At 36.3% G+C, this 231,459-nt stretch overlaps 3 protein-coding genes across 3 annotated transcripts; 1 reads left to right on the forward strand and 2 right to left on the reverse strand.

Annotated features, from left to right (window-relative positions):
- Window positions 1-8,866: 8,866 nt before the first annotated feature.
- Window positions 8,867-27,467, reverse strand: ALX1 (ALX homeobox 1). Its single transcript, XM_005242641.2, has 4 exons — window positions 27,236-27,467; window positions 24,721-25,025; window positions 21,150-21,278; window positions 8,867-9,187 (listed from the first exon to the last, which is right to left on the reverse strand). The coding sequence occupies exons 1-4, from the start codon at window positions 27,465-27,467 to the stop codon at window positions 8,867-8,869; spliced, it is 987 nt and encodes a 328-aa protein (XP_005242698.1).
- A 13,570-nt stretch (window positions 27,468-41,037) lies between these two features.
- On the reverse strand, window positions 41,038-154,699 carry LRRIQ1 (leucine rich repeats and IQ motif containing 1). Its single transcript, XM_027794236.2, has 26 exons — window positions 154,543-154,699; window positions 153,209-153,320; window positions 152,123-152,217; window positions 150,850-150,952; window positions 149,916-150,145; window positions 147,905-147,979; window positions 146,529-147,734; window positions 145,449-145,601; window positions 141,393-141,543; window positions 135,280-135,473; window positions 134,340-134,467; window positions 128,113-128,186; window positions 127,723-127,816; window positions 123,431-123,607; window positions 114,502-114,978; window positions 112,527-112,665; window positions 110,151-110,270; window positions 94,666-94,755; window positions 93,829-93,953; window positions 93,138-93,233; window positions 92,705-92,790; window positions 84,469-84,570; window positions 62,736-62,868; window positions 61,132-61,192; window positions 56,131-56,251; window positions 41,038-41,357 (listed from the first exon to the last, which is right to left on the reverse strand). Exons 1-26 carry the CDS (start codon window positions 154,669-154,671, stop codon window positions 41,218-41,220), a joined length of 4,611 nt encoding a protein of 1,536 aa, XP_027650037.2. The 5' UTR covers window positions 154,672-154,699; the 3' UTR covers window positions 41,038-41,217.
- Window positions 154,700-156,084: 1,385 nt separating this feature from the next.
- On the forward strand, window positions 156,085-167,050 carry TSPAN19 (tetraspanin 19). Its single transcript, XM_005242685.3, is given in 10 exon segments — window positions 156,085-157,929; window positions 158,973-159,064; window positions 159,173-159,246; window positions 160,303-160,380; window positions 160,383-160,432; window positions 161,257-161,335; window positions 163,140-163,244; window positions 164,279-164,424; window positions 165,747-165,881; window positions 166,994-167,050. Coding segments are annotated over 10 exon segments (870 nt in total). The 5' UTR covers window positions 156,085-157,875.
- Window positions 167,051-231,459: the final 64,409 nt, after the last annotated feature.

The raw sequence follows: 231,459 nt of genomic DNA on the forward strand, positions 1-231,459 counted from the left end.
TATTAGAAGAAGGAGTTCCTTCTCACAGTCATCAACCCTAACTATGACTTCTAAAACAGTATCAACAAAACCTGCAGTAAAACATTATCACTGTGCACAGGCTTACTACTCTAGACTTTGAGGTATGTAGTAACTTCACCTCTTGTGTTTGGATAGATGCCATAGGAAAAGCGAGTCTAAGAGACCAGTGAATATTTTGGTCATTTGCCTTCTACAAATGCTCCACGATTCCCTTTCTGGAGACAGAGAGGAGATTATAACACTACTGGCTCTGCTGGCACAACTAAGGTTGATCCAGAGGGGGATGTATGTTCTAGAAGTTACAGTAAAAGCTTTTTTGTCAGTATGTAGCTTATACATCTAGTGAGCCTTTCCTCCACTTTGCCATGAAGCTGATTGCCATGGTATTGCCATGGGTTGGCATATAGTCTTCCTTTCCCACACAACAGGATTGTCTTTGAGCCACTGAAAATCCTTTTTTATTTTGCCTTTCTTACTATTATTGGACAGGACAAAAAGATACAGGTCATTGTGCTTTTGTAACACTGAAACACTGCTCCCACTTAGAAAGCACATGTGGTACAGGCTTGGGAGAGGAAGAGTTAAAATTCCTACCTGCAGTTTAACTATCCTATTAAAAGAAGAAAAGCTACCAGCAGAAATGGGAGCACTGGCTGGTCTAAACAACTTCATAGCAAGTCATTGACTCTTCATATTCTTTTTCCAATACTGGAAATAAAATAGAAACACAATGAATTGATTTTGTTATCCTGTTAGTGTTCTGATAGGTAGATGCCATCCAATTTCATACTGGACACTATCTTCCATATAGGTGTTGCTTATACAAACAACATTATAATAATGGCAAATTAAAGTATAAATTTGTGCTCTGATAAATATGCTAAATATCAAATGGAGTTCTAATTTGGGTAGTGATCAGCAACTTTTGCCAAGAACAAGATAGCAAGGTGGGTGGACATATTTCTATGCAGCCTCTAGGGAGGGAAGTAACCCTATGCTATCCCACTCTTTCTAGATACATCTGTGATATCTCTCAGCACCCTATATTTCAGGAAGTCAGCCTGTTTGTGAAGTTATTGTAAGGTAGCAGCGGGCATAAGTAAAACACTGCTAATATAGTACTTGGCCAAAAGTAGCCTCCCCTGTAGGAGTTTGTTTATAAATTGCTTTGGTCCACTTGACAAGGTCAAATCCATTCTCTTAATGATGAATCTCATCTGTTCTGGTGCAGAAAGAAATGTTTTCTTTCACTTCTACGTGTGGTAAGAGCTCATTCATCTCTGTATGTTCTAAAGGGAAATCTAGCTACATCAGAGAGAGAAGGAGTATTCAGAGGGCAACTGATGGCCAGGAAGATATATTGAATTCACTTTCCTGGGACAGACATTCAAATGGTAACAAGTGATAGAAAACAGCTCTATATTTCAGCATGATGTGTGTTCTCTCTCTTATGATTAAACCCCCTGTGGGCCATCTGCATTTAATGGGTTAGAACTACTTTGTAGCTGCAGTTTTTTCCTTCCATGGCTCTTATTTATTTGAGAGGAGACCAAACTGCACTCTTAAAAGTGCAGCATGTAGGAAACACTGCCAAAAGAATGAGAATGAAAAGGCAAATTTATGGGCCAGTGTTGTTTTAAGCATTTAGCAGTATAAATAGGAAGTGTAGATAAATGTAGACATATAAGTGACTTTCTGTTTATCTCAGTTACGCTATTTGCCTAAATTTCAGAAGAGAATTAGCCCAATTAGTTGATACAAGGGTTAATGCTCTGCCTCTGGACTAGCAATTTAGCATATGCATAGAACTGTTTTCAGACTAAAACTAACACTCCTCCTTAGAACAGGTTTCCCTAAAAAGAAAAAACATTGCTCAGTCCATCTTTGTCTCTCTGATTCTTTAAAAAAAAAATCAGACACAAATATGGAAACTATTGTAGTAAATTAGGTGTAAAACACTGATTTAATAAAATGCAGTGTTTTAAAACTAACAGAATGGACTACCTAATAAAAAAACATTCATATAAACCAAGCAATTTTGTTCTAGGACAATTTGATTTAGCATTGTAAATCTATTCTATATTTATTAGGGATCATATTCTGCTCGCAAATGAAGTCATTGGCAAGATTCCCATTAACTTCAATTGGAATTTGATCATAAGGAGATTTTTGAGTAGAGTTAAGGAAATTTCATCCCTCTTTGCCAACACTGAGTTTTCTGGCTCTAAATATTCAATAAACTCCCAGCCAATGAGTGTATTTTACTCTTTTCTCTTTATATATACTAAAGCTTTTGCTAAATAATACTCATTAACTCAGATCTCTGTTCCAGATTTTTTTCTAAAAGGCTTCCAAAATCATTCAGTGTTTTATTTACCCTATGTGTTTGAGTGATATCTGACAGATTTTTCCATACGTAAATGTGCATTTCATTATATCATACTTAAAATCATACTTAGCACTCTAGAAGCTGAGTTGTTCCCTTCTTATCACTTAGGAAAAATAATGCAATGAACATGTTTTATATTGTCATTTTCACAATTAAAGATCTCCGTTGTTTTCCATTTTTAGTGATTAAAACAAAACCATTTGAGTAAATACAACTAGTTAAATACAGTCTTATAAGGATTCAGATACTTCTGGCCCTCTTTAAAGATATTGTTTTATGAAGTTTTCATTTTACCTATACCCTTGTCTTTCTCAGAAAGACAAAAATATTATGAAAGTGTTAACTAGGACCTTATTCCACCTACAAGCAGTTTGTTAATGAGACTGGATTTAACATTAAAAGAAGAAAAAAAAAGATTTTCCTGATTTTAACAAAAGAAGTCTTTAAGTCTTTTTAGTCATTCCTCTCCATATGAATAAACTGCTATTCATATATTCACAGAGGAATTTTGGGGACAAGAACCTAAACTTTTACAACTACTGGATTATAGCAGAAGACTTTGCCCAGCTGTAACGACAGTGGGATTATACTAAACTGTGTTTAGTACACATATGGATATTCTCACAGGAGTACAAGGCAGGGAGGATCAAGCCTATTACAATTATTTTTCATAATTAAAGGATGCAGAAACCATCATTGCGTCAGCTTCTGAAAGATGCAGTGGCCAGCTGTTAGTTACAGAGGGTTGCTGTAGTTAGAGCCAGAGCATGGAAAAGCACTCATTTAACAGGCTCTTGTGAGCCATTAAGTTCTACCGTATAAGCCAATCAGAAAGCACAATTTTAGTCCTGATGTTATAACCTACAGTTTTCCAAATGATGCTTTTCATTGTAAAAGCATCATTTACTTTAACCAGTACTATTGCCTATACATTGATCTATTTATTAGTCTAGTCTACTGCTTATTCCTATGAGAATAATCACTGTAATGAAGGTGGACAGCATGAGCTAAGTTGAAGTTTTGAGCTATTGAGTGTGAGGCCTCAAACATCTCTTATTCTTTGAGAAGATAATGGATTTGGAAGAGTCACCTATTTGGGTGTTGTCGGGTTTTTTAATATATTGAAAAATCAATGATATCTCATGTGTGAACTGCATTTGAACAAGCAGATTTGGTGAGGTGTTATGTATTTTTTTATATTGTTATTTAAATAGAGTAAAAAATAACTAGAAGAAACAAACCAATATCTCAAATACATCCTATGTGAGAGTGTTGTGTTATGTTCTCTTTCGCATGCCAAAGCTGTACGAGGTTTAGTGAGTTTGTGGTGCAAAAGAGAACTACAGGAATATGGTAGAGTCACTGGCCCAACCATCAGCATGCTTTAATGTTCTGCCCTCGTGCTGCCTTAAAAATGCAGGGAAAGAAAACCTGGAATTCATGATTAGAGATGCTTCTGCCCAAAAGTACTCTTATATTTCCCAATAAGTTTTTTTTGGCAGTGATAGTCATACACCTACCAGCCCTGCCTCTTCAAGACTTATTTTTGTGGGGTTTTATACCCTTCTTTAAACCCATATTGTTCTTGCAGATGGAGATAGGAGAGGTAGCAATAAAATAAATCTTATGTTCACAGGTCCTCATGAGACTTAGAAGGGGGAATTTAGAAAAGAGAGGGAAGGGAGGGCTGCACTGGGTTTAGTTTTCTTTCTTACTAAGGCACTGCACCCTGACTCTCCTCCCAGATTATTCTTCCATTCTCAGTCATCATACCACCACACTCACTGCACACTCCTTCTCTCATACCCACACCTCACAATCAGTGTTTGCCCAGCCTGCTGCATATTTTACACAACTTATATCTAAAATATGTTCTTTCAACTACCACAACTTTACATTCTGGATGTTTACTTAATAAGTTGGCTTATACCACCAATATTTCATATAATTCACCCATGTACCACAGCTGTTTTGTGTTGCACTGGAAATACAAATCAGTTGTAAGCCTAGTTAAACTAGATATATACTTCAGCTTCTTTGGGCTACTCAAAAGTGGTATAAAATAAATGGGTCCCAATCTTTGGATAACTCACTATGTCTCACTATCATTCTGATGCGGGCCAAATGTAAAAAGATCACTGTAGAGGGATAAGAAGGGTGTATTCTGTAGATGAGTGGGCCACTTGTTAATTGGGTATGAAAGTGCTGGGGGAAAAATCGGTGCCTTGTCACAGGAAAAACTTCCCCTGGTTTTTAGAACTTTAGCAGTATAAGTGTCTTAAATGAGTTCTAACTCTGATTAGCCTGATTTCTAAATATCTCTGATATTTAGAAATTTATTAATAAAATATTAATTTCTTTGTGTCATTTTGAAAACACTATATTTTATTCTTTGCAAACAAAATAATTTACTTCTATCATGCTAAAGTATCTCAGTATTAAACGACAATATTGGTCATATTTGTTAAATTATATACTTCAGGACCTTACCATGAAGTTCACAGTCAAAAAAAATGCTTTTAACATATTGAACTGGATTTTTTCAACACCTGAAAGTGTAAAATATTATGACAGTAAAGAAGTGAAGTGAGAAATAAAGTTCATTTCAGCTTATTCTCAGCAACAAAAGATGCCTTCATTGGTATGTTCCTGTGGTATGTAACACTACTGATTAAACTGTAGGTAGAAATCAGTTTTGTCAAACTTTTCTGACCATCTTTATGGTAAGGAGACTGAGTCTTTAGCTGCTAAATGCAGTGTTGTCCATCACTCACACGAGTCTTAAATCTTAAAAAGTACTTATAATTTTCATAGATAAATTTATATCTGTTCAAGAATTTGTTCAAATACAGGCTTAACATTTTCAAATTGTTGATGAATCATTCACTGGAAAAAAAACAACGCAGTGCTATGTCATCACAAATTCTTTACAGCAATAATTACAACAATATTTCACTTTCTCTTTTAACAGGATAGGGATTCTTTGCCCAGAAGTTCTATAAATTTACTTCTCAGCATTGCATGGTGATCACATATCTCAAACATTAGTTAAGGTACTTGGCAGGAAGGCTATGTAAATCACCTCTTTTTGTTTTTAGTGCATTTGCCACATGTTGAAGAAGCAGCAAAAAGATTAGTTGCTCATGCTAAGAAATCATTGAGTGGATAAAATCAAAGCACAAGAACACAAGTCCTGTCAAATGTGGGAGCATAGTCCAGTGGAAAATAAAATAATATACTTTTAATAGAAACTTACTCAAACTATTTACATATACTGAAATATGTTTTTTCTAGAATTTTCTTATTAAAAAATAACCCTACAAATAGCCCTGTTGGCTCTATTTCACTTTTTGTGGAATAAGGAGCTACTCATCTTGGTTAAAAAACCTGAGCCTGGCCTTAAGCCAGCATGGGCCAGATTCTGCCATCCTTACCAGAGCTGAATAGTACCTACCTTAAGCTGGGCCTGATTATGAACCAATTACTCATGTTGTGCTGAGCGGCTCTATGCATGAATGGGGCCATTGTGAATAAACATTTACAAGTGATTCACAATTTGGCCTATGTGAGTAGTCCCCCTCACATCAATGCGTCTACTCATGGCGTAAAGCACTACTAAATAAAAGTGGCAGAATGTGACCCTGTTGTAGTACTTGACATCTAACATGAAGATACTTTTTCATTAGCTAAATGAAACACTGCAACCAACAGACTATCATTCATTCTTTGAAACGAGGCTGATGCAAGAGCACGACAAGCTTAATGCAGGCCTGCAACTCATCACACCTCAGGTTTAATGAAGGCTTGAATACCTGTTTGTCTAATGCATAAAGTTATGCTAGCAACATGTAACAATTTCCATTGCTAAAATTGAGGATGAAGAATTAATTATAATTGTGTCCCTTTCACTTAATTAAAATCAGCAGGAAGATGACATAGTATTTTATTTTCCCCTTTGATTTTGGAGGCTTCAGGCATCTAAAAATATTGTAATGTTTTGAAAATAGATATTTATTCTCCCCAAGTACTCTGTCACTGTAATAAATTCCTAGGAATTCTTTAATTTTACTCTTGACATAAAAAGCCTTATAAAAATGAACTTTTTCTGGATTTCACAAGACAATAATAGAGAATTCTGCTATCAAAATAAATAAGTAAATTGTAAGAGAGGTAACAATAAAATTGGCTTGAAGTTTACCAGCTAAGATCTTGCTTCTTTATCCACTAATGATACTCTTATAAAAATGATCTCGTTTTCACTTTGACATGTTCTAAATTCTATACCTTAAAAATAATTATGTCAAAACTATGGAAAAAAAAATTGTAAAAATAATTATGTCAAAAAAAACTAAAAGAAAAAAGAGAAACACATTTTGGAACTGGAGATCACTGACCTGCTTAAAAAAACCCTTGTATTTCCACCAGTTCCATCCTTCTTTCTGCATGGGGCACAAGTGTCTATATAAAATTAGTATCTTTACCTGTACTAATAGAATTATTCTTTTGCTTTGAATCATAAAGTTCATTTTGCTACTGTCTAAACAGATCATAAAAAAGGAAAAGATAAATTCTAGCCAGAATACTGTTTCCCAGTTCCTCAGGCCAAAGTTGAAGTTAATTTTTGGAAGGAGAATAAAACTAGGAAACCACAAATTGGAGTATACGTATGTGTTAAACTCTGAGTTTATTACTAGTGGCAGGTAGCACAACCTTCCTTTCAATCATTTGTGTAAGAATCTGCTGTAAAATTCCCATTTTCAGATGATCTTAATGGTTTCAAAGTTAAGTTTGCTTATTCCACTGGAAGATTACAGAATGGACCCATCTCCTACCCTTGTTTTCAAGTTTAGCCTCATGAGTGGGAGCAGAGACAATGTGGGGGTTCCTGTGAGTTTCTGCAAGTACTGATAGTTCTGCAGTTGCTGTGATGAAATGTGCTTCCCTGATCTTCCCTTCTCCCCCCACCCGCCCTCCATTCCTAACTAATGGCCAAAGAGAAAAGCAAGAAAGAGCAGGAGGTGCCCAGAGAGTTGTATCCTGTTCTAATCACAGCCATGCAAGTCCTTCTTTATTTCAATTAATTTACTTTGCCTTTATGAACCTGAGAGACTGTTGCTTTCAAAGAGGCTGACATTTCACTCATCTGAAGGAGCTTGGAATGTGACAGGGGAAAGGGAGGAGAAGTAAATCAAAGCAGATAGCAATTCTCCAGATGTAAAGTATTTTTCTTCTCCTCTATTTTTTTTTCCACCAGAAATGTCAGAAAGTCTGCTGACATTTTAATTCCTTTGTGATAGACTGGGAGCTGAGAGCCAAATCCTGCTGCCACTGCAGTCGAAGATTTTTCCTATTGACTTTAAAGGGAGCAAACCAGTCTTAGACTGAAAAAAAAAAAAAAAAACCCTAACCCAAAACAAATAAGCAAAGTATCAACAAACTGTAACTAAAACTAAACTAAATGTGCTCTTAGAACATCTTGAGATCAGTTACAGACTGAAACTGGCAAGCCTTGTCGAAGTTTCCTCTTTTCAATTTGAAAAAAAACTAAAACTGACTAGTTTGGAAGTAACACTGCTGTTGTGGGTTTTTTCTAAATCTGGGTTCTGTAGAAAGTGTCTCAGTACTATTCCATGCTCTCTTCTAGTCACCTCAGTTTCAAGATACTCTATCTGCAACCTTGAAGATTTTATTTAAACACTAGTTGACTTCCATAATCTGTGCACATCTTCTTCGAAAACTCTGTTATACACTGTGACCCTCCTTTTAGTGGTATGTTTGGAAAAAAATCTCATCTTTAAATAGGAATACACTCAGGCGCATAAAATAAAGGAGTACCTTCTATTCTCATTACATTAGTTGTGCATTGATATAACTCCAACAAGGTCAACATGCATTTAGCAAAACAGCAGAACTGGCTCAGAACAGCAGCACAGTGCTGAGAGAGTTAGGTCTACAAGTTCCACCTACAACATAAGCGATCATATATTTGCTTCTCTGCATGGTGTGCTTAGAGATTTACTTCATGGTTTTAGTATAATAAATTTATTTTCCTTCACAGAGTTGTTCCCTTATGAAGTATTCAATTGTAAAACATTAATTAAAGGACTGCTAAAAACCAATGAAGTAGACATACTTGCTTAATAGTTTTATTCTTTCTTGCAGATTCTATAATCATATTTCATCAACTGGTACAACAAAACACATTTATATATAAAATCCAAGACAAAGAGGGCTTGTTGAGCTTGATGCATGGTAAATCTATTTGGTTTATTCTTGTTTTATTGTTAAATATTATATTGCATTTGTTTAAGCAGATATTGTGTATATTGTGATTTCTAGCATTCCACGCACAGCAGCTTATTGTTGTGTCCTTTAAATATGAGAAATAAAAATGTTTTCAGTTTGCTATTTAAAAAAAAAAAACAAACAAGGAAATTAAGAAAGGGTATGGCTGTATTACATGGCCCAGGAAATATTGGCAGCATGCTCTTTGGCTTTCATCCGTAGAACTGCAATGCTGGAGGACCTCCTTTCAAACTCCGGCTTGGTTTCAAAAGCATGTCCATTGGTTGCCCCAGAAAGTAAAGAGTCAGTGAAAAAATTATTGAGGGGCACGTGGCTGAACTGATTCTGGTGGTTTGAAAAGCCTGTGTAGCCAGAATCTGTCCGGGGTGAATGGGAATAAGGTGTCATACAGGAGGACGTATCTCGTGGCAGCATGCAGGAGGTAACCACAGAACCACTAGCCGCGTTCCCTGCCCACAGATTGTTCTGAATCTGGAACATATAAAATGAATAAGATCAAATTTAGAAAGTTCTTCTTTTGTTTTCTGCAATGCTTGGTTTGCTTAACACATCCATCATTAGTTCTCCTCTAAAACAAGCAACAAGTACTTAACTAGTTCTCCGCAATCATATTAGAAAATACCATGAAGACATTGCATGAGTCAAAATATTGGATCATTCACGTAAGAGCAAGGGCTACCGAATCATATTCCTTGCTCTGTCATCCATTTGTTCTGTGGCTCTATCCTTAGCGTTTAACTATTGAACCTCAGGATGCCATCAGCCCAGCTAGTCAGTAAAATTAGTGGAAGCAAACAACTGACTTCAAAGAAAACATGTCAAAAGAGGACAATATCATAGTTGATTTCACCATCAAAGCTTCTCCTCATCAGAATTCTTCCTTAGTGCAGAGGTAGGAAACAGTATAAAAGGGTGAACAAAACAAACCAGGATTTCTCAAGCAACAAAGCCCAACAAAGATTTGCAAAATTAAATACTGAGAATCCTTGCATAATTACTTTAAAACAAATTAATCCATAAAATACAGGCACGGTTGATAAAAATTCAAGAGTTTTTCCTAAAGTTGTTTCAAAGATGGTTTAAAGATAAAAATCATTTTCATGATGGTTTTATACAAAATTATACTTGAGGGCATTTCTGTTTCAGCTCTCTCAGCCTAACTGGCTACGCTGTGCATCCCTGGAAAACGCTGCATGACAGACTAGGACACAAACTTTGTGGTTACCAGCAATGTCTGCTGAAGATCTGGAGGAACCACGTATTCAAGCTTTGATGTATAATGCCTTCTTTACTTAGCAATCACTTAAAGCTTCATTCTGAGCCTCAGGCCTTCTACTATTTTCTATGCATAGATGCTACTTATGGATAGGTATTTTTCACTTATCTGTTGCTAGATGAACAGATAGTAAGAATTAGCAAGGCCTAGCACAAGTCAGCTTCCGTCATTGTCTCAAACTGTGCATTCTTTCATTCCTCCTCTATTCACTGTGCTTGAATCAAACTTCACACTCAGCAGCTGTCCTGTCTTTTTAAACTCTCCACTCCATATGTCTCTGTCGGTACTACATGGATGTAATTTCTGACATACTCTAACAGTCATTTCTCACTTGTAGTCACCATTATAAAATGTACAGCTCTGTATTTCTTCTCCACTTTTACTTATATCTCTTTCCTGAGTACTGATTTTTTTAAATGTACAAATATCATGACACAAGACATTTTTAGCCCTCATTCATAGTACACAACTTCTCAGCCAGTAACTATATACTTTTATGTTTTACCTCACTAAAATTGTCTTCATCCTAAAAATCTGTTGTCTGTTCAGTGTATCATTTCTCTGATGCACTGGGATTGAGCCCACATGTCTTTGTTCTCTGCTGTACATTGAAGTAATTGCAATTACTCTTCAGTTAGCACTGTAAAGTGAATTTCCACTTCAAACTTAATTTTGTCTTCACGTTCCAAACCCATAGACAAAGGAATTTTGGCTTTCAGATATGTAGGTTATCACTTTAGCTGAGTGATTTTTTTCTGCCAAAGTAAGGTCAGGGGAAGTAATGAATTATGAAAGACACACACATACACAGAGAATGAAAACATATTTCTACTGCTGAGCTGTTTTTTTCCCATTGCCCTATTACTTTCCAACAACACATACCCACCAAACCACCAGCAAGCTAGAGATAAATTATGGTTCACTGAACTTATCTAGCTGAGATCTAGTGCAGATAGCAAGGATGAGATAGTGTCTTATTTTAAAAGTTAGTATTTTGAACAGTTGTATTAGCAGGGGTCATCAGGAGCTTGCAAACTAATATGGGCTCCTTGGCAACTGCAGCAACAAAAAAGAACGAGAAAATACTCCGTTTTCATTTCCTGCAGAAGGCTGGGGAAAAGCCATGGTAACAACACATCTCCCCAAACTCTTAGTCTGCCCAACTCCTAGTTCGCACAGACGTGCATACATACAGGCACACGTACACTTCCACACCCACTCACATAAATGCAGCTTGCCTTTCCACACGCGCACACACACACAGCTGGTTGGCCACACCTCAGTCATCTGCTCCTGCAGGTGATCTGCTGAGAGGTAATGGAGTGAATAAGGTGCTTGGGAAGGATATTGAGAATTTTTCCTCCTTTGTGTGGGCCTCCTGAGATCTACAGGAGGAAAGAGGCTCAACTGAGAGTTTCAGAACTTTCTAGTTCCCATCCTTCCCTCCTCCGTTCAACAGTTTTTAGAAGACTTTCAAACAACAGCCCACAGGAGACCCTCTACAGCAGGGGTCCTCAAACTTTTTAAACAGGGGGCCGACACGCGGATGCAGTGGCAGGCAGTCATCTGCGGCTGCTTGGTTTCCCCCCCCAACCCCGGGGGGGGTGTCTGTAAATACGGGGGGCTGGATTGAGGACCCTGGGGGGCCGTATCCAGCCCGCGGGCCATAGTTTGAGGACCCCTGCTCTACAGCTTGTCATGACCCTCAGCTGCCTTATTACTCCTTAATTAACCCACCTGAGCCAGTTTTGACTTATAATCAAACTTTTTTGCTCTTCAGAGAACAGGTGGTTTACCTGGAGATTAAAAGACATGTCTTATCTGGACATGTATGAACCACTGTCTTGCTTACAAAAGTTTGTTGCATTCAACCACACAGAATATTCCCAAAGAGAGCAGTACATCTCTAATGGTTCAAAATTCAGGGATTCTTTTGTGTCCTGTTGCCTGGAAGGTTTCTCCAATCCTAGTACAGATTTACAGATTACGACAAGAAGGAAGCAAGGGACCTTGAAAGAGCTGCAAAGTGTGGTAGTTAAGTGTGCAGCAACTGGGAGGTCATCTGCTAAGACTCAAAAAGCTTACTGCCTCCTCAGACTTAATGTGTTTGGAGCCACATAGAATAATTAGAGTACAGAGGAAAGTAGTAAAGAATGTAGTCACTGAAAGCCTATAAAATCCAGAGAATATCTCCACTTTGCCTGAAAGCCCAAGCTGCACACATTCTTAGTCATGAACTGTGAAAATCAGAAACCCAGTTATCTGTAGAAAAATTGTTGTCTTTTGGGTTTTTTGTTCAGGAACATTAGAAACTTTTAATTGTACTTTTTAACTTGCACATGAAATGTATCATTTTGTGGCTACATATATGCTTCTTGCAGCAGCATTGTCAAGACTAAGCAACTGTTGGGAGTGGTTTTTCTTTCTTCCTACAAAGCAAGTCACCCATTCCTATTTCTGGGCTGTTCCATTTCAGTTTGTTTTGCTGGTACAACTCTTTACTGAATTGAAACAGTGAGCTGATACAGCTAAAAAAGAATCTGGGGGGGAGTTGGAGACATTTCAAACACATGCACAGAGAACCTCATTCTTTTTTTATGTTATTTCCAGGCCAAATAGTCAGCCTTAAAACCTTCACAACAGGATGAATTTACCCAGGGAGACACTAGTTCATCTGTGAAGCATCTAATACAGAAGCTAATTCTGAAGGAGCTCATCATCTGCAAAGCTAACACACATGTGACAGTCTCATCTACCTGACTTAATAAGATTTCTTTCTAAGAAACACTATGCCAAATGCTGCAGTTGACCAGGCTGCACAGGTATAATTATGAGAAGAATTTTCCCAAAAAATCTGTTTAAATAGGAACGTGTATGAATTTACCTTTAATATAATCATGATGGGAAGACTTCAAGAGGTTCAGAAGCTCAATTTGGAAGTGCCCAATAACCTATGTGGTCTGGAGGCATCACAAAATCACCTTTTTCCCCCATATTTCTAGTAGTTTGGTTTGCAGCAAACTAAGTTTAGTATGACCAATTTTCCTGATATTTTTATCTTAGACAAATCTCTTTCAATTTAATTTCAGTGAGATTGCACAGGTGTAAATGAGAACAGACTACAGCTGCAAATCCTAAAACATACTAATGTCTTGTTAAAGAAATATGTGAACAAGTTATTAATTCCTAAAACTTTCAAAGGGATGCCCTAGGTTTCTTCCTTAGAGAAAGGAATCCAAATTAGAAAACTTAACTTGAAAAGTGTCACAAGTTGCTAGGAAAACTTTACATCTTTTCTCATGAGACAGTTATGTGTTTTGAAAGAATGTTTCAGTCATATCAACTTTCTATTCATTTTAGTTGGTCAGGTCACTTCACTTTTGACATTACATTTTCAGGTTTTAGCAAGGATTTACAACATAAATATCTTGTAGTGAAATTTAGGTGCAGAAGGTATTCCTGTATTAAAAATAAATACAGTAATGTTTTACAATAAGTCAAAATTATCAGACCTTCTTCTGGTATGTTGGAAGGAAAAGGGACATTATGTACATGAATTTTAAAAAAATATTTTTCCTCTTAAACTCTTGTGTGATCCATGAACTATATAAAAGGCAATTCAGAGACTGTGAATGAGGCTATACATACAGCACATCTCTGGTTTCTGTTAACATCACAAACAACTTGAGCTTTGCTCTTGTGGTTACCATGAAATTACCAGAGCCCTTCAATATATTTACCTACTGTATGTTTTATACACACACATACACACCCTTCCCAGTGGAAAAAAAAGAAATAGAATTTCATAGCTGTGACAAGAACATAACTGGAAAGTTATGGTTGTTAACATGGTTATGATATCATTTCCTAAGTATATGACCTTCTGCTTGACACGGCAGAGGAAAATTAGCTGAGGTAATTGGTCATCCCATCTGATGTTACTGCTTTTTTTCTGCTAAAATTTCAAGCTCCTGGAGCTTCAGTCTTCTTACACAGCACCTGGAGAAATAACATAAAGTCAAATCTCCAAATTTTCTGAGAGTTTTACTATCACTTACCCATCTTTGGTTCTCCCATCACCAAATGTCTTGACTCACGCTATTTGAGCCACCTACCTATCCAGACTGGTGTCTGTTCCCAACAGACACACATATGAGCACACACAGCTTTTGTTTGAGTGGACATGCGGTTTAGTGCTTCACATAGGAAATGTTAATCTCTTTTAAGATGTCTAGATATGAAGTAATAAATTATTATTGTTATTATATTGCATAATATATGTTATGTTATATTGTACATTATTATAATTACTCTAGTAAGTAATATGGAACTACACATTGACTGTTTTCAGGCTGTTCCTGGGCATTGCAAGGGAGAAAACAGTGGCACTAACTGAAGAGTTAAGAATTTACCTAATTGTAGAAAAGTCAGGGACTGATTTGTTAAATTTTTGTCACTCCTCTCTTTATGTGAAGCAACAATCCTTGCACTGCCAGAAAACATGAAACCTGTGCTTGAACAAGGAGCTACTTTAGGCAGATTAAATGAAATCGCTGTTTAACTGCTCAGAACTGCTAGTTTACAACTTATGACCTGCAGGCTACTTCTAGTCCATCAGCACAATTAATTTGGTCTGTCACTTGCTACAGTATTTTTTTTCTGGGGACCGCTTCAGGACATCCAAACTATGGGCAGAGATTTGCCTGTACTTCCTGAGTTTGCAGATTTGTAGATTCTCAGAATAATTTAAACTGACAAGGACCTCTAGGATTATTATTCCAAACCCTTGCTGACAGCTTAGAATTTAGATCAGGATACTGAAGCCCTATCCAGACAAGTTTTGAGTAGCTCCAGTTACAGAGATTCAATAACTTCTGTGGGCAACTTGTTCCAAGGCTTTACCACTCTCATTGTATTTTTTCCTTTAGACAGAATATTTCTTGGTATTATTTGTGATCATTTTATTGGAGCCATTGTACCTAATGAACATGAGAAGATCATCTGTACTGTATTGGATTCAGGCACATATGAGAGAGATGCAGCACGCCATTTTCAGATATGTCCATAAAATGCAGGTTGGCCCTTGGTAGTGAGAGGCTTAATGCTACAGTTCTAAAATAATGATAGATGCATTTAGTCCACATTTGGGCCTTACACATGGTGAACAAAATGACAACCTGTTCATTTGATTCCATGCTTAACAAGTTTGCTAAAGTGCAAAATAATGCAGGATTCAAAAAGTCATCAAGCTTTCATTCTTGTATGGGATGTTTTCTAGATAAACTGTAACTTCTCCATACTGCAATCTCAAGGCCAGTTACAATACAAATTAATTATATTTCACATTTATGATACAGTTAAAGACAGAATGCCATACTTTGAAAAATATTATTTAAAAAGTGTTTCTATCTCAGAAAAAAACAGATTTACCTTACAATTAAACCCCAGTTAAAGCTACTTACACACTTAAAGAAATACATGTTTCACAAAAAAAATATAACAAAGCGAGAAACCGAATTTTGAGACTGCAAGAAGGACCACATACAGTGATGATTTAGAACTAAGAAAAAAATTAAAGCACAGTGCACAAACTATTTTGTGTGGAACAGACACCACCCAAAAAGATTAGAAGTGTTACTCTTGTTGGAAGATCAGCCACAGCAGTGCAGCAGTCAGCACATATGCAGCGAGCAATGTACCATCCAGGTGGTGGCCCAGCCTGAGATCCATGCTGTCACAGCTAGACAGCATGAGTATATAATAAAACTTCTTTGAAGCTAGCTCAGATATGTCTACCACATCTACTCCTACTTAATCAGTGTACCCATAGCCTTAATGAACTATTGTGATTAACTGTCATTTATATGTCTATTACAGTTAAAAGAATTTTTAAGTCATATAACATGTGGTGTCTAATATATGCCATATGAAAGATTTAATTGGAGCATGTAACTTTGATTATTGCTAATGAGAATTACCCATATGTACTAAGGCTAGAGCAGAACTGTAATGATGATCCAAGGACTTAGTACATAACACATGTATACTGATACCATTTCTACACTCTTTGATTGCCAAAACATATCATGTGATGCCATGCTGTTCAACTTATTTGTTTTATCAGTCTGGTGGATGGAATGTAAACTTCAGCCTCTTCCTTCTATTTTTGACATTTCAACACTCTCCCTTCTTTCTATACCTTCTGTATCACTCCAGTTCCCGTACCATTGAAATGCTTTTTTCTTCTTGGGATTCCCACCTGCACTAGGCTGGTTTTTTTCCACCAAAAATAAAAAAGATTAAATTCAGTCCTATCCAACTATTGCCTGCATTTTCAAGTAAATAAAAGAAGCAAACAATACCTTTTACATGTGATAGCCAGAGGGAAAGCATAATGGTGTGACAATATAAACCCTTCCAAAAGAACTTAGAAGAACAATGGCAACAAATGAACCAGACTCAAAGAGCAAACAAGAAGAAAAGATGCAAAGTGTGGAAAGAGTCTACCCAGGGGAAGAGTGTTGCCCCTTATACCTGCTTTTCAAGGATACAATTTCATGTTTATTTACATACTGATGCACTTACATTTATAAACATAACATCTTTATAAATTTAACTCATTCAGGGAAAGCTAGGTCTGTGTGATAACAGTGTAGGCTTTTGATCAAATTTCACTCTCGTGTGTCTGAATAAGGAGGGGATGCAAATGAAATTTTGTCTCAGGTATTTTGTTCCCTTGCTACTTCTCATACTTAAACATTAAACCTGAGAAGGTCAAGTACCCTTTATAACATTAGCCTTCTCACTAGGCATGGGACAGCAATAGTCAGGTAAAGACCAATAAAGTAAGAGAAGAGCAAGGCTAACTAATCAGTTTATTGTTCCTTTCCTACCACACAATGTATAGATTTATGTAAGATGACTGTAAATGTCTGCAGCTGAACCAGGCATTGGAGAAAAATTACATTTTTAAAGATCATCTTACCTATTTTACACCTTATACTTTAGGAAGAAAAAAATAATCTACTAGATTTTCACCAACTTTGAAGGGAACCGTCCCTTTGACGAAGTATTTGTCATTTGACTGAGCACAAATGTCTAATATTTATCCAGTCACCAGCTGCCTCCCCCTGAAGGGTGTATCCTTCTCATAAGTCCTGTTCATCAGCACTGTAACAACGTCTCAGATATCCCATGACATCTTTATTAACACTAGGCACTATATTTAGGTGATCAAATCAACTACTGCTTGTTTAGTGGCATTTACTAGAATGAGTTGAAATAAACATCTCCATGAAGTGAATGTGCATTCATTTCCCCACTGATGTTAAGATGCCCCTCTCAGCTTTCATACCATCAGCACAATATTGCTAGTTAATGAGGCTCAAAATGTCTGGGATAAAAGTTTTACCCAGTGAATTGTTTTCTGAGTGCACTTAAGATGACTCAGACTACAATGTGTTGCATCTGCAAGAGAAACTTGAAGCTTAAATACTGAAACTAATGCAATTTAAACCTTTTACTAAAATGAATGAGAAGTACCATATATAACACTTTCCTAGAAAAAAACTGATTTTTAGCATAGTGTTGTCAAAAGTTAGATATTTCATCTGAGTGAAAACTTAACAATGCTGTGGTATGTTTAATGCTGAAGCCAAATAAAAAAAAAACAAAACACATGAATAACAGATGATTATCCTTCTCTGCAATCTAGGTGTTGCCAGTGTAATTAATAGAAGATGTATGTGTGGAGAATTTGGACAGTTTAGGACACACTGAACTTCTTGGCAGCCAGCTGAGCCACTACTTTGCAAATTAAGTAGCACCTGAAGCCAACATACTGTAAAAATAATTAAAGTTATACTGAATTAGCAAAGCAAACAATTATGATCTAGGAAAAAAACTAAATTGTGTATTACTATTTTGAAGATAAAGATGTGTAATTTAATAGCAAAATTAGACTTGATTATAGAAATGTGGGTTGGACCAGGCCACCTGCAGAGGCGTCTTCCAACCTCAAACATTCTCTGATTCAGAGCCAATCTTCTATCTGAAATAAGATTAAAAGATCGTTTCCTCACAAGAAAACATTTCAGGTTGTATAGTTGTACGGTACATAGCAGCAGCATGTTCTTAATTTGTACTTGATGAAGATAATTGGTAAAGAGAGTAAGCACAGGTCTCCACACCCTCTGTTGACTGCAAAAGGGACTGATGTTTCTGCTGGAATGCAAGTGGGATGTCCATTTTGTGAACATAACATATCCATGGTAGGATTCAAAACAGAAATCTTTAGAATGCAAAATCATATAATGCACACCAGAAATTCACATTTGTTCCCGTTCCTTCTGCCACACAACAGTAAATACCTCAGCTTGATTTGATCCTTTTTCAACATTCATCCTATATTTTTTGCCAGCAACAGAGTCTGTTTTCCCCTATGTTTATAGAGGCTTCATAAATAAGCTCTAGTGATCTGTGTTCCACAATCCTCAAGAAAAATTATTTACTCAAAAGTATGGCAAAGCTTGTTCAATATTTAGTGATTTCAGGGTCTCAATAAGAGTGCTTGTACATGGGGGCAGGGAAGGGGAAGAGAAGGGGAAGGGAAGGGAAAATATTTTATTTCTTTTCTTGCATTAACTACACTGAAATAATGGAATTGTTTGGGAAATCAATCTATAACACTAAAACCAAATATGCAGATAACAATTTTAAATAACTTTCTACCTGAAATGTGGGATACATTAATAGGTTTATAGCAAGTACTGTAGATTTATTTTCTTTAAGTGAGGCTAGTTCAAAAGATTTGAATGCAGTGATGTTAGTGGTTGTTTAATATAGATTTTCATTCTCTCAAACATTCTCATTGGAAATGTTATTTATGTGATACAGACATGGTTTTACTGAAGGTGAGGATTTAAGAATGTGAAACTACGAAGAATTACCACCAGGTTAGCAAGAATGTGAACTTGCATTGACTCTTCTGTGATAATCGCCTGGATACCTGTTCATAGCCCAGTATACAGCAAAGGAGCCACCTTCTTCACTGAGGAGTAAGATGCCTTGTTTTTATCATGTAGCCAAACTATGCATGCAAGCACTCAGCTGAAACAGCCAATGTGAAGTGGACTCACGCCTTCATTTAGCTCCTTGTTCCTGTTCATGAAGTACAGTACAGTGCAGTACAACACAACTCTCACATGCAAGTGACCAGACTCAATTACATGTTTGTGCCTGTTTACCTGCAGTGTGTTAGTCAGTGATTGTAGGTGAGTACTACACATTTATGTTTATGAATGAGTATATATTTTATATTTCTATAAACATTAGTGATGCTTTATTTAAGATTATGGTACCAACATTTCTGTTTCAATGTCTCGTTTTTAAGAACTTATAAATTAATGGTAGAAAGTTTTGCCAGCCTGAAATTTAGTTCTGTCATCAGCCTACAAAACATGTTTTGTAACAAATTTATAAATAGAAATCCAATTAATTCACTCATCTTTTTAACAATCTGAAAGTACAGAAGAGATATTTCATTTGGTTTAGGTTTTTATGATGATACTCTCATATAATTAAAAAATGTTTCTTTTTTAGAACTTGAAATTTAGGACAACCATTTCAAGTGTTTACCAATTGTTTATATTATTCCATTATCTTATGCTCATGAAACTTCTGTCAGTTGGGTAAATTTCTAGATGAAGTCCTACTAAAATTACAAAATTAACTTGGAGACACAAAATTTATTCTAAAGAACTGAGTCAGGCCCAAAGCTTAAGTACTATTCCTTTTGTCATCTGTTGTGATGCTATAGATAAGTCAGGTATCAAAAGTTACTTGAATACCTTGAGTAAGATCTGTGAGTGATTGTGCATCCATGTCTTTGTGAATCTGCCTAGGAGTGCTTAAGGTCTTTTTGCACACCTCCACCTACATAGGTCTCCTCCTACTTAAACTTAAATACAGAGCGTGTCATGCAGTGGTTTCTGATGTAATTTGAGCTAATGCACAATTACATTATAAAATAAAAACAGGCAGAAGTGCCACCAAATCTGAAATTGTTGTACCCATATTCTGTGCTGCTGGAACACAAACCAGCTCTGTCCCAGGCATCAAATCTAGTAACATGCAACTTTTTCAGAGGTAAAGCACTTTAAGCTGGGTAGATAACACACGGGCCCAAGGCCTCTGGTTCAAAACTAATCACATTCAGTCAATGTAGAGCATGACCAAAGCAAGCTCTCATAGAATGAGCATATTCTTAAGGTTAGCAGAAACTCTGCTACCTAATGAACTAGAAGAGCACCAGGACAACAGCAGTGGAAGGATTCTGCCACAGGGACCCATACAAGATTTGTGCTTTGTATAGTACTTTTTTTTTTTTTTTTTAATTATGTGGTAAAAGGGCTGGGAAGCTAAAGACATGAAAAACAATGGTTTCAGAATAAAAGTATTCAATGTACTAAAACAAGCAAGAAGAAAAACAATAGCAGAGAATGAAACAAGGCAGTAAACCAAGGGACTGGAGAACAGGGACAGAAGATTATGATCTTATTACACAGTATACCTTACAGGGGGTGGGGGGGGAACAACCACATGAAAACAATCAACTACTGTCTGAGAGAGCTTTTCTGTCTCTCTGCCTCCCTCTCCCAGATATATCCATTAAATTCTGATTGTACGTTGCCATAGTAAGGTTTCATGCTAGGAGGAGACTACTTGTGTTCAATGGTCTGTTGAGGTCCGTAAAGAAATGGTGCCTGTTTAAAAGGAAGTTGTCTAGAGATCAGAGAGTTTATGCCTCATCTTACTAAAGCATACAAGACCAGAGTTGTTAAGTGATTCAAATCCCTGCAAAATTTTACGTGCAGAGAAGATTTAGCTGCACAACCACATTGCCAGCCATTCTCAGTACATAACTTATGCAAAACTCTGCAGCTCCTATAATTGTTTTAAAAAAACTTGTATTTTAAGAGTTAATTATTCATATTAGATGTCAAAACTGTTGTTCATGGTGGTAGGTTCTGTTGACATGGCTAAAGAACACTGAAACCTAACACAGGGACATCTTCATGCATCTTCTGTGCACATATGTGCCCAAGGATGGAAGAGAAGGTAAATGTAGAACCAAAGTACTACTGGTCTTTACCATACCTGAGGGTAGCTGTCAGTCCTTGGAAGAACAGATATGTCATAGGTGGCAGCAAAATGGCTCTTAGCTTGCTGGATCTGACCATAGCGTTCTCTTTTCCTCCATTTTGCTCTTCGATTTTGGAACCAAACCTATAGTATATGTGGAAACAATCACCAAGGTAAACTCAATTACATACTGTGCAAAGAGTTTTAGGAAAAAGCCAAGAGGTTTTGGACAGTAGCTTTGGAAATTTCTGTTTATCTAAGAAAGGGAAATTTTCTGTCTGAGGATGAACTTCTAGCAGTTTCAATCTTCTCAGTGTCAGACTTGCTTAAGTTTTTTCTGGATATTTTAAAAGTTTATATTATTTTCTTTCTAGCATCTAAAAAAAAAAAACGCAGAGGAAAGATCAGTCTGTCAGGAAGTGCTAATTCTGACAGAGTTCAGTTCTGTAGAGGAAAATCAATAAGAAGCAGCAAGTCAAATTGTAAAGAAACTTTCTCTTAATTTCACATGCCCACTGATTTGATATGACTATCTATGATCTGCCTCCCAGAGGTATATATAATCTTTACCAAATTCAGTAATGAAAAGGCAGGGAGAGCTGGCACCAGGACAGTAGTCTGCAATGCAGAAAAGGTTTCTATAAGGAAGGCTAACAGGGCAGGAAGATAAAAAAGAATTATGAGATCACTTTTAAACTATTGTGACATTTTTTTCACATCTGTGTTAGGTGATAACTCTTTTTGAAAATCTAAAACTAAAGAATGACACTTTACATTTAGACTATGAAATAATTTAGACCTGAAACAATGTGTCCTTGACAACTAAAAGCTATTTTCTTTATGCTTAAATAACCTTTGCACTGTTCTGTAATGTCTTGAGTATCAGACATTATCTCAAAACCTATTATATGCACATTTCTTGCTGTGTCTGATACCTGTCACTCTCCTGTGGTTTTCAGATTTATTTTTTTCTTTCAAACAGTTAAGTTTGGACTGGCTAAGGCTTATCCTTATGCATTAAATGGATTGCTAAAAAAGTAATTGTTCTTTTATAAAAGTAATATTATCCAACTAAGCCTTTATTGTTCAACTATGAGCAAACTCATTCCAACTTTTTTTAAATAAGTCACACTACTAACAGAACCATTACTTTTTTTTTTATGGAAACAATACCATTGGCTAGTCTTCCTGCTAAATAGACGGTGAATCTATTTGGATAGATACAGACAATAAACAATTTTTTTAATATATATATATATATAGACACTGCCTGCGAATCCCATTTTGAGGGGTATATTCTTATCCCTGATGGTAGGATACTTAAAATAACACTGGTTTATAATTCTGTTTTTGCCTTGATCTTTGGAGAGCTCAACTGTCCTTTGATGCTGCTTAAGCATATGCTGTTTAATTCTGAAGGACTTGTTGCAAGTTTAGTATGTGCAATCTTTTAAAGTGTACTCAGCAATCAAAGCAAGGCCTATGCAATATATGCTGAGTATATATTGTTAGGGACCTTGTTGGTAAATTTGTGTTATTTATGATGCCTGAGGCTCAGCAAAAAGAAAAGAAAAAAAAATTCTGTCTCCACAGGAGGCATTAAGAACACACTAAGGGAATTTAATCTTGAGGCTTTTTCATTGAAAAAAGACCTTGACAATCTCCTTAAAAAGGGTGCCAATTACTTCACTGACATGCAGCAGGAAAGAGAACAACTTAGATAAATTAGATTCAGGTTGGCGCTCTCTGCGTGTATGCAGGACAAATATTAAATTGGATGTTGATGAAATGGCGGTGAAGGGAAATGTGGGTAAGGTATCCAGCTGATCACTCTGCTAAACTAAATCAAACAATTTGCTTGAATTTATAGAAACTAAAGGGAAAAAGTGCACATTTTTTTCCTTTGACAATCCCCCAAAATGTTTCTGTTTACATCACTTTACTAGAAACTGACTCTTGGCAGAGATAAAGTAACCATTTGCCTCCACAAAGCAATATAAAAATCTGCTGCTTGTTATCCTTGAATTGCCAGATGCTTGCCTCTAATGATGTAAGGCCTTTTAAATTGCTTAATCTTGTGATGGAATACTGTTGCTACTCTATAGAAATGATCACCGTTTCCTTTCATATTTAGCATACGAGAAATGCAAAGATCAATAATCTTTTAAGAAAGGGGAGAACAGGTTTAAATAAAATAGAAATAGATGTTCTATGGAAGTTTGGTGCAGTCGTGCAGTCATACAGAGTCATAGTTTACTCTAATTTTTAATACTTTTACAATATGAAGCTTCTAAAACTTAGGGAAAAAAGGTGACAAAAATTCAGTTGACCCATTTTAGACAAATTCTCCCCTCCCTCTTCTGACAATTAATTTATTCTTGGACTAGGTCTCATTATTCCAGATTTATGCAATTGTAAGAATAGTATTTCAACATTATGCATTTCAACATTACAGTTGAATAGACATGAAAAGAACAGTTCTTTACAAAATGAATCAGCTAAGTTCTTTTCTGAAAGTGATCCTGGATTAATTTCAGTTGTGTACATGTGCACTGATGTCTATTTCTCTATATGCATGTGTGAGTATGTGTTTAATTACAAGTTGTGAAGTTGTTATCATATTCAAGTGACTAAATTAAAAAAATTAATCGCAGTCTATAAGAATCGACAGGACTTCCTATCCTCTAAATTGAAATTATGATTATTACCAGAATGGGGAATATTTCTAAAAACAGGATAGACTCCAAAATGCAGCTCACAGCCTTTTCTAAGAAAAGATCTCTAAACGGGTTAAGGGCTGCACTTCCTGGATATTCAGCTTCTTTTCTCACCATTACACATCCAAAGCCATAAATGTTGTTGAGGTTACTGTACAAGCACATACCGCATGAATCGGCTTCATAGGCAGTTAAGATACCCAAATACTGCACAAAGTGGTGAACAGCATGCTTTGTTCCAAAAATTAGCATAACATTATCCATCCGCTGTGCAAGTTTAAAAGACAACAAATGTACTTCCCAATTTTTTGATTTTTTAAGTTATTCCATTCAACAGTGATGAAAGGATTACATCCTTGTTTTACACAGACACATACATATTTATCCACTTTTATGTATGTGCAGTTTCACTGCATGCTCCTTAGATAGAAATAAGGAATTTGATTACTTTTTAGATTGTACTGTTCATGCCATAACACACACAGAATCCTCTGCGTCCTAATTCTGCATCATCATCTGTCTGAACTACATGCAACTCATCTCTTTAGCGGGATCTTTACATGTAACACACAATTTATTCACCGCCTGGAATGCTGACAGTAAAAAGGACTACCAGAGATCAAGACTGCTTTACTACTGATGTTATTTTCTCATCATTTAAACAAGTTTCTAGAACAGCAACACAAGCTATTTTTTAAAATAAGAAGTTATTTCAGTACTGCAGCATAACAGCTCATATCCATAAAGAAATAAAGCAAAATGAGCTATTTACTTCAGCTTTACAGGCTTTTGTACAAACCCCAAGAGTGTCGTTTACTAGTTCCTACAATGCACAACTTGTCATGGAAATGCTGAAGTTTGGTTCCTACCTGGACTCTGGCCTCAGTGAGCTCTGTTCTGAGAGCTAGCTGTTCTCTGACATAGACATCGGGGTAGTGAGTTTTCTGGAATACTTTCTCCAGTTCCTCCAGCTGCAAACTGGTGAAAGTTGTTCTGTGTCTCCTCTTCTTACTGCTGGAGACATTGCTGTCACACTTATCACCGAGCTCATCCAGTTCCCCTTTCTCCTGCATCCCTTTCACCGGAGACATCCTGAGGTTGTTGCAATTGTCCATGGGCCTGCTCAGCTCTGTGTGAAGAGGCTGTCCTTCCACTTTAGTAATCCCATAGTTCACTGTACACAAGGTGGGGGAGGGAAATAACTAGTTAGAGAGGGGGGGCTTTAGATTCAAAAGTTCATATCAAACAGTTTCACAGGGAACCAGGTCCTATGCGGCTGCATGTTTCTATAAGAGATGGTGGAAGAGGAATCTGTAGCATTAACAACAGACAGGGTAAAAGTACTAAATCACACAGAATTTTAACTGAGAATTGTATCTGAAAATATCATCTAAAATCTTTCAGTATAAGGAGACTGCGTGAAAGTACTTGAATACTTTTACTCTGCCACTAAACTGGTTAATAGCCCGTGAAATCAGCTTCAAGTATTATTGCACAGATAAGGAACCTTAGCCCAAACAGATTTTCATAGAAGATAAGTGGCATAAAGCTATTGACAAATGTGCCTTTAAACTTGGAAGCAGATGTAGAAAAACTATTTCTATGAGAGTAAAAAATAACTGTGAAGTAAACTAAATAGCTGTAAACTGACAAATCAAGAAGCGATTGAAACCGAAAATTAATTTTGCTTTACAAACTCAATAGATTCCATATACCTTCTTTTGGATTTGTAAAGTGGAATTGTTTCCAATTAAGTTTGTTATGCTTAGAAAATACAGAGACTTTCTGCAAAATGTTAACTTATTAAAAGAGATCGTTTCATATACTTTGTATAAGGATTGCAGGAACTATTTGTCTTTAGGTAAAATCTGAGTAGGAGAGAGAAGAAATATTCCTCCGTAGCTTCTTAATCAGAAATGGAAATATTTCCTACTCTTTTCGATTTCTACACGTCTCACATCACTGAAAATGTCATGCGATATGTTACAAGATTCGAAAAGATTTTGGTTTTCTTTTTTTCTCTGACACAGGCGAAAAAAGTTTAGAACTCTGTTGAATTTAAAATCGACAAAGATGGCATGTAACACATGATACGAAGCTTGCTTTGGGATTTTCTTACATTCCGAGTAATTTCTTTCCTTTCAGTCCGAGCTCATTTTAACCAAACACAATTTTTAGACACTTGCTACCAGCACACATGTAGATAGGAAATGCCCCAAAGCCCCCAAGGTACACATTAAAGAAAAACTTCAATGTATAAACCAATTTTCTGTAGGGTTGGTTGGTTGGTTGGTTTTTGTTTGGTTGGTTTATTTTTTTAAGTTGCACTTGCAGAAATCTGTCATTATTTCTCGCAAACCGTTTCGTACGTTCTGAAAAACTAATATTTCAATGCCTCTGTGAAGTCAAAACCTGTGAGATGTTGTTAGTCTCCTTACCGTAGCTGGTGTTAACCACATTTTCCGATTCTGCCAGGAAAATATTTTTTAATTATTTTTTCTATACATGGTTTATATCCTGCTGGAAAAACGGGGGCTACCTTGAACGTTTCAAAAGTGAAACGTTCCACTTTCTCCGTGCCGATCATCTGGGAAAAAACACTCCCGGACGCTGGTGGCCGAGTTACCGAAGTCGTTTCGGTCGGCGTGAAGAGCCGCCGCTGCGCGTTATCGGGTAACGAGCCGAAAGCGGCCCCGCCGGCCTCACAGGGCGCCGCTGGGAAGCAGCAGGCTCCCCCCGGTGCCGGTGCCTGGCCGTGCCCGGGGCGCCGCAGCCGCCGGCGCCCGCCGCTGCTTCCCCGTGCCCTTGGCGGGGCGGCCGCGGGGGACGTCGCACGGCGGCCCCGGCGCCGCGCGGAGCCGCACCGGGCTGCCGGGGCCGAGCCCTCCCGCAGCCGCCGGGCCCCGCCGGCCGCCGCCGCTCCGGCAGCGCGGGGCCGCCGCGGCCCACCCCGCCCGGTTCCCCGCCGCCGGCCTGGGGGTGCCCCGGGCGGGCGGCTGCGGGGCCGGGCGGTCCGTGGCTGCGTGCTCCGCGCTGCGCTGCCCGCGCCCCGCGCCGGCGGGGACAGGCCGCGGGAGCCGGGCCGGGCCGGCAGGGAGGGCGGCAGCCGGAGGGCAGCGCTGGAAGGAGCAGAGCGCTTCGAAGCGGGAGATCGCCTGCTCCCAGTTCCGGGTGGTACGATTGTTACTGTTGTTGCTATTGCTACTGTTATTACCGTAGTCATTATCATTATTGTTGTAATGATTTACTGCTACCTGACAGCCCCCGGCACGCCGGCACAGTGCAGCCCTGGGTCTCGGCGGGCAGGAGAAGCCCTGACCTCCCCGTTCATCTGCAGGAGGGGCAAAGCGTGGCAGCCAGAATAACCTCGGGATGGCAACTCACCGTTGTTGTCCTGGCAGGGTGATGTCCTCTCCAGCCTCACATGATGCTCAGCCCTTTGCAGAGGGTTGAAGGCCTGCACACATTTGCTGCTTGACGTTTTGCTATAAAAGGACTCGTTGTCCAAAGTTTCCATAACGTGCTCCAAAGTGCCTCCTGCTCCCATGTAAAAGTCACTGTTCTTGCTCGGCTGGCTCTTCAGGGCAAACTTCTCGCTCAGAAAATCCATAATCATCTAAGGCTGCTTGAGAGCCTCTTCCCTAGACAGAGGCTGGACTGTGAGCAGGAGAGGGAGGGAGAGTGGGTGAGTGGATGGGAGGGAAGGAAGGAGGGAGGGAAAGACTTTCGGCGCTCAGGGAGCTGTTTTGCCTCTGAGCCTTTGATTTGTCTCGTCTTGAAAGGGGGAACCCGAAGTTGCTCTTATATCTTGAAGCTCAGCGGGGCTCCTTATGCAACCTCCCATTTCTAATGAATATGAAAATAGGCAAGCCATGTAACTCCACCCCAGGTCCCCCAAGACCTAATCCCAACACAGGAGGGAGTTCCAGGCCCATTTTCAACAGACAGATCTGTTTCAGACAAACAGACACACACAATCCTGCGAAGAGGGTGAGGAGACACAGGGAGGGAGGGAGGGAGGGAGGGAGGGAGGAAGGACACATGAAAAGGACATTTCCCCTCTGCAACCTATTCACATTTCTCCAGGGATCCTGGAAAAAGAGTAATCCCTCACTTCCCTCCCTCTTCCCCAGCTCCCCGAGAGGCTTAGAGCAAGGTAATTTCAGGGGCACATACCCTCAAGTAAAGGATCTTCTTTAATCAATTTGACTGATACCTCGGTAGCTGCAGTCCTGTTCTCTGAAGCTGTAAAATTAAGAACCGGTGTTCCTTCTTTATGAAAAAGCTCAGAAGTTTGGTCCTAGAGAGGAAGTTTGGTCCTAAAGAGAGAAAGAAATATTATAGGCCGTTGTTTGTGCAGAGGGAACAAAGAATAGAGGAACTTCAAACTAGAAATCTATCCCATCAGAAACTGGCCTAGAAGAGAATTTGGCCACTGTCAGACAGACCTCCAATCTGCCCCTGTGTGCGTGTCTCTCTCTGTGTTTGTGCAAAGTGGTTAAAACGGCTTTTATTTTAAATCTCCTGAAATATTATCACTACCGACTTGGAAAAAAAAATACAATTTCTAAATGAAAGTATTAAAACAGAGTCTTAGGTAATAAAAGAAAAAGAAATGAGCCATGTATACATGCATTCCTATGGATATTGAAAAGGCGCGTGGTTTTCACCCAAAGTGTGAGCTTTGAAGTGTTGAATTCCTTGGTCCTTTAGCACACAGACAGGATTTACAACACAGGCAAGAGAGAGATAGGGAACTATTTAGAAAAGGCCCACTTTATGGAAAAGAGCTGCTCCCTGCTTCCCGGTAAAAGGAGCGCCTGTTGGAGTAAAGGAAAACCGCGTCTGCAATCACTTCGGATGAGTATTTCGGCATCGTGGGCCCGAGCTTGTCTGTTCCATTAAGGCTGTTTTAGAAATAGTTTCAGTGGCCCCTTCCCCCATGTCCCCCGGGGCGGGGGCGGGGGGAGATAAGCTTTAACGAGCGGTTGAAGTATAGGTGCGGGAATGACCGGCCGGGACCACTGAGCATTCGACAGACCTGTGAGCCCAGCCAAAGGGAACGAGAAGGCCAGCTCGAGTCCCGCGTTATCTCCCGGCGAGCAGCTCCTCTCCTTCCCCAGCTGGTCTCCGATTCGATGTTTCCCCGAAGAAACGGGTAGCCAAGTGAGGGATGATTGTTTCAGGTACAGTCGAGTACCTGCGAGCATCACCCGAGACAAGCACAGCCGAGCCTGCCCTTCCCCGCCGCCCCCGCACCCCGCCCGCTGCCCAGCGCTACCTGCCTGCGGCTGCGGGAAGGCCGCCCCCGGCCCCGCTGCCGCCGCAGGGGTGCTCAGCCCCGCCGGGGGAGAGCGCAGAGGTGGCGCTCGGGGGCTCGGCGCTGGTCGGGGTGTTTTCGTGGGCGCGGGTGCTGCTTTGCCCGCCTGGGGAGAGGGAGAAGGGGCAGCCGTTCCCGAAAGCTCCCGGGGGAAGGCGCGCGCAGGGCGAGCGGTGCCCGCGGTGCGCGGCCAGGTGCGACGGGGGCCAGCCCGCTGCCTCCCCCGGGCGAGGGGCAGCGCTGGGCCCCGGAGCCGAGCCAGGGGTAATTACCGTCCCTGGATTTATTTGAAGAAGCGGTACGGTTCCTCCTTGCACCTTTTGGAGCAACGCCTGCTCCAGCCTCGGGGAAATAGGTCCCGTCCCTGCCCCCCGCCCCTGCCGCCCGCATCTCCGTGTGCTGGCGTTTCGGCAGCTTGTGTATAGCGGTGCCTTAAAGGCTCTAAATGCCTTGGGGGACGGAAAAAAATGAGAAGAAAAAAAGGAGGTCTCGGTGTCTTTTAAATGAAAGACACATGCGACGTCGTTGCAGCCTGCGATCCACTTTTGCCCCAATAAATGTCCCTCTTTAAAGGCAGCTATTAAACTCCAGGGGAGCCGGGGACGAGGAGCATCTCATGTGCCCGTAAAAAAGCCAAGAGCTCCCAGCAGCAGCAGGGCTTTTTCGAGAGCGGCTGAGGAAGCGCGGGTGCCCGCCCGTGGGGACACGCGTGTCCCGCTGGCGGCGACGAGCCGGCGACGGCGCTCGCTCCCTGCCGGGAGGCGGCGAACAGCCCCGCGCCCCGGCAGCGCCGCCGCTCCTCGCCCACCCCCGCGGCCGCCCCGGCCACCCCGGCGGCCGTGGCTCACCCGCAGGGCGGGGGCAGCGCCGGCCCGGCTGGGCACCGGGCTCGGGGCGGGTTGCGCGTCCTCTGTGCCCCCCGCCCCCCCGCTCCGCTGCGGAGAACAGGGCCCCTCCCTCAGCATCTTCACCTCGCGGGGCTGCGCGCGCGTTGCGCCCCGTCTCTGCGCAGCGCTCCCCGGCGAGGGCAGCGCCATGAGTTATGCACGCGCTCGCAGCGCCGGAGTATTGAAGGTAGAGAGCGACACGAATTATAACCGGATTTCAAAACCCGTCCCTCCTCCACCCCGGAGGAAAAAAAAAATAAAAATCAGAGTAGTTCCACATCATTGTTAGCTCCAGGGGCCAAATTCTGCTCTCATTTACCTCTGCGCAACCCAGCTGACTTCAAAGGGAAGGGGAGATGTAACCTAGGGGAGAATTGGCGCCACGTATGGCGTTCGTTCTCTTTAAAAGCCTGAAAACAGAAAGCTGACTTCAGCGGGCTAAAATCATTTAAAAGGGGTTGGACAGATCCCGGGAGAGAAGGCGGCAAAGCAAAAAATAAAATAAAATAAAATAAAATAAAATAAAAATCCTGTGCTGAGGTGAGACAGCTTTGAAAAGCATCTTTCTTCAGGGACTGACTCCCTCCGCCAGGCAGCCCCGGTTATTAAGAGCTGTGTGCAGATGTGCCGCTGTGTTTCCAGAGATGGACTATCTCCTAAACCTTCTGTGAAAGGGTGTTACGTGTGATGGAGAGACGTTTCGTGGCCAGAGGTGGTGTGAGGGAGCTCGCCCTTGCCGTGCCTAGGAGCTCCTCGGGGGAAGCCTGCCCCCGGAGACACGGCGGGCGCGCACACCGCGGGAGTCTTCCCCGCCTCGGCACGGCGGGGCTCCTGCGGGGAAGGAGGGCTGCCTTCCCCCTCCGCTTTCGCATTCCTTCCCTTCCAGAACCAGAACTTAAGAGAGACCCGAGCGCAGGAATGAGGATCCCGCATAAATCGCAAGCGTCTCGCTGCCGGAGAGTGAACGGGTTTAGGAGCAGAGATGGGCGAGCCCGGTGCGGGACGCGCGGTGCGGGACAGAGCGGGTTCCCAGCTGATGCTGCCGCGGCTGCTCTGGGCCGCAGTTCCCAGCCGAAACATTGCTGCTGCATGTTTGAGGGGTCTCCTCAACAGCCCTCCTCGCATTCTTGCGTTTGTGTATAGTGAGAACGGCATCACTGCGGGCGAGGGTCTCCCTTCCACATGCCCAGGAATTCCCCACCCCCCCCGTCCCATCCTCCCCATTTCTAATACCGGGTTTTAACTATGGATGTCAGGACACAGAGAAGATACTTCTATTATTTAATTTATTTTTCACCAACACTTCTCGTTCCTCCAGAAAAGTTGTAACAGGAAATTTATTTAGGGACTGAATGGGAAGAAATCAGCGCTACCTGGGACTGGGCTTAACGAATTTTGGGGGTACTGTTCGCTTCCTTCCACTTACACACACTCCAGTTACCCGGGAAAATGGAAGGGGAAGCTACGCAGGTGAGAGCTGGGTGTTCCGGCGGGGGGAACAGCTCCAGCAGCGAGGGGCGGCCGGGGGCTGGCGGCAGGGGGGGAAGGGGAGAGATGCGCTTCCTTGAATGGGATCGAATACCCCAACATCCGCGGGGGAAAGGAGGGTCCATGAAATGCGAAGAGAACTATCTCGAAAAACAGGTGCTCAAATGGTTCAGTATTTCCACAAGCCTTGTTTTCTTTGGTGAGGCTTTACCTAGTTGCTCATTCCACGTTCGGACCCAGAGCTTTCATGGCGCTAGGTCGGTTCAGCAGTTCGGCTACAGAGAGACCCTCCGAGAGACCATCACCCCCGTTTCCATCGGCTGGCCCTGGGAACGACCGCCCTGACCTGCGGAGGCGAAAGAAGGTGTAGAAAGACATTGCGCGACTTGCTCCACATCTCCCTCCCAGCGGAATGTGGCGAATTGCAAATTACAGATTCAAAATGTAGCTCGGCTGAGTTAGGATTTTCCAGACATCCTGTTTGTGAGAAGAATCATGTGAAGTATTCTTACTGCCAGCAAAAAAATCCTCGTGCAATACATCTCAATGAACACTTGAAAGAAGCCGAGATTTGGGGGCTGTTAGACTTTTTTTGGGTCTCCCCCCCCCTCTCCCCCCCCCCCCCCCCCCCCAAGTATGTTAAGCATCACTATCCTAAAGCCTAAAAGTAACGATTGCGTTTCGGATTTGCGCAGCCAGGCTGCGAAAAGGTCCCGATCCAAGCCCAGTTTAACGAACTTTCTTCTTAAAAGGCAGTTTGTGTTCACCCCAGAAATCAAACAAACATCGGCTGGGGTGTGGGTAGGTACCCTTCCGCTTGGAAGGGAAGTGTCTAACTGACATTGGAATGATTGGAGTGACTTTACCAAAAACCTTGGGATCTGTATTTTCGGATGTAAGTGGAATAGCAGGAGCCAACCGACTACGCTTCCCCTCGGTACTTCAGTTAGTTCTGCGGGGGCAGGGGACGGAACCGGAGAGTCCTGCTCATCTCGCACAGGGAAGACGATGTGTCGTTCCTCGTTACGCTGGGCCCGAGGCCGGGGCATATCCCAGCCACACTCGAGGTTCAGACGCTCACAGATTTTGCCCACACACCAGCCAACACGTAACGACAGCAGTCATTTCACGGTGCCTGCAGTTTGGCGCTTTGACAGCACCTCAGCTGTTCGGGAAGTTTCCTGCGTGGCACCTGCGCAGATAAAATGAAGAAACTGCGGTGAACGGGAAAGTTGCCCCGTCCCTCTTTTCCTGTTGGGAAAGCGGGATGGCTGTCAGAGCTAGACAAACCTCGACACTTTCCTTCTTGCAGCACGTAATGACTCTTCTCAAACCGTCTAACGTTTCTTTCAACACAAAACGGAATGAGATAATATTTAGTGTGTGGATTTAATCTTAGCCCCATAGGAAATCTCAGCAAAGATGCTCTATAAAAGTATTAATCTCTTATTTTGATCTAGTCCAAATTATAATGAATCCTACTTACATATGTGCTATAAAAACAAATCCTACAAGAATTTAATCTCTGTGTTATCGGGCTGCTATTGTAGCCCTTTATCAAGTTTAGAAAGGATTTGAAAGTCGGGCCGTGGGACTCAAAGCCCCGTGCAGTTTAACATTACCAGGAAGAAGAGATCTGTTCCTAAAGACGCTTCTCGCATCCGCATTTATTTTATTTTTTTTTTTTTTTTTTTTCCTCTCTCTTCCCTCTGCACTTCAAATCAGAGTAGGATCGCGCTTTCCACTCCGGATCATAGGGAAGACAGGCACAGCCTTTCTCTCCCTCAGCCGGAGGCGCCTGTCCCACCCGCCTTCGGGGGAGGGAGGGGGGCAAACCTGCTGCCTGGATTAGCCCAGCCGGGTTTGTGCCCCAGCGGCTGCATCTGCTCTAGGGAAGCTGAGTCCTCCCCCCCGCCCGCTCCGCCCTGCTTTACAGCAGATTATAGAGATACACGCAAGGCAAAATACAAACACCATTCTTCATACCAAGAAACAGACGCCTTAGGAGAAAAATCCAAACGTTAAAAAGCTTACTAGTAGGTTACGCAGTATGTTATGGGTGAACATTTGCTTCTCCCCCCGCTCCCCGGAATTTATTTCCAAGGAAGAGGCGCTCCCCCAACGGAGCTGATTAAGAGTTTTAAATGTAGAAGTCTAATTAAATAAAGCTGTTTTGTTTTGTTTAGTTTTGGTTTTGTTTTTTGGCCGACGAGCTCATCCCGCTCTCCCATCGCGAACCGCTGCAGAGCGCTGACTGCAGAGCACCGAGCATTAGCGCACCTCTGCAAACGAGCAGAGCAGCAGAAAAGCCCTCCTTTGCCAGGTACTCCGTCTGCCCGCCTGCTGGCAGTTTGATTAATATTGGGACGATTCCGAAAATATACGGGCTACATTACCGGAGCGACCCCGCGGCTCTGAATGTATCGAGGGGCCTGGAGAGTGTGTGGGGGGCTGCCTTGTCATCTCAGATGAATTGATTTCTTCTAAGGCATGAAATATAGGTCGACATTCTGGTTTCTAAGCACGAAGCTAAAGGAAGGTGTGAGACAGAGGGACAGGGGCTAAGAAATAGATCCCTGTTCAGGTTGGAGGCACTAACAAACGGATGCATTGAGCTGCTTTGACAGGGACTGCTGGTTTTCAAGGCTAGCTCGTTTGAAAGAACCGTTGCTTTTCCCGCCCCCCCCCCCCCCCCCCCCAATGCGATGTGTGCTAGATCTGATTAAAAATGTGTAATTCAGCGATGCTGAAAGCCACAGAGCAATTTTATTCCGGTCTTTCAGCGCCCGGCTCTGTACAGTCTCAGCCTTATTTTGTCCTTTGCTGAGAGCTGCCTGTATCTTTTGAAACGCTAGCCTGCATTAAGGAGCATCTATCCTCGAGTCTTCAGACTCTCTGCCCTTCTTACCAGAAACAGCTAGATGAATACAAAAAAGGATTTAGTGGTTAACCGATATGCTGCTAATATTTCATCCACGGGCCTCCTCCTTCTCCTCCCCTTTTAAAACTTCAGCTCTTGGAAAAACAACATATTTTAAGTTTTCCACGTAAATATTGATATTGGCAAATAAAGCCAGCCCCCAGCCTATGGTTAGAAACAGTCTTCTTTTTGTTGCTACCCTGGGCAATCAAAATTAATCCAGTGTATTACAAATTGCCTCGGAATATTTCACTTTTCCTGACAAAACCCGTACTTGGCATATGTCACAGCCAGAGACCTTTTCCCCAGCCCGTTTGTGCGGTGGCTCTTCCTGGAGGGGTTCGGGCAGCGCCAGGAGGGGCCGTGCCCCAGCGGGCACGTCTCGCACTTGTGTCCGCATTCGCGCTGGGGCCGCGGGGTGTTATTAGGGACAGCGGGGGTGGTGCGAGCTGAAGCCTTACCTCGCCTCCTGCTGTCAGGCCAAGAGGTACCCGCCAAGAGAGAGGACGTCGCCCTCTGGACCACTTGACACCACGGCCAGCACATCCCTCCAGAGCCGGGACAAGCCCTCCCCGCGCCCTCCGGGCGAGGCTCCCAGCTTCACCCGGCGCACGGCCAAGCTGCACGTTACCAGAGCGCAGCAGCCTCCCGAGACATCACCTGCAATAAAAAAACCAGTGAAAATGGCACTAACGTGAGGCGGCTGCCCAAAGGGGCAGCTCTCTGCTATTGTTTTTTTGTTGTTTTTTTTTTTACCCTCTTTTTTTTTTTTTTTCCCCGGCAGGCAAAAGTCGCACAGAAATCAATGGGGTTGCACCCGCAATGAAGAATGAAGCCGTGGCTCGTAAACTGGGGAACGAACGTACTTGAGGACGCCCCAAACGCAGATCCCCCCGCGGGGTCCCCGTCGCCGTCCCCACACACACAGCGGCACCCCGCGCCCGCGCTCAGCCCTCGGTAGTTTTCACAGGAGCCGCAAATTAAGAATAAACTGCAACGGAAGAGAAAACGCCACCAGAAATTACCATTTCTTGGGACTGCGTGGTCGATATGTTCTCCTTTTCCCTGCCGTCGCTCGCCTAGCCGTGCTGTCCGCCCCGCGGCACGCCTCTTTTTCTCACATTAAGGGAACTGTTGTTTTAAAGGCAAATTGCTGGAGCATTTTATTAAATCGCGCGAACGGCAACGTATTAGGCAAATTAGAGACAAGCTTACGGCTGACTTGTGTTCTTGCAATGAATAACCTCTCGAACTTCCCACGCATGGCGATGGTGGCAGAAAACACGCAATTTTGAAGGGACAGCTCTCACCTAATTAACGGAGCATAGCAGGGAAATATAATTTTTTTTCTTCTTTTTTTCTTACGTTCTCCTTTTCTAAGCATGGCTCTCACACACAGAAAATTAAGCTGTCTTGGAACAGAGGCATTTATCCTTTATTAGAATTTTAACTAAATAGCTATAGCGATCTTGACTAGAAAGCTGTCTGTCTTGTACCTCGGAATGTCTGTGGCGCACACCGGCTGTGGCTCCGTTAATTGCTGCTGCTTATTTGCGTTCAGGCTTGAAGTAGTGCCTCACGAAAAAAAAAAATATGCTAACCTCTGGTTTCTTTGTCTAAGAGAAATTTAATAAATGAATGCACTAGGAATAAAGAAAACCCACCCCTCAGCTTTTAACAAACATTTTTTTTTTATCATGTCTTAACTTTGTGAAATCGGCATTGGTTGTTATCAATACAAAATGCTCTTACCTGCTTATTGTCAAAGAGATATCAATTGCTTTTCATCCAGAAGAAATTTTGCATCTAGCCGGGCATTTGAGCTTCTTTAGTGTTTGATGCAAAAAAATCCCCCCAAAACCTAGCTATATAAATAGCAATCAATCAACTAAGAAAGTAAGAAAATGTTGCTAACCCCAAACAAATCTATCATTCAAGTGAAGACCATGAGAGGAACAAATGCTAGTCCTTGGCAACTAGGTCTGTGCTAACCTTTTGTGTCAGCATCTATGGCTCAAAAATAATGGAGGAAGTCCATCTGTGCTCGTGAAGAACAATCCATTTGTCCAACTGCCTTGCAAATAACAGTGTAGTTCATAACGTCATTCCTTTCAACTTCCAGTCCTTGTAAGGATGTCCAGTCTGGGGCAGTTACACAATATTTCTACCAAAAATCTCTTTGCAAACTCAGTCCCTGTCCATTGGCCACCATGGAACTTAAAGAACATCTCTCCAGTAGGGATTTTAGTGCTAACAAACCCTCAGCACAACTTGGTACCCAGAAAGTGCCTTGAGGATGGATCCAAGGACATGTGGTCAGCACTCCCCTGTACACCATCTACCTTGAAAACCAGGGAAGCAGTGCTCCAGAAGACCCAAAGCTGCTTTAGACTCAGCTATATCAATACTGGCAGGCCATACCTATATCTCTTTCCCTACTCTAGGAACACTTTTCTGCCCCTCTGTGAGAAGCATCCCATTCCTACTTAACTACAGCTACATCCATGACCAGTTGGCATCCCGCTTTCATATATATTTACCAGACAGGTGATATATACAGGCTCTAACAAGTGCTGTAGTAGCTCACTGTGGGGCACGATTTCCATTCTCTAAGCCCTTATGCAATAATGAAATCAGTAGTGACTGTGATTCATCTGCTTTCCACAGACTACTGGTGAAAGCTCCCAAGCTTTTTGCAACTCCTATAAAAATAAAATTAGTTAATTTGTTTTTCACTTATGACTGTAAAAAGAAATAAACAAAACAACAAAGTATGCTGAAAGTATGCTGGTGTCTTCCCGCCCCCCCCCCCCCCCCCCCCCCCCAGTACAGCTAAATACAAACAGCTTGGATCTCAGATGTGATATCAGGCTACCCAATCTTTTATAATATGGTTGAGTTCCTTTCCTGCCTTTTTTGGGCCATGTGGTAATAGCTATTTTTCATATGTGTTTTTCTGATTAAAGAAAAGCATACTAAGAAAGCACAGTGTCCCAGAATATTATCCTAGCTTTCATTGATGCTAATACAAGTAATTTTAGTGTGTATCAAAGATTGTACCTTCATGAATATACATTGTATTATCATAATGATATGACAATAAAATCAAAAGGATATTAATCCAGTATATTCTTCATAGTGTGTACAACACTTGTAGTGGGAGGCTAAGTGGCAGTTTTGCACCCATGTGTCTGAGGCCAGATTTAGACATCTCTTGTGGCATGTTTTTGAAAAATGTTAAACATAAAGTATGCTGGAGACTTCTTTAATGAATGTGTGTTTGAATAATAGTAAATAATTATAATTAATTATTCATAATCCTAAGTTGAAATGTGACACCAACTCACTTGCACCAAAGCAATGCCTAGGCTACAGATACGTTGTCTCCCTGCTATTTACAGATCTGTTAAAACAAGAAATCTCTTTGAGCAATAATCTTTTGAGGCAGCATGGTTACTGTTTCAGAGTGTCTTAGAGTAGGAAAATCTACCCACTATTCAGTAAGAAACGTTTCCTCACAGTGTTTTGTCATTCAGGTACGGGTTATCTGACTACCATTAACACCTCATTTTCATTCAGAATATGCATTTTGGGGTGCATTTTTTCTGTTGCAGCAGGTAATGATGCTCCTAATGCCACGCTTCAAACGACTGGGGGTTTAAAGAATTAATGTGCAGACCTTCAGGTAAGTTGCACAGAGAAAGGCACTCCACGGATCTATTTAGGAGAGTCCCAGAAAGCTTTTTAATTCGGTTTGGCACATGACACCCATCAAAGGATCAATGCATAAATGCACTTCGGTTGCATTTATGAAGTCGGTTGCTTCATTCTTAATTTTGAATGAACACCCTTCCACATTTCTGAGACCTGAGCTTCAAACATCCAAGGAAGGTTTCTTCAAGAGCTTATTCACATGAAGATTCACTCCTCTTTCATGTTAGACAATCTACAGGGATCAGAAAAAAATTCTGAGGAGATGATGCTAGTGAGCTGTGAAGAGGTCTGGAACACCACAAAGGCAGTAGTAGTGCATTTAGAAAACTGCAGTTTCAGGGATTTCTGGTGCAGGTTTTGCTGGGCTGTCACTGTGGCTCGGGCGCTCCAACATCAGAATAGATTGCCAGAGAAACAACTTTTAAGAGCATGTTATTGTCCTAAATGGGAATCGCTGTATTGGGTGGGGAGAAAGAAAAAAAAAAAAAAGAAAGAGAGAGAGAGAGAGAGAAGGGAAAGAAAACCCAAGAAAGCATGGAACAGCTTTCTGCTGTGCAAAATAGGGCTTCATGTCAAATATGTCACCATGTGTAGCATTCGTGTTACCTCTGACCTTACATACTGTAAGAGTTGACTATGAATAGTAGGCATTTGTCCAGATCTAGGGTTGCTTCAGCTTATTCTTGAAAGCAATACAGATTTTTCTGCTAGATTGAACAGAAGTTTGCAGCTTGCATGTTTATTCGTATTTGACCAGACAGACTATGCTTTCAACACTGCAATTCTTAAAAAAATGTGTTGGATAAAATAAGATGACATCATCCTATTACACATCGCAACGTTATGTAATGAAAACAGCAACAAGTTTTGGCATATTTAATTCCTGTTGGGTGTACTACTTAACTTGACAATATCAACTTACAGAATAGCAGACTGAGCATTTTATAATCTGAAAAGGCCTGTCAGTGAATATTGTCAATCCAATTTGTAATTTAGTAAATTGTATGTTAAAAAGCTACTATTTTTTCCCTTTTCAAAATAAAATGCCTTTAAAAATGTTGCTAAAACATATTTATTTTTTTTTTTTTATTTCTCACTCAGAAACACCTGGAAAGCAAAAGAGATCAGGTATGATGACTTTTGTACAGCAGATCTTTTTTAGACATAGAGGTAGATATAGATGTAGAAAGATTTGTGAAATCTGAAATACAAGTATCTCTTATTTATGGCTGTGGCAATGTGCTGTATATTATGGACACTCTAGACAAATAGAGGGAATACTCTGCAAGAAGTGTTAAATTGTGAACTGCTTGATTTTGCTTTTTGGTCTCCAGTTAACACCCATAACAGTGGTGTATCTATTTACTGACCACACTGCCAGGTATAGTGGCAGACATTTTTGAAGTAACAAAGTTTTTCCTACAAAACTTATATCCTTGATGCTAAAAGTGAAATCACAAAAGCTTCAGTCTTCGGGGGTGACATTTAAAAGTCATTATATAGCAGATCCGGAAATCCTGTTTAACACTTACTACATACATTGGGAAACTAACTGGATAACATAAGCATCTAGTGGTATTTTATACCCTGCTGTCAACCACAGCATTCTTAAGAGTCAGGCCAAGCAACCTTCACTGACCATCACTCCTCAGAACGGTAGAGGAATCTCTTCTGAAGTAGGCTGCATTGACTTTTCAACAGTAAAATGATAAAACCAGCATGCTGATTCAAACAAGCAAGGTTACTTACTGGAGGTTTTCCATGAGATCAGCCATCTTTTAATCTGAAAATGAATGCAAGTATTCACAAAAATGGAGATAACTGCTTTCAATCCATAGTTATATGGGTATGTTAGCATAAAAAGCACCTCACAAAATAATGTCATATGTAATGGAAGTACATTTTTAAAACAGCCACAGCATAAGAATTTATGTTCTTTACTGACTGAAGTTTCAAGCCCCATTACCCTCCCCACCTCTCTCTCAGTTTGTAGGGGGTTGAGGCTGCACAATATTGGATGAAAACAGATGAGGAAATACTAAAGACAGACTTCTCTAGATCCAGCTATCAACTCCTACCCTTAAAGTGGAAAACATTAAAATTATGTTAAGCTTTGAAATCAAGGAACATTTTCTGTCCTGTAAGTTGATGGACAAAGCATTCACTAGAAGTAATGAGTTAGGTACCCATGAATAGTTGAAATAATATTTCTTCTCTTTCTCTAGATCCCCTTGCACCACAAAACATTTACACATGGGTCTGGAGGACTCCAGCTACATGAACAAATAAAGTTGGGTTAACAGTGTCATGTAGATGCAATGTTACATTACCCCAGAAAAAAAAAAAAAGAACTCGGTAAATTTATTTTTTTCTTTAACCCTTTACGAAAATGTTAGAAGTCTTTGAAAGTACAAAATTATAACAGGTTGCTTTATATTATGACTATAATTTAGGATGAAAGCTCTAGAGGACTTGTATTACTAAAAAAAGGTAAGTGCATCCCAACCTTGTAGGTTGCTGTGAACTTTTGCTGCTTCAGTAAAATATTCTAAACAGACTTCTCTAAGAATGGCATTGCTGGCTGTTATAGCTCACAACATAGTTTCAAGCATGTATTTTATTTGTGGGAAAATGAGAATTCAGTATTTTGATATGTGACATATATCACATGAGCATGAACCATTATTACATTTGCACATCTCAATCAGTTCTTATAAGCAAGCCTGAACTTACTTACTGTACAACAATCCTTGTAGGGTTAATCAGTTCTGCATTCTACACCACATGAACATACAAGCAATTGAAAACACAAATTATGATAACTTACTGACAGGTATAAGATACTTTGACCAAAAAAAAAAAAATCCAAACCACTGTAACCATGTATAATAAAATAAGTCAAATGTAGTTAACTGAAACTGTTTATATTGGTAATAAACAAGAATCCAAAAATTGATATTCACAGGCTTAAAAAGAAACAGCTCTCCATATGCTCTCCATATTTGATGAAATCAACTAGTTACATTATCTCCAATATTCAGCTAGAATTTTTAAGCCTTTGCCTTTTCTTTCCAGCTCCCCATCCTCTGCTGAGCTGCACTGGATGGTCTCGAAATGATATCCGTTCCTTGTGAGATAGACTTAAACATGATTTTTCTGGAGTAGGTAAATTCTTTTCTAAACAAGAAACAGATATGTGAAATTAAAACCCAAACAAACAAAACTCCCTAAATTTCACTGCATTACATTCTTTTAAAGATAAAACTATACATCAATATGTCTAATTTTATAGCACACAACTTTCATAATTATGTATTGCTCACTGTTTTAAAAGTAATACAATTATTTTCACAAGGTAGTGCTTTTTTAAAAAACCAAACTCCTTATCAAAATACAGTAACATTACTCACAAATTATCATATTTTTAGAAGTGCCACTATCTGTCCATTTTGAACATACTTTAAACACATGCAGAGTTCTGTAATGCTTTTGACAGAGAAACTAACATCATTCATCCTTCAAGTGGATGGAGAACTAGTTCAGAAGATATATCTACATAGCAAGTTATTGGTTTAGTACATTAGATCAAATAAAAGAGTGACGACTTTTTTTTTCAAAGCCCAGGAATACTTAAACTTTTATGCTGAATGGTGATACAGCAAGTTTAGGAACATATAGAACTAGTGAAATAATCACTTTGTCATGCATATAGACACTTGAGTAATTTAGACATTAGTTTTTACAAAATACTTAAGACAATTACTTAAATAAAAGAACCATTAGACCTGACCAAAGGTATAGTATTTTTTCTACACAAACCAACACTTTACAGATGGAAATATCTTAGACGTCTGTAAGGAAGAAAGCATCTGTAGAAGACAACTCAAACTTTGTAAGAGAACGAGATGATGTTCACAGTAGAGCAGTTTTTTATATATATATATATGTATATAAACTTAGTACACTATCTTAGCTTATCAAATAACATTTTTACAAACACCTTTTGTGACCTATCAAAGTAAAAGGTTACTAACCACTCATTTTTAGTAATTATTTTTGATATTTTAACTTTTAAGTATTTTCAATAGCAAAATTAAATTTCTCACAATGAATAGTCCCCCAAAACAAAACGAAGCTTAAACCATATGACTAAATATAATTCTATCTACTAATTTCTACAACATAGTTATACATATAAAACAGTAAGAATTTCTTCATTTTCACATGGATGCTTTTTTTTAGTCTGCTAGATCTAAATGTCAGGAGCTTTTCCCAGCCTACAGTTCCCCTTTTTAATGAAGTTTTAAATTATTGCAAATGTATCTTACTAAATAGTTATTTTTGCAATCAAGAGCTTTCAAGCATTTTTAACATGATCTCTGTTCATTTTCTTATTGCTCCACAGATGTAGTAAATTATTTTTTTTCTTAAAATATTTAACTTACTCTAGGTGTACCTCATAAATACTTAAAATATTCATGTCTTGCCTTTACAGCATTTCCAGTTTCCTTGTGTTTGGATCCTTTTATTTAACATCTCAAATGGTAGCAGATATCTCTTGGTGCAGAAAGGCTTTTGTTAAAGAGCAAAGAATAAAGTTGTTTAATCAAGCAGTAAAATTGCCATTAATTCCTTTGACTGAGAACCACAACGTATTCACTGAAGGCTGAAACCCTCAAATTAGTAAATTAAGTGGTTAGTTAGTGAGACTTGAAAGTAAATCTGACATGGCAATAATATTACAAAACATTGCATCCCTTTAATTTAAAGGGATGTTTTCTGAAGTTGCAAAAATTGTTAAACAACAAAAAAAATTAATACTGGAATATGTTCTTTGTTAAAAAAAAACCAAACCATGGGAATAGCTATTGCATGTTTAGACTGGAAAAGAAGTTTGGGGCTAAATCATGCTTGAGACTGACTTCCCTATGCATTCATCTTCAAAGCTGTATCAATGATAGGTAAAGTAGACATACCAGTTATTAATTTCTATGTTTTGAAAAATCAAATATTTTTTATTATATTATTTTAAAAACAGAATAAATACAAATGCCAGAATAAAAAATTTGATAATAAATTTTAAAATTAGTTTAGAATTGGTAGAGTCAATTTAGCAAATCAGGATGCCAACCTCATCCTAATTGCCTAATCTGGATTGTTTCTGGACTAACAAATTTACTTGTTTATGAACCTGTCTGTGCTGCTAAATATTATTTTCATGATGGACTTCAGAAATCTGTAAATATAGGTTTTCCTGCCTTTCCACTTATAACTATATGCAGTTCATTGGAATGGATATGTTGTCCTTCCATTACTATGAAATGTTTATTATTATTCCACAAAAAAATCCCCAGAGGCTCGCTGTAATTTGCTCCAAGAAACTTGTTAAAAGTCTTCCTAAGTTACTAATATATCCTTTTATTTTGGCAGAATAACAGCCACATCTGTCATAGCATGAATTCTACTTTTCTAAACTTCAGAGTCAAAAGTTCACAATTTTTATTTTTTTTTAATTTTTAATTATAACTGATTTATGCATTGTTTAGAGGGTAGCATGGTCAAATATTCTGTGAGTAAAATGTAACAACTTATTAGTCTTGAGTGCATATAAGCTGTCTGACAAAACAATGTTTTACATGTCTGTGAGAATCATAGTTCAGGATTTGTAGACCTTCAGTAATTGAGCAGGATAACTTCCTCAGCCTGAATGTATTTTTGCATAATCCCAGAGGCTCTAAAGGTGTAGACTCTCTGCTCCCTTGAATGCAGGTTTAAGAAATCAGAGGCTATCCCAAAGTCTGACAGTGAGAACTCCCTTTTTCTTTATCCTGAAGTGCTGGTTACATTTCCTAGGTTCTACTTTAAACTTCACTGTACAGTAGTGACCTACACAAACTGAATTAAAGCATAGACTACTCTGTATTCTTTCTTTCCATCCCTTACACAGTTCTCAGCACTTTCAGCCAAATAAAATCAAACCATTGTAGGGAATGATCAAATAATTTAGAATTAAATATTGACAAGACAGGTTTGTTGTAAATTGCTCCCTTTGTATGTCCCATCTTCCCATCTTTGAAATGGGCATAAATATGTATGCTTGCTCTTCTGATAAAGCACTATTGATATCTACTAAATAGCACTAAGAGATGGGTATTGTTATCAACACTGCTGTTCCAGTTATCACTCTAAATGGGGTGACGAAAGACAAAACTGGCATGGAGATCCAACAGCCTATTCCCTGAAGAATTCTCAAAATGAGTCAGAAAAACACATAAACTTGGTGATAAAGTTTCCTTACTCCTATTCATATTATACCTAACTCTCAGACATTATACTTCATAGATTGCTTAGTGGCTTAAATGTTAGTTATGATTGAAAAATTGTGTCATAAACCAAAGAAACACCTAATTTACCATTAAAGTATTAGTCAAATATGAGAAAGGTTTTTGTTGCACTTGTAGTGAAGTAAGAGCAGTTTTGTACTTAAGAGTAAAGTAAGCATCTAGGTAGAGTCTTGCAAGAAGGAACAATATTACATATAAATTAAAACTAATCTTAGGTGGGTTTTTTTTGTCAATACCTGTGTTTACAACAGGTTTTCTGGTTCTACAGTACTCAAACAGGCAATTTTTTCTTTCAGAGATGTTTAATAAAGACAGCTTCATTAGCAAATGGTTAGAATTTTATCTAGATCAATGGGATGAGGGAAGACAAAGAGTCTAGTAAAGGATGACAATGCCACTTTGAATTAAGAGATTGAACACAGAAATTTTCCTTAAAAATAGTCTTCTTTTTCTAAATAATAATAAAAAAACCCAACAACAACAAAAAAACCCAACAATCCCCAAACCAAACAAAACATTAAAAAGAAAAGGTAACTGAATCATTATATTTTTCTCACTTATATTTGTTGTCTTTTCTTATATTTATTGTGCTTTACTTCTCCTTGGACATAAATACATTTATGCCTGCTCAGGGGAGGATTTACTGCTTTATAAGATTTTTTGATTTCAAGAATAGGGGAGAAAATAAAAAAAAGTGGGGAGCGCACTTAGTTCAACATACAGAAAAATAAAGCAAATATTACCAAAGCCCCAATGATTGATAGCAAATGAAAATATTTTTCATATTTTAAAATATTCTACCAAGCACACACCTGCTATGTGCTGCAAGGTCAGATATTCAGGTATTATTAAAATATTAAAATCTCTGTGAGACCTTTTAACTGTTCTTCAGGGTGCACTTTATTTGAATGTGTTATCTCATACCTCAATTTTTTTTTAAGAGAGCTTATATCTTTCTCTTGCAGCATTACTAATGATGTGAACAGTTTTTACAGCAAGCTTGGATTTGCAATACCTCCGTTTTTTCCTAAACTGCTATGTATCCTGCAAATGAATGGTTCATGTATTAGCATATATAACTGAATAAAAATACTATTATCAGACATTTTGACCAGTAAAAGAAAAGGTGACATTCACAGTTATATTTTGCTATAAATATAAAGAGATTTGTAAGGCATATATTTCATTAATATGCATACATACACATAGGTATGCGCAAGTGCATTTGTGATTTATGAATAATTGTAAACATGATCATAATACTTTCTTTTCATGTTATCTTTCATGAATGTATTTGTAGCGGGCCTTACCCAAAGGCAACAACAGAAAGATACACATATCTTTAGTAGATATAAGTTAGGACTATTACATTGGCTTTACTCTCTTTATAGAGTACTAAAACTTTTGAATAACAACAGTAATAATGATGATGATAATTATTTTTAATATTACTGGTACTAGAATTAAATAGAACCTGGTGAGTGTATTAAGTATAACTTAAGATGTAGAATAATAACATAATAATAACACAGTTATTCTAATACCCACTTATATGGGAACAAAATCTTAGCCAAGAAAAGCAATTTAATTTCTCCTATCCCAAACTAAGCTTTGGAAGACAGGCTGTAATGGTTATTTACTGTACTTTCACTTAATTGTAATATTTGACTATATGAAGTTCAAGTAGAGTCTGAGAGATTTTCAGGTGCCTGTATATATCAAATAACCATTTCTTTTGAGTATGTGCTGAAAGCTTGTCTTGGGTTAAGTTCACAAGCTTCTATTTCTAAGCAGTCACTTTTCTGTTGCTTAATCTGTTTTCTGCTATTGATTTGTTCTGGTCTTTTTTGGTTAAAGCCTGGGTCTTTTAACAAATGTCAAGGTTTACATATCCTCTGTTTTGATAAGTAATGCAATATGTAAAATGCTTTGAATGAAATTCTTGGTGTCCAAGAAGAAAAGCTTTGTTAAACAGGTTATGATAGAAATTTTATGATGTATAGTAGACGTCATAGGGCATTTATCGATCCACCTAACATTGTGTGTCTGGAGATATAATTTATTTCAAAGTCCTTACCATATTGTATTACTTAAGAGCAAATACAGCATAAGAAGGCATGGAGAAAAAACTTCAACATTTTAATAAAAGTGACCAGAACAAATCCTTAGCAGCAAAGCGTTTACATCAATTTAAGCTCTGGAAAGAAGCTAGGTTCAGCAGGTCTGTGAAAAAGGTAAATGCTACAATCTCAGAAAGGTTACTTTTTAATAATGTTACTTATGGCTATACTGAAGTTGGATCAAAAATATATTTATTGTATTGCAATTTTACATTAATTTTTTGTATTCCATACTTATATTTGAATAGCATTAAGAAGCCTCAGGAGCATCTTAAACAAAATCCCACATAACATGTAAAGATATATCTCCTTTCCATATGTAAAGATAAAACATACTCATGATATTTTTTTTTTAAAAGCAAATAATTAATTTTGTCTGTAAATCTCCTTGACTTCAAGTTGGTAGGACTAGAGACTAATCTTAAAAATTTATAGAAACAATTAACTTGGACATATTTGTTTACCAAACATTGATGCTGTTCTAACCAGATCATGCTTGAATAACCTGAACTCTAAGATATGACACAGTCACATGCAGGAATTCAGGTAGATAAGCATTTACAAGAATAATTTATAAACATTTATTAATTGCCATTCTACACACTTAACATAAACAACATAATAAACCTAATGTTCCAAATACATTCCTGTAAAATATAACATTTTCCTAACTACAAACAGGACTTTTAGCACCATCAGTTATGAAAGCCCGATATTTATTTTGTCTTTTCAGCTCATTATCTATTTCCCAAATTTTGACCATTTAAGATGAAATTTCACATACTGAGTATGTGCCTTTGGTGAAGTATTCTGAAATGCTAGTCACTTCCAATAATATATGTGAAGTACTTATGCTGCCCTTTGCAGAGGAGGCTTGAAGTATGCCAAGTAACAGAGCCTTGGCTTTAGGATCTGTCCAAATTTGGATCAAGTATATACAAACTGAAGTTTCCACATGATTGGAAGGGTTCTTGATTTTTTGGGCTACATTCCCTAAAATATCAGTCGGCATGGAAACGTGCTTTACCATGATGTTACACAGAGCTAAGCAAAACTATTCCTAAAAAGAATGTTGAAGATCACGGTAGGTCAGGGAACTTAAGAGCCTGTATGTTTCATGCTCTCTGTGGCAGATGGAATCTAGCTACAGGAACCATGGAGAGGATAACAGCCAAAGCTCCTACGGGAAGGAGAGTGAGAGAAAAGGCACAGGGCTGGAATTAAAACCTGGCAGAGAAATGAGACTGACTTGGGAGTTAGGTGAGAGAAACAAAGGCTAACTTGGCAAACTATACCCTGGCATAGCTGGCACGAGAGCTGACACTGAGAGCAGAGAGAAAATGTGGGGAAGAAAGTTGTGAATTGGCAAAGGGGGACTGAGTAAGAATAAAGATGGATTAAGGGGCACTAGAATGGATCCTAACTCTCAGAATTTACATAATTACAAGAAGTGAAAATACAGGATATGATAATAAAGGATACAGAGAATAAGGACATTAAGAGTCTGGACTCAAGATCTGCCTAAATAGTACACTAAACCAGGCCAAATTAGCGGGAGTGTTAAACTAGGACACAATGAATCTGAGGAATACTGACAAGAAATAGATGGATACAAAAGGGAGTAGAGAGAGAGAGAGAGGGGAAAAAGGTAATCAAACAAAGATCTGTGGAAATAAACACAAGACTTGATGGTGACTGTGGAAAGGAAGCCTAAGAATGGCTGTGAGATGAAGCTTATACTGAAATAAGTTGGAGGAGCAGAAACAAGAATTGTTCATAATAAAAGAAAAGATTACGGAACACAAGTGTGGAAAAGTCAGCAATAAAAAGAGACAAATTAGAAGTAAAAAAACAAGGAAAGAAAGTCTTGGTGAAAAAGATATCTAGACACATATTTGTCAGCCAATGCAACAACTCTGCAATAGTCCAACATTCATTACTGGGTTTTTCTGTGCACTGACTTGAGAAATATTTTTGAAGCTACTTGACAAATATCCCACAGCAAAGGAAAGCTAAAATTGTTATTACCTCATTATATTGTATGACAGAAATCCTTGTGGTAGGCCTAATGGTTCCAGGGTTCCAAGTGGGTATTTAAGTTACATGCAAATCAACATTCCAGAATAGATTTTTATTTTTTAACCTGGTTTCTCTTTCAAAAAAGCCCACATCTCCCAGGAACTCCCATATCCTACTAAAAGACTACCAGGCAGTAAAATTACACACTTAAAAATTAGGAAATGCCTCTGTGTACCTGTTATACATAGCTCTTGAATTATTTTAATAAATCAAAATACAGTTGATGAAATTACATGAGATAACATATCATTTCTCTCTCTAGCCTGCTAAATTTATTGAAAGCAAGTTCTAAGTGACTTTTAAAATCTGCATTTAAATAATATTTTAAATATGCAACCTCAAAGTGAATTAAGCAGCATTTTGTAAATTATCATTCTGTAGTCTGTTCAAAAACATTATGTATGCGCTATCCATAGTTAACTAATACATAGAAAAATATATATGCATCTCCATAATAATTTCAAATGGTGAGGAAAGCAGCATCCTTCAGCTGTGTTTAACAAATAGGAAAAAGCTCTGACCCTGCAGAATATGTCAAATTGCATGCTTGAGTATTCTTATTATGCAAAATTATACACAAGTACTTTCCTGAACCAGATTTTCTTCTTAATCACACTCACAACTAATCAAATTTTTTAAACACTTGGGCATGGAAACCAGTGGAACTACACTGATGAGCCAGGCCTACATGTGTGTTCCCTTAAATTGCGGAAAAAAAAAAAAAAAAAAGGTATTAAGATTGCACACTATGAAACTAGGGGAATACTCAGATGTTATATCCGTGAATAGAAAAAAAAACAGTAAAAAATTGAATTTTTGCAGTATGTACTAGATGCATGTATCACACTGAAATCCAGCTTACTGGCTTTGATTAAGCCAGGATCTCACCTCAGAAATTCACTTCTACCTTCATGATTTTATGTTAATTTTTGAGAGAGAAGCCTTCTTCTCAAGCAGATAATATTACGAAAAATAGCTCTCTGCAGACATAAATGATGACACCTATGCTGATGTACTTCATTTCTAAACACAAGATTTATATCTATACTGGTTCCCAGTTTCATCTTTATAAACTGCTCATTGAATTTTTAATAACGTTTTTTCAAGGACTATTGCACTTCTATTGTTAATCAATATATCATCTCCCCAGTTAAGAAAAAAGAATCAGTGAATGTAAGAAACTCTGAAAGACTGAGTTAGACCTATGCTGTCACCAATTATTTTTATTTTGTGAATTAATCATTCCACCATTTGACACATCCATTGATTTTGTCAGCATACAGTAACCAGTTTGTCATTGGCATGGCTGTACCTGTGTATATCCATCTGTAACATTACCCCTTTGTTGACATGGCAGCTTCCAAATAGTTTATCCAGTTCACAAATGAGGAGAAGGCCCCTTCCCCTCCTAACAGTTAAACATACTGATGCTATCATCTTTCACCAGCAGATACATAAACATTATACAAGGATGGTATATATAATGACTATTACTTCTGCAGATAGGAAAATTGATGCATATAGATTCAAAATTATATTCTTAATATCAACTAACAGGCTAGCGACACAACTGCAAAAAGGCAAAACTTTTGGATCTGTGGTCAAATACCTTCTCTCATGTGGATAAAATGTATCCCATCAGCACCACACACAGAAAAGTAGGCTTTAGTATGTAAGTCTGCACATTAAAAAGTTCCATTGTGCTGTGTATTTTTACATACAGGACACCAAGTAAAGTTCAGCACACTGAAGAATGTTTAAAATATAATGAAGAGTATTGTACAGATTAATTAATTTCTAATAAAGTGCCTTTTCTTACTAATTATTTAAAAGAATTATTTACCTGTCTGCACTGTAAGTCTGCAGGATATGACTGAGCTCTTGTTTGGAAGTCATTATAGAATTTCAAATATATATCTAGAGTTGTGCCACTGCTAAATTACCCTATCTCTGTATAGCTTTTTGCCTAGGTACCAGGCTATGCTAACACGTTTAAGGGTTTCAAGACTGCAGGTATTTTGCATTCTTTCAGCCTATAACATAGATTTAATTAGTTTCTACTGGTTTACTCTGACTATGTAAATATATGCTATGAATTAATGTATGGTGGATTGACAGCTTTTATTCTGAGGCATATTTTGTGTTCTGGTAAGATGTACAGAGATATTAGTATGTAAAAAAAAAAAAAGTGTTGAAAGGATGTTCAAAACAATATTCATGCTTTCCTACTAGGTATCAAAGCCTAGTAAATATTAATTACTTCAGAACAGTAGAACATGTTGTCACCCACTATATGTCTTCATTTTCTGAGCACAAAAATTTTAAACATCTTTCATTGAACAAAATTCTTGTCCTTTAATATTCATGTTGTCACATAAGCTGATGTAGCTTACAGAAGAGACAGCTTTATTCCTAAAATTGTGACAACAGTTGGTAAACTGAGTTCAGCATTTTGCTGATGATAATATGTAGTTTGTACTGTAAATACGCTCTATAAATTTACAGTATTTCTACAAATTTCTAAGAAGAAATCATAAATTTTACTATTATTTTCTAGGGATTCTACTAAGCAAGGTAATGCTGAGAAATGAGAGGACTACTAAATAAGTACTTCCATATTTGATCTCATGCTTCTAAGATGTTTTTTACTCACTTTCTATAACATGGCAAACTAATTCAGACTGCATAAGAGGGGGAAAAAAAAAAAAGAAAAGAGAAAAATAAAAAAGACCACCAGACCACCAGAAAGCCCTTGGTAAAATATGAGTAAAAGCATGAAGAGAGAGAGCTCAAAAATGAGATGTTTACTGCACACAGGGAGTTTATAAATCCTAAATGAAAGACAGCAGTTATGGAACTAGAATATATAGACAATACTAATGCTAAGGAGAAAGATGCAGGAAACCAGGATTTTTTTAAAGACGTGTAGCTGTACCATACACTGTTTAAAACAAAGCTGAAGACTTTCTAAGGACTCTATCAATAAAACGAAGGGAAAAAAAAAATCAAGGCAGCGGTTCTGTCAAGAGGAAAAAGAAGAATGGAGAGAAAGGTATAAAAAGGAAAGTGAAATAAAAATTATTGGTGTGTGTTTGTTTCTTTTTCTCCATTGAGTTTGAAGCCTTTCCACTATAATAAAGGCATTACTAAACTTTACTTTCACTGATTAACAGAATGGTTAAGTTTGAATTTATCTGAGAAATGAAACTGATAAATGTTTTGTAGTGGAGACAGTATTTATGGGACATTTTTTGAATGAGGGATGATTAAAGAATTACAAGAATCACATCCAAATCTTTATTTTTTTTTTCTGGAAAGCAGTGTTTTACTGGTATCAGAGGCTCCCTGAAAGACTAGAATTCGGGGAAGAGAAAAATTAAGAATTCTGGGCAGTATTTCAAATAACAGAGGCACAGTTCCCATTGCATTCCACTTTTAAATTCTGATTCTTCTGGAAATCGCTGTCAAAAGATTGCAGTTCACAAGACAGGAAGCAAAATGAAAATAAAGTTTAAAATTTGCAGAGAAATAAAATGACAAAAATGTGATGACAGGTAAACAATGTAAACATGTAGGAGGTCCAATATTGGTTGACCAGAACCAGATTAGGATGACAGAATGGAGTTGACAATTGTCATAGTCTTCTCACAAACTGGACATTAGTATAAAAAAAATCATCCTGTCTACCCAGGTGTAAAAAAAAAAAAATAAATTATTTAACTCCTAATTCTTGCAGAATATTTCAATGCCCATCTTGCCACTTGGTGCTGACTACACTACACTATTTAGAAAAGTATTAAACCAAAAAAATATAACTAGCAATTCACATCAATATTTATGAAATTAATAAAAATACCAGTGAGTGTAGGACTGATATTTGAATCTTGCATAACTCTGACTGTAAGCCACTAACCATCATGGCTGATGTATGTGTATTAAAGAGAAATTATACATCATGTAAAAAGAACTTTTTTTCTGTCCTTTTTTACAAAAGGAAGGTAAATTTATGGGAAACTGAAAGGCAGAAAATATAATAAACAAAAGGTCGTTCTAACACACCTACTTTTGCAACTTGCTGGCACTAGGTAACAGAGATTAAAATCTTAGCAATGGTAAAACAAGGATGACAAAACAAACCCAAATCCAAACAAACAAAAAACTACACGCAAAATACCACCTCAAGAAATAAAAAAAAGAAATAGTTACCATGGAGCATAAAGAAATAACTATGATTTCTGGAAGGAATATAAAGTAGTATGAGAACATAACATACTAATTAGTCTAACTGAACAATTGCTACGCTCTCTTTAGGTTATATATATTTTTTTACTTTTTTTTTTTTTTTAATACTGGGTGAATTTAATGCACCGTCAATTTTCCCTTTGAACATATAACATGGAACCACATCAAATACTTTAAGTACATAAATGCTTTCCTTAAACTGAGATATACTATGTCCACAGCATTTCTTTTATTCTGTAATTCATTTTATTTTGTCAAGGAACAGAATTCAGTTATTTTAGGATTAAACTACCCCGTCCAGACTTTGAAGAAAAGATCTGTAAATTTCAGTGATAAAAACCTTAAAATTCTCTAAACAGGAATTCTAAGAACCCACCTTTGGAAGATAAGATCTATAAAAAGTACAACAAAGTTGAGCAATGCCCCAAAATATTTCTGAAAATCTTGACTTAGACTTTCTAAAAACCCCTCTGAATTAAAGGATAATAATTTGGAAGCACTATATGTTTTGTCTTTATGAAAACATGATCGTTCACATAGTCATGTCCCTGTAGTATATAAAATGCATTTTATTTCAGTATCATATATATTTCTGGGTTTTTTTTGAGTAAATATACCTAAAATATAATTTATCCTGCATTTTTAGACCTCACTTTTCAGGCCTTAAGATGTCAACTATTTACTGATATAAATAGTGAATTATAAATATACAATATATACACACAATATATATAAATATACAGAAATATAAGAATATATAAGAAACATAGATGTTACCCTCAACTAATATCTCTGATATATACTAAAATCTCTCTTGGTTGTATAACACAGTTTGCCAAAGACTTCTTACCAATAATTAAAAAGAATTTTGAGCAACAACCAGGATTATGGATGTTGCAAAGTAAATTCAGTAACATTTTATTAATTAAAGCTTACTAAACCATTGACATTGAATACTCCTGAAAAAACAGTACAAGAACTTGATTTAACAATTTACTCAAATGGAAGCACCTCTAAGGTCACAGCATCTTTTCTAAGCTCTTCTGTAATACAAGTGCAGGCTAACTCAAAAGGAATACACAACTAAATCAGTAATTTAGTGATTGAAGCTTGGTTTCTAGGCTTCTTCACTGAATATTTCAGAAAGCAAAAATCAAGTACAACAGGAAAGTATATTATAATGAATAGATTATAAATAAAGGCAAATTTCTAATGTTTTCAGATTAAGGATACTATAGGGCTTATAATTTATTTTCGATCATTGAAAAGAAGCAGTCTTCGGCAAACAGAACTATATAATGAATATGTTTATACATGGCATATAAATTGTACAAAGATAATAGTAATGTCTGAGTTTATATATAATATGCATTACAATTTAATGTTTCATCACTTTAATTTTATATAGATATACATGCAGAAACGTATATAGAAAGATGTAAGACCTGGGCCTTTTTTTCCTTAGTTCCTAGACTACTGAAAGGAGAATGAATATGTAATTGTGCTGTAGTAGATGTGTACTTTATGAAAATCATATATATAAAAGACACTGTAAACTGTCTCTCTGTCTGTCACACTTAAAACTCTGCCAGTTGACTGTTCTTTCTGCTTCTTTCCTAGTCTCCTCTTTTTGAAGGCATAATACAATGACTTTTTTTTTTTTTTACTGTTCCCAAGCTCCAAACACAGGAAAATTCAACATGCCTATTTTTGTCGGAAAAGCTTATTCTCATTTATTTTTCTAGATGGAGGTATAGTGTAGGTTACAATCTAGACAGCAGTTATACATTAATATGAATGCAGTGTATATTATTTAACTCAATTATTCAAGATATGCATATGTTTTATTCTGAATATATGAATATAACAATAATTTTGCCATTTACATCAGTAACTTAGACATGTCTCACCTAACTTAGCAGTTAGGAAGCTCATCTAATTTAAGTGGTGGGGCTTCATCACTAGCCAATAGAGAGAAATGAGAAAACTCAGGACACAATTTGTTCTATTCTAAGATGGCAGGCAGAAAGAAAGAATCAAATTCTTTCTCAGTGGATGTAACTAATTTATACTAGGATGATAGATTTTATCTAATCTAATTTTAGGAATGTAAGTGAATAAGCACAGATAAATTGTACTTACTGCTATTTTTTGCCTGTGTGGACTAATATAATGTAAATACATATTTATTCCAAAGTCTTTACAAAGTATGTCATAAAAATAGAGATATCAAGTATTTTTTGCATGTTTTCCTTGATTTTTAATTTGTTTTGAAAGTAAAAAGTCAGCATATATGAAAACAATCAAAAAAGCAAATCCAGCAATTACATATAATTTTCAAAATAATCTGATTTCTATTTTGACATAAAACATTTCAAGAAACTTCACTACTTAAACGGTTTTAAGAATTTCAATAATTTTGCCAAAGTTATTTAATACTGCTTATATTTTCTGTAATGTACATTTTTGGAGTTTGGAAATTTGTTTTATCTGGAAAAGACATTGTACAGAAATGACAAAATATAGTATGTCATATTATTAGAAATATACTAACATTTTCTACAGTTATATTACAGAAAATAAACCATGAAATTCATGATGCTACCATTCTATGATTTTCAGTATTATTTTTTTCATTTTTTCTATATATACAGTTTTTTGTTAATTTGTGGGATATTAAAGTGGTAAAAATATAAGGCTTTAAAAGGATCCTCTGCCAGTGAGCTATAGTAAGTTCAGTGGGATGCCTATACTACAGCATAATTGGTAATCAACATGACAGAAATCTGTGGCTTGATTAGGATACATGTTCTGGTATTCAGTTAACAAAACATGCATTTTTCAAACCTTTTTTGGAAAAAAATGAAGGAGAACATTAAAAAACCCACTATGTTTTATAATTTAGAGAAAAGAAAGTATTTTAAGAATACAGTCATCAGAAGACCTAGCATACATCACAGGGAACTTCCTGGAAAATCACAAGAGGAAAATCTATTGATACTGGTGACATGGTTTTTAAACAGAATTGTAGAAAAAGTACTTTTATGTAAGAAAGAAACGGAAAGATAAGTAGCATGTGTTACCAGGGATTCCAAGCATGCTCAGTACCACCTAGCACTTTAAAGTGATCTTTAGAAGTGATATTGAAAAAAAAATGTAACTTACTTGAAGTTCTTTCTGAGTGTCTGTGTGGCTGCTTATTTTTTTCTCTGTTCTCAGTCAAAGTACTTCCACTGGCCATGGAAACAAGGTCTAAATCCGTGTCTTCTCTGCTTACAGGGCTTGCCTGGAAGCAGTGGGAGAGAATGTACACAATCATGAAACAAAATATAACATTTTCTGAATGCAGCTCACATTACCCCAAATAAACAAACAGGGTCTGTCAAACAACCTTCTTCAAAATGATACCACAATCCTTTATTGTTGCCTAGGCTGAACAAATGCACTATGTCAAAGCATTTTTGTAAATAAGAGCCGATCTTAAAATTGTGGTTTGTGATCTGAGTCAGTGCAACAACAAAAGAAAACATTTTAGTACAGTAATTTTGAAGAAAATCAATCTTGCAGATGGCTGATGAAACCTTAAACAGCTTAAGATCATTTACTGACCAGTCTATAATTTAAGTTATAGTTGAATGTCAGAGATGTCATACTGGATTATTTTCTGCAATATTTATGTTTTATCCAGGACACGTATCGGTTCAATCAGTCAAGGGCCCCAGTAAGTAATTTAATCTTTTAGGTTTTTGCTAATTAACCATAACCATCAGACAGCATTTTAATTACACTTTAGGTAAGAGTATTATATTAATTATAAACTTCTAACATCCAGTGGTGGTACGTTTTGGCTTGAGGCACAGTATCTGCACATAAATATGGCAAAACATAAATGAAAATCACATTTAATTTTAGCAATGGGTCCTTGTTTTGGGAACAGGTAGGACAAAAGTTAAAAATACTGACCTGGAAGATAACATACACTGTGAACAGTAGATTGTTAGTTTTGCGGAAATGACTTTGCATTTACTGAACAAGAACTCCCTTTCCTTGAAATGAAAAGCTATTCAACACCAAAAGCATCCATCTAACAATATTGTTAACTAGATATTGAGGGTTGGTAACCATGACGGGGAAAAATCAGACACTGTGGAAGAGCGATCAACAAAATCTCCAGTGTAAAGTCAATCAGCTGGAAGTACTGAACATAAGGATACACTTTTCTAGTCTCTGGACCTTCAGAAGCAGAGTCCAGAAGATAGATTAAGTCCTTCCTCTATCTGGGCTGAAAAGCCTCAGAACCTTTGAGAAGCTAGGTGTCTAACTGAGTAGGCTAATTTTTCATAAAACAAACAACAATAAAGGAAAGACTATGCTAGTGGTAATGCCACCAAACTTTTGCAGAATATTGTAGTAGCTAGAATGCTCGATCAGGAATTGAAAGACTGGGTCTCAACTCCTCCCTCGGGGGGCTGAAGCCTGCAGCTCCCTTCTTCTCAGGAAAATGTCGTTACTATAAAGTTGTAGGCTACTCTGGAGGAGACGATCTCCAGACTTCCTGTTCAAACCAGCTCACTGTACCAAGAGCAGCACTGCACCAATGCAGACAGGCTTTGTAGTCCAGTGTAACTTAGAGAACTCGGATGAAATGTAGACCTGGTTCATTTCTTTGTCTTTACCCAGTCACTGTTTAATGTAAAATTCATTAACAAGTTCATGCATTTTCAAACCAACAACTCCAAAGATACAGAGATTTTACCCTCTTCCTTAGTGACTGTGTACCCTTTGTGTCAGCACAGAAAGTTTATCCCTTGTTTTCTGATGCTTGCCTTTTATATGTTTAATGACCATGATTTTAAAGTTTTGCTTTGCACAAGTAGCAGGCTGTATTATTGCAGTTAACATCAATATTTTATTTTCTCTTCCATAGCAGTGTCAACAAACTTTGAAAAGAGTAAGTAAAAGAGTAACAGTTTTACCCTGCCAACTCTTTATATTTTTCACCTTAATACAGTTCTTATAAGCTTGTGAGAGCTCCATATGCTCAAAATCTTTAAACTGAAAGCTTTTAGTATTTCATTAGTAAAAATAATACAATCATTGAGAGATTTAAATCAATGGAACTGATAATTCTTATTTCCATCTAACCTATTTCAACACAAAGCAGAAGTCTTCTAATGTCCCAATCCCAACCACTCAAGAGGCCACAGTATTTTAAACAGCTAACCTTTCCATGGAATTATTATCCAACAACTATCATCGTAGAATCCGATGTTCATCATCTTGCAGACAACAATATTCAGTGTTATATGCTAGATTTTAATAGGGCTGCCTGGTGCTCTGATGTAAAGTATTTGTTATTTTCTTTCAAATAAAGATAAATATTTTCACCCAATTACAGTCAGAGTAATATTTAAGGTTGTATTAATCACTGGAGCAAACTTAATTTCAAGTTTGTAAAGAACCTGACTGAAAGCCCTCTGAAGCTAATTAGAGCCTTCTCTTTTACATCTATAGCTTAAAGCCAAAAATTTGGAAGAAATTTAAGGTACTGGTACACTTTTTCACAGAGTGCAGTACTGGACTTTCATCTGTAGTGATCACCATATTTAACCCTTTAGACTTTTTGCCCTTATGTTTTATTGCTACAAATCCTTTTTTCAATTGGAAATAATTTCAATCAGGAGGAATCTTTGCCTTGAATAAAACTCTGCACCTGAATATTTTTCTTTTCCTATGTTAAATTACCAAGAAATTCTGTAACCTTATGAGGTAAAAAGCGCTTTTAAATTCAAGTTATATCTTAATGATTTGGAGACACTGACTAATATTCAAGTGGTTAACCATGCAGGTAACTTGAACTATATACAAAGATGAATCAGGAAGTCTATCCTACTTGTCATTCAGCAAAATCATATTAATTTCAAGAGCCCAGTTTAAACTGTTAGTCAGCATGCCCTCCTAAAAAATTATGCAGTGGTAGTAGTAAGCAAAATTATCAAAATTATCAAGATTAACATAATAAATTCTTAGATTTACTGCAGGTTACTACATAGGGTTTATTCCTCAATGAGAAGGGCTAAGACTTTATTATTAATACTCAACCACTGAAATACCATTTTGTATCCATGAAAAAGAATGTCTTAAATTCTTGGAATGTGCACAAATATAATTTAGAAAATTATATTAATTTAGTATTTTCAGAATGCAGGCTTATGGAACACATTCAAATTAGGGATACTATTATACACCAGGAAACTTTATGATTGAGCACATGAGATATGAATAAACTACTGGAAATACTCAGGAATGCTTTCCTCATTGAAGTATCTTTTTTTTTTTTTATGTATATTTTCCTATTTCTTTCAGTTTACCAGAGCTTTTCCTACTTTTTGATAAGGATTGTAGCTGTTAACTTTGGTTTTGTTATAATTTCATAGCTTTTATCTGAGTTACTGTGCAAAAGCATTAGAAGTATGTTCACGTTTCAACGTTTAAAAGTTAAAAGAACCCATATAAATTTTAAAACTATAATTCTCCAGCCGTATATATGTACAAACCACATCATTATTTCATTGCCTATACAGTACTTCTTTCTGCATTAGAGATATTTTATTCATTTTTTCTATTTTTTGACCTAATGTTGTATTTTTCTCTGGATTTCATTCATGTGGAACAGCTATGTAATTATGTGGCACAGGCTGCGACAATCCCGTAACATTGCCAGTTATGTGGACACACCACATAATACTGTTGTGGGATTGCAGCAGTATTTTGTGGACAGAATTGCTTACTGTAAATAAGATACAACCTATCTATCTGCACATATGCTTACCAATAATTACATAATATGTAATTTAGATAACCTTATTGGATTATGATTTGCTCAAATTACAGCAATTACTATTTCAGATTATGTAACAAATAACTATTAGTGCTGCTGCAAAACCCATTGTAATGGTCACTTGGTTCACGATTTCAGCCACTAAACTTTAACAGGAACCTAAGAATTGGACACAACACAGAGAAAAATCTTGGACAAAATTTAAAAAAAATAGTAATAGCAACATTTAAGTCTTAAAAGCATTTTTCCAACAGTGAATTTTAGAAGAGTTTATGAAAGCATTTCCAAAACATGCATATTACATAGGCGGTGAAGCTAAGGAAGACAAAGATTAGAAAGGGCCAAGATTTCTGACTACAGAATGAGGCATATGACACATCATCTAACTGGGAAATACATTTTATGCAACATTTTACTTTATGTATATGAATGTAAGACACTAATTCTGTGTAGTCTGCAAGGTTTTGCCTCATTTTTTTTAACATCCACAATCACATTTAGAAGAATATTGCTAACTTGGCAATAAAATGTGAAGTCAGTATGTGTGTGTATATATATACATAAATAAAAAAGTATAAATTGGCCTGTAGGCCTCATAACAGTGCTCACTATCAAAGGAAATTTTGAGTATCTCTGACATTAAGTCTTTTCATTTTGTCAATCTTCAGATCATTAAATTGTTCATATTCCCTTTCCTCCCAATCTACAGGACTAGCCTTTTCCAAAAATACAAGTTTTTTAAATGCTGCAAAGGAAAGAATGCATCATGAAAAGAGTAGAGGGCATTTTATGATTTAAAAAAATAGAGAAAAGAAATTTTAGGAGTAAGTCTGATTTTATACACTGTTTTTAATAATGTCACTGTATTAATATGCACATCCAACTTACTGTCTTTCAATAAGTGACACTGTGGGGATATTAGAATGATTTAGGTATGTGACTTACAGAATTTAAGAACATTTAAACTTGTTTCATTGACAAGAATACACATTTTCAGCAAATATAATTGGTGCTGAACTGTATTTAATTTTTTAAAACATTACTTAAAAGGTCAATTTAGACACTTTAAAAAACAGTAACATTTGCTGTCTTAAAAACAAAATCAGTATCAGATTATGAACTAGAACCCTATATACACATAGGTTCTTCTGCTCATTTTCTTCTGATCTCCATCAATGGCTGACTTGATGGCCAAATAGAGATATCATTAAAGAATTATATTAAATCAAAAAAATGTCCTCTTTTTTTAAATCAAGTATGCATTTCGAAACACCATTAAGGCATAGCTAAATTCTGAAAAATCCCACAAGGAAACAAGTTCTTACCGCAAGTTGTACTTGTCTACTGTCCTGTATTGTAGGATCTAACTCAGGCAAAAAATGACAGCTGGGAAAAATGTAGAACAGAAATTTCAGTAAAACCCACTGTACTGGGTTCACTAAAATACCTGCACAGAATCTTTTCCTGGAAACACTCTTGCTTAAGTAGAAATGATACTATTTAAAATAATTCCATGGTTAAGATGTATCAGAGTAATTAATATTAATTGATAATGTTAAAGTATCAGAGTAATTATTTTTTAATTTAAGGTTAAAATCAATAAATCATTAACAATTAATATTTTTATTCCAATGAAAGAATATGAATTAAAAATATAAATGTCAATAAACAACCACGTATGAATTTTTGTATGTATTGACATAAATTATAGCCACGTAATTTGTCACATTACATAGGAATAAAATTGTTTTCAGTTACATAAATGTATGAGCTGCTCTAAACAGTCTACTAGTGATGTTCCAAAGGAGATCAGTGGGAATTTTGCCACATTCAAAAATGGTATCAAAATCTTAAAAAAATGACAATACAAATATTAGCGCATAGCACACACCTGCAGAGGTAACACAATAACATTTTAAAAAACTGTTCTATAAATTTCCACGTCTCCCTACTTTCAAACATCATTACATGTTCTGTTCCAGTGTTTTCATTCAAAATAAAAGTCATGGCAATTTTTTTAAACAGTTAGAGTGTTTCACTATTATGGAACATGACTGACAGATAAATATTTCCTAAAGAATATGTGCTGCATATACTACCTACAGTCATTGATACAATTTAGAAATGTGGAATATTTTTCCATACAAAGCATAACAATATGCAGTCCATTTCATCACAAATTAAATACACTTTTAATGAAAATAAAGTTAAAATGCTTACACTAAATCCATAGTTTGCCTACTGACATCTTGTTTGGTTTTATTAGAGGTGCTTGGCATTGTGTCTACTAATGACTTCACTAAGATATCAATGGTTTATATTGAATTTATGACCAAAATATACTTACTATGTCTTCATGTTAGTTTAGGGAATGAGATTAACTTTTTCTTTAATTGTACTGATATTTTACCTGTTTAATAACCAAAATTAAATATAGAAGTAGCATGTTTACAACATTTTACTAAAGTATACTATGGACATGTAAAAGTTGGGTTTATGTTTTGAAGTTAAAAAGTGGGTCTTTTACTTCCTTAATCAAATCTAACAATATAGGTAATGTTACAGTTGATCTAATTACATAAAATCATAATATATATCAATAAATTTATAAAATATATGACAAGCACTTTTTTCTACACTCCTTACAATGTAAAAATCACTGCATTGCTAGCATAAAGCTATGAAGATATTTATCATAAGATTCTGCAGTATTTTTCATTTAATTATCACTGTGGAAGAAGTATCTGTGCAATGACTACCAAAAAAACCTCTAAAGGCTTCCATGTTTGGGACCCAGAAATATGGTGTACTGCCTGCTAGCTACAAAGTCATATTTGTTTTAGAACTGTTAACCTAGGTTTCACTTTGCAAGATAAATTTAAAATTAAAAAAAAAAAAAAAAAGTCTAATTTAAAGGTAATGACCTCACCAGTTCATATTTTTGGAACTGGCTGCTTCATAATCCAAAAGCTGTGTATGAAGCCATTGATACGTAAAGTCTTGTCTCCTTTGTAATTTCTCATCTAAAGTAGTATCCAGCTGAGAAAATTCTTCTTTTTTACCTGGGGAAGAAAAAAGATACTCCTGTCTCATTACTTTTTTTTATTATTTTTTTTAAGATTCCCCACATAAACTTTGAGCATATTGCCTTTTACAAAAGAAAAAGGGCATTTACTTAATTTTCTTGCAGAGTCCAACTAACTCAAATTTCTTCAGATATATTTAAGAAATATTTTTAAATAAATTTTGAATTGTATGGTTTATTTTCCCTTTTGATATTGAAACTGGCCTTCTGGATGCATTTATTTTTATTGGAAAGTAAAATTTGCTTTATTCTGAAATACATACAGAAATATAATATTATACATAAAGCTTGTCATAGCATCTGTGAATGTTTCTTGTTGTACTATCTCCATCATTAAAAATACAATTCTGTTTACCAATCTGTAAGGTAGAAAAAGTCATCATTATATGCAAGAGTGGACACATGGCAATCTTATTCCTCTGCTCTGTCTTTTACTGAAATGACTTATTAAGAAATTTTAATGGCAATTTCTGATATTAGATTTCAAAGCAATCGCATACCCGATATTATTTTTCACAAATGAATACCTACTTTTGTATCACTGAAGATACCCAAAGATAGAGAATAAAATAGTGACATTATGGATAAAAGCTGTACGATTCTGGAGGCCCTTCAGTTTTTGGGACTATTCCGCTGAATCCCAGATATGTTTTGTAGCGCAAGGAAGAGGATTCCAGAATTGGAAGAGCCTGCAGAGGAAGCATTGTTGTTGCATGGGGACATTCATGGATTAGAATAACTTTTCTTTTTCTACCCTTGTACATCAGCCTTACAGGTTATGTCTTTGTGGTACCTTTGACTGAAGGCTTTTATGGGACATCAGAAAACCTTTTTTTTTTTTTTGTATAAAAGTTTTTTGATTTTCTTTTTAATGTTATTTCAGATGACACTGAGTTATCCTCCCTCTTGCTGATTATTTGTTTTCTGCTTTCAAAGACTTTTCTTTCTCTCAGTGATAGGTCAATTCAGTAGCTACTAGAAGTTGCTTAGTAAACCGTAGGAGCATACCTGTCCTTTTGACTTGAACCAGCAAAGAATGTAGGTCACCTCACTTTGTACCAAGTTCATTTGTCCACTATGAAAGATTTAAGTATCAATAACTGTAAAGGAGGTGGGAGGAGATGTCAGACTGTCTTTGAGGTGAATGGTTTCCCCACACTCCATATTTTAAACCTTAGTTTTCATTCATGTTTTCACAACAAACTGAAGTAACAGACTATTCACCAACTCACTTTTAAAGAAGTCTGCTGCATTCTCTGCACTAATTTTTAAACTTATAATTTACTTTTCACAAGCTGTGAAATGTAGTTTCTCACTTGCGTTTTACCTGGATTTGCAGTGAGCTCATTGCTTTCATCTTTTAGCTCTAAGGGAATATTGTTAAAGTATCATAGCTTCTTATTTCATAGTCTGAAACACAGATGTCTTTTAGTTGTCCTTTCCATTTATGTTGGTATAGAGAATCTCTATTCATACCAAATCTGTTTCTTAGGCTGAACATGTTCAATTGCCAAACCCATACTTGGCCTAGTAAAAATAGGCAAGGTCCTGGTCCAGAACATGAAATTATTTGTGTCTTGCCAGTTCCTCACAGACTAGAGCTTAGGCAGAAGAATTTATTCTCAGTTGATGTAAAGAACTCTCATTTACCTCCTTAGGAAGACAGAAAATGGAAGACTTGGATGGACAGTCACTGTATCTACTCAAATGAGGTTGTGAGGCCTGACTAAAAAGGCCAAGCAATGAACTGCTCCATTACTACCAAATATTAAAATATAGAGAATTCTAATTAAAGAGTTCATACCTTCCTGGATTAAAGTGGGAGTTATTTCTCCCTTTCTAAGCGTATGATATTGCTTTCTCCCGTTCTTGGGTCAGAAGTACAGTTTTCTGACCTTTAAGTTTTGAAAATGTATAGGTACCAAGTCTGCAACTACACTGGCACCCTTATAGCTCTTCAGATGAAGAAGATGCTAATTTATAACAGGAGTAAGAAATTTTCTGCATGACTTCATAAGAGCAGTCTTGGAGATGGAGCCTTCTGTGTATGTTCTCCAAAGAGGAATAACTCCCCAAGAAATTATCTTTAGGTTTTTTCTTATCCATATTTACAGAAAAGTTGGCCCAGTTTTATCATCTTTCTCAGAATAATTACTTCTTCCTATTAAAAGGATCAGTATTATTTATGTATTTACTAAAATGTTTGTTTCCTTTTCCTCCATTAAAATCAATGTAGGGATTTAAAATCAGCATTAGAAGTTCATGTCTGAATCTGTGATGGTCAAAAGAAGGTGCACATACAATAAGCTATGATAAAACTTATTAAAAAATGAATATTTTTAACTTGACAAGTTGTTTTTCCAAAATGATTAATAATTTGCCTCAGGTGCAGTTTGAATTTTTGACTGAATTGTTTGAAACACAACTGGCTTTATTTAGTAAAATTTTATTTAAAATTTGTTTTAATATAGTTTTGCATGTTAATTATTGAAACATTATTGAAACAAGAGTGCCCAAGATAAAATGACAACAATAGTGGGTTTTTTCCCTTAAAATTATATATGCTATAAAACAAAGTATTCTTGTTCCATGTTAGTGTTAATAGCAGCTTTTTTTCTCAAATGGGCAGACACTGTTCAAAAATTTGTTTACTAATACTGCAGAAAACTGTATTCTGTTTTCGTATTTGGAACATACTCGTATTATTACCTTTTAATAGTAACATCTCTCTTTTTAATTCTTATAAAAATACTATGTTATGAATTAAAACACAGCATTATCACTTTTCTATTCCACTTATGAACATCATGTGTTTGAGGATCTGGTGTAACAGTATCATTAACATGCATTTGCTTGATAGCTTTCTTAAATTAGAGCTCTGGGTTTTTTAAAAACCTGGACCTGATTTTGTTGAAGTACTAACACTCACAAATTCCACAGAAGTTCCAAAGAGCTGTAAGCATTATGCATCTTTGAAATGGATCAGACCTATAATCTTTAATTGTTAAACCCAGACAACTCTTAGAATATCAAAGAAAAAGGAATACATCAAAGAAGGCACAACTCTGTCAAAAACCAAATTAATCTCAGAGGTATTTAAAGTATCGTACCCTCATTAGATTATCACTTCTAAGCTTTCAATCTTTTTGACTTTTTTTTTTTTTTATGACACACACGTTAATAATTTAAGATTGGAATAGCCGTACATTTGGCATTAATATCATAATGATTTTTAGGTGTTGCCAATTAATCATCTGTACCCACACTGTGCACTGTAGGCCAGATCCAATGCAGCTTTCAGGGGCACCTACTGCCATTTTCCTACAGAATTCGGGCATCTAAATAAAGAGAACTTATTCAGAAGAGCCTGGGCACCTGAAATGTCCTTGGAACTGAACTTTACAGGAAAATAAGATATTCTTTTCTAGGTCCCCAAATCAACATGCAAACCCATAAGAACCTGAATTTTGGGATCCAGAAAAATGTTATCCTCTGTCAAATTTATTTGCTGGGCATGCTCTGAGACAGCATTGACTCATGTTCAATTTAAAATATGGATGCTACTTATGTACTCTACTATCTCTGGATATTCCATTAAGTGAGTTAAAGGAAAAGGGCTAAGAATCTGTGAACTACTTCTGGTGAAGTGCCCTACGTTCTAGATAGAGTCAGTTTTCTTCTCATGGACTTTTCTTCAAGATTGATGCAGCTTGTGACCTCAGTTGTACCAGTCAGCTTTAAAAAGAGGACTGAAACACACCCAAAGGGAATAGCTTGGCATGTGGAAGCCTGAGATTCAAATCTCACCAGGCCAAGGAGTATTTGAAACCTATTTTTCCCACTGCCTAAGGAGCACGTCATACCCATGTTCCCCAATCCTAGGGCAAGTGTTCTTAATAGCAAGCAAGTATACAAAAAGAAGGAACATGGTTACACAATGTGTACATTCAGGGGGATCTTTCAGATTCTGCATTCTAGCTTTCAGATTCTATGCCCTGGAAACATCGATCCTAATTGTTGTAAATCCCAGTTAGCTACTCAGCTCTGTCAATTTATATGCAAGAGGATGCTGATTCAACCTGATTCAACACAGCGATTTTTTTTTTCCAAATCTATTTGTTGATGGGAAGATAAAAGGTCTAACTAATATATCATGTTTCTTGAAACAGAGAAATGCGTAGAGAAGTCTGCGTTGTATCCAACCTTTCAAAGTTAAATTCTGTGTTTAGAGGGTGATTTAATTCACTTCAAAACTTGCTTCATACAGAGTAGAATACAAATAACGAAAGAGACTAAGAAAACTAAGACCTACAATGTGAAAGAAAGGCTTGGAATTTCTTCAGCATTCTAAGTTTTCCACCCTTAATATAAAAAATCTGTGACCAGAGTTAATTTTCTCAATATGTATTGTGGAAATGGTGCTCTTAATACAGGAATTAAGTAGCTGAGCCTGGATACAAAATTAATGTCTGTGCTATTAATACATTGAAATTTTTCTTATCTGTCAGTATTCTGGTATACATTAGTGGTCAGCAATATATATTAGGAGGGCATGTGCATGTGAGTGTGTATGAGTGTACAAATGCTATAGAAATATTATACTTAATGAAAATTAAAAATATAGATATCCTGCGACGATTTTTTAATTGCCTTTATGTCTTCTATAGTAATGTTATAAATACACATTAATAAATAATCTTGAAATCCTAAAACTAAAATCCAACATTTTAGCTTTTCTCCATACATTAGTCAAAAACAAAACCACATCATTTCTGTCACAATCTGTATAATACTTGCAGAACAGAAAGAACAACAATATTAGTAATAATACTGGTATCAAGGCAAGAAAACTGAAGAATTTGGAAACAGACAGGAAAATAACGATAGAAAAACCACAGCTCCCCCACCTCCACCCCCACCTCAACCCAGAAACTTCCAGTAGAATGTAAAAGAAATCAGAAGAATTTCTTCTCTTCCACAAAAAGCTTGACACATTTGTCAGAAGCTTACTTGTCAGAAGTCACTAAATACAGCTAAGCATTACATAGCAATCACTACATGCCCCAAATACTGGGTTTGGAAAAAGAATAGTGGTCTTTAGCTCACAGGTATTCAGTGAACACATTTATATTAGCAATATATATAAGACTTTCAGACAGTTGGTAGTATCGTGTGGCATTATTTGATACAGAGTTCTTTTCACCTAAAATTATAGTATCTCCAGATTGTTTACCTACAACTTGGGTCTGGAATTTTCAGATAACAAAACATATTTCTACCTTACAAACACAGAAACTTGTTTGTGAGAGCTATACTGTACAAGTTAGTTAATTCTAGGTGTTACTTTTTCATCTGAGTAACTTTTGACTAAATCAACTTCCATCTCTAGGATCAGAATGAATGAAATAAAAATACAGCGGTGTCTGAGTGAGCCACAACTGAATAAAAGATGAAATAGAATTTTTTCACGAGAATACCACATCAGGTTACTATGTACAAAATTTCTTGATGCTTAAAAATGCTTTATCAATTACATCACAAGGAGTTTTAAACACGGGAGTGCTGATCAACCCACAAGAGCACATCTCCAAAATTATAAAAGTGAAAATAGTGAAAGGAGAAATAAAACATTTCTGAGTATTTTTTCTAAAGCTTGTACTTTTTTTTTAACCAGATATTTCAGATTCTTTTTATTTCAGACTATAAATGAGGTCTACTATGTTACTATTCCATCTGTAAACCTCCTCTAATCTCTTCATCTGCTATTGTAATCACCTCTTTTTTACCACATGGCTATTCTTGGCTTCATCCTGACATCATTCTTTCTTCACTGAATCTAGGTATTGATCACACCGTCAGTTAAGACCATAGTCTTTATTTTGGCTGTCCTTTTCTTCCCTGTTTTCATTCCTGTTTTTTGCTGTCTTTCACACTGGGCTCTATTTCTGGGTGATTAACAACCAGTAACAAAGCTTCACCTACTTAGTTAATTCTGCTTCAGTGGTTATCATATTTCAGCCTGTGCCTTCTGAGTTCTCTCTTTGGTATCTTACTATTAAGTTATGCAGAAGCTGAAACCTTTCATTGATGCTCCTAAACCACTGAAACTGTACAAATTTCAGTTTCTGAATTCAAGGAAAACAGGATTTCATGCTTGGGTCTTCCCAAACATTATTTTCTATTTTGCCACTTATTCCATCTTGCCTCTGCAGAATACACCACTACTACTAGTTATCAGTAGTACTTAGTATTTATCCCTAGCTTATTGTTCATGCTCAGTTTGTCCCTTTCCCCACATTGAGGCAAAGCCATGTCTTACTTAATCTTCAATGGTGTACTTTCAAGAAACCTCATTTAAAGTTATTTCTCTCTATTCATATCACATTAGTGATGATGAAGTTCTCCCAGTATGTCCTGATTATTTATTTTCTTTCATTGCAGCCCTCTGATCACACAAACATATTGCAAACTATTACTCCATACTAAATTTCTTGTGTCTTTTACTCTTGTGAACATGGTATGTTTCCCTTTGAATGGCTTCATAAGCTTCACTTTCCTGGCACTGACTTCAAGGCAGCATTAAACATTGTTTCTTCCAACTTATCCAACTTCCACAACTTTTTTGGGCTGTCACCACTTTCTGTACTCCTCCAATTATGTTAAACACAATTTCTCAATTATCTTCTATAACCTCCTTCATAACAATATCAGTTTCATATCATGATATTTCCTAAGACATATAACACCTGAGTTATCTATAAACCTAAAGAAATATTTCACCTGAGGTGTGAACATAGGCAATTGCTGATTTCATTTTTTTGCTAATTTATGACTGTTCTGACCTGATTCAGGCAGTGAATTTTGGAATAAGAACTTGAAGATCTACTTGAAGGAAGACATAGGGATTAAATAGTGGAGGGCTAATAATAATAATGCAAGAATGGGTTGCTTGGGTCAATTAAAAATAAGTCACAGAGGTGGGAAGAAAAAATAAAGGAACAATTGCGCACTGGTTTAACACAGATCCACAGTCTCTATTAAATTATATGAGATTCCCTTGTCCACCAAATAAAGATTTGTATCTTAAAAAAAAAAATCCAGAAAACAGAACAATATTCTGCCATTTGATTACACTGGTTAATTTTGTAATATTTAAACCATTAAACTTAGACTTAAGTAGACTACTGTTCAAACACATTCATATCAAGGAAATAATCAGAAAAATTGATTTATTTCTTCAGAATGCTACAGCAGTCATTTAGCACTGGGATTAAACAGAGTTATGGCTATTTACCTCAGTAAATGACAAAGCCCATGTCGATTTTTCACCATATAAAATCAGAAGAAAAGTAGAAGAAAAAGCAAGAGAATGAACTGCACAAACATTTGGAGATCTTGAGATTCTAATTTCTCTGAAACCTCCCAAGTTTGGAAATGCAAATACCAAGCTCTGGTGACTGAGTCTATGATTTTGCATTTATTAAAATTTTGATTAAATGCTACATAGTCACAGACTCCATTCAGCTGAAATATATCAGCTGCTCTGGGTATTTTTATCCAAGCATCAGACTCTTCAGCCCCAGTACATAGGACTTTTACATTGTGGTAATAGTATAAGAAACAGCATTGCTATTAGGATAGTAAGAAATTTTCATATTGGATTAATGCTGCTGTGAAAGTGAAGATAGATTGTATATTACTCAGGAATAAATGTAAAACAAGAGACAACAGATATGATTAAGAGTATATATACAGAAGAATTGAGTATCACACAAATTGAAAATTGAGTTTCCTCAGGTTCCCAAAACTTGAAAAGATGAAAGTTGCATTACAACTAACATTTCTCAGTCCAGCCACCCAAGGGCAGACTTGTTTTATGTATAGGCTGGGAAACAACGCTAAACAGCTTCATGTTTGAAAAACTAGGTTGGTTCTTTCTTAAAAAACAAACAAAATTACCACAAACCCAAACCCCACTCTACAAAGGAGAAACTACAGGGATGATATTCTACCCAAAAGCACACAGAGAGTTCCTGATGTAAACTACTCCTTCCTGCAATCAACACTCCTCAAGATCCACTCAGGCATTTACAAGTTCAAAAGGCACATAAAACCTTACAGCACCATGCTGTACTTTGAGAGTATTCTTTTGTACAGTTTTCTATGAACAGGGTGTTTTGTAGTCTATATACTACCTGCTTCAGCCACTTGGCACAGACAAATTTCAACAGTGCTGCTGAGAAGTAAATTTTGGAGTACAGCCAAGAGTTACCCAGAGATCTTTGGATAGTCAAGGCCCTTGAAGAACTAAAGAAACCAAGGAAGAGTAAAAAAATATTTTGAAATGGTATGTTCAGCATTTCTATGCTTAGTTATCCATTAGTAAATGTAAGGAATAAATAAGATGGATGTACACTGAGCCCATTTAGTTTTTTCTTACCATCTACACTCTCACATGATTTCTTTCTCATCCCCCAAACCTGCTTAGTACAGACCCTTACTGTAGTTTTTCTCATAATCTTTGGGAAATAATAAACTCCTTAATGATGGACGTTCTCTACTGAAAAGACAAATGGATTTTATATTGCTCAGGAGAAAATTAATGGGTGCATAACAAAAAAAAAAATTACAGAATATTTTGATAGATTTTATTTCTATACATTCCCTGTTCTTGAGATTAACTGACAAGAAGCTTGAACAAAAGTGTTTAGTTGCTCAGTAATGAAACAGCATTCCCAAACAAGAAAAAATTATCACTTCATATGGAGGACAGAGGAATACTTTTCTCTAAATTCAATAAAGCAACCAAAATTATTTAAGTCGTCAGATCTTCCAAAGGAATTCTCAAAAAAAAAATACAAAGGAACATTTTGTAAGAATGAAGAAAGTCTAACTACTATGTTGTCCCCTATCAAGAGGGTAAAAAATACAAAATGTAGCAAATTTTATTGAGTGTGACAACCATTAAGGTAGGTTTTGTTTGTATTGAAGGACTTAAAAGTACAAGAAAGGAACAAAAAAATCCAAACCCAACAAAAATTTGTTCAAAATAAAAATTTTAGGTTTCTATATGACAAGAAGATACATGTGCCAAATATAAAAATATAATAAAAAAGTCATTACTCAGGAGCAGCATGAAGTTAGTCAATGAAGCTGACTTACACCACATTAATAATTGTCTCATAATTTTTATGAACAAGTAATTAAAATAGGTAATTCTATCTCATACCTTGGGAATGTACATTTTAAAAAGTCTTTATTATGTTTACCCTTGAAAATAAACATTTTTCCTAGATAGTTATCTAAATAATATATGACTTTTTTTTAATGAACTCATGTTCGTCAACACGTGATGTACACAAGTACCATATGTGATTGGTACTTATTAATGAGAGTGAAATAATGAAATTATTGTATCGATGTCAATTTGTAGTTCAGTTATGAATACCTATGAGGTTATATATTGTATCTATTATGTATATATAACATTTTAAATTTAAAAGTTTTATTTTGTGTGGGTGAAACTATTTCTGACTTACTTTCTGATGTTGACTTGAAATACCTGTTGGTACTTGATGAATGTACTGCGACAATAATTCACAGCTTTGTCAGTGCTGTAATGCATAACAGCAGAACTACCCTACATTGTCAAATATACACACAAAGTCTACACAGACTAAGTGCAAGGCTGCTGTTGAATTTACTTTATAGTAAAACCCAGAGGTACCACTGAAGATCAGGCCTGTCATTATGCCAAACATTGTATAAACAAGGCTTGATTTAATGCTCATTGAATTAAATGGAAAAAAAGTCTCAGATAGAAATGGTTCTTTTTTTCTTAAGACTCTACATCTAAAGTGAGTTAATCCCCAAGTGTGTACAATTCTTACATATAGCTTAAAAATAACCATAAATACTAAACTTATAAGTGACTATAAATAAATATAGACATAAAAGTACTAATTCTTCTTATTAAGTTATACTTAATTGGCTGATACATCATGGAAGAAAATAAACAATATGAAATTCCAGTGTCTTATGGATCTATTAAAAAAAAAAAAAAGGAAATTCCATTTTAAAGAAGGACATTTAAAAAAAGCAAAACAAAACCACAATTTGCTATGTTGCCCCAGGTTAATTCTTAATTCATATGGCTCAAAGAACTTAGTATTTTTATATATTTCTTGATTAATTGGATAGAAATTTTCAGCTTGTAAACACATGAAAAATGCAATAATTGAAACACAGTATATAATTTTAGAGAAACCAACACTTATTCAAGAGTATTCAGCCCCATGGGAATTGAACTGCTTTAATTATTTTGATTTTGGATCAGTTATAGTTACAATGGCACAGGTCTTGTGGGTTTTATTTTCTATCCATGCAGAGAAGTTTTGAATGATTTACCTCACTGAATGAAGAAATCAGAGTTGAAAAAGGAATAAATTAGCCCTGATTCATCCTGTTCTTTTATAGAATTTTTTTTAGACCTTTATTTAATTTTTTTTTCTAATGAGAAAATGAACAAAACAAAAAACCTAGTTCTATTACTGAACATAATTTAATCTTCCTTAAGCTTGACAGTAAATATTTTATTCTTAAAGTAGGTGTGTTTAAATTAGTTTCTTTTTCACTAAACTTACTAGCTAAACTTGGTATCAAACTCTGCAACTCACTGACATATATATTTCTATGTACATATATATACATTTTTTTTGGAAAGGAGGGAATAAGCTAAATACCATGATGACTCTGAATAGGTGAGTTTTCTTCATGTGTATTCTGTTTACATTTGCAATAGCTTTCAAGACAGCCATAACTAACTTAAAAGTATAATCTATTTTATCTGTTGCCTAACAACAGGTAAAACAGTTGTCCATCCCTACCTTTGCAGCCAATTATCTAAGATCCAGCAAATAGCACAGGAACTTACAGAGCATTAAGGTCTGATCCAGAAAGGAGTGAAATCCCATAAACTCCAATTAGGTAAGCAAACTCCCACTTGAGATTAAGGAACTTCAGTAGTTAGTCTTATACTATTTACTCCAGAAGAAGGGAACAGAAGATTATATTATGTGTTTTACAACATTATAGACTAAATTAGGCTATTAAAATTGTATTATCTCACATGGGAATTTGCTAAAAAAAAAGAAAGAAAAATATATAACTGGCTAAAGATTTTACCTCCACTGTAACAGTCACTGTCATGAAGAAGAATGAAGAGCATTTCATGGTCAAGTTTTAATGTAACAAGAAAATACGTGCTTTTTGCCTTGCATCAAACTTGTTTTACAAGCAAGATTCTAATATAGTTTCCCTTTCATAGAAGGTATAACAATTTTAACACAAAGTAATCTAAGTGAAAAGGTGAAGAGAATTCTTTAAAACAGTTAAAAGAAATATTGAAATATTCAATGGAAATATTTACAGAAAAATTTTTAATGTAACTACAAAAGTAAGCACAAAGCATTATTTTGTTCGGCAAGAACTTTCTACTTTTTCTGTAAATCTAAATACATTGAATAGAAGCAGTATGTTAGAGGTACTGATAACAGAGGATAGAAAAAAGTGTACATCTGCAATGAGAATACAAAATATGTATGTAATCAATACAGAAACTTGTCTGTAACTTGTACCACAGTTCTTGAAACTCTCAGATCTTTGAACTTCTCCATATTTTGGTTCAGTGAATGCATCAATGGACACTAAAACTGGAGAAATGCCTGAATAGCACCATCACCCTCAAGGCAGCCAGGTCTCTGAATAGCCTTTCCTTCAGGATTCTGGCTAGAAGAGGAAGAAAACAGGAGAAAAGAATGCAATGAAGTAGCAAAATAATAACGAAAACCAAGATATCTAATTTTCAATTATATTTAAAAGTCTTAATTCTACTCACCTTCTCCTGGTTTCCAGATTCTTCAGCTTTCACCTGACTGATCCTGAATAATTACATCTCACAGTGCTCTGGGTGCTCATCAGTACTATTTCCTTGTGCAACTATATTAATTATGCAATGAAAAAAGGGGATTTGCCCCTAGTATTTCCATAATGAACATATTGTTGATGGGAAGTCATAGAAATATGTAACACTTGCACAGGGGAAATAAATTTCAAAGTAAGGAATTAGTATGATGCATGGATAACAGCATGCTTAGTAATATACTGAAATAATACTAACTATTTGTACAAAGGTATAAAAAACAAAAATCCCAAGCAGCTATAACTGTGGAAGAAACATTTTAAAATTTATTCCAAGTAAGCTTTCATAAATATTTCCATTTGCAATAAATGAAAGATGTTTGAAAGAGAATTTTGAATACAGTGCACACAACTCACATAGAATGATGACAGCCTATGCAGTGTTTTTAGCATATGCAGACCAGACTACAAGTAGAGTCCGACAAAAACTAAGAAGGCAGACCTGGCTAAGAGTCAGGAGTCACGCTTATTAAATTGAACTCTCAGGGGTATCATGCAATCAGGGGTCACAATCGAGGCAACAGAAGCAATGTCACGATATCAGAGAAAGGGCCAATTCAGACCTGCTCCCTGACAGGCAGTGAGGTCACGGCTTGCGGCAAATAACTGTATTAAAAGGGAATATTCTATGCACACTTTTAGAACTGTCATCTGAACAAACAAAGCCAGGTCATTGGTAGGTTAAATCAGAACTTTCTGCCTCAGCAGCACATAGCTTCTTTTCTTTTTACATTCACTACTAATTTCTCAATTACCAAATATACTTCAGCTACTAAAGCATATTGTCAGTAAATTTAACTTTGAAGTACACAGTAGTGTTTAAATTCATCCTTCTTAAAAGTTAAATTCTATCCTGATCTCTTCATAAACTGAAAACTACTGAGCTTGCTTCTTATTAGAAAACAAAAAGCATACAAGTGCTTTAGCAAAATGACTTTCCACATTCAAGTTTTTAGTCAGCCTGATACTCAATCTGCATTTAGAAACCATTCAAAAAATTAAAATTATTCATAATTTGCTTGTTTAATGATGATTGTGAAAGAGAAATTAAGTTATTTTGTGTAGCTACATGGATTTTGTTATCTCATTACCTGGACTGAGTTATCTACAAGATTCTAAAAATACAGTAATTACTGAAATTATAACCGTGTTGGATTAGCTAACCGGACAAGAAACCTGCAAAGGATGAACTATTCTAGAATGTCGTGTAAATAAAATTTTATTCAAAAATATTATATCTGTATGCAGTCTTTCTTAGGAATACAAGAAAAAATACATATGTAAATACATATATATATATATAAAAGTGGAAAAATCAGTATTTCTGCCTTTTTAATATGTGTAAGCCACATAAAATATCTGCAGTGCATACATCAAAACAGCACAAACCTACAAATTTCAAACAACTGCTAACATGTTTTCATATTGCAGGTGATAAGAATTGAACTGTGAAGTTATGAAGTTGGAAGATGTACATTATAGAAATAACAGTATAAAAGTTACATAGATATCACTGCATGATTGAACATCTTCACTAAAATATTTGATTTACTTGCAGTTCATTGTAATATCATTGTCTACCACACATACCATTTTATAGATTCTATGAAATTTCTAAAAGTTATAGAACTTTGCTATAAGGGTTAGTATTGAACAGCATAGAATTTTTAATACCTAGATTTCAATTTTGAAGTTGTTTTAATGTTTTGCTTGAAAAATGTTGCACACTATGCAAATATATAATGTATATGAATTACAATATTATTTATAAAAAAGAAAGAGACTTAAATGTGTGTTTCATATTAAATACATGAAAATGGCTTTTTTGTAATACTGTAGATCTCTAGCCTCATTAACACTATTAATTCTCCATAACACCACATTTCTCATTACAGAATAGGAGAAAATGAATTCCTGTATAAAAAACTTAAATCAATCAATGAAAAGCTCTGGGGTGAAGGCCTTCCTTTAATTCACCTCTGAAAGTACTTAAAATATGCATAGGTAGTACTACTAAAATTTATAGCTACAGGAAACATTTCTTTCACTGTACATTTAAAACATGTCATGTTGTCCAACTGAAATAAGATTTGTACCTATAAAATATTTCTAAGAATACATTCTATCCCTTGTCCACAGCTAAGCATTTGTGCAATGCAACATTCATGACGCAGACTATACAATTTCTGTGGCCTATATGAAACTAACATTTGTATAGCAATATGATTTTAATGCTTGAAACACTCACTTTGGAAAATGCTTGGGGTATATCTCAAAATGCACTTTTAATGACCTCTTCATTAGCAATTAGTTTTTTGAAGTGTAAAAAGACTATTGGATACTGTTCAGAAAAAGCAAAACAAATAAACAAACCAACCCTTATTGACTACAGTCCCCAGGCATCCAAACAGATGGCAACAAATTCAACAATTACCTTTAAATAGACGTACTAAATCCAAGTGCTGTTAACATTATTTTAGAGGAATTTAGCCAAACCTATTCTCCCTTACCCCCTCCAACGAAACCATTTGGATTTAACTTGTTGCTAAAATTATCTCTTTTGCACTCTAAGACCTGGGTCACAACCTTACTTAGGGACAGGAAATAGTTATCAGGTCACTGAATGGTCAAATGAAAAAGGATTTGAAATGCTTCGGTACTCAGGGATCTATTCATCCAAAATGACTGCCTTATGCAGTATTAAAAGCTGTGGTTCTGAACGTGGAGTCAACTTCTTTACATATACAGTGGCTGAGATGCAGATGTCTACACTACTGAGCTTTTGGCCATAAAATGTCAAGGAAAGAAAAGAGGTAGAATCTCAGTAAGTGCAAATAAAATTATCTGAACTATTGTGTTACCTTATTCAACAATGAGAAAAAATAGTACTTAACCTCTGATGACAGTTTGGGTGAAATGTCATTCCCACTGAAGTCATCATTGGATAGTTACTAGCAAAAAAGCAGTAAGACTTTTTTTTTTTTTTTTTTTTTAAACATGTAATTCCTTTTAGGTTAAAGATTGGTAAATTACTATGCCATGAAAGCACAGGTGACAGCCTACACATTGTACAAAATTCAGGTTTTGGAAGTTTTTTGGAACACACACATACGCTCTTAGCTTAGAGACCTCATTTACGTCTGATGCACTAATAAAGTCCTTAGACCACCACAAATTACCACAGTCTGCAAAATAGAGACAGGAACAAAGAGATAATACATAGGCAGGTGAAATGCGGTCAGAAACCTTTAACATATGAATACAGGAACCCTGAAGACTAGAACCATGGTGAGAATTCATAAAATTAAGCTACTGTATAGTACTTAGGGCAAATACCTCTGTTCAGGAGCTTCAGGCAAATAGAAAAAAAAACATTTTTAATTGACTGTGAAAAGCAAAAATATTAATAATAAATGTTGTATGTCTAGGTCATTTATAAATATTCAGGCACTGAAGTACATGGTATAAATGCACATAAATGATGGTTTACATATTTATTTTTAAACATATACCATAATTTCTGGATTACTTCATTCCATGAAGGCTGAAAAAATCCTACAGTGTCATTGATGGACAGGAGGCTAGAAAATTAGGCACAGATTTCATTTTTTAGTTTTATTTTATAATAAGAAACTGGGCCACTAGAACTATGTAACCGAAGCTTGAGTGTGTGCACTGTAAGGCCCCTGAAGTCTTTTACAACTTTTCAGCGTACCGCTGTTGTGAACTGGGTTTGCACTCTGCCAGCAGAGCAGCTCTGACCCATGGAGAGCACTCCTTCAGATCAACACTGCCTCAGGCTTTACTGCTTTCTCCAAGAAGTCTTACATTTCAGGCATCAAGTTGAATTTCTTCTGGAGATGATTAACCCAAACCCATGACAGATTTTTTCCAAGATATCCAACTCCTTATGTTTATTTTATCCTGGCTCTTTTTGGATGTACTGGACACAAGTAACCTACTCATTTTACATGTTAAAGGGCTGGTGGAGAGCCATTAATTCCTTAAAATGAGAAAATATTTCAGTGCGAGAGTTCTGTTGTGTGAGCTCAAACTATATAATAAGAAACAAAGCTATAGAATTTTGAGTTTAAAAGATAGATCCCCTTCCACACTACAGGTTTCTGTAACACATTTTCATCACATCTCAGGACAGATCATACATTCTCTGGAAATGCACTATTCTGTCATTTTTCTCAGTGCTGTATGGTTCAGAAACTGCTTCCCTAATGTGGCATACAAATTTAAAGCGTGGGAGATATGTAATAATTGCATTGGTATTGTAAACATGGCAATTCAGCTAGTAGAATTGCAGCAAGGCCAGATTTAGAATGTGGTTATTAATTTTTTCAGACCACAGCTCAGTAAAAGATGACTTAATTTAGAAATGGATGTTTACAAACAATGTACTTCCTGGGAATTGAAGCCATTTATATTTTTCCATTGAAAATAGCTGGTTTTGTATTTTAGAAATTAGCTAACACAAATTATTAGCTATAGTTCAATGTCTTTTTAAACGCTCTTAAATAACAAACAACAAATGATTTAAGGCACAGAAATAATGAACATTAGCATTCCACTCTCAACACCTTCTATTAACTCTCTTGCAGATATTTAAAAGTATCAGCAATTTGAATCAATATAAATTCTATTTAATTACTGCATATACCTTTTCTTCAATGTATTCATACTGCGTAACAGAAAATCTAAGAAACTATGTTGATTATTATGTAACCATATTTTAATAAGATTACACATTTAACTCAAAAGTAACCTTAAAATTCCACTCTCTAAAGTCTCTAGTTCACATTTTTAATTAGCACTAGTAATAATAATCTATAAAAATGTTTCGCCGTATTTTTCACTTGAGATTACAAGAAGTTTCATAATTGTGAACTATCAGAAAGCTGGAAAACAGATGACTTTAAATGGATCCTTGATATTTATATTCCAGTCATATGACATAATCACAAGATCATTTTACCTCTTACTCTTGTTCCAGTATGAAAAATAAATGTTATTTCTACTGACAATTTAAAGAGAAATGAATAAATATTTCCATAATTAAAAGCAACCCGAGAAAGCATAATCTGTTCATTATTAAATTTGTATTGGTGAAATCTGTCTTAACATTATACCCATTACGTTTTCTTTAGTCACCGATTAGCATAAAATGACAGGAAATACAGTACTGCCAATTAGAACTACAGGTTCCCAAACTACAGTAAACATATCTTGACAGCATAGTCCAATGCATTTTTAATATAGTTAAACTTCCTGGCAGTGGTCATTGAGCACACTCCTGGGTAAAGTCAAGTTGTATTGTTTCCACTCCTTTGAAGTGTATGGTATAGACGTGCCACTGCTGGATATGGATATGACTAAAAATAAATGTACTATATGTGCCAATAAATCACTTAATCTACATAATTAATTAGAGCACAGTCTATGAAATTCTGAGAAAGTAAGTGAATTATACCCAAATAGTACTTGGCTAGTTTGATTGGACTTTCAGCTGATCTACTGTATCCTTCCAACTTGCTCTGCAGATTGGAATCCAGTTTCCCATTCCACTGAACAGAAATTATTTGGATAACCCACCCAAATTGTTGAGGTAGATGGATTAAAGAGGATTCCAAAAGATATACACTGTTCCCAAAGCTTGTAGCAAAACAATGTGCTAGGCCTCGGGGCTCATTCTTTAGTTTTCAGCTGCTGTGCCAGGACAAAGCACTCACACTGTTGGTTGGAAAAGTAGGTATCCTTCCTCTGTGTAAATGAAATTACAGACCCTGTAATTACAGACCCACAGCCGGCAGAGATGCTCTGTTACACAATTCAGCCAGGACTAACTGGAATTTCCCAAGAGAAGGAGTCAAAGGTAGATTCTTCCTTCAATTCCTGATCTACTTTATCCAAAATAGTCAGACTATTTTACGTTAAATCAATAACTGAAATAGCCTCCAGACAGCAAGAGGAAACACAGTTTAAAAGCTTTCTAAAAATACGCTTTGCTGCAAAATAGGAAATAATAAAAATTATCTGTGTTTCTTACAATGTTTCCAAAATTTTGAGATCTTTGAAATGTCACCAGCTACAAAACACAAAAATGTCCAAGAATATTCATTAAAAGAGTAAACAGGCATATTTCTTTTGTCAATGAACTAGCACTAACTGAAAATCAACAATTATGGTGGAAGCATAACCCTATCACATCAAAAAAAGCGGTGTAATAGACATAATCCCAGGAAATGTCCAACAAATCATCAGAAGTGAAAGTACATCAAAAGTCAGGCTTTCCTCTGTCTTCAGGTTTTTGATCAGGCTATAGCTTCTTAAAAGAAGCAGTAAACACATATTTATAGTTCGATATTCTGTGGCTTCACAACCTACTGAAGTTAATGTCACAATATATGATTTAAATAATAGTTTTAATGAAACTGTATTATACAATGACCACATGCATTAAATGAATTTTAAAGAAACTGAAACAGAATCTAGAGAGAAAGCATTAGTAGTACAATATGCACTTTGATACTAGAAATTACGCCAGAGATTAATTGTTCATAATTTACTTTCCTTTCAAAACATACAACTATGAAAGCATAACTGCTATGCTTATTGAATTCATATACCTACTTATACTCATGGTATATGCATACATATTTGTGTGCGTATATACACATATATTGTACAGATATGTATTGACACATACACATATATATAACAAACACATGCACTAACAAACAATTAATTACATTCCCATAGTTCACACCTTCAAATGTTCCTTGTATTTTTAAATGCTTGGTTTTTGTCTGTCAGAACAATGCTTCCTCGTGCTGTTGAAGCATGTCATACAAAGGGGTTTGTCTGCCTAACTTCTGTGTGCTATTGCGGTACAAATGTGAAATAATGGTCCCCTGTGGGGATTTTTATAACATCAGTGAGTAAAGCATGATTCTTCTAAAATAATTTATGATGTCACTCAAGTTTTGAAAATGTATTTTCCTACAACGTTTATGTCAAATTAGAGATGTGAATTTTCTCAGGGGATTAAATTTATGCAAAAGTTTTCAAAGTCAGATATTAGCATTTTGCATGCCAGCTCATCACAACTTCTGTCACATGAAAATAGTTGAATATTGCATCAACACTATGACCTCACTCTGTTTAGATATCCCTTTACAGATGCTGCATGATACTACACTATCACTATGATGCAGTAGCTTAGATGAGAAGGCAAATTATGACACAGCATAACCCTTATCTCATAAACACACAACCATCAGATATTAAGCTCATTCCTTTTCAGTCTTTTATACCTCTTATTTTGTTATTCTTTTTTCTTATTTGTATTTTTGAACACAAACTAAAGACGCAATAAAGACAGAAGACATTTGTTACACATTTTAACTGGATTACCTCTTAAATATTCACTACCATGATGTGTTCAGTTTGAAAATCTAAAACCACTCTAATTGTTTCACTTCTGAGGACATCCTGTTTAAAAAGTAGTGACTCTGTTATTTAACAGAATTCCTCCTTGAATGGAGGAAGCTTATTTTCACCATGCAATGGACTGGCCTGCATTCTCTCCTGACCTAAAATATGGTGTCCACAAGATTTATAGGTACAGAGTGAAAACAGTCCACCTTCTTGTTACAGAAAGAACTCCCATCACAGAACAGACCCAAAGAAATCTATTGCAGGCAAAAGAGGAAGAAATGGTCAAAAGGTGAGAGAGGGGAAATGGGAAACACACTTTTCTGTGAGTGAGGGAAAAAATGACTAATAACACAATTCTCTGAAATTATCCTGCAGGTGCTTTGCTTTGCAGTAGATAACATGCAAAGTGTTACCAAATTCTAAATTTAGAACCTTTTAGTTCTGTCTGACGGTATCTCATATACACATAAATAAATACTTTGTGCTGCACTCTGGGCTCTAGTTCACAACTAGTGTTTTCTGGCCATACCATCTGAAGTAGCAATGCCTCAGGTAGAAGGACAATTTTATATTTTGGTTAAGAAAAAGGGTATTGCTCGTCCTCTTGAAGGCAACAGATTGTATGTAAGCACCCAATAAAAGATTGCTGAAAACAGAATCTCAGATTATTAGCTGGCCAAAGGAGTACAATGGTCCTTGAAATGAAAGATAAACAAGAGTGCCACTACAGTGCTTGCCTTTTGATGTCTAACCTGCTGTGGTGCCTTCTCTCCATGTATTCAAAAAGTAATTTTGGTAATCTTTAGAATGCATACATTGGCTTTCCTAAACAAAGGGAAATGTCTCCAGGCAGGAACAGACAAACTGGTGGCAGAAAAGCTAGGCTAAATGTACATTGACTTTAGGGTACTGAACCTGGGATCAAACTCCTCTCTTCAACATGGTTTTGAACATTCACACTACTACTTGTAGGCTTTGAGCACCCAGTGTTTTGCAGACAGTCTGCATGTCCTACTTCTCCAGCATATGTCACATTTGAGCATATAAGCATATGCCACAGGAACAGATGTGAGGCACTGGGAATGCTAAATCAGGCACAGTATATACAGACTCTATATTCTAGGTAAATTCATGCTTGGATCCAAGGCAAGTAATCATGCAAACATTTTTCCTCTTCAGAATTCACCAAGAGTTGTTGCCAACCAAATTTGAGCAGGGTTTATGAATGTGAGGCAAATCCAGACTTTCATATAGCTAGGTTAATTGACTGAATTGCAGTTTGGGTATACTCTGATTGCACACCTGTCTCAGACAGGTTCTAATTTCTATCCTTATTCAGTGAATGTTAATACAGTTTTATTATTTTTAATTTTACTTTGTGGGATTGGGAATAAATCAGATAGAGTATAGCTGTGTCTTTGAGAAAGATAAAAAGACAGAGGCAACAACTGACAACTTACTGAGCACACTATTGAGTTGCAAAAGGAATCAAAACAGTCTAAAAACAATGCCTCTGGAGATGCTCAGCTTCTAACATCATGGGTATTTTAAATTGACCTGGCCTTACTGAACCAAGGAGAGTTTTAACATGAATTTCAACAGTAAACCAGCAACATCAGTGTTTAAATGTTTTTGGAAAGCCAATTTTATATTTACATGCTGAAGGTTCTTTTCTTGTCTTCAAGAAGAGAAGAATGTCAAATGGTGGAGTTTTAGGGAATATATGTGAAAGTAGCTTCTTAAAAACATATTACGGTTGTCAGGAATCAATGGCTAGCTTGAGAAAAAGTGAAAATAAGATGAAGAATTTGAAGTGATATTTCATTTATAAAATTTTATTCTAGTGCTTTGTATTTTATACCTCTGTGACATGCTTTGATGGTTTTATGATGAAGATTTAATAATAATAATAAATAAATAAATTAGTCACTAGTTCATTACAAATTAATGTCTAGGAGCACCCCCCCTGCCCTCCCCAATGAATTGAAATGTTTCACTGATGTAACTTGAGATATCCAGGAACAGATAAAAACCTTAAACTCCTGCTTTCTATTTGTGCATATTGTTTCACATTTCAAGTAGGCTTGCTTAAAAGACATTAAAAGTTATATATGCTTATATGCATAAAGCTAAGTAAAATACTTGTTCATACCTTCAAAGTAACCAGCATATATAGGCTGTGTCTTCCTTGGTGGTTTCACATGGAGATGTTTGTTTTCATTGTTTTTGAACAACGCCAGGCACACAGCTGGGTCTAGATGACAAGAACAAGTTAAAATCAAAGGTCAGACCTGGCTCATTCATTCCTTCAAGCAGTTTTTCACCTTTTAGCCACTTAATAAATGAAAATACCTTTAAAATTAGGTTTTATATTCACAAAGGATTATACTTTGTAAAATAAAGCAACATAAATACACGTGCAACCGAGAACCAAAGTCACTATTTTGCAGGATTTTAACACTAGTAATCTTTTAGCTAGCTCATCTCCAAATTAAAAATAAATTCTAAAGCATATATTTCCAGAAAATATTAAAAAAATCCTGCTTTTAAAGCTTGAAATTAAAGCAGAAATATTAGCAGAATATATACCAAGCACTGTTTCTAAAAGCTTTGGTTCAGAACTATTCAGCAGGCTAAATCAAGTCATTTATACCTATAAAATATTAACAGGAGGAAGTTTATTTTTTAAAGGCTAAACTTAGAGATAATAAGCTAACCTTCTTTCACGTCCCATCTTTACTGAAATAAAAAATACTCCAAAAGTCTTTTTATACCACATTATGAAATCTTGAGTAGTTTCCTGTTATTTTGAAAACTTTGCAAAGAAGCAAATGAACACAGAATTGTATATAAACCTAGACAAACATGTTCCTAGACTGGAAAAAAAAAAGAAGTTTAATTAAACAAGACTAAACTATTGCCAAACCACAGAAGTCAGGAAAGGTGATTCTGATGCATTTTTTTTTTTATGCGAAGGAAGAATTGTTTGCTTGACACAGGAGGAAAGTAGGAGTTTAAGGGAAACTGGGTTAGGAAGAACGTGAAAATTCTAAGCACAGTGCAGAACAAACCAGCCAGTTATTAAAAAAACCCAAAAACCCACACCAAAACCCAAACCCCCAAAAAACCCAACCAAACAAAAAAAAAACCCTTGAGAAGAATGTAGAAACAAAAGCAGATACATAATAATGAGCAAAAGTATATAGGGTTTTGTAGGTATGACACTGAACATAAGATGAGTAAGAGAAAGCCAAAGGAAAAAATCAAAGGAATATATTTCATATGGTTAGAAGAAGAAGAAAATAACACAAGCAGAGAAATTCCTGAATATCTGAGAAACAATAAGCCAGAAGTGGTTTGTCTGCAAAGGTGACTACAAACTATCAGAAAAGAGTAGAAACTAATAAAAGTCAAGAGGAACAGCAATAGAACTTAGCAAGAAAGTAGATATAGCAAGGAAAGGATCTAAATTTTCACAAAGAATGCAAGTGTAGCAAAAATGAATATGTAAGACACTGCCAGAACAGACAGAGCAGTAAAACAGATGAGATGGAAAGACTCAAAAGAGCATTCAGACAGAATACATTTACATGACTATTCACATCTGATGCTTCATTTAGAGTTTGTTACATGACCTTATTGGTATTTATTGAGAGTTTATATGAGCATCTATAATACTGCATCAAAGTAAGTAGTTTTTTGTGTGTGTCCTTATTTATGGAAATAAAGGATCAGAATGCCCTGTTAAATCATTTTTTTATTTATTTTATTTTTAATTCGAAAAATCAAACATTTTTTACCAAGTTTAACAGCAATTTATAAAGTTGGTTTTGACTAGATCTATAATTGCAGTAGACTCTTCAGTTACAAATTAATGGAACATAACAGGATCTGAAGAGCTCCACTTTTTCTCAGAGAATGCTCTCTTGACACTAGCAAGACATGCAGGCATATTGGAACTTTGCCTTGTAAACCCAGAGATGTCTAACTGGGTGTGGATACTTTAAGAGAGAGCAGGTTGAGAAAACACATCAGAATGTTACGGTATTTGTCAGCCCACACTGCAGCAGCATTTGGATGACAGAATGTTCTTAATGGTGTTGATTTCTCATAAAGCAGCAAACTTGACTAACAAAGGAATCAAATGGAAGTTAGGCCATGCCTTCTTCCCCAGGCAGAATTGGCAATACTTTACACTTTGTTATCTCAAATTATCTCGAAGAAGCTCTCTCATCTTGTATGATGATTATAGCTTCCAAATTAAGCCAGACGTCAAATTTAAAGAATTTTAACCCACTTTTACTAACTAAAGTATAAATTCAATGAAACAACACAAGAAGTACAATAAATAATGATTAACTCCACTAGTTTTAAAGGTAATTATTAGACTTACTCTGATCACTTTATTCAGAAACTGGATTACCAGATTTGTAGGTATTTTCACTTTGCATAGATGCATAAAGTATGCCTATTTTGGCATGTCTCCCAAGTCAAAAATAAATTTGTAGCAACCTAGTGTTCTTCATGGTAGCAAATATTTGGGTGAGTAGATCACAGTAAGATTTGTGATAAAAATATCTTGTGAGAGTAATACATTATATTTTAACAGTTCTCGCTGAAATGTTAAGTAACAGAAATTATAAAAATATTTTAAGTATGAATTATTATTGTGTTTTCTGTACTTGTAAGATAAATAGCCATACAAGTGCTATACATGGATAAAAAATTTACAGAATAATATTTTTTAAAATTACAATTTTTCCAGCACCCACTGTTGGAAACTAATAGTGTTAGTAAAAAGACTTCTAGCTTCTTCTAGCTTTATGCTAGTTACAAAGCCAGTGTTTCTCATCAACAGAAGACCAAAGACAAAGTGACAAAATTGATTAAAAACTCTTATGACAAAATGTGATTGAGGATTTCTATAATTCCTTAAATAACATACTTTTTGCCTATGTGGGTCTATTGAAATTGTTTCAAAATGGCTTAAAAACTTCATCTTTCCTTAATCCAGTCTCCCTCCCAATTCCATGAAAACTCCATCCAGTCCAAAGTTAAACTATACCAAGGATATGAAGTTACTAGTTCCAACCTAGATTTTTCAAAGATTTATTTGTGCACAAGGATATCAGTAGTAAAGAAGGTCCATGAACTGGGAAGAGAGGGAAATGATGGAAATTGTTCTTCTAAGAGATTTCTATCAGAAGACTTATCTTTGAGTCTTTGCAAAATAATTTAAATAATCTACAGGGATTTAACACAGTGCCAGACTACTTGAATTTGTACCTACCTGGATCACCTCAACCATTGCCTACAGCTCTTTTGTTATTAAAAATGAGTCCTTTTCTTTACCTAGTCCCAAATGTAGGCAATATTACATAGATTATTTTATAATACTAGTGCTTTTCAGTCTCTGAGCGAGCTAGGGAAATGAACTGCATGTACGCTTTGATGACAAGCAATCAAATGTTTTAGATTTCACACAGAGAACTGTGAAAGAGTCCAATAATTCAAAATCATACAAATATCTTCCTGGACTCTGGCATACTCATTTAAATGTGGCTTATTAGACAATGATCTGTGCTGGCAATCTAGGAACCAGGGAGGTAATTTAATGCACATTGCTTGGCTGACTCCAAATATAGAAGATAAGTCGGACAAACACAAGAAATGTTATAGAAACAATATGGAAGGAATAGTTACTGCCTGATCTGGCATCACATTTGTTAAACAACTTCTTGATAATATGTGAAACTGGAAGAATTAATATTTGTCATTCATTTTTGTTGTGCACTATCTGTAATTAGAAAAACATAAACATATCTGTGCCAACTTTAAAGAGCTGATAAATGAAAGTAGCACACAGTGACAGATACTTATCTATAAGATAATTAAATCTGTAAATTCATTTTGAAGAAAGACCACATTTTGTTCCATCGTTAAACAGCAATGAGAACTCCAACTCATCCATGGCTGAAGTTCCTAGACTATACCACTACATGGAATACACCGCAACAACAGAAGTAGCTTTCTTTCTGCTACTAAGAAAATATAGACAAATAGTCATTTATGTAATGTGTAACAAGGAATAATAATTTCCCCCAGGTTTTTATTCTGACTGTTGTTAATTCCACAAATCAATGTTGTGCAGTCAGGTCATCTGTTCTGGAGTTGTGGCTTTTGAGGGGGGTGGGTTGGGATTTTGTTATGGGTTGGTTTTCTGTTTGTTTAATTAGTATTGCATTGCTGTCTTAAATTCTAAACTGCTGCTAAAAATAGTTGCTGATCTCTGTGAAATATCTTTATCATTGTGCTCTGGTTCTAGGAGTCAAGGCCCACTCCAGCTGCTTTTTACCTTTTTTTTTTTTTTTTTCCCTACCTATGTGGCAGCAACAATTACCATCTGATGCGGTCAGTCACTGACAAGAGAGCTTTCCATTGGAAAATAAATTGTTAAACAGAAAGTAATACAGCTCTAGGAGAGAGAAGCTGAAAGCAAGACATGGCTTCCAGCTACCTTAAAAGAAAAAGAAGTTAACTTTCAGAGGCTACTACAAAATCCACTGAATCAAGGAAATTCAAAGTTAAGCAAGAAATTCTGTACTGCTGTGCCAAGACATCTTTAGGAAGATAAGATTGTTATGAGTCATAGATGCTTAATTTTTTTAAGCATAGAGAGGTGAATTAATGTCTGCTGTATTTCAATTTTTAATTAGAATTTCCATAGAAGTTTAGGCACCCCTGATAAAACAGGAATATTTCTGACATTATGCCAGTTTTACTTGGCTGCAAAATTTCTGTTTTCTTCCCACACTTTTTGTATTATCTTACTGTGGAGTAAAAATAGTTGAAGCAGACACAGCCTACATTTGGTATTGTTAAAATACAGGCCACAATTTTATTTAACTACATAAACAAGCATACATAACTGTAGTGGATTAGGGCATAACAGGCCTTAAGGCCATTAGTTGGTGGGACTGGTCTACTGCAATATAAGCATTGCCTGAATCACTCTGTGTTACAAGGTTATGCTACTTTAAGCTCTTCCTTGTAATACAAACCACGGGATTCAGTGCACTTGCCAGTATTTTCCATATTTTTTCCACTACTGAGAAGGTACATGGCCAGACATATGAGGTAAGATATTTCTCAGTTGCTTCTACATATCTACAGTTTAACTCTGTATTTCAGCCAGTCACTCTCAGTTTTGTGTCTAGGCAATGGAGAACTATAAGTGCTTTTACAGTGGGATTCAAGTAGCCTGTTTTTTAATTGTTTTAGGAGGAAATTAATAGCATTTAAGGTATCTATTTCTTTGCATAAAAGAATGCAGATGACTAGCTCAGATGTAGACTTCTATAATTTATCAAATTAATCCCATCACTGTTGTGCTAAGAGAAGAAAAATGTTTTAGATGGAAAATGGAAAGAAATAAATTCCTACACCTGAGGATGTTAAGAACTGAACCTGTTCATGAGTGTTCAATCCAAGCTCCAATTCAGCAGATGCCTTGACTATATTAATTGTAAAACTCTCTGAATGGAAGCTGATTTAACACTTTGCATTTGTGAATCTAAGGCATAAGGCAAAACTTTGATAGCATATGGAAGCAGACAGCATACTCTGACAGGACATTTGTTTCTACAAAACCCATCAGTAACTTAGCAGTACTTGCAATAATAAGACCATTACCATAGACTGTTCAACAGCACATAAAAGATGTTTGGGATGATGCCAAAATCTTAGAATAAAAGCTAAAAGTTTATTTGTTAATAGCTTATAATTTATGTATCTAGAACTTTTAGATGCTTTTCTTTTTGTCAGAACTTAGTGTTTTGCTCTTTAAGTCAGATATGTAGTAATAAATGGATATAACATAGAAAATAGATTTTTTACACCTTACAATTCACACTTTAAGTGGATGCTGGCTTCTTATTTTCTAGTGGGTAGGAATCTTTATCACTAACAAAATTATTTAGAAGGTATTAGCACACCTTCTACTATGTTAATTCAGGAAGCTAAAATGGAAACAGTTGCATTTGTAACACTAAGGACCTGGAAATTCTAACAGAAATAATAATACTTAAAATATATTCTATGACATTTCATACATAGCTTCAGTAAGTACAAGATGGGCAAAGCTCATTTCAGAGGAGATGAAGGTGATGGGATGCTAATTTCTATAGAAACGCTACAAGACAGTGTTGACATTTACTTATTCAGATGCATTTCAATCTGCTTTTAAATACTAGAAGGAATAAAGTCTCTTATGAAATTCCTGCTTCAGTAGGATTAAACTCACAGCAATGGCCTAAGATTGTGAACTCTTTCTCTCTAGGTATACTGGAATTGCAGTAAGTATTCTAGCATGAGCTGTACCACACAGAGATCCAAGAAAGATACTGACAGCCTAATGGCTCTGGTTACAGTTTCCTGATCTGGAGCTGGCTAGCCTCAGGAGGTATATATACTCTAATTTAAATGCTGTAAAGTCCCTCTGTTCAACCAGACCCTCAAAAAGACCCTGGCTTGCTCTCACCACTTCAGAGGAGCTAGCTGATATAAAATATAGTTATATACACAGAGATTCTTACATGAAGAATATTCCATCAGGATAATTTTTTTAGTGCAACAGCTGAGATTTAGCATCAGTTTAAGATAAAAATACTTGTTTAGTTGATAAGGTCTACTTGGTCCTTATTGACCAAGGAAGGCCTGACTTTGCCAGTGTGGTATATAAGAAAGAATAGTTGGCTTGATAATCTTTGTACTGAAAAATGATTGAGTATGCAATATTTTGAGTCATATTTCTTGGTTCTGGAAATTATGCTTTCTTCCAATGTGAAAAAAGACTGCAATTTTAATGACTGTCAGATAATTCTATAGAGAAAAATTATATATATGGGTTATCTTTGTGCATGTGATAATAGTCAGAAATACAAAATATGTCTATATGAGGCAGTGTTGAGAAGAGAAAATTTGAACCTATAAAAACATTATGCAAAAGTTTTTAAATTTTTTTTAAAAAATAGTAATATACTTTGAGAATATTCCAAGTGGTACATTAAAAATCTCAACACCCATATACCATATTGAATAATCTGAACAAAGTGAATATAAACATATCTAAAAAATCTATTAGAACTACAACAAAAATAGGATAGCAAATTTGATACGCTCAATCAGACATTTATGACTGGATTAATTACTACTAATGTAAACCAGAGAGCATATAGAAAAAAAAAGATGATATAACCTAATAAGCTCTATTCATTTAAAAATGATACAGAGGCTACCACATGGAATATATGTAAACAACTCAGCTACACAGCAGATATTTACTTCTTTTTTTTTCTAATGTAACATGGTAGAGCATCATGGGAAGCTAACAAGATTTAAATATAATAACTAAACTCCTATCCATTTTTTCTCCTTTAACAAAAAAACATAGTTTGCTGATTACACGCCTGTCTCCACCCTCCCCCCCTTTTTTTAAAAATATAATTTAAACTAGAGATTTTTTTTTGTCATATTTACTTTTAGGAATGATTTTTAAAGTAGAACAAAATATACAAAGAAACATTTTTCTTAACTTTATCTGTAGGCTGAATTTTTTCCCTTTGAAGAGCAAAATGTCTTTCAATATTTTCAACACTTAATGCAGAAGAGATTTGCAAAGTTATACAAAAGATGAAAATTAACTGTAGCTTATGATAGAATTTTTTTTTTAAAAAAGTAAATAAAGATACACTTTCCAAAGACTATTTAGAGTTAGGTCCTGTTGCCAATCAGGCTCTTACATATGTGAATGTTTCTTATACTAGCAGTATGTTCTTAATATTTTTATTAACGTATTCCATTAGCATATCATACTAACAGTTAATGATTCTAAGAAAGGTTCATTGATATAAGAAGTATCTGAGAAGAACCAGAAGACAATTACAGAGAAGCTGGATAAACACAATCTATTTCCACAATGCATTCATTTCATATGTCTCTAAATGTCATTTTCATAATAGTTCCAGCCTAAGTCAATAATTTTAACCTGATATTCTCCCAAGAGGAAAATACAAGAAGCACAAAATGCAGACATATAAATTCCATATCTAGAAAAAGAGATACATGAACAAAAAGAAACAAAATTTCTGTTTAGCATAGTTGTCACATACTCATCTTCAAAATACAGTAGAAAAATTTTAAAAATCTGAATATTTTATCACTGGAACAAGTTGATTTAAATTGAGTTGCTTTTACTGAATCACACTCCACCTTTATTCAAATTAATGTTTAATGTTGTGCAGGCAAACTTCTTAAGAGAAAGACACTATTTTGAGATTTAAGAGTAGAAAAGTTTCATCAATATAACCATTTTTAAACTGTTGACTTACCTAAATTTTTATTACTGTATTTCTGGGGCTTCATTTTATGGGACCTCTTCAGCATTAGCTGTGCAGTAGAAATATCTTTAAAACCCCTAGGGGAAGAGAATAACTTACTAAACATTTCACATGTATTATGTTACACCAGCTGCATATTATTGTATAATGCACTTTTCAGAAAGAATACAACGTGTATAGTATTTCTTATGCATAGCATGAAACTTATGAAACTTTCTGAATTACACAGATAGCTGCAATGCTTATCTTAACATTACATTATTGCAACTGTCTCCCAGACACTTGTAGATGTGATTAGAGTAATTTTTACTTTGGTAGAAAACAGAGATTCTTGAAAGGTGGAACTTAAGTAACAGCAAGCAACAGCCAGCTATACTGTATCTAGTCCTGGAAATCACTAAGTAAGCAAAATAGCTTAACATACCATTCTTCTGAAATTTTCTCTTCTTTTTCAGACATGAATGAAAATTTCTTTCTTCCCTTCCAGTCAGAGAGCTGTGACGTTTTTCCCTTCCTTGACCTGAAAACAAAGTACAAGAGTGGTACTGAAAGGCAGGTAAAAAAGAAAGGGTCTCGGATGATTATTTTGCAGCCTTTGTTATTCTGCAAGTTGTTTGTGCCTTTTAAAGGCACTTTTGAAGCTTGGAAATAATACAAAAAAATCTATTTTAATACTCCAGGAAGGCTTTATCTTGGAGAGTAATAAAAGTCTGCCATCAATTTGAAATGTTTACATTTCAATTACTTGATGCATATTTCAGTCCTTTCTCTCCAAAAGAATGCAGCTGTGTAAGAAATCCCTTTTAATCTTTATCTAGTCTTACAAATCTCTATTTCAACATCTATGTTATGATATATGTGAAAAAATATAATTTTTATGATTTATAGTCAAACCTAGATAAATCAAAATACACATATATATTATATTCTTAATTCTGGTAGCCAATGAAAAATGACAACTGATATTTGGTTTTAACAAGTAAATAGCTTTTATCTCCCATAATATATTAACCAAAAGTAGCAAAAGCATCAGAAAAGCCTCAAGTTCTCCTAATTGATTTTTGTAAAATTCAAACGAACCAAATAAAATGAAAAAAATATATTATTTGACTTACCTGCCATGAAACTGGCTATTTTCTGCTGCATATGAATGTGATCTTTTAACACACTGCCAAGTGTCCGGTGGGGACAATGACAAGCTATTTGAATGTTTACTGGAATTTGAAGGCCTAGAATACTTCTAAGAAAAAGAAAGAAGAAAAATGCAGTTGATGATTCCTGCAAATTTGAATTTAAAATGCGCAAGTAAACCTGCACCAGGGTTTCAGTCTGTTACTGTAACAGAAAGGATTCTTAATGGTGACATGCCCATTATAGACCTTACTTTCAACTAACTAAATTGAGCTAAAAGATTATTTTAGTTATGCGTAATGTCCCCAAATATAATGAATTTATAAGATTCCTTTATTTTAATTGTAGGAAATAAAACATCAGTAATATTACACTTGTAACAAGAAGAGAAAACCCTACCAAAACAAAAAGCTAAAACTTCAAAGTTTAAGAAATAACTAGCAGACATTACAGTTCAATGACCTTTAGCTGTTCTGAAAACATTCAGCTGTTGTCATATAATGCAGATTTTAGTATTTTTAAAGTAGTGTGTCAACTAGCAATTTTTAATCCATTGCCAAATGTACAGATGAAGCACATCATCTTTTTTTTCTGCTACTGTGAAGTAAAGTGTTGAAATAAATCCAAAATAAAGAAAAAACTAAGCAAATGAAAGAAAATCTAAAAGAAAAATTGCATCTGGAGATGAGGAGGAAGTCTGAGACTTCTAAAAGTAATTGTGTTTTTCAAGTCAATAGATTGTCTTATTAATCACCCTAGACTAGCATATCCTTAAGGAATGAATAAAGACTGAAGAGTAAGAAGTTTCTGTGACATGTTACCTTTGGCCAGTCCAGCTTGTTTGAGAGCAGGAGTGTTTTTGAAGGGAAATGGGTGGAATCTAGAATTAGCCATTCCTTCTCTATTGCAGCCTGCATGAATGAGTAAAGTCAAAAAATGGACTGACAAAATCAGTTTAGTTTGATCACTTTTGCAAAGTCTCTTTTAAATTGTGATGCATACTGTTTCAAGTGTTTTCAAGTTGTATATCAGAACTGCCACCTGCAGAGCAATCTTCAAACACCTTTGGAGATGCTGTGTTGTATTGTTCTATTTTAAACAAATCAGATTAACAATATTTGTGGGTTGTGGGGGTTTTGGGGTTTTTGCATTTGTTTTGTTTTTTAAGTAAGATGCATCCCTTCCTTCTCAAATTCTTCTAATTTTATCCCAACATTGTTAGTAAATTCAAGTTATTAAGAAAGACTGCTGAACTCTGAAAAAAGGCCTAAAGACCATGAACAGCTTTGTTTGCTGTTTTTGACTGAGCATTTTATATCAGATGTAGGTGCCTGACTTGCTTTTGCTGAGTTGAACTGAATTAGTGAAGAGTTTTCACTGAAATTTGGATTAAAAGCCTGAATGTTATATGTACTTATTTTTTCAACTAATTTATTTTTGATGTAACAGAATAATTGGCAAACTAAAATAATAGCTTGCAAAGAAGAGAGGTGACTGAATAGGTGCTATCTGTAGTGTCAAGCACTTCATGGCAGAATTCAGTTTTCTTTCATAAAAAGAGAATTTAGATTTTGTTTCAAACTCAACCTGTATATGACATTTTTTTTTATACATCCTTGAGTTTTTCAACCACGTGTTTTTTTGATAAGCGAGAGAAGCAAATTACTTCCACACAGCAAGTAAACACCACGGAAGAATTTGGCTCCACTTAAACAAGGCTCAGTCATTCAGGCTGTTCTCACTTCAGCAACAAAGAGTTTGGGGTTCATTATAAAACTGGACTACCTTTCTCCTATTCATAGAATATTTCAGATTGCACTGATTTCTGACCCTAAGAAATTATCCTGACTTTGGATACTTTAATATGTATTTTGTGTAGGACTTTGCATGGCCTTAGATTGGTGAACAAGATTTTCCGAGCTCTCTGAAATTCTGACAGACAAACTATATTCCAACTATTTTGAGAAGGTTGCTTCAGGTACTAGTCACATAGTTTGGTGACTCTAAGACCACTTGTTTTATTTATAAAGGTAACTGTGAGCCACTATTCTTCCATTCTGACATAGCTTTTTAAAATAAATTTTCAATAAACTCTGACTTTATTTGCATGTCTTAAAAGGGATGCATTCTTACACTTTGACTCCTTGTTTCTGGAATTCTGTATTCTTTGATTACAGTATGATTTGGGTTTTATTCTTTTATTTAATAAATCTGGACAAATTCTACGCACTTATTATTAACAGATAATACCTCTTTACCACTCTTCTCCTTCTTACCATTTCAATTCAGGATAAATATAAAATGTTAACTTTTTACCACACCTCCCCTCTCAGGTGGTCATATGTATTAAGAAATCTATGTAAATAAACCGTAGAGCCAGGCAACAAATAAAATCTACCACATTCTGTAACTGTTACATTTACCTACAATCCACTAACTTACCTCTCCTCAGTTACTACTCTTACACTGACAACCATTGAATGGTTGATTAAAAAAAAACAACTCACAGTTAAAATCTATTCCAGAAACAGGTTGTAGTAAATCAAATCCCAAAAGGTGATCATTCAAAGATGTGAAATTGGTACAATTCAGACACAGAAGACTGACAACTTCATATCTCAGCTGAGACACAGCTATGACACATTCAAGTTTTGCATTTACCTGGGGTTTATGGGCAGAACGGTCAAAATGAGTAACTATGAGAAAGGGAGACAATCTGACCAAAAACTTGCCTTGAAATTAGATAATTAGATGTTATTCTTCCTTGAATTTACTCTTCAACTGCACTATGAAAATCATATTTGTAGTTTTTCAGATAAGAATTTTTCACTTGTTTTCTAAGTGTGGGCATGCAATCTAGTCACAGGTAAATTCAATGTCTGTAAAAGATGTGTCTTCTATCTTGCTGGTATATAAAGCTATACAAAAATGGCAAATTTCTTAAGTATTTTTTTCCTCCTCTACTTGCAAAAGAATCAATACAGCTGGGAGAGAGTTACATGTACAATTTAAATGTCAATCAACTTAACTGGTGTGTACCATGATGTACAAGAATCACTTAAGCAGTGCACTGATCGAATCCTTTTGCTTTATAGTTGTACCATAATCCAATTAAAGTTCTTTGTTCTTAATATTTAGGTTGAAACTTTTCTCACAAATATTTTCTTAGCCTAGTGTCTGCCATTTGCTAATTTAATATTCCCCACAGTGTTTTTATTTCTTTCATAGCCTATAAAATGTCTTTCAGTGTTCTAACTGTTGAAAAGAAGTATCAATGAAAATATAAAAGCATGATTCAAAAGCATAAATACACAAGTAAAAAAAAAATAATGATTTATTATTAAGCACATTAGGCACTCCTATGAATTTGTAGCGTATTATGGAAGTATATCACACTGTTGTTTGCTTTGGCTAACAAAAATAAACACATAATTGATTTTCAAATATATGCTCTTCAACTACTTTTATCCCTAGAGATTTTGACAGCACCAAGTTCAAGAAACTGTCCATACCTTTCTCATAAGCACAGTCCTAAATTATAATTAATGCAAAGTTTATGACAGATTTACCAATACCTAAGGCTAAAAACTAGATGAATTTCTTCTGATATTGTCCACTAAAAGAAAAACACACACCCACAATCATCCCAGATAAATTACAAAGCAAATAAAACTATAATGTTTAATTGTATGAACTACATAAACAATTATAGGCATACTATATTTATGTTTATTTCTAAAGCCAAATTAATTCCTTAATTTCATAAATACTGAGGTATATAACATATCTTTACACATGTAAATCACATACAATTGATTTAACACACATCATTTTATCTGAAGCTTTTATGTCATCCATAATTCAGTTCCATTGTTTGTTTCAAATCAAAGACTAAGTTTCAATTTTCACGAGCACACAAAACATATATAGACCTTTCTGATTTTTTTTTTAAACTTCATAGAAATAAATTCACTTCAAATTACTGTTTGAAACACATTTTTAATACCTGGCAAAGTTTTTGATTTTTTTTTTTTATTTGGGCCTTTTTTTATGACTTTATGTTAGTTTTCATTTAGCTCTTGCTCAGGACACAAACAACATACTTCCAAGACTAGAAAGAATACAGAAAACCAAATTCACTGTTAAACACAACACAATTATCCCTGATATTCTTCAGCAAGAAGGTGTGAATATACTTGGTTTTAGGGTTTTCTTTCTGGATTTTAATAATAAAACCTAGCATTTGCCATTTCCATTTATCCATTAGGATTAAGAACTTTTTCTTCTGAATCAAAAGGCTTTTTTCACCCTTTAAGAATCTAAGCCTGCCAGGGTTCTTCTCTCCCCTTTGATTTTGTAGCTCACCAATGAACTCTGGAGGCTTAGGGATTGTTTTTCATGGCATGTTGTATTTAACCTTTTTTGTTTTGTTATTCCTTCATTTTTCAAATATTTATCCCTTTCTTTGCAAAATATAATGACTGTTTACCATCAAATATTAAACTTCTGTGATCTCAGAAACAGAATCCAATCCTACAACCACCACAGTCAGTGAGAATAGTTCTACTAAAATGGAGACTGAATGAGCTACTGAAAAGCAGAGTTTTAGTGCAAGCATTATTTAAACAATCTAAATCTAGGCGTGTTTTATATGCTCTGGATTATATTCTGGAGCTACATAATAATTTCTGATGATTATACATGTAATTTGGGCTGTTCTGAGTCATACTTAAATCATGAACAAAGAACAGGTCACAGGACACAGTCTTAAACTACACTCAGCTTTGAAGCACTCCTACAAGTAACTGTCCAAACTGGGAATAATCCTGTCACATATTGCCTGTCATCTCTCAGGTCAAGGAGGATCACAAGAGTATAATAAAACCCTAGCCAATTCCCAAACCTGTACTATGGTTGAAGCAGAGGATGCAAGAAGGCATTAACAATAAAGGTTGAAAAGAAAGGCCAGCATTTGGTATGTAACAGCTCAGTTCTGGGTCAGACCATGTATCTATCTACATCAGTACTCTGCTATGAGAAGAGTTAAGCAGCAAGTGCTTATGGAAAGAATGAAAGGACCTGGACATGTTCAGGACAATCCTTCCCTCAGTATATTCTTTCAGACCTTGGAAACTGTGGTTTAAGGACTTTCTGCTAACATCTAGGAAAAGATTCTTTAACTCAAAACAGTAGTCTAACTTCTTATGACAAATATAGCCACACAGTTAGTGTGCTTGCAAGGTCATTTCTGTGTCAATCCAGAAAGAATGCAAATCATTTACATTTCTCAGAGGATGGTGAACTGCAAAAGGCCAACATGTTGGCTGCCATGGGAGCTGAAGCTACCCCAGGTTTCTAAACACAGTGGACCTCAGAACCACGAGATGAATCATCATCTGATAAAACTGTGGAAGTATTTTTGAAAATTTGGGAGAACTAACTCTTTATACCTCTTTCCTTTCTTCCTTCACTTCTTCATTGACTCATTCACTGTTTGCAGGATAGCAATGGATTAGCCAGAAATTTTTTTATTGATATTTATGTAGTGCTTTATTTATATAGTATCTTAAGATAAAAATAGGAAAATTGCCCTACAGAAGTCAAACAAGCAGAACAAAATTAATATCCAAAAATCACTCTGAACTCAGAGTCATGACTGGCTCCTGCGCATTACAATAGAATAGGAGGAATGGTGGATGGGGGTTGGGGAGCATCTTTTATTAAGAAAAAAAATATTTCCACATTAGAATTTCACAGAAACAGTGTGTGGAATTCTTTGCTTTTAAAAAAAAACATTCACCTCCCAGTTCCCCTGCCTGGTTTTGTCTAACCTGTTTTTCTGGACTTCTGTTCCCCACAGTGAGGCAGCCCATTAGTGGCATTTTCAGTCAGAATGGCCCTTTTTCAACAAGATTTCACTAAGTATCTTCCCTTTCTAGATTCAAATTATTTTTTAATAAGAATAATATGTAACATGAATAAATAAATAAATAAATCAGAATTAAACTTTCCACTAGTTTTCTCTACAGAATACAAGTTTAAATAAAGTTCTTCAGGGTGATGTCCTTGATTTCTACTTTCCTAGTTTTTGGTGAGTATATTTGAACAGCACCGTTAAAATCTAGTTCGCTCCAAGAAAATAAAAAAAAAGTTAAAATGAAAAGACAAGTGAAAGCTAGTATTTTAATCCAAGGCAGAATGTTCAACAGCTTTCTATGAGTATTTCAAATAAACTGACAAAATTTCTTCTTGGGCAACATGCCACATGAAGAACTATTTTTTCTAGCGTTAGATACCTTGCAGGTTAAATAATTGCTCAGACTGGGAGAAGGAGTGGCCAGGCAGAAGGATCATAAGCCAAAGGTTAACCCTGTGGATATTCACAACAGAACAGGGCATACCACAGCCAGCCATGCTGTACTGTCTTTCATCTGGCAGAAAGCTGTAACTTTCTCTCTTGGTTTATGGCAAACATATTTAACTCTGTGGCATATTTTGTTCAAATCCTGTGCTACTGCAGGACAACATCTTTAATTTCTTTTTAAACTAAACTTCATTTCTGCCAAGGCCCAAGTATTCTTTGCTAGAAATGTCTTCTCTAAGGGCATAATGAAATTTTAACAAACTTCTTAAGAAATCACAAATTTTTAGCTCATATAGCTGATACAAAAGGACCAGATCACTTTTCTATGCTCACTTACATATTGATAGACTGCGGCCGAAAACTTCTTTAGAAATTAAAGATCTAGATATTTTTGTGTATTTAGCCTTTTATTTCATCCAGTCTTTTCAGGAATCAGATTACTCTATGGGCTAGCTTTTCTGAGAAAATAAAGTTCACGTGTAAAGCTTAGTTCAGTGTCAGGAAGTTGAATGTCAGTTCAGGCCCAGACTTTCTAAAAAACTTCCAAAGCTAAGCCAATATCAAATATGATCAACCTTAACTAAATCATCTATTAGTTGCATTATTATTCCATTTCTAATGCCACAAAAATTCAGTCTTAATTTCCACCATTTTAAAACTATATGTAAATGTATTGATTTGAACTATTTTATAAAAAACTGTATACAGACGTCTTTTTAATTAGACAGTTTAGTGAATATACATTTCATAGAAAATGGATCTCTGAACTCCAAGCAGTAGGAAAAAATAGTCTTTTTGTCTGGGTTTGTCTTTCATGCTTTTTCGCATATTTTATGTGGTGAAGATAAATAGGTTAGCACCCTAATAAAGGTTATTTTAACCTTTGGCAATGCTTCTTTTTCAACCCTTTCTTTATATAAGACAACAGAATTAGGAAAGAAAGCTGGGCACGGCTACATTCTTATGACTGCTAAAACCAAACAATTTTTTAAGCCAAAAATAGTAGTGAGTATCATATGTATTCCAGAGAAACATCACAACGATTAATTGATCCCAAGAGATCTTACAGACTTTTATTGGAGTACATTCTTGTAAGAAAATCAGAGGACAAACATAGTTTTGTAGTTGTCCATTTATAAGAAAGATATATTAACAGTTACTAGAAAAATCACAACACTCTGTTAAGAAAAACATTCAAGAAAATTTTATGGAGGAAACTTTTACTCCAAATATCTTTTTTCCAAACTGTTTAATAAACTCAGAAAGCTAACCGTTCTCTCAAATTCTAATGCATATCTATAAATTCAATATATGTATGTGTTTTTCTAAATACATAATACTAAAATTATGAAAATAATTTATTTCAGAATATAAAAAACTAAATGAATAATGAAAATTTCAGTGACCCTGTAAGTTTTCGTTCACAAAAAAGTTTGAATGTATACATATGTAATTACGTCTCCAAAAGCCTGAATCTTATTGTAGTTGATGCCAGTCATTCGTGACCTACATGACCCAAACTTTTCTAGACATGCATTTTTGTCTTAAGCCTGACAGTGTTCAAAGGAAGCTCTGGGTCCTACATCTTTTTTTGAATACAGGAATAAAAAATACAGATGGGTGAATGGTAACCTCAGCTTCAGAGGTTAGACACAGTTCAAGTAAGCATCAGAAATGTATGCTTCAAAAATCTTTTGAGATGTATACCCCCACTCATCTCAATAAACATCAGGATACCGGCACCTTCGGGCCACCCCTCAAAATGGCTCTAAGACCCCAGATGCAGTCTTTCCCCTTTAAAATGTCACAAGTCTTCAGGTCTTTCCCACTCTGACTGCCACATTACACAAACTTTAGGTGGTACGTCCCTGTAATCGTTTTTCCAAGTTCTTCTACCTCTGTAAAAACAAATAAAACTTTCAAGGGGCAATGAATTAAAAAAAAAAAAAAACAACCAACAAACAAAAGAGCTAAGGGACCCCTCATCCCCACACCTTAAATACTGCACATTCAAAGAATACACAGTTTCAAAGGAAGATAACCCCAAATGTTCTATCAAGTTTGGGGACTGAATACTAAAAACACAATAGAAAAGAAAGCCGTACTTTAGCTTGAAGTTTTGTCAAAAGAAGGAATCTCAGGCAGAAGCACAGGGTAACGAAAAGTAGACTAGTCACAAGTTTATAGTCATCTAGCCTTTAATATATTTCAAAATTCACGTCAGATGAGAAATTTGATTCAAGACAACTTTTCCTTTTTGTTTAAAAGTCCCTATTTCCGAAACAAGAACAAAAAAGTATTTGGAAGATAAAGAGCAAAAGACAACTAAGTTGTAAGCATATATTTTTTTGAAACTGATAATAAAGAATCTCTAATTACACTAAAAATGCATAATTCTAAAGAAGATACGTCTTAATCATCTCTCAGCTTTACTCATACTCTTCTTATACATTCCTAGCACTTCAAATCTTTTGGGACCTGCACTGCTACACTCGGGGAAATTCAAGAGCTTCAGGATCTGGTTCTTTGGATTGGTTTCCTGTTGTAAACTCAAATTTGTGAAATGATCAATAGCTATTGCTACTACCATATAATATAAAATTTTCCAGTATTTTCCATAAAAAAAAAAAAGTTAAATTGAATACCGGAAGATGGTTTTAACAGTATTTAGCATTTAGGATTCCTTAGCCTACTCCATTCAAGGACAAACTAGACAAAGTTAAAAAGCTTTTTAGCTAAATTAAGATTGCTTTATAGGGTATATTTTTGGTTTTCTTCCTCTTCTGTGCTTCCACTATTAGAAATTCAAGAATTGCATGGCGAAGCAAGTCCATTAGAACCCTAGATCCTTTTCTGTGGTGCTGCTTCCTAGACAGTCAGCCCCTAGCTAACAGTGTTGCATGGGGTGACTCTAGCCCATATATCAGACTGCACTTACTCTTGTTGAAGATCATGAGGCTTTGGTCAGCCTGTTATCTAGCCTGTGCAAGCTCTAAAGAACACCCTGATCCTTCAGTATACTGACTGCTGCCCCCAATTTGGTATCATCTGCACACTTAGTGAGATTGGACTCTGTTCCATCATACAGGTTGTTAACTAAAACATTAACTAATTTGGTCCCCTACCGTCTATGATGGGCTCCATTAATTGGATTAAAATTAATTCTGGATAAAAAAGTCCACAAGTTGGATTTTGCATCACAGAACACAACTGTTTGAGACTGGTAGTCCAGTCAATTTGCCATTTACCTTACGGTCTACTTGCTCAGCACATACCTCAACAAATTTTGAGAACAAGACTCTAGCAGACTGTCAATGGCCTAGCTAAAATAAGGCATGCAATAAGCACTGTCCTCCCCTTATTCATAGTACCAGTCACCTTGTGACAGAAAGCAATGGAGTTGATCAGCCTTTGGTAAACCCATGCTGGCTGCTCCTAATCACCTTCTTTCATGGGTTTAGAAATGGCTTCTGAGAGTATTTGCTCCACAGCCTTCTCAGGAACTGAGATAAGTTTGCCTAGCCTCTAGTTCCCTGGATCTTTCTTCTTGCCTTTCTTGAAGATGGGTGTGATGCCTGTCCTCTTTCAGTCACCAGTAACCTCTCCCAGTTGTCACGAATTTTCAAAGATGATAGAGAATGACCTTCAAAATGACAACAGGCAGCTTGTTCACACCCCTTGGATGCATCCCATCTGTTCCCCAGGACTTATTATATGTTCAGGTGAGCTAAGCTGTACTGTGCTTGGGTAACATCTGCTATGCTCTAAAATAAAAAGGATAAGCTCCAGGCAATGCGATGTGTATGAATTTAAGTGTGGAGAAGAAAGGAAGCTGACATCTCACTTTCCTCTTTTTCTTCAGAAGTACTGCTGTTTAACTCAATTACAATACTGGCTGCTTCAATGGCCTGTTCTCACAGAGTACAGACAAGTCAGTCCAGAGAGCTCCTGAAATTTGTAAATAGGCATTACTAAACAAAAGATAAATCTTTTTCAATGGAGATCAATGTACGTGGACATGCTAAATATCAGACATTTTATGAGATCCTTTAAACACAATCTATATTTACACTAAAATGTCAGTTTTAACATTACATAAAAATTAAAGAACTCAGGGAAGTCATATTCAATGATATGAGATTCTTAGCTCAGCTTTCAACAGACTCCAGATGCAAATGTACTTACTCATGGAGAAGAGCTGATGGCTCTATTATTACTTCCATTTACAAGGATATAGTTGGCTTCAAGTGATTTTCCTTTGAGGCTACAGTAATGAGTCTAAAACTCCACAAAGACATTTTTTCACTTTTATACATTTTTCCATTGCTTAGCTTGTTTATTCAATTCTGATGCTTGACTTTGCCTTCACAGAACTAAGACTAGGAAGTATAATTAATGTCGTTGATATACTTTGATATGTCACACAAGCTAAATATAATTTAGAAAAACACTATACCATTTGGCTAAATAAAGGCTCCAAATGGTATCTTTAGTGTCATGCATTATTAGTGGGCTTTCCTTTGGAAAGTATTTGTTTAAATCTAGCTATTTAACCAAGAATTAGGCAGAGACAAGCCATGAATATAGCTTTTGTTTAAAAATTAAAAGCATTTCAGGTAGCATCGAGAACTGAGATCTCATGGTGGAAGCCCAAAAGCCATCAGGCCACATTCTGAATGAGCTGTGAAGCTGCCTCAACTCCTAATAGCTGTGTTTGTGTTTATTTTATCAGATACTGACCGAAACAATCTACTTCCAAGACCAGGATATCTATCAGATAACTAGAAAACAGGATTTCAGCATTTTAGATATGTGTCATTGATGAAAGAGGAAGAAGAGATGATTTATGTATCTGATGATGCCACAGACTGAGAATGGCATGCGATTCATTAACATAGCAGCTGAAGAAGCAGGATCACATCAAGAGACTGTTGATACACACACATTGAAAACATTGATCTTCTAATGTGTTACTTAGGAGAATTTTTCTCCTTTTTAAAAGAAGAGGATGGATCTAATCAAATTTTCATGACAATTTTTTGCTTTTCTACAACACTAACCTTATAAGAAATTTGACGAAAAAAGGATCATATTCTTTGCAGTATACAATATGGAAAGGGTGGATTCTGATCTGACATTTATAAGCTATTACAAGAGCTAGACATATGTAAGAATGTCAAGATACAAGAAATGTTATGGGGACCTTCTAATCCATAGGCTACATTTATTTCCTGGCACTAGCAAGAAAACAGCAATCACTGTCCCAAGCCCACAATCACAAGCTCACAGCCTGAGACAAACCACACCATGAAGGATTATCTGAAAAGAAAACAAAACACATTGTATGTGTCTAGTTTGGATACGTGATAAGCATACTAAAGATGGGAGATGTAAAGACATTATTCTAACTGCTGTTTGCTTTTCAAGAGTAAAGTATGCATATGAGGTAGTTCATACTTTGCACCTCTGAAAAAAAGAAGAGGAAGGGTAAAAACAAAAAAAAGGGGAGGAAGGAGGAAGGAAAAAGGGGAGGAAGAAAAACCCTGCTACATAGCTGCCATGGAAGGCAAGCAAAAAAAGTAGAAATGACTATGTGTCTGAGTGTGGATATGTTAAAAAAATGTGAAGGAAACTCCTGCTTAATAATTTCAAAAGCTGTCAAAAAGACTGTGATTTTAAAGTTCTACATAATCAAGTTCAGAAGCAGAGCAACACTGTCTCAGGGCAAAAGATTTATTCTCTTTGATGAAGGAAGCAGTGACGGATTTCTTTTTAGTTTGGTCACAACTTAGAAAGCTACTTCCTTTTTGAAAAAGTATGACTACATAGCTGTAAACTAAATTAAAAAAATAATGAGGTTTTGAAAAATACAGTACTTGCTTTCTTGTGCCATGTAACCCTCAATATTGATATTTATCTTGATGAGAATAAAAGATATGTCCATCTGCTGACTCACGGTAGGAAAACAATAATTTATTCAATGGTTACTGTTCTGACAAAATTGTCATAAAACTGTTCATATTCAATTGTTTCAGGCTTTCTGACACACTGACAAGTTCAGTCATTTTGCACTTGGCTCATAGGATATTCTCATCAAGAAAACAACAATGCTGACTGTTACATGGTACAGAAAGTAAGAGCTGTGTCAAGCAAATGTGTTGTCAGATTTTGTCCACCAGAGGTAAAATGAGCTCTGCCTTGTAGTCATTTGCTACATGGATGGACTGCTGATGAAAGGTTGCCTTAAGATCAGCCTTCTGGACCATAGAGGCTGGAATTCTTCAGAGTCCACATGAAAGACATGAAAATATCACTAAATACCAGGCTCATACTTTCTAAGACATCTGTTGGCCAGATCTTTTATCTCATCTAGGATAGCCTGTTTGACATTGCACAATACAACAGAAAAAAACACTACTGCCATCAATTGCCTCTGAATGTCTTTGGCAACATATGGTAGCTGACATGAATACAAGAAAGTATCAGTAATTGTTCAGGTGAAATGATTACTAGTCATGCTATTCTGAGCAAGATAAAGGCTCTTCCTCCACCTCAATCTCATGCCATCCATCTTCCATGTGATATGGATTTGGCATCATCTTCTATGTGATATGGTGCCAAACTTGGACTAAAAATATACCACTGCTCAACATGCATAAATGAAGTAAACAGAAGATCTTTTGCAAAGACTAGAGTTTTCCACATGCTGTTTTGCAGCTTCACCTTCCAGAGAGCACTGGGTACGCTGAGTTTATAATGAAGATATTAAACAGCAATTCTGTGAAGACTGGTGCTTAATGACTCATTGCATTGTGGTATTTAAAAATGGTTTAAATAGGTAGCTGGCACACTAGTGATTTTGTAGAATTCCAGATAACACTGAATAAAATCATTATGACTGAAATCTACCTAATGCTGGTATTAAAAAAACCAAAACAAACAACAACAAAAACCAAAACTCAAACCACCAAACCCCAAATAATGACTACACCACAAAATAGTGGACTACTCCAAAAAAACTTTTGGACAAGATTTAATACATTTGTATTGGTTTGCCATAAGGAAATGTTTTTCTGCCCTTCTCTCTCATTTCACTCACCCTATCAAACAGTAAAATCTGTACAAAATGGCGTGCAGATACTTTTCTCTTCCTTCACCCCTAGCATATGGGATCTCTTAGCCCAGCAATATGTATTCCTCCCTACATGCTTGTTTGAGACCCAACAGATAGCCACTGATGTCATGTACCATTATTTGGCTCTGCTTCAGCACTTTCCTATGAAACACCGAGGCCAGAAAGGAGGGAATAGGAAGTAAAAGACTGTTCCCAGCTTCTGCTGCTTGTTTCTGCAAAAGTAGAAAGTCCATGTGACTTGGCATCACCCACCTGCAGAGAAGGAAACAGCTAAAGACACATGGAATCAGGCAATCTAGTACTGAAGATGGCTAGTCTGGGCTAGGCAGAACAGAGTGTATGGCCATTACAGTTAAGCCACACATTTCTCACAATCAAACTCCAGCACAGACAAGATATACGCTTGAAAATAAAAAAAATAAAAAAAAAAAAAAGAGGAAGGAAAAAAATGTGATAAAATTGCAGAGTATAATTCTAGTTGGAGCCATACCTTGAACACCGAAATGCTCACTCACTGAACACAGTATATACTTCATGGGTGCACACACAGTAAGTTTATCACATACACAGCTCTGTAGAAAACAGATGTTCTTATATTTTTCATGATAAGAAGCTAAGGTAACTTACTTGACATCAGTCCCCAGTTAAGCAGTGCAAATTAAAATGCCAGCTCATGGTTCTCCTATCATCATCTGAACCTAAACACTTTCTAAGAGAATTGCTCCCTAAACCCATTTCTTTTGTAATAAACTCAATAACAAGTAAAAAAAATAATAAAAGAAGAAATGTGTGGCAACACCAGAGGGTGACACAGTGAAAACCCCTCTGAAATAAGCTGGCCTTTTTTTCCTGCCTTCCTCACTCCTTTCTTTTCTTGCTGGCCTCAGGAGCACCTGCCCACAAGCAATTGCCTTGCTGACAGACAGATGGAACAAAACTGCCCATGTAGTTTTAAATTTAGCAATTAAAAAAAAAAAATCACAGGATTATTTGAGCTGAACAGAGTGAAACAAGAACGGCTCAATTCAATTACAGTATATAAGACTCCGGCCTACTGGCTGAATAATTCAAAACAGGATATTTTCCTTCTTTAATACATGAACAGATACTTCCTTCCTGTGTGAAGAAATAAATCCTCCAACTTTCTGCTTTTTATTATTTTAGAAAGAAGCCAGGGATCAGAAAACATCAACTAATGAGACTGTTCTTTTTTGTATATATATTTCAAATTAAAAAGAAGAAAATCCCAAAATTTAAGCCAGATCTCTATGTTTACACACACACATTTCCTGTCTACCAAACGATGCCTGGGACTCCTGCCTTAAACATTTTGCATGTTCTTACAATAAGACAGCAATACTTAAAATGAATGGTAAAATAGCTGCTGAAAGGGAGAAGGAAAAAAAGAATACTCCAAGACATCAAGTCATTGGTAATAATTTCATACAAAGGCCAACTATTTTCTAAGGGAGAGGGGTGGTAAAAGAAGGCTGATACTCAGATGACTGAAGACTGATCAACTGTACACTGCCCTGCTCCTGTTAACAGCATACTTGGTTTCATAACTCTCTATGAGCCATACAAACATGTGGTCATAACCGAGATCTATTCCTGCCAGTAGCAGGGCTATCACGTCATTCTGATTTGCAAAATTACAGTGGAATATTGACAAATGGCCCTGGCAAAGATGCAGCAGCTGAATAAGCACATTTAGAGACATGGGTTAATGGAAAAAACCCTCTGTCATATCCTCTTAGATCTCAGATGGCCACATTACTATCAGTTTTCTTTGCTTTACCTGAAACCATTAAAAAAAAATCAGCCAATGAATGTGAACAATTAGAGAAAGCAGGGCTTCAGACAAACATATAGTTAAGTCATCAACAGCCGCCTTACTATGTGTACGGAGTCTAGAACTTCCCACGTAGACTGTGTATTTTGAGACTATAAAAGATAAAATTGGTTTAAAGATTCTTTTCCTTGCGTACTGAATGACAATACGGATCCTGTAGCCATTTTTATTTTGTACTTAATTATCACTAGATTGAATTTTGAATGTGATGTTATTCCTCAGATTCCTTTGGAGCACGCTTTTATTTCTTAGAATGGAAACTTCTGAACCAATTTCAATCCTTTAAAACTAAAAGTACATTATTAACTCTATATAACTTGGAAAAATTACTAGTAACAATTTCTAGATTTTGTGCATTACAGGCCTTCTAAGTGTGGGTTTTTTTCTGATTTAACTGTCCTCATAATTTACTACTGTATTCAGACTTGTGGTTTTTTTAGCACTTCACCTATAAAACAAAACAGCAGCTTGCTTCACCTCTGGTTTTGGGAGCATGTTTCTTTTACTGGAATACTGCAACACAATCTCAGCTACTTTTTCTATATTTTCAGCTATATTATTGCTCTCATTCTATTATGAAAATGAACAAAATACTCAAATATTGCTGACATTATAACTTGTTACTAAAACACTAAAAAGCTGAACATGTTAGAACAAAAGTAGTGTTTCCTTATTTTCATTTGATTGTCCTTTAACTGTAGAAATATATGGGGTTCTATGCTGGATGTGACATTAACAGCACAGTACCTATTACAAAGAGCAGGAAACAATCCATGATGAATAAATTTAAATGAGCTATATATACTAAATGCTTCTTTATTTCTGGACATCCAACATGTTCATTCTAGCCCTGGTAGTCATTTTAATTTCATTTATTTCCAATACCTACACAATTGCTTAAGAAGAATAATATTTATTTTTTAAATGAAGTTTTCATGCTAATGACTGCACTTACTTCAGAAGATGTGAAATCATCTGCTTTTATTTCTTCATAGTCATCCTCCACTTCATCACTTTTAACAGCTGCAAGAACACTGGCCAGTTTCTTTCGCAAAAGAAAACCCTTCCAAAATGCCTAAACAAAAAATTTAAAGCATGTTATAGAAAGCCATAGATCAAACCCAAATCCAGATTCTCTATGTTATCCCATTAGGAAGATAAAACATCTTGGGCCTTGGTTTAATAGCTCAATGATCTGTTTTTTGAACTTTATGTGACATTTAAAACTTCAAGACAAATTAAATGCCAGCATATGTCTAAAGCTCAGAGTACTCAAGAGGCTCTCCCCAAGTAAGCAGAAAGGAATCCTGCAACTCCCTCAACTACAAACCTGGGTCAACTAATTAATTATTTGACAATTCCTTTAGGGACTATTACAAACTGAAAGGAAAGGCTACATAAGAAAAGGCTGAGTGTCAACTTTCAAATTACTGAGAATAAAAATACACTTGTACTAAATGTCTTATAGTTTACAAGTAGCAATTCTTGGAGACATCTCATGCAAGTGACCTAGGTCAGTTACTCTTTCCTAACTGTCGAAGATCTTTATTTAAAAAAAAAATATTACCAGTAGGCATAATCATACCTAAGAAAAAGAAACACGTTAGGAATTAAATGCTGGAAAAAGAGGAAGGGTGTAAGGAACACATGTCAAGCCGTAGAATGAGATCCATGAAAACACTTCAGAGATCAAAATGACATAGATAGAATTAAGAAAACTAAATTCAAGACAGCAATTTCCCCCCAAATGAGTGTTTGGCATCACTAGAGTTCAAGATGTCCTAAACATTTAAAACATCATGCAAACATTTTCCACTATGCTGAAAGCTGTAGTGTTGTCCACATTTAATGGTTTTGCAATGAAGGCACTAAAATAGGAAGTGTAAATCTCATTCTGGCTTAACGTTCAGATTATTAATTTTTAGGAAGTGATTGTCTAACTGCATATATTAATGAAAATGTTACTATTTTTTACACACAGAATTCCTGATTATTATAAAAATTACTAAAGGTGTTTGAACTGCTTTCCTGTAATTTCATTGTTGTTATTTTCCTACAGATCTTCATAATCATTCCGATAAAATTTTCTGAGTAATCAAATGACAAATATATTTCATTCAACAAACAATTAATTTTTACAAATGCAATTAAAATTAGTATTTATAAAAAATAAAATATAAGAATGGATATGAGACATCTGAACCCCTATAAAATGCACAAAGATAAATAGTGTAAGACTCTTTTCATACTAACTTTGGAAATTATCAGGTGTGAAAAAAAATAAAAGGAAGCACATTTTAATCCCTATATAAATTTGTGAAACTTATCACTTTAATATAGAATAGAGGTCAAATACATAAGTTAAAAAAAGTGGATTAAATAAATTTATGGAGATCAATTGTTAATATACGAGCTACACACTATACTCCAGAAACGAATTTTAGCTCAACTTCCCAGATAACTGACTGCTGTAATATGATTCTCTATTTGTCCTGTTTCTTAGTACGCACATGTACTAAACATGTTGCTGCTGCCCATTTGTGGAATAGATACTAATGAATTACTTGGATTTTCAGACTGAAAATGGAACTTAGGCTCCTAAATCACTTTGGCACCTTTGACATTTTTATAGAAGACTTACAATATCAAATGTTTTTAAGTTAACTTGAAAATTGAAATCCATAAAGTTCCATTTGCTTAAAAATGCAGACCCCCCCCGAACCCTGGCAACTTGACAGGCAAATACTATATCTGGTTGGCAAACTAAACAGTCAAGGCATCGACTTCAATTCTTGCACACAGTAATCCATTCTGTTTAACTGTTAGCTCAGTATCTACCATAGGACAGCCTAGGCTATGGTCTGTTCCCAGTGGCAGTATGGATGAGGCAATCCCGTTTTTGGGAGACAGGGAGAGAAGGAAAGACAGGTAGGTAGGAGAGAAGAGATGGGAAGAGTAGTTAGCTGTATAGATATCAGACATGATGTACCAGTTATGCAGCATCTGTCAGTTTAATAGCATAGACATGCCCCAGTAAGAACATGGACACAATAGGTCTTAAGCATAATATTAGCATTAAATCAAGCAAAACTAATTCAGGGAAATACTTGGTGAAAAAAAACCAGAAAATATTTTTATGCTTCTATAAAAGTTTTTGTAAGGAAGGCTCTCTTTTAGAAATATCAAGCTTATGCTGATTAAATAAAAATGTTCAATTATGAAACTATGAATAAAATCATAAACAAAAATAGAGAGACTGTAAATATGCAGAACTAGTAAGTTTTTTCTTATTAAATTTTCAAAATAAGTAAAGGGAATAACATCAACCAACCTGGATTTGTGTGGCAGCTTCATGTTTCTTTCTCAAAGCTTCTATAAACTGATGATCCTCTGTTTTGGTGCAGTCCGTTTTCCTCCTGGCATGGTACTGCCGCCAAAGGGACTGGATGACTGATGCTGCCATATGTAGCCTCGTAGAGAAAAAAATATACCTTTATGATTGACATAACCTCACCAGTACAACTGGATTATCATAGCTGCCAGATTATAACCATAGAACACAGTGCTATGTGTTGAGACAAATGGAAGACTGTAAAATGATTAAAGAAATTACAATCCAGATGTGACATATATGTTCCGAATCATGGGAGGATATTCACATCACATAGTTAATTGGATTTCCAGAGTTAAGAGGACTAATCTCTACTAGGCTGTGTTCCCTGTGTATTTACTGGAAAGGAAGAGTCTCCTCAAAGGAAGGATTAGGAGCAGAAGTGGTTTAACAATGACTGAATAAACTATTGGAGGGATTCGCTTATCTCCACTGTCCATATTAAAAAACAAAACAAAACCCAAAAAACCCACCACCAAACTACTAAAGAGAGCTAAATGCTGAAAACTTCATGAGACAAGTATCTCCAATGAAGCAGACAGGAAAAACGGAAAAAGTGCAATTTCACCTTTTGCCTACATTTACCCTTCAGTTTAACCCTACTGACCACTGGTTATATTTCTACATTTTTTAATGTGCTCATTGTTTAATAAGCACTGATTACAGACTATTTATATTTGTTCAGTGATTAAAATTCCTAAATATATGTTCAATTAATTTATACTGAAGGAGAAAAGTTTTAATGGTAGCTCTGCATTATGACTTCACTGTCTTGGAATGCTTTTCTCCACAAAATTCTCATTTCAATTGGACAGCGGGTCTAAGAAGAGATTTAAATCTTCCCCAAACTTTACATATTTAAAAATATTTTTCTAAAGAATTCATCTTTCATAATAGACTACTGTACTCTTACTTTCAGCTTCCTGAAAGGCAATGAATTCTATTGTCTTCCTGAACAATAGATTTTATGACAAATTATTAGTGTCTTAAGCACCTACTAAGCACTACTGCGTATTTACCCTAAGTCTAAACAGCATAAAGCATCACCCCTTCCATGCTTGCTCTTCATACCGTTCTCAAGACATATTTTTGAAACTGAATTCTTATAAAATTGTATCTGACTTTTTGTACCTTTAGGGCAAAAATTTCAGCTTCTCTTTTCCCTGACTGTACAACCAGAACCACACAAACCAGCAGTAAATGCATTCCAAAGAGGTAATAAACCAGTCTGTTTCATGTAGGAGAATATTTTGGGGCAGAGAACAAGTTGAACTAGCCCCTCACCCCAGCCTCTACTTTTAAGCAGCAGGCCGAGGCATGTTGGAGGAGTACCAAGGGCAGGGCAAGCTTTTAACTCTTCAGTCATCACAACAGCAGGAGACTGGCCTAAGGTCAAGGGAGCAGGATGGTAGATTTAAGCAACTTTTACCTCTTGCCTTCTAAACAATATTGACTGTAAACTACACAGATGAATTTTGAATGCCTAATGAATAGCATATCAAAAAAGCTTTACCCCAATTTGTAGTTTAAACTGCCCCAAAATTCCTGCAAACCATTGAGCATTTTCATCCCTAACATTGTGTATGTCATTGAATTGATGTCATAAATTGCAAAAAAAGAAGAAAAAGGTAGGAAACCAAGAGAGAAAGTTTTCAAATTTTCTTATTATACAGTATTTAAAAATTATTTTAAGTACATATGCATCTATATTGTAATATATCAACTGATAGAACACCATAAAGGATTGTTGTTAATATGGAAGTCTATGGTGCATCACCTTTATATAACTCTTTAATGTCTAGTAAGTTTAAAAATATTGTTTTCTTACTACAAATTCTGTCTCTTTTAAACAAGAAATCCTTACTCCTATTGCCTATCCATATAGTCTATCTGAAAACAATCTGACATGTCTTACCTTTCTGTATCGTTCTCAAAATACTGAAAATCTCTTCCCATATTACTTGCTACTGTCACTGACTGTTGCAGTGTGACTTGAGCTAATGTGTTATTGTTGTCTTTCCTCTCCCCACTGCAATTAACCCACGATTCAATGCTCTTCTGCTTCACTCTCTGATCTTCTTTATTTTCCTTTTGGTGCACAGGTATGGAGGAGTTAATGAATGTGGCCTGAATATGGCCAGTAGTAATCCATCTTTCAGAAGGCTCCCACAAGACCTGTTTATTTTCTGTCACACCCATGATAAAGAGGTTATTTTCCTGTAGGCAGCCAGTGGATGTTTGCTTTAAATGACTTTGCAGTGATTCTGGTCCATCTCCATCAGTAACGTTTAGTTCACCATACTCATGTGCATGACGATGTTTAATACTAAGTTTCATCAATTGATTAAAATACCAGCATTGTTCCTGTGCAGAATCAATACAAGAGGCAATCCTGAAAGAAGATAAAAACGTTTTCACATGTGTTTCAGACTTAAATGCTTTTTAAAAAATATACTCTGTTATTTTCTAAACTACCTCAAGTATCCTTACATGTTTCCATATTCTTACAGTGAACAGTAATGATTCTGATTGAAAACCAGTTTCAGTATTTATAAATTTTAATTGTATTTTTCTTTTTTTGGTAGTATTTCAAATATAATCACATATACTAGATTGCTTATTTTACTCTGACTTTTTTTTTTTTTTTTTTAAGTTTTCAGTCAGTTTGAAATAGGCACTAAGTTGTGCATTTCACTATTAATTTTCTGTGTGGTTAGAGGCATAAGATGCCAAAAATATAAGAGGATTTGAGGCAATTTTGTTATAAATCCTGTAATATTCTTAATGATTCAATTTTATCTGGGAACTGTGAAAGCTAATACAAAAGCAACAGTAATTTTAAAATATAGATTAGAACTACAGCAACAAAACCCAAACACAGATTCAAACCAACAAACCATAATGCCTAGAGAGAATTTCAGAAAACAGAAACCTTTTTTTAGTATAGATATTTTTATCAATAGAAGGGAAGGTACTAGACTGAAGCAACATTAATCTATAAAGTCTGGTGCTCATTAGTTCTTTGTGTTATACTATCTGACTGACAAAGATGAGTAAGAGAGAATATGAACTAGTTGTTACAGATTCAGAAAGCTGCCTGTATTTGGACAGTGTACATTGTATTAGGCAGCAGGTACTTTTGGAACTATGAAACTTTTCCTTTCACAGCACTGACAGATGCAGAGATCTGTAAATTGCCGCTATTTTCAGAGGAGCGCAAAGTCAGTTGTAGGTCACCAATCCAAGAGAAAAAGAAGAAATAAGATCAATTCTCTTGGGAGTCTGGAAAAATCAGGTCTTAAGATTGTAGTTTGAACAACAGAACTTTCCTGCCTGTTCATCATTCTTGAAAGATGAAGCTTTTGCAAGGTTTTATTGTGAAAAGAATTCTTGAAAGAGGAAGCTTTTACAAGGTTTTATTGTGAAAAGACTCTTTACTTACAGAACTGTTTCCTCTAATGAATTTCAACTAAGTACTTTTTAGACTTTTAAGAACATACAGAATCAGGTCTTACAAAAGTAAAAAAGGTCCTAACTCTTCCTCTGCTAGTGCAACCTCGGTGCTATTGGACAAAATCTGAATGGCTAAATTAGAAGCCAAATCCACACAGCCTAATTACACAACTCACTGCGCATTAGCTGTACATTTGATTGTCCATTACACATTACTACTACTCCTGTTAATTCCACAAATACGACAATTCCTAAAAATATTTAAACCAGTGCTTAAGAATCTAAAAAATTCTTGCTGTCTCCTACCACACAATAAGAATAGAAATTTCTTCAACATGAAATACTTAAAACATTATTTAAATACTTTAACTAATTTAAGATGACAAATTTGGTACAAGATCATTACCAAATTTCTACAAAACATGCTATGGTTAGAAGACCAAAAAATAAAGAAATAAAAAACCTCCAAAATAAATTCCCACCTTCCCAGTCTCGTCCCCCGTTCCCGCCCCCTCCCCCCCCAGTTGGTTTGTTTGTTTTCTTTGTTTGTTTATTCAAGGATTAAAATATCGTGGACAAACCCAGAATGTTTTATATACTGGGCAAAACAAACTTCTGTGTGAAAAACATATCTTAAGTATACTTTTCATTCTGAAAAAAAGACAAATTAAAAAAAAAAAAACCACACCGTAACAGTGTACAGAGCGGAATACTTTTGCATCCTTTCCTCTGATGTAGGGGCATCTTGAGCAGCTCTTTCACCCTTCCAGTGGCTATGATAGGGCAAGCAGAAATGGGAGGGGAGGCTGCAGGCAACTGAAAATTCGGGCAGGGAGTAATATGGTCACCGGGGATTATGTGTTGATTTTTTCACAGAAGCTGCTTTTGGGCAGTTTTTCCAAGCAGTGGTTGCAAAATACAGACTTGTTGCTGTGGGCATGCACCCCATGTCCCAGCTGACACATTCCCTGGCAATCCACAATCATACTCTGATTTTGTATGATTTTTTTAGGCTCCCCTCTGTCTTTCAGTGGCTTTCCTTTTAGGCGGTCAGATCAGCCTAAATTTCAAGAAGCTGTAACGGAAACTGTATTGACATCTCAGAGAATTACAAGCAATGAAGTGGCTTGGTAACTGTGTTTGGGATTCTTCTGTAAAGGTGAGGTTCCAAAGCACAGATAACAAATATTAAGATGGAGCCTGAGGGCTAGGTGGCAGTCAGCTTGGTGGTTCCCTTAGGTGAAAGGGGATTTCAGGCAGCTCTGGAGAAAAAAAGAACCATCCAATAGACTTGGGGTAGAGCTATTGTATCAATGCACTGCAGCTTTCTCAGTGTCTCAAAAGGACTGCATTCTTGGCACCGAAGACTTGTTCCTGAAGACCACTTGTTCAAACCACAGAAAGGAAGCTGCTATAATGGAAAATATGCAGACCTGATTTACTTCCGTAATGGAAAAAACCCAAAACACATACAAGGAAGGAGAGAAGACCAGGTAAGAAATATCACAGTATTAAGACTACCTGAAAAGGAAATATTGTGGTATCAGAAAAGTAAATCAGTTGCTTGCCTTTCAGACCTCTCTTGGCTTTATAGGTCAAGGGGTCTGGTCACATTAACTCTTCTGGAATTGCTTCTTGGTTAAGATACAGACAAGGTTTTAAGCATAAATTGGCATCTAGACCAGAACAAGAAATGGGATTATCCTGATGGAAGCACCAGTAATCCATATACTGCCTGGCTGCTTAGTATGTAATGAAATGTAGATGAATATGACAGTCTTGCTATAGCAAAATTTTTATGGCTTCCAGCTTTGACCAGCACATTCTCTCATGTTCAATGGCTACCCACAGCTTTATTTTGATTTTAACAAGTGGAAGTAATTTATGACATATGTAAATTTTAGCACAGCCACAAAGGATATACTGCTTTTTCAGTGGGAGGATGGGATAATAAGCCAGAAGAGGAAGGGATGGGTCTTTCACAGCAATGTACCAATGTGCTAGATCTGTCCCTGATAGTACCCAAAGACCAAGATATTACTTTCACAAACAAGTGCTAAGAGCAGAAATTACCTGTAGCTTTCTTACAAAAAAATACCTCTCAACTTGTGCCAGGATTTTCCAGGAACTTTGAGGAAAGATAAAAGCATTAGAAACATATTTTAATCTATTTAGAAATTCAAGCCAGGCATTTATTAATGCCTGCTACAGCTTCAGTCCTAACATCAATCCACCAAGGATATCCATCACTGTCATCTTGGTTAATTTAGACCAAACCCTACTTTCACATGCAGTGTTTGGGGAAGGAAGAGTAGAGGTGGGGAGCAGCAAACCCTTACTGACACCACCTAGGAAGTATAAGGACCCATGCACAGGCTGACTTAACCGATATGGAAAAGAACAAGTTATCCATTCTTAAAGGCCTTTCAGTGGAGTTTAAATCAGCCAAAATGTTGGCACTTAGAAAGTTTAAGGTGACAGCGGAAGCTTGCTTACAGAACTGACACATTTTGTATAGAATTGCAGATGCAATTGCAGTAGGAAATGACAGCCAAGTTGTTCAAAGAGCATCATTTTGTCCAAATGAGACAGTAAAAACTATATGGAGAAGTCAGCAGAACAAAGCTCTTGGAGGCAAAAAGGACAGTAGACAAACAAGCTGGTTCTAATCAGCAATGGCAGCTTTCTCCTGGCCATTGCAGCTAAATCATAAATAATATTCTACCCCTTTGTGTGCTAGTCAGAATTTTGCTTAATATTATGTTTTTCCCTTTGCAGCTCTACTGCAATTTTCATAAATCTGATACATGGACTACTCAAATAGTACACTCCAACTTTAACTGAGCTTTTGTTTGTAATAGTGTGGTAAAATCTAATTTGCCTTTGGGAAAACTTCTATAATAATCATTATTGATGTTCAACTGCAGGTTACAAAAGTCCCTTACAAACACATGAAAGAAGTAACTATTTACATATTTTCTCCTGTAATGCCATTTATGAAATTCCCCATCATTTTCACTGTATTATACATACAGTATTTATAAAGTCCAAGTTCCACTAGCCAGACATCTGCATATTTGATGACCGAAAGCAAATTACCGCAGCCAAGGTGTCGTGTTATTTTTTTTTATATGATTACTCACTACAAGACATCTAAAGTGACAGAAAGCATTTATTAGAATAAAGTTAAGTTTAAAATGTGTTTCATTCTTAAGCATGGCAAGAACAGTGAAATTTCAGGCAGAAAGCACAGACAATTTAATTGGGCAGCAGTGGCGTATGAAACAGGGATTAGGGAAGCAAGCAGTGATTACTTTTGGCAGCTTACATACTTGAGGTCACACCTACAGGGGCTCATAACTTAGCAAGATGGGAAACAGACAGAAGTTTGCTCTATTGTTGGACTGTTCTTTAGCAATGTCACATTAATTCTAAGTATTGCAGTATGTACATATAATAGCTATGCTCTTAAGGCTTATATACAAACAAGTTGTTTAGAGTTCCTTTTATGAACTGCAGTTTTCAATGGTTTTCAAATCACCCATAAACTGTACTTTTAGTCAAAATAAACCAGAGGGTTTTAACACGCAATAAATTAATTTTAAGACTAAATTTGATAAAGATGCTTCAACCATGTCAAAGTCACCAATTTATAAGATTGTGAATGGATTTGCAAAACCTTAAAAAACCCACGACCCCCCCCACCCCACCCCCCTCCCCGCAAAACATACATTCAGGAAAGGAGAGACATTTACATAAATTCTGCTCCCTAGTATTGTTCTTCTCAAACACCTGCAAGCTTTTTCAAACAAAACTTATATATAACCATAGAAAAATTCTCAACTGAAGCGACCTCAGGTCTGTAGTCTAACCTTCTCCTTCAAAGCTGGGTTAGCTCTGAGATCAGACCAGGTTGCTCAGAGCTTTATCCAGTCAGCTCTTGCAAACCTTCAAGAACAGAGACTGTACAACCTCTCTGGGCAACCTGTTGCAATTCATCACTGTCCTAACAGGAAAGGGTTTTTCCTGCTGTCCACTTGTACTGGGACTGGCTGGGATGCAGTTAATTCTCATTATAGCTGCACATACAGTGCTGTGTTTTAGATTTGTGACTGAAACTGTATTGATAAAACATCAATGTTTTGCTGAACAGTGCTTGGACAGAGTCAAGGCCCTCTCTCTCCCCCTCAGCAAGTAGGCTGGGAAGGAACACAGCCAAGACAGCTGACCTGAACTGACAAAGGCTATATTCCATGCCATGTAACATTATGCTCAGCAACAAAACTTCGAGGGGGGCAGAGGAGGGAGTGTCTTTGCAAGGAAGCCATTGCTCAGAGAACAGTTGGGCATCAGTTTGCTGGTGGGAGGCAACTGCTTTGCATCGCTTCCTTGCTGTTTCTTTCCTTCCCCTTCTTCCCCTCTTTCCTTCATTTATCAAACTGTCTTTATCTCTTGCTTCTGGTCTTCTGATTCTCCCTCCCATCCTGCTGGCGGTGGTGGGAGTAGCGAGTGAGCAGCTGGTAGGTGCTTAGTTACTGACTGCAATCAATCAACCACACCAGCCTGAACCTCTCTTGTTTCAGCTTAGATCCTTGTTGCTCATCCTCCTGTCATGCACCACTTCAAACAGCCTGGCTGTATCTTCCTAAGCATGTGCTTGAACCCCCTGACCATTCAGTATCTTCTATGTATTGGTGACCCAAAATATGGGCACATTGTTCCAGATGCAAACTAACAAGGGCTGAAGAGAGGGAAATGATAACTTCTCTCAACCTACTGGCTATGATCCTGTAGATACAGCCCAGGATGTTCTTAACTTTCTTTGGTACCAGGGCACACCACTGGCTGACATTCAGTTCCTTATCTATGTAGATTCAGAGGTCCTTTTCAGCAGAGACATTTCTCAGCCAGCCAGTCCCGGACTGTACTGTTGCAAGGGGTCACTCCTTCCAAGGTAATGAACTTTGCACTTGTCCTTGTTGAATTCACAGAGCTCCTGTTGGCCTGTCTCCCCATCTTGCCTAGGTCCTTCTGAATGGTAGCCTTGCCCTCAAGCATGTAAACAGTTTCCTCCAAATTGTTGTCGTCTGCAAGCATGGTAAGTGTGCACTCCACCTCCTGCTCCAGGTCTTCGATAAAGATGTTAGAAGACAAGTCAGCCTCCGTAAGGTAGCATGAGCATTAATTATTAATAGTTAATGGATGACCTGAGGCTGACTACCCAACAGAATTCTTACTTGCCTAGCTGCCCATTCATGCAGACCATGGTTAAATGAACCAGTAGATTTTATAAATATCATCTTTCCTTCCCATTTTTTACCATCTTGTAGAAATTTATGTGAAAGCTAGGTCCTTAGATTCTATTACAGCTCTCTCAGAAGTTATATCCTAATTACAGATTGGCATTTTTTTCTGCAAAGGATACTGATGAAATCAGTCCTAAATCTTAGACATAAGAAAATTTTCTCTACCATATAGAAGGAGTACTTTTTCTTAAAAGGCAAAAAGGAGAGGGGAAAAAAAAAAAAGAAAAGAAAAAATAAAAGAAGTGAAAGAACACTTTTTCAAAATGGTAAATAGATTAGGAAGTATCAGCTTCCCACCTGCAAATCAGAAGCCAAAAGTCACAAAAGAGAAGACATATCTTAAGGGTTTAATGGAGAAACACATAGGAGTTCTAGGAGCCACCTGGACCTTACATCCAGAAAACTGCACTATATAATTTCTCCCAAACTAATTTAAATCTAATTCTTAATATGAAGCTCTTTTCAAATAAATTTGTTTTGTGAGCTATGAAGATTTTATTGCAGCTTAGTAACAGCTAATAATACATCAATGTAATAACCTGTAGGCAGTAACAAGGTACCATGGATATACGGGCTTACAGGTAAATACAAAGCAGCTAGATTATGAAAAAAATGTGGCTACTTTTCCTGAACCAACAAAATACACAAGAAGTCCAGACTAAAGCATTGTTAAATGTCACATGCTTCACCTGCTCTGGGATAATGTTCAGTACCTGCTAGGATCAAGGAAACTATCTTTCCAAGCATCAGCAGACAAGTTGTATATTGAAAGGACTACTGGCTAGGAAATTAAAAGGAAGCAAGAAAGAAGACATGCAATATTACCAAGTGTGAAAACATAAGTCAGATATTGCAAAATGATGAAGATAGCAGGTATAAACGATAAAATGCTACTTGCAATGTTGTCACAGTTTAACCCTAGTCAGCAACTAAGTACCATGGAGCTGCTTGCTCACTCCCCTGCACCCCCCTCCCCCCACCACGGGATGAAGAGGAGAATTAGGAAAAAGGCAGAACACATTGGTTGAGGTAAGAACAGTTTAATCACTGAAATAAAATATAATAATAATAATATCTGTAATGAAAAGGGAGACTACAAACAAGAGAGAAATAAAACCCAAGAAAAACAAGTCACACACAATGCAGTTGCTCACCACCTGCTGACCAATACCTAGCCAGTCCCCAAGCAGCAGTTGGCCCCTCCTAGCCAACTCCCTCTTGTTTATATACTGAGCATGACAGTCATTGGTATGGAATATCTCTTTGGCTAGTTAGAGTCAGCTGTCCCGGCTGTGCTCCCTCCTGGCTTCTTGTGTACTCCCTCATTAGCAGAGCACGGGAAACCGAAAAGTCCTTGACTTAGAGTAAGCACTTTTTAGCAACAACTAAAATATCAGTGTGTTATCAACATTATTCTCATACTAAATCCAAAACACAGCACTGCACCAGCTACTAGGATGAAAATTAACTCTATCCCAACCAAAAGCAGGACAAATGTCTAAGATGAAGTCACTGGACAACTAGCCATGGTAATAATAATAAAGGTAGCATGTATGACAAAATCAAAGACCTGTAAACAGAGCCATCTGATCAACTACTTTAAGAGAAAAGAGGTCAAATCTTTTGCAATCATTTAGAACATGAATAATACAGACATGGAAAACAAATGCAGGGAAAAAAAATACATGCATATTGCACCAATAGCCAAACTAGGTTTTATGAAGGTAAAGATGAAAATCATGTTAATATGGTTATACCACTTCCAGGATTTAAGCTACTATTCCTGCATGCCACTGTACTATCTTGTGTGTATGGATTCATTCAACTACTGCTAACTGAAGGTTTTGAAACTACTTCAAAGGTTTTGAAACTGTTTTCTCAAACAAACAATCAAAAGTCAGGGTCCACATATTAAAATATCTGATTGAAGTACTCTCTGCACTGAAGTCAATGATTCTAATCTCTTTCTTAACATAATACATTTCTAGGCAAAAAGCTAAGTAACGTTTATGAGATGCCAAACTGCACTTAATAATACACGAAAACATATTTCTGGATGCAATTTATATTCACATAAATGCATACCTGAGTTCAGCAGCCTTTTTTTTTAGTAGAACATTTTCTTCAATTTGAACTTGACAAAGTTCCAGAAAAGTTCTTGATTCCGATCCTTTGATTCTTTCAGTTGTGGGTAAACTGTGACACCTTAAGACTTCACCATCAAGAACCTGTAAACTAGGAAGGACCTTAGACACAGAAGGCCTTAGAAAAGAGAGTCAGAATTAGTTTTACAAAAAAAAAAAAAAAATATATATCTAATGCTAGAACTCCCACTTTATTGATATAATCATCTAACAAGACAGAACATGACAGTTTCCCTAAGTATTTGTATATATCTGTCCTTATTTCATATGTTTATATATTAACTAAAACTTTATTCTTAATAAACCACAGAACTTAGCAAGATTTCTTAATGCTTTATTGGCACAAGGACCACTGCTGAAACACTGACCCCAGGGGGGTCAATGGCAACATTCTCAATTCACCAGAGCTAGCATTTTCCCTACTTAAATAACAAGAAAACTTGACACACCTGTGCATAGGCACCTGTAATGCATTTGATTAGTAGGGCACACAACAAATTAAGTCATGGGATTAAGATACAGCTCAAATTTTGTTGACACATTGAAAGGTTTAGATTTAAAAACTGCTCAGAGTACTAACATTGTCAGTCTTGCTGCATTTACCATTTGCATATACCAGACAAAGCAATATGATATTCTGTCTGACTGACAGGAAAAAGTTCACTTTTGAAATATTGCATTTGGGTCAGTGAAAGGGATGACAGTAGATATGACATTTCCTTGTTATGAAAAAGACAACTGGGGCCACTGATGTAATAAAACAATATGTATCAATTAAAAAAACCCATACCATCAATGCTCTCTCTTTTAGGTTATTTTGAAATATAATCTAGTACTGCAACCTTTTTTCACATATTTTTTATACTACACCATGTTTGTTGAAAGTTCCAAGATTGCAAAATTGTTTAAATCAATACATCAACAGTCAATATTTTCATTAAGTTAGTTTTAAATAATACTTCAGAACTCTTGAAAGAACACTTAATGTAGGCTGTAAGTCCCCTTAGTAAAGAAGATAATAATGTTTTCAACAATTTAGAACTCCCTGACTATTCTCTGAAAGTAAAGGACTGTTACTCAGCTCAGACAATACAGACTAAGTTTAAAATCAGAGAATGTTTCTATAACTGAGATAGAATATTCCAAAACGTAGCTCAATAGAATAGAATATTAATTTTTTGCAAATATAAAACTTACATTCTCTGCTGCCCATTAATGTAAGAATAACACTGTCCGAAATACATTTGGAATAAAACAATGGGTGTAGATAAGACAGTCCCTGAAAAAACAGGGAGAAATTACCAAAGCTGATGTTGAATAGTGATGCATCAAAAAAGTGCCATATCGAAGTTGATTGATGCTGGAAGTAGTGTGTCTTAGAGCTATGGGATCTCAACACTAGTTTTTCCAGCTGGGTTTCTCCTGGTGAAGGGCTGAGTCAATATTTCATTTAGTGAAAACTTCCTGGTGAATATTCTGTCACTTAAGAGGCTCTATTAATCATTACAGCATTGAAACACATTCCCCTAGGAGTCCTCAGACTGATCCCAGGGTTTAATTTTTAAAAAGCAGTTTCTTACTACTTCACTTTTGTTGGTGTTATCACTGGCTGGACATGAAAGTACAAAACCAATTGGGAAATTTTACAACTAATTCCTTTGTTGGTATCAAGGGGTTATGTAAAGTTCACTGGAACATATTGCCTGAAGTTACGGTCAATGCTGTATTCAGCAAATCCATATTTTATAGTATCCCATACTTTAAATCCTTTAGACAAATGAATCTCTTGTCTAATCACAAAAGCTCTATTGGGTCAAGCAATCTAAAGTGTCAGTTCTTATAGTTAAATTGGAATTCAGAAAGCTTTTCCCCTCCAGGTTAGAAATGAAACACTAGTTAGTGCTGTAAAATAGTGGGAATTAAAACAATGCAAATGGGAATTTAAAATATTGTCACAGTCACTGAATTTTATTCACAAAATTACCTGCAGGAACTACAGTAGTGCAAATAAGTCTGCTCATTAAAAACCAAACAAACCAACCAAGAATGTATTTGTAAAACTATCTCTTAAACTACTCAAATATTTCCAACCAAAATTTTCAAATAGATGTTTTTTTCCATTGGAATACTAATCAAAAATTTGTACAAAAATCTTCTAATGGAAGATGCACATGTAAGAGTGGGGGTTTTTTTTGCTTTTTGTCTTAAAATACAACATATATTCCAAAACACATATACCCCAAAATTTGCTGTTGTTATACTAGGTAATCTAATATAGCAAATGTGAACACAATTTATCTAACCACATTCTTGTATAACATTGCAGTGTAAAGTCTCAAATTTAACTGACTTGATATTATACAAAGAACAATTTTGGCCATTCTTCAAAATTGCTTAGCTTAAAAAAATCATATTTTTCTAAAAAACACAAAACTTCAATCACCTGATATAATTACATCCAAAATAAAAGTCCAACTGCTGTGTCTTATTTACTACCTCAGACATTTTATTATGTCAACAATTTCCTAGGTAAATACTTTATTTCCTTAGCTGAAAGACTTGGTAATGATTTAAATTCTTAAGAATTAAATTTTTCTTTGTATGTTTAATTAAATGATGGTAAAAGTTCACTAAAAGACACTACCATTTCAACACATATTCTTGAACATCACCTAAAAATCTAAACTTGCATTTCCAACTTGTCGTTCTGCTCTTGAAGGCTGGTAGACTAGAAAGTATTAATTCTAAGGAAGATGAAAGAACACTTCACATTAAATTTTTAATTTTTTTAAAGTTTTAAATTAAAGTTTAAAAACTGTCCTTTTGCTGAGCAATTCTCTCAAACAGCTTTAAGTTTTGATAGCATTGGCCCATACATACAGGATATCAGACCAGAGAATTCTCAAAGAAACAGGAGACTTCTACAAAATACAAAAAAACCAAGCCAACCACAAACAAAAACCAACCCCCCCAAAAAACCCACAAAAAAACCCCTACTCATGCACCATTTTATTCATATGGCTTGCAAATACAATCCCATCACAACTACTCATATCAGAGATTCTGGTGACTGCGTCTCATTTCATATGTCAAGTTGCCTTTCTACCTTATCCAGTTTATATATATATATCTATAATAGCCTCTAGGACCAGCTCTTTAATTTTTTTATTTTTTTTTTCAGATTATGAGTGTTATACCTCACTGGAGAGCAAAGAACAGCATTCCTTTTATACCTGTGTCTAAGAGCTATTAATTTTTGGTGTAAAGATAAGGAATTCTCAGAACAAGAAAACAGTCTAAGCAAAAATCAACCATTCATTCCAACTTTTCCTTCTTCTAAATTTTTTTTCCTTAAAAGATAGTAAGTCAAGGATTCAATGATACGTTTATTACAGACACCACCTTTTCTCTATGTGCAGTGTGAACTTGTCACAGCAGCAAGACTGTTACGCAGTGAATGGATGAAGTGATGGGAGTAAATAAAAAAAAAAAACCAAGACAGCAAAGCAGAAACTACAAGAAGGTACATGATAGACATGGAAGTAATGGTTCTGAGAAGGGCAAGTGAGCAGTGAAAGAACATAATTAATCAGAGAAAAAATAAAAGTTTGAAACAGTGCAGATGAAAGAGAAGGAGAAAAAGATTGAATGGATGGTTATGTCTTTGTGTAAAAGTTTTAATGGAATGTGCAATAGGGTAATAAGGGTCAGACAAAAGTCAGTTAACAAAGGTGGTAAATTTGTCAGTAAAGAGGAATAACTAGAATTCATGTTGAAAAAGACGACACTGTGATCAATGGACAAAGAAGCAGTTACAAAGAAACAGCACAGAGAAGGCCTATACCATCTTTATAATTTCTTTATTTGCCTAAAAAAACTGTCATAAAGAAAAATACTCATGTAGGATAATAATTAAACAGCATACAGAGACCACTGCCAGTTTTAGCACAAACTGCTTCTTATTAAGGTTGAAGTACTAGTTCAAACATCAAGATTTTTGTTTGAACAAAACTAAAAACTGGAATTCTTAGAAAATAAAGATCTCAGAATTGTATTTTGTTTTATTTTCATGTAATTGTCTTCCAATTTGTGGTAATGTTCATACTTACCTCATTTCTACTGTTTAACTAACATACATACACCAAGTTCTTGGCTGATTGTTATTGATGAGCAAGAAGTATATACGCCTAGGTTTTGCCTGAGTGATTTTTTGATTTAACAAATTTTTCTTACCTCCAATTCCTGTCTTGGAGAAGAGGATTTCCACCGAGTGACAACTCCCTTAGTTTATGACAGCCACTTAGCCATGTAATGACATCTTTAAGGTCTGTATTGTAGTAGGAAAGAAAATTAAATATGAATTTGAATGTAGAACCATAATATTTCTCATAAAATCTTACATGAACGTAAAATGTACCAAACCCATGAAGTACAACAAACTATTCTGTTACTTATACTATATAGTTATAATTAATATCTATAATGTTCATGTTTGGGAAATATTTATATGTTTTCTGTATAAATGTCTCATAAATAAATTGGAGCAATCACATTCAAATAAATTCATAATCTAATAAAGAAGTTCTTGTTTGGATGAGGTTTTATGTTCTTTATACAACTCACCTAACAAACAGTTATTTTTGATATCCAGCTTTTCCAAAGATACAAATGAATTTAAAGGCACAAGCTCAGTTAATCTAAGAACAAAACAGAAGATATTTTTTTTTTTTTTTCAAGTAAATAAAGCAACAGTTCATGAACAGAAAGGCACTGGAACCTTTTACAGTTATGACAATTTGCTTATTTACATATGAAAATACTCATTTAGCTATCCAAGGTGCTAAAATTAATTACTGAAATTTTAAATTGAAAGCATTTATTAGCCTTCTCTGTAGCTCAGGTTTTAATATTTACTCATTAATGTTTTATCTGGTAAATATTTAATTCTGTTTCTTGCATTTAGTGCTGGGGATCTGAAGTCTTGTAAAATTTACACAACTCAATTGGCTTTTCATTAGGCACCATAACTAGAATGAAACTATCAGAAGGCCCTGATTCTGGAGAAGAAATAAAATTTGCTTTTCCTCTTTCCCTTAGTTTCTCATTGGTCAAACTTCTTGTCAGTTTTTTTTTTCTCTTCTCCACTCAACACATTATTTTCTAGATCCTGAAACTAACATAATTGCTGTCAGAGTTGTATTTCTTAACAAGTTAAGGCTGCACTGTCCTGTAATATATTTTCAGTGCTTCCTCTGTCTTACTACTTTCTGTAACACAGTGTCAAACAGGTGCCTGTTATACAGACAGTTATGGAATTGCTGTTCTGGCATATCAGAGCTTTTCTTGTGCAATAAAGCAGCAAAGCAGTAGTAAAACCGTGACAAAATTCTTATTTGTAGTATTGAAGAGTAAATGCAAGAGCTGAAATGAGCTGAAATTCACCTGTACAAAGGACTTTGGACTGTAAGATGTGTATTACCTCTACTACTAAAACATTATTTTCCAGTGTTATTCAAGTTTCTTTACTTAAAAAACTTGCACTGGTGCAACTAGGAATGAATGCTGAATGGCTCGGTAAGTTGCCAGGCTATTTCCAACTATCACTTTTCAGTTTTAAAAGTTTATTTTGTTTTATGTTAAATGAAAGAGGGAGGAAAAATTAAAACCAAGATGCAAAAAAATCCCAGTCTTCAACTAAAACGGGAATGTTTATGTATAAGCACATACTAAATCAACTGTATCTTAAAAAAATAAAATAAAATACATGTTTAGATAACTTGTTTCACTTCTGTAAGGACAAGCCCTAAGCATAAGAAGAGAATGGCAACACCAATGGCAATGTGTATGGTCACTTTATGACTGCTAATTTTCATGGAAAGCAGTACTTTTTGAGGGTTATGGTGCCACTGAAAGCTATAAACAAGAATTCTTATGGTCAGAAACATGACCATGCAAAATACCAACACCCACTCACTCCACGAACTTACAAGTGGTCAGAGCCAAAAATGCTTACTTGTTGCTGGAATGTGTGGCCAGGCATTACAACTGAAAGGCAGAGCTAGATTTAACTCTGGTACACAAATTCTGGACCAAATTGGTTGTAGATTTTTTAATCTTACTGGTAATTTTACTATATGCAAAACAGAATTAAATAATTTCCATGTTCAGTTGACAAGTATTTCTATATGACAACATAACATTTTAATAGTAAATTCAGAGAAACAGTCATAAAGTTAATTGAGTATACGTCACTATACTTCTATTTCCTTCTCAAACCATATTGTAAAGTCCTGGTTCTAGTCCTGTTTAGCTCTATTACCTCCCTGCCAGTTTTCCATGGAATCAAATAAATATCAAGTATTAACTCTAAAAGGCATCGCCTTCTATGCAGATCTGTACATAGTACTACATATATCACCATTTTAGATTCTCATGACTAGTCAATAGTACACAAATATATATAGATATTAATGGCTAACAGTATGGCTGCAAAGATTAAAAATCCATGACTCAGATTATAGATTCACATATTCAGAAATATCCAAGAAAATAAACATTGTACTTTGCACAAGAGATGAAAGATAATGCAGTATATTTTTATTTATAATGAGTGAGTTCTCTGGATCTTCATCAGTATATGCTGTGGTGAATCAGAAATTGTCTGCTGGACTATCCTTGTCTGCTGGTGGCATTATAAGAGTTAAAATATTTTCCCGTCATTCTATAGCTTTCCCTTTACTGACATTCTTTGTTAATTTTTTTCCTAAGAAAATTCAAACCAGAAAGACAAAGGACATTACTGAAAACTTAATACTACTTGACCTTGTCACATTAGCCCTGGGCATAAGAGAGAGATAAATTACAAAGAAGACACAAAAGTAAAATTCACCAAAAAGCAAGCTATAGCTTCCTCTTTCTGCTCCCATTTAAGGCTGTAGCAGGACAGGACACAGACAGATACAGAAATTCTGTCAGAAAGCAAGACTTAGGACACTAAAAGAGTTCTAAGTATGCATCAGAGAAAATAACAGATTTCTATTCTGAACATGAATAGCATTTACTGCTCAGGATGGTCCAAATCCTTCTGTGCATCTTGCTTTTCCCCAGAAAAATTATCGCTGATGTCAATGAAAGGTTAGCAGGAAGGAGGGCAAAATAATTAAAAATAAGTGTATATTAATCCAGACCTTTAAGTAAAGCCCATATTACTTTCTCATTCTTTAAAAATAAAAATATTTTAATAAATATTTTAATTTGCAATAGTTAATATATTTATAAGTAGCAATCAAATATAATGTAGGAAATCAGTCAGCCACTTGTTTCTTGAATAATCTAGCAGGCAGTACTTCAACTGTATTGCCCATGGTGCCACACACTTAGAGATAAACTTATCACCAGTGAAGAATTACTGGAATTGATCAAAAATATCTAGACTGATAAGGGTGGGATAGGGAAAACCACTACACATAAGTATAGCTTTTTAATGACTGACTTATTTCAACATCCAATGACATTTAGATTTATTATGATGACTCTGAAAAGTAGTCAAATTCTCAAAACATGATGGCTTGCAATGACAGTGAGTTCAACGCTTACATCTGAGAAATTAGGCAAAAAACATAGCATATATATTTAAGCACGGAGAACAATATGTACTAAGAAAGAATTGAGCTGACATTTTGGCATTTCTATTATAAGACTTTTAGGAATAATATGCACCTAGTTGCAAAACCATGGGAGCAACATGTTCAGAAAGAATTTGATTCTGGCTAGATCTGTTTCCCCAAAAAAGGAATTTTTGCAGATGACTGAATTTTTCTAAATGTTAATTTTTTATCTGTCACACTTAGGCTATCTTAATGAAACACAAGAGACAGCAAAAAAAGAACTTTGCCATATTAATAAAAAATTTTAAGAGGGATAGATTTGTTTATTTAAAGTTGGAAAAGAGAAAAAAAGAAAAAAGAAAAGGGAAAAAAAAGTAGTATCTACCTGAACAGCAGATTGATTTAGTGTCTCACTGTGAAACTTTTAAATGAAGACATTAACAAGCTACATAATTACGTGGGATTACATGTAAATATAAATACCACATGAACTCTTAACACATTAAATACATACTAATTTCAGTCCTAGGGGCACGGTTTTTCTCTCCTACACTTAAATCTTTACCCACAGCAGAACAAAGAAAATGTGCCTTTTAAAAACTAACTTAACAGTGTGTTCTCCAGCTGCTGTAATATAAGAGCATGAATCTTCATAGTCCCAATTCTGCAGTAACTAAGTCAAAGAGGATACTCATTATTGGCTTTGGTCAATTGCACACTGACCAAGCATATGCTTTGTATGTAAAAGCCACAATAAAATACTTTAAAAAAACAGTAATGGTGAAATAACTGCCATTTTTATATTTGAAGGAGTTAATCACTACCTATTATATTATAATTCATTGTTGCTAGGGTGTAGGTTTAAAACAATTGATTTTTTGAGTTTTATCTTTGGCAGTTTCTGGTTTATGATACAGACAAAGCATCTCAGGAATAAAAAAATCCTGTAAATTAGTGTAAGAATTTTCTTTTCACAGTACTCGATTTTAGAAAGAATACAGATTCACAGCATTACCATTATATGGGCTTCCTGCAATCAGTAAAAAGGAAATGGCACTCAGTGCATGCTCAAAAAAAATTCACAAAATTGCACTAGCTGTAGGATAAAAGTAAAGAAACAGCTTTTCTTTCAACAGCTTACTCCATTACATTCACTGTTTCTATAGAACATCTAGTTACTTATGCTATAGCCCACACATATGGAGCTGCTTATAAGTGTACATAAAGTGAGCGTAACAGAGCAGGCTACTGAAATGCCAGGAATTTTGAGGCTTTCAATATGCATTTAAGGCTATCTTGTCCTGTCTGTCACAAAGATTTGACATAAGCTATAGATACATCAAGGAAAGAAAAGGAATTGTTTGGGGAGGAGGTGTGTGGTTATTTTCAGCACATCCGGTTTGCTGATGCAAAAATGTGCTTTCTCCCAGTCCAGCTGAAAAAAATTCAGTGGACCAAACACTGTCTCTCAGCTTGGCCACTGGAAAACCAGAATAAGCACTACTACAATGGACATTAAAGACTGAAGGATTATGGGATAGGTGAGAGACATAAAGTACATGGTCAGTCCAGCACAACCTAGCTCCAGAGGCTGCATTCAAGCTATGCCTGAGACTGTGCGACTGTGCTCCTGAGTTTGTCTTCTCCCTAGCAGGCATATGAGGCCTTCAAGCAGTTTGGAAAACTTTTTACTACACACAGCATAGCTACACCTTAATATTAACAAAAACCCAAAACCAAAACAAAACCAGAGGAAGAGGAGGAAACTACAAGAAGATGGAGCCACATTACTGTACATTCCACAAAAAACTAAACAGGACAAGGAAAAAAATTGTGAAGAACCTGAATTAAATCAATATGTGTGATTCAGAATCTAACACTTAACTAATAATGTTCTTGTTAATCGCAGGCAGACAGCACTTTCTCCAAACTCCAGAAGAATTAAAAAAGAAAAAAGAAAACCCTACAAGCCCAGCAACTTGAAGATTAGATTCTTTCCAAGAGAGTACATGCATACTAATTAATTAAAGATGATATAAAACCAATCAGAAAAGTTATATAAAAATATAGGTTGTATATACTCAAATAATACCAATTTTCCATGAAGGGTATTCCTTATAATAACAGGACTCAGTCTTACAAATCTTTTCTCCCACAGACTCCCAGCTACAGTTGACTCTGCTGAACTGAATGTCACATAGGATGGGATTCATCTGTTCAGATGTGGACACCTACGTACAAGCTCATCATTTTAACTCTGTTAATAGTCAATGAAGATGAACAGACAGTTATGGGGTATGATTAGCCTCAAAGAAAACAGCTGAAAATGACAGATGAACCACACTTTAAAAGCATCTCCTGTTCACTAACAGGAGAGTAAAGTGATTAGTTCAGAGAGTATATTCTGTATATTGTAATAGAGTATATTCCATTTATTAGCAGAGATCAATCTTCTTCAGAGCAAAATGGTCACAGCATAGAAAAAGAATTAATTTAAATACTAACTTAAAATTCATTTTACTGCTAACATTATAAATTATAATTGTTCCTTATTTTTGTAGCAGTATTTAAATTGATAAAAAGGAGGTGGGGGTGGGTAAATCAGAATTATGACTCCAGAATATCTGGTCATTCTAACTCTGCAATTGTACAGACTAGTTTAGAAAATGAACAGAAAGCTTATTACAGAGTACTTGAGTGCATGATCCAGTTTTACGCTGCTTGTCTTGATCCTTACTTTTTATACCTTTCCGACTGAATCATAAGAGTGAAAAATTAAAGCAACTATGCTTGTTTTGGAGGGCATTAACATATGTATTAAAATAAAACTCAACATTCTCATTTGTCCTTTTTAACTCTAGTAGTTGCACTTAACCATGCCTTCAGAGTCTGTTTTGAATAAGCTGGCTGTGAAATATGAAGTTTGACAGACATACTCTAGAAACAATTGCTAAAGAAAGGGAAAGAAAGAAACAACATGGTTTTAATAATGCCACAATGCTCAAAAATTATTTTCATATAACATCTAATAGAAAAAAATACTTTTCATATTTAATGCTGTTTCAAATTTTCTTAGCTAAAGGTAGCCAATATCATTACTTGTCAACCTCATATTTTCAAAGAATATCTGGAAAAGATAGTGATATTTTAACCATATTGAGAATTATACTTTTCAGGTAAGTGTTCCCTGTTAGTAAATTCCTCTGTATCGGTTTTTTAGGTGGAAGAATGTTTCTTGCTTACCTGTTTCGAGACAGCAAAAGAATCTGCAATAAAGGCAACCAATACAAAGAAAGCATTCTCATAGCAGAAATGCTATTGTCATCCAAATACAGTTCTCTTAGGAGAACATGATTTTCCAGTCTTGGAAGCTAAACAGAAAAGAGATGGTTATTTAAAATTAATATAAATTAGAGAAACAATAATGGAATGCTTACCAGATGCTTTTCATAAATCATTACTAAATACAAGCAAAAAACACATTTTGGAGATATATATATATATATATATAATTTCCTTGTTATGTACGTACCAGTTGTCACACATAGTTTCTATGTATCAGGTGGTGAGTATTTTTTAAGTCTTCTACCTAGTCTAAATAGTCAGTACAGGAAAAAAAAAAAAAAAAAAAGAAGGGAAAAAAAAGTCAAGAGCCCAAGAGCCACAGTCTTTCTTTTTTAGCCAAGCTGTTATTTGCTGCTTATTGACAATGGTTTTCGTCTCTCGGATTCATAAGAGAATCATTGCCAGTAAATATGACTAAGTGTACAGCTAGAAACTACCTTCCTATTTTAAATGCTGCAGCACAGACTTCTATCAACTTCTGGAGGATCAGCATACATTCAAACAGCCTGAACTATTATTTATACATAACGATAATAATATTTTGTTACATTTTTAAAAGAGAATCAGCATCATGTAATACAAACAAGACTAGATGCTGTAAACGAAGGAGGGAAATATTACTGAGGGCCACTTTTTTGAGGACTTAGGAGCAAGAAAGTACTTAACTGTTAGGCATTTCTACCTTTGAAAAACCTCCCTCTAATAGGGGAAGAAAAAGCCTACTGCCTAAGAGCATGAAATATCCCACAGCAAACAATGAGTGCATGATCAGCATTCTGAAAAATATGACTGTTAACAAAGATGTATGCACAACAGCCACTAAATTCGAAGTTTTTACCTCCTGGAGGTTATTGCCTTGCAACTTCAGAACTTGAAGTAGGCCACAATTCTCAATGCCTTCAACTTCTGTGAGATGATTGAAAGAGCAGTCTAGGTGAACAAGAGTAGGTGCCTCACAAAGACCTTTTGTGCTGATTAACTGATTATGGTCCACAATTAATTGCTGAAGATTTTTCAATGACTCCAGACCACCTGAAAATTAAAGATTTTAGCTGAATCAAGCCACAATGAAAAAAAAATCTGTTGGTTTTCAAATACTAAGAAAACTGAACTTTCAATGTATTTATATTATCTATAGTAACCATTAATATTAGTCCTGTATAAGGCTTAAAAACAGTTACTGTACTTTGACCCTATCAAATATACAATGCATATAGTTCAAATTTCTGATCCTGTTAACCAAGCAATAATAATAGTTCATAACCTCTTTAGCACTTCTGTTGGAATAGAACATTCTTTTAGTGAAAAACTATACTTATTATGCTTTAAGAATTTTATAACTGCTACTTAGAATCCTGTGGGCTATGTGAAATGCTAACAGCCCTCCTGAAATCACCCTTCAGAATGGAAACAGTATTTATGATTAAAAGTTATTTTTTATCATTTTAGAAGATTTTTTTAAGTTATCAGTGAGGTGAGAACAAATTGCATTAAAATATAGACCAACATCACCTCTATTATATAAGTGCATCTTGTTTAAGGAACTATGGCATAAAATGTTTTTAATGACTAAATTTATAAAGAAAACTCAGTGCCTTTAAGTATAAAGCTGTATTTCTAGAGCCATTACACTCTTGACAGATTAACTCCTGCCAACTAGTGCAAAGAGCAAGATTGTGTGTGATATCTACCCCAAAAAGATGCAAAGGAAAAGGTTCCTGTCAGTGTCTGTTTCTTTCACAGAACTTTTCCCAAATCATCCTCTTACAATGGCAAAAATCACACTGTCTTTCCATGGTCTTACACATGCTAGATGTTCTGCAATGGCACTGATGCATCTGACTTGCTACAGGTCCAAGCAGTTTTTCTGTATCTCTGTAGTAAAATGCCTGTGAAGGGACACCCTTTACAAAACATATCTAAAATAAGGAGTTTCTGAATTTACTTGTCTTTCATGTATTCTTCACAGGATTGTTTGAGGTCATACTTGGTCTCATCTTTCTCTCACCCAAGACTTCCCAAGTTCCCAAATGAAGCTGAGAAAGCTTTACAGAACTGAATGTCTTTGTGATTGTCCTCTGTGAATAAATTGGTTTATGAGACCAGAGACCAGCTGGTACCATACGTTATTGAGAATACAGAAGAATTAAAAAAGAAAATTATCTGTAAGGAGAAGAAATAAAAAAAATAAATGCCAAAACTAGCAATACATTTTAAAAAAAACCAATCAAATATAGGCCTTCAAATCACAGTAATTTAAAAATGGAACTCCCCTAGTGGAAATAACAGTTGCCTGATATTAAAGAGACAGCATCCTAAATCTAAAAAAAAATATGCCACGCTGTAACTTCAAAACCCCCTACTTTAGGAAATAAATATCAAACCTTTAATTATTCTGAAAGAATTTCAAACATGCCCATGACATACTATTCTGACTGCAAGAGCCTCATCGGCATTCTTTTATGTTGGGATAAAAACAAAAAAGGAACCAGCACCATCTAGTGGTCTCAAAAGAATATCGTTTACAGGCAGCATTCACAGCTCCCAAGACTTTTCACAAGAGCAGTCCTTAAATCTCCACTTTTAATTTATCAGCATACCAGTACTGGAAACTTTAAAAGCTCTGAATTAGTCTGGAGTAGAACAAAGAGGAGAGACTGCACACACAGTAAGAAAAGGCATGGAGTTTATACAGGATCTGGAAATCTCCTATTCTGCATGCTGCACAAAGCACCTTTTCTACATCTCCTTCTCCTCATCTATCTTGTTTATAATTAGACTGGATGTCATTTGGAACAGACATGCCAAGGCCATATACATTGGGATCACAATCTATTCTGGAACCATCAAATGCAGTCCAACAGAAGTATACACAAGAGAGAATAATGTAATACAAACAGATGGCATTTTAATGTTTCTTCTGCACACAGGCAAAATTAAAAATAAGCATTAAAGTCTTCTGCACATTTCCAGAAGATATTGTCTGTTTTACATATGATGGAACTAACAACAGCTATAGCAGTATATGGACAAATACATTCTGCTGAAAAACATATGGTTTCAGCAAGATTTGTGGAGAACCTTTATATAAGTAGCTCTTAGCAATTTGCAAAGCGCAGCTGGAGTCTGTTAGCTAAGGACTTTATCTTAGCTATCAATAAAGTTCTGAAATAACTTCTATGTGGGACAAAGATGAATGACAAGAGAAGAGTGAAAGCTGACAGTGAACATGAAGATGAAAAACCACTAAAAAAAGCCCCAAACTGAAAGATGTCTGATTAAAAAACCCCCCTCTATGTGCTTTCTCAAAAAAAGTAGGTCCAAAGAAGCATTTATGACTATCTACAGTTATGCACTGCTATTCTTAGCACTGCCAGGATTTTAGCCAACACACTCTGGCAATATAGACATCCTACAAAAAAGCATATTCTATGACTCATGTCAAAATTGTGTAAGAAAATTGTTAAGTAAAGCATTCATCTTCAAAATACAAACATATGCACTGAACTTCAGTGTTTGCTGACACAATTACTTGATTTTTGATCAGTTCTTAACTGGAAAGGCATAACTGAGACATAGTTCTCATAATTTTATTGTTATTTTTAAGGCTTTTCTGGCAACACTGATTTTTTTCCTACTGATGCTATATTTCAGTGAGAGGAGGAAAAAGAAAAAATAAATCATAGTATGCTTCAAGTTTCCTACAATAAGTTATTAAAACAGGAGTATTACAATCATAAATAAGCCTTACTTCTTAGGAAAAAAAATATTTAGGAAAAGCTTTATTAAAGCTGAATGAATGGAGAATATTTCACAGTACTGCAGCTTCCAAAACTGCTGAGGGACATCCTGCAGGATATACAGATGGAGGGATACATTAACTTCTTAAACCCCATAAATCCATTTTTGTGCATTCTATGTGACTACTTATAAACAATATGTTTTTATATGAAATAAATCCTGTATTATACACCTGTTTTAACCAGAGACCCTCAAAGCAATTCTGGAGAGCAGAAAGACAGATTCCAAGCTGATTTTTGTGAACATTTACCGACTTAAATTCATTAAAGATTCAGTAAATATGGCAGCACACTGCAAAAAACAGAAAATACAAGATGATTTTACTCAACTTGGCCTGTGCAAAGATAGTACATTCCACACAGATGCCACATTCCTAAATGCCACCGACTAATACTGCATCATTCTTACAGTCATGTTGTGGACACTTATCAAATGAGATAAATCTGAATAAGAATCTTACCCAGCATTATTTGCCACAAGGATACAGATGAAGCTTAACCAGTTGATTTAATTGTTTCTCATTAGGGTAGTGATATGCTTTTACAGTAAACATGGATATTCCAGTACCTTTATTCTCAGGTATTATAAACTCTGTTCACAAGTACTAACATTCCAAATTTGCACATATTAGCAAAAAATATTAAAAATATCACTATTAAACCCTCTAAATCTACAGATTATCTTTTTTTAAGCTTTCACATTTCCTGTTTGCTGTGCCTTGTTATTTATCACGGAATTATATTATCCATGTTCATACTGTTTCAGTGTTTTTTTTTTTAATAGTGCAAAACTTTGTATAAATTTTTTATGTGAATGTTTCATCTACCATCTTAATAATTGTTCTACATTATCATTATTTTCCTGCTGTCCAGCAGGAAAAGAATGTATATCCACAACTTTAAAGAACTTCAAATGTTTAAATTAAGACAAATAAACCATAGCATCATAGAATGGTTTGGGTTGGAAAGGACCTTAAAGATGATCTAGTTACAACCCCCCTACCGTGGGCAGGGACACCTTCCACTAGACCAGGTTGCTCAAAGCCCCTTCCAGCCTGGCCTTGAACACTGCCAGAGATGGGGCATCCACAGCTTCTCTGGGCAACCTGTGCCAGTGCCTCACCACCCTCACAGTAAAGAATTTCTTCCCAACATCCAGTCTAAATCTTCCCTCTTTCAGTTTAAAGCCATGACCCCTTGTCCTATCACTACATGCCCTTGCAAAAAGTGCCTCTCCAGCTTGCTTGTAGACCCCCTTTAGGTACTGAAAGGCTGCTATAAGGCCTCCTTGGAGCCTTCCCTTCTCCAAGCTGAACAACCCCAACTTTCTCAGCTTGTCTTCATAGGAGAGGGGCTCCAGCCCTCTGATCATCTTCACAGCCCTCCTCTGGATTCGCTCCAACAGGTCCATGTCCTTCTTGTGTTGGGGGCATCAGATCTGAACAAAGTACTCTGGGTTGGATCTCACAAGAATGGAATGGAGGGGGAGAATCATCTCCTTTGACCTGCGGGCCACACATCTTTTGATGCAGCCCATGATTTGGTTGGCTTTCTGGGCTGCAAATGCATGTTGCTGGGTTATGTTTCTCAAAATCAAAATTGAAATCTTCTTATCTCCTTTCCATTCCCAGCTCTGCACTCTTTCCAAGTAACATCTTTAGATTTAGCACAACTAAGAGTACAACTAGAAAATCCCTTTTTCAGATTCTGTGTTTCAATTTATACAAAATTAATTAGTTCATCATATGCAATTTTTTTCCTAGGCCATAAGATTTTATTTCAGTAGACAAATCTTTGAAGATTTATCTCTGTTAAGACTATAATACTGATGTTATATAGTCATCTGTATTCTGGTGGCCTTTACAAATTTCACAGCATGTCATGCACCAAAACCCAGGTCCCTAGAATACAGGGAGGCTGTTAAATCTAGTTCCATTCTATCTGATGTGTTGCCTTCCTGAAGGAAATTTGTGACTTTCAAGCCTTGTGAGCTCCTTTTCAAGTAAAGATTTGGCAATTTACTACTACCTTTTCCCAACTGTTAATGTTGCTTTTGGAGGACTACTAACATGGTCCTCCAGACATACATCATTCTAAAAACAAAAAACTGGCTTCTCCACTTACATGCAGCAAAGCTCTTCGTTATTTTCACTGCACTACATTTCTCTAACCTTTTGTCAGTAGAAAAGGCTCTGGATCCTGCTTGCATCTATACCATGTCTACATAACACAAGGCACACAATGCAGTATTTTTGGCTTGCCAAAAGCTGACACACAGTATCTATACCTTAGGCAGTTTATAATCCAAGCAGCAGCACAAATAAAGTGGCAAACACTTGTTCACTGCATGAAAAAATCCTGGCTGGACAACAGAAAGCATCTGTCTCCTAGCAGAAAGATTTCATGTATTGATGCAGCTGTTGAGTGGTCTGGGTGCATGTAAATTCTAACAGGTTGACTGCTTGCTAAAGGTACACCTATTGCCTGCCAGTTGTTGGACAAACAAATATAAAAAACTGCCTTTGTAAATATAATAGGGGTTACCACACCTGCTGTGCCTAAATGATTTTACCTTAGACTCTTTTTTTTTTTTTCCAGCTTTGGTGCAATGAGCAGCAAGGAAGAGCCAGAGTGGAAGGAAACTATAGAATAACAGTTTGGAGCCTGAAAGGGCAGCATTTTAGTAGAAAGAGAGGCCATGGTCCAGCCTTAGCATGATACACAGAGTCAGACAAATAATATGATTTCTATATAATTACTTACTGTGTTAGGAACACACCGGAATTCTCTGCAGTTTCAAGGCTAAGCTTTATATTAATTGTTTCTGTAGTTAAACTGAACTCAGGCTACTCACATATCCCGAGTTAGTGCAGGTAATACTAGGGGTCCTTCTAGAAAGATTTTTAGTTCTCTTTGCCTGAGAACAGTTACATGACCTGGTAGATGGAATACACGGCAATAGCTAAACCATGCTGCAAATAAATGTGAAGTTGAGTATGCTTTAAAATGCAAGTCTGTTCTAAGTCTGTTTCCTCATTCTCCTTGGGCTTAGCAGTTGGCTGGCCCTGAAACCAAGGGAAATAGAATTTTGAATATAAACAGCACAAATATTGTTATACAAACTGGAATAATTTTACATTAATTTTCTTACCAATTCGGGTGATTTTATTGTAGGAAAGTTCAAGATTTTGGAGACTTATGCAGCCATCTAAGCCACAAACTGATGAAAGATGGTTCTTATTCAGAATCAGAATACAGAGATTTTCTAGATTTTCACAGCTGATCATCCGAATGTTGTTTTCCTGCAATAAAGGAAAATGAGACTATTAAATAACATCTTAAGTGAAATAGCAGAATTAAGTGCAAAAATATGGTAGATTGTAATCATTGCTTACTTTTATCCTAAACTTCTAGCTAGGAGCAAGGGCATCTCTATTTTTTCCATTAGGAAAATAAATTGATAAATGAGTCATAGAAACTGCCTTTTGTGTCCTGCTGGGATAGAATAAAAATGTATCTCAAACTTTATTCTGGCTCTGAAAAAGCCTAGAAGTTAAAAAGTGTAAGGAGAAGTTAAGCACAGAGTGGTCTTTTCCATACACTGTCCCAGCTTCCCAAACCCTGGGAGACTGAACTAAAAATGGCACAGAAACCATCATATTTACTAGACATGCATGAAAACAGTTATGACTTTGCTGGAATCCTATTTACTAACAGCGAAAACCTGCTTTTAAAGGTATTTTGGTCACAAACACTGACACTGCTGTTAACGTTCTTCCCCCAAGAGATCTTGCTCTCTTAACATCCCTTTCCCCAGGTCATTTAATAATGCTTCCTCAGATTTTTATTTCACTATTTGCTGCCCTTGCTATTTTCTTCTGTTTTTCACCTGCAGATGCTCAAACACACAAAACTTAAAATTCCCTGCCTTTGTGACAAACTGATTAAGCCAAAGAGTCTAATTCCTATTCCAGAATTAACATGCCAACTAGATTTAGGTGCTAGCTAGAGCTGCAGGCAGACATGTGTACAGGTTTTCCTTTGGAAGCCATAACACTGATTCCTGCCCTTGGACAGCCCCTTCAGTTGTCCCAGTAAGTTAAAGCAGAGAACTGATATGGCTCAGATGTTAGGTTTTCTATCAATTGAAAGGAGAGGCAATATCAAGTAGGAATGAATGTCCAAGGGAAGCAGAGGCAGCTGCTTTAGCTATGTGAGAAATAACCATGGAACAATCTTGGACTGTTTCAAATATCACAAAAGAGGCTGTTTCTTCATTAATGGAAGACAGCTGCCACATCAGCTGGCACAGCAAAAGTATATATTATTAATAATAATACTTTATATAATTATTAAAGTATTAATCAAGCATACTTAAAAGTATTTCTCAGGGTCTTCTCCCTGACTAAATTATCCTGGTGTATCCCAGTGAGGCAATCCTGTATATGGTTTAAAGCATACCATTTTAAAATTAAAAAAAAAACAACCCAAAACCTCAAAACAACTAACAAAACAAACCACACAACCAAAACTGTTATGCAAGAGACAATATCTGATCTAAAAAAAATAAATATCACATAACAATCTTAGTAGGACTGGCAGCTTACACTCTCATACTAATACTTTGCTCTTGTAATTTGAGGTACCCAAAATTATTGAATCCCAGAAATTACGTTCTGGATAGATAAGAAAACTGAGAAAATGACACAGGTATTTCAACCTGTCCTATTGCAATACTCTAGTTACTGCACAGACAACATTCCTTTAATTGTAATTATTATCAGCTCTCTTCTAATTTAATTAAACAAAAAACCCAAATGAATAAAAGCCCCATACTTTGGAAAGAACACCAGTTACTGAGCATGTAGAAACATTCAAGATTTCTACAAATAACAGCCATAGAAAAAACTTCCAACAGTTTGGGTTGGAAGGGACCTTAAAGATGATCTAGTTACAACCCCTCTGCCATGGGCAGGGACACCTTCCACTAGACCAGGTTGCTCAAAGCCCCATCCAACCTGGCCTTGAACACTGCCAGAGATGGGGCATCCACAGCTTCTCTGGGCAACCTGTGCCAGTGCCTCACCACCCTCACAGTAAAGAATTTCTTCCCAACATCCAGTCTAAATCTTCCCTCTTTCAGTTTAAAGCCATGACCCCTTGTCCTATCACTACATGCCCTTGCAAAAAGTGCCTCTCCAGCTTGCTTGTAGACCCCCTTTAGGTACTGAAAGGCTGCTATAAGGCCTCCTTGGAGCCTTCTCTTCTCCAGGCTGAACAACTACAACTCTCAGCTTGTCTTCACAGGAGAGATGCTCCAGCCCTCTGATCATCTTCGTGGCCCTCTTCTGGACTCACTCCAACAGGTCCATGTCCTGCTTATTTTGGGGGCCCCAGAGCAGAACACAGTACTCCAGGTGGTGTCTCATGAGAGCTGAGTAGAGGGATTATGCTTCTTTTGATACAGCCCAGGATTCAGTAGGCTTTCTGAGCTGCAGGCATATACTGCTAGGTCATGTTGAGCTCAGCAACGAACTCCCCCATGTCCTTCTCCTCAGGGCTGCTCTCAATCCATTCTCTGCTCAGCCTGTATTTGTGCTTGGGATTGCTTCAACCCATGTGCAGGACCATGCACTTGGCCTTGCTGAACTTCATGAGGTTCACCCAGGTCCAGCTCTCAAGCCTGTCAAGCTTTCTCTGGGTGGCATCCCTTCCCTCCAGCATGTTGACCACACCACACAGATTGGTATAATTGACAAACTTGCTGACAGCGCACTTAATCCCACTGTCCATGTCACTGAGAAAGATCTTAAACAGTGCTGGTCCCAGTACTGACCCCAAGGAACATCACTTGTCACTGGTCTCCACTTGGACACCAAGCCATTTACCACAACTCCTTGAGTGCAACCATCCAGCCAATTCCTTATCCACTGAGTGGTCCATCCATCAAATCCATGTCTTTCCAGTTTAGAGACAAGGATGTCATGCAGGAGAGTGTCAAATGCTTTGCACCAGTCCACGTAAATGACATCAGCTGCTCTTCCCTCGTCCACCAACACTGTAATGCCATCATAGAAGACCACCAAATTTGCTAAGCATGATCTTCCCTTAGTGAAGCCATGTTGGCTGTCACCAGTCACCTCCTTATTTTCCATGTGTCGTAGCATAGTTTCCAGGAGTATCTGTTCCATGATCTTGCTTGGCACAGAGGTGAGACTGACTGGCCCTTAGCTCCCTGGGTCTTCCTATCTTCCTTTTTTAAAAATGAGGTTTATGTTTCCCTTTTTCCAGTCAGTGGGAACTTCACCGGACTGCCACAACTTCTCAAATATGACGGATAGTAGCTTAGAGATGTCATCTGCCAGTTCCCTCAGGACCCATGGATGCATGTGGTCAGGTTGCATGGACTTGCATGCCTTCAGGTTCTTTAGAACCTGATCTTCTGCTACAGTGGGCAGTTTTTCATTCTCCCAGTCCCTGCCTTTACTTTCTGTGATTGGGGCAGTGTGGCTGGAGCATGTGCCAGCAAAGACTCTGACAAAAAAGTCACTGAGTACCTCAGCCTTCTCTATGTCCCAGGCATATTAACTTTCTTGTGAATTGGTGTTATTAAAGCACATGAAATAAAAAAATGTGAATAGAGTTGCTTCATGTAAATCGTCAAGTTCTGGAATTAGGATGCATCACAGAGCAAAATGTTCTCTTTAGTCATTAAATTTATAAGGCCATGTAAGACACTGTGCAGTAGCAAGTATCTGGACATTATGTCTCTAGTGTAACTCAATATACTGTTCCTTGAGCATATATGCGAGTATTTTAATATTCAAGGTGTGTATTGCAAAGGACTCTTCGTTCTGCCTCCGCCTGCTTAAGATGAGCATCTGCTATGGTAACCACATCTGCCTACTTATGAGTCAGAGGGAATGAAGTAATAAAGATCTATCACTGTGCCATACCTAATGCTAATCCTAGACTGATACTATCATGCACTTTTCTTAGTATATCTTGATTCATTTGCAGGATGTTGCTTTAGTACAATGCACATTATTATCTGCAATGCAAATCTGCTGGTATAACTTTGGGGATATTCCTGTAGTCTTAAGGCACTACAAGTTACATATTCAGTTAGATGCAACTGCACAGCCAAATAAGCAGCAAAACAGGTAGTCCTCCTGGGTTGCAATAAAGAATCAAACACACTTGGTACCTCCATGTTGATATACTTTAGGTCTTTGCAGTTACTTAGTCCTTCCAGTGCAACTAGTCCACAGCGCCTCAGGGTCAAAACTTGAAGATTTGAACACTTGGATAACATGGAGAGGCTGCAAGCTGGCAAATCTTCAAGTGTAAGTGTTGTGACCTACATGCATTTATTGATAAACAAAATTAATTATTTGTATATTGAAAATTCATTATATAATGTCACATTATGGTTAGTTTCTTTTTTTTTAAAAAAAGAGACCAAAACTGCATTCTACTAACACTTTAGAAAATGCAAGTAACTAATGTTAATACTTTCATATAGAAAAGGATGGCAACGTTGGGTTTGATGTGTTAAATGGGAGAAGTTATTATGAAAACAATCTGTTTGATTTCAACATCCACCTTAAAATAAACACAACTTATACTTTGGTAATGACATTGCTTTGAATGGATGGAAGATTAACACTGAGCAAAACAATTAATAGTGTGAACTGTTTCCCATCATACTAACATAAATAATAAGTGACTGTGCAAGAACAGACAAAAGTAGTTCAGATTAAGTTTGTGTAGGCTAGTATGTCATCAAAGAGTGGATACCAAGACAGGAGCACAGAGCAAACATACAGTGGTAAGTTACTAAGTGATAGGAAAAGTAAGTGCTGGGAACCAAGAGATGTTCTTTATGGAAAAACACCATTTGTAAGCTGATCGGCAATGACTTGCTTCTGGAAGAGACTAGTATTCTCAAAACTCTGAAGGGGCTAGATGAGCAGGAGCTGAAATGCAGACCCTCATACAAAGGCAAAACCATGTTAATTTAGCAGAAAACAGGAGCTAGGAGCTCCTGCCTTTTATAGGCTTAATATACTATCAATCATCTGAAGACTAATACCACAGTGCTCTACAGTGCTCATAGGAGTTGCAAAGTGATTCTCATTGCTCTTATTTTGCACTTGTGCAGAGGAACTCTCACTCTCACTGAGATCTGTAACCTGCTCTTTCAAAACAGCATTCTGCTGATATACAAGGAAAAAAAATAAATAGCATGGCTTATCATTTCATTCTAAATCTTCTATATAGTTACCTGCTGCAGAGTACTCCAGGGGCCACTATGAATTATCTTTTCTGTACTTAGTGAAGGCATCTTGCTAAATGAACTTTTCCTTGTTTTTTTTTTTATAGTTGCTTGCTTTCTTTGGTTTTCTTCATATACTTTAGACCAAGATTTACATGTGTTCATCCAGTTTATTCTCTTTTTTTCGATATCATCAGGAAGAATTAGTCTGCTGGAACACTCAGCTACATCTTGAATTCTGTTCCAGGTCTCTCTGACTTCCTCATTAGCATCTCCCATTAGAAACATAGTTTTCTTCATTGTGTCAGACTGAGAAAACTGATCTTTGACTTCTCTAGTACTAGCATCTGGCTTGACATTTGGTGGACTGCTGTGTATATTGTTTGTCTTATTTTCTATCATGTCATTAGCTCCAAAATTAACAGATTCATCCTTGGAAGTATGAATATCCGAAGCTTTATTAAGAACTCTAGTTTGTGAGTAATTTTCTTCTACATGTAGTATTGAATTCAGGTACATGTTCTCATTATTTACGTGAGAAGAGTATTCCCTCTTCTCTGAACCTAGCATATTTGGTGTTGGTGTCAAATTTCTTTCTGCTGGAATCATCCAATTATTTGCTTCATCCATCATTTCAGCCTGGTCTTCTTTTTGTTCTTCTGCTTGTTTATTTAGTTCCTTCTTCTGTTCTCTTATTATTTCCATATTTTCTGTCTGCTTATCATTTTTTATGCTTTCTTTGTTTTCTTCACTGTCACTCATGACAGCTTTTGCTCTTTTTTCTCCTAGTTTTCTGTGTTCTTCTCTTATTTGCAGCTTGTTTTCTCTTTCAAGTCTCAGGCTTTCTTTCTTTTTCTCATATTCCTCACACCTCCTCACCCATGCCAAATATTCCTCTCTTTCAGGTACTTCTTGTCTTTTTTCCCCCTCTATTTTTTGCCTATTTTCTTCCATTTGCATCTTCATTTTTTCCTCTTTTTCTTTCATGTCTATCTCTATTTCTTTTAGTATCTTCTGCTTCTTTTTTACTTCATCTTTCCATTCTTTTAAGATGGGAGCATATTTTTTATGGACTAAAAATGATCTAAATCTAGCTTGGATTTTCACAGCTGCTCTGTTCTGTTGTTCTGCCAGGTGTTGTCTTTCTTTTGCTTTCTGCTTTTCCAAGGCCTTTTTCTCCTCTTCCATTTGCAGCTGTAGCTTCGTGATCCATTCCTAGGCCAAACAATTAGGATATACTTCAAACACACTTAAAATAGGACAGGTGTTGGTACATATTTATCATTAATAAACAGAATCTGGGGTATTAACTGTTCCAGAATAACATTTATTCCCAAATATATGATAGTAACCTCCCAGTTCTTTGACAAAAGCTTATTGTAGACCTCATGTTGCATCATTTTGTCTCTCCAAGCTTTCTTTTCTTTCTGTAACTCATCTTCTACTGCAGTTTGGTGTTTCTGCGCAACAAATTAACTTAAATGAATATTGTATGAAACCTGGAACATCACAAAACACCCTCTTTCCAATCTCCCCCATCTTTTTGACTTTCTAACAGTCTACTTTTGTGAATGCCTGAATTAAAATGAGAAATTCAGCTGTGTGAGTATCAAAATAAACAACTAGAAACTTGCATCAGTAATGCAGATTGGGTCATGTTCTGAAAGATGCATACCTTCAGAGACTCAGTGTATTGGTATTGACCCAAACAACTGCCATCTTCCTCTCCAAATTCCATGCTGCTATTGAAGATGAAACCTACTTTTATGAAACAACCATTCAAAGTACAGGTAGATAACAGAAACATTATGGAAACAAACACTCTGAAAGTAGCAGTCTCCCTTTAATTAGACTGGTATGATGCTGGTAATCTTAAAATCTTTCAAACAGGAATTTTGTCCAGTAAAGCTAAAGAATTTTTTTTCACTGAAATTGTTTCTAAACAGAAAATGAAAGTTCAAGTCTATTTTCTCGCTACTTGCAAATAAATAGCATGTCCCTCCTTTCCCAACATATTCTCGATCAGAAAAAAATCTCCAAATGATTTGGAATTACATCTGACTGAAAATTAGCAAACAGTAAGCACCTAAAAACCAGAGGCTGATCCAGAATCACATAGTTCTTGGTGGAGCCAAGATAAATCAGTACCAGCCAAATCAAATACACAGCAGGACATGAAGGAACAAGTACAAATAAACTACCATTTCCAACCTGGAGCATGAAGTCTCCCAGGTGCCTAAGCACTGCTTTTCATGCATATTCAGAAGCATGCCGTTCAGACAACAGGAGACTAGACTTCTAGATAATTCTGTAATGGAGGAAGTTAGTCACTTCTCTCACCTCCAAAAAGAGTGCACTAGTGACAGTACTATCAAAGTGTCTAAATAGGGATGTGCCCTAACTTGTCTGGAGAAAGAAAGCCATTCTACATCCAAAAATGGTTTGTGACATCAAAGAACAGAGGAAGCCTTATTAATTTTGTGGCCTATTGAAAATGGAGCTATATCAGACACTGAGCTGGCCTTCAGACATCAAAGGTCTTTTCACTTACTGAGCTCTTCCTTAATTTTGGTGACCTGAATTACCTTGCTGGGACCAAATTGCCCACTTCTTTCAGAAAGCTACAAATTAGTTAACTGAAAACGCAGTGTTAATGCATCTCTCAAAATACAAATATTTAGGCTAAATAATAAAATATTGTGGCCCCACATGTATAATGTCTGAGGGTTACATTTCTTCATGTTCTTATGCTCTTGTGGAGAGCTATCAAATTTTATCCCTCAGTATGCATCATGCACTACAGCAAAACACAACTAAATACTCTGAGAATGTGACCGGTCAACATATGGAGACATGTTCTGTTGTGGCAGAACTCCGTAGATGAAGTCTGACTCAATTTCCCAGATACAGACAAGAAAAGGGCATATTGTAACTTTTACCTAGATGAGGTACAGCACCAGCATTTCTGAAATTAGTAATTTTGGTTCAGATTACCTCACCTACGATTTTTCATCCAAATATGAAATTGGGTTGGGAGGTCCAAAGTAATGAAGTATTTTCTATTAAGGCACAGTGACTATTTTTCATTTGCAAATAATTTAGCACAACTCTAATTTCCAGTACTTTGGCTGGTGTCACAATATAAAAACTGAGTAAGGGTAAAGCCTAAAGAATAATTTAACATCTAGCATAGCAAATTCATTCACTGCTGAACAAAGCAGTAAACACATAAACCCCAATGGATTATATATATAAATCTTACATCTCGCTTTGGTATCACAAGTAGACAGAGTTTAGGACAGTTATACAGTTTGGGATAGTACTCTCTTTTTCACATTATATGTTGAATTCACATAGTCTAGATGGGAACAGGTTGGCTTCAGTATCATTAATTACCTTATGAAGAAGCTCTAACTTTATTCTTTCAGCCTCAAATTCCTCCAGATGCAGCACCCTTCTTGTGTGTTCCTCTTCATTCCGTTTTTCATGTGCTTCCCCCTCAGCTTTCCACTTTTTCCTCTTCTCATCTTCCAGCTCCTTTTGTCTTTTCACCCAGTACTCAAACACCTGTCCACACCTTTCTTCTGCTTCACAGTGAGTAAGGCTTATGCTCATTTCAGCATCAGCTATGAATTTGTAATCAACCAAGCAAACCTTTTATTTAACTTCCTAGTAAATATTGGGGGACATTAAACAGTCTTAATGACAAGAAAAGGATTCTGTGCTGATACAGCCAGGTATATATATCCCCAAGGAAATCAAAACTACAACATGAGTCTTTTCTATCAAAGAAGTCTTATTATCATGATGCACACTTACTGACTCTGCTACAATCGTACTTATTCTATCAATGTATATTTCAGGATTACACTTTGGCTTCAGGATTAATGTCATCTGTAGCTATCAGCAGGGGTTTTATAACGGTTGCACTCTACCTCAAAACATGTAAAGGGTACAGTGAAGTGAAATGCTCTCAGCCAGTGTGGCTATAAAAAAATAAAACAAGTTGTGGCCACAGCACAGCCTACTTAGTATCTCTAATCTGGCTTCCATTTGTATTCATAATTATTTAAATAATTTTTGGGTAGTATTTTTTGAAACAAATTTCTATCAAAACATTAAAGACTAGGATACTTTTGTGATCCTGAAATGAGATAAAAGCACAGGTATTTGCTCATGTCCAGCTCATGAAATAAAAAAATCTATTGCATACTGTGCTGTGTCATTCTTTACAAAGAATGTTACAATATTTATGAAAACAGAAAAGCAGGAAACAGTGATGTGACACTAAAAAGATCAGCTCACCCAAACAACTAATGCATTTGCTTACCTGTAACAAAATGGTCATCAGTGACCACTTCACTGGTGGACCGACTATTATAAGTAGGTGTTGCAGCAATCTGCAAGTCTTCATCTTCAGTTTCAAACCGTACCTAATATAATTTAATATTGTCATTAAAGAACAAGAAAAAATTAAAAGCATAACATTATAAAAATCTTCCAGAATAAGAATGAGCTTTTCATGATATGACAAGCACAGTAATACAAAACCTACTACTGACTGGAATCCTTAGACATTGAATAACGCAAATGTATCCATCAAAATATTGTTCGCTAGAGTAATAAATATTGGATTATTTCTATGTGTTTTTTTTAATATATTTTACATTTTTACCTGAAAAATAAATGTTTGCGTTTGGGATTTGTTTTACTTTCTGTGGAACTAAGCACTATTTATGCATTAATACTGTTATGCACATAGGGGAGGAGATAGTTACAAAGTAAATTTTTAAGAAGTCTATGTGAAAATAATGCTATAGGCACAGAGATTGCTATATTTATTTCATTGTTCTTTGCTGGCAAGAAGTAATCTATTCCTTCTCATTTATCATCTGTTCATCACATGCGTGGGGCATATGTTAATATTTGTAATGCTGCTGAAGTCACATAAAGTAATTGTGCTGTTCTAAACAATGGTCTTCGGAGACTCATGTTTGCAAACGTGCTCCCAATAAAAGCCAGACAACAAATATAAAGTGATTGAATTAAATACAGTTTTATGTTTTTCTTAGAACTTTAGCAAGTTATTTAATCGAATCGTATGAAAATATAAGAGAACCTAGGTTCATAACTCTTGATTTGTCTTTGAAAGTTACAGACATTATGTTTACCTTTTCTATAAAATAATGGAATATATTAGTAGCAAGATTAACAGTAGCACATCCTCCTGATCATCATAAAAGTAACGATTAGAGAAGTTTAAAAGTGTTATCATACTATTGAGACAATATTCTGCAAATAATTAACAATAAAGAGTTATTCTGTTTTGTTTAATTTTGGCTTTTGTGCTCAGCAGCTCAACTACTGACACAGAGAATTTATTCCAAATTTTAAAACTTATAGATGTGGTGTATTACAGCTGATATCCCAGTTCTAAAGAACAGCATATACAAACTCATCTTAACACTTTATGGATAGTCTGACAGCAACAAAACTGAACACATCTACCGGTCTCCTCAGGAGGCCAACAAAGCAAGTGTAAATTATCTAAATTACTTAATAGATTTTTTTTTCAATATAAAAATTGTTTAAATGGAGTATACCTCTTTTTTAAATTGATCCGGATTTTCATTATATTCAGAAGCCAATTCTGCCAAGTAATCTGAAGCATGGCAAGAAACTACTCCATAAATGTTACCTAAAGAAGAAATAAATATAATTTAGTACATAAAGAGACAATCCCTTACCAGCACTCAGTTCTGCTCTATATTGCTTAGCTACTATATTTCCATAAACTAAAATAAAGGATTGTTTTTCCTTTAAAATTCTTACACCCCCACCCCATTTTTACTCAAATATGTATGGGAGTCATTTCTCTACATTAAAAGCAGCAAATACATGTAACCAAAACACACACTGATATTGTAAGAATCCAGTGACAGCAAGTATGAAAGAATTTCACAGCACAGAACACAGAACAACATCTTCTGTGTAGAAAAACACAGTAGAACTTGTATTGGGCAGGTCAAAAACTGACAAAGAACTGAAAAAGTAATAAAAAAAAAAAAGTGTCCATTACAAAAAACAGATAGAAAGAAACCTTCCTCAAATATTAAAATACATTGACAATATTGAACATTTGTTCACAAAGACTGTTACACTAAATGAGTGTTAAACCCAAGATGATGTGAAAAAGAACAGAGCAGCCAGCTCTCTGGCACATAAGACTATGAGCTTGTCCTCAGTCACACAGCTGACATGGCAATATTGTTCCCCAATGACAAGGTCATTTCATTTAATGCTAGCTTGGATATCTCTAAAGACAGACTTTAAACATACCCTATGTGGTTCAATTGTATCTGAACTCTTAGCTTCATCTCCTAATGACTTCATTTCAGATTAAGAGTCTGGCCTAGGTCCTGGTCCAGGGAATGATCCTGCACCTTACCTCGATCTATGGTTTGGCATCAGATGAATTTTTAGAAAAATTCAATTCATACTCTGATGTTAGACAGCATTGCATAGGTTTATTCCTAGAGATTTCCAGCATGCATTCAGAAGCTGTTGCAATAGGTTTCACTGCTTGCTTTACTTAAACATTTGCATCGTTTTACTGATGATTGTTAGTCAAACTTTGACTGGCAATACAAGGTGCATAAATATTTCATTTAACTGTGACCCCTGCTTACTTGTCGTTCCTTCATCTTCTAAGTCTTGCAGTATAAGTTTTTCAGCATCTTGATTTCTGCTCTTTATAAAGTTTAAATAGGAGAGAACTGATTCTGGCAAGTCATCTGAAATCTAGAAAAACATGGCATTTGACATAAATTCTACATTTTCATATCACAGCCATTACCAGAGGTAAATACTTGACATGCAAGAACAAAGACTCACTTTTGGCTTCACCTATAAAGCACTGATGGAGATTTAGTACCTGCTGCTAACAAAATTGTTCCCAGTTCCTGTACTCTTCGCATTGTCTTACCACCCACTGACCAATTAATAATTCTCATTTTTAATTACATTCTAATTAAGTTTTGATTGGAACACATTTTAGTAACTTATTTTCTACTATCTTCAGAAACATGTTTCAATTAACATTTTCTTTATAATTGTTTTGGAACAAGAAATTACGGAAAATGTTAAGACAAAAATTAATGAATACCTATGATGCACAGGATCTTTTTCTTAAAAATGTTCAGACTCTCTAGAAAATAAATTAATTTTAAATTTACTAATGTTTAAAGTATGCATGCAAATCAGATGCTTCAACTTTCTTTACTGCACACTTCCTATTCAAAAGACCGCCTTTTACTGCACGGATTTGGGAAAATGGACTGCCTTCTCTCAGATGTGTAAATTCAGCTAACATTGCTAGCATTCAGCATGTAAGTGCTTAAATAATTCTCACTGATGCCTTTGCCTATCTTTATGTCATATTAAACACACGATTTATGGTCACATATGACCAATATCATGTGCCCCAATATCCTACGGACCGATCCTTTTGCTACAAATCTGAAAGATTTAAATAACTGAAAAGGAACCAAATAACTGGTTGGATTTCAAAGGAAAATCTTTCCCCAACATAAGAAGCCATCCAAAAAGAGAGGACCTGAAGCACTACTTTAGATGAAATTAGTATCTGGAAGTCTTAAAACATAAGTCAGTCTCTTTTTAAGATTTAAATACAGATTTAAATAAAGAATCATTGGCTTATTCATCCGTATTTAATCTAACCCATCAGCTTAATAAAAGCTTCCAGCTTCAGAGGATTCTAAAACAAATCATTATCTCAGCATCTGATTTTCTTACTTAAGCAGAATGCCAATATCCATCTCATTTATTGGCTTGTCACCACTGGAGGTTACATTTTTCATGAAGCAATATTACTGAGACTACTTTTAGAAGAAATCTTCAGGCTAGGTATTTCAGGAAAAATTTCATTCACGAGATAGGCTTTCCTACGTCCATATTACTTTCAAGCAGAAATAGAGTAAGTTTTAGCCCACTAAATACTTACTGTCTCACTGTCACTCAAAGCTTCTTCTAATACCTCTGTGTCAGAATTATCTGCTTCAAGGGAAGAAACACTAATTCTGCTTAATTCTGTTTCTATTTCTTTTTCAATTCCTTCAGTATCTTCAGACATTCTGCTTTTCACAGTGTCTTATCTGTTTTCAAAGCTACACAAAGAAAATACAAACTTTCAGCAGTGCATGAACCAGAGGGTGCTCATTTAGCATAAATTTATTGAGATGTATTTATTGAACATGAAAAAGGAACAACAGTTTGTTCTGAACAGCTCACTCCATACCAACAAGCAAAAAAACAAGAAAAATGTGGTTTGTGATAAGAGAATCCGTCCTCAGTCTACCTCTCTAAATTTTGCAAGTGTTACAAAATTTGAGTGTTAAAAACCTCTGCTTGATTGCTGCTCCTTGTGGACAGGATCAGCGGTATACCTAAGCCTCACAAGGCTGTTTGGTTTTTTTTTGCAGCCCTAGTAGCTGCAAAGAAAAAAAAAAACTTCAAACAATAAATACATATTAACAATTACGAAATAAGACTAAGAACCTAGGAAGCACTCCATGAAGTTGCAATGATACAGAGAAAGCCATGAGAAATGGCCCAATTCACTTAAGTACAAGACTTTATAGACGGATGGTGATAGGAGAGGAAGGGGTCCCTCACAGTCCCCCGTCCCTCCGCAATGCGGACCCCTCTCCTCAGCCGTAGCTCCGATTAGGGGATAAGGGAGGCAGTCTAGACCCGCTGCCTCAGAGGCAGCGAGCAACTGCTCGCCCCTCGCCGGCCCCTGGAGCAGAAGGGCGGCGCTGACTGCACCTCAGCCGTGGGGGCGGGAAGCAGTCCCCCCCAGATCAACTACAGCTCCCAGCAGGCCCCGCGGCGGGGAGCCCGCCCGCCCACCGCCGTTTCCCGGAAGGACCGTTGAGCCGCTCTCTGTATACTGGGAGTTGCAGTCCGTTCCTCAAGGCACCTATAGCCCTCCGCGACCTACTCGGTGTGGCTACTCACCTCTTGTTCAGCCGAGGTCCCACCGGAGTCGCCGCCTTTCTAGCTGGCTGCGGAGACCGCCCGCCCTCCCGCCCCGAAATGCCACAGTTCCCAACCGCCCCTGGTCAGACCCTCCGCGGGGAAGCCCGGAGCTCCGCCGCCGTGCTGTTAAACCGGGAGCGTCTCCACGGCAACGGGAAACAGCGGCCGCGAAGGCGAGCGGGAGGGTCCAAACCTGGCGAGCGGCTGGCGGGTGGCGCCGCTGGGGCGGGCGGCCCCCGGCGGGAGCTCCCTGCGTCAGCGCGGGGCACAGCAGCGCGCAGCCCTTTTCGTAGTGTTTATTTGGTTTTGGTTATTATTATTATTTAACGTATTTTAAGCAGTAGACTGGAATTCAGTGTTTAGAATAACTTGGAATCAGCAATTAATTGAAAAAAAAATAATAACCAGACCAAAGTATAGCAAAGGTAGATTAAAATACAATGGTTTGGCGTCCTGTCTGCCAGGGGAACTGCAGAGGCGTGAGAAATGAGAGCCCTTCGGCATTCGCGGGCCGGGGCGCCGCGGCGGCTTGGAACGGCCGGCGGCCCGCTGGCGCCGGGGGCCGGGGCGGGGGCCTGCGCTGGGGGCCGACAGCGACAAATGAGAGTTAAAAATATGTATCAAAGAGTGCAGGGAATGGCTCACACAAATGACATGAGAGCTGGAGAAAATGGCCAGTAGTTGGAGAATTAAAGGCTCCGTGCAATTCAGTCTAGCAAAAATGATACGGGGCAGGGAGGGTGCAGATGGTGATAATTTCGGTATGTAGCGGTGCTTGTAGGGTATGCATCTGTCCTTAAAGTCTGATTACGAATACCAAGGTGCAAAGGAAGGTTAACAGAAAAATATGAGCTGAAAGGTAAAGACAGGTTTTACATACAAAATGAGCACCTTTATGAGCAATGAGAAGGATCTGCCCAGGATGGTAGGCATTTTTCCCATCTACTGTCTTTAAAATAAACCGAGTACCTTTCTGAATGACTTACAGATGTTAACTGCAAAATACAGGATTCATGAGCAATCATTTACTATTTTGTCACTAGTATTAATGGATGAGTAAGACATTTAAATCTTAAAACAATGGAAACTCACGCTTTTGAAATCCACCCTGCGATTTCTCTCACTTTACAGCAGCGAACTTTTCAATGTGGTCAAGTCTTCAAGCACTGAGTTGAATGTGCACTTGATAGTTGTTTTGTAATGTGTGTTATGCTGTGATCATGGTGACCGAAGACCATGGGCACTGTGTCATGCCTTTAGCAAACAACTTTGCCAATGAAAAAGATGTTTCTGTTGGCCTGTTACCTGTAACCAGGAGGTCAGGACCAATCAACACAAGAAAACTTCTCTATGTAAGGATGTGGTTAAGTTGGACTTTAGGTAAAAAACATCGTTATGAGACTGTGCTCTTTAAGGTAGGAGAGAAGTTTTCAGAGGTGGTAAGGATTTTCTTGTAACAATGTAATGTCAAATTATATAATTTTATAAAGATAATATTTCTATTTTTCAGATAAACTGATTTGTTATTAAAATGGCTCAAAATAAAGCATTGAAACTGCATGGTTATTACAACAGACCTATTGCAGGTGGCAGTTTTCAAGTGAAGTATGTAACCGTTCAGGGGTTTTTACTAGAACGATGCATTGCACTAGTGTTTTAATACACTCTGGTTTTGAAAATTCTGATGAAGTTTAGTTACTCTTAAAAGTAGTGGATCTTCTTCAGGGAAAGTGCAAAACTAGTTATCTAATACTGTCTATAAGTTTACGTGGTGCATTATTGACCCAAATCCACTGCTGAGCTAGTTTGAGAAACTTACAGCTTTTTTCATTGTGCAGTTCAGCAACAGAAGTTTTATAATCCAGGCAATGAGGATCTCCACAGGCCAGGCAAACTTGTGTTTGCTGAATCTTTTCTTCTATTCAACAAATTTGATACATATGTTACATATGTTTTGTATGTAAAATAAGTTGTTAATGCAAGGTATTTTGTGACCGCAGAAGCTTCATCTTTGTAATTTTTTTCTGTTTTACAAGTAACAGAAGACATAACTTCTTATTGTAATCAATCTGTAGTAATTCTGACAGCAGACGAGAACAATTCCTTTCAAACAAATCCCTTTGCATTAGAAAATACTTTCTGAAGAGTATGCCTATGCTGGTTATGTTCACACATCTGTGCATATCTGTGTGCCTGCCTGCCTTACATATGAGAAGTGTAGCACCACTGCCGTTGGCAGCCATTGCAGAAACCATTTTCTAACACTGCTGCTGTTGGACTCCTCTCAGCTTGTACCATGAAGCCAGGCAGACCAAAATGCCAGGGTATGTTTACAGAAGAGGCAAGACAGGCGAAAGGGAACAAAGGGAAGTGGGGGACAAATAATACAAGTTTCACTCTGTGCAAAAATCTTGACAGGCCCAGAAGACATGGTATCCCATAATGATGATGATGATGATAATAATAATAATAATATATACATATAAAAGTACTGTAGCAGAGAGTCTACAGTGCTAGCGATCTTTCCCGTTAAAATATGCTAAACTGTGCTCAAGGTGAGAATGCTCATATGACTTCACTGCAGTCCTTTTGACAGCTACAAGTGTTTGCACTTTGAGTTGGTACTCAGGTTCTAAAGCACACCTTACATGTATTTCAGGGGCAGTTGCTACGGGCAGGGTTTCTGCTTGCCCTTCCATTGGCCAAGCACCCACTTGCTATTGATGACAGATGATTTCTTGATTTAATTTAAAAGGTATTCAACTTTTCACACCCTGTTACATTCTGCAACAGAAATTGGGGGAAAAATTAAGTGGGGATGACTGGGAGGTTCACTTCACAAGCATAAAGTTTTACTTCAGAGTTTAGTCCAAGACAGTTGGTAGCACTGTTTGACAGCTGTCATGGCTTTGCTAGAATTGTGTGCTGGATCGTGCTGAAATCATTAGGCTGTATCTGCTATTGAATCAGGTTGTGTAGACAAAGGAGGGCTTATATCTTTACTGTCGTTCTTTCTCTTCATTTCAGCTGGTATCCTTAGTAATTAGTAAACTAAGTGTAATGAAGAATGTACGGACAAGTGTATGCCAGGCTATGTAACCCTTGCCATCTTTGCGATATAAATCTTGCTATGTACATGCTGCCTCCAAATGTCTTTAGTAGTTAAGAAAAAAATGCTAAAAAAAGAAATACATACGCACAATGTAACATTAAAAGAAACTGAGACCAGACACCATCTTGATGCTTCTACTGTTGCTACTATTATCTTGTTCAATGTATCAGGTGACTGTTTAAATTTATAAAGCATTACCTGAAGAAAATAAATCCTGTTGTAATTGATAGGCTTAGTTATATCTGTTTCATATTAAACTGAATATATGATTATATTTTCAGCTGTGATTCAAAACTGAAAACAGAAAAATGAAAATAAGATAGAAAATACCAATACAGAAGTACTACTTAAATGTCTTCAATGGAATTTTCTTGGTAAAAATTCTGTTTTCAATTTCTTATTTAGCAGCTTCAAACTAATAATTTAAAAATGTTTTGAATTAAAAGAGTAATCCTCTTTTCCCCACCCCCCGCCCCACCCCGGCTCTGTGTCTTATGCTTTAGACATTTGGTCTGTGGCTTTTATTTGACAGAAGCAATTTATTGAGTGTGTTATGTGAGTATAAATATATTTTTTCTTTTGTTTCAAATGACTGCAGGATAAATCAACAGAAACAGTGATAGATTTTTTTTTTTTTCACAAGGTGGCAGTATTGGATTGAAATGCGTAGGGGTTTTTTTGTTCTGTATATTTTTCATTGTTAGTATGATTATCAAAATAGGGGAAAATATATATCATTATATCTACAATTTATATATCATTATAATTTATACAATTTATTTCTGTTGGTGTATGGCATATAGATGAATCACTATATAAATCAACTCTATTGATCTTTTCCTTATATAATTTTCCACACTGCATTTGGCCTGCATTTGACAAGAGTTTAGATCCCTTAGATGAATATGTGGGTGAAATAAACACAGGTTGGAGCTTGGGCCTCTCCATATACATATTCCTTTTTCCCAGGGTGTCTGTCAAATCGTTTCACAGAGAAGAAAGTTTTGGGTCACATAACAACAGTTGTGCCCTTAAAGAGTTGTCTGCATTGGCTATGCCAAGGAGCATCAGTTCGCAGCTGATGGGATGGGAACCATGCAATGCAGTAATTCTGGGACGAAGCATTTGAGATGGAAGTAATGAAAACCCCTGCTACTTTCCATATCTGTGCGTAAATGGTTAAAGTAGAAATAGAAAACCAGCCAGTGACAAAGAGGGAGGATAGCATTGAATCTGTTCTATTTAATGAGAACTATATCTTTGTCCACATAGTATTTGTACATGTGCTACTAATTTTTGGCAAACAGGAAAAATCTGTAAACTTGTAATTGTTCTCTGATTTCATTGGGAGTGGTTCACATTGTTCAACTTAGTATGTTCTGTTTACATCTCATACGTTGTTACCATCCTCTGAATTTATTAAAATATCTCTTTTTATTTCTGTGACTGTAGAGAGCATAAATAATAATAATACCCTTTTATCATACAACTATTTCATCTTTTCAGTAATTGCATTGCAAAGATTGAATTGTTTTTCTAGAATAAGTTTGTAAATGGAAGTCTCAAAAAAGAAAAAAAGAGAAGTGACAGTATGAATACATTGTGTTACAGTTTCTTCAGGTGAGAACCAGCTAGTGGCATATATTTCTTGTCTGTTAGTTGGAATTGGATCTGTTATTACTTTTACATCAGCTTGAGATTCCTTGGAAGTGTTGTGGAAATCAAATGTCTACTAGTTAGAGTAAGTGTAAATCAGACTCCAACTTTCTCATAAACTGAAAGGGAGTTTTGTTTTTAATTTAGTATTGAAATTATGCAGAGTAACTATCTCTCAGTATGTGCTCATGTGCTTAGTATGTGCTGAAGAAATAAAAAGTTTGCCCCAAAATATGGAAATTGAGAGTATGGTTATGAAGTTGTTACCTATGCAGACCTACCTGGATACTCCAGTTACATACAATTCCTGCCTTTTAAGGGAAGAAGACTTTAATTTTTAAAAATTACACTGTAACTATACATTCTTATGATCACTTTGATTACATTTTTTCCTTTGCCTTTTGTTTATTGTCACCCTTTTTCAGTGATCTGTTTTAGACTATGTGAAGGCTGAAGCAGAGAACTGTTCTACTGATTCATTTGTTAAGCACTATAAATACCAATTGCCACAGCAGTAAGAGGAGCCCAGGTACTATATCTAGACATCTTGTTCCTTCTTCCTGCTTAGGTACTTAGGGTAAGTACCCTGATAATTCAAACAGGAAATCATGAAATGAAAGTTTTCTTTAGTGGGGCGTAGCTGCTTAACGGTGGCTTTTGTTCTTCATGTCCAAGACAGTTACGGCTTTGTCTTTAAGCCCAAAACAGTGAGTTGTGCTCTGCCGGAAGCATGCCTCTTAAACTATGATGTCACTTTCTAAGGGTTTCCAGGAAAAGAATATTTCTTACTTTTGTTGGAATGACTCTAAATAATAGTCATGAAGGATTATACATGAGCTTCTGGAATTTTTTGTTGCATTGCTCACTTTCAGTATTATGTTTGTACATAATTTGGGGGTTTTATTTCAGTATATGAGTTTTCAAATCCTGGTGTTTGTTACCCAGATGGCAATACTGGTGTTGATACTCCTGAAGAAAGAAGAGATATGTAAATAAATTATGTGAAACTGCTGATAATTTCAAAATAGTTTCTTGCAATTAATTAAAAAAATGCTTTTAGTCAGTTCTCACTGTATGCTGTATTACTGTTGGTTTGAACTTACGCATTCTACATGTCAACCAGACATAGAAGATGTGGAAAACTTAATTTGAGGAATTCAGATGCTTCAATGATTTTAAAGGGGAGTGCATGATAATATATTTTCAGTTTCTCCTCTGCAACAAAACATACTCTTCCTGTTCAGGAATGTTGAATCAAGACTGTAAGGGACAGCTTTATTCCTTTTTGAGGAATGGCCTGTCCCTCCTTCCTGGACATCAGCAGAGGAAGGAGAAGGCATTAGATGCTAACCTGTGTCTGTTAGCAGGTGACAACAGTACTCTACTATACAATTGATAATAGGAGTCATTGGTATCATGGCATGCAAAATATTCTAATGAATTACTAATTTTATTGTTTGAGCCTGTATTTTAGGTCCAAGTAGAGATCTAATATAAGGAATATGTATTTTCGCTTTTAACAAGAGGAAGCAACAGTAAATACCAACATACCTGTTGTCACTAGTAACTTCTGCTTTGAAGCTTTATTCAGTCATTTAATTTTTTTACATATAGCAACTCCAATAGCTTGAGCACTCCTCACAATATTATATGAAAGGTAATCTATACTGAATCCATACTGGTCCTGCTGCTTCCCTGTTCCATAATTCCAAAATATATGGTTTGAGAAAACCTCCCCTGACAGTGGTTTCGTAAGGTTCATACAGTTCTCCCAATCCAGCTGCTATTCAGGCAGGGTATAGCGCAAATAAATTAGTTTTACTCCATCAAAATGCATCTATATCATCAAGATTTTTTTCATTAAATGTTAATTTATAATGGTGGAGCCCTCCTTGTTTCATGTGATAGTTTTGCATATTGAAAGATTTGAACTGTCAGGAATGATGCATTCTGGAGTCAGCTATTTGTGCTAGGAAAATTGGTTGAAAGATTGCAGTTAAATTTGTTTTATAGTAACTGTAATTGCAGTTGATCTCAACCTTAATTAAGTGTTGCTGAAGTATAATAAATGACGGTAACATCATCATTCACTGTGCAAGGTTTTGAATTTTGTTCTTAGGCTGGCTGTAGCAAGGGGAATGAGTTGGAGAAGCCTCACTTTTTTCTTGTTTTGCAATGAAACCTTTCAGTGGCCTAGGAGTTATCCTCTGTATGTATTCCCTGCTACAGTGTCTATAAATCACACTGTGATCAGCTTGCCCACTTCAATTACTGCTGAAGGTGTATTTTAATGGGCTTTGCAAAGATGTCTAATCAAGGGCCAATATGAATTACTAACTCCCCTAGCCCAAAGCAACACGCCCTGGCCAGATTTGTGCTCACACAAGTTTGTGTCACATTAGATATAGAATCAAATTTGGTTTTATGCTTATTATTATATGCCTCTGTGCTTATTAAAAATGAGAGATAGGAATTACTACTTCAGGACAGAACAGATGCATCTAACTATGTTCCCTGGCTCTTTGGGCTCCATTCAGGCTAATCACCTTGTGTCTGCTAGTGCTATGTATGTGATTTGGGTCATTTCATTGATCTTTTGCTTTCAACTTTCCCATTAGTGCAATGGCTATGACATGTCTTAGATCATTTTGGCAAATTGGTTAGAATGCTGCTGCTTGCAAGTAACCCTTGAAGAAACCTGAATATCAACAAAAGATCAAAGATTGTGTGATCTGTCCACACTCTTATCAATATGCATATATCAAATGCTATACGTATTTATGAACAGGTCCACAATCAATGGAACAAAAGAATTGATTAAGTTATTTCTGAATATGGGAATGAGAATCTGGCTGAGCAGGTACCTCTGCGGAACATTCTGAATGCTGTGCAGCACAATGTAAGGAAAAAACCCCACAAAATATCACCACCAAATACATTGCCTCAACCAAAAATGTGTATAGCAATCAGAACTTTTAAAAAAACCCTCCGTTAGCAAAATATTAATTTTTCAAGATCTGCTGCTAATATCTGATGTGAGTGGGCAGATTCCTTGCTGTTATATGGAATATTATGGATGAGATTAGGCTTTTGAAGGACTATGTAGGAGCAGAAGTTCAGGTCACTGAAGTTTACTGCTGCTGAAAAAAAGATGAGTTGCCTAATATCTTTGACTGCTAGATATCATGAAACACTTGGTCTGCTTAGGTCACAATACTGACCTGAACCATGGACAAGCAGAAACACTATGAGGTCAAAACAGAGCTCCTACTGTGAGAGCATTTAAATAGGCATTGCACTGAGACTCAGAAATAATGCTGAAAGCCTCAAATGAGCTTGCAAATCAATACTGTCAGCACACATACTTAATTATTAATCATAGTAATTTTTGTGGCCTGGCAGCATGTAATTTGTTTAATTTGTTTCCTTTTTCAGAAAAGTCCTTTAAAGCATTTGTATAGGATCAGTTATTCTAGAAGTTGTTAGCAATGTTTTTGACCAGTGGCCTCCTATCTATGCTTCAACTTAATTCTGCATCATGAGCTTTTAATTACACTACAATTTAACAGTTTAATATGGTTTAATATGCTTCTATAGACCAGCTGTGAGTCTGTTAATATAACTTCTTGCAGAGGTGAGTTTCATAATTCTGGACGAACATTGAAGATAACTTACGAGTCTGAAAGAAAGTTCCTTTCAAAAGTGTATTTTAAATTCATATTTTTCTTAAGTCTGTACTGTCCAGTGCATATGATGGGAAATGATACACAAAGGGGAATCATCCCCTGCAGAAAACTCTCTCTACTGAATACAGAGGGAAACTATGTAGCTAATTTAATCAACTAATAGCTAGCAGTAGTTGGGGTGAAAATGCCTCTGTGCAACAGTCTTTATACATATTAGAATTATCACATTACAGGATTTCTATTCTATATGGAATGCTGTGGAAGATACAATGTCACACAGTGGGAAAGGAACAAAACCAAGGAAAATAGTACTCAGATCCCATGTTCATGCACAAAATCCAGTCTGAAGAAATGGTTTTGTGATGTCCCAAGTGATTCAACATGCAGTATCGTAAGAAATAAAAAACTTGTCTTGAAGACTGTAATTTTTGCTACTAAACGGACTTTGGAAAACAATATGTACAATGTGTTTTCCACCAAGACTTGTTTTACAAATGCCAAAGTATTAATAATATTCATTATTTTGTCTTTGGTCACTCTGAAGCCTTGGCTTTTACTTGTTAGGTGTCAGTCATGTAGGCAGTTCTACATTAAGGATACTTCAAGAAAACAGGAGTTGTGCCTGGTCGGTATCACAGGGACATTTAGTAGTAGTTTAAGAAGTAGTAGGTGTCTTGGCATTCTGAAATCCATGCTGGGCAAATCAATGATGATAACGGAAAGTGACAGTATATAAAAAACATACAGTACATTTTCCACTTGTAATTACTATTCATTACTTACAGAATGTCAGCAATGTCTCCACCTGTTTTTATTATCTGTTTCCAGAGCATCTCCAGTACTTTACAAGACAGAAGGAATGAGCAAGGCATTGAAATAGGCTATGTGTTTCCTGAGATCAGTTCATGTTAGCATTTACATGTCTTAATATCAAGGGACTAGTTTGCATAGGACCATCAGATATCATCACCTGAGCTGGAGTGAAGTGATAAATATTGTCTTCTATAAACTCTCCAGTGTCAATAGTACTATCCAATGAGAACAAAAATTAAATGGGCAAAGGTTGTTTCTTGAGAATGCAGGGCAGTAAATAATAGAAAGGATGTTGTCAAATGGCATCTAGTTTTGTCTTCCCTCACTCATCAGTTTGGAATTGTTCCCTGTTTCTACAGACCCTTGTCATTATTAAAAGATCACTCCAAAGTATAGAAAGCATTTATTTATATATTTTATCGTATTTATAGCTACTTTAAGCTATGTAATAATTTATACTTTGTTTGTAAAAGCAATATAATAAGCATAGACTGTAATCTGGAAAATACCCATGTCCATTTTGGGATGCATAATGCATGAAAATAGTGAAAATTTGAAGATATTCTTTCAAGCTTTTACTTGTAAGGTAATTTCTCAGTTATGCTCACATAAAAGCAAATTCCCTTTTGATTAAGTCACAAGCTCTGGAACATTTCCATACAAAAATATCAGATTTACTTAAGAACCATCTGTTTGGTTCGGATAATTTTAAAAATGTTATAGCTAACTCTCTGCAGTACACATTACTAATGTATTTGCTTTCTGGCAAGTAAATATCAGAACCCATCATAACATGCAGAAAGTTCTGAATATTTTAAAAGTATGTTCTTATAAAGATGCAATATGAATTCAAAAGTTGAAATTGTTTTTCCTGAAAACTGTTCATCTGTACTTGCTTAGGGATGTGAAGAATATTTAAATATGTGTTTTGAAAACAATGTTTTGATCTTAACTGCGATTACTATCAGCCTGCTGATTAGCCAGGTAAGAATAGTTTTAAGCAAAACCCCACAAAATACTAATATTCTGCTGGGGGTAAAAATCAGTTCAGTGCCATTTGGCTTTGGCAGGCTTTCTGAAATTTTGTAAAGCTTTCCATCAGTTTTAATTAGAAAATCAAGCACTGTCTGCCAACAAACTCCCATGTATTCAAGGATCATCACAGATGTCCAAAGTTTGTTGTGTGAAATATTTGACCTGACTTGTGAAAGCAAACAGTATTGCAAGGACAGGAAGTAGTTAAAGAGAATGTAAAATCTGTAGAGTAAAAGACCTCTTTTGTCCTCTACTTGTACAGAACCTAGTCCATGAATATGCTAAACCAAACAATACAAAATCATGAAGCCATGCTCCCCACATATCTATGAGAAAATTTTATTGGGTAAAAAGGAATAAAGCTTTCAATATCAAAACAAAATCATATGAATAATGGCAACAAGAATTGATTGTTCACTCCACAGACACCCTGAAAGTTGAGTATTGTCAAGCAGGCAGAATAATTTTTAATATCTCAATTTGTGAGGTTGAACATGAGAGTAGTTCATTTTTACTCAGGGAAAAGTATGACCTATTTTACCTCTTCCATATGTAGTACCTTCCCATAGAGGTACGTAATAGAAATATTCTGGCTATGGAGTGGGTCAGTTCAGTAATGAAAATGTTTCTTATTCATACTCATCTAATCCTCGCTAGCGCGGTATGTGTCTTGTGATCTTCCATGTACCATCATTGACACCTTCTTGTCAGATGGGAAAGAGCTGTTATCCCCATTCAAGGAGTTAAGACCAAGAATCAGAGAATCATTTAGGTTGGAAAAGACCTTTAAGATCATTGAGTCCAACTGTATTTAGATTCACAGGGCACTGGAACACTTAGCACTTAACTGAATTGTGTGACACTTGAAATAGATTCAAGATACTTCTGTAAATGTAGGTCCAAGTGACTTGCTGGAGATTACACAGCAAGCCTGTGCCAGAGCAGAGATTTCAGTTTGTGTGTGTCTTCAGGCACATGTCCTGATAATTCTCCTTTTTATTCTTCTGCATTATTATTCATAGGAGCCAGTTTAGCAGTCAGATTGACTCCATCAAGAGTGAGTAGCAACACTTTTTTTTCCTGTTTTTAACTCACCCTTTTTACTTTCTCAGATATTTTTGATCTCACTAATTAACTGGTCAGCTATTCAGAAACATCAGAAAGAATAAGATTTAGCCAAATGAATCATGAACTCTTCTGAGCATTGCTGTGATGCAAGAATTATCTGATCTGTGCCTATGACAGTCAATGAAGTGACTTCCACTGAAATTTTCATCAGGCTTTACACATTGTAATCATTAATATATTAACATTTGGGCTTTAATATCTTTGTTTATTGTTCATGGCTATGGTAGTATGCTACAAAATTGTGTGTGTTAAAGTCCAAGGTACTATGCTGTTTACTAGCTGGTTAATAAAACTTCCAGATAAGCTGAACATTAGTTCCTGAGTCTCCAGAACAACTTGTTCAAGGTGTTGTAAACAGTACTGTATAGTATACTGCACTTTGAAACAGAAGAAACCTTCTATCCAGTTCAGTCAAGAAAAAATATTTACTAAACATAGCTGATACTTCTTTAGGCCTTTACCTTTCCTTCTAGTCTTTCTCTGTTTTATCCTTGTCTGTTGTACAATTTAATCTCAAAAAATGTCACTGAATCTTTATAAATATTGGACTTTTATCAGCTTTTCCAGGAAGTGTTGTAGTAGACATCTTTCCTTCTTGCTGAATGGCTCTTACTATTCTTTTAATGAAATTGCTTCAGTGGTTCAGGTGGAGTAAGCTTGAAACCCTAAAACACTGTTTGTCCTCTGAGCAGCGAGGTGACCTGAAATATCTTGAGGAGAACTGGGGAAGACATGGTTTTATAATGATAGCATTGTGAATTATTTTTTGTCTAAAACTTTCCTTTTCATTAATCATTTTCTGATTTTTATAAGTTTGGTAACTTCTTTTTATTTAGCCTAAAAGATTTCAATTTCAATTGCCTGCCACAGGCTGAATTTCTTATTTGGAGAACTTAATATAAAAGAAACATGTCAGTCCACAGGTAAATGGCATGCTTGGAACAGAATCTGAATTCTAAGCTTGTATTTTTTGTTCTGCCACCAGCAAAAAAAATCTAAGGAACACAGTGATGAAGTCTCTCACACTTAAGTGTTTATTTGCATTAAGAATAACAGATACCTGTTAACTTTGTTTGTAATGGTAGAAGAGGTTTTGATCTCATTGTTGATGTAATTCAGTCTGAAAATACAATTTCAGGAGGATATTAAATAATAATTAAGCAAACAACACTTCTTTTCAGTAATCTTCATTTTGCAATTTACAGAATACTTCAGAAAATATGAAGAATCTGAATTTTAGTTCATAAATATAATTCCAAAATATCAAAATAACTTAAATTCACTATAACAAACATTATGTTTAAAAATCCCAACAATCTGGTAAAATAATAGAAGATACTTTTTCATTAGAAATTAGATCCATTTCATTGAATAGGTGTGTAATACAGAGCAGGATATAAGCAAGTGAAAAATAGTTCTTTTCCATGCATGTAATATTCAACATGGAAACTAAATACAGAATCATAGAACCATACAAAATAACATAGATCCAAATGGACATTTGGAGACTATGTGGTCCAGTCCCCTGCTGAAAGCAGGTCCACTTAGATCAGGTTGTTCAAGGCCATATCCAGGTAAGTGTTGAGTATCTCCAGGGATAGAGGTTCCACAGTCTATCTGGGCAACCTGTTCCTGTGTTTGACCACCCTTCCAGTGAGAAACTTTTTCTTTACATCTGACTGGAACTTCCCATGTCACAGCTTGTGCCCTTTGCCTCTTGATCTGTCACTGTGCACCTCTGAGAAGAGTTGACTCCATATTCTCTGCCACTTCTCAATATGTAGTTGAAGCCAGCATTAAGAATTCCCTTTAGGCCCCTCTCTTCCCAGCTAAGCAAACCCAATTCTCAGCCTCTCCTCCCTGTGTCACGTCCTATCGACCACTATTCTGGAGTTCTCTGCTAGAACTGCTCCAGTATGCCAATGTTTTTCTAGTACTGGGGACCACAAGACTGGATGCTGTACTCTCTCACAAGAGAAGAATTATTTCCCTGAGCCTGCTGACTGCACACCTGCTGATATATCCCAGGATGCAGCTGGCCTCTGCTGTGAGTGCACACTCCTGACTCATGTTCAATTTGTTTTCTAGCAGAAGCCCCAGGTACCTTCTGCAAGTGTGTTCTTCCCAGTTGCCCGCCCCCGCCCCCCCCCCCCCCGTACTTTCAGCCCACTTATCCAGCTTGTTAAGGTCCCTCTGAATAGCAGCTCTGCCCTCCAGATTATTGACTGTTCTTCCTACATATTTGCAGAACTGCTGAAGGTATGGCTTATCCCATCATTCCTGTCATTAACAGGTGGTTAATCCTGGTTTTGATCCTTGAGGGGTAACATAATTAAGAAGCCACCACCTCAGCTTTATACTGCTGATCACAATCCTTTGAGCCAATTTTCCTCCCCATAGTCCTCTTATACTGTCCTTTTATCATCACTTTGAATATAAAGATATTATGGGAGACCATGACAAAGGCCGCCTTAAGGTACTTAGTGGTCATTACTTTTTTAATTCCTACTAAGCCAATCATCTCATCATAGAAGGTAATCAAGAATGGTCACCCTTGGAAAAGTCAAGGTGGCTGTTTCCAATGACTGGACTTCTTCATGTGCTTAGAAAGAGCTTCTGGGAGGATTTGTCCCATCATATTCCAAGAGTGTAAGGTAAGGCTGACCGCCATGTGGTTCCCCATACAATCCTTGTACTTTTTGAAGATAGGTATGACATTTCTTTCTCTGCAGCTATCAAATCTCCCACACACACCATAACTTTTTGAAGATGATAGAAGGTGGCTGCTCAGTGGTATCAACCAGGTCCACATGGATCCATGGGCTTGTGAATGTCCAACTTGTTGAAGCACTCTAGCTTCCTGTACCATAGGTTATTCTCCCCTCCTTCAAGACCCTCCTACTAGGCTCAAGGATCTGAGGTGCTGGAGGACAAATATTGCCTGTAAATACAGAGTATCTTAGCCTTTCCATGTCTTTTATCACTAGATTCCCCACCCCATTGAGCAGTGGTCCACATTTTCCTTAGACTTTTGCTGCCAGTCTACAGAAGACTTTCTTGTCACCATTCACATCCCTCAATGTTGTAGTCCAACTCAGCCTCACACAGGGCACCAGTTGTTGCAGCACTATCAAAACTAGCCAGCTGCAGCAAGGCTGTTACCATCACACATCAGATTAACTTCAATAAGTAGTTCCCAGCACAGCCACCAATCCCCCACAAGGTTTCAAAAGTTCACCTACTGTCCATGCCATTTCTTCATCCTCTTCAGGCTAGTCCACCCTGCTTCTTGCTTCTGCTGCATCTAGAATCTTTCTTTTCTAGGCTTCTCTTCCAGCCAGCCTCTCCTCATCCAGGCCCTCTTCTTCTCCTAGGACCTCTCCTTGTCTCTCCTACATCAGGGGCACTTTCTCACTTCCCTCTGCTTCTTCCAGGTCTCCCTTCATCTAGCACTCCTCTTCTTTCAGTCCTCCTCTTCCATACCCCTTACAGCTATTTAACTACTTAGCAGGAACCAGCCACAGCTGCACATTATCCATATCAGCCAACCCACGGCCCCTGAAACAAGCCCACCACTGTATATTATCAATGTTAATTAACCTGCCTTCGTTCCTCTACAATTCCTCTACACCTCAAGAGTTTCAGCTCCAGATGAACATTGGCTTTTCTGCATCCATCCCTGCATGCTTGGATGGTGTCTGTCTTTTCCTCCTGGGGAGCCTATTGCTATTTCCACCTCCTGTATACAGCCTTTTTGTATTTGAGACCAGTACCCAGCTACCCCAGTTTTGTGTTTGAGACCAGCTGACCATTATTCATACTAGCCTGCCACACTTGCACAAATTCCTGCACATCAGCATGGATAGTTCTTGCACTCTGAGGAGGTTGTCCTAGCAAATCAGTCAGCTCTTTGGGACCCCATTGTTCTTCATGGTAGTCTCAACGTGATCCTGCTAGGCAGATACCTGAGCAATCACTTACTTAAGGATGTGATTATCTGGGTAAATGCAGCCATGTAAAAGCTGGACAAGTATTCTAGTACATATGGAGAGTAAGGTACTCCTGTAGAGTGATTCATCCTACTTTTCCTGGGTAGATATTACAGAATGACATCCTCTAGAAGCACCTTAAATTTTCTGGTTTGAGTGGGAGCCTAGCTGCACTACCTTATAGTTTCTACAACTTGAAATGGCTAACACTAGATTAATTGGATCACACTTCAATATTACATAGTCAAGAATTTAGGAGGCCCCAAATAAAGACACATGTGGAATCTGATTTTTTTCCTAATGCATCTGTATTGTAAAACGGTTGTCAATTATATGCTCACATACTGGCTTTCCACAATAGGCTAAAATCCAAATTCTGTAAAAATGTACTGTGATCTGTACCCTAATATTATTTTAGGATGACTAGAAGCAGCGCCTGTTGTCCTCAGTGACAGTTTGGCATGCCCAAGTGAGAGGAGAATGTGCTTCAGTACATAAGAAAAAGCTATACCATACTACCAATACTACACTACTACCCAGACCTGCACCAACATTCACAATAAAATGTACATACTGGCTGCTAAAATGTCCAGCAAGCACACAGATATTGAGATAATAGACGTGTGTGTGTGCAATAAGATCATATATATAATTGGCAATACTGCCACATATGCTGCTGGTGCTTAACAAGATAAAATAGTGCTATAAAAATATCACTTTTACTATAATATGTAGAAAAAAAGGAATAAGAAAGAACAGAGGAGAAATTTTGTAGGGTGGAAAGTTAATTTTTTTAATGTTTTGACAAAAGAAAATGGAAACAAATATTTGCCAATTAGTGCAATTCTGATAGGCAGACACTAGAGGACACAGGGAGCTTAAGAGTAATACAGGACAGAAAAACAAGATTTACAGAATGCCATAACATACATATCTTATACATAGTTCACACTTTAAGATATATTGAATAAGTCTGAAGGTGATAGCCATGTGGCACTACACTGTCAGAGAAATTATGTTCAGAGACAGTGTGTTGTCCCATGACTGGCATGGGAAACTGTGTTAAAACTCAATAAGATAGTGAGTGGATCCAGTTCAGCTAATTCAAAAGTTGTATCACCAAAATTAGGAGATTGTCCCTAAAGGGATTATTGGTGTGGGAGTGCAGGGGGAAATTATAACTGCATAAATCCCCTCCACAAATTGGTATTAGAGACTGTAGTTGCACAGTTGCTTTCGTGTGGCCTAAGAGCACTCTGCTGATAAAGGGATCATCCTGCTGCCTTTAGCCCTGCTCCCAGCCCTGGCTGGGCACTGGCACTGATACACATGCAGCTTTCTGGGGAACTGGTCCAAAGCCCTGACTGGTCTAAAACATAATACTACAATAAAAAACATGATGCATTTATGTTTTTTTTTTTCGTTGGTTTTATTTTTGTGTTTGGTTGGTTGGTTGGTTTGGTTTCTGTATTTGGTGGTTTTTTTTGTTTGTTTGTTGGGTGTTTTTGGCAAATACTTCTCCAGTGTAAAATATTTATACATTTCAGGGGTTGGAATTTTTGTTCTGCCTCTCAGTACATAGAGTGTCCTAACCCCTATGTTAAAATAAGGCTCCTTCTTTCTTCCTTAGTATCTGCCTGACGGTGTTACGTGCCTGGCTACACAATGGTTAAATTTCAGTAAAAGTACTCTGAATGCTCTGACTCGCAGTGTCTCATGACTTAAAATATCAATGTGGCTTCAACTCTTTGAGGAGAATGAGACTGAAAACTCAGGTTTCCTAGCTCTGTATTTGGTACTCCAAGTATTATAACACTAGATAGTATAAGGGGATGGAATCACTGTCAGTATTACATCAAACAAATAGTCATGGTGTTCACTGTGAATAATGCTTGGGGAATTCTCCAGGGGACTTAAGGAGAATTCAAGTGGCTCTAAATAAATCCCACACTGCTCAGTTTAGGCTTGAATTTTGATAGAGCTACAGTTACAAGCTAGATGCCACATACCAACAGAGCAGGCACTTTGAAATTGCATGGTGACTGAAGCTCCCAGCAAATTTTTGAACAAGGTAGGGAGGCACAAATGAACTATATGCCTGCCTACATGGCTAGGCAGTCCTAGAAAAACAGTGGTGTGAATGTCTGCTGGTTATTTTGTTCTCATATTCTGAAAGAAATAAAAATTATATGTATTTGCTTTATATGTATTTGCTTTGCACTTATATTCACCATACTGCTCAGCTTTTGGGGGAACAGAATCTGCATTTCCCAGAGGGCATTTCTAAGTTGTGTTTGGTACTTTTTACAAAGCTAATTTAATCGATGTGAGTTTTTCTGTCAATGTCATGTGTATGTTCTAAAAGGGGAGCTCCCATAATACTATAGATAAAGCTACTCTGCTACAAAAGTCATGGGGAACAGGTTCAGATATTTTAAATATTAGTTTGGGCTAGAACAGATGGGGTAATTTCAGGTATGATCTCCAAGAATTTGAGGATACAAACTTAAAAGAACAGGACAGATCAAGGAGGTAATTTGTCTAGGATGAAAAGCTCTTTGTAATGAAAAATGGAAACCACTTTTTAATAGAAGGATAGTAGCAGTTACAACACTATCATCCATCAACAAAAACACCTAGAATGAAAATGTAAAAGAAAAAAGTAAGGTGTGAACAGTTGTTTTTTTAGACTGAGTCAGAGCTGCTAGCTCTTTGAATAATCACTAGCCAAGCTCCTGTTCTCCATTCTTACAAAAATATTCAGAATTCCAAAAAGACTACAGTAAATATTATCCTTCTTGCTTTAACACATGTAGTGACATTAACATATGATCCCAGCGATCTAATAATATTTCAAAATGGAAGGTGACCTTTCTTTCTTTAAAAAACATTTTTAAGCCTCAATTATGCTAAATACACATGCAGGCAGTTCTGCACAATGCTTTGATCACAGAACTCATGGAATTTATCCCTTATGACAATAAGGTGATTAGAATGATCTGTATATTTCATATTTTGTAAAATAAAATCTCCCAGCTAGATTTCCATCATTTATTGTCCCTTGAAATAATACGTGTTTATATTTCAATTTTTCGCAGCCTGAACTATTTTTAAGTAAATCAAATTTGTTTTATATTGACTTAAATAAGGAGTTTCCAAAGACAAAGGATCAATGTTTAATTCCAGATAAACTGGATAAAGCATTTAAATACCCTGAAAAGACTTTTTTCCTCTGCAAATTACTGGAATTTGGGCCTCTTTAAATGATCGTTTAAAATACTTCTGTCTGCAAATAAAAATCAGTGTTCTCATGCATTAGCAGTTTCAAAATCTTGAACTACTGGAAAGTAACTGTAAAATTAGCTTACAGTGAGTGTTGTCTTTTATGTAAACACATTTTACACTGGGTTTATTTTAATTAAAGCTTTTAATAGTCTTAGAGTGTGCTCATTCCTAGGGTTTGTTAAATGTGAGATAATACTTGATTTGTTTCTTAAAGTAGATTCTCATGTGAGAACAGTGGCTTTCATTATAAAAGTTCATGTGTAGCCTTCCTGGCTGAAAAGAAAAGCTTACAATAAAACATAGAGGCTTAAAAAAAGACTGGGGGTGGAGGGGAGCCACAGATTGAATTTATTAAAAAGCTTGTAGAAAATGATCAAATCTTCTATTTTGTGGGTGCTTGGCTTGGCTGTAGTTAGTAATACTGCATGTCTTGGGGTTTTGGTGTAGCTGCAGCTGGATTAAATTTGCTTTACTGTGTGGGTTCCCAACTGGGTCTGTATGTTTTGCAGGCCCAGCCCAACTCATTATTGCCAACACTCAACAGGGCACCTATTGTCAATGAACTGTAAGTTCAAATCCAGTGAATGAAAACGAAAGCTGCGAGAGAGATGATTGCCTCTTTGCCTGTAAACGCTTTATTTGGATTATCAGACAGAATGTATAATTCAACCCAAATTCAATTCCATTGCAGTGTGCTGAGACATCATGAAGTGCAAGGGGAACTTCAAAGGGCCTTCCAGAGTAGGCAAAGGACTTGGCAGCTTCGGATGAACAGACTGCTAGTATTAGACATTTATGGTGACCATGGGAAGTGCAGGGACTATAAGAGAATTTCCACCTCTCCTCTTTTTGTTGAATGTAGGATAAAGAATTTAATGGTGTCCGAAATGGCTGGGTGGTGCAACCCTTATTATCTCCATTGTATGAAACAGATGCAAATGGTTTAATGTTTCCTGAGCCTTAGTCCTACCTAGATCTCTGCCTGTAGTTCCACACTTTCCCTGTGCTTTGGAAGCCACAGGTTCACTATTTGGCTGTTGGTCTTATTTTAATATGGTTGCAGATATCAACCTGAAGTATTGAAGTCTAGTACAGCACATGATTCTTAGATGCTACATTGCTTGTAAACACCATGAGTTGACAGTGAGTGTTTGATCATGAACATCATCATTCTACTTTGACTGAGGAAGGCGACATCCATATTTTTGAATGACTACGTTGAAACTGGTTGTGGTTCTTCAGTCTGCAGCACAGCTTGGCAAAGCACTGTTTCATTTAATAGGTGTAGTTACAGGAAAAAAAAATGTTGCAGAATGTAAATAAAGCCTTTCCCAATGGCTTTTCAGTCTGAACCAGGGTTCAGTGCTGGATTATTTGATAAACACGACTGTTACAACCTTTGTTACCTTCATCTCCAGTATGCTCAGGCTGGGACTGGGATATGTTCTCATATCACATTGATCATGCTCTTATTTCTAAGTAACACCATTCATCAGTAATTATCAGAGTGATGTTTTATATGGTTAGGTGGATTAGATACACTCTTAATGTTTCTGTGAAACCATCTTACTTCCTTTGCCAATTCAGACACAGTTATGTATCATTCATTGAGCAGCTCAAAGGAATGGAATAAAAACTTCTGGTAACATCCCTACATTCACCACAGAAAGTAAAGGCAATAAGTACGGTTTAAATGTCCCTAGTCTCAATCTAGCATTCATTTTGCTACTCCTAAGCAAGCCCTTGTTGGATTCTTGTGCTTAGGTATTCTGACCATTTCTTTTCTGTATAATATCTTACTTTACTAATCAACGGTATGTTTATGTAGCAGCCCTTCCTCTAAGAGGCTTTCTCCTATCCTCAGTCATCTGCTTTCACTACTATAATAGGAAGGAACCTTCAGATTTTCAAACCTTTCAAACCTTCCTCTAGCAAATCTGGATGAGAGTGGCAAAGAGATGCAAAAGATATGAGGAAGGAATGACAGATGGACCCTCAGGCAAGGATGCGTCTGCATGTCCCTGCATGCACACTTGTAGCCTTGTGTGCTCACAAAGGTATTACAGCATGGCTATGCAATCAGGTCGTCTTTTCCTAAGAAATGCTGCTGAAGTGTTAGACTGTTAGCATACTTCCTAAATCTGCTATTCTATAGCTCCGTGTGATGTGATCTCCACACTCATTATTACACTGGGTTATGACTGTATGTAAATAGCTTGAAATACTAATTTACTAGAAAGAAAAGTATTCTTTTTCATTCCTTCTGACAGATAGCTTTGTGCCCTTATGTTTTTCAAATCCTGAACATAACCCCAGTAAGTTCAGTCGTCTGTGGTAATTTACACTAGCTAATTGTGTTCTTATCCATATATTAGAAGTAGTGATGTTTTAGAGAAACTAGACTAAAAGTAACAGAGGTAGTCTGATATTTTAAAAGCAAATAGCAGAGTCACTGGTATGCTTTTTCCAAAGTGCTAAAGATCATGTCAGTGCTAAAGATCATAGATTTCTAAGTGATTCTTGCTTATATACACTAGCTCAAAACCTCCAGGTGGCGATTATTTTTTTTTCCTGCACAGACTTATTATGTTTTGCTGAAATAATAAATACATATGAAAGATCTGAGAGCAAACATATTTAAAATGCTGGCATGGCTCTGCAAACACGAAGGGGAAAAAGGCCACTGGAATATTTCTCTACATTTATTTATAGCCTTTTCAATTTCCTCCCACTCAAAGACATATTGATTTTAAGTGCATCATGAAAAAAATATATCTTTCAAATAATGCTGTAATTGGCTTCTTTGCATTGCACTCGTTTCATTGTGTCCTGTGTAACTGTAAAAGCCAAAGAGGAATTCTTCAGGAAGAAGAAGGCCAGGTTCTTCTTTACCTCACACCAGTTCACGTGGGTATAACTCCACCACATTTAGTGGTGTTCCTCAAGATGAATAACAGTGCAAGCAAGAACAGAACTTGGATCACGGTGCTTTCTCCAGCTTTTTTGGAGAAAAGAGGAATGTCCAAAGAATTGAATGTATATATTCCCTCTCCTGCCTTCATAACAATAGATGAGTATTTGTTCATGTGTCAAAATTTAGATTTACTCCTTTAGATTGTATTTTCTATAAAATATATCGTGTAATGTACTGAATGTGTTATTTACAGGTAGGATAAACTATTGTGAGTATTTTTAGAAATGTAAATAGAAAGGAGAGGTTTAAGCTTAAAAAAATTATTCAAGACCATCATTGGCTGGATCTTGATGTAGAAATAAAGTGTTGAAATCAGCTTTAAAGCACTGCACTTAGGACAATAGGCAAAGACTCAGAAATTCTTGATTCATTTTCCTTCTCTGCCATTGATATATTGGGTCATTGTAGGCAAATCTTTTAATCTCTTATTGTTCCAAATCTCTCTCTGTAAAGTGGAACAAGGACACTTCATTTTTGTGTTTGTCTGACGTATTTGTTTTAAATGTTATGCCTTTTGGATATAGGGCTTGCTTTTTAACTCTGTATATTTGTTTAGTGGTCTTTGTTGGGAGTCACTGGGCACTGCTGTAATAAATAGTAGTTCCACTGTTATTGGTAGGGTTAGTTGAGTCGGGTTCTCCAATGGTAAAAGTCAAAATTCACATGCTAGGATCACAATAAACTCATTTATAAAATTCAAGTGAAGCTGCTTCAAATCCAGCCATCAGCAAGCTATGTCTGCTCCTATTAGCAACAATCAGTGCTTCTGCTCTTTATCAGTGAGAAGGTGTTCAGTGCTTTTGTTGAAGCCAGTTAAGTCCAGACAAGGGCCAGACAGCTTCATCCACAGATTTGCACAAAGCTTATACCATCAATAGTAAATCCAGTCTAAGAAGACACAAGTTTGGATAGCATTTCTGTTTATATTACAAAGGTATTTTTACTAAATGCATTTTAGTACTGTGTTGTTAGGTTTTCTGTAGACATTTTCATACGTATCTGGCAAAGAAAAGCGAGAAGTTTATGAAAGTACAGAAAATAAAATTCTTCTGAGTATGTACTGCCAGATGATAGTACAATGGAGTAAGTTTTGAAATTTTTGGGGGGTTTCTGGTTGGAATCTCTAGTATTTTTAGCTGTTTGCTTTTGCTTTGTTATGCAAAATTGCCTTTAAAGAACTTCTTTAATAAAGAGATTATTGATTGCAATATCCCCATGCTGACAGAGGATTCTGGTGGACAAGATCATTTGAATGTTAAACTAACTTGTGGTGGGTAAAATCCAGACTAGTTTATTATTAAATTTAGCCCTCAATGACCAGGAGGAAAGCCTGACACAAGACACATTTTTACAGTCTGTGAATCAAAAAAAGAGTTACTCTACAAAATATCAAATGATACGTAATCTCTTCGTCTTATGAATTCTGACATCCAATAATGACAAGGCAGAGGGAGTTTCAAGGTTAAATCTGAATCTTTTTCATATCTTAAGTCAGACTTCTGACATGTTTCATAGAATTTTTGAATGTTCTTGACAAGTTCACCTCAAAGGCTGGAGAACTGGGTCAGCTAAGCTGTCCAAAATACAAACTTTCAAGATCATCATAACTAATTAGGTTTACAGAATTCTTCTAGACAACTCCTGAGTCACGAGAACTCCTCTGGAAGTGTGAACTCTAACACACTGGGAAATACTTTCTTTTATATGTCAGATAACCCTGTTAGGATGATTCCATTGATAGAGGCCAGATTTGGTTCAAATCAGAAAAGCTTTGACCCCATCTTTCAAGTTAGCTGTACTTTTTTTCTTAGTTCTTAAAAAGATTGTTTTCTCCATAGCCAAAAGAATACATGATCTCAGAAGGACCCTCACACCAACAGTTAGTTTTTGATTTTCCTCCTGTTATCCTCATGTTTCATGAAGGAAGTGGAAACCTGCAGCTTAGCTCTGCCTCTTTAGAGGCAGCAGTCATCAACAGTTCTTTTTTGCTTCCTACTTATATGATCCAAGGCGAAGGTAAATCAGGCACTCAAGATGTAACCAAGAGACACAGGAAGTGTAATGCTGTTGAAATTTTCATGGTAGAAACCTGCTTATTACTATAATCTCAGGTCCAAGATATGTATAGCTAATGGAGTGCTATAAACTTACTTACATACCTTTTGCGCCCCTTACTTGAGTGTGCCAAGTGGCACGTCAGGACAAATATTTCCCAAATCAAAAGGTGTGTTAGTATTCTATTTCCTAGCTCTGTAGTTTCAAGTTTTTTACTGTAATTCATGGCATGACTAGGTTTTTAATTTTCTTTTTAAATTCTAGTACTTAAGAAATGGAGACCTCAGTTTTTAATTTTCACACCTGAAAACTTTATTTTGGTCTTTTGACATTGAAATGCATTTAAGCATGCTGTTTCATGGAATAAGTACAATTATTTAATCCCCAGACTTTTACTTCATGCAAAATGGAAGAAAACATATGTGAAATTTGTATGAAACAGAGCTTCTAAATGTGAGAAAAGGCATCAGTCAGCAACTAACTCAACAGGATAGTTTATTGAGCTGTGGTGGCAGGTCAGCCCAGCTAAGCACTCAGTAGTCATCCTTGAAGACCAGCCTTGCAGACAAATTGTAAATACACATAATAACAAAAGTTTCTCTGCACTCTGTGATGACTATGAACTGTTGTTCAGAGAATGTAAATGATTTCTGTAAGGTCATACGCAGGGACTCAGGCCATGGGTACACATTATGCAAGAATCTGTGCAGCTGGCAGAGCGCAGTGAACAATGTGGCAGCAAGAGCAAGCAGGTCTGAACAGGGAATGATGAGCAAAAGAGATTCAAACCATCCCTACTAAGAGGTTGTTCCCTAACCTACACCTTAATGGTAGCGAAAGAAAATTATAACCCAAATCTAATGATTCTGAATTTATACTTAATCTGCTTGGCTGTGATTGTAGGCCAGTACTGTACATGAGAGGGTGTGTTTGTAAAAGCAGTTTACCTATGACACAAAAATGAGGTACTGGACTGTTTCATGGCATTAATGAAAGAAGTTTTTATGTGGTTTCTAATAAGTTTTAACCTGTTCAAATAACATCACATAATAGTTTAACATATCTTGTAATTGTCTTCAATAATTATAAACTAGCCTTAAGGGCAGCTGACTAACAGCAGCTCCCAACAATTTTCTTGCATCAGCAGCTACAGAAACAAATTCAAATCCTAGGATGAGAAGGTCAGCTCCACTGAAATAGGTGAGGCCACATTCAGCCCAGGCTTCATGCTTAACAGAGAAGCATCTATGTGTTTCCCCTTTAGCTTCAAGTAATTTTCCTAAACAGGACACAGCCTTTCTTCCACTCTCAGTAATGCAGAGGTATAGAATTCCTGTGTGATTTCTATTCATAACCACACTGCTGTTGGATTCTTTGCCATTAAAGTCACCATTCATAATTTTCAGGTTTGCTAGAAATTTCTTTGAAATGAATTTGCACTATACATACCTATCCTGTGCATTAACACAAGACTGGGTCTGTACTATCTTTTGTTGAACCTGAGTATATGACTGACTTATCCTGTGGTGCAGTGAGGCCCTTGGATCTATTTTTGAATGACTGATGGAAAGATCTGTTGACAGTAAACAAGATTTTTCTCCCAGAAACTGCTTAGCCATTAAACCAAGAAGTTTCAGTTACATCTGAGATCTATGGAAAAATTTTAAATACTCAGGATCCCTGAAATATGGAATAATAAGCTGCTTTTCTCCCAGTGAGTCCAGGAAGTTCTAGTAAACCCTCAGGTGTTTGTAAAAGACACTTGAAATGAGGTATGCATGGACATTATTCTCTGGATCTTTCTGCCACAGTCCTGGACTCTGTTCACCATCAGGGCACAACAGCAAACTTCCTTGTCTTTTAGGAGTGAAAGCTGAAAAATCATGTTTACCTAAAACCGTAGGTAAGGCCATAAATAGCTGAGGGGAGTGTCACAGCCCCAGTTTAATTGGGGGAGAGGTCTGCTTTTGATTTGAGTAAAACTACTTATTTTAAATGGGGTTGAAAGAAGTCAAAATCCAGAAATTATGCAGTCTCATGGAGAAAATTTTTGAGAAGTACAACTACAACCAAAACCATGAAAACATCTACCATCAACTTGTCTTTCCTAAACTGCTTTCTAAATTCCTCCACAAATTTATTTCCAATTGATTTATGAGTTCAAAAGAAATATCAGATTGATTTCTGAATGTCAAAGAGGGAGCTCATAGCTTTAGTAGTTGATTTTATTAATATTCTTCAAAGAATGAATGACATTCTTGGATTCTTGGTACATTTTTTATCCTTTTGTAAATGGTGTTATGTGAGCCTCTTCATATCTATACTTGTAGTAGCTTGATGAGGCTTAATTATCATTCATATAGTTTCAGTTATAAAGAACTAGGAATTGGAAATGCAATTTATGTGTAAAAAATATAAACCCCAAACCAGTTAAATATGCCCACTGACAGATGTGTCATGAGACACATTGTTTCACAATGGTTCAGCATATCATTTAGGATTTGACAATAATAACTCTTTGTGCAGGAAAAGTCTTAGTTTTTGAACAGATCAAGCAATAACCAGGCTTACAGGATCAGCTGAGTGCCCTGAGGTTAATAAATAATCTGAAATGTAAAGAAATAAAAGAATCTATATTTAACTAAAGTTAACATCAGAAAAAATGAAGTATAGACAGACACTACAGAAAACCAAAGCTGTGGGTCTGAAAAATCATTAGATTTTTCTTGCTTTCTTTTGTTTAACTGTATTTTATGAGGTTCATCCATCTCCACGACCAACGCTCAGATCATTTCTTGTCTCTAAACCCAAGCAGAATCCACCAGCTGGGTCTTGTCCATTGAGGTGCTTAGCCCAGCCAGTGTCCTCAGAGCTCACTGACCACGTGGGATTGCAGACAAGCAAACTTGTGTGTGCAATTGCACACTCACCCAACACGTGGAGGACTTGTGAGTGCTTGCAAATTGGGTTTGGTGGAGATAGGACCAGGGAGTGGAGCTCTGCAGAATGCAACAGAGAAAAGGAGTTATGGGTTTGTTTTGTGCCAAGTTAAACAACCTTCTTCTTTCTCCACTTTGCCTCTGCTCCTACCATGACAGAATGGCTTCTGAAAGGGAAGGAATAATCCCAGACTGAACTCAGAGGTAGGGATATGCAGGCTGAAAGCAACAAAGTTCAAATAGGGGAAGGGAGGCATAAAAGGCAAACTGATTTTCAGCTGAAGAAGTTTGAACATCTTAAATGGCTAACTTTGTATTTCCTCTCTATTGAGAGAGGAGAAGAGCAGCAGAAATTTCCTGTGATGTTACTGAGTACACAAGGGTGGTACACCCTTCTGGAATAAGACACAGCAGTAGGTAGATACACCCTTCTGGAATAAGACACAGCAGCAGGTAGAGGTAATTAAGCAGGTTTAATAGCCCATTTAAGAACTAGCTCACTCCTGGGGGAGTGTCCCAGTCACTGGATGAAACAGTCAAGCTTTCACTTGTTGCCGGTTTGTGCTCTACTAAATCTAGTGTTATTTTCCTTCAGAGCATTGCTATTCCAAAGGCAGAGGTGAAATTTACCCTCTCATGCACTCTTTTGGAAACTTAATGAGGGGTGGGCAGGGCCCCAGATGCAGCTGGAGGATTGCTACGTTGTAAGACAGCCCCCGGGCAACTGAGCAGAAGTGCTCTAACCACTGAGTTATCACCATCTACAGCTGGGTTTTAGGAGGAAGGAACAATCTCTGTTCCACCTTGGCTAGAAGGACAGCGGTAGCTACCTTTAAGAAAGGATTCAGGAGCTCTGCCTTCCAAGAGGAACAAAATGCAGTCAGGTAGCTTTAAAAAAGGTGAAAATGTAGCCACTCACCCTCATGACTTTGGCCATTTCATTTTCCCACGTGGTGTTTTCAGATTTAATTGTGAGGGGTTCTGAAACGTATCCTGGTGCTGGGCCAAAAGCCTGCACCCGTGTCTGGATCTGGGCTGACTCATTCTTCACTCATGTTAGACAAGCTTGATAGTAACACATGTTATAAAAGCTAGCCTCAGACATGGTGTCTCTACCGTGGAAGGACCAGTATTGTAAGACACCAAGATTGATTCCTTATAGACATTGCAATGATAATGAATGTTTCAGACTGCTTTCTACATGCAGACTGCAGTTTTAATTTTGCTTTGAGTTGTCTTTGTGTGCTTGACAATGAAATGTTTTTCACGCTTATCACAGAGATAAGGAAAAATGAGATTCAGAAAGCCCAAGTAGAAATCTCATACATTTAAAGTCAAGCAAATAGGTAAATGCTTTCTGAGTAAGAAAATATGCAATTTGCCCATGATGATAACAGGAGGTTCTGGCAAAGCACACACAATCTGGAGTGAAAACTTGAGCCCTAGAAACTAGTAGAGTGTTCTTTGACTTCAGCATGCTTCGGCTTTCACCACACATTTTTTAATGCTCAATACTTTGCCTTAATCACGTCATCTCTCCCTGCATGTGTGAGAATGAAGCATGTTTTCATGCCCAAGAACTTGTTTTATATATTTTTTTTTAAATAAAATATACAGGATTGAAGATTTACAAAGTTATTCAGGTCAAAAACTACCTAGCATTACAACATTTTCATTTTTTCTGTATTCAGAAATGTGTCATATTAAATAATTCCATTAGGGGTAATCTCTTGGATTTCTATCCTCTCCAGTCAGTGGATGTTTACAACACAGTGGTTCTCTTTACAGAAGTGATGCTGTTGCCATGCTATAAATTTCCTGGGAAGACGATATAAAGCTTATGATGACTTCTATTCCCAAGGAAAACCGTACAGCAGAATTAGCGAGGAAGTTATTTGTCCTGGGCCGCAGAGCCTGACAGCGGAGCAAGCAATAGAATGATGCCCATGTAGTCCTTATTGGTCAGCTACCATATGTATGCATGCAATATTTTTTCTGACAAATAACCTAAGCCAGAGATATTCACATCTCCTCATGCAGTGTTTTTCAAGGGGCTGTCTCTCTGTTTCAGAAATAAATGAAATGATTTAACCATTCAGTCCCCCCTGACATTGATTGGATTTCTGTAGTTCACTTTCATATATCACTTTTGAGTTACAGGAACAAATTTTAGCTTTGTCTCCAATTTTTATCTGTACAGCGTGTCTGAGGAAGACCTATTATTCACTAAAAAAGTACAGAACAGACTTGCACAGTTTCTGAGGCAGAAGCTGTTCCTGTCAAGATAAGAAGGCAGTAATGTTCAATAGTTTGAAGCAGAATCTCGTACTAAACAGTTTTCCCTGTCTGTGCTCAGGTGTTACCAGTTGGTTCCTTTTTAGGAAATCTGAAGCCATTTGGGATCAGGAAAAGAAGTTCAACCTCATGTTGGGCCTGCATGGTGATGTGTATAATGCTGGGCCCTGGAGGTGATGGTGGCAGCATATCTGTGCCTCCTCATTCTGCTGATGCAGCTGGTCAGGAAGTGGGCGGGTGGGGAAGGAGGTTAATTTTACTGTCTCCAAACATGTGAGACTCATGAGTAGGGCCTGGAAATTCCGTTTGTCTGACCTGATGCTCACAAGATTAAATAAATAAAAAAAAAAAGAGAAAAAGAAAAAGAAAAATTTTCTTTCTACTTTATGATTTCTGAGTCTCCAGACTACATACAGGTTTCATGTTCAAGCTTTTTTCCATGTATGGTAGGATTAGAGCACCATACTGTTATAAAGAAAACCTTAAATTCCTACCTAATTGTACCATTTTGGAGCAAAAACTTAAAAAATAGCAAATATTATGAAGTTTTCAATAAGGCAGTGGGAACTGGCAACACAGAGAGGATGGAGCAACAGGCTGCCAGCCAAGCTAAAAAGTCGAGAAAAGAGGACAATTTGTCACCACTACAGTACATTACTATCTCAGAACAAGGGAAAAGTGAAAAACTATGCTTGTCACTCTTAGAGGAAATTCTGCAAGATCAGAAGAAAAATCTTTGCTTTTGTAACAGTTTGCTCTTACAAGCTAGCTCCCAGATGCTCACCCCTGTCCTCTGCAATGAACTGTTTCCCCCTTGCCTGCAGCTGCAGAAAACAAGTCAGACATCATCACCTCTGTGCTGGAGTTGCTGAAGTGCTGGCAGCTGTCCCACAGTCTGCTGCACCTGCCTGTCCTTGTAGCAGACTCAGCAGAGAATGGGATGTGGAATCTGGGACCAGCACACTTTCTGCTCCCCTTGAGAGGCTGTCCCATACACTTCAGCTGGAGCAGTGAGCAGAGAATCACATCTGCATCTCTAACACAGAGAAGATGAAGATGTATGCCTTATTCTCTGCTGCCCTAATTATTGGAGTAATTACTTTCAGCAGCCCAACAGAACAGATTACATTTTAAATTAGTGAATTCAATTCGGGGTAGAATTTGCATGATTTTTTTGTGATGTATTCTTCCCCCTATTTACAGGAAAAATGTATGAGAAAGCATTATTCATTAACCTAATTTGAAAACTCTTCTTTATTCAATTACTAGAAAAAATGTAGTGGCAAAATCTCCTTTTATGAATAAAAGCATTCTTAAACCAGCACTATCAGAATGGCTAGCAGTTTATTTTAAATTAACCCATTATACCTTCATCTCTCTCATAAAAAACCTTTTTACTCAATGAGGCAAAGATTTCTTTGAGTGTGTTGAAAATAAAATAAAATGGCTATCTACAAAATTACTTTGCATACACAAACACAGAAAAATCTTATATAAATGCAGATATTCTTCTTCAAGGACTGGAAGTGTATCCACCAACACATATTATCAAGTGCCTTGCCATCCCTAGAAGAATTTTGGAACTGACCGTGCTGTGAGTTTGTGTTATTAAAACACAGGATGACATACTCCTTAGTCCAAAGATGCATAATATGATGGTAGGTTGAATAATTAGCTCAACCCCTTAATGAGAGAGAGCGTAATTATTGGCTCTGAAAGATTAATGCTTAGATTAAATTGTAATTCATATTCTTGTCTCTCTTTCCTTCAGGAGGAAGTATATCACACAAGTATTTATGTTTGGTGACACTTATTTACCCCTTTTAGTTTTTGACTGAGCTGTAGTGGCAGGTGCATTAGATTGGAGAAGAATCACATTTCTCTTACATCCTACCTTTACACCTACCTACATGGAAGCTGATGTCTTTTGTGTGAGATGGTGGGTAATCTTCATGTGGTCATAACAGCGGAAGGACTCATTAGGGCTGAAAAATAAAATTAGGGATTTCCTTCTGTTAAAAAAAAATAAATGTAGTTATACCCAGGGGATGACATCAGTGGCCCAAATAGTCAATTCCAGGACTATATCGTATGTAATCACAAATGAGTGCCTCAAAGATGGAAAGTGCAGCAGACGTGAGAAATAAAATCAATTGTGAAGAAGCACCAACATTCAAAGCTAGAAGTACTTTTCACCAAAAAGCTTCGTGCTAGGTTTCTGCAGTAAGCCACTCATATGTTATAAGTGGCTTTGCCCAAGGCACTTCTGAAACCCTTGTATAAAAAGAAAATAGGAAATATTTATCTCAAACTGAAGATTATCTCAAACTAATTGTTAACTTGAAATTCTGGCTTAGGAGGGGTTTAGACTTACAATTTGCAACTGATTTAGAGATTGATCAAATTTGTGTTAGGAATATAAAACCATGATTCCACAAACACTTAAAATTTTGGAGAAGGCAAATAGGCTGTTCTAAAATAATACTACAACTATATTACAGTTTTCTTCTTAATTTAATGTAATAATGGCTGTAATAATGACTGGAAAAATACAGTCTATTGTCTTAGAGAGAAGCTTAAAATTAAAAGAAGAAAGATCAGACTTAATAGATATTTTCTCCATTTTGTGTCATAATAACATGAATCACAAAGGAATTGTGTTACAAAACCACACCGTCTCACTGAGGAAGAAAGAATAAAGTCTTAAACCTGTAGCTTCTTAAAAGATTCAGCAAACATGAGCTTCCCAACACGCAAGTGGTGGTGGGGCCATGACTTTGTTGTATCTCTAGTGCAGGCAGATGGGTTAGGTACTGCTCTGGACTAAATTAGTGCCTTCATCTACTATTTCCCAGGATGATTCATACTTCCCACAGTTCCAAATAGTTTTTGTGATTTTTACCCCTTTTCAGCCACTACTAATTTGTGCTAACGTTGTGGATGGAAACCTCCTCAAGCCTAAATTTTTCTGCTGTCCCAAGAATATTCCCTGCATAGATCATGATCTTCTCTCTCCATGTGATTCCATTAGAGCACTTCATAAGCCGTTATCTTTTGTCCCATGATATGTTCTTCCATTGGAATGTCTTAGCTCAGTATTACTAAGGCAAGAAGTACCTCTGGAGAACTGAAGTAGTGGAGTGGAGCAGTGGGGCAGGGAAATAAAATATAGCAGTAGTTTCTCAGATATCACTCACCAGTTGTCTTCATCAAATACACAAATCACAAAATGGACTGGGCAGTGTCCCCAGGTTTCTGTCACACACACTGTGATCTCATTGTGTTCTGTGTATCTGCAGTGTTTTTTCTACACATGCTATTAATCTTCAGTGTGATTAATGGAATTTGAGTCATTTTTAGCTATGGATCCTCAGTAGAGAATTATATTTTTGGTAATCCTGGTCATTGTGTGAGGACTTCAGCCCTTAATACTTTCACTAAGAAGGTCCTTTAGCATTTTACGGTTTGCATTTATGCTGTGAGCCAATGTAGCTCAGACTGTGACTGACCAATTAAGACTTCTCAAGTCTTAAACCTGCATGAAACTTAATAGTCACTTTCTACAAAGCAATCTCTTTGCCAGTCCTGTTTTTTTTTTCCCCAAGTGTTGTTCTTATTCCTCTAATAGGATTATAATTTACAACACATTATCTGAAATTTTAACTGCTATGACCCTTGAAAATGTCTGTGTTCATCGACATTGTCACATCTACTTTGTACCAATTACTGAGTAGGATGAGGGGGCTTGACTAGTTAGTTATGTCATCACTAAAATAAACATTCAAGCATGGTGTAAATGCAGGTGCCTGTGGATTACAAGAATACGATATGGTTTTTGAACTGGATTATTAAGGTTACTAAGTATCTTCAGTCATTGCTGTACGTAGTGATAATTGAGAGTGCAGAAATGTCTTGTAGAAGTAGCTTGCTATACTTCAGGGTCATAACTTCTAGTTTCTAAATTACCAGTTTCTTAGGTTCATTAATCTAATACAATGATTTAAATTTACACAGTCATTTACATTTACAAGGATCTTCACATACTTTGTTAAAACTTCATCTCCTTATTCACATGGATAAGTCATTCTTAAATGTAAGACTCTTCACATGGATAACAAAGTTGCAACCATATACACCTTACCTACAAAAGCATTATAAAAGAAATTAACTGTGTAGGTACTAGTCAGTTACCCCAGCTGCACCATTTGATTTCATGTTGTCATTCACTGTATTGCCACAAAAGTCTTTCTCCCATATTTAGGTTTACTGGAAGTTTATTAATTTTAAATATTTTAGATTAGGACAAATTTCAATACCTCTTCTCTTCATTGGTAACAGAAAACAAATAAGATTTAAAAAGAATTTTAGACAAGAATTTTAAAAGGTTGTAAAATATTTTTAGGACGTCTATTTTTTTTTTTTAAAAATATATATACATAAGGATTTTTACAGTGTGTTACATTGCAGAATTTTTTCCTGGTCAAAAGAGTAAATCCTTCTTAACCTCTGGGTTAAAGGAGTAATCCTTTGGATACATTTCTATAAGATCTTGACCTATACATCTTTAAGGCAATAAATACACATACACATGTGTATATATACATAAACTGTTTTTACTTCCTGGATTAGCCATGTTATGTCTATTGTGTCACTCATGAATCAGCTATAGCATATTTCTACGACAAAGCAAACCCTAATTAGACATCTTCTGTGTCAGCATATCCGCTGCCATTAAAGGAAGCCATAGATCTTCTTTTGGTCCATATTAAAAATAGATAATTTTTTTTTCTACTGCTGTATTTGGAAAATTGATGCAGAAACTTCTGTCTAATCTACATCCAAAATTTATTCCTGGCTGTTGGTCTTATGCCAATATAAATAACCAAAAAGACCAGTAGAATCTCACTGTACTGGAAAAATATTAAACAGGTAGGTATAATGGACCCAGGATTTTTTTTTTCCTTTTTTTTTTCCTTTTCTTTTCTAAACTGCTTTTTTTTTACCCCCAAATAAAAATATTTCCCTGAAAAGCCAACTGAACTAAGGAATGCCAGGTATTGTATGAGGAAACATACTTTCCTATATATTTTTTTTCTTTTCACCTAGCACAGAGCTAGAATTTTCCAATGAAACCAACTAAAATAGGATTTAGGACTGCCAGTCAAACTACTTTTACCTTTGAAGTCAGACAATTCAGAACAACTACTTATGTCTTTAAAATTAAACACTGCAGAACTAGGTTGAATTGGTGCTTTAATCACATTTACTGACCAGAGGTACTTAAACTGATTTACTAAGAGTGTTTAGAAAATCAAAGCCATCTATGATGAAACAAAGCCTTTTTCGTCGAACATGGGAACATGCTTTCCAAGAAGGTGTGAGGTCTTCAGCCTTGGATATTTTTAGAACTCAGCTGGACTAGATCCTGAACAACCTGTACCAACACTTAAACTAACCTTGCTTTGGGAGGCACCGTGAATGTCCCATGGTCCCTTGCAGACAAAGTTGTCCTTGATTCTATGAAATATATGAAACAGTTAGAAACAGGATTATGTTTACATAACACCATTATTATGCAGAGATGTCTTAAAAAATTTCCAATGTTTCTAAGGGGTATAACAGCTATGATATGTTTTTAAAGATCCATTTAATTGAGTGCATAAATCTGTATGACCAAGTAAACAAACAACTAGACATTTCTTGTATAAGAAATTTTTCAGGAAATCTGAAGTCTTCAGAGTTTTACATGGAAAAATGGTAATTGTGTATCTTGTATCTTAATCATGCTTTTCTTTCATGGACATCAATAATGTAATGAAAGATATTTCATATGCAGAACAAACTTGAAAATATAAATAAAAAATCAGTTTATTTCTCTAAATTAAAAGAGTGATCAGGGAATTTTCTAGTATGTTTGACCTTTTAAACATACACCTTTTATTTGAACCTTATTGAAAATTATTCCTAAAAATCAAATTTTATGTTAAATCCAAATACCCATGTGGCTGAAAACAGAATGGATGAACTCCCAACCTCCACCACTAGAAGAAAGCCCTAGTAATAACACAGCCATTTATTCTGAGAATTCTCTGTATATTTTTAACGGTCTAAATAAAGGTTGACATTTCAAATGAGATCCATTTCATAAAGAAAAACATGACTACCTCTTTTGGAGACTTACAATTCAATTCCTTGCACAAAATGGTCAGAGAAATTCTTCTTCCAGTCTTTCTGCTCTCTACTGTATCAAAACCAGTTTATTTACAGTTTAAAATTTCACTGTACGTAGAAGAAAAAATATCCAAGGTGCAACAGTAATCCAATAAACAGTCCTTCATTAAAAAACTATTCTTCAGGAACTCAGCTTGCCAGCCATCTACAAAATACCAGTATTGTGATTCCCTGCCCAGCCCCAGCCATGCTAGAGTTACAATCATAGGGTAACACAGCTGTGAAGTCCAGTTGACCAGCAAAGTCAGCACCTTTGCATGTCACTTTTGCAGTATTTTTTGTCTACATTTCCCTTGTGCACTGGAGACTGAAAGGAGAATGTTGGTAACCAGCTATGTCTCTTTTGGAGACATCACCTTGGTCAGGGAATTCACAGCTACAGCGACTCCCCCACTCCTGCTCTCCTTGTGTGACTTTCAGGGGAAAAAAGCCCAATGCTTGGTCCTCCTGACAACCATTTGTATATATTCTAATAAATCTCCCAGTATCAATCCCTCCAAGACTTCATGGGACAACATGGAGCTACTTTATCTCTGAAAAATTACTTTTAGCTATTTCTATCTCCTGAACTACAGTCAAGGTAATAAAGTTAACCTCCAAACCTCTTATTGATGCAGAGTGATGTGACTTATGGAAAACCCAAGTACTGTGAAAAACCTGTATTTCTTCCATATTGAATTGACCTCTGACAGTTAAGTGCCAAATAGGCACTGACCTGAAAGAACCGATATTAGAATAAATAGCTACCAGTATTCCATAAACCCCAGTGGAATCCAGCTGTGACTGTTGAAGGGCTGTGTCAAAGGTGGTGCTTGAATTAAGAACAGTCTGACAGCTGCTCAAATGTTTCTTAATTTTCTAAAAATCAGTTATCTCACTTCAGTGTAAGTTAGTTGGCAATGAAATTACAATGGATGTTTTTTCTTAAGGGTGACAACATTTCAAGCAATACGGATAATTTTACAGTTTATTTATACTCTTAGCCTTGCGATACGTTTCTAAAGCTCTATCTCAATCAACACAGACTATGTTTTCCCTTGCTGTCTCCTTAGTATTCTCTCAAAGATACAGGCGAGAATGAAAGGCATTTTATGTATTTCATTTGGCAAATAAATTTTGAGCCTCTGCTTCTCAAGAACAACAGAAGCTTCATACACAACTTAAATATATTTTCCAGCAACAATGAGAACTACTTTCTATTTATCCCATTTGCATAGTACTATTCACACTCCTGGAAATCAGTAGTGTTGAATGCGGTAGAACAGTTCAACATTAGTAATATGCAGTGCCTTCCTCTTTGTAATGAATGATCTTAAAATCATTCTTGTGAACAACAAAACTGAACCATAAATGCCCAGGTTTGCTCTTATAATTGTATTGTTCCTAAGTGAACTTTTGCTCACTCAACTCCTTCCATCCGATTCTCCTGTGCCTACTGAATTCTTCAGTGTGGACTTGGTCTGAGGGGACCAGCCAGGAGCAGAAGGGGCCTATGTTTTGTCAGAGGTATAGCTCATCCTAGCCCTTTCCCAGTGCCTGCTTGGGAGCAGTGGGTATCATCTCTGTCACAACCACTGAGGACAATCTCAGTAGCTGGTTCTGTGCCAGCAGGTCTGCTATGCTGCCCAGGACAAAGTATAAGGCAAAGGGCGAGATCTAGACCAACATTCCATATCTTTAAAAAAAAAATTATCACTCTGAGTATTAAAAATCTTTAAGTATACTTGCTAGTTCTTTAGGTGTCTAATTCTAGACAACTACACAGCAAATAAAAGTATCCTACTGTAGGGGTGAGGGACCTATCTCCCAGATAATAATCCCTGTGATACGTGTTTAAGCACACAGCTGCTGGTATTTGGCTTTCTTCAGGGGGAGAACCTGAACAGTTGGTTTCAGATTGTCAGAAAATTATTAATCTGATCAGTTATGCTTATTCATTTGAAAAATAGCTGCCAGGGGAGGTGACCACCTTTGCATGATATCAGAGCAATTAGAGCACTGGCCCAACAAAATATGACTTCTGTTGTAAAGGAGTAGGTGCTTTTTGGGGTGCAGTTTTGCACTGTTGTCTGGCTGCATCACTAATTTTACTTACTATTTATTGTTTGTGATGCCAGGCAATCCAAATGTTGTGATGTCGCTCTTGAGAGGAAGCTACATGAATAAATCTCTAGTTCACATCGTTGGGGCTTGGCATAGTTCTGTTGTTTAAGCCAACTAATTATCATCTGAGTTACTGCAGTTAGCTGTACCTTACTACTATTAGGCTTTTGGAAATGAGTTTCATGAAGCCACTTAATTACATGTCTGTACTAAAGCAGTAGAAGCAGCTGCTGGATAGCTAGTACCTTTTTGGCCTATTGAGGAACCATTTTGTAGTCAAGCTTGGTTCTCTTGGAGAGCAAATAAAGTTATCTATAACTAAAACCATTAGTAAGCTTCTAGCAGTATTATTTCTCTCCTTTTCCAGATGATCCCAAGTATATTGGATTAAAAGAAAGTGTTGCTTTAGAATCACAATGAAAATTTTCGCACTGTCAGATCACCCAATGATAATGCTAGAAACATTTCTGAGAGGACGTTATGAAGATGCAATGGCATAAGGTCAGCTACATTTCTCGAGGTAAACCAAAACATATTAAAGATTAAAAAAACACAAACATTGAAACAGGGAAACTTCAAAAACATGTTTTACCAGGTTTCTTTTACTTTCTTCACTTTGGAGAAATGATTACTTCTACTCAGAAAAAGAAGAAATATTGACTTGTTTTATTTTCTGGAGGTATACAAAGCACCTCACAAAGGAATATTTCAACATTTTCAAAAGTAAAAATGTGAATTTTGCAAGTCAAAAAGATCACAATTTAAAAGCTGAAGGTGGATGTAGTACAAACAAAATCAAAACAGATTAAAAAACTGATTAAAAACTGATTTTTTTTTTTGCCCCCTCCCCTTTTTTTTCCCCAGAGTATTTCTCTGGGTTTGGGATAGAAATGTGTTTATATTCACAGAATGAGAAATATGGCACTGAGCTCTCTGCCTGGCTGCTGCTGCATCTTAAAACACATCTAGAAAAATGTAGGAATGCATCAGAATGATGTCACAAGATAAAATAGTAGGGCTGTCACTGGGAAGTCCAGATGGCCAGTGATCACAAGGCAGTAGTAGAACAGCAGGTGATCAGAAGAATCGTAAGAGACACCAACTGAGAGGAAAGCAGAAATTTTCAGCTACTACTCTGCCAACTATTTCAGCACAGCAGCTGCAAAAATGGCAGGGAAAATACTCAAGGCACATCCATAGCCTGGTGGCTATGGCTTGGACAAGTGTTTGAGAATCATCCTGCAAAAGTAGAGTGGAGCGGAGTACTGAACTGAAAGTGCATGTGCTGAAAATGTTCTCAGCTGAAATGAGGTTACTGCTTAAGCAAACTGGGGTTAGTCAAAATGAGGCTCAGAAGTGCTGATTTTAATCAGAAATATTGATTTCAAATACAATTTGCACTTCTTGCATGGTGAGAAATGATTCTCACTAGGTGAACTCTCAGGTTATCCATAAAGTTAAATAAATTAGCTTCTTATGTAGTACACATTTCTAATCACACGTACTTTCCTGAAGACATGAGTTTGACTTCTGGCAACATTTAGGGATAAACTACACTTTAAAAAAAAATCTGCTTTATAATAGAATATATATTTAACAATGAAAGTGATTTTTTTAAAATAAAAGGAGTTCTGTTGTCGCTCCAAAGAGTGAGAGAATGGGATTACAACTTTGTCAAGAAAAAAAAATTCTATACAGTCATACTTCATGTGTGAGTGCTGGTGGAGGCACATTCCATTCTTTTGAATCCATTTGTAGATATTAACCATGAAAGAGAAAAAAGAAGCCTCAAAACTGTAAAAAGAATCCTCAAAACTGTTATGTTCATAGAAATCCAAGTTTTCTGAAAATAAACAACTTGCACAGAAGAAAATTCACCCAAACTCGCTCTCACTCCTAAATAGACACCAAAGAATCCAATCTTCATATACAAATACATAAGAAAACTGGCTTCATAATTTCAAATTCAGATAAAATATTAGTACAAGGCCATCAGACAGTACTTGTGAGAAAATACAACAGGGGTGCTCTCTTTGTTCCTCCCTTTCTCCACCACTGCTGAGCAGAGTGCATATACCATCAAAAGCACGAAGTTAGGCAGAATAAATGTGGGTAGCACCTTTTCTGCTTAGGCGTAATGGACTAATGGTATCAAAGAAGTGGCTGGACATAAAAACAGCATAAAAAGTACTCTATAGAACACTTTGGATTGTTTCCTTTAGTAATAAAGACACCACCCATGCTAGTATCATCAGCAAATTTGGTGAGGGTGCTTTCAGTCCCATTGTCCAGAACATTTATGAAGGTGTTGAACAGCGTGGGGGCCAGGACTGATCCCTGGGGGACCCCATGTATGACAGGCTGCCAACCTGAGTAAAAACCATTGATTGCCACCCTCTGAGTGCAGCCTGTGAGCCAATTTCCTACGCATCTCTCTGACCACACATCTAGTCTGTATGTTGCCAGTTTGTCTAGGAGGAGGCGGCTGCGGTTAACAGTGTCAAACGCTTTGCTGGAGTCCAAGTTTTTGAAACTGCTTTAGCTGTCTCTTCTCAGCCTGTGAACTCTGCTGCATCTCCAAGAATCCTTAGAGAATTTAAGAGGTCATTGATTTTAACAGAACAAGTTAAGGAAAATAATATGGGGGTTTTTGCATTTTGGCAATTTCTAACATTACTCCCATCTGGGAATAATTTGTAGAACTGGGAACAAAACCAAGATTTTTGATACTTAACGTTGTGTATCTAGAGAAGATGTAGAAACATTAAACTAAAATCTGGATTCTGGGTGTCATGTTCTTTTCTCGTATTTTAATTTTCTTATTAACCCATACTTTACTGTAAATCTAGTTAAGTCCCTCCGAACATTTGGCATGGGTTGCTCCTAAACAGCAACTATTATAATTATAGTCTTCAAATCTACTAGCTTGCACTTTGCCTATATAAATAAAAATTACAATTATGTTATATTGTTTGGCCAGGATCCCGCTACAGTTTAAAGTTCCTAACCTATGAGAAATAAATTCAGAATGCATGTCAGGGAATGTTCAGGTTCTTTCCTTGTAAATTATTTCATCTGTAGGTTTTCCAAAACAATAGATGATTTAACAACATCATTCTGCCTAGCAGTAGACTCTTCAAATACCTTTGTTTATTGTTCATTCATTTTATGTTATTTTTCAGTGAAACAACTATCCAAAGGTACATGGTGGCACTTACACAAGGTAAGCCAAAAGTCTAGATTCAGTATAAATTGGGGGGTTGACCAAAATGTTGTTTATATGAAACTAACTGTTCAGAATTTATTTAAGGATGCAGAAACAAGAAGTGCATGAAGGAAAAAAGGAAACTGCCATGTAAATGCAAGTGCATTTGTCACCATCCTTTTGTTATATTTCTCTGTATGGAATAGGTACTTACATGTTCATATGTCTATATGTTCATTCTTATACCTATATACGTGTATGCACTTGTTGTTGTTCATTGTGATATTGTAGCAATGAAATAAATTCAGGCTCCCAGTGCTAAACTATGTAGAACTTTTATAACTATGGTGCTTATTACAATCATATGCTTTTATAACTATGGTGCTTATTGTAATCATATGCTTTTTTCTCTTTTTAAGACTTTCCCAATTATGTGATACCATGAAGCAGGGAAAATGTTAACAAAAGTGGTAATGGTGTATTTAAATCAAAGCGGTCCTTCAGACTCCCTCTTTCTGTTCTGAAATCTCTGATCTGCAAACAATCAAAAGAGTAATCTTGATATAAGATATACAAAGATATACAAAGAATTAAACTGCATTATATTACTGTGATTGACTGGATGTGAAGGGAAAAAGCAATAATAATTCCATTTCAAACTGTCATCTCACTTTCACTTTAACCAGCCTTTTGAGTGTAACTGGCTGAATGTGCGGCATCCAAATTACTTTTACAAGTGATTTCCAGTAATGGTGGCACCAAGAAAGCAAGCCTAATGAGAAAGTTATCTAATTTAGAAAGTAATACAAGGCTTTTCACATCACAAATGTTTAGCTTTGATATAAAATAATATTTTGGGTTTTTTTCTAATTACTTTACACGCTTTGAGTATTAAGCCAGGTTCTTTCCATTTCTTGAATCTCTGCATTTAAAGAAGTATAATGTTTAATACATAAAAATGTGTATGTTTAATTATGTTTTAGGCATTTTTTCCTGGCAGAAACTAAGTTTTGAATGAAGCACATAGGCTTCCAACAAAAAGGAAGTGGAGAATTAGCTGTTTCAGAATGGGATCCAGAAAGGAGATGCTGGGAAGTGGCCAGTCTGCACAGCACACTGAGGAACAGCACATTTGAAATAGTGGGTTGCAAAGGAAGAGCAAGGGCTGCAGAAGAACACTGTATTTTTAAAAGGTCCAGATGAGTGCATGCAAACTATGGCAGACACTTCTGTCCATTCTTTTAAATGGCTGTGGGACTTACTCTTCTTTAAATTTAAGGTGTGGAGGCAGGGAGACAGGGAGAGAAAGAGAGGTGTAGTTGCTTGTCTTTTACACCTCTGTTAGAAGTTGTCCCCACTTGGATTCAAAATTCTTAGTAAGAGAGGTTCAACGCCCTAAAGCTTCATTATATGGTAGCAAGGCCACACATTCACTGAACAATGATTATTATGCCTGGTTAGATCCCGTTTTGCTGTCCCTCTCCACTATTGGCACTGAAATTCATGATGCAAGTGCAGGAGGGTCTTAGTGCTGTAGGCTAATGGCCAGGACTTGAACAGTGCTGGAGGATTTCTGGGTCCTTTCTCCAAAGACTGTAACTTTACATCAGCCATGACACAGACTCCCTGTGCTCAGACGGATGCCCAACTAAGAACCCCTAAATCCATCTGACTTCTGTTTTTAACCCACAGAGATAAATATTCAGAGAGCATCCCTTCAAATACTTGCTTTGCATCTGTTCCCTCAAATAACCTACAGGTTCGTTCTTACACGACTTTCCTGGGAGGTAGGTGTTGTGGGTTTGAATCCCTCAGGCGAAGGAGAGAACTCAGTCCAGATTGCCTGTTTCCTGGTTGAATGCTTGAATCTCTGTGGCTACTATCTCCCCGCCCCAGCTGCAACTGGAAAGAAAGCAGCCACAACATTTTTGTGAGGTCCTGTCAGCCTTTGTCAGACCCTGGAGGAGCCTGGCAGAGGAATGCCTTGTTTCTGGATCTTCACCAGGCTTAGGCAGGAGATAAGCACCTCCTGGGGCTGGGGAAGCCCTGGGCATGCACTGAAACAAAATTTTAAGAGTTTAGAGAACTTTAAAATCAAACAGGGAGGAACCAACTGATCTTAGCAGGTTTAGACACCACTGTGTGGGAGTATGAGGAGATGTTTTTGTTTTAGACATCTCAGATCTGCCTAAGTCCCATTATGTTCTCTGCTACATCCAATAGAAAGATCCTGTTGCAGACTGAATTAGGGTGTTGAACACTTGCACAATGTGATGGTCTGACAGCATAGGTTTCTACAACTTGTGTGTAATTTTATTCTTGCAAAAATAAATTTCTGCTGAAAAAAGCATTTCCTCAGAAAATATTAAATAATTAAAGTATAACAAATAAACTGTTACTATTAGAAATATGGCTCAGATGAATGCAAAACCCCAAACTGCTTCAATCAAATGCTTTGGAGAATTTTACTTAAAGCTCCTTATTTACCAGACATCTGAGTCATTTTTGCTGCTGTTGTTGTTCAAACACAGCCTATAACTAATTATTGCAGCATGTACTCATAACAACTGCAAAGGTGTAGGGTTTAGGTATTTTTGTGAAAAATGTTTGTGAAACATTTTCAGAAAGGATATGGCAAAAAGACAACATTATCCTGTTTTGTAACTTAATGAGTAAATTTTTGCTGCAAATACAGGTTTATGAGCAGAAAAGGATTTAAACTTCTGCAGACTTTTTGACAATTTTTTTGTTTAGAAAAAGAAAAATTGATTTACATGAAATGACATTTCAAAATTACTTTTTAGTTACTCAAACATCTAAAAAGCATTTTGAACCAGCACTGAAGTCAATATATTATCCAGAATATATCCTTAAAAAATAAATTTTAAAAAAATTGATTATGAGAAAAAAAAAGTTGAAACACTGAAATATGCAACATGGGAAAAATTTCCAGCTTGTGGGACTACCCTGAGTAGTTATGGTGCAAATCGTATCTCGACAAAATATGTTGTGTAGTATTTTCTGATATAACACAATTCCACTTGGAGACTTTTAACTTGCTGTACAGATAATGCTTCTAGATATCTACTGGAATTAAGATGAATGAAAAATAAAATTAATGGTTTTGAGTTTCTGGGATATGGCAGGAGCATGCCATTCTGTCCGGCTGCAGGTACATAGTGGGCTAATGCAAATTTAATATCTGGGTATATTGACTTGAAGCCTATGAGCACAATTTCTCAGCTTGCTTTGTTTTATCATTATTTCAGTTCCTGGGGGTAAAAGGACTCTGAAAATTGAATAAATCTTACCTTTTCTTCTTAAAGCTTTATACATTCTACTTCATTCTTTATTTTCATTACTGAATATATGATAACCCTCTGTTAATGTCTTGGCCATTCTTTTTTCTTACATTATGATATAGTAGACAAAGATGAAAAAAAACACCCCGAAGCTAGTGTTTTCAAAGCTGAGATAAGCATACCTGCTTGATTTTTTTTTTAAATGGATAATTCTTCAAAATTCGTCTTAGAAAACTGATTGGCTTTTCTGCCCACAGGGTTTTCATTATACCTGTCCCCTTTTCCACCGGAATTATCAATCTGCATTATGACTGCAATGCACTGGGAAACTCCAGCTGTCCAAATCAATACTTCCACCCCTCTCATCTAAATACGAGCTCTCACTGTTGTTGCTGTGTGGTTGTAACACACCAGAGTCATCACATGCCTCCCTGTTGCTACAGGCAACGGTGCGGTGGGTGAGAGCTGGTCCCTGTACATCACATGGTGAGCTCCAGCCTCTCCTTGAATTGCTTAAGCTGATGTTAAGATCACATGATCTTCCAAGAACTATACTAGTGCCATTCAAAAATAAAATTGTATTTTCTTTGTTACTTCAATAGACTTGCATAGCAACTGCATCAAAGCACATGCCTGACTTTCCACTAAAAGAAGGGGTACCCAGCTAATGCAAATTTATTGTCCTACTTTGGTCCCATTAATTCATGCTGTGAAGGTATCTCAGATTTGGTTTTATCGGCAAATTATATTTTTGGACTCTTCACTTAAAAATTACAGCCAGCTGAAAACCAGTTATTAGGCCATTGTCTTATAAACTGGGGAACCCTGGATTACATCTCTAAGCAATCTTATCTGGAGAATTGCTTCAGGTCACAAGTGGAAATTAATTTCTTCATGTTACTTTCCTATTAACTGGCTACACATCCACATTACCATAGTTTGCATGACTGTCAGAGTTTGCTCAGGGGAGGCTTAGTACTGGAATAGCAAGGTCATTGCAGGTCAAGCATGCTGTGCATTGGCAGAAATACAAGACCCAGTTCTAAAATAAAATTCTGTCACTACCATGAAAATTAGGATGGGTATTATTGCAAAAAAAATCTATTCTCAGATTTGCATTCTTACTTGCCACACTTAAGGCATAAGTACATAAGTAAAACTCAACAACCTGATTATATCACTAAATACATATTTTGATGTTTGAGTTGGTTAGAGGTTTTCTAAAAAAATAATGTTTCATTTGTTAGTATTAGTACTGGCTCACTTGAAAAGTTTTATTTCAAATATCTTCAGGTTCACCAACTTTCAGCAAATCCAGTGCTACCCAGAGAGTTCTCAGCAGGTGACTTCTGGTATGTGGGTCCCAGGAGATCTGGTCCTCTTTACACAAGGGCAGAAAGAACTGGGTCTACCCCAGACTGGGGATGTTAGGGGCTGCTGGTAGCTGGGTTTGTGGGGTTTCAATTAAGAGACTAAACATAGATTCCAGAATGCTGCAAACCTTCAGAACAATGCAGGAACTAGAAGTATTTAATCTTTTCTGGGGAGTGAATACTGGATATTTTTTATTTACTCTAATTTCAAGAGATGTAAGCATCTTCTGAACACAAAATCCTGCTTTTCAAGAAATGGTGCTTATCAAATCAGCTGAACTGCTCATCACAATTTATCACACTTAGTAATCATCATAAAATAGCCCTTTACACTCTAGATTATTAACGCCTGTCTTTTCAAAATGCCTGGGTTGAAATGTTAGCATGGGGTAGCGTCTGTATGTGACTACAGGTGAGAATGGGTGTGCCCATAGCCGGGAGACTACAGGACTCATCCACACTGAATTGTTACAGTCATCTCATTTCACACATTTTTAAAATGTTTCATCTAATCTTTCTCTACCTGAGCTCCACAGGACATATATATGTATCCAAGGGGAAGAAATGCAGAAAGAGGACTTTCTTTCACTTCAAGACAAATGTGGGAAAATGTTAAATAGTTGCAGAGTCTCTGAATTAAGCCATAACCCCAGATTTGGAAAACAAACAAACAGCACCGATTAAAATCATTGCTCTCTTCAAAACACAGAAACTCTGTGGGTTAAATTTCTGTCTTTTTAATCATTCCTGCTGCATGCTGGGGCATATGAAAGCTATTTCTCTTTATTGTATTTACAATTCACTCAACTTCCAATAAAAAAGAACACAATGTGGAAAGAAAATCCACTGTCCATAATTAACCACCCACAACGAACTTCGTATTATCAGAAGTTCAGCTTTTTTTAGTTCTTTCATGTTTGATTTTATAGAAGTTATTCCATGTCCTTTATCAAGATGATCTGTTGATAACCAAGTGAGTTTAATAGTTAAAGAAATTTCTTAGGCTCCAGGTAAGGCAGGAGAGATGGCAGTTTTCTAAATTGTATTTATTTCACTAAGATACTCCTCATTCTACATCTTTTTATTTATATTGCCAATATCAATTGCAGGAAATGAGCAGTAAAATTAATGGGAGAGGAAAATGTATGGTGAAAGACCTAAAATACCATAGGAACTGAGACTTACCCTCAGACACTGTTGAATGTCCTTCACAGAATCAAATTTCTAGGATTTTTGCTTAGGGAATTTACTTCTTTTCTCCTTGTAGGGTTTTCTGTAGGTCCTGTCACAATGGCATGTAAATAGCCATAGATAAACCCAGTTAGCACAGCAAATGTTAGGAGCTGGGCTTACTGAAGGAACCTGGATTTTGGCTCCTCAAGATTGCAAAAAGCTGGAATACGCATGTTAAGGTATAACTCTTTCAAGCATAATAGAAAAGACTTCTTAAGGAATTTAGTTACTTGAATATGCTGTGGTAGTTCTGCATCTTATGAGCAGTTATAGAAGAAGAATTTGTCCAAGTTGCAAGTATTTTGTGTTTACTGTAGTTAACTGTACTTCCCCCTTGTCTTGATGGATCATAGGGGATGGTACAGCTACTGATGTACCCAGGTCCTGTCTAGATCCAACTGAGAAATACTAATTAAATGCTCATAACCTACAGCTCATAGCCTTGTAGTGGAGGCATTTAATTACAAAATAGAAGTCCCAAGTTAAAGTGCTGGTTTAATGTTTTCAAATGAGGACATGAACCTGTATTTGTTACATTTCAGGATCTTACGATCGGTATCCCTCTCAAAACAAATTATGTAGCCTGAGAAACTGGGGAAGTAACTTTATAATCTGAATCAGAAAGAACAGAATTTTAAGCCCTGTCCCCCATAGTCAAGACAAGAGTGATAACTTTAAAACTATTGCTTATTAAATGGAGAGGAAAGAAAGTACTTTCTTATTCATTACAACTCCCTCCCTCCCTCCCCCCCCCCAAAAAAAAAAAAAAAAAAAAAAAAGAAAATAATGAGACCCCCAGGTCTCATTCCATTCTGGAATCCTGAAATGTGCTTAACATCTGGAAATACCATTGCTGGGGGCAAAGTGTTTATACATTCTTGATTTTTTTAGGAAGCTGAGCAATGCAACTTCTTGAACAGGGAATGGGAAATGATTGTAGTGATTCAACTAACTGAGGACCTGGCTGTCCCATTCCCTGCAGTTGGAACACTGCCCTGCTCTCATCTAGAGCCAGAGATATATAGGTTTATAGTAATGCAGCCTGGAGATGGCAAGCATATGGAAGTGATGAAGATTTTCAAATGAATGTGTTATCTCCTTAATAAAAGTCCATAGGAAAAGCCAGTTAATGAATTTTCTACTCAGATTACAAGAAATCCTAATTTTGAGATCTCTGTTGGACACTTGCTCTATTCCAGAGTAATGAGTTCACTGTAGCTATCAGAGTTTTTATGTTCAGAGTTGAAGCAATTAACATATAAAACATCTTACAGTACAAGGGTAAAGTAAAAGTGTCAAAGTACTTTTTTTTGCAAAAGCAGGTTCAAGAAAATAAACTACTAACAGTGCCAGACTGGTAGCACTCAGGGAGACTTAACACAGGCAAAATATTAGTGATAATTAAATTAAAACTAATACTCCACCCTATCAGTAGTACAAATACTTGTTTCTTTTCAACTTTCTGTTCTTGTAAGCTTGTAGAAAATTGTGTAAAAGAAAAAAAAAAAAAGGAGAAAAACAGCTGAGAAAACTGTGGTCTTTGGTAAAGATGAGAATGGGTATGTAAGGCATACCTTAATACTTGAGATGGTCATTTATAGAGCAAAAGTTATAACAGAAAATAGCAATTGATTGCTCAGGTTATAGTAACCTATTGGAATTAATTGATTTTTTCTTTCGTTCAGCCGTTCATTCCAAGAAAACGTATTTCAAACATCTGCAATAAAAAAGATAATCTACAAAGGTACAGATTCACAAAATATGTTTTCACTCATACTATTTTAATCAAAATGAGCTCAATTGTAAAATATCTAGATGCTTTGCTTTTAACTCTAGCAGCACTAAGTTTTGAGCCAGTTTTCTCTACATTCATTTCATTTGTTGCTGTTGTATTAATTTTGATTTGTATCTGCTATGTTCTGTTTCATTTTATGGTGAATCTAATATTCTGTATAAGCAAGAGAAAGGTAAATCCTTGAGACTTCTAATTTCAACCTGTGGTCATTATATAAATGGATCAGAACTCAAAAATGTTGCATCCTGCCTCACAGCTTAAGAAAATCTCCTATGATTGTTGATAGAGACAGATTTCATTACAGCACAGTTTCACAGAAGCCTAAGCTTATGAGCACAGAGTGGACATGAAGTGTAGAAGGTCCATTTTGGCAATGTTTCAACTGCCAAAGACAAGACTAGAGATCAAAGGAAAGAGTCATAACTCCTAATCTCTGTATGAAAGGCTCATGCAGTCCAGGCTTGCTGGCAGACCCTGATCAGATTATTATTCATTATTACTTCTGCTATTTCTAGTTATAGAAGAAAAATGAGGCTTGCCTATGAGTGTTTTAACAAGAAAGACAAAGAGATTCTCAAGAAAATCCTATAGCCAGGGCATGAAAGAACACTTTTTCCCTGAGTTCTAACTCATTTGAACACTGAGAGTTTAAACTTAGGTCCTTTGCAAACCTAAGATTCCATCAGATTTTGCTTGTTTGCTTTAAGTCCTGTGGCCCCAGTGAAAAAACTCCTTGTGTACTCACTTGATAGCTGAGTTTTGGGATAGAAAAACAGGTGTTTCCATCAACTGATGCTTTCAGCATAAACTAGCAGCAACCTATAGGTATCTGATGAGCTATTTTTGTGTAAGCCTGTGCACTTTATAATAAAGCATACATTTCTTTAGGGACAAGGAAGACAAAAGAACTGCTTACTTCAACAGAAAGGGGGAGAAAAAGAGACATCTACCTCCCCTCCCTCATCTCTTTCCTGTCTCCACTCTCCTCTCCCCTCCCCATAAAAAAGAGGGATACACATGTACTTACCCACTGCATTCCTCTCTCTTGAGGGTAAAAAAAGCCTTCAGAAAAAGAAGATGAATATATATGTACATAATCTGCTCTTCCTTTCCTCTGAGTCAGAGAATCTTCATCTTTGCTCACAGTAAACACAGTTCTTAGGGCTCCTCGGTTTGCTTTTAAAAAGACATGAATTTTCAAAAATTCAAAATAAGTTCTGAAAACTAAACCACACTCATATTTTGGAACATAATTACTCAGATACAGTTTGTGTTAGGGAACTGTCAGATAAAATAAGCTTCAGCATTGGTGTTCTCCTTTGTTGTATGAAACCTTTGGCATTGAAAGGCCAAGGTCAGTAGCTTGGCTAAGGCTAGGCAAAGGCAGCTCTTTTGTCAGAAAATTATTTCACAGAGAGCCCTGTGTATGTGAAGGAGATTTTCTGAGGTTTTTCCAGGTTCTGGAAAAAAAAAGTAAAAATCAGTGAGACTCTGGTCTCTCCATATCATATAAAATACAAATAACCTTGCCCTATGGCTAGAAAGTTCTCTGAAGGCATTCTTTGTTTGATATTAATTAATCCTGTTACTATGAGAAAAAAGAGTAACGTTTGATTGTACACCAGCTATACTAACAACCTGATACTTCCTATGTCTTTTTAATAATTACAACCAATGCATTTTTTTTCTCCTAAACATATGAGTAAAATTACATGGTCATTAAATTACCTTGTTCTCCGTATACAAATCTTTTCAATAATACCTTATTATCTACTTTATAGGTCTTTATAGAACCTTGAAGTCTGAAATAGCAGAACTAAGTTTTGAAGTTACATTTGAAAATGAATCAAGAAAATTACCTCATAAAATAGGTTCTGGTTCTGTTTCCCTTGAAGCCAGTAGGAATTTTATTTGAGCTCAGTGGGAGTGGGACAGGACCAAAAGATAGTCTGTTTCCCTGGGAATACTTCGGTATGTAGATTTCCTAACTTATTTTCTTATTATAACCTGTGGGATTTGAGCTTACCCCCCACCCTCCACCCCCACCCCCAACCAACATTTACTGTAATTGGCACAAACCTGTTTACTTTTACTTTACTGATCCATTCAGCAATGGAAGAAGGAAGTGGGATGGGAAATTGCTGAGGAAACCTGCTGGAGCTGAGAAGGGGGATTCCCTGTAGTCATCCAGTCCAACTTTCCCATACTTCCAAGGGCAGTATATCCATGCCTATTCCTATTCCTGCCCTTCCATGTTTCCTTTACTTCTCCTTACCATGGCATAAGCATCCTCATCCTGGTTCCATTTCTGAAATACTGAAATTCAATTTGCCCACACTGTTGAGAAGCCTTGAGACAACTCAGTTTCATAAATTGCTGTGGGATTGTTTAGTTAGATCTGTTGCTGCTGCCAAAGTAGTAATCACTTGATTTTTGATCACCTTCCCTTCAAATGTTAAAACAACATTTATGCCTTCCTTGTATTTTTTAACTTCATAATTTACAAAGTATATAGCAAAATAATGTTGACATATAAATATGTCTGGATCTTTCAAGGCAGAACTGAAAACCTGACTCTTAGTCTGTACTTGAAAACTTGTAATCAGGTGACAAATATCCTTTGACAGATGCATATGCACACACCAGACCAGATTATAAATTAGTCTCCAAAAGGGATTTTTGTGGTTATGTCTGAGCCTCTCAGGCTGTACAAGGAGACCTGACAGAAATAGTTTATATTAGCTAGGTATTAAGAAGAAATCTTGTGATACAATTGGATTTCATTTTCACTAGCTGAAAATCTCTTCTTACAAGAGGCAGTTTAAAATATCCTAGAAGGTGTGAATTTTAATTAAAAAAGACTGTCTGCATATTAGAGGTGAAAACAATGTGAAGTAGGTGAAAAAATGAGTTCTATTTTACTATTTAGGGTACGACTTCATTATGTTTTTTCATACAGCAACTAATCACCAGTTGCAGAAGCAGGCTATCTCCCATGGTATGAAGCCTCTCCTATGTTCAGGATATAACCCCAGTGATTTTTCCTAGGCTGCGCAATTGTGTCCTGCTGTTGGGTCCCCCTCCCTGAGCTGTGCCACTGAATGATGAGTGCATCAGCAGAACTTAAATAGAAAAATGGTGTTCAGCTATGAAGATTAGCATGAATATAAAAAAATGTTTCCACATTTACTTAAAATACAAATAGTTGTGTTGCCATAGATTAAACAGTAAGATACCGATTGAAAAGTTTTAGTTCTCTATCTTTCAAATGCAGTTCTGCAGACTATGAATTTTATGTTATTCATTCTCCTGAGATTACTAAAATACCGCTTATGTTCAACCTTCCTGTATGACTGCACAAGACAGATACTTCAAAAGGGCACAGAGAAACAAATGAGAGAGCTTAAATCGTGGTCTCTCAGAGGAATGTTGAACATCATGTGAATGTCCACACTGCAGATGAAGAATTATTAAGATGACCTCAGGAGAACACTTGAAAAAATCTGCTAAGGAATCATATTTTTCTGTGGACATACTGTCTGAGAACAATTAACTCGTGTTGCAGGGAAAAGGAAGGAAAAAAATATGAGGAGGGACCAGTACGACATAAATACTCAGCTCAAAATACTCAGAAGGGAACAAAGATTTTGTTTGTCTTATGACCCCAAATGATGGAAAGAGGTGATAAGCACTTTTGAATTACAGATGTCCTATAAATAGAGAGATACTGTTAACATTTTTGGTAGCATAATTCACAGCATATCCTGTAAATGTATGTTCAGTTCATCATATTATTTAAGGATGTACACAACTTTGCCATTAAATTACACTATTAATACTTAGAAATAGGAGTCTTCTAAATTACATTAAGTGTACTTAACTGAACCAAAGCCATAGACAGAACCACCAAATCTGGGGAAGCCATCTCTAAAATAAAGCTCTATAATTTCTACTGCAAAGTGCTAAATGGGCCAGGTTTGTCATGACTGCAACATCATCTGAGGTATTTCAATATGATCTTAAATAAAACACCATGGAGGGCCTCTCCAAGCGTGGCTTGTCTTAGGCTGAAACTAGCTGGCTGAGGTACTGCTGGCAGTGTACCCATGCTGCAGCTGAGCACAGTGTCGGCAGGACATTCATTCTGCTTCTCAGGAGATTTTCAGTATGTGATAGATTTTTATTTCCCCGGTTAGTTAGCTAGCCATTCAGTAGTGACTGAACAACTTGGAATGACAAGAGAGAATAATCAGAAGCATCTTGCCATTTCTTTTTATTGTACAGATGGTGACTGAAAGCTCTGGGAATGAGAAGCTTGCTCTTGTTGCTCAGTTGGGGAGCATCACCCTCGACTCCCTAGCTGCACACTGCATCAAGTTCAGGATGAGTGCCCTGGAGCATCCATACTGAAGATACCTCATGGGCTACTAATTAAAAGAGTTATCTGCCAGGTGGAAGCTGTATCTTGACTCACTTTTAGGTTGTATGGGGTCTGCAAGCTAGGTCTCTCACTTCCCAACAAAGTGGTTTAGACTTCTTGACTCTTGAGCTACAAGGTAAATATAGTTACCATATTCCTTCCATCATGCTTTTCTCCTGGCAGATGAGATCCCAAGTGGCTAAAGGTTCCTACCACTAGCATTGGTTTCTTTAGGGTAAAAAGACAGCATCCAGCTTAGCAAGACTTCTGCCTCCAGTGAACTCCACAGTTTATATTTCCTGATCTAGTATATATGAGTGGCTCAGGCTACTACTTCAATAGTGGGCCAGCCACCAAAACTGTGAAGTAAATAGTGCTTCACTGAAGCAACCTTGGGACAGCACTCTACATATGTTCTTAAATTTATCATTCTATACCTGCATAATGCATCAGAATACAGTGATGTATGGAACGGACATGGCAGCTATACTGTAACAGCAAAGGTCTGCATACACTACAGCAAAAAACTCCGTGCTTTTTCTACTATTGCTCTAACAGTTTCCCAAATTAAATAAACTATGAGACTGAAAACCTGTTTAAATCATGACTGCTCATAGACCTATTCTAAGATTTTTGTAAAAGACATGCCGTCCCTGAAAAAAAGTTATAACTACACACTTCTTTCCTGCCACAGCTTGAGTCATCAACATAGCTTAAGACAATACAAGCCATTCGTATCATGTTTCTGAGCAGAGGAAGAAGGAAAGAGTGTGACAGAATGGGCATTGCTGATGCCTTGTCAGTGTAATTAAGAATTTTTCTGTCCTTGAAAGCTGGATATTCATTATTGTTATATATATATATATATATATACACACATACACACACACACATATATATACATACATACATATATATATACATACATACATATATGTATATATATACATACATATATGCATATGTATATATTATAAGTTGGGAAGCTCAACAAAATGAAGATTACTTTTTAAGTTCACAATGAGAAGTCTAGGTTATTGATTGCATTTAATTGTTTTAGCATTTGGGTAGATAATTTTTTTTAAGAGGAAGTGTGATAAAAGAAATTTATCTGTAAGATTTTTTTTTTAGGTACTCAGAGTATTTAGGAATGAAAAAAGCTCAATTTCTTCCCATCTTGACCTCAAGGAATCAAACAATGGAATAAAATTTCTGCCATAATGATGAGCTAGTTTTAAAGTACTACATTTTTCTACGTTATAAGTATAGCTGCAACTTGTCTAGAGCTGGAGACATGTTAAGATGCTGAAAATTATATTCATTTAGAAATGCATAACAGTAGAAATATTTAATTTTTTGGCAAGCAAATTTTCCTGAACATGTAGCTTCATGCACCAGTAATGTATTGTAATTAACCCCAATTATCTTTTGTACCTTTAATCTACACATTAACCACATATCTGTGTAAATGTTTTGGAAAAGTCACTTAGTAGACATTTGCTATGGAAAATGAGTGACACATGCATATTACACTGTATTTAGGGTATTTCCTAAAAGGAAAGAGCAAGAAAGTCAGAGAAAATGCATCTACAGTGACAAATGCTGGCACTGAACAACTGATCTCACTGTAGAGTCAGTAATTAAACAGTTCAACAAGTTCAGGATCGCAAGGAAGAACTCAGGTTAAGTTAAACCAAATTCTGAAATCGCTGAACTGCCTGTTGCAACCTGCCTCTAGCCTGCCATACTGCATGTTGTTGTTCCCCAGTATTCTGGAAAGTGGACTTTGTGCAGTATTGCTCCACGCCAGGACAACATTGTCCTGGGCTGGACTTTTTAGTTTCCATACCAGAGTGTGCTAGAAAAACCTAATTCCTGTTATCTTAATTATACTCTTGCACCAAGAGACAAAAGAGTAAGAACTGAAAACCCTTGAAAAAGTGGTGCTGAGGGAAAAAATGGCAAAGTGAAATACAATAGATATTGAAGCAAAACAGCCAGCTATGCCTGTATATTGAATTGTTGATATGAAAATAACTTGCTTTCAGGACTGCTTCAGAATATAAATACTGTCCCCTAGCAATATTGAAAAGGACTACAAACCAGCAATGAAAAATTAAAACAAAACCCCAAACACTAAAACAACAGCCATCAGCATACCTTTTCCAAACTTTAACTAAAAGTGAATAAAATCCCTGTAGTGACTCAGTGGTGTGCTCTGTAATGACAGGTTTACTGCATAGTCTCGTGTATGTCAAGCATTCATTACAAATCTTGGTCCACCTACAAGAAAAGTTCCTTTGTGATTCTAAGAACTTCTGCAAGAAATATCTGCATGAGGTCTCATGAATCTCTGTTCAAAGGATCTCTTGAAAAACTAATTAGATTTTCTGGATTCTCCAAAGCAAACCAAACTCAAGTGCATGTGAATTCCAACTTGCTAAGTAGATAAAACGCAAGTGAGCCTTAAACATGTAGAGGGAAAACAGAACAGCCTGGAAGTTTTTAAAATTATATGTACCTACTTGCATACATACATGCATGAACAAAGCCCTGGGAACACTACAAGACCCATTAACAGAGCTAAGAGTGAAGTCTGGTCTATTCTTTGCCAGGCCACTCCACTTCATAGCTTGTATCCAACATCCATGTTGGTACAAACTTTAAGAAAATCAGAACTGCAGATATTTCAAAACATTTTATGGATCTTTAAATTGCATCTTTCTACAAGTTGCCAAAGGGCTGCCATAGAACTCATTGAGGGGTAATATACAATTCAGCATGAGTCACGGAGACATAACAAAGGAATAAACATTTCACGGATGAATGATGACAATTTTATTCTGTTCTCATTCAAAATACCCAGACACACTTTTATTTTATGTAAGATGAAATTAAAATGGCATCTACATATGAATATTGACAATAGTTGGCATATGTATATAAGAGTGTAAGGTAATTAAAATCTTATGGGTAAAACTGGGATTATAATGTCATCTGTCCTAGTCAGGCTAAGGCATTCTTAAATTAGAAACAAATGTCTTGGTGCATAAGCACCTCTGCCTCAGAAGAAATGCAGCAAATGTGATATGCAGACCACAAGCAAAGCATTTGCATGAACTTATGTACCGGCAAAGTCTGTGAGAACCGGAGTAGGGTGTGAAATAGAGAAGTCATTTCTGTAACAGACAAAGAAGTTAAAAGTCTAAATGATCATGCTGAGACAGCTAAAACAATCAGGAAAAGATCCTAATCTTGTGCCTGTTCAACCTCAGCACAGTGATCATTAAGTTTATTTCATCCCTTGAAAATGAACTATGTCATACAAGTTTTAAAAGATTAAATTGCAGCATGTTTTCTCCCTGAAGATACCAATTTCATATCTTCAGGTACTTCTTTGTGGTTTTGGGGTTTTTTTTGTCAATATTTTCAATGTCATTGTTTAAACTATTTTGTAGTTTATGTTTATATGGCGTTCAGTGAATGTCAGTCTTCACCTCTTTTTGGCATGGCAGCCATACAAAAAAGCTTATGCAAATTCTAACATTTCTTAGTTCTTTTTTGGTGATAGAAGGTGCCCTAAAATCACCTTGTGCAGGAAGTAGAAGTTTGGATGTTGGAAGCAAAATTAAGGAAACTGGAGTTGAAATATAACTGATATATGCAATTTTTCCTCACTTATATGTTAGTTTAGTATAGAGTGATGGTGCCTAAGGCAGATGACTGAAGTCTTCAGTTAATACACTGATCCTGGTGGGCTATTGCCACTGCTGTAGTAAAGCTGTTGCACAGCAATCCTAAGGTGACCTTGTGGTCTTTGAGGAATCAGGATGAGTTAAAGACACCTGCTAATGTACACCACTTGTATTGGTGGTTAAGTGACCCATGCAGTGACCATTACTCACTGAGCAGTGACTGAAAAATAGTGTATTTTAATAATTCTGATTGATAAATAGTGACATGAATAGACACCAAGAGCAGGAATCACCTCACTTGATGTATCCAACACATCACATCTAGTCATTCATACCCTCCTTGTAATCAACGGAGAGAAACTGGGGCATCTCAGAAACAGTTCACCTTGTCCTGAGGTCAAGTCCCTTAACTGCAAAATTTACTGTTTCTCTCATTTGATTGCAAAGGATCAAATCAGCTATAAATGTCTGTGCTGCAGCCAACTAAATTCAGATGTGAAGCATTCCATCAGTGTTGTTTGCCTTTTGGGTCCATAGCTGTCACCAGGCTCCATCATTATCCATTTTCAGGCATAAAAGCTCTATTTTGAGATCATATATTATTTCAGCAGAAGGTGCACAAAAGGATCTGCTTAGCTTTACAATGGAGGAAAATACTTGTGGAAGTTCTGTTAGAGTCAAGTTTTTTACAACAGGAAGGGGGTAGTTACAAGTCACGTCCTGAAACGTGCTTGTGTGAAAACTGAAAACAAATTTGAAATTAAATACAACACATTGACATATTTATGTCAATATTAAATTAAAGATGTTAAAAACATATTCAAGCATAATATACTTTGTATATATATGTGTAATTTTTCTGCATATCAATCCAAACAGTTATGAACCAGGACTGTTTATAGTCCCATATACAGAATTATTTTAATTACAAAACTAATAAAAACAACAAATGTTTGAAAACTAAAAACCCAGCCAAAAAAAATGCAATTAATTTTGTACTTTAATGTATGTGTTTTGGCTTTTTTTGTCCTTTCAGCACACACTGTAGCAGAAAAGCTGGAAAAATTATATGTGATTTTGGGCAAGACTTAAATTTTCTGTAAGTCTTAGTCTTTTATATGCAAAAATGGGACAAAAATTATTTGTTTGTCATTTATCTAGTTATAATATATGCTGCTTATGCCTGGGACTGTCTCTTGCTATGGCATACATATTGACAGAGCCTACCTAAAGAGAGTTTGGATTTCAGCTGCAATCATTAGGAACATTTATAATGCAAACATGAAAATAGAGTATTTTGAAAATTTAAAATATAACCTAAATTATTGAAAAATATGAAACAAAATATTTGCTGGATTACTCAATTTCATGTGTGCACACATCACAGCTCTTGAACAAAAATAATATTTCAATATTTTTTCTGACATTTCTTTAAAAAAATATGTGTTATATCAAAGTAGTTCATACCTGAAATGCTTTATATGTTTTACCTTCATCTAATAACTACGAGAAGAGAATGAAAGGGAGATCAAAGACTGTATTCACTACTACATGCCATCTCTTTCCTATCAGATCTTATTACTACATTGCTTATAGTAATAAGTAGTTGGGGCATTGTGATGAACCTGGGCCTCCAATCCTTTCCTCTGTATAATTTCAAATGATGTCTTCTATGTAATACAGAAAACTTAATGTTCACTTCAATATTTTAGTATCATGAATGACCACAATTAAAAACCATTTTGAAATCATATTTAATATGCATGTGATTATTCTGGATTTTACAGAGAAGGGACTTGTTTTTTAAAGGACTGGAAGATTATGAACTGAGAAGAGAGAAATAGAATGCTTAGAACATTTGTTCAGAATGTCAATATAGATACAGTAAATAGAGATTTGAATTTGTGCATTGCTGCTTTTTCTAAAAGTGGGAACCACTTTTAATTCAATAAAAGGGTTTTGCTTTGTTTTGTTTTATTTAAAAAAAAGATGGCTTTAAAATAGCTCAGTTTCAGTTTTCTTTATAAAATGAGTAATGTATTGCAAAACAAAATCATATGTGTACTAGCCATTCAGTACGGCTGAAATGCTGGCTTTCTGCGAAGGACGATATATCAATACCAACTAATATAAATCTATAGGTATGGACAATTTTCTTTTTAGGAAGTTCAAGTTAAGAACAAAGTCATATGCACATGCATTATATGTAGGTTGTCAAGGGACATATCTTCTTCTGAATACTTAAGGATTAATCAGAGAAATGAACTAGAAAAGAAAGGTAGCTGTGCCAAAATTAGTGATTTTACAATAATCAAATATCAGGTACATCTCTAAAAAAACCCCTATAGGGTCAAACTGTTTATTATAAAATAAGCAACTATAGCCCTTAAAAGGATCTATCCAGCTATCTGCAATATAGTGATCTCTACAGTTATTGTGGGACTCAATGTGGGAAAAAGGCACATGTAACAGATAGGAAGGAGATAAATTATGCATGCCTAAGCTTCTCTTTGCAAAAGGATGGTTACTGCACATTGCTTGCCAAGGAATGATGATTTTTCCCATGACTTCTCAAGATGTGAAGCTATTAAAATAAAATAATACAGATGGATTCAAATTTTCAGAGGGACCTGATTTTACAGGATAATTGCTCATCACTTTTTAATAATCAGAATCCTTTAAAATAAACTACTAAAATACTAGGATTGCAGAAGCCTGGTCACTTTTAGAAAATGAGGCTGTCACAAGAATAATTCAAAAAACCCAGCAGCTTACTACCTTAATCTGAAAGGTATTTAATGATTGAAAAGGAGGTTAAAGATTCAGTTGTACTTGAATATATTTTCAGAGACCACCATGTGCACCATCTGCATGGTTCACTGAACACAGCAGCCTTTCTTCATCTTGGACAGGTTGCAGGCTTGAGTAAAGTGAACTGTAACAGGATAAAATGATGTCTCCACTCAATAACTAATTCATTTAATCAGTGTATGAAAATCACTGGCACTACATAAGTTAGTATGCAGAAATGACAGCATGCAGAGAAGCAGAGTGGAGCTAGCAGAGGCTGAATATCAAATCTTAAAGAAACAGCGACTGATCAGGGAGGCATGTGACCCATGTTATGGTCAGAATGAGAATAATAATTAGAAGGACTGTAATTAAAACATCAAGGTCTTCAGGTCACAGAAACACTCCCTACATTTTTCAGTTCATAAGAATCAAGCTTAACATTAACTCTACGTTTGCAGTACTTAGTGGGAATAGATGCATTATTGCAGTGCCCAAGCCTTGTGGCTGCATTTCAAGTCAATAGCAGAGGAGGACAATCCCAAAACCCGACATAAAGACACTCCCAAAATAATGATAATAAAACCAAACAAATGAAGAAAAAGAAGCAAAATAAATACACACAAACTATAATTAGGTTGAAAAGTGGTTTGTGTTTTTTTTTTTTTTAAATAATAAAAAAGGTATCTCTATACCGCACAATAAGAGTGCAAAGCAGCCCAGGCTAGCAGAGAGACCTGAGAATCTGCAGGTTCTTTCGTTGTGTTGGCCTCATGCTGCTAACAAACCTGGCCTTTCAGTATGGGTAATTACACTGTGCTCCTCATTTTTTCAAAATACTTTGGACATTCCTGAATTGTTATTGCTAGTCATATTTGAAAGAGAAGGTAACAGAAGCTTAAGAAAAGCCATATGGACCAATAGGTCACTTATTTCAGTACCTGCCCTCCAACAGCAGCCAAAAGTGGGTACCTGGTGAAGGGTGAAAGAACCCAGGAAACATAGCTCCCCAGAGGAGCCTGGCAGTCACAGCCATCCTTCCAGCTTCTGGTTTTCATCTCCTGCATCAAAGACTTCGAGCCTGACCTGCCTCTCCCTGCTCCTGTCGGTTTCCAGCCAGCTGCTGGGACTGCTCACCACAGCAGTTTACAGCCTGTTGTATTGGGGTAAACCACCATCAATTTCAGTTTTCTGTAATATGTTAGATTGCTTTTGTGGTAATTCGAAAGCAGCTGAGCAGTTTAAATTACTCTGCCCTACTGACCCCTGCAATGCACCTATACCCATGGTTTAGGGTTAACTGGCAATGTGCTGTGGGTTGGTTGCATATCCAAGTGTGGAACTTCTTGGCTTCCTTGGGAGAAGCAAGGATGCTCCTAGCCAAGGGCAGTATTGACATGTAGATTTGTGATGACTAAAAAAAAAACCAAAACACCCACATATAATAGCACTGATTTGCTACATCATTTTTGATGAAACATTTAGTAGTTGATAATGCCTGGTAAGTGTGGTAGCTCAGCAACTTCAATTCTCTGTTACAGACATAATAATTAATATTTTATCAGCTATAAGATGGCAAAAGGCTAATATATTGCTACCAGTTACAGCTGTTAACTTTGCTTCACAATAAGGTATTGTTGTAATTTGCTTTAGTATATATTGCAGTGAAAGGGACATTATTTACTGTATGCAAGTGCCATATAATTTAAAAAGAATTATGATTGTTAGCAGAAATAAAGAGTCCATTAAGGTTCTATAAAACAATTTAATATAAAAAAAAATTCCACTTTTCTTTGCCTTGAATGGAAATGTAAAATATTTAAAACAACTCATCAGACTTCCCTTTACTTACAGTTTGGGTAAACAGTGTAACTTCCTTTTCTCCTTTTTTTGGTCTTTAAAGTATAACATATTTTATAGACATAAATGACTTCTGAACTATAACAGTAAACAAGTTCCATACAAGCATATAGCACAAAAATATACAGCAGAAGTATAAATGCAAATGTTGACCATTTCTCAATGAATTGTCTATTAATAATGTAGTTTCCTTTATTCCTCATTAAAATGGACATATGGAAAACTAATGGATGGGTACTTACATATTTTACCAATGAAATAAAAGATATTTAGTAACACAACAAAATCTACTAAAAAATAAAGACACAATAGTAGCATATGTCAAACAAAGCAGGAACTGGAATTTAATTGTATGCTTAAATGTGAACCTCTACTTAAGATCTTTTAAGATTAGTGAACCACTCAAAACTTTAAGGTCTATATTGAATTGTAAATAAGTATTCAATGTGCAAAATGGTACATGATAATGTTATTTTCTATTGAGACCATTATCTGAGATGTATAAATCATTGTATTTTGAACAATGAATATAAAATCAGTCTGTCTGCCTCAAAAATGTAAGTCAAGTGAGAAGAAATTACAGGCAAGTTTATTCTTGTATCATTATTTTCTTCTCTTAGTGCTTTAGCTCCCTTTTATAGTTTGTACTTTTCCTTTCCTTCTATTCCTTTTACATCCATTATGTCTTTTCTCATAAAATACTAATAAACATTTCTTGTTATAGCTGTTCTTTAGCAAAAAAACCAAAGTTTTTATCTTTGATTTTGTATAGATTTTGAGTCTAAGAATAGTCTTGTGACAGTTGAGTATGACTGAAAAAGGAAGTAGTAGTTTAAAATATCAAGTATAGTATGAATATTGAAAGAATGTATTTATGAATTATAAAGTTATACTGTGATAATATAAGCATAAGATTTTCTGATAGTTATTTACCCTATAATTTGTGTCCAGTTTTTCTGGTAGCAAAAGCAAAATCTTAGTCCCAAAGACTCTGATTATTTATGAACTACATGTAATATTACAAATTTAGTGTCTTCTGTATGCCTATATTCAAAAGCAAAAATAAACTAGATGAAGCAAAGAGCATTATTTCTTCATATCTCTCCTGTCAGTGTAGCTTATGCTATTCGATATGTTCTCGGTTAAAGAGTACTAAGGAAATGTAAGACTTCAAAGTAATCTTTCAAAATTAATTTGTCGAAGCAGCTTGAGTCTTAATCAGTTTGGGGGCTTCCAGAAGAGAAAAAAACAAACAAACAAACCCAAAACCAATAACCCAACCAAACAAAAAAACCCCCACAAATCAACTGACAAAAAGAAAGCAAGCCACTCAAAATACTGCAACCCACTTCCATCCTTTGAAAATAATTTTGAAACTAGCTAGAATTTTTTCTTTTTCTTGTGATGAGAAAGAAACTGTCTTTCGTATTACCTGAGAAGTCAGGCTTGGAATGTGTTAAATAGAAAACAGAAGGTGAAAAAGTCTATTTCAGGAAATTTTTAAATTAACAGCCAAGTAGGAGATGGCCTGACTGGCGAATAGAAAACTATTGATCATATCAGAGAAAAAGACAAGTAAAAGTGAAGGCACTTCAAAATGCAGCCAGAAAGCTTATGTTAGCTTTCAAATTAATTACTAGAGGGAATTACATTTTTCCTGTTACCTATGAAAGGACAACAAAGTAACCTAGTCCTCATAGATGTAGATAAATTAGTGTGCCTAAACACAGTGCAATACACTATAACTATTATGTAATGGATTGCAACGTAAGATGGAGGAGCTCAGACTGCCTTTACATGGCCCGGCTGAGGCAAGGGGAGAAGTTCAGCTGCAGCAACCTGGGGCACAGCGCAACTGGCCATGGACACAGGCTTACCTAGCAAACAGCAGTTGCCCCAGATGTGTGTGACTCTGCCTCTGCCAGAAGTTCTCACATCCATAACCCACAATGAAGTGCTTGCTTCCTAATTGTGTTTTTGAAAAGTCAGCTGGTCAAATTGAACAGCTGACAAACAATTTTCAGTAGAAGAAATAAATCAGTAAACTACATGGCAGAAGCAAAAATCAATGAAGAATCAGTTTGATAAATACAGATGACTCTTTAAATATTGCTTATGAAGCTAAACAAGATGCAAATAAAGTCCCTATATTACACCCTAAGGATATAAGCCTAAAATCTAAGATTTATCTCAGATAGAAAATTATCTTGATGTTGTGCTTTAACCCCAGACGGCAACTAAGCCCCACACAGCCACTCGCTCGCTCTCCCCACAGTGGGATGGGGAGAGGATCAGAAGACTAAAAGTGAAAACACTCGTGTGTTGAGATAAAGACAGCTGAATAGGTAAAGCAAAAGCCACACATGCAAGCAAAGCAAAACAAGGAATTAATTCACTGCTTCCGATTGGCAGGCAGGTGTTCAGCCATTCCCAGGGAAGCCGGGCTCCATCATGGGTAATGGTCACTAGGGAAGCTACTCCCTCTGAAAAGTCAAATGAAAAAGAAACCTCTCTCTTCTATATTTTGCTTTTGTTTATTTACATCTTTTTCCTGAGTGAAATTTTCATTTGCAACCTCTTATGGCTAAATCCAGTCCTGCACAACTCTTGACTTTGGTGGAATTACACACAGAAAGGGTGTGGCACTGAGATGTACTTGGTTTCTTTGACTTGCCTGTTAGAACGACCAATTTTATTGACAATACGGGACAGTGAACAATCACTTTGATGCTTACTGCATTTATCTCCCTTTGGAAGTAATTAGAAGACCAAAACCTCTAAAGAACTGTATTCACTCATACTCATTCCACTAGTGCCCCATAGAGAGGCAACATTATTTTTTTTTAACATAACATTTTACTAAATAATGCAGTATCAGGGAAGCGGTACCTCTTGGGCTGTTATAAGTCAGAAACAGATGCAAAAAAATGTGACTGCGATGCAGAATATATTAAACTGTGGATTTGGTTTTTTGAACGTGTTTTCCCCCAAGTTCATCCAGTTGATTTTATGTTTTTCATTTAGCATTTATGTCTTATCCTTCAGACTAAAAGCTTTTAGGGACACAGACTTTCTCATCAATTATGTTCATGCAGTGTCTGGCACAATGAGACCTAGACTTATTTCTAAGTGGTAACAAAATCATAAAAAAAAGTGGTAAATACAGGTAATAATTTAGCAGTAGTGACTAAAGGCTGTCCTAACATGCACGCATGCATACAAGTGAAACTTGAGAAAGCTCTCTGCTGACATGCCTAGTGTTTATTTTTGAGTGTATCTCCATGATCTTTTGCAGACCGACATGAATGAGCATTGCCTGACTCCAAGTGAGCCAGGTGCAAGCCTGCACTGACATGGAAGCCACATAGCTGGGGATCTGGCTCACAAACTGCCTGTTTGGACAGAGATCACTGTCACCTGCCTCCAAAAGAAGTGATGGAAACTCTTGACCTGCTTTAAGGCAGAGTATTTGCTGCTCTGTCTTGGGTTTGAGAGGGTTTACTTGAACTTAACAAGATCTGAACAGGTGGGCTGTCTGGAGGAAGGTGGTGTCTACTGTGGGAACTACGTGAGGAAAAGGCAACAGCAAGAGCAGCTTAGTCTCACACAGAGACTAAAAAGACTGCGGTGAGCAGCAAGGAACAGACAGACATCAGCCTTACCAGAAAGTGCTTTGCAGGGACCAAAGCAGAGCTTGCATTCCACAGAAAGTCACTGAGGGACTGAGAGCAAGGACCAGCCTTCAAGAACACAGCTGGCACAAGGAGAGGGATGTACAAACCTTGTAGCTTTTTCTTCCCTAATTTCAATTTTCTCTATTTCAAAGATGCATGTCTAGTTTCAGAATGGAATTTCCACTCTCACTTTAGCCAAATGAAATTTTGATCTAAAAAGTTTGTAGATCTCCTGGGAGAAATCTAAGCACCTTTAAATCAAGCTTTATTAGTCTACTGGAAAATATATTGAAGAATATGAATCTGTTACTAGGACTATGTGAAATGTATAAATAATGAGAGGTCAAATGTTGTAGGACAAATTTCTTACTCAGAACCTTCAAAACTGTGTAGAACTGCTCAAATCTGCACTCTTGCACCTTAAATATCGTCAGGACTCTGGCTTGTACTTGCTTGGCTGAAGAAATACAAGCTCGCTCATGTATACTCTGGCAGTGTGAAATGGTCTAAGAATGAACAGAGAAACCATTGTTTTCCCCTTTACTTAGAACATAAGTAATTAGTAATAATAAAAATATTTTAAAAGGACAAGAACCTGCATGAGAATGTTAGTAAAATAACCCATCTTCTCTTTGCTTGAACATACATTTTAAAAGACAGTGTCTGTTCTTCATATCTGTGTAGAAAGTCCTATTAATTTGACTGTTTGATGTCACATTCTGATGATTAGTATTAATTTTGTATAGCTAGGGAAAAAAACCCAAACCCTTATGTCTTTCTAGCCAAGATAAACAGCCACTGCCATTTTATAAAATGTCCTATGGTTTGTGATTGTGCTGTTTTGTGGAAGAGCACGCTGCTTTACCACAGTCCTTTCATCACCACACGTCTCCGAATTTCCATTCCCACTTTACATGCACACCACCTCTGCAGCATGTTTGAGAGGAAGCTGTGAACTGAAAAGCATTTTAGTAAGAGGATAGCAGGGTTACTGAGCAAATGGGTGGATTGTGTCGTTTGCCCTTTGAAGCAATGGCTATGAATGAAGAAGGGCAAATAGAGCTTGGCCTTCCTCAGATGCCAATATGGATATGGGCCTGGAATTTGCAAGAATCAGTGCTTTTGACCAAGGAGCTCTTCAGGTGAAAACAGAGCCAGGCAGAGAGGGAGGAGCTGGAAAAATAGACTGAGCTAAGTGGTAAGGATGGGTAAATAGATTATGCACATGAAATAAATATAGCCATTCTCTTTTCTTACAACACAGCTTTAGCAAATTTCAGTCTATGGCTTTTCTTTCTCAGATATAAAAGGTGAGAAAGCAAGGTGTTTTCAGAATTTCAGAATTAATTTGATATAGTTATCTGACATAGGTACCAGGCATGGTTTTCCTGTGGATGGGAAGGAGAAGAGCTAAGTGGGCTGAAAAAGTACTTCCCCATGCTGTCTGTGTGATGCTGTTAATTGTATTTGCAAATTACTGTTAAAAACAGAGGGGCATTCTGTAAATCAGGAAACCCTGAATTAGGAATTGAAGATTATGTAGCTAGTGAACTCCTAGTGGATTTCTGTGAACTAAAATCTAACTTTGGAGGGTCAGAAGGTGATACTCATGCATAAGAAGTGCAGCACATCTATTTCTTTTTGCTCTTAATGAGAAGCCAAGACCACCTATGTCTGTGCAACCTGGAAAACCTCTGTGGCAGTGTAGCCCCAAAACAAACCTAACCCCTGCAGTTCTGGTATGTCTGATAAATGGAAAACATGAAAGAAAAGTTCAACACAGAAGCTTTCAGAGTCACTATACCTCTCACATGTCTCTTTTTGCTCTAGCTCTCTATAAAAAGGTTTTTTTCTCAGACAATCATAGCTCAGTTCCTCTGTATGAATGCATTATACACAACACTTCAGTCACATGATCAATAGAAATTTAAATATAACATTATTATTATCTGCATTATTTTAGCTACTATAAATTTAGTTTGGAATATAGTGAATACAAGAATAAGAAACTATTTGGTTTTGTTTTTTTTCCCGAGGTCTTTCAATTTAAGCAATCAGAACTTGCAAATGATGGGAAGGGAGTCAGTGAAAAATGGATATTTTGATGAAGCCCATGTGGTAGGACAGTGTGTGAGCTAAGAGCAAAACCAGATCTCTTCAAACCTAGTGCCTTCTTACAGTGACTGAGACTCCCTCTCAGTATATTGTGAACTATTTAAAAGAAAGTTTCTTTCTGTTCAAGTCTAGGGTCTTACATCCTGCTATTGATCAGGTATATGAACACCATGAGCTCAGTTGTTTTACTTTCCAGTCTTTCTCATATCCCCCAGCCCCCCATTGCTAATCAACACATAATTCTGGAATATTGATTTGCGATAATAAGCAAGTGATAATTTTTCTAGAGCCTTTTAAAAATTAGGTATCTGTAAGATTACTTACAGATTACTTAAATAAACTGCTTTGAGCCAGAGCGAAATGAGGTTCCGTTCTTACATACCTGTATTTTCTTCTAGCATTTGCACTTACAAAGGAGCCAGAAAGGAATCTGTTTTATATCAGGCAATTTTCAAATACATGGCTGTGTTGCTACTTTATGGAATAAGACTCCACCAGTTTTAAAACTGGTATTTGGAGGTATGTTGATGGCTTCCCAACTGCACATGGTCCCCTTACCAAGCAAAACAGCATATCGCACATGCTTTAGTAATGAGGAAAGTCAAGGGGTATGGACTACAATGAAGAAAACTACATTAAAAAGTACTGATTTATCACATCCTGATGTTCGCTTGGGATGTACATGTTGACATAATGTGGCAAGACTTGTTTCTGGCTTTTGTTATTTGGAATGGAAATTACCTTGTAAAAAGAGTTGTGCTAACCAGGGGGTTAGTCCTATCAATGGAGAGTGGATTATTTTTCCTTCAGTCTAATGTGTCCACAGATTGTCATTAGAAGGCAAATATCTTTTAACAAAGTCTGAAAACTGTGGATTCTAAATTTTCTTTAAAAAAGAAAATACTCAAATAACAAAACACAAACTGAGGAAAAGTAAATAAAGGTGTAATTGTCTTGTACTGACCAAAACAATAGTCTTTCCTGACTCAACATGTGGGCTACTCTAAGCTTATTCTAAAGTTCAGGTCAGAGCAAGTTTTGACAGTCACATGAGGAAGCTGAAGGAGACGGGAGGAGTGAATGAAGAGAAGGATGACTTTAACTGTTAGCGATAGCAACAGCATAATTATTGAACTTCACAGAGGAAAAAAAATATTAAATAGTGATAGCTGAATAGTCAGCTGAATTCAACTACAAAATAGTTTTAACAGTTCAAAAAATAGCCTGTAGTTATATATGCATATTAAAATAGGGCTCTTTAACCTGCCAGCAAGATTCTGAAATCTCTATCTAGCTGATCAGATAAAACACCGCTGTATTAAAGGATTCCTCAGCTCCTGTGAACTTGCCATTTTTCCCCAACCACTTACGTTTTTCCACAAGCCCTGGTCTAAATTAAGAAGTTATTTTAAGACAGTGCGTCAATACCTTCCTCTTAAACACGAAGCTGTAGCAAGCCACTGCAATGAAAAAAAATCTTCATGGTAGAGGACGAAGCTAAGCTCATGAACAACAGACTGCAAGGGCATGAAATTTATTTAGTGTCATTGCTTCTGACAAAATTGGTGTCTCAGATGCAGGTTTTCTAGCCTGAACTCAAAATTATATTGAAGTGTTAATACTGTCTATAAACACAAGTTTGGGTTGCCTTCATTCCTTTCTCTTACTGATTTTTACCTTTCAGAGCACAGTTCCAAAAATGAGTTGATCTCAAATTAGTATTTTCCTCAGGTTTTCTTACTGTAGTTATTAGGGCACATGGTATAAGTCTCAGCTGCAGAAATGAAAAATAGATTCTTTGGAATGTGCCAGGCTGTTCTCTGAAATCAGTGTTGACTTACACATCTCTGCACCCCTTCAAGTAACTATTTAGTAGTTTGGTTTTGTATTTTCTGGCATGCTGAGTACCTGTTCGTGTTTCTTTGTTTTAGTAATAGGATGCTATTGGGACATTAAGTGTTTAGAAATTACATGGCAAAGCCATCTGGAATACCTGGAATACAGAAACTATAAAATCAGTTCAAGTTTCTGACCATGTACAGTGAAATATTCCCTTATTTACATTTTCAGCAGAGGTATGTAGAATAGGTTATGCTTTGGACAATGAAACCTCTCATACCTAGACTGAATTGCTCTGTGATTGTTGGCAACTCACACTTGCTTTGTGGGAACGATGAAATAAGAAGTTCTGAATATTTTTGTGACTTAACAACATAAAACTCTGTAGAAATGCTTAACGACATGTTTAATGATTATCTAAATTTTCTTTACAATGCTTGACAAGCATTTATATAGCATAGATGAGAATGATTTTCCTGTTTAATATACGAGAAATTGTGTCCCTTATTACTTAATCTTTTCTTTGATCTTTCAGAGCTGTAACTGCTTCTGCCTTTGACTGATTACTTCACTTGTTTCTGCTGCATCTGTCACACAGAGGTGTATAATAAGCAATAGTATAGACTTTGTATTCCTACACTGAAAGGAAAGATTGGGAATGACAGTGTTCATATCAGAGATATATAAAATGAATTTTAAGACAATATATTTCAGTGCAAAAGGGTATTTTATGTGATGTGGAATTTTATTCATCTTATTCAGGTGTATGTTAAACCCCCCAAACCTATGGCTTATATTAATTTAAAATGTTAAAGCTGGTGGAGGTTGCTGGGCCTAGTCCTCAATCACTTTGCAACATCTTGCTATTTTGAAGAGCTCTTAAATTGAGCATGAGTTACATTTGCTCACTTAAGACTCGTCTAACACCAAATATGGGTGGAATAAGGCCCTATTAATTTGATATTTCACATGTACATGAAACTCATAAAAAGATAATGAACTCAAAGATTTTTTCCAGCCAGTATAAAACTCATAATCCTTTCATTCTATGATCTGCTGATTATAGTTCTGTGACTTCTTTGTTTTTTTATCTGCAAGGTAAAGTTTATATTATGAGGAAAAAAAATCCACTGTTCCAGGTTCAGGAGCTCAAAGCAAAAGTTAATTAAAGTTGAATGGAGACTTGTAAAGAAAATATGTCAAGGAAAACTAAAGAAAAAACCTGTGACTTCTTACTTATCCTTTGAGGCTTCTTGTCAATTGTTTCCCTTTACTGCTAAGCAAAACTACTCGAGTGAGTACTGGCATGCTGTAAATGGGCTAGAAGTGGCACACATTAGGTTGTATATTGATGTTTGGTTTTCATATTTACTCTCATCATCTTGGTAGGGAAACTTCCCCGAATAAGAAAAGGGGTGCATGCATGTGTGTGTGTATGAACCCGTGTATAAACAGAGGAACAGACCACAACATCAGACTCAGTGCTGGAGGTAGATGAGTCACAACAATTTCTCCACTCGTTCTTGGTATGACTGCCAGCAGGTATCATGCCGTGGGTAACTGCGGGCATGCTTATGTTTACACAGACTGCTGCACTGCCATGAATCATGGTGCAATATGCAAATCAGCATAAAGTCATGAGGAAGAAAAGCATGCTGCTTTTCCAATCCAAGGATGCATGCTTTGTATATGTAAAAGGTAAGCAGTTAGGTTATAAGTTTTACCTGTATTTTTGCACAATATGTACTTTTCCCTCCACTGAAGACCTTTAAAATTAATGAAATTCTACTAAGTAGCAGCAACAGTAATGAGGATAGTGTATTCATAATTCACTTTTGATTGCTTTTCAGTGCTTGAAATAGTTTGAAGTAGGTATCTAAAGAAGACATTTCTTGATTCCAAAGTTCTGTTTGTAACAGAAAATTTTGTAGTACCCTATATCTATGTGTATGTAGTAACTGTATAGCTGGTTAGGGAAAGCTAAAAAGCAGAATTTCTGTACTGTTTCAAAACTTCAGGATGACATGGTGTGTTTTGTCTAGACCTCGGATCTATCCCTCTCTTTAAGCCCCTTAAACCTCTGAATTTAATTCTAGTAACATTTTGGGCATTGTTTCTCAATTTAGTATCCTGCAGTTAGAAAATGCTGTAAGTAATCATTTTGATTTAATCTTCTACTAAATTTCACAGACCAAATTAGAAAAGAAGTTGAATGTCAGGATAAGTCTTTGAAAAACAAATTATGTAATAAGCAGAGAAAAGACAATGAAAGAGAGGAGGATCAGATAGGAGGAGTAAGCATCCATCCGGTTTTCTGCTGGTACTAACAGAGCTGTATTAGTTTACTCTTACTACCAATATGCACAGCATCAGCCAAACACAAACAAACCTTCAGTTATGGAAAGGAGGAGCAAATGGCTAAACTCAATTAATTAGATGGGAAGGAAAAAAAATGTAAAGACAAAAAGCTCTTTCAACCAGGCTAAGACATGCAGAGCAACATGTGATGTTGCCCTGAACTTTGAACATAATGCAATATTCCTTACAAGATATTACAGCTGAAAAAAAAATTCTAAAGCTAAATGAAATATTAATTTAGATGCACTCTGAGATTTTCCATCAAAGTATCAAATTGCTGGACTTTACATGAAGTATTTAAATAAATTATAGCTTTAATGAAATACATGTTTTAGCTGACAAATTTCAGTGCGTAAGTACTGAGTCCACATTACTGCTTTTATCTTTGGTGATGGTTCTTCTCCTCCCTCTTTAGAAGACACCCTTTCTCTCCATGCTCATTAATATCTAAAAATGCCTTCTATTTTGCCACCTCCATTATAACAGTGATTGTTTGTAATGGATTCAATTATCTCCACTTCTCATTGTTGTTATCATTTGCATGTACAGGCATGACATAGGGGCTTTTCTCTGCCTCTGCATGTGTTTGAGTATCAGTGGATTCTGGAGGGAAAAAAGCCCACACACTGATATAAATTTTTACTACCTTTTGTCCAACAAACTCTTTCTGATTAATGTTTTTTATTCTGTTTGCAGGCTTAAATAGGCCTTATACAATATAATTTGTAATTGCTAATAAAGTGTAAGCTTTTCTGATTCTACAGTGCACTTTGAAATAGATGGATTTCACTTTTCTGCTTGTGGATTGATATTTTTTGAAGAAACATTGCTTTGTGAAAATTTCTGAGTAGCTAGAATTTTCAAACCTGTGTTTTAGTGAGTATCTTTTGACCTTAGGTGTCCTTGTCATGAGAAAGTACAGCTGTATGTTTGAAATCACCTAAGCCAAGAATCCGTTCTTTTCTGGAGTGCACAGAAATTCTTTTTCACAGTAACTTTCGAGGTTTTAAACTTTGTGTTTTTTCTGTATTAGCACAACTCAAATTTTCTGAACTCTTAATAAGAAAAAAAGTCCCAGCATTCAAATGTATTTCCCATCTTTTACAAAGTAAGAGCATAAATCTACAGCTAGGTTATATTTAAGTTGTGTTATATTTTAAGTCATTGTGTCTTGTTTAGATGAGTTGGGAGCAGAAGTACAGAAGGTCCTTTGTGTTCCACATTCCATAAGCAAATAGGTGCCCTTGTCCCAAATGATTTGCAGTCTGAAAAATTGAATGAGGGATGAGTGATTGATTTTTAGACTCAATACTTAAATGTATTACAACATTCGCACACATCTGTATATGCCTTATGATTTACAGCAATAAAAAGAACTGCAGAATTCAAGAGTTTGTTAAATGGAAAGTTGATTTTCACTAAAGACTAATATAAATATTTTTTTTTAGATACCATTTTACCTCTTTTGCTTTTAAGTGGGCTTATAGCCATATCCAGAGCAGAAGTACCAGACTATTTTTGGAAAAGAAGGCAAAAGAAAGGAAGATCCTGAATAGCTGTCAGCCTGTTAATGATTTTGACATGCCAAAGATGTGAACTTTATAGAAGCACAGGAATTATTTACTTATCTAGTCTATGACCAAAGCACTTGTGAACTTGCCCATCCTAAACTGCTTACTGTTATGAGCCTAGGTGAGGAAGATTACTACCTTCCCTAGCACCAGGAAGAGGCCCAGTTTGTTGGTGCTCCTCCAATATTGTCACTCATAAAAGAGACTAAGAGTAGGCTCTGAATAGTGCATGGTTCATTGGAGAGTAAATGCGGAATCATCAGGAGACAATATCCTTTGTCCAGTGTCCATGCTTCCAAGGTCTGCCCATCCTGTTGTGGACTGCCTTGCTCCATCCCACAAAGTTGTATCCCTGAGACAGTGTCTCATGGTCCATTTCTTCAGCATAGACAGTAGTGGCAGTAAGCTTTTCCATTTCATAACTCAATGGTCGACTTACAAATAAGAGAAGAAAAAATGACTGAATTATGTATTAGGAAAATATTGTATATTTAAGTTGACATATAAAATGTGTCCTACTCCCCACACCCTGAATGCTGAATTTTTCATTGACATTGATCTTCATAATAAAAGCAATTTCATATGTTTCCGTGGTCAGAAACATGTCCTTGTTTTAAATAATATATGCATCTACTTTTAGCTAATTGGACAATTCAGTATTTTAAACAAGTGGTTGAGTAATATTTTCATTTTACTGTCATCACTGTTCTGAGATGTCACAAAAAGTATATTTTCCCCTATGGGATAAGAGTGGGAGTACTCGCTATGCCATCATCCTAAAATGAAATATCAGCCAATTATTTTTTTTCAGATAATAAAGCAAGGAATGTATAGTATCAAAAAACAAGATACAATTTCTCATATATAGAAATGGTTCAAAGATAAAAAGTAATCTGTGTTCATATCTTAGAGAATCTGAGTTTACTAAGGTGAAAGGAAAGCAATTTTAAAGTATCTCCATAATTCAGAGGCACAGCTCCATTTCAAACTGATAAAAATCATGCTTTGAAGTAACTTGCATGCTTTTAGAAATCGTAGCCAAAAGCAAATACCTATTGTCAGGAGAATAGGATTATATCCTAAGGGGAATGATTATATCTATATACCAAAACATGCCAGAAGAATGTACAACTTTGCTGTCTGTTTCAGACAGTTTTATTTCAGATTTAATTTGGCACTGATCCTCATCCTCAAGAGCTTTCAGGAGGACTTTCTTCTACCTCACAGGAAAAGAAATTAATTAATAATGAAACAATAAATGGTACAGTTTATACTTAGTCTAACAAGTTGCAGAAAGTAAGCAATTCCTGCATATTTGCAAGTTATGACAACATTTTAAATTTGAGTTTTGTGGAGCCTGAGGGCAACATTTATGGCTTATAACTGGAAAGCTGGCAGGAAATAATTCCCCTGATTATATACAACAGACATAATGTTGTCAATATATGCCCTAGAAACTGGCATTAGCTGCTCAATTAAGCCAGGCAAATAAAAGAAACAAACATATCAGTTAAGAAGATTTTCCTCATTCTGCTTTACCATCACTCTACCTGTTCTCAAGTTGTACAAGAATGCACTCACACAGACACTGAAAGCATATAGCATTTCTGCCATGCAGCATGAGCGAGGCACTACTTTATTCTGATGCCCTTTTTTAGGATATGCAGTCTCTCCAGGATCCCTGTAGTTATGAATAGAAAGCTGTTCAGTCAGAGGAAGACACAGAGTTCCAAATTCAGTGCCATCCTTGGACTACTAACTCTCCCCATTGACCACGGTATTAGCCCTGACTGATCTCCTGACCATCAGATGTCACCGTTCTGTACTGAGCTTAGTGACAGCACCTTGTCAGTCCTAGTCTTCACAGACAAGCGATTCAGTGTTGTCAGTGTTGGTCGACCTGACAGATGGATATGCATCTGTCTCTCCCTCCCTCCCTGTCTGCGATATATGATTTATCTATAGGTGTGCACACACACAGAGAGCTATCCATGTATATATATGCAAATATATATATATACAGGTGTACATATGTAAGAACATTTTATGTATTTATTTTTATATAAAGATAAAATTTCAGCTCCAGAAAAAATAGATATGATTTTATAAGTATTATCTGATAAGAACACCTGCCAACCAACAAGAGTTAACTTTTGAAGCTGTTTTCATGTTAGCCCATCGTTTCTAGGATGATTGATCTTAACACTGCCAGACTTGCAATTAACAATTAGAAGCAAGTGGTAAGATGATGAGTAATATAATCACTATCCATTTAAGTATCCCAGATTTACAGTCATACTATTTATTTTACCCATCATAAAACAAAAAAAGCCTGTTTGCTAAATAAAAACACTATATGCTAGATTACTAACTCATTTGTTTTCAATGAACTTGCATTTAGAGCCACAGGTGGTGTATTTTATACAGAAGGATTTCATAAAAATATTTATTTATTCAAAGATTAAATTTCAACACATACAGTTAATATTTTTCAAAGATATTAAATTTTTAAATGTACTTTTGGAATGATAACCTTTATTTTATATGTACTCTCAAGATTTTTTTTACCAGTGTCTCACATTACAAATTCAGATATATTAAGTTTCCTTTTATTTTTCCCTTTACCTGCTAATCTGTGTAAAAACTATAGCTAAGTCTTTCACATCAGGCATTCTGCACATAATAGCTATCATCTTTTGACTGGTGTGAGGTAGTAAGATCTCTTTTTTTTTTTTCTTTCTGCCTAGAATACAAGCTGTTTAAGTTTGGCTTTCACAGTGGTGCATCCAAATTTACTTGCACAGTTTTTCCAAGGAACTTAACAGATTCTGTTTGCAGGAATTCTGTGATTTATAATCCTTCTTTTGCTCATATCAAAGGATATGACATAGAAAAGATTAAAGCTTTAGCTTAGATATGAGAAAGAAAATTCTAAAGCAGAAACCAAACATAAAATCTGCTAAACTACTGTAAAGAGAAAATAAGAACATCTGGGTTTGAGTTTTTTTCATAAAATTTCTAAATAAGCAAGGCTAAAATGGCTGAAACCACCTTTCCGTCCTCTAACCCTTTTAGTTTTTAACTGAAAAGTCCAAGCCCTCAGGTATGTACTGTATGTAACTTTAGCCAAATTCAAACTGCTTGAACTCAGGAGCTGGCCTAGTGAATTTATACAACAGATAATTTGCTCTTTTAAATACAAGGTTAAATTCTCAAAGACATAAATATTCTACTGGTACATAAAGTAATTAAGCTAAAACAATGAGAGAGGCTGAAATCATATAAGGTTTTTAAAGCTTTGTCTTTAACATTTTGTCTTCAACAATTGTCTTTTTTATGTATAAAATGT

Source organism: Falco peregrinus, chromosome 6 (assembly GCF_023634155.1).
Source record: "Falco peregrinus isolate bFalPer1 chromosome 6, bFalPer1.pri, whole genome shotgun sequence".
NCBI classification, from domain to species: Eukaryota; Metazoa; Chordata; class Aves; order Falconiformes; family Falconidae; genus Falco; species Falco peregrinus.

Excerpts from the sequence above, each read along its gene's own strand:
- ALX1 (XM_005242641.2), bottom strand. The coding sequence starts at position 27,467 with ATGATTATGGATTTTCTGAGCGAGAAGTTTGCCCTGAAGAGCCAGCCG. Across the intron at positions 25,026-27,235 it reads ACCCTGCCAGGACAACAACG|TGAACTATGGGATTACTAAA; the intron begins GTGAGTTGCCAT and ends CCTTGTGTACAG. Across the intron at positions 9,188-21,149 it reads GGACTGACAGCTACCCTCAG|ATTCAGAACAATCTGTGGGC; the intron begins GTATGGTAAAGA and ends TATATGTTCCAG.
- LRRIQ1 (XM_027794236.2), bottom strand. The coding sequence starts at position 154,671 with ATGTCTGAAGATACTGAAGGAATTGAAAAAGAAATAGAAACAGAATTA. Across the intron at positions 147,980-149,915 it reads AGTTAGAGCTTCTTCATAAG|AAACACCAAACTGCAGTAGA; the intron begins GTAATTAATGAT and ends TTTGTTGCGCAG. Across the intron at positions 145,602-146,528 it reads CCTGGAGTACTCTGCAGCAG|GTCACAACACTTACACTTGA; the intron begins GTAACTATATAG and ends AAATGCATGTAG.